Source organism: Moschus berezovskii, chromosome 2 (assembly GCF_049115385.1).
Source record: "Moschus berezovskii isolate FMDL1 chromosome 2, NW_MosBer_1.0, whole genome shotgun sequence".
NCBI classification, from domain to species: domain Eukaryota; kingdom Metazoa; phylum Chordata; class Mammalia; order Artiodactyla; family Moschidae; genus Moschus; species Moschus berezovskii.
In genome coordinates, this window is record NC_142461.1 from 33142372 (window position 1) to 33430729 (window position 288358).

The window sequence follows — 288358 nt, forward strand, 5'->3', positions numbered from 1 at the left end:
TTTGCGACCCCATGGACTGTATCCTGCCAGGCTCCTTTGTCCTTGGAATTCACCAGGAAAGAATACAGGAATGAGTTGCCATCTCTCTCTGCATTTAAGTATATTCCTGAACACTATTCAGAGGCAGGTTTAGGTAAATCATTAGACATGGCTTACTACTTCAGTTCCAGTTATTTCAAGAAAAGAGCCCAGAACACTTATATTATGATGAAGTTGAAACTTTACTCATGCTGCTATTAAATGTGTAACTAAATTGAAGCTTCTTTTATTTTCTCTAATAGAATAGATCTTCTTTATAGTGTTTTAGTCCACTGGATAACATGGAGGGGAAAAAAAAATTCTACAAGCTTGCTGATAGACAGTTTAACAGTCCTTTCCAGCTTACATAATGTCTTTATGATGCTGCATGTGTTTGGAATAAAGCCTCAGTCTTTTAAATTTCTTCTCATTCCTTGTGATCCTCTTCAAGATGATGAGGGGTTTATTGAGCACTGGTTTATGATCTGGAAGTATGAAGAGCCAAGGTAATGGGGACAGTGTGGGAAATGGGAGGCTCAGAGATCCACATTTTTTATGGATCCTCATTGGTTTCTACTAGAGTGACAGATCTTCTCTGTTCTCTGAACTTGTAACCCCTGAGACAGTTCTCTCGTGGTTTGGACAGTCATTCTTGTACCCACCGCTAATGGCTGTTTGCTAAAATTATCTCTTTAGTGTTAGTTTCCCTACACTGCAGTCTCTTTGCTGTTCATCCAATGTAGTTTACAGTAATTGAAACTTTCCCAGTTTTATGATCAATAATGCTTCTTCATAAGAAGTAGATACCACTTTTAAAATTACTGAAGGCAAGTTCTTTTTTTCCTCTCAAGTATTTGGATATAAGCATAACTGTTTCAGAAACTTTTTTAAAAATCAAGAGTTTAAAAAAGAAAATGTGAGAGGTTAGTTTTTAAATAACTACCAAGTTCTTTTGGATTAAAATTTTTATTTGATATTGATTCCTTATGATTGCTGAATATATGCATGTCGTCAGATTACTGGGGCCCTGGATCACTTAGGGTTCTACCAGAAAAGCAGAACAAGGAGGAGATCTATGTTAAGAGATATATTGCAAGGAATTGTTTATGCAGTTGTGGGAGTTGGCCAGGCAGGTCTGAAATCTGTAGTACAGGATGTCAGGAAGGACAGGCTGGAACTCTGTGCCTGAAGCTTCCATCTACAGGCTAAATCTCTTCTTTATTAGGGAACCCTCAGTTTCACTTAGTCTTTCAATCATTGAATCAGACCCACCCAGATTATCTATTAATATAATACTCTTACTGTTTATGGACTTTAATCACATTCACAAAATACCTTCACAGCAACACTTAGATTAGACTTTGAATGAGTAACTGGAAATTGGGCCTAGCCAAGTGACACATCTATAGATCATCTCAGGTCCCAAAATGTCTGCCCCACAGTTTCTCAATGTTGCTTAAGATCTAATTTTCTGTCCTTCATACCTTTAATCATAGAAGTTATGTCCATGTTTACCTGCTATTTTTTGATATTTAAAGGGATTGATTCTAACCAACAAAGAAGAGGCAGTATAGTCAGTACATTCAAAATGTAAGAAATGCGTGTTCATACAAATCATACATGGTGGTATTAATTATTTTAAAGCTTTGAAGTTGTTAATTAGTTAAAGTTTTTAATTATTTTAAAGCTTTGAACTAACTTTGCTAGTTCAGACTTCATATTTAATCAAAAGCCTTCAAAGAACAATATTCTCTGAATTTAAAGTATAACCAGGAAATCTTGGTTTATAGAGTGTCGTGAACAAGTCATTTCCTGCTAATTCTTTTGCTCTGTGCTGAAATTGCAATTTTTAAAAAAACATTTGTACATATTTGTTCAACATCATGAAAGTATAATTTCAGCATTAAATCTACTTCCACCTTTTCTTACTGACTCACTGCAATTAGTCTTTTTATTTGCTTCACTATATCATGTTAAGGGTTTAAATCAAAGCCTTAATGTATATTAAAAATAAAAAAATTCAGTTATAAATATTGCCACAGAGTATTAATTTTACAATTTGTAAGGGAATTTATTTTATTTTATTTTTCCATCAGACATGATTTATTTTATTCTAATTCTTTTTTTTTTCATATAATTGTAATCATTTTATTTATTTATTTATTTTACTTTACAATATTATGTTGGTTGGTTTTGCCATACATTGACATGAATCCGCCCCGGGTGTAAATTTAAAGATTCTTTTCAGTTCTAGTTATAATAAGAGATATGTGGTGGTGGTGGTTTAGTCGCTAAGTCATGTCCGACTCTTGTGACCCCATGGACTATAGCCTGCCAGGCTCCTCTGTCCATGAGATTCTCCAGGCAAGAATACTGGAGTGGATTGATATTTCCTTCTCCAAGAGATATGTAATAATTGGCATTTTCACATTAGAGAAAGGATCTAGATAAGTTTATCAGTTCACTGAAAGGTTGAACATTTTTGTCATACCATTTGACACTTAATCATTCATAAGATGGTCATCCAGATGAGGTAGAATAAACTTACTTTAGCTTTGCAGAGTATCATAAACATTAAAGACCCAAAATATTAAATATTCAAAAGGAATTCATGGGTCCATCAGAATATGTCACAGATTCCAGAAGGGTCTACCCTTCTACTCAAACTACCTTGGGTATAGGAAACAGAAAATGACAGTATCTCATATATTCTGCTTTATGATTGAATGTTACTTTGAATTTGAAATAATTGCTATGGAATTAGTCTCATTATATTCCTTGATTGTCATTGTTCTGGAGGTTCCAAGTGATCAAGCATTATTTTCGGTCCGTTCCGTTCCGTCGCTCAGTCGTGTCCGACTCTTTGCGAGTCCATGGACTGTAGCCTACCAGGCTTCTCCGTCCATGGGATTCTCCAGGCAAGAATACTGGAGTAGGTTACCGTTTCCTTCTCCAGGGTATCTTCCCGACCCAGGGATCGAACCCAGGTCTTCCGCGTTGGAGGCAGATGCTTTTAACCTCTGAGCCACCAGGGAAGCCCAATGGAATTAGTCTCATTATATTCCTTGATTGTCATTGTTCTGGAGGTTCCAAGTGATCAAGCATTATTTTAGCCAGTAATAATAGTAATTAACTGTAAGGAGTTTGTGAAATTTTTACTTCTTCAGAAGCTACCAGAGTTTCTTATGGTGAGAAAACAGCCTTATTCTAGTGACTGGTAAGCTGGGATGTCAGTGCATCCCTCTAGCATCTGGAGGGAAGGAGGCATCCAAGCTTCAGAGAAGGAAGTAGAGCTATTTAGCGAGAGAGAGGGAAGAATTTAACTGTCCCAGAATAGGAGGAAAAAGAGAGGAATGAAGAAAACATGAGATTGGAAAGAAGAGAGGGTACATTGGTGAGACTGAGAGGTCACACACTCTCCAGTTTGTGAGCCACTCATCTCCAATGAAGGGAAGCTTTGTTTTTATTTTTCTATACATACCACCAATGGGTTGAGTTTCTTATCTGGATTATGCAGGGTGTTATTTCAAGCCATAAATGCAGATGAAGGAACTGGGCACAGCAAGGATCTAGTTAACATTTAGCTGTCTGCATTTGTTGGATCATTTAATTTAATTCCCCAACAAATCTGTGGGCTAAACATAACTCTTACCCCACTTTCTGGATAGAGCATTGGAGCCTCCAGAATCGAGGAAAAGTGGCCTCAGTGTCTGTCTCCTCGCTAAACTCCCTCTGCTCTTTTCCTCCAAATGCCCTGCTTCCTTGTTTGTCCAAACAAGTCTTCTAACATAAGCTCTTGTAGTGTTCTCTTCTTTTACAATAAGTCAGTGTCTTCTCTTTCAAAGTGATTTGACATTTCTCACTTGGCCCCTAGTTTAGGGAATGAAGTTGCTCTATCAAAGTGGCATCTTGCCAATGACCTCCCAAGGCTGCAGAACCGTAGCATCGAAAGAACTTCATTTCAGGGTCTCCTGGTGCTACAGAAAATGCTTGTTGTTTGCTCTAAGCAATGAACTTTCATTATTGAAGGCAGGCTGAAGATTTGAAGGTCAAGTTGTAGGTGAGAATGGGATTATGTTTCCCATAAGAGCCTTAGTTGTAGGAAAGTTTCTGCAAGTCTCTCAAAGAGTTTTGAACAACTTTCTTCTTTATTGTGGCCTTTGTATAGGTCATAACCAGCTTTTAAAACAGTTCCATGGTCCAAAGAGAAAGCCTGAGTAGTAGCAGAATGAGCAAGATTAGCTTCATTACAGTCATTCAAATTGTCATTTTAGATTGAGATATATGCATTTTGTGCTACATGTGTTTCCCCTAGGAAGAAGTTTAATGTATAAACAATAAAAAATTAACAAATGTTCAGTTATTGGATTTAAATTGGTTTTGAATTTGTGAGTTTAGAAAAATACTGTGAGTAAATCTAGATGCTACCAAATCTAAATTTGGTTCAAAAGATCTGTCCAGTTCTCTGTAGTAAGACTTCACTGATATGCCATATGCTCCGTTTGTCACATGCTATCATTAAAGCACTCATTAAAATCCATATCTGGAGGGCCAGAAGTTTCATTTTTATCATACAGCATTTTATTCATATTTGCAATCTACGTGTGCTTATATAATGCATAAATTTTTGTGAATTTTTTAATATACTTATACATATGCTTTTGTATCTGTAAAATCTATATGGGCATTTTTTATATATATATACACACACACATACAGAAATAGATTTTTTGAGTATGGACCTGTGAATTTATTCCATTCTATTTAAAAAATACATTCTCTTGTTCAGAAGTCAAGCTATCATATACCAATATACATGAAAACAAATTACTCCCTTCCATTTCTCTCTGGTATCTTTTCTTTTCCTTCATTCCAAAATATGGCTTGTGGGGCACCTGATGAAAGGGAAATGCTATTAAAGGAGCCATATGAAGGGGTGTGAAAGCAGAGACTTTAATTCTCCAGACATGACAATTAGTGCTTGAATCACCAGACTTTAAAAAAGAATTTGTTGTTGGTTCCAATTGAAATCATTGACCAGTCCCTTCTCTAATCTAGGAGTAGTGTTCTCTCCTCAAGAGAGAAATAAAGACGTAATACTAGATAAAAACACATTTTTGTCTTTTAAGCTGTGTTAGGTGTTTTTGTGGGGAAAGACACAAGTTGAGAAGAAAACAATGACAGTATTTTTCATTTTCACTTTTTCCTCTAAAGTGGAGAATTGATTAAAACTTACATTGCAGAAAGTGGGGGGGGGGGTGGGAGGGAAAACTGATCATATACATCAAATCTTCCCTTAAGTTTTAATGGGTTGACTAAAAAAGCACCAATTAGTTTCTGTTTCTTATTCCCGCAAGATTATAGCATCATATGCAGTAAAATTAATTCAACACACATTACCAGTTTGACCAAGTAAATTACTACTCATCCTGGATGAGTGGGTGAGTAATCCTTTGCAAGATTGTTAATCACTCTATAATTCCCAGAGTCACATGGCTCAATGATAAGATAATCATTAGTTATTAATATCAAAATGGTTCTTCTTACAAGACCATGTTGTTTGTGATGGGGCATTCTGTACCACTGTATCATCTTGAAGAGAGACGCTGCTTTTTTAACATAGCTTGAAGTGAGTCTTGTTTAAACCTGCTTAAAATATGTTTTACTTCCTGACTTTGTGAATCAGATTTTACCAGTTGCTTCTTGACTTCCCTGGTGGCTCAGACAATAAAGAATCTGCCTGCAACGCAGGAGTTGTGGGTTTGATCCCTGAGTCAGGAAGATCCCTTGGAGAAGGGAATGGCTACCCACTCCAGTATTCTTGCCTGGAGAATCCCATGGACAAAAGAGCCTGGTGGGCTACAGTCCATGGGGTCACGAAGAGTTGGACACGGCTGAGTGACTAACACTTCTTAACACAATTCTAACCACATAATCATCGGAGTGTCTCAGTGTGGATAAAGCACCTGAAAATCCTGAATCTGGTACCTTCCTCACACCTACCTGTTTTATAGCATTGGATATCACCACCTTTCATCACAGGTCGATCTTAGGTAATGAGGTATTAGCTTATTATCATAAGCCTCTGTTGGAACCCCACCCTCCTCATAGAAGGATGATGCTGTTATTTTTGCCATGAGTTGGCTTCAGTTTCCCAACTTATTTCACATTTCCACCTAGGTTAAATGCACACACTTGCTGTGTTTTCTTATCCGTGCTTGCCTGTTGGAGAACAGGTTTTGCAAACACAGAGACTTGGGTTCAAATCACTGTCCTTACACTCATTACCTGTGTAACCCAGAAAAGATACTTGACCTGTGCCTCCTTATCTATACAACAGAGGCTATAATCTGACATCACAAGTTTATTATAAAGATTAGATCCTAGGTGTGATGGGCATCTCAGAGCATCTAATTGAAAAAGTCAATGGTGAGGAAAAAATAAGTTGTCACTGATGCTGTAAACAAAAACCAATTTGGAGGTGAAGGACTTAAATTATGGATCTGGTTCCCATAAAAATTCCTAAACTATTTCATTTCATTGTTAACTCATTTTCACATTTTTTTTTCTCCCATTCAAAACAAGTTTCAGGTCTCAATCTGAATTTGTCGTCCTGCTACCCTTTTTGTATTCTCACAGCTTCAATTTTATCCCATCTGTTTCTTTAGAAGAGTTGCCAGAAACTTGCCATTCTAAATCTTCAGTATGGCATCCTCTGATCTTCAGTGTTAAGGGCCCCCACTCTCCAAACTTTGTTGTCTACCACTTCAAACCAGCTCTTAGATTTAATCAGGCCAGAGTTCTCAACATTCTCCAGGGATGCAGAATTAATCTCTAACCCTTAGTTTTGATAGGGTAAAGTCCTTTTCTTCAAGGGGCTTGGAGTATAGCTGAGGAGGTCAACTGACTGTGGCAAAGGCTAATTCAGGAGTTGACTCTGAACAGAGGTCTGTGATAAAACAGATGAAGGGGTGATGAATTCAGCCAGGAGTGGGGGTGTGGTGGGTGGAGGGGCTGGGAAAGGCTTCAGAGAGAAAGTAACAATTGAGTCAGTCATTTCAGGAGCATGATTTTATTTTGGGCAGAGGGAGACTAGTAACCAAAGCTTAAAAGTAGATAGTCCTTATCCAAGGCTTTACAGCAGATGGCAGGAGGGATGGCTGAAACTGGAGAGATGACACTTGATGGGGCTGGCACGGACCAGGCTGGGAAGTTCTTTGATGCTCTACCAAAAAGCCTGAAAAGAGCAGTGTTCCTTTTTCCTGAATTCCTGGTGTAGTTATTCTTTGTGTGCTTATTTTTGGCATTAAAAAATTTAATCCATGTGATTTTGTAGGCCCCTGGAGGACCAGGAAAAACCGTGACACTCTCTCGATTTCTCCTCGGCTCTCCCCATGCGGTGCAGTACACAGGGCTGGAAGCACGGTGACCCAGAGAGGAAAAGTACAAATGTAGAACTTGGGTTCCCCTTCTGTGGTTTCCATTGATCCCACTTCTAACTGGGTGAACTTAGGCAAGTTAAGGCATCTCTGTGAATGTTACTTTCTTCCTCTGAACATGGGGATGATGCCAGGTTCTATATAATTGACCTCATATAATGATTCAATAAATGTGTCACAAATGTTTGCTACTCAGTTATTCAGTAAACATTAACTGACCACCTACTGCAAGATGAGACCTGTGCTAGATTCATATTATACAGTGATTAGTTGAATATGCAAGACTTTAAGATCTAGTATTTATTATTATTATTACTGTAGACCTTTAACGTGTCTGTGTGTGCTCAGTTGCTCAGTCATATCCAACTCTTTGTGACTCCATGGATATGGCTTGCCAGGCTTCTCAGTCCATGGAATTTTCCAGGCAAGAATACTGGAGTGGGTTGCCATTTCCTACTTCACGGTATCTTCCTGACTCAGGGATTAAACCCATGTCTCTTGAGTCTCCTGCATTGCAGGTGGATTATTTACCACTGTGCCACCTGAAAAGCCCTTTAATAAATACTATTAAGACATTAATGTATTTCTGCCACATTAATATCTTACGTGTGGTTGGATCAATTCCCTCTTGCCCTGGTCCTGGAGTATGTTATTTGACTGTTTGGCTGACAAAAATTGCCACATCCAACATTTAATAGAGCCCACCAATTACATGATTGTATAGCTTTATCAGAACTCTTACCCTAATTAAGTTTAGTAGATGAGACCAACCTCAGGAGGATGACTATTCATGCTCAAATCTAATTCTTAGTATGGCTTAATTCTCCAAAACTTGGGCTTCCCAGGTGGCACTGTGGTAAAGAACCTGTCTGCTAATGCAGGAGATATAAGAGATGTGGGTTTGATTCCTGGGTCAGGAAAGTCCCCTGAAGGAGGGCATGGTGACCCACACTAGTGTTCTTGCCCAGAGAATCCCCATGGACAGAGGAGCCTGGCAGGCTACAGTCCATAGAGCCACACAGAGTCAGACATGACTGAAGTGACATGGGATGCACACACATGGAAGGCAGAAGTCTAGAAACCTTGATAAACTAATTTTGCACAAGCTATTCCACAATAAAGCTATATTTTTATTTTTATTGCTGGAGAAGTGAATGTAAGCACTGTGCAAGTTCTGGCAGATATGATGATCCTTTGCTTAATAAAGGGACGCACCTTTCAGTTCCAAAGACATAGAGTCACGAACAGCCGAGAAAGGGGTGGGAAGCAGATATTGTGGACCAAGAATTTAAAATCATTCCTAAAGACAACCTGGATCTGCTGGCCTTAGGCAGATGCACTGGAAAAAACAAGTTCTATGGCAGATTACCATAGTCCTGCCAAATGGAGTAATTTAATTTCTTAGTACAACTAGAAGAATAACATCTGTAAACAACTTACTGATAAATGTGTGCTTTCATGGATTGTATTGTTCTAACTCTGTGTATTTGCAACTAGGTTTAGTTTTTGCTTAAGTTCAATTCAGTTCAATTCAGTCGCTCAGTCATGACCGACTCTTTGTGACCCCATGGACTGCAGTGCACCAGGCCTCCCTGTCCATCGCCAACTCCCGGAGTTTGCTCAAACCCATGTCCATTGAGCTGGTGATGCCATCCAGCCATCTCATCCATCCTCTTCTCCTCCGGCCTTCAATCTTTCCCAGCATCAGGGGCTTTTCAAATGAGTCAGCTCTTTGCATCAGGTGGCCAAAGTACTGAAGTTTCAGCTTCAACAACTGTCCTTCTAATGAATATTCAGGAGTGATTTCCTTTATGATGGACTGGTTGGATCTCCTTGCAGTCCAAGGGACTCTTAAGAGTCTTCTCCAACACCATAGTTCAAAAGAATCAATCCTTCAGTGCTCAGCTTTCTTTTTTTTTTTTTTAATTTTTTTTTATTTCTAAAAAAGAATTTTATTAAAAAAGCACAAATGCAAAGAAATGAACAGAGGAAAATTTATGCGTCGAACCTGGACTGGTCACTTATGATAATATACATGCTACAATTCCATTCTCTCCAATCATTCTACCTTCACCCTCTCCCACAGAGTCCCAAAGACTGTTCTAAATGCCTATGTGTCTTTTGCAGTCTCTTATACAGGGTTTAGGTTACCATTTTTCTAAATTCCATATATATGCGTTAATATACGGTATTGATGTTCTTCTTTCTGGCTTACTTCACTCTGTATAATTGGCTCCAATTTCATCCACCTCATTAAAACTGATTCAAATGCATTCTTTTTGATGGCTGAGAAATACTCCATTGTGTATATGTACCAAAGCTTTCTTATCCATTCATCTGCAGATGGACATCTAGGTTGCTTCCATGTCCTGGTTATTATAAACAGTGCTGCAATGAACACTGGAGTACATGTGTCTCTTTCAATTCTGGTTTCCTCGGTGTGTATGCCCAGGAGTGTGATCGCTGGATCATATGCCAGTTCTATTTCCAGTTTTCTGAGGAATCTCCACACTGTTCTCCATAGTGGCTGTACTAGTTTGCATTCCCACCAACAGTGTAAGAGGGTTCCCTTCTCTCCACACCCTCTCCAGCACTTATTGCATGTAGACTTTTGGATAGCAGCCATTCTGACTGGTGTGAAATGGTATCTCATTGTGGTTTTGATTTGCATTTCTCTGATGATGAGGGATGTTGAGCATTTTTTCATGTGTTTATTAGCCATCTTTATGTCTTCTTTGGAGAAATGTCTGTTTAGTTCTTTGGCCCATTTTTTTGATTGGGTCACTTAGTTTTCTGGAATTAAGCTGCAGGAGCTGCTTGTATAATTTGGAGATTAATCCTTTATCAGTTGCTTCATTTGCTATTATTGTCTCCCATTCTGAAGGTTGTCTTCTCACCTTGCTTAGAGTTTCCTTTGCTGTGCAGAAGCTTTTGATTTTAATTAGGTCCCATTTGTTTATTTTTGCTTTTATTTCCAATATTCTGGGAGGTGGGCCTTGGAGGATCCTGCTGTGATTTATGTCAGAGAGTGTTTTGCCTACGTTCTCCTCTAGGAGTTTTATAGTTTCTGGTCTTACATTTAGATCTTTAATCCATTTTGAGTTTATTTTGGTGTATGGTGTTAGGAAGTGTTCTAGTTTCATTCTTTTACAAGTGGCTGACCAGTTTTCCCAGCACCACTTGTTAAAGAGACTGTCTTTTCTCCATTTTATATTCTTGCCTCCTTTGTCGAAGATAAGGTGTCCATAGGAGCGTGGGTTTATCTCTGGGCTTTCTATTTTGTTCCATTGATCTATATTTCTGTCTTTATGCCAGTACCATACTGTCTTGATGACTGTGGCTTTGTAATAGAGCGTGAAGTCCGGCAGGTTAATTCCCCCAGTTCCATTCTTCTTCCTCAAGATTGCTTTGGCTATTCGAGGTTTTTTGTATTTCCATACAAATTGTGAGATTATTTGTTCTAGTTCTGTGAAAAATATTGTTGGTAGCTTGATAGGGATTGCATTGAATGTATAAATTTCTATGCATATTTTGATGTCTCTTTTGATTTCTTCTATGATTAGTTCATTATTCAGCAGCGTGTTGTTCAGCTTTCTTTATAGTCCAACTCTTACATCCATACATTCAGAAAACAAAGATCATGGCATCTGGTCCCCATCACTTCATGGGAAATAGATGGGGAAACAGTGTCAGACTTTATTTTTTTGGGCTCCAAAATTACTGTGGATGCTGATTGCAGCCATGAAATTGAAAGACACTTACTCCTTGGAAGGAAAGTTATGACCAACCTAGATAGTATATTAAAAAGCAAAGACATTACTTTGCCAACCAAGGTCCGTCTAGTCAAAGCTACGGTTTTTCCAGTGGTCATGTATGGATATGAGAGTTGGACTGTGAAGAAAGCTGATCGCCGAAGAATTGATGCTTTTGAACTGTGGTGCTGGAGAAGACTCTTGAGAGTCCCTTGGACTGCAAGGAGATCCAACCAGTCCCTTCTAAAGGAGATCAGCCCTGGGTTGTTCATTGGAAGGACTGATGCTGAAGCTCCAATACTTTGGCCACCTCATGAGAAGAGTTGACTCACTGGAAAAGACTCTGATGCTGGGGGGGATTGGAGGCCAGAGGAGAAGGGGACGACAGAGAATGAGATGGCTGGATGGCATCACCGACTCGATGGACATGAATTTGAGTGAACTCCGGGAGTTGGTGATGGACAGGAAGGCCTGGCTTGCTGTGATTCATGGGGTCGCAAAGAGTCAGACACGACTGAGTGACTGAACTGAAATGAACTGAACTGAGATGGACCTTTGATGGCAAAGTAATGTCTCTGCTTTTTAATATGCTGTCTAAGCCAAGGAGCAAGTGTCTTTTAATTTCATGGCTGCAGTCACCATCTGCATGATTTTGGAACCCCCAAAAATAAAGTCTGTCACTGTTTCCATTATTTCCCCATCTATTTACCATGAAGTGATGAGACCAGATGCCATGATCTTAGTTTTCTGAATGTTGAGTTTTAAGCCGAATTTTTCATTCTCCTCTTTCCCTTTCATCAAGAGGTTCTTTAGTTCTTCTTCGCTTTCTGCCATAAAGGTGTTGTCATCTGCATATCTGAGGTTATTGATATTTCTCCTAGCAATCTTGATTCCAGCTTGTGCTTCTTCTAGCCCAGCGTTCCTCATGATGTACTCTGCATATAAGTTAAATAAGCAGGGTGACAATATACAGCCTTGATGTATTACTATCCCAATTTGGAACCAGTCTTTTGTTCCATGTCCACTTCTAACTGTTGCTTCTTGACCTGCATACAGATTTCTCAAGAGGCAGGTCAGGTGATCTGGTATTCCCATCTCTTTAAGAATTTTTCAGTTTGTTGTGGTCCACACAGTCAAAGGCTTTGGCAGAGTCAGTAAAGCAGAAGTAGGTGTTTTTCTGGAACTCTCTTGCTTTTTAATGATCCAATGCACGTTGACAGTTTGATCTTTGGCTTCTCTGCCTTTTCCAAAACCAGCTTGAACATCTGGAATTTCACAGTCAAGTACTGTTGAAGCCTGGCTTGGAGAATTTTGAGCATGACTTTGCTAGCGTGTGAGATGAGTGCAATTGTGCAGTCGTTTGAGCATTCTTTGGCATTACCTTTCTTTGGGGCTGCAATGAAAACTGACATTTTCCAGTCCTGTGGCCACTGCTGAATTTTCCAAATTTGCTGATATTGAGTGCGGCCCTTTCACAGCATCATCTTTCAGGATTTGAAATAGCTCAACTGGAATTCCATCACCTCCACTAACATTGTTTGTAGTGATGTTTCCTAAGGCCCACATGACTTTGCATTCCAGGATGTCTATCTCTAAGTGAGTGATCACACCATCGTGATTATCTGATCATGAAGATCTTTTTTGTATAGTTCTCTGTATTCTTGCCACCTCTTCTTAATAACTTCTGCTTCTGTTAGGTCCATACCATTTCTGTCCTTTATTGTGCCCATCTTTGCATGAAATGTTCTCTTGGTATCTCTAATTTTCTTAAAGAGATCTCTAGTCTTTTCCATTCCATTGTTTTCCTCTATTTCTTTGCATTGATCGCTGAGGAAGGCTTTCTTATCTCTCCTTGCTATTCTTTGGAACTCTGCATTCAAATGGGTACATCTTTCCTTTTCTCCTTTGCTTTTTGCTTCTCTTCTATTCACAGCTATTTTTAAGGCCTCCTCAGACAACCATTTTGTATTTTTGCATTTCTTTTCCTTGGGGATGGTCTTGAGCCCTGCCTCCTGTACTGTGTTATGAACCTCCTTCCATAGTTCTTCAGGCACTCTATCAGATCTAATCCCTTGAATCTATTTGTCACTTCCACTGTATAATCATAAGGGAGTTCATTTAGGTCATACCTGAATGGTGTAGTGGTTTTCTCTACTTTCTTCAATTTAAGTCTGAATTTGGCAATAATGAATTCATGGTCTGTGCCACAGTCAGCTCCCTGTCTTGTTTTTGATGACCGTATACAGCTTCTCCATCTTTGGCTGCAAAGAATATAATCAGCCAGATTTTGGTATTGGCTATCTGGTGATGTCCATGTGTAGAGTCTTCTCTTGTGCTTTGGAAGAGGGTGCTTCCTATGACCAGTGCGTTCTCCTCACAAAACTCTATTAGCCTTTGCCCTGCTTCATTCTGTACTCCAAGGCCAAATTTGCCTGCTACTCCAGGTGTTTCTTGACTTACTACTTTTTCATTCCAGTCCCCTATAATGAAAAAGACATTTTTGGGGGGTGTTAGTTCTGGAAGGTCTTGTACTTCTTCATAGAATTGTTCAACTTCAGCTTTTTCAGCATTACTGGTTGGAGCATAGACTTGGATTATTATGATATTGAATGGTTTGTCTTGGAAACATGTTCTTTCTTGTGTTGTATTGTTCTAACTTTGTGTATTTGCTTCTCAGTTTAGTTTTTGTTAAAAAATGTATTTTTCATCAGGTGTGTGTCCTGGGTCCAGCATATTTCTGGTTGCCAAATTTTTCTTTCTTCCCTCAGGGGAAATCTTAAAGTATCTGTCAGTAACATCCTAGTCTACAGTCAGGAGTGAGGCACAAACCTATATCTTCCTCTATGTAAAAAATAAAACAGAATTAACTGTCTTCCATCATCTTGTATATTTTCTCCAACATTTCCTTTTGGTTGGTCTAAAAGTTACTTCAAACTCTATTTTTTCTTTTTCAAACAGGAAGGTAGAATTTATTGGCGGGCATGATTAAGATGGGAATAGCCCCAAAACTCTCATGAGTGCAGGGTCCACCATTTGTCCAGAGGGCCACAATTACAGATGTATTTGACCTGACAGCCATCTGGGATGAGCCGCTTTTCTGCCACCATATTTTCAAATTCATCCACATTAAACTTAGTAAATCCCCACTTCTTGGAGATGTGGATCTTCTAGTGACCAGGGAAGTAGAACATGACCCTGCAGAGGGCCTCAATCACATGCTCCTTGTTCTGCATCTTGGTGCGGATGGACATTATGACTCAGCCCATGTGGACCCTGGCCACTGTGTCCTAGGGCTTTCCAAAGGGACCACGCATACCTGTCTAAAGCCTAGACTGGGGACAGCATGTCAGTCATGAATGTCCACTGGAAAGAGTTGTCTCCACGGTCCTTTGGCAACCAGTACAGGCAAAAGGCTGTGTACACAACCAAGGAGGCTGCTGGTTTCAGCCATTGCACACTGGGCCTCTATGGGGAAAAGAGCACAGTGGGCTTAACTGACTGCAAATTCAAGTTCTATTTTGATCAGAGGTTACGATCCCTATTTATGTAAGCTATAGCTTCCAAGAGTAATGTTAAGCAAGGCCTTTTCCTCAATGGAATTTTAAAAGATGGTTTTAAACTCAAATTTAAAATGAAATCAGAAGATTGGGATTAACATATACACACTACTATATAAAATAGATGATCAACAAGGACCTACTATATAGCACAGGGAACTCTACTTGATTATCTGTAATAACCTACATGGGAAAAAAAATCTGCAAAAGAATATATATATATATATATATACATATATAATTGAATCACTTTGCTGTACACCTGAAACTAACACAACATTGTAAATCAACTATACTCCAATATAAAATAAAAATTAAAAAAATAAAAGGAGAATTGAAAAGCTTAAAGAAGATATAAATGCCAAGACATAGATATTCAGAGTGGGGCAAATTTTGGAGATCTGATTGTCTATGTCATCCTATTAAACTATTTTGAATTATGTTTTGTGAAAGATTACCCCGGTCTTCAAGGAAATGTAGGTGATGTTTGGAGCTATTGACATTGTGTGCCATCAAGTATAAAGGGGTGAGTGCTGAGTGCTAAGTCACTGCAGTCGTGTCCAACTCATTGTGACCCCATGGACTGTAGCCTGCCAGGCTCCTCTGTCCAAGGGATTCTCCAGGCAATAATACTGGAATGGGGTGCCATGCCCTTTTCCAGGGTATCTTCCCAACCCAGGGATCAAACCCACATCTCTTTATGTCTCCTGCATTGGCAGGCAAGTTCTTTACCACTCGTGCCACCTGGGAAGTCCGTATAAAGGAATATCTTACATATATTAAATACCTAGTGTATCATTTTAGATCACTTTGAAGAAATAGATCTCCTGAGAGTCAGGGATTATAACAAAATACATTATCTTTATCAGAATATTAGAGGTAGTAGATGAAGGTCTATGAGCAAGGGGACATCCCGAGAGAGAATCTTGAGCTGAAGTGAAAAAAAAAAAAATCTCTATGACTTCACTGGAGAGGTCATGAGCAGCTGCTGGGAAAAACCATCTGGGACTTTCTGAGCTGACCTCTCACCTGCATCAGTGGCACAGTGAGTCAATGCCTTTTAACCTGAAATAACCTGAATGAATAAACTAATTTTGTGTCTATAATGTCTCTCTTGATATATGGGGATATATATGACTATATCCCCAGATCCCACCCTGTTTCTCAGCTGAGTAATGTTTATTTGAGAACCAAACCATCAGTGAGTCGTAAACTGTGACAGATGGCAGAGAAAGAATTCAGGGAAGCAGGAGCTCAAGTCATCAGCAAAGCTGGAGAAAGCCAGATAAATTTTGGACACTGCATCCCGGGAGTGGTGAAGGAGGGTATTTTTGCCATGGCCCTCAGCTGTCTGAAGAGCACCTTATCTTTGATCTTGTCCAGAAAAGAATTAAAGGGCCAAATTCTAGATATTCAAGAGTGCCTGCCTGATGGAGATTGGGCTTAAAAGGGATTCACAGTAGGGAAAGAGCCAGAATTGGAATGGGCATGTGCCAAAATGGCTCCAGTCAGCCCCAGGCTGGCTGCCATCAATATAGCAGAGTTGGCATGGGGACCGGGAAGCTGAATCAGCACTTGCTCTGGGTTTGAAGAGAAAATTCAAACATTGCTTTAACTTATTTCACAGAGTCTGGAGCAGTCATGGAAAGGCATTAGAACCAAAGTGGAGTTTGACTAGGCTTGGTTCGAATATTGTCTTCCATTAAATTCAGCAGCCATTATTGAGCACTGATCGTGTGTAAAATATTGTGATATAAAATAGCCTATTCTTTCAAAGCATTTACAATCTCGTGTGGGAAAAAAATGATTGTATAAAAATCACAATGGAGCAAAAATGCAAGTTCCTTGAAAGAAATATGAACAAAAAACTATACTGGATTCAAAGACAGGAGAGAGGATATCCTCTGGGGTATACCTACAAAGGCTTCATGGAAGATATCATTTTAGGGATAATTTTGAGAGGGAGGTGCTTTGAGAGGGAGGCGTGCATCCCAGGAAGAGGAGTTAGCATAAACAAATCTGGACAGGAAAGCAGAGGTTATATTTGCATATTGTAATATGCACCAGTTTGGCAGGTGGCCAGGCATTTAATGATAGACTATTGGATTATGAGATTGGACTATGTTGGCTACAGGCAGATAGTGTAGGCATTGAATATCAGAGGGAATGTGTTGTCATTAAGATGTTAAGGCAAAGTTATTCCTAAAAGTTGTTATGGCAGACTTCTGGATTGTATATATACCTTAAATCACAATTAAAATTTGTGATTTATAATAAAATTATATTTATAATATCATTAAGTACTTTATGCTTAATTATAAAGTACCTTGAATAATTCAAGCACGAGACCTTTTTCTTTTCCCTTAATCACCAGTAAATTCCTTCTGCTTATTTAGAGATTTCAAGTGCAGTTAGAACTCACTCAGTATATCATCAGTTCAGTTCAGTTCAGCTCAGTCGCTCAGTCGTGTCTGACTCTTTGCGACCCCAGAATCACAGCACGCCAGGCTTCCCTGTCCATCACCAGCTCCCGGAGTTCACTCAAACTCATGTCCATCGAGTCGGTGATGCCATCCAGCCATCTCATTCTCTGTCGCCCTGTCTCCTCCCCGCTCCAATCCCTCCCAGCATCAGAGTCTTTTCCAGTGAGTCAACTCTTCGCCTGAGGTGGCCAAAGTATTGGAGTTTCAGCTTTAGCATCAGTCCTTCCAATGAACACCCAGGATTGATCTCCTTTAGAATGAACTCCTTGCAGTCCAAGGGACTCTCAAGAGTCTTCTCCAGCACCACAGTTCAAAAGCATCAATTCTTCGGTGATCAGCTTTCTTCACAGTCCAACTCTCACATCCATACATGACCGCTGGAAAAACCGTAGCCTTGACTAGACGGACCTTTGTTGGCAAAGTAATGTCTTTGCGTTTTAATATACTATCTAGGTTGGTCATAACTTTCCCTTATATCATACCCTTAGAAATATCCTGGGTCAGCCTATGTCTCCTTTGACCATGAAGTCTGAAACCACATGGCTCTCCTGTAATAGACATATGAATCCCTGGCCCCCAGATGAGGGAATCTACTGTATGTCATTACTGTCACCTACAGGTTGCATTTTATTTTCTGCAATTTTTGTAACCTAGCAAATTGTGATAGAAGCCAGCATAGTCACTTCCCCCAAAATCAAAGCGTTAACTTCACTTCAAACTAAGCATTGAAACCTTCTCTAGGATATCTCATGATGGGCTGAGCCTCAGAGTGTTTCAGCTGAGCTCTGGCCTCCTGGACGTAAAACATCTTAATGACACTATGAGAGTCACTAGTCCCAGAGTCTGTAACATGCTCTCTGTGCCCTGCCTCTGCCAGAGCAGGCACTATGTAGTGAAGAAGGTGAGAGAATGTAGGACAAGTCCTACTGGCCTGGCAAGGGTCCCACCTAATTCCTATGACGTGTTCAGAGCAGGTGACACCTTCTCGAAGGTGTGGATAGGCAGTTAATTTTATGGAGAGTAGGAGGTGTGGGCTCAGCTTTTTTTCCAGTAGGGCATTATCTGAATGATATTCATTCTCTCTTAAGTCTGGACTTCATGCAACAGGCAGCTACTGGATGTTATTTTAAAATAAGCAAACACCACCAAAAGATCCTGGCCTGGATCATTGTTTGAGGGGAAGAACTGGTTGAGAAGTGCTCCTTGGGCAGGATTAACCCAAGAGAAAAATCCAGCAGGAAGAGAAGATCTGTGTGTTTCTTACCCCAGCTCCCAGAAAAGCTATGCCATGAATAGGCTTCTGACCCATTGACACACAGCAAGTTGGACGGGGATCCAATTCTTCTTTTGAGGGGTGGAGGAAAAAAGAGGAATTCTCTTGTTTGTGGCATCTTGAAGGATGGCTTCCCAGTTTCATCAGCTTCGGGTTCTGGTCTGGAAAAATTGGCTGGGTGTCAAAAGGCAGCCGGTGAGTAAAACAAGGGAGTGGGGTCACAGGGGCAATGTTCCAGACCGTTTTAAAATGTAGAGTTTAATGAGAGGTAAAAAAAGAAGAGTTTTAAAATCACTTTCTAAAGCAGGAATAAGATATTTAGAAATCATCTCTGCATCTGTTTTACAGCTCATGGGGCGAGTCTAAACATGCTCCCAAAGCTGCCTTTTGATTTCAGTAAATTAAAAGAATAAACCAGGACATGCCCCGGGCAAAGAAACGGATACATCTTGTTACTGGTTAAATTGGAACTTGTGCTGAATTCTAGATTTGGGGCCAGATGCTTTCAGGAATTTTCTTAACAAATTCTGTTAAAAATGAGATGAAAAAAAGTTTCAGATAAAAGTTTTCAATAAATGGGACTGAAATGTACTTGAAAACCAAAAGTGACAGAAATGTGGGTTGATAAGAAACATATAGACAGAAAGTAGTTTGAGGGCTGTTGGTACAGAAAATCATCTAAGAAATTTCGAGTATTTAAAAATTATTTACTAGAAATGCCAAACAAGGGTCAATATATATGCCAAGCTTTAAGAGTGTTATTGAATCACTTAACTGCTTCAGTCTGCTTATTTTTTGAGCTCTTACATTCATGTTTGCTTTCTAAATTATATAGCCAGCTGTGAAATCCTTACCAGATAGGGTGCCAGGAGACTGAGAAAGGACCTGACTTTAGTGAGGTATCGCATATTGAGAAGAATGTTAGAAAACTGGAGAAATCCAAAAAGGCACTCAGTATACTTTATCCCAGCCTTAAAGGAATAATATAAATATTTACAAATAATATGCCAAAGTTGTGTCTATATATCTTATCTCACTCTAGGTTTGCTTGCAGTGCCTGACACCTTACTTAAGTGTTCTGATGTGCATATTAATAGGGAGAAGTTGATTTGCCTTTGTGAATTTTGTGGATTTAAAATCACAAGGCATTCTGTGATTGTATGGGTGTGGGTATTGAATATAAAATTTTAAATCATTAATATTTTAATTTCAGTTTTTAAATTGGAAACAACACAAAAGTGAAACTTTCTATAATTTGCCCATGATAGATTCTGTGTGAAATTTAGCAGGGAAAGAGTCTGGTGCTTATGGTCAGAAGACAAGAATTAGCTTCCTGGTTCTGTTCCTCACCAGCCACATGACTTAAATATCATATCACAATTTCTCTGAGCACTGGTTTTCCCATTTCTAAAATGATCATCAGGTCTACCATATCTACTTCATAGTGTGGTAAGAACCAAATGTGCTGTATAGATGGTGAAACATTTGGCAAATAAATTATAGATGGATTTGGGGAAATGTCTGTGTCATATTTTATTTAAAGAAATGGTGAAAAGAAATTCAGGTGAAGGGAGTGTGGGAGAGAGGAAGAAATTTATGTACAGTAAAATTCCTATGTGATGAAAACCCAGTCCAGGTTTGACGCATAAATTTTCCTCTGTTCAAAAAAAAAAAAAAAAAGAAAACTCAGTAGTTAAAAGTAAAAGAATAGAGAAACTGAAGACTTGTAACTGTTGCTGATAAGCTGAATGCTGAAGTGGTACATTTTCCTTACAACTCCATTTTACCTAAAAATTAAAAATAAAATCCCTCAGGTACATAAACTTTTTCGCTGAGAAATTTTATTTAATAAGTTCCTTCCTATTCTATAAAGTAGCTGGCATATCAATATTCTACTTTAGTGCTTTTCTCCATTTTAGTCAATTTCTGCTGGACATGGCACATTTAAAGAAGATGGACGTCAGGCATGCTAACATGTTTTCACTGTGATGACTTATATTATTCCTATGTAGCCAGAATCCTTGAAAGTCCCCAGTAATATATTCTGACTAGGGAAAGAGAATACCTGAACTACTAGTTCATTTTGTGACATCAAATGATTCAGATCTTCAGTTCAGTTCAGTTCAGTCACTCAGTCGTGTCTGACTCTTTGCGATTCCATGGACTGCAGCACACCAGCCCTCCCTGTACATCACCAATTCCTGAAATTTATTCAAACTCATATCCATTGAGTCAGTGATATCATCCAACCATCTCATCCTCTGTCGTCCCCTTCTCCTCCTGCCTTCAATCTTTCCCAGCATCAAGGTCTTTTCAAATGAGTCAGTTCTTCGCATCAGATGGCCAAAGTATTGGAGTTTCAGCTTCAGCATCAGTCCTTCCAATGAATATTCAGGACCGATTTCCTTGAGCACCTTAAAAGAATGTGACCTAGGACAGATAAGTCTTGGTTTGCAGAAAGTGAGACCATTAAAGTCTAAAATTTGGGATAATATCGAAGGTCCACTTGAATCCATTATGAGCAACTAGAGGGACACATGAGACCTTTAGAAAATGGTGGTGCCAAAAGGAGAAGGAAGGACAATTCTAAGTGGAGAGCTAGAGGACAAATAAAGGTATACTTTCTCATAGTTTTTAGGGAGTCCCTGGTGGCTCAGATGGTAAAGAATCTGCCTGCAATGAGGGAGACCCAGTTCAATCCCTGGATTGGGAAGATCCCCTGGAGAAGGAAAGGGCAACCCACTCCAGTATTCTTGCCTGGAAAATCCCATGGACAGAGGACCCATGGGCTAGAGTCCATGGGGTCACAAAGAGTCGGACATGACTGAGTGACTTCACTTCACTTTCTCATAGTTTTACCTGAAGCCAATCCTCTATCTTGGTATTGGAAAAGAAGCTTGATGACAAAATAGGTGGAAGGACATACATGGGTCAGTGTCACTTCTGAGGGAAGAAAGAGAAACTCAAGAGGTTGAAAAATTAGAATTGAAAAATATTGAAGGAGATAAGAGTTTTACAAATGTTAAAAGAGAAAATATAGACAAATTAGAAGACTGAACATGAAAAGGAGTATATAACTTTGAGAGAGCATATAGTCTGTGTATAGGAACTAGACTTTTGTCATCCATCAAACAGTTATTTAAAGTGCAAGTATTTTTATCTCTACTTAGCAATTGTTCTGAATATGGCACTTTAAAAATATACTCTTAGGAAAATAGAAATTAAGTTGTGTGCACTGGAGATGTATAGTCCTTGTGTGTGTGCATGCTCAGTCACGTCTGACTCTTTGTGACCGTATGGACTATAGCCCTCCAGGCTCCTCTGTCCATGGGATTTTCCAGGCAAGAATACTGGGGTGGGTTGCCATGCCCTCCTCCAGAGGGTCTTCACAATCCAGGGATCAAACCCACATCTCCTATGCCTTCTGCATTGCAGGTGGATTCTTTACTGCTGAGCTACCAGGGAAGCCCATGTATAGTCTTTAGTGAATGTTAAAGAAAAATGCTGGCATCACCTCCATGACATCCTCTTTCACTTTGTTTTCAAGAGAGTCTATCACAAAGCAAGGCAATGGAAAGGATAGTCTAGAGGAAGAAGTTAGGAATCTACAAATGGAGAAACAAATACAAGGAAAAAAAACTATAGTAAAATTATTAAAGTTGAATGGGGATTAGTTAGGAAGTTTATTATAAAAGTATATATTAGACTAGAAACTGAAAGAACCTTAAAGAATCTTAAAGCGCTGTACAGTCTCAGAGGTGAGCTGGCTGCAAAAAAAGGAAGACAGAATCTTTAATTTTTGAGGTGACTTCCATCAAAATTATTCTTAGAGCTAATGTTTCTCTTTTGTAAAATCAAATGTCAGAATTCTGAACTATTTGGAATTGTCTAACTGCCTTGATTTTGCAGGGTCCCCAGGAGCTCAAGGGAACCTGTTCAGTGTCATATAGTTAATTTTAAAATGCAAAGTTAGATTTTACCAAAAATGGATCTCTTCTTTCCATTACCTCCTGCTGTTTCTCTATTGCTCCTAACTTTAGTTTCCTTTCCCAATATTCTTTAACCCCTGCTCAGAGTTCAGCCCATCAACAAAGAGATCATATTCACTAAGGGGACTTTAGATATTGCTGTTTTTTTAACATCAGTGGTAATGTCAATTCTCAATTATATTGCAAAAAATGAATACTTGGAGGAGTGTGAAAAAAATACATTAGACACCAACAGAAATGTTAGGTAATAGAGAAAATCAATTAGATAGAGTTGCTGCCCTGCTGGGCTTGAAATTTAACTCTAAAAAATAATGGAAAAATAAGCATACATTCCACCGGAGATGGTTAGCAACAGGGAGGCTCACCTAATGAGATTCCAGTTAATGACAGGAAACAGAGTCCTGGGACAGCAAAGAGACTGGCGGCTTGAAGACTAGGTAGTGCAAGATAAGAATTTATCCTTCATTAAGAAGATGGTTTCTAAATAAGCATATCAAGAAGTGACTACAAGTCTCTATAGAAGTGGAATCTAATTCCAGGCTATGACCTGAAGAAAGAAAAGTAACTACACCTATTTATTTTCTACTTTTGTAACTATTTAGCTGGCAGATCACATTTTAGCTCAGTTGATGACAGATCTAGTTTTTCTATCATAGATATTCCCACAACTTGATAAACTTTTAACATTGGATCAAATTTGACACTTCCTCCCTAATCCTCACCTTGCTCATTTAACTTTCTCTCACAATGGCTAAAGAAAAAGGAAGACTTGAAAATTTTGAAACAGTTTGGTCCATGCATTAAAATAATGTTTTGATTAAACAATTTAGAATTAAACTAAAATTCCAAATTGAATTCTATATCAGATTAAAATGAATTTGATCTTGCACAATTCACTCAGCTACATGGTCAAATGTTCCACGCCCTTTTATGTCTTTTGGATCCATACATATTTACTCCTTTCAGTTCAGTTCAGTCACTCAGTTGTTTCCAGCTCTTTTCAACCCCATGAACCTCAGCACACCAGGCCTCCCTGTCCGTCACCAACTCCTGGAGTTAACCCAAACTCATGTTCATCGAGTCGGTGATGCCATCCAGTCATCTCATCCTCTGTTGTCCCTTTTTCCTCCTGCCCCCAATCCCTCCCAGCATCAGGGTCTTTTCCAGTGAGTCAACTCTTCGCATGAGGTGGCCAGAGTATTGGAGTTTCAGCTTTAGCATCAGTCCTTCCCATGAACACCCAGGACGGATCTCCTTTAGGATGGACTGCTTGGATCTCCTTGCAGTCCGAGGGACTCTCAAGAGTCTTCTCCAATACCACAGTTCAAAAGCATCAATTCTTCGGTGATCAGCTTTCTTCACAGTCCAATTCTCACATCCATACATGACCACTGGAAAAACCATAGCCTTGACTAGACAGACTTCAGTTGGCAAAGTAATGTCTCTGCTTTTTAATATGCTATCTAGGTTGGTCATAACTTTCCTTCCAAGGAGTAAGTGTCTTTTAATTTCATGGCTGCAATCAGCATCCACAGTGATTTTGGAGCCCCAAAAAATAAAGTCTGACACTGTTTCCACTGTTTCCCCATTTATTTTCCATGAAGTGATGGGACCGGATGCCATGATCTTTGTTTTCTGAATGTTGAGCTTCAAGCCAACCTTTTCACTCTCCTCTTTCACTTTCATCAAGAGGCTCTTTAGTTCTTCTTCACTTTCTGCCATAAGGGTGGTGTCATCTGCATATCTGAGGTTATTGATATTTTTCCTGGCAATCTTGATTCTAGCTTGTGCTTCCTCCAACCCAGCATTTCTCATGGTGTCCTCTGCATATAAGTTAAATAAGCAGGGTGACAATATACAGCCTTGACGTACTGCTTTTCCTATTTGGAACAAGTCTGTTGTTCCATGTCCAATTCTAACTGTTGCTTCCTGACCTGAATACAGGTTTCTTAAGAGGCAGGTCAGGTGGTCTGGTATTCCCACTTATTAGTTTAGTCAAGCAAAAAGTAAATGAAATAAAGATATTTTAGAAATAGAGAAATAAATTAGCTTAGAGCCCAATAAAAATGTGCTGTTTTCATAAACACCATAAAGTTTACCAATCTTCAAATTGTATTATAATCTATAAACATGGATTCAGAACATTGTCTTGATCCCAGTTTTAGATGGGTTATTTATGTAGATGGCAGTGTTCATTAACAGAAAGACCAATTATCTGAGAACTCTGTGTCAATTTTGTTTCCTTGTTTTGGGGGTGAAACTAAAGTTTATTCCAGATCTGAAGTGTCAGTCTTCTGAAAATGAGGCTTGGAATCCCCTTGTTAACACCAGGTGACAGTCATCCTTGACTTAAGAGAAAATGCAAAAGAGAGGAATAGAAGGAAAAAAAAGATTGTGTATGAAAGGTTGGGTGATTTTTACTTTCAAGTTTGTAATAAAAAGTTTTGATTCTAGGTTACAGCTTGACCTTTAAATGTCTTTTAGTACTCTCACAGGCTGAACTAATAAAAGTATGGTATTACAGTCAAAGAGAGAGAGTAATCTGTTCTGTAGTGGTTTGGCCACAAAACTTAATGGTTAACTGTATAGGTGGTGACGTCAGGCTCCCTGGGTCCAAATATCAGCTGTAGCACTTAGTGGCTTATGGAATGAAGGCTTATTTAGTCTCTTTAAGATTCGAATTTCCCATCTGCAAGAGGAAATAAGGTGATTATATTAAATCAGATAAAGCATGTGAATGTGATGTGCTCAGTCGCTTCAGTCATGTCCCACTCTTTGCGACCCTATGGATTGTAGCCCACCAGGCTTCTCTGTCCATGGGAGTTTGCAGGTAAGAATACTGGAGTGGGTTGCCATTCCAGATCCAGCGGATCTTCCCAACCCAGGGATCAAACCCACCTCTCCTGCCTCTCTTGCATTGAAGGCAGATTCTTTACCCACTGAGCCACCTGGGAAGCATGTGAAGTGTTTAACGTAGCATCTTGCACATTCTCAGCAGTCGATAAATATTAGCTGTTATCATTTGGAGTACTTTATTGATTTTGATACTATTTTTTTTTTTTTCTGAATTGTGAGTTGTTTTCTTTGGAGCAAAATGAGTACTAGTCGGGGACAACACCTCAGATAGCTCTGAGACACTGCTCCATTGATACTAATTTTAAGAAGATCACTGACAACAAGAATTCATTCTGGGGAAAATACTTTGAAATCATATTTAATAGGGAATTACTGAAGGAACTGGCATCAGTATCCAGGAGGAGAGAGGACTTTGTTTCTGTTTGAGAAATACTCCTGTAACGGGGGAAGGTAAACTAAGACAAAGAAGTGTTAGTCATGGGAAGGAAGACATCACCTTGATATGAGCAAAAAAAAAAATAGAAACAACAGTGTGAGTTGTTCCGTAATGAGGAACTCTCATAAAATATTGAACTTCTAGTCACTGGAAACTTTCAAGGACAAGCTGCATAAGCATGTTGCAGAGACATAGTCTCAAACTTTGGATGTACCAGTCGTTCTGGACTTAATTCTTTTCCTGGACTATTCTACCCTCTTTCCCATTTGTGGACTTCCCTTGTGGCTCAGCTGGTAAAGAATCCACCTGCAATGTTGGAGACCTGGGTTTGGTACCTGGGTTGGGATGATCCCCTGGAAGGGAAAGGCTACCCACTCCAGTATTCTAGCCTGGAGAATTCCATGGACTTTGTAGTCCATGGGGTCGCAAAGAGTCGAACAGGACTGAGTGACTTTCACTTCCCATCTGTGAGTCTTCACCCATATGTTCCCTCTGCTTGAGGAAGCACTACTTTCTTACATTCCATCCAACATACATATTCTTTCTTCTGCCTGATCCTTTTTCATCTTTTAGCTTTTAGATTCAGCTTCTCTTCCTTTATCTTCCTTTCAGACTCTTGACTTCCTATGTCTTGGTATTATCCATTACATTTGGTTATAATTTTTTTCATGTTTACCATCCTTAAAAGACTGAAAATTTTAATTGTTTTATCACCAGTGGGTGCTCAATAATTGTTTATTGCATTAATGAATGTGTAAGCCTTATATAAATGACTACTGTGGTGTATATAAAACCATAAATTTCCTTAAGACTCTCCAAGACTATGGTTTCATGGAGGGAAAAGGAAACTATTTATCCTAAACATTTTACTTTTATTTTCAGAGTTAAGTAAAAGAATCCCCATTAAAATCTGAAAATTCTCCTGATATTCAGCATCATTTATTTCAGACATAATTAACTTCAAACGACTCTAGTGCAATGGGTACAAAGTCAAATTTCAATAAGTTGAAGATAGGAAATGTGACTTATGTGAAGTGGGCAAAGCATAGTAGTAGTGTAGTGTTAGTTTCTCAGTTGTGTCTCACTCTTTGCGGCCTCATGGACTGTAGCCCACCAGGCTCTTCTGTCCATGGGATTTTCTGGGAAAGAACACTGGAGTGGGTTGCCATGCCCTTCTCTAGGGGATTTTCCAGGCCCAGGGATCAAACCTGGGTCTCCTGCATTGCAGGTGGATTCTTCACTGCCTGAGACATCAGGGAAGCCCAATCCAAGCACAGATAATTGGAAATGATGACATTTATGATTAAGACTCCAAAATCACTGCAGATGGTGACTGTAGCCATGAAATTAAAAGATGCTTGCTCCTTGGAAGGAAAGCTATGACCAACCTAGATAGCATATTAAAAAGCAAAGACATCACTTTTCTGACAAAGGTCTTCCTAGACAAAGCTATGGTTTTTCCAGTAGTCATGTATGGATGTGAGAGTTGGACCATAAAGAAGGCTAAGCACTGAAGAATTGATGCTTTTGAATTGTGGTATTGGAGAAGACCCTTGAGAGTCCCTTGGACTGCAGGGAGGTCAAACCAGTCAATTCTAAAAGAAATCACTCTTGAATATTTATTGGAAAGACTGATGCTGAATCTGAAACTCTAATATTTTGACCACCTGATATGAGGAACCGACTCATTGGAAAAGGCCCTGTTGCTGGGCGAGATTGAAGGCAAAAGGAGAAGAGGGCAGCAGAGGATGAGATGATTGAATGGCATCACCGACTCAATGGACATGAATCTGAGCAAGCTCCGGGAGACAGTGAAGGACGGAGAATCCTGGCATGCTGCAGTCCTTGGGTCACAAGGAGTTGGACAAGACTTAGCCTATGAACAACAAACAACAACATGATTAGGACTAGAGAGTGAATATCTGATTCACAGGCATTCAAATAACAGTTCAGTTCAGTTCAGTCGCTCAGTCGTGTCCAACTCTTTGCGACCCCATGATTCACAGAACACCAGGCCTCCCTGTCCATCACCAACTCCCGGAGTTCACTCAAACTCATGTCCATCAAGTCGGTGATGCCATCCAGCCATCTCATTCTCTGTCGTCCCCTTCTCCTCCCACCCCCAATCCTTCCCAGCATCAGAGTCTTTTCAGGTGAGTCAACTCTTTGCATGAGGTGGAGAAAGTATTGGAGCTTCAGCTTTAGCATCAGTCCTTTCAATGAACATCCAGGATTGATCTCCTTTAGAATGGACTGGTTGGATCTCCTTGCAGTCCAAGGGACTCTCAAGAGTCTTCTCCAGCACCACAGTTCAAAAGCATCAATTCTTCGGCGATCAGCCTTCTTCACAGTCCAACTCTCACATCCATACATGACCACTGGAAAAACCATAGCCTTGACTAGACGGACCTTTGTTGGCAAAGTAATGTCTCTGCTTTTTAATATACTATCTAGGTTGGTCATAACTTTCCTTCCAAGGAGTAAGCGTCTTTTAATTTCATGGCTGCAATCAACATCTGCAGTGATTATGGAGCTCAAAAAAATAAAGTCTGACACTGTTTCCACTGTTTCCCCATCTATTTCCCATGAAGTGATGGGACCAGATGCCATGATCTTTGTTTTCTGAATGTTGAGCTTCAAGCCAACCTTTTCACTCTCCTCTTTCACTTTCATCAAGAGGCTTTTTAGTTCTTCTTCACTTTCGGCCATAAGGGTGGTTTCATCTGCATATCTGAGGTTATTGATATTTCTCCCAGCAATCTTGATTCCAGCTTGTGCTTCTTCCAGCCCAGCGTTCCTCATGATGTACTCTGCATATAAGTTAAATAAGCAAGGTGACAATAGATAACCTTGACGTACTCCTTTTCTTATTTGGAACCAGTCTGTTGTTCCATGTCCAGTTCTAACTGTTGCTTCCTGACCTGCATACAGGTTTCTCAAGAGGCAGGTCAGGTGGTCTGGTAGTCCCATCTCTTGAAGAATTTTCCTCAGTTTATTGTGATCCACACAATCAAAGGCTTTGGCATAGTCAGTGAAGCAGAAATAGATGTTTTTCTGGAACTCTCTTGCTTTCTCCATGTTCCAGTGGATGTTGGCGATTTGATCTCTGGTGCCTCTGCCTTTTCTAAAACCTACTTGAACATCTGGAATTTCATGGTTCACATATTGCTGAAGCCTGGCTTGGAGAATTTTGAGCATGACATTACTAGCGTGTGAGATGAGTGCAATGGTGCAGTAGTTTGAGCATTCTTTGGCATTGTCTTTCTTTGGGATTGGAATGAAGACTGACCTTTTCCATTCCTTTGGCCACTGCTGAGTTTTCCAAATGTGCTGGCATATTGAGTGCAGCACTTTCACAGCATCATCTTTCAGGATTTGAAATAGCTCAACTGGAATTCTATCACCTCTACTAGCTTTGTTCGTAGTGATGCTTTCTAAGGCCCACTTGACTTCACATTCCAAGATGTCTAGCTCTAGATGAGTGATCACGCCATCATGATTATTGTGAAGATCTTTTTGTACAGTTCTTCTGTGTATTTTTCTCAAATATTTAAATATATAGTAATATAGTAATTTAAAGTTTGCTGTATGTTATTTACTTTTAATGAAAATAATAAAAATGGTGGCTACATACAGAATTAGGAGGACTAAAAATAATTAAAATAAAAGGTTCTAACAAAGTAACGGAATGCGAATGACATAAATTTGAAATTATGTGCTTTGCCAAGGTTTTTTTAGAAAATTAGATTTGAAAGTTTTTTAAAGATTTGAAACTATCATTCTCAGCAAATACAGAGGTAAATGTTTCTAGGTAATTCAATTGGGTTAAAAATTACTACATATCAGCACTAAATGGAAAATTTAGAGTGAATTTACATTTAGTTTATTCAAGGAATTTATTAAGATTTAAACCTAGATTTTTAAGTGGATGACCTACTGATTTTAAGGCCACTGAAATATGTCCTGTTATCATCATTAATTCTTCAAACCTTACCATATGCATGCAAAAGATAGACGTCCTTGGCCATAAAGCATGTTTTTTGTTTTTTTTTAATCCGTTTTCTTGGTCCTTCATCCCTTCTCTTTTGCTGTCTTTTAAAAAGTGGTTCTGGATTTTCAAAAGGAATTACTTTTAAAATAATTTCAATTTTTTAAATTTTAAAATAATTTCGAATTTAAAGTTGCAAGAACAGTACAGATATATATTTTTTCGAGAGCTCGTTGAGTTTGATGCCCCATTATCTCAGATAATTGGGTGTGCGTACTTCACAAACAAGGACATCTTCCAACACAAACCAGTCATTGTCATTCAGTTGCTCAGTTGTGTCTGACTCTTTGCAACCCAATGGGCTGCCACACACCAGGCTTCTCTGTCCATCACTGTCTCCCAAAATTTGCTCAAACTCATGTCCATTGAGTTGGTGATGCCATCCAACCATCTCATCCTCTGTTACCCTCTTCTCCTGCCTTTAATCTTTCCCAGCATCAAGGTCTTTTCCAATGAGTCAGTCAGGTTGCCAGAGTATTGGAGTTTCAGCTTCAGCATCAGTCCTTCCAATGAACATTCAGGACTGATTTCCTTTAGGATTGACTGGTTGGATCTCCTTGCAGTACAAGGGACTCTCAAGAGTCTTCTCCAACACCGCAGTTCAAAAGTGTCAATTCTTCAGTGCTCAGCCTTCTTTGGGCTTCCCTGGTGTCTCAGTTGGTAAAGACTATTGCCTGCAATGCGGGAGACCTAGGTTTGATCCCTGAGCTGGGAAGATCCCCTGGAGAAGGGAACAGCAACTCACTCTAGTATTCTGGCCTAGAGAATCCATGGATTGTGTAGTCCATGGGCTTGCAAAGAGTCGGACACTACTGAGCAACTTTCTCTTTCACAACCTTCTTTATGGTCCAGCTCTCACATCCATACATGACTACTAGAAAAACCACAGCTTTGACTGTACAGACCTTTGTTGCCAAAGTGATGTCTTTGCAATTTAATACACTGTCTATGTTTTTCATAGCTTTTCTTCCTATGAGCAAGCTTCTTTTAATTTCATGGCTGCAGTTGCCATCTGCAGTGATTTTGGAGCCCAAGAAAATAAAGTCTGTCACTGTTTCCATTGTTTCCCCATCTGTTTGCCATGAAGTGATGTGACCGAATGCCATGATCTTAGTTTCTTGAATGACTGTTGGTGGCACATAAGCCAGTTCCACCATTAAATTCTTAGATCCAATTCAAGCATCATCAACCTGTACTTTATAGAAAAAAGACAAGATTCAGAATCATGTTCTGTATCTAGTTTTCATGTCTTTAGTTTCCTTCAGTCTGTGACTGTTCAGTAGTCTTTCCTTGACTTTCATGACCCTGACACCTTTTGAACATCTAAGACCAGTTGTTTTGTAGAGTTTCTGTTGCTTTGCAGCTGTGCTTAGTTGCTCAGCCATGTCCAACTCTTTGTGACCCCATGGATTGTAGCCCACCAGGCTCCTCTGTCCATGGGGATTCTCCAGGCGAGAATACTGGTGTAGGTTGCCATGCCCTCCTCCAGGAGTTCTTCCTAACCCAGGGATCGAATCCAGGTCTCCGCATTGGAGGCAATTCTTTACCCTTTGAGCCACCAGGAAAGCCCTGTTTTGTAGAGATTTGGGGTATTTATCTCTGGAAGGGATACCGCAGAATGATGCTCTGCTCTTCATATTACAACACTTCAGGTGGTGCATGGTGTCAGTTTGTCTCACTTTATGGGCTCACTTTATAGTGACTCAGAGGGTAAAGTGTCTGCCTTCAATGTGGGAGACCCAGGTTCAATCTCTGGATCAGGAAGATCCCCTGGAGAAGGAAATGGCAACCCATTCCAGTATTCTTGCCTGGAGAATTCTTCCCTACCAGGCTACAGTCCATGGGGTCGCAGAGAGTTGGACACGACTCAGCACCTTTACTTTCTGTGGGGAAATACTTTGAGACATATACGTTTCTTTTTCTCATTAAACTTTCAATGTATCTGTTTCCGTATACATTTATTCATGTTTACATAAACTCATGGATTCCTAGTTTATACAATTAGATATAGATATACTCTTTTATTATCAAGTCTTTTAATGTTTAATTTTGGCCAGTAGGTCAGATTTGATGTTCAAATTTGGCCACTAGCAGGTATCTGTGTTTTACTGATGTGTCTCCAACATTCTCTGAGATTCTCTGAGCAGTGTGTCAGGCACCCTTCTATCTATTGATCTGCCTATCTATTTCTTTAGATTTATGTATGCATGTATGTATCTAACTATCTCTGTATCTATATACATTCTACATATATTTTATAGCTCTTTTCAGCCTTGAAAACAGTGATAGCCCAATAGCAACAAGCATACTTATCTCTCATCCTCTAAAAGGAGCTAGTCTTTCTTGAAAAAATAGGTATTCCCAGGACTGGGGCAGAGAAATTATACAATGAGGCAGAAACTACTTATGGGACTGAAAAGAAAGAAATAAGTTTACACACATATCTATCTATAGTTCATGAACTAATAGTTCATAGCCTTTATATCTTTGCTTCTAACCCAACACTACAGAGTTCATTCTAGTTTCCCCCTTTTCCATGTTCATAATTTCCCTGTTGGATAGTGAGAAGTCCAGCTCCTCTAATGGGGGATATACTTACTTTCGATGAACCTTTCTATGTGAAACCAATCAACTGCTCCTTGCCCTGCACAGACACCCTCCTTACCCAACTTGGGTCCCGACACCCCAGTGCTTGGCTGCTGTATTGTGGGTATCCTCTTCACCTTGGTAGGGACCCACTTCCCTCACTGTGTCACCATGGTGCCCTGAGTCCTAGTGTGGACTGACCTTGCTTGTTCCACCTAAGGAATTTGGGGCACTGAATTTTTCAGAAAAAAAAGAGTAAAGAGGAAAAAAACAGAAGAGAACATATCAATAGAAAATAAACTGGAGAGATAAAAAGAGACAAATGCCATGGTCCACTAAGAAACTGTGAATTACTCAGGGTGCATATGACGTTAGATATTAAGAATGCAGGGGAGGTGGAATGCAAATGAGGTATAGAGGCACATGAAACATGATTAAAATGTTAGCAAAAGTATGACACTCTTAAAAACTACTTTTCCAAAAGTTTTCAAGTAGCCCTGATGTGTGTTTATGTAAAATCAATATTTCAGCATTTATCCCAAACAAACAAAGTTATGGCTCATTGGTTTAGTATTTAGATCCATGACATTGCATTTGCTTCTAGGTTGTTTATGATAATATTTAGAATGGTGTTGCAAGCAATCCTGCTGCTCTGAAAATTTAAAATTTGCCTATTTCTTGCTTTTGTGATTAACTTGTCAACCTTAACATTTCTATGATCACAATGTGGAGGGCTTTGGATTTATTATCCTTCTATAGTGCTGTATGCAGAAATGTTCTCCAGACCTCTCTGACCTAAAATCCTGAGGGAAATCTTGTGATAATACATTGTTTATGGGCTTGCTGTGGATTTTACCTGTAACAGGGTCTCAATTACCTTAAACTACTTCAATACAGATTGCATTTTTTGTTTGGATTTAAATCATGTCTAAAATTAATCTCAGAATTTACTGAAACGTACTCATGAAACCATCAAATTAGATCAGCCAAAAGATAACTTAAAGATAACCCATGACAAATGTCCCTTATTTGAATGTGAATGTACATTTGTGTTGGTGTATTTGATTTCAGTTGCTCACTGAATTCTCATAAGGTTGCTATGGAAAATGAATGAGCTCGTTCTGTCGCTCAGTCGTGTCCGACTCTTTGTGACCCCGTGGACTATAGCGTACCAGGCTTCTCCGTCCATGGGATTCTCCAGGCAAGAATACTGGAGTGGGTTACCGTTTCCTTCTCCAGGGGATCTCCCCGACCCAGGGATCGAACCCGGGTCTCCTGCATTGGAGGCAGATGCTTTAACCTCTGAGCCTAAAAAGTAGCTTTGGGGCACTAAACCTAATCAGATGAATATGTTTTTAGAAGAATAAATATGACTTTAAATATAAGACCAGTAAATCCACAAACATCAAATATTTTTAACCTTAATTCCTTACAGTATCCTTTTCAAATGAGTCACATAGAATAAAAATGGTACCTTTGTATCTAGGATCTTCAAAGAATAGACTAATTTTTGAACATATCAGAGATTAGGCTAGAATAGTAACACATCTTATATTTTCATAGCACATGTTATTCCTATACACTTCCTGTAGTACTTTCTTAATTGTTCCTTGGAGCGGTATGATTTTTTTTTTTTTTAATGCTAGTTTAAGTGTCAGGTGTCCAGATCCTTGTCCCCTGCTCTGCTTCCCAACTGGGTATCTAACTTTGGATTAATTATGCTAACCTTCTGCAGCCAAAGAATAAAAAAGGGAGCTGGATCAGATCAAGGCTTCTTAACCACTTCTGTGCTATGGATGTCTTGGCCAACATGGCGAAGCCTATGGTCCTTCTAAGAATAATGTTTTTAAATCAAGAAAAAAATAGCATTACAAACAAAACCAATTATATAGAAATTCAGTTTTTAAGTATCAAAATTCAAGTCCATGATATGATAATGTATGTTTATATAGCATTAAATAAAGGTGAATCCATGACAATTCTAATTGTAATTCCATGATAATTATAAACAGTACGTTGAAGTATCTGTAACAGCACTAATATGATTTGCAAATATCTGTGGTTTCTATAGGTGACAAGGTCACAGGTGCTACTAATAATGTTGTGGTTCCTAGCCTATATTCATCATTAATGGAAATACATTAATTTCCATTAATGGAAATATTATTTCAGTCATAAGTTGGAGTAATTAAAAATATAATCTTTATTTTCTATCCAAGTTTACAAATGCCCAGAATTCTGTTCAGTAGGTGAGCTCAAACGAACTTTGCAACAAAAATATTCCAACATTAAACAGTTCTGCTAGTTAAGTGGGGTAATATGCATTTAGAATCACTCTATTCCACGAGTGGTCCATGGACCACAGGCAACAGCAGCACTTACCTGGAGCTTGTTAGAAAGAAATACAGTACCTCTAGCCAGCCTTAGATCTACTGAATCTGAATCTATGTGTTCACAAGATCCTTAGGTGATTTCGCATATTAATGCTTGAAAAACATTGCTATAGCTGTGAGTCTGTCTGCAAGCTTTTACATGTGGTTAAACTTAGTACCTTTGGAGAAGGCAATGGCACCCCACTCCAGTACTATTGCCTAGAAAATCCCATGGATGGAGGAGCCTGGCAGGCTGCAGTCCGTGGGGTCGCTAAGGGTCGGACACGACTGAGCGACTTCACTTTCACTTTTCACTTTCACACATTGGAGAAGGAAATGGCAACCCACTCCAGTGTTCTTGCCTGGAGAATCCCAGGGAGGGGGGAGCCTGGTGGGCTTCTGTCTATGGGGTCACACAGAGTCGGACATGACTGAAGTGACTTGGCAGCAAACTTAGTACCTTAGACTGATAGTCAACTTGCTCCATTTTTAAAAACTGCCCTTAAACCCAAAGCCTAAGAATTTGATGACATATCTGCCAGCAAGGAGGTCAGTGCTAATGGAGACACATGGAGATTTTCATGGAAAATTTAGCTTGAACATTACTTAAGGATTGGTAGTTGAATGGACCTAGATTGTTTCAGAGAACTGAAGAGCCCCAGGCAGTAGATTGAGATTTGGCAGAAGCACATCATCTCTGAAAAATGGGGGAGGAATGAAACTATGTCTGACTGCATTATCAGAAGCATAGTTCAAGTTTGACTTACAGGCAAATGTTCTGTGTGGTTTGGTTCAAGCACTCTAACTGCTTGCATATCACAGTTAATGTTCTTGTGAAAAGAAAAGTGGAAGTCACTCAGTCGTGTCTGACTCTTTGTGATCCCGTGGACTATACAGTCCCTGGAGTTCTCCAGGCCAGAATACCGGAGTGGGTAGACTTTCCATTCTCTAGGGGATCTTCCAAACCTAGGGATCGAACCCAGGTCTCCCATGTTGCTGACAGATTCTTTATCAGCTAAGCCACAAGGGAAGCCCAAGAATACTGGAGTGGGTAGCCTATCCCTTCTCTAGGGCATCTCCCCAACCTAGGGATCAAACTCAGGTCTCCTGCATTACAGGCGGATTCTTTACCAACTGAGCTGTCTTGTGAATACATGTTTTTCACTGCTCTGGAACCAACTTTACAGGTATGTAAAATATTAAGCTGATGGTATCTTATGAACTGAATCATGTTTACATGGGGAGGAAAGCTGCTCCTGAAGTGTCTTACAGTGAAATTCTCTAACAGAAATTTTAATGTAATATACATTCATTGAAGGCTTCCCTGGTGGCTCAGCAATCATTCATTCATTCACTTGTTCAATAATGTTTATTGAGTCATTATCCAATGTCACAAACTAATCTTTATACTTGAGCATAGCATGCTAATACTGGAAGTGGTAAGCTATGTCTTGGTTGAAATTAGGTTGGGTTTTGTACGCGCTGTTTAGCATGTTAAGCCTTATTCAACAAACAACTGGGAAACTCTAAAAGATTTTCAAGTTAGGAATTTCCTGATCATACTTGACTTTTAAGGTCGTCATTCTTGGGGTAGTTAAGAAAGGTCATTGGAAAGCGGGCTTCAGAAGATCATTTTAAGGTTTTAAATCTGGAAAATTCCTTCTTGCATTTATTTCAAGGTCTCTTACATTTTTAAAAATCTCATTCCTTTCTTATTAATAACATTTATAGGCAAATATCTAGCTTGTATTGGAATTTTGTAGAATAATGTACTTGTCGTCAGGTGTTTTGGTTTAGCAATATAATTAACATTTTTTCTGTCATTATTTGCAGCTTTGGACACTTGTCTTGATTTTATGGCCAGTTATGATTTTCATAATTTTGGCTATTACCCGGACCAAATTTCCTCCAAGACCAAAGCCAACTTGTAAGTAAATGACATTTGTTTATTTCTATAACTTTTGGATTCTGGTTAAAATTTATTTTGCTACCACTTTAGTGCTTCACTCTAAAATTCATTTTTTGAGTAATTTTTCCAATTGGAAATATCAATATTTGTATAAATACTTAATATGTCTTTTCCTCAGTCTTTTGAATTAAAAGAGTAAGAAGTTGAGCCTGTACTGTTTGTCTAGAAAAATATAATACGTAGAAGCCAGAATATATTTTAATCTTTAACTATAAAATTTTAAATCACTTATCATTTGTCACAGATTATTCATAAATATCACCATGTTGTGTGCAACACAAACAGGCAGCCATCTCAAGCTAGATCATCCTTTACTTTTATATCATGGGAAAACCATAGACTGGAATTTAATCAACTGAATGATGAAATCCAGAGCATTATAAAAATCTCATCTCTCTTCTGGGCTAATATTTGAATGGTGCATATGTATCAAAACATTTAGTTTAAAAGAAAATTTTTTTCCAATTAATGTTGGTTAGGTATATTTAATAATTACCAAGTTATAAAACTGGCATAGTACCCAACTCAGTTCATGATTTCTTTTGGACCTTGGATGAAATGTGGAAGAGATTCAGAAAAGTCTTCAGAATTGAGCAGGATGAGCTTTTAACCCCTCAGATTTGACCAAGATTGGTCTTACTTTTGTTTTTAAACTTTCGAGTCAGTTTCTTGGAGAGGAGTAAAGTCAAGTCAGATGTCTCATGTTTCACAAAGCAGCCATCTCCTAAAAAGCTTGTAAATAAGATTTCTGAGAAATCAAATTGCATTTCAGATAAATTATGGTAACTCACCAAATAAAAGAATACTGTGCTGAATTATTTGTAAAGAGAATAATGAGCTAGTAACTTTTAAAAATAAGCACAGTGCTTTTCAATCACCTGGTCTTAAGAAGTAAGATGAGAGCTATGGTGGAATCTGCTTGAATCATACACAATATGATAATTCAAAAGAAAATATTGATTCAGTTAGTGTGAAGCATTTAAACTCTTGGTGCTAGAATAAAAAATTCCTTACATTTGAATTGCACTCAATTATTTCTAAAGGACTTTTGCACAAATTTTTATGTAGAGTTATTAATGAGATTTTATTAGGTTGTTTATAAAAAATTATAACTTTATTTTCTTCATATTGTGCATATATTAGTTCTATATAACAGGTTAATTCATTGCTTACTGTTGGAAGGGCTTCCCTGGTGGCTCAGATGGTAAAGAATCTGCCTGCAATGAGGGAAATCTGGGTTTGATCCCTGGATTAGGAAGATCCCCTGGAAGAGGGCATGGCAGCCTGGAGAATCCCCACGGACAGAGGAGCCTGGCAGACTACAGTCCATGGGTTCACAAAGAGTCAGACACGACTTAGCGACTAAGCATAGCACAGTAGGATTTACTGAAAATGGAAATGACAACTCACTCCAGTACTCTTGCCTGGAAAATCCCATGGACAGAGGAGCCTACAGACCATGGGGTCGCAAGAGTCAGACACGACTTAGCGACTAAACTACCACCACCAATAGGATTTAAAGATTCATGGGGGAAAATCATGGAGAGCTCTTACTATCCCACTGAATTATGAAGAAAAGCTTGAAAAAAAACTATGTGACAAGTGCTTCATAGACCAAATAAAAGGCTCTGCAAAACAGACAGTCCAAAAGGAAATGAATAACCATTTTTAACTATGAACCTGTTATCATACTCTAATGATAATTGGTTTTGAGGATTGTTTGTGGGGAGGAGGGAACAAAATTATAGAAAAATTGAAACATTAAAAGTATTTTTATTGGTCTCTCAGGCCTTATAAGACTAAGTCTAGAAAATAGTCAGTTGGTTTGTTATTAGAACTGAATGGGACCCTCTCAATTTACAGATGAGAACACTGGGACCCAAGGATATTTTAAATTGCCAAAATTCAGTCATGTGTAATAAGAGGGAAAGGCATTAAAAACTACTTTTACTAAATCATTTTCCATAAGATTTGTGTGGTATTTTGGTGGCTCAGACGGTAAAGCGTCTGCCTACAGTGCGGGAGACCTGGGTTTGATCCCAGGGTCAGGAAAATCCTCTGGAGAAGGAAATGGCAACACACTCCAGTACTCTTGCCTGGAAAATCCCGTGGACAGACGAGCATAGTAGGCTACAGTGCATGGGGTCGCGAAGAGTCGGACATGACTGAGCGACTTCACTTCATACATAGATTCAAATGAAAAGTATGTCCAAGATTTCAGCTCACCCTATAATCAGTAGAGTATAAAATGTAATTTTATCATTGGAGGTACTATTCTGTAGAGTAATGTAGAGAATCTAAAACTGGTATAGATGCAGTTACTTTTTTTCCCTCCCTTGTGATAGAGAGGGAATAACTTCAAAGTGGCAGTTTGGATTTAGATTTTTTAATTCTGTTTTTTAAAAATTGTTGTTTTTTTGTTTGTTTCTTACATCTGCTATACCAAAAGATTAAAATGAGCTAGTAATAATCATGATAATTACTTCCTGATCTTCTACTATGTAATGGCTGTGTCATTCATTTCACAGTCAAGAAAATTAAGGCACAGAGTGATGAAGTAACTCATCCAAGATTGCACAGTTAATAAGTGGTGGTGTCACAATTTGAACCCAGACTGTCTGGTTCCAGAATATGGTTTTAAGCTTGTGGGCTGACATTTCTTACATCTAGTAGTCAGTGATAATTTTTCATGTTTCAGTTAGGTTTTACAAAAGTAGACAAAAATTAGAAATTAGGGATATAAATTCCTTCTCCATCTCTATCATGAAATATGAAAATATGGACAAGAGGAAGATTCTGAGGTATGTAGAGTTTTTAATGTGAAATGCTGCCTCTGTTTGGCAAATTCTGCATGAATCATTGCAGTTCTAGTATCACAGAAATCAGCTCCTGCTTAACAAATTAAAAATCCTCTTTGGGCTACAGTGACTTCTTCGGTACTAGTTGGGCAATAGAGAAATGAGGATGAAACTCCAGACTACACCCCAGTTGAAACTCAGCTATGGTGAAAATGGGAGTTGTCATCCCGTGAGCACCTTCTGCTCCCAGATTAGCCAGGCAGGTATGTAGGACTGATAAATCATTCAGAATAAATATCATCAACTCAAAGGACTCCTTCCATAGTCTTTCTGATGAGGACTCTGGAGAAGACTGGGTTTCTGGAGAGTAAGGGAACTGCTGCAGTCCCTGTCGTGGTGATCACCAGACAGGGGCAAAATGCGTACTTTCAGCATCATCTGCCTTCATTTACTCCCTTTTGTGTTGCCACCAACAGCTTAGGTAACTTGCTCCTGTGAATAATAAGTTCCAAGTAAAGAACACTTTCCATAGGCTGGCAGGAGTCCCAGAGGCTTCTTGTTCACATGGAGAAGAAATGGGCTAAGGCGCCAAGTTTGAAATAGCTCTAAGCTCTTGTAATTGCTATAGGCAGTGGCTTGTCAAGAGGCAAACATTAAAGCCAAAGTGTTATACTTAGGGAGCAAAAGCAAACAAAACCAAACCAAGCTCCCCAATCACATTTAGGCAAAGTCAAGCTATAATGTGCAGTGAGTCACTTGTCTCCCTTTAACACGTACATTCTCATGAAAGGGCAGGCAAACAGTTCCTCATCAGTGAGGAGCCGACTGCTTTTCAAGAGTAGTAAGACCCTGCCGTAGTGAGATAAGTGGTCTCCAAAAAAAATGTAGTCTTGCCAACATGAGGTCACATTTTATGAAGTTAATGAAAAGCATTATTTTTCTCGTGTAAATATCACTAAAAGCATAATGGAAATTCTACAAATATGATCATGAGATGAATGAAACACCCACTGTCTCAAGACTGTCTGTCACTTTCGAATATCCCTGCCCCCTCAGAAGAGAAGAAACCCAACCATCCCACATCTGGAAACAGGAAATGTTGGAAGGCAACGGAAAATGCCAACTGGAATGATACCCAAACTTGTGTTATCAGAGGGTGATATTGATTCCACCCATCCCGATGTGACTCAGTAGCTTTGGGTAAATGCAAGGTCATCATTCCTAGAATGTCTTTTGGCTTCCAAAGCATACCTTTTGCCTTCATGAATGTGATAAAAATAATAATTAGAACAAAATAATAACAAAAACTTTTATTGACAACTTGACCACCAGCAGGTACCTTGCTAAGTTCTTTGCATATATTTCCTGAATTAATCATCTCCTTTAATATGACTATTAGAAATGTTAAGTAATTTACTAATTTTCACATAGTTACTATGTGCCTGAGCCTTGATTTTGACCACAGTTCCCTCCCCTCTCCCAACCCACACAATGGGTTTTTCCAGGTTACAAAGGCCGACAATGGCAATCCTAAAGTCTGACTCATTCGAGTTTACAACATCTCCATTTTCTTCTTCATACCACCTGTTAGTACTATCAGAGATAGAACATGGTTGTAAAAGTGAACTCAGTTTGTCAACGGCTCTAGGAAAAAAAATATAAGAAGAAAGATTGGAATTATTGATTAATTGGCCGTTTGTGGGTTACATGGGTGTTGTTATACCTTTGGGATCTGAATTGTTAAGAGGAAAGAGCTTATGAAGGCTCTCACTGATGACGGCTGTGAAGGCCAAAGAAGTGAGGTTTTCATCTGGCCCTGTTCTTGTTGCTGACTTTTTGTGTGGCGTGTTTTTATGGAAATAAAGACAAGTGCATGAGGACAGAATTCCAGCGTGTATCATGCTCCCCCTAACACTCATGATTTAATAGTAATAGTTGAGGGACCTACAGTAAACAATATGCTTTTCTGTGTTGATTGGCTGAAATTAATGTAGGCTTTGTTCTGGGAAGCTCAGAACTCGTCATCATTCATCTTCTGCTGAGGCTTGCCCCATCCAATTTCTCCATTCTCAGGCGTGCCAGCCACACTAGGCTGTCTCTCAGGTTAGAACCATCTGAGTCATCTTGACTCCTCCCTTTACTTCACCTCCCCAAATCACTATCCTTCAGTTCAGAACCCATCTTGTGAAATGCATCCTGGAGTTATCCCTTCCTGTCCATCCTTCCTACCACCCTTTGGTTCAAGATCTCATTGCTTCATGCCTGGATTTCTTCAAAAGGTTTTTGTTTTGTTTTGTTTTTTTCGGGGGGTGCGTTTCTGGAAGAACTGACTCTAATACTTCTCACATTTTGTCATCAGATATATCCCTAAAATATTCTTCAGGTCAATCAAGTTTCAACTCTTCTTTTGTCTCACTTTCAAGACCTTCATAATTAGGATTCATCCAGCTTTCTGTTTTTTTCTGTTGGGCAGTATGTTGTGTGTGCCTAAAGAAACCATGTCTGAAAGTCTTCTGCATGTCCCATGTTCATAGCTCCTCCTCATCATCTATTAAACAACAAGCTTCCATCTATGGCCTACTCTTTCACCTTCCTGACCATTCGAACTACAGCTATTTCTCCTTTATGTCTTTCTTGTGAATGTATTAGTTAGTAGTGGTTTTTGAGTGACTTATGCTTAGTCTTGACTCATTGGACAGATAGTACATGTATAGCAGAAATCAAATCATAACTTCAAATTCTTCTCAGATACAGCATAATTCCCAACATAGGGAACAAAATAGAAGTGCAGTATATTGGTCAGAATTTGATCATTTGAAAAATTGATATGGATGCTTGGATTACAAAACTCACCCAGAGATGGATAATAATAAAAAAATTATCAGTGTAAATCGGGTGGATTAAGGACAAGAAGTTAACTTGTTTAGGGTTGATTTTTACTTCTCTGATCCAAATAAATATGAGTGTGCTATCAAAAATGTCTATATGGTTATATTTGGAAAAGACAATAGAAATAAAGCTCTGTCACTCCTCCCCAGGTAGATTCACCTGGGAATTTCCCTCACAAATTAATAAGTTCTTGTGAATGCATACAAGAGATTTTTGTGTGGGAGAGATTTTACAAGTCTGCTTCTTGCTTAAGTTCCATAAAATGCTGGAACACTTTTTGAATTTCAAAGCCAGAGTCCTGTCATTTACTTTTTCCATCTGTGAATCAGTAGTTAACTTTTTTGGGAAACATTACTGACCCTTTAGATGGTAACACGGAGATAAATTCTGGAAATCCATAGACACTGAGTCTGCGATTAGACTGTGACTGTGCTTCTTCTGGTATTTGGGCAGATCGTGTGGAGCAGAAGGAAGCGGAACGTGAACACGGCCCCGCCACTCTGAGCTCAGGGCCGGCCACAGCTCCTGCTGGCAGTGGCCCATCTCTCTGACTTGGAATTCTGCCAGTCTCTCACACAGTGCAGATGCACACCCTAATGCTGCATAACATGACAAAAGAATTTCTCAACTAATCCCCTCTTAGGCTTGGTACCCAGAGTTGCACCAGAGAACCGGAAATACCTTCAAGTACAATAACATTTAATTTAACAAGTAGAAAGATAAAGAGTAAAGAATAGCTGTTGATTGCACAGTGGAGGAGGTGAGGAGGAGGAGGAGATTGTCTTTTTTTTCTGGTCATTTCACATCATCCCTACTTTTAATGATTCACCTGACAAGCTTCCCAGAGTTACTGCCTCACTGAAAAGTGGCTCTGGGAGCCACGTGTCTTCTTTTTCACTCCTTTCCCCTTTTCTTCCCTTTTCTTATAGACCAGAGGAATTACTATTATGATCACATAGGGACCTCTAATATCCAAGCCTGTATGATAAATACAAATAAATAAATGATTTCTTATAAAATTCTTATAAATATAGTAATGTCATTTGCCGAGGTGACTACTCTCAGTTGATGTTTCCATTATACCCTTGAAGCTCAGAGTCTGATTTAATGAAGTGATTTCAGCCAATTATTTGCACTTGTCAGAGGGTATCAAGCCCACACACAGGCTCACAGGTGAGGGTCTGGCTTCATGGTTGGCTGTCTGTGCGTTTTCCTGAGTGACTGCTTTATTAAACCTTCCTTTAAGCATCACCCAAGAAACGTGGCTTGCCAAACCTTATTCATTTTTATACTACTCTCACTATTAAAAATTTTCTCTGATTCGGTCATATCATGTCCTTTGCTTCGATAAATGAACCAGTGTATTTTTAGAGTGAAAGTATCTCTCATGGAAGAAATGTCACAACATACAATATTTTCTTTTCTCAGGTCAGTTAGAATTTCATGTAGGTTAGAATTAGAGTGACTTTTAGTATTTTCACATTTAAAAAATAAAATCTTTATTTCAATTATATATGTACATATTTAAGCTTATATATAAAATCATTACTATTATGAGAGGCAATGTAGGGGCTTAGAGCACAGACTAGAGATCCAAACTGCCTAGATTCAAACACAAGCTTTGGGTAAATCTCTTGGATACTTGGAGCCTCATTTTCCATATCTGTATATTGAAGTTAATGATAGCACCTACTTCACAGAGTTGTTGTGAGAATTATATGAATTAATACTTGTTAAATACTTAGAACAGTTCAGTTCAGTCGCTCAGTCGTGTCTGGCTCTTTGTGACCCCATGAATCACAGCACGCCAGGCCTCCCTGTCCGTCACCAACTCCCAGAGTTCACTCAAACTCATGTCCATTGAGTCAGTGGTGCCATCCAGCCGTCTCATTCTCTGTCGTCCCCTTCTCCTCCTGCCCCCAATCCCTCCCAGCATCAGAATCTTTTCCAGTGAGTCAACCCTTCGCATGAGGTGGCCAAAGTATTGGAGTTTCAGCTTTAGCATCAATCCTTCCAAGGAACACACAGGACTGATTTCCCCTAGAATGGACTGGTTGGATCTCCTTGCAGAAAAGTTCCTGGGACCTAATAAGAGCCACGTTAGTGTTGGATATTATTTTTATGTTATTTATGATATAAAATATTGTTTATATTTTTAATATATATAGAAAGTATAATATCAATAATTGAGTATAATTGAGACAATCTAGCTTCTCATTATTTGACTGATAAAGAAACCAGCTCAGACAATTTAAGAACTAATTAAAGTTTCACATTTATTCTTCTTATTGTCACAGAATTAAAATGTATCTCTTATGTCTGTGCTGATCCAAAACATCATGAGGACTCAGAGCAAAAAGTCTTCACCAGACTATACATCAGGAACAATAATCAATAAATATAAATGCAATAAATTCCACAGTGGAGGTAGGACCAAGACCAGAAGCAGCAGAGAAGATGGAGTCCAGAAAATTTTACCTGGAATCAAGGCTGGGCTACAAGGAGGCGTAACCAAGGCAAAATTTGAAGGATTAACAAAAACTCAGTAATCAAGTTCAGTCATATTTTATATTCTAAAATATCAATTAATTTTTAAATTCTGCCTTAAAAATATCAAAATTTTAAATAAAATCAAGATCAATATTGCTGCTTTTTCTTTGGCCTTAGGCTCCAGTGTGGCTCATATAACACTGCTGGGGGTGTCAGGAAAGGCTTCACAAGAAGATCCAATGTCTTAGCATGGCTCTTGAGTAATGAGTAGGAGTTTGTCAATTAGACAGAGTCTTTGCATTCCTAACAGAGAGTGGTCAACATGAGTGAGGGCACAGGACATGAAAGAGTTAGATGTGCCAGGAATTTGGAGTTTGCTCTGTCTGAAACAAAGAAAATTTTTATTGCAAGCATTGGGAGATGAGGCTTTTTGGTCAATATTAAAAATATTGGACTTTATTTTGAAGAGGTGAACTTTTTAGTAGATTCAGTTCAGTTCAGTTCAGTTCAGTCGCTCAGTCATGTCCGACTCTTTGTGACCCCATGAATCATAGCACGCCAGGCTTCCCTGTCCATCACCAACGATTACTTTTGTTGAAATATATTTTTTTCTGACCATAGAAATACACACTATTTAAAAGTTTAGTAACATAAGTATTAATGTCTCAGAAAGAAGTCCCACATAAGCTTTCCTTCTAAAGATAACCATTGTTAACATTTCAGTGTACTTTTTCTTGTACTTTTTTCTATGCATGTAACACAAAAATGTACACACAACTAAAATCTGAACATTGGGATCATATAACATTTTAGAAAAAGCTCCTGAAGCAGAATTAAAGATGGTTTAGTATGAACTGGTAAGTGGTTTGAGCACAGAGTTCTGGTTTTAAAATTTGCACTTCACTTTTCATTTTCATGATCTCTTGATTGCCCTGGAAATGGTAAATTTTTAAACACCCCTTCCTTCAATTCCTCACTTTCTTCCCAGATTTTCAAATCCAGATTTCTTTAGACAGTCCACGGGATCGAAAAGAGTCAGACATGACTGAGCAACTAAACCATCATCACCACTCTTTGTAATATGGAGGTTTTCCATGCGCAACTGGCTATAATCCTCTAATTTCATACTGTCCAGATGAGATGAACACAATTTAGGGCAACTCTGGGGAGTGGAATTATAGCTAGAGAGAAAATGATACAGGAATCACAATACTGACAGTATTTTTTCTCCTTATCTTTTCTCTACCTTCATGATTTGCAAACAGATAGCCTTAACCACTCTACCTTAATCTAAATCATCTAAATACACTTGATGAAAGATGTAGACTTCAGGAGTTTGACTCTAAGCTTTCTGAATCATCACCTGGTGAAGGTGATGGAGAAGGTGCTAGAGATGATGAGGTGATGAGGTGCTGAGTGTGGTGACTGGGGGTGGTGTTGAGGACCTGACAGTTTAAAGAACTCCTTAGGTGATTCTTATGCAACCCAATGTTTGAGAGCTATGTTTTCCTTTCTTTTTAATTATCTTTTCTTATTTTAACTCAGTTACATTTTCTACTACCTCCCTACTGCTAAAGTGAACCAAGCAATGAATTTCATTCTTTGTGTAATCTTAAAGAAAAATTTGCTTTCACCCTGTTATCTTCCAGCCATTCCCAGCATTTCCTGCCTCATTTTAGCACAAATCTCTTGCTGCAATCCTAAAGATGTCCACAGGTTTACCATTTTTCACATCTCATTTTAAAGACAGCATTTTCAGGACAGTTGAGAAGGCCTCATCTTAGAGAGTACTGTCTGATTGGTGACTAAAGAAGGAAGTACTAATAATTTCCTGAAGTTTTCTGCACAGGTGTTTCTCCAAGATGATTTCATGGTTAAGTTACATACCCTGGGGAATCCAGTTTCACTTAAAAAAGTGCTCCGCGCTCAAACACTGCATCATTGTGCTGCTAGTTTCATAGATATTAGGAGAATGAGAAAACTGTCCAAAAAATTGTTTCATTGTTTTGGAATTGCTGCCTTTGTGGAGATGATACAAAAAAGCTTCTGGAGATTCATATTCTACATGGCATGCCTATATCTGTAACAAACAGGTTCTTCTTCAGTCGCCAATCTTGTCCATTTTTTTACAACTCTATGGACTGTAGCAAGCCAGGCTTCCCTGTCCCTCACCATCTCCCAAAGTTTACCCAAGTTCATGTTCATTGAATCGGTGATGCCATCCAACCATCTCATTCTTTGTCATCCTCTTCTTCTGCCCTCAATCTTTCCCAGCATCAGGGTCTTTTCTAATGAACCAGCTGTTCACATCAGGTGGCCAAAGTATTGGAGTTTCAGCTTCAGTCCTTCCAATGAGTATTCAGGGTTGATTTCCTTTAAGACTGACTGATTGGCCAAAGAAGAGTATGCTAAAGAGTAGAGGAGATCAAGTTGAGAGTCATTCAATCATGTGATGTTTGTGGTTTGCTTTTTTTTTTCTTTTAACATTCAGATTTTCCTGGTTCACACCCAACTCTTCTTTTTTTTAAATAACTTTTTATTTTATATTGAGTTTAGCCAATTAATAATGCTATGATAGTTTTAGAGGAACAGCAAAGGGACTCAGCCATACATATGCACGCTCAGTCATTTATTCCCATTCAACTCTTTGAGACCCCATGGACTATAGCCTTCCAGGCTCCTCTGTCCATGGGATTATCCAGGCAACAATCCTGGAGTGGGTTTCCATTTCCTAGTCCAGGGGACGTTTCCGAACCAGGGATAGAACCTGCGTCTCCTGCATTTCTTGCATTGACAGGGAGATTCTTTTATCACTGTTTCACCTGGGAAGCCCAGCCACATGTACATGTATCCATTCCTTCTCCAAACTCTCCTCCCATCCAGCCTGCCGTATAACATTGAGCAGAGTTCCATGTGCTATGCAGTAGTCCTTGTTGATTATCCAACAATCATGTACAGTTTTTAATACTAGACTTAGGAGTTTGGATCTTCTTCTGTAGTAATAGAAGCCTTGTGAAAGTGAAAATCACTCAGTTGTGTCTGACTCTTATACAGTCCGTGGAATGAATTCTACAGGCCAGAATCCTGGAGTGGGTAGCCTTTCCCTTCTCCAGGGGATCTTCCCAACCCAGGGATAGAACCCAGGTCTCCTGCATTGAAGGGGGATTCCTTACCAGCTGAGCCATAAGGAAACCTCAAGAATACTAGAGTGGGTAGCCTATCCCTTCTCCAGAAGATCTTCCTGACCCAGGAATCTAACAGGGGTCTCCTGCATTTCAGGCGGATTCTTTACCATCTGAGATGTCAGGAAATTGTGAGGAGGTATACAATTTTTCTTTTTCCAATACAGAAGGTTCGACTAAGGGAATTTTGAAAGATTTTCTGCTATAATTGTTTATCTTCATCCACGTGTTTCTATCACAGGCCGTATTAGTTTTCTATAACAAATTACCTCAAAAATTTAGTGGCAACAGCAGTAAATATTTTTTAAATTTATTTATTGGCTGTGTTGAGTCTTTGTTGCTGCGTATAGGCTTTCTCTAGTTGCAGCAAGCAGGGGCTACTCCCTTGTTGTGGTGCCAGGGCTAAAGGCTTCTCATTGTAGTGGCTTCTCTTGTTGCAGAGCGTGGGCTCTAGGGCACACGGACTTCAGTAGTTGCAGCTCACAGACTCCAGAACGTGGCTCAGTAGTTTGATGCATGGGCTTAGTTGCCTCATAGCATGGGAAATCTTCCCAGACCAGGGATTCAAACTCGTTTCTCCTACACTGCAAGGCGGATTCTTTACCACTGAACCACCAGGGAAATCCAACAGCTAACATTTATTATCTTCCAGTTCCTATGGGTCAGAAATTTGGTAACAACTTAACTGTGCAGTTTTAGCTTTGAGTCTGTCGTGAGATTGCAGTTAAAATTTGGCTCTGGTTGCCTTCACATGATACCTTGACTAGGGCTGGAATGTCTGTTTTCCAGGTAGATTGCTTACCTGACTAATGGGTTGGTACCAACTGTTGGTGAGGAGCCTCAGCTTCTGTCTGTAAGTTGTTTCAGTGTCCTCTTGACATAGCAGCTGCTCCGCCAGACCAAGCAATGCAAGACACAGTCAAGTGAAAGCTGTCCTTTTTGTCACCTACCCTGGGAAGCCTCAGAGCATATTATCTAACATGTTCTATTCATTAGAAACAAGTCACTAAGTCTGACACATATTCAGGGGCAAAGGAATTAGGTTCTGCCTTTTGAAGGAAAGAGTGTCAAATATTCTGTGAACACATTTAAAAACTATCACATGGAATAGCAAGAGCCAATGGTACAATAACATGCACTAGACATGCTTGAAATATCCAGCCCCAACATGGCAGAGTCCTCATCTGCTCGAGGCCATACTGCATTCCTTGCACCTGGCACAGATGTCCGCACATGGAAGTTTCATTAAATATTTTTTGAACTGTTGCTGTTTTGTAGATGAAGATATTCATTTCCAGATGTTTCAGTGACAGAGCTCACTAAATAAGTATTGAAGCCAAGATGTAATTCGATCTTACTACCCAGTTTCTCTTTCTACTCACCTTGCTATCTGTCAAACAGAATCACTCATCTCTATTAGAAACACTCACTTTGCTACTGGCATAGATAACAGAATCACTCTCTGGAATATTGCAGGCCATTTAGTAGTTACCCAGCAAATATTTGTTGAATGAATGAACAAATCTGGTACAATAATACATGAAGATTTGAGATGTGAATAAATCCATTCAGATTTATTTACAAGTCAAAGGAAGACTGAAGAGTACAGGCCAAAATGCTCGTTTCTTGTGCTGGTTATTATTTTATCATATTCGTTGAAAGGACATCTTGTATAAAGGATAGGAATTCAGCATCACCAAACCAGCTCTCCAACAAATGCTAAAGGATCTTCTCTAGACAGGAATTACAGAAAGAGTGTATAAACTTGAACCCAAAGTAATAAAGAAAATGGCTACGGGATCGTACTTATCAATAATTACCTTAAACGTAAATGGGTTGAAATTTTCAAAAAGGCTAGGAAACAATTCTCATAGCCATCAATAGTTCAGTGTTGAGTTCATGAATAGTTTTTAAAGTTTGGGACAAACTGTAGTATTTGCTATTTGAAGTACTATTTGTAATTGGCATATTACGATGTAACATTGGTCTTCATTTCCAACTTAAAACGCCTAAAAATGCCTAACAGATTTTTAGATTTGTGAATTTTAGTTGAAATGTATTTTACGATGTTACTAAACCTGCAGAAATATTGAAATATTTCAGAGAACTTATTCACTGTACATTTAATTTATTTTATTTATAAAAGTTATGAACTGTAGAAAGTTTTACTTGTTGGGTCAAATGCTTGTTGCTTCAAATGCTTGTTGCATTTGAAGTGCTAGTTACAAGAAAATCAAATACCTTCAATGTATAAATGCTATTAAGTTTTTAAAGGGCTCTGGAGTATAAGTAAGTTTGTTTAAAGAAATTTAGTCTATACAACCTGAATCAGCTCTGTCAAACATTAATTAAAAGCCTCATTTTAAAAAATAAATAAATAAATAAATAATGGTGGTGGGAGGGAGGGTTGGGAAGCTGGCTGGAGGTGGAGGTGGTGAAGTTTATAAATCTAATTAAAAATGAAGTTGCATTTCCATTTTCCAAATCCACCCATCCACCAGCATACTGTGTCACTAGACATTATGTACGATTTTACTTTGCGACAGAAACCATTACATTTAAAAATTCATTACAGCAAGGTGAGTTAGACACATGATGGATGCAGCTTTAATTCTGCCATATATTATTACAGTTAAAATGTAAATGATGAAAAATATTTTGTGCTTATCAGCATTTATGTGGAAATGTGTTTTACAGTGATACATGATGTTATATTTCTATTATTGTGATGAAAAAAAAAAGCAATACAAAAAGACGAAGTGTTTATTAAAACATGAAAAAAAAAAAGAAATAAATGGTTTTGCAGCACTGAAGAAATTATAGAAAGTAAATAAGCTAGATCAGACCTGTTTTATGTAGTAATTTTATAGTTTATTTTAATTATTTCAGTTGTAAAATATTGTTATACTGTTAATTAGTTCTGATTGTTCATATTAAACTATTGTAATGCAAAAAAATAAATAAATAAATAAAATTAAAAAAAAAAAGAAGTTATTATAGAAATAAAAATTATAGGAAATATGGAACTCCAAGATTCTGTGTAGAATGAACTTTGTATCATTGTGCCAATATTTTGGATACAGTCTTTTAAGAGTGAAAGTAGATTGCTGCTGCTGCTGCTAAGTCACTTCAGTCGTGTCCGACTCTGTGTGACCCCATAGACGGAAGCCCACCAGGCTCCCCCGTCCCTGGGATTCTCCAGGCAAGAACACTGGAGTGGGTTGCCATTTCCTTCTCCAATGTGTGAAAGTGAAAAGTGAAAGTGAAGTCGCTCAGTCGTGTCCGACCCTTAGCGACCCCACGGACTGCAGCCTACCAGGCTCCTCCATCCATGGGATTTTCTAGGCAAGAGTACTTGAGTGGCTTGCCATTGCCTTCTCCGGAAAGTAGATTAGAGGGGAGAAATAAGTGTAGTACAACTGGAATTCCTCTCCTATGAATAATACTATGTTTTGATATTTAACCCACAGACAAAGGGAAACAAATGAATCCCAGAACAACACGGCATACCTAAGCCCTCATACACCTCTCTACAGAGCTCTAACATTATATACTGTGCCAAATTTTGTACTAAAATTGAACTCAATCTCCACTGAAAACTTCACCCACCTCCACTGAATCCTGTTACTTTCAATTAGCTGTTTTTAAGATTGAATGCTTGACTTCCCTGGTGGCTAACTGGTAAAGAATCCACCTGCCAATGCAGGAGACAAGAGTTTGATTCCTTACCAGGAAGATCCCCTGGAGAAAGAACTGGCAACCCACTCCAGTGTTCTTGCCTGGAAACCCCATGGACAGAGGAGCTTGGCGGGCTGCAGTCCTTGGGGTCACAAAAAGTCAGACATAATTTAGCAACCAAAAAAAAAAAAAACAAAACAAGATTGCATGCTAAGCAGAGCTCTGGAAACCAGGAAAAAACCCCACAGAGCTTTGTTAAATGGATTACATTCCTCTCAGCAACATGCCAAAGGCTGAAACTTAAGGTCTTTATTTTGGTGAATTATCTTTAGTTTTTTTGTGGGAATTTAGCACTAAATATGGAGAAGGCAATGGCAACCCACTCCAGTACTCTCACCTGGAAAATCCCATGGGTGGAGGAGCCTGGTAGGCTGCAGCCCATGGGGTAACTAAGGGTTGGACACGACTGAGCGACTTCACTTTCACTTTTCCTTTCATGCATTGGAGAAGGAAATGGCAACCCACTCCAAAGTTCTTGCCTGGGAGCCTGGTGGACTGCCATCTATGGGGTCGCACAGAGTCGGACACAACTGAAGTGACTTAGCAGTAGCAACAGCAGCACTAAATATATAATCTGGAGAGTAAACGATAGGGACCAGTGAATTTCCTAGGCTGGCTCAGTTTTGGGGGTATTATAAATTCTGTGTTAACATTAGGTAATGTAGCCAAAGCTCCAGAACAATAGGTTATCAGTTTTTCTGCAATGTTAATACAGACCGTATCAATTTTAAACTCAAATAAAACCTAAAGCAAATGAGCAAGAGTAGGATTAGCTTAATCTCAAACATTAGGAAGGTTACTTAATGTATTAGAACCATGATTCTGGTGCCTACTTTTGTTACTTAGATTTTAGAAATCTAGCTGTGTACAACTCCTGAATATTCAGTTATTCATTAAACAAACCCTCATTTATTATAACTCTATGTGGAATCTAGAGGAGAAGAACATGGGATTTTTAGATAAAAACATCTGTGATCAAGATGTGGCAGCCGTTTGTTGTTTAGTCACCCATACCTCACCCTGAAACCCATAATCTATTGCATTATTAACAGATAACAGGAATGAAGAACCACAAATGCATGAGGATTTGTTAAAAAGTTCAATCTTTGGAGGCTGGAGAAGTTAGCAAAGCTTAATATTGTGAGTAGGACTTAAGTTGCATTCTGAGGAAGACTAAAAGGATAGTTGGATTTGCATGGAAAATATCAGAAGTTTTTCAAGGGAAGGAAGAGAAGAACTAAGTTCATGGTGGTGGGGAATCTAAGATGAATGGTCTTATTTTGTTTCAGGGAAATTTCCCTGAACCTCTATACGAGGTTAGTTTTCACCCTCACACCACTCTTTCTTTATCATTGTAATTTACTATGTGTGTATTTATTTGGTGTGGGTCCTGGTCTCCCTTTTATGAGGTCTATGCTTAAGTCTATCTTTTCCACCACATAAGAGCAAGGCTTCACACATGACAGATAATGTCCCCTCCCAATTCCATTAGATTCTACTGAGAAATGAGTTTGAATACATAAGACCAACAGACCCAGAGTTCCAAATATCAGGGTGACGATATTAGGATGTCTTTAGCTAATAAGCAGTAAAGAGTGACATTTGGTAACGGAAATATGGTGCTTTGTGTATATTAATCAGATAGTGTGAGAAGACTAGATCAGGGTGAGGAAAGCTAGAGCAAGAAAAATAACCACACAGTTACCAAAATTATAAGAAGTGATGAGCACTCTCACTTGCACAGTTGGAGAAATAGGAATGGAAAACAATGAATAACTCTTGAAGATATTAGGAGGAACAGGTCAGTAGGATGTGGGGGGATTGAATTTGGGGGACAAAGGAAAAAAAAGCAATCCCCTATCTTTCAATCTGGGAATCAGAGAATAGAACAATGATAACAGTAATCCCCTTTACAAGTAATATTGCGTTTTATAATAATTCTTGTAAAAATCCTGAGAGATTCACGACTATGATTTCTAGTTTACAAATGAGAAAATAAAAATTCTCAGAATCACAAATAGAGCCTAACAACCAAACCCATGGACCTTTGTTCAGGGTGCTCAATTCAAGTTCCAGTTTGACCTTGAGAAATCACTTAACTTCTCTGAGTCTATTTCTTCATCTGGAAAATGTGGATAATCATAGTATCTACCTCAGAGCATTTTGGGGGCCCTTATACTGCAAGGAGATCCAACCAGTCCATTCTAGAGGAGATCAATCCTGGATGTTCATTGGAGGGACTGATGCTAAAGCTGAAACTGCAATACTTTGGCCACCTCATGCGACGAGTTGACTCACTGGAAAAGACTCTGATGCTGGGAAAGGTTGGGGGCGGGAGAAGAAGGGGATGATGGAGAATGAGATGGCTGGATGGCATCACCAACTCTGTGGACATGAGTTTGAGTGTACTCCGGGAGTTGGTGATGGACAGGGAGGCCTGGCGTGCTGTGATTCATGGGGTCGCGGAGAGTCGGACACGACTGAGCGACTGAATTGAACTGAACTGAATATAGCACATCTAATATGATAGCATGTCATAAGATAGTTTGTGATATTACAGAGAAGGATGCCTATAGTCTATAGAAGTATACGTTAAATGCTCTAGAAAGGATTATTATGATTAGATGACTTTCCCAAGTGTAGACATCTGTTAAATGGAAGAGCTTCAGGCTTGAACTCAGGTTCCATGATGCATTTGTTATACATATAATTTTGCTACTGGGGAAAAAATTAAGACACAGGCTAGAGCTATGAAAATATCAGTCGCTTACTACCCACATGACACTACTTCTTTATTACAGTCCACGCTGTGAGAACCATTGATCCAGCGTTTGAGACAAAAAAGAAATCAATGCTTCTTATCTTAGTTCAGAAGTTCTAAATTATCCTAAGATCTGAGATAGGATATAACTTGTTCACTGGTTTCTATATTTATGTACTAGATCATATATGTGAAATTGTGCCAAGAAAAGCACACTGGATAAAAATCCTCTTAATGTGAGATTTGTTCGGTAATCTTTAGCTACAAGCTCTATTAATGGAACTTTTCTCTTTTTGAGTCTGTACTTTAAAACTGAAGGCAATAAAGATTGTTACATCAACTGTTTATAGTTGTGAAGCCAAGTACATTTTAATAGAACCAACATTTGAAAGAATTCTACTCCCTCTAGTAGGCCCTAGACAGCAACCACACAGAATTAAATTGATGAAAAAATATTTTCTTAGAGCAGAAATATTTGGAGGCTTTCTGGCCTGCACACTGATCTGTAAAAGGGAGTCTTTGTTTTACTATCATATTTTTGCTAGTATTTGTCTTGATTTTCTTAAACATAAAGATTCCTAATAGTTTTAGAATAATAGTAGTCACTCTTCTCCTTTTGATATGCTCTTTTCCCATTCTTAGAAGAAAGAATATGAGTATCATGAAAAAATAAGCAATATATATATTTATAGTTTATAAGGAGCTTATTTGAACGTAAGTAAACCTTGAGAAAAAACAAAAAATGTGAGCCATAGCTGAAAACAGTCCAGTCAAACTAGTGCTTGCGCTTAATCACTCAGTCGTGTCTGACTCTTTGTGACCTTGTGGAGTGTAGCCTGTCAGACTCCTTTGCCAATGGGATTTTTTCAGGTGAGAATACTGGAGTGAGTTGCCATTTCCTCCTCCAGGGGATTTTCCAGATCCAGGTATCAAACCTGCATTTCCTGTTTGTCTCCTGCATTGGCAGGCAGATTCTTTATCCACTGAGCTAATGGGGAAGCCCCAGTCAACCCTGCTGCTTCTGCTGCTAAGTCGCTTCAGTCATGTCCGATTCTGTGCGACCCCATAGACGGCAGCCCACCAGGCCCCCATTATCCCTGGGATTCTCCAGGCAAGAACACTGGAGTGGGTTGCCATTTCCTTCTCCAATGCATGCTGATGAAAAGTGAAAGTGAAGTCACTCAGTCATGTCCAACTCTTAGCGACCCCATGGACTGTAGCCCACCAGGCTCCTCCGTCCATAGGATTTTCCACGCAAGAGTACTGGAGTCGGGTGCCATTGCTTTCTCCACAGTCAACCCTGGGTAGGTGTTAATTCACTTTAATTATTCCTGTCATATCTCTGGATTCCCTATAGAATGGAAGTCTGCATCTTTGAGTGTTCTGACCAAGATTTGTTGTTGCTTTTCTTTTAAAATTTGTCTAAACTCTCCCTACTCCTTCAGTATGCATGGCTCTTAGCAGATATTCAATAAATATTTATTGGAGGGATGGATATACCAATGCTTTATGGAATGACTACATCAACGCAACATTGAAGTTCCCCCAAAGCACCAAATCCCCATTTGCTCATTTGTGAGCCTTTGTTTTCCATCACCAACATTGTTCAGCATGACCAACAACAGATGCAGGATCATAACTAGGAGTTAACAGGCTTCTTCCAAGAACACTTGTCTTCACTCTCGTTTCCTTCTCCTTTAATGAAATAAATTTTGCCTTCTCCCATTTATTAAAATTCTACTTTGTTGTAATGACAGATATCCCCAGACTAAGCCTCTGACAGCTCCATTTCCAAATCTCCCAGTCAACTCATGATAAATGAATCTGATCCCACTCAGTTCTAGCTATTGAAATCTAATAGTTCTTGTCATGTTAGACTAACCCAGTTGCAATACCCAAATAGAGGTAATTAGGAAATGTGGCTTAGTTAAAAGTGTTCAACAAATCTGTTACTAAACTGCTTACCTTCTCCTTCTTTCAGACTGACCATTTCATAATGTGGGGAATGGATCTACTATCCTCCGTGTCACCCAAAGTTGTAAAATGGTAACCATTTTCCCTCTTCACTCTCATCCTTTAGTCACCAAGTGATCTCAGTTTTTTCTTCCAAATGTCTCTTGAAATTTTCTTGTTTCCATTTCCACTTTCACTGCCTTAGTTTAGATCGTCATCCTGTTCCTTTGCTCTAACTACAATAGCTTTTTATCTGGTTTGCATCTCCCTGTCTTAGCCCCTTCAGTTTATAATTTATCCTGATGCCAATTATTTTTCTAAACGCATATCTATGCACACTGCTTCCATGCTTTATATCCTTCTGACTCAACATTACATTCAGGTTAATATTCATACTGTCACATGCCACCCTAAGTCCTGTTATAATCATGCCCTTACCTAATTCTTCAGTGCCATCTCTGGTTATGAGCCTCTCCCCATCACTCACAGCCACGTACTTCACACTCTAACCACTTTCAGTGAACTAAAAGAAATGCTGCCATAGCATCATAAGTGGGGTCCAGAACATTCAACCATATATTAAAATGCAGGAGCCAGTGCTTTGCATCTGAATTCAAGTTATTGCATTATCATGGGGTTTTATTGTACTTCAGATTCCTCAGGGGCTTTCTTACATTTATGCTTTTGCATATATTATTTTCTCCCTTTCTTGTCATTCTCTCGGCTAGCTCCAAGTTGTCCTTCAAAACTCATGGCCAGTACCACTTCTCTAACCCTCTCCTGTCCACATTAACCCCTGCCAACAAATGGTGTTAGGAGTCCAAATTTCATACTTTAGTAGCATATGCAGTGCATGACCTCATTGTCATAGCAAGCATTAGAACAATTGTAATTGTTCAGACACAAGCTTTTCTCTTTTCCATCTTCTTGAGCCCCTCAACATACAACACACATACATGTGCCCTTGTTTGAGCACACAGACAGAAAGCCTGTATGCCCACTTAGGTTAAGAATTTTATTTTCCATATCTATATTTGCTCCTAATACCCAACCCAGAGGCAGACACAAAGAATAAATTTGTGGTCTAAATGGAACCTAAAGATCTGGATTTCTAGTCAACCATTTGAATAAATATTTGCTACTTTGTGCTTTCCCGTCTGTTTAGAATTTCCTAAGCCAATTTGGCCTTTTACGGTTGTTAGGATCTTCTTGGTAGACAACAGGAATAATTGTCTGATAGCTTGAGAGAAATGAGCTCTGTGAGTTCCCTCCCTGACAACCTTGCTGGCAGTTGGTGTATTTATAAGGAAACAAGTTCGTGGTTTACCATCTGTAAAAACATTTATTAGCAAACATGCAAAAACACGAAACTGTTCATGAAGCTCAGTGCAGTCCCAGCTCTTCGTAGTTATAGGCACTCTGACAAGGACCTTGCCAGAAAGATGCCCTGGAGACATATGCAGCACTCATTTAGTAGCAGTGGGCATTTGCCCCAGAATCATCTGGTTGGTGTTGGAGCACAAGGCTGAATGGAAATGCCAGCCTACCGTCTGGTGATTCTTACACCTTGTTCATGTAAATGTGGAAGTACATCTGCACTATTTCTAGCTAAACCACACCAACTTGAACAGCATCCACTAAATTGATGAAAATGTACTTCTGATGTCCATTATACTACCTGATGCATTCTAGGACTGACTGAAGTTAAGGCCAGAGAAGCATTGCCTTTGCAAAATGCCACCTTGGCTCAGGTCCTCCTAAAGTTTTTCATTTAGATTTAAATATCCAAGGGCTGTGTATTACTGATTTTGGAACTTCAAAAGTTAACTAATAGCCTCTGGATTTTAGGTTTGAATTAACTTCAAAAGTTAAAGATAGTTGCTAGGTTAAAATGAATGAACACACAACACACTGTATCCTGATGCATTTCAAAATATAGGCTATATGTATCCATTAACTTTTGGATCCTTTGATCAGACACAATGGTTTTGCCAGCCTCCTCTTAAAAATGGTGGACTATAAGTGGGCCAGCACTGGTGCACTGCTGACAGAACTGGATTCTGACCAGAAGGATAGGTTGGCTGAACAAATGCTCTCCTTCCATAGCATAAATTTTTCCCATTCCTTACTTTCTCCCTGTTTTACTGTCACTTGTCTTGTCTTTAATCCTGGTGTCCTGATTCTTCTGCCAACATTATTATCTTTTATGTTTTATATTAATATTAAAATTGCATTTTTTTTCACTTACACTTGAGGTCTGTCAGTTACATATTTCTTGATTCTCCAAGTGCCTATGTGCTTGAATTTCCTTGTGGAAGCAGAATGATGCTTCGTTAGACATTTCTGCCCTTCCTCCTCCATTCTAATTTCACCCTTCCTAGTAACTGTGCCCAGCAGGCTCTCTAAAAAGTGCTAAACTATCTATAGAATGAATAGTTATAGAAGGGAGAAACAGAAGGGAGAACTTATGCTTGTGTATATAATATTAAAAGGAAGAAGACAGAATTGTTCCATATAAAAGCAAATTAGCTTAGGCCAGGTTTTGCTGAAGTAAATCCCATTATAATGGTAACCTGAACCCTGTATAAGAGACTGCAAAAGAGACACAGGCATTTAGAACAGTCTTTGGGACTCTGTGGGAGAGGGTGAAGGTGGAATGATTGGGGAGAATGGAATTGTAGCATCTATATTATCATAAGTGACCAGTCCAGGTTCGACGCATAAATTTTCCTCTGTTCATTTCTTTGCATTTGTGCTTTTTCAATAAAAATACTTTTAACTGATGTAAACAAATAAATAAATAAAATAAACATGAAAAAAATAAAAAAATAAACCAAAAAAAAAAAAAAAGTATTTATGTATGAGGAATTAACATTTATTGTGCCAAGGACTATGGATGAGCTTTTACATACAACATCTCATTTGATCTTGACAATATCACTCAAGGTAGATGCTGTTGCCTCCTTTTTGTCCCTGAAGAAAAGAGGGGGTGAAATCAAATTAGCTAAAGTCATGAAGCGATGAAACTGGAGCTAGCATCATACAAATTCTCTTTATAACCTGTTGCCAAACAGATTTTGAAATCTTGATCTGGTTCACTTCATTTCAGTTAGTATTACAACAGTGAAAGTCTAGCACATCTGAAATTCAGGGAGCTCATTGTAAATCAAGTGTGGATGTCACAGCATTAGATTCTTCTATAGGCACCAAACACTGTTGTTCATTTGTCCATTCAGTTATAAGTTTTGAGTTCCTACTCCAGCCATCCTATCTATATACGGCATGTATATCCATAAAACTTTACCAGTAGGGCAAATGGACCTTCATGGAGAGTTGTATCTATCCATGCATTCCTGGGATCAAATTGGCACATTGCTCTTTATGCAGTTGGAATAATAGTTATGAAAAGTTTCTGGCCACACTCCCTCTTTTGAGAGTTAAAGATTTTAATTTGGCCTTGGTAGTTGAAAAGCTTTAATCTTGCAGCCATTTCAGATCAGCAGAAGACTGTCTTTGACCTTAGCATTTGTAGTTCCTTCTCTAATCTTCCATTTTTTATTTTAAAGAATTACAGGAAGACAACTGCAACCATTTTGTTTGAGTAGTAAGACAATAAACTACATAGTTGAGGCTCAGATTGACATTTACTAAATAAAGGGTCATTACATTTTATGGTGTCTGAAAGAATGCTCTCTGTAAGCATAAGTTGTGATTCATATGTAAGGTATATATTGATGTTTTAGGTACAGATTGAAAATATTCTTTATAAGAAAAATAAAATGTAAAAAGAGAAACTTCATAATAGTAAACATGAAAATCATAAAGACCAAGTTATACCAAAAATATTTTCATTTTAAAATGATGGTTTAAGGGGAAAATACGCGTCACAGTTAAAACTAAGGCATTCAGCATGAAATCCCATTTACCTTAGTCACTAGATTGAATACATATTCTAAATCACTTGACATGCCACTTCTCTGCCTCAGTATACCCATCTGACCTGTGGGTTTCAAACTCCTTGCCCTCAAGAGAGCACCAAGATTGGTAAAGTATATAGGACTTCTACTTAGCACAATCTAGAGAAATAATGAAAGCCTGTGTTACACTTACCCAAAGGACAACTGAGTGTGGTTAGTTTGTTGTTGTTGTTGTTTTTTTCCCTCTCTCTCTTCTTGCAAATTCTTTCTGGTTGTCCAGTGTAAAGGGACTTTGACATATAATCGCTTTTGATTCCCAAAGACAATTAGTGTTTTCAGGCCATGGGACACTCCCAGCCTCTCTCCCTGACTTCTATGAATCATTCCAGACCTCTCTGACACTTCTGTATTGAATCTAGAGCTATAATTCTAATGTCCTCTTTAGGGACAGTCTCATGCTTAAGACAGTTCCCAGCCTCCTTTCTCTGTCAAACTTTCACTTTGCACTATTCATTGCCACAGAGACCTGTTCTCTGGTAGGTGACTCTACATGTTAACCATCTGAGCCACCAGAGAAACCCATGTTAATGACTAACAGGCAGTAATCCCTGTGGATATGTCAGATACAAGTGTCTCAGTCACATAATCCATTAATCTGGTTTAAAAGCACACATATCTAGAGAAATGCCTATCATAATAGGCAAGTTAGGAAGAGATTTAATTAGAGATGGGTTCTTCTATACTTCGATCAGCTTTCAGATCACACAATGTAAATGATATAGGGAAAGAGTGTGAGATTTGGAACCACAACTTGTAGTTTTAAGTTACTACTTTGTTTACTTACAAATGCCCCTGAGCTTTTAATACCCAATCCATAAAACGGGAAATGATGTTCAGCTTCCATAGTCATGTGACTGAGGCTCAAATGTGATGTTATTTGTAAAAGTACTTTTAAAGCTAAAGAGCATTAAAACACATAAGAGTTACAAATAGTTACATGTTGCGTGTGTGCTAAATTGCTTCAGTCGTTTCTGACTCTTTGTGGTCCTGTGGACTGTAGCCTACCAGGCTCCTCTGTCCATGGGTTCTCCAGGCAAGAATAATTGAATGGGTGGCCATTTCCTTTTCCATAGGCTCTTCCCAACCCAGGGATCAAAACCACATTTCTTATGTCTCCTGCATTAGCAGGAAGTTTCTTTACCACTAGCACCACCTGAAAATGACACCCTCTTGAGTCAACTCTTCAGGGAGATATAACTGATTATATAAGAACTACAGGACTGGTGGTTAGCAAGGGGCTTGTGTGTGTAACCAACAGACCTGGCGTTTATGCGCAAACTTCATCTTGACTCTTCATGGGTCATTGATCCTTATTTCCCCTCAGTTCAGCCTTAAGACCTTCAGGCTAGACACAGTGAAGAGAAAGAAGGCAAATGGTTGAACAAAGAATATTAACTTCCTTGGGCCTATATTCCTGTAAACTCTATGGCACAATTATAAAGTCTTATTGCAAAATTGAAACAAAATTATTTATCTTAGTTGGTGGGAGAACCATCCTGCAGTTGGAAGTTAGTAGAGGGTGGGGGCTTGCAGGAGTTTTACTCAATGCTGAAGTTTAGACTTTATCCTGAAGATGGGAAGCCTGCTCAGAAAAGATGGCATTAAAATGTTATTTAAGCATAATACCTATCTGCATGTGTACTTGTTAAGAGGGATTCTTATCTTTATCTGAGGTCTACACAACTTGTGTAACACTCATAAAGAGGACAGTTCCAGTAGTCTAGTAACAGAAATTTATTCAGGGCCTTTTTGACACTGACTTTGTATTAGAAACTTCAAGTTCCTCTACTGATTTCATAGAGGGACAAAACTCTATTCTGAATCTCTTTTTCCTAAATGCCTGCCTGTTCTCTGTGCCAATATCCCCTCTTGCATTTTCTTGGGCTCTCCTAAAGACATACGTTTTGTGTGTGTGATTGTACTATGTAAACACACAAATATACTTCCAAAATACTATTTAATAAATGATAATATATATACAAACATACATACACTTAAATGCATTAAAGTTTTTAAATATTAAATTGAACATTAATTTAACATTAAAATGTATTCAGTTCAGTTCAGTCACTCAGTCATGTCCAACTCTTTGTGACCACACAGACTGCAGCACGCCAGGTTTCCCTGTCCATCACCAATTCCTGAAGCTTACTCAAACTCATGTCCATTGAGTCGGTGATGCCATCCAACTATCTCATCCTCTGTCGTCCCCTTCTCCTCCTGCCTTCAGTCTTTCCCAGCATCAGGGTCTTTTCCAGTGAGTCAGTTCTTTGCATCAGGTGGCCAAAGTATTGGAGTTTCAGCTTCAGCATCAGTCCTTCCAATGAATATTCAGGACTGATTTCCTTTATTAAGTTGTATTAATGTATTTAATGTATTACATCTTGTTCAGTCAGTAAGTTTTATCTGACTTTGCAATCCCATGAATTGCAGCATGCCAGGCTTCACTGTCCTTCACTATCCCAAGTTTGCTCAAACTCATGTCTGTTGAGTCGGTGATACCATCCAACCATCTCATCCTCTGCTGCCTCTTTCTCCTTCTGCCATCAATCTTTCCCAGCATCAAGATCTTTTCCACTGAGTCAGTGCTTCACATCAGGTGTTCAAAGTACTGGAGCTTTAGCTTCAGCATCAGTCCTTCCAATGAATATTCAGGTTTGATTTCCTTTAGGATTGACTGGCTTGATCTCCTTACAGTCCAAGATAAATGCATATTTTTATTTATTTTTAATTTTTTAAAATTATCATACTTTTATATATTAGTTCTCTGATTTTTCTAGTTTGTCTTTTTAATTTTTTTATTTTTATTTTAATTGGAGGCTAGTTACTTTACAATATTGTGGTGGTTTTTGCCATACATTCACATGAATCAGACATGGGTGTACATGTGTTCCCCATCCAGACCCTCCCACCCACTTCCCTCCCTATCCCATCTCTCAGGGTCATCCCAGTGCGTCAGCCCTGAGTACCCTGCCTCATACATTGAGGACTGTCAATCTATTTCACATATGATAGTATACATGTTTCAATGCTATTCTCTCAAATCATCCCACCCTTGCCTTCTCCCACAGAGTCCAACAGTCTGTTCTTTACATCTGTGTCTCTTTTGCTATTTCGCATATAGGGTAATCATTACCATCTTTCTAAATTCCACATATATGCATTAATATACTGTATTGGTGTTTTTCTTTCTGACTTACTTCGCTCTGTATAATAGGCTCCAGTTTCATCCACCTCATTAGAACAGATTCAAATGTATTCTTTTTAATAGCTGAGTAATATTCCATTGTGTATATGTACCACAGCGTTCTTATCCATTCGTCTGCTGATGGACATCTAGGTTGCTTCCATGTCCTGGCTATTGTAAACAGTGCTGTGATGAACATTGGGGTACACGTGTCTCTTTCAATTCTGGTGTCCTCAGTGTGTATGCCCAGCTGTGGGATTGCTGGGTCATATGGCAGTTCTATTTCCAGTTTTTTAAGGAATCTCCACACTGTTCCCCATAGTGGCTGTACTACTTTGCATTTCCACCAACAGTGTAAGACCATTCCTTTTTCTCCGCACCCTCTCCAGCATTTATTGTTTGTAGACTTTTTGATAGCAGCCATTCTGACCAGTGTGAGATGGTAACTCATTGTGGTTTTGATTTGCATTTCTCTGATAATGAGTGATGCTGAGCATCTTTTTATGTGTTTGTTAGCCATCTGTATGTCTTCTTTGGAGAAATGTCTGTTTAGTTCTTTGGTCCATTTTTTGATTGGGTCACTTATTTTTCTGAAATTGAGCTGCAGGAGTTGCTTGTACATTTTTGAGATTAATTCTTTATCAGTTGCTTCACTTGCTATTATTTTCTCCCATTCTGAAGGCTGTCTTTTCACCTTGCTTACAGTTTCCTTCGTTGTGCAAAAGCTTTTAAGTTCAATAGGTCCCGTTTGTTTATTTTGCTTTTATTTCTGTTATTCTGAGAGGAGGGTCATAGAGAAGCCTGCTATGATTTACGTTAGTGTTTTGCCTATGTTTTCTTCTAGGAGTTTTATAGTTTCTGCTCTTCCATTTAGAGCTTTAATCCATATTGAGTTTATTTTTGTGTATGTTGTTAGGGAGTATTCTAGTTTCATTCTTTTAGAAGTGGTTGACCAGTTTTCCCAGCACCATTAGTTAAAGAGATTGTCTTTTCTCTATTGTATATTCTTGCCTCCTTTGTCAAAGATAAGGTGTACATAGGTGCGTTGATTTATCTCTGGGCTTTCTATTTTGTTCCATTGATCAATGTTTCTGTCTTTGTGCCAGTACCATACTGTCTTGATGATTGTTGCTTTGTAGTATAGCCTGAAGTCAGACAGGTTGATTCCCCCAGTTCCATTTTTCTTTCTCAAGATTGCTGTGGTGTTTTTTTTTTTTGTAATTCCATCCGTTCCGTTCAGTTCCACCACTCAGTCGTGTCTGACTCTTTGCGACCCCGTGGACTGTAGCCTACCAGGCTTCTCTGTCCATGGTATTCTCCAGGCAAGAATACTGGAGTGGGTTACCGTTTCCTTCTCCAGGGGGTCTTCCTGACCCAGGGACCGAACCCGGGTCTCCCGCATTGGAGGCAGACGATTTAACCTCTGAGCCACCAGGGAAGCCCACAAATTGTGAAATTATTTGTTCTAATTCTCTGAAAAATACTGTTGGTAGCTTGATAGGGATTGCATTGAATCTATAGATTGCTTTGGTAGTATACTCATTTTCACTATATTGATTCTTCCAATCCATGAACATGGTATATTTCTCCATCTATTTGTTTCATCTTTGATTTCTTTCATCCATGTTTTATAGTTTTTTAAATATAGGTCTTTTGTTTCTTTAGGTTGATTTATTGCTAAGTATTTTATTCTTTTTGTTGCAATGGTGAATGGAATTGTTTCCTTAATTTCTCTTTCTGTTTTCTCATTGTTAGTGTATAAGAATGCAAGGGATTTCTGCATGTTAATTTTATATCCTGCAACTTTACTGTATTCATTGATTAGCTCTAGTAATTTTCTGGTGTTATCTTTAGGGTTTCCTATGTAGAGGATCATGTCATCAGCAAACAGTGAGAGTTTTACTTCTTCTTTTCCAATCTGGATTATTTTTATTTCTTTTTCTGCTCTGATTGCTGTGGCCGAAACTTCCAAAACTATGTTGAACAGTAGTGGTGACAGTGGGCATCCTTGTCTTGTTCCTAACTTTAGGGGAAATGCTTTCAGTTTTTCACCATTGAAGATAATGTTTGCTGTGGGTTTATCATATATGGCTTTTATTATGTTGAGGTATGTTCCTTCTATGCCTGCTTTCTGGAGGGTTTTTATCATAAATGGTTGTTGAATTTTATCAAAGCATCTATTGAGATAATCATATGGTTTTTATCTTTTAATTTGTTAATGTGGTGTATCATATTGATTGATTTGTGAATATTGAGGAATCCTTGCATCACTGGGATAAAGCCCACTTGGTCATGATGTATGATCTTTTTAATATGTTGTTAATTCTGTTTGCTAGGATTTTGTTAAGGACTTTTGCACCTACGTTCATGATGTTTTCCTGTAGTTTTCTTTTTTTGTGGCATCTTTGTCTGGTTTTGCATCATTCTGTGATGTTGGCCTCATAGAATGAGTTTGGAAGTTTACCTTCCTCTGCAATTTTCTGGAAGAGTTTGAGTAAGATAGGTGTTAGCTTTTCTCTAAATTTTTGGTAGAATTCAGCTGTGAAGCCATTTGGTCCTGGGCTTTTGTTTGCTGGAAGATTTCTGATTATGGTTTTGATAACTGTGCTTGTGATCAGTCTGTTAAGATTTTCTATTTCTTCCTGGTTCAGTTTTGGAAAGTTATTCTTTTCTAAGAATTTGTCCATTTCTTCCAAGTTGTCCATTTCATTGGCATATAGTTGCTGATAGTAGTCTTTTATGATCCTTTGTATTTCTGTGTTATTTGTTGTGATTTCTCCATTTTAATTTCTAATTTTAGTGATTTGATCCTTCTCCCTTTGTTTCTTGATGAGTCTGGCTAATGATTTGTCTATTTTATTTATCTTCTTGAAGAACCAGCTTTTAGCTTTGTTGATTTTTGCTATGGTCTCTTTTGTTTCTTTTGCATTTATTTCTGTCCTAATTTTTGTGATTTCTTTCCTTCTACTAACCCTGGAGTTCTTCATTTCTTCCTTTTCTAGTTGCTTTAGGTGTAGAGTTAGATTATTTATTTGATTTCTCTCCTGTTTCTTGAGGTAGGCTTATATTGCTATGAACCTTCCCCTTAGCACTGCTTTTACTGAACCCCATAGGCTTTGGGTTGTTGTGTTTCCATTTTCATTCATTTCTATGCATATTTTGATTTCTTTTTTGATTTCTTCTGTGATTTGTTTGTTATTCAGAAATGTGTTGTTTCACCTCTATATGTTTGTATTTTTAATAGTTTTTTTTTCCTGTAGTTGACATCTAATCTTACTGCATTTTGATCAGAAAAGATGGTTGAGATGATTTCATTTTTTTTGAATTTACCAAGGCTAGATTTATGGCCCAGGATGTGATCTATCCTGGAGAATGTTCTGTGTGCACTTGAGAAAAAGGTGAAATTCATTGTTTTGGGGTGAAATGTCCTATAGATAACAGTTAGGTCTAACTGGTCCATTGTATCATTTAAAGTTTGTGTTTCCTTGCTAATCTTCTGCTTAGTTGATCGATCAATAAGTGTGAGTGGGGTATTAAAGTCTCCCACTATTATTCTGTTACTGTAAATAAATACCACAGACAGTGGAGAGCAAATAGGTAATTGATTGCTGTCTGGATCCCTCAGAGAGGTTCACAGAGTTCCATAGAGAAGAGAAGAGGCACGAAGGAGATAGAGGTGACCAGGAGGAGAGGAGGGGGAGTCAAAGAGGAGAGAGACCAATCTAGCTTGTGATCAGTTCCCTAAGTGCTGTCCACAGCCCGGAACTCCCAAAGAGATTCACAGAGTTGGGTAGAGAAGAGAAGGGGAGGGAGGAGATAGAGGTGAAGGGGAGAAAAAGGAGAGTCAAAAAGGGAGAGAGCAATCAAGCCAGTAATCACACTCCTAGGTAAAAATGGGTACTGAAGATTGGATTCTTAAAGGTTAAAAATCTAGAGTAGAGGTTCAGTTCAGTTCAATTCAGTCGCTCAGTCGTGTCCGACTCTCCGCGACCCCATGAATCACAGCATGCCAGGCCTCCCTGTCCATCACTAACTCCCGCAGTTCACTCAAATTCAAGTCCACAGAGTCGGTGATGCCATCCAGCCATCTCATTCTCTGTCGTCCCCTTCTCCTCCCGCCCCCAACCTTTCCTAGCATCAGAGTCTTTTCCAGTGAGTCAACTCATCGCATGATGTGGCCAAAGTATTGGAGTTTCAGCTTTAGCATCAGTCCTTCCAATTAGACTCTCACAAATACAATATTAAAAAAAAAAATCACAAAAGTTGCATAAAAAATATGAAATTTGCTTTAAAAGTAGGGTCTTCCCCCCCCAAGGTAATAGTAGGTTTTAAAAATGAAAATTAAAGGAGTAATAAAGAACTTAAAAATTTTAAAAATTTAACAAATTGAAAAATGATAATAGTAAAATATATCTAGGAATTTCTCTGGAGCTGTTGAGGGCAGTGTGTGGTCAGTCCAGTTTCAGATAGTTCCTTGTTCCACCTTATATTCTACTCAAGTCTATAGGTCCCTTCCAATGGAACCAGTGCTAACTACAGGGTTTTAATCTGTTGCACCTGTCACTTCCAAAGCCGTTCCCTCTTCTTTGTTTATTTTGGCTTCCTCTGTTTACAAGTCTCTTTAGTATCTAACTTGTGCCCTGACACAAGCGGGTGAGAGCGGTTACTTATTTAGGCTCGCTTGTTCACTTGTGCTGCGGGGAGGGAGGAACACTGCAAACAAATATCACTGGTGTGTGTGGGGAGTGCTCGCAGTATCTGGGCCACACTGGGTTTGCCCCAGCTCACAGCATGTGTGCTTTCCCGGTCTACACTGCTCAGGTTCCAGGTTGCTCTGCCGGGGAACTGTCTAAAGCAGGCCCTGCGTTGCGTGCACTTCCCAGATCTATGCTGCTTGGGTTCAGGTTCTTGGGTACTCCACAAAGGCTCTACTGGGCCTGCGTTTTGTGCCCTTCCCATGTCCAAGCAGCTCAGGTGATCAGGTGCTTGGCAAGCTCACTCTTCCCAGCTGGTCAGTGCTTCTTATCACCTCCCCAGTCCGAGCCGCTCGGTTTCCTGGGTGTGCAGCAGGAGCACCATCTCAGGTGTGCCGGGTGTCTCTTCTGGGGTGCTGATCTCTAGCTGTGACCCACCTGATGGATGTCAACTGTCCAGGATCCCAGGAAAACTTAGTTAGCAACTGGGAGCTTGCTCGGAGTTTGGTAGGGGATGCTGTCTCTGGGGCTGAGTTTGCCCCTTGCCTTCCACCTCTGGCTGTCGATGGCCTGCTTCCCTGCCTCCAGCGGGGGATGGGCCAGTCCACAGTTGACTAGCTGTCCTCTGGTATTCTCTCAGTCCTTTGTTTTGTGAGCAGGCCAGGCAGTGCCTTCCTTAGGTTAGAGCTTTTCGCAGGAAAGTTCTCTCTCTCTCTTTCCTCTTTATTTTTCTCTCTGGCTATCCCACAGTTTGGGTTGCTATCTCATGTTAGCTCCCTCAGATTGCCCTCAGGGCATTCAGGCCCGGTCCTTACCCTAAGCAATGCAGCCCATGCCTCCCAGTTCAGCCCCTGCTTGCTGAACTGGACTGAGGCCCCGCTTGTGGTGGACGCGAGCATCTGGGCTACTTCTCCACTGGGAGTTGCAGTTAGGCATTCAATCTGTGGGTTTTATTTATTTATTTCCTCCCGGTTATGTTGCTCTCTGAAATTTCAATATTCCCCACAGACCCGCCAGTTAGAGGGTTTCCTGGTGTTAGGAAACTTCTCTTGTAAGACTCCCTTCCTGGGACGGGTCTCCATCCCTAACTCTTCTGTCTTTTGTTTTTTCTTTTATATTTTGTCCTACCCCCTTTTGAAGACAATGGGCTGCCTCTCTGGGTACCTGGTGTCCTCCGCCAGTGTTCAAAAGTTGTTTTGTGGTATTTGCTCAGCGTTCAAATGATCTTTCAATGAATTTGTAGGGGAGAAAGTGGTCTCCCCATCCTATTCCTCTGCTATCTTAGGACCTCCCTTATCTCTGATGAATTATAAAGCAACAATGTATGCCAAAGCAGCCCACTGCTTTAAATTTACTTTTATTTAGGGGGAAACTAAATCAAATCCTTCCCTCCTGAATTTTTATTTGTTTTGTCAAGAAGTGAAGGGAAGGAGACTAAAGAGAGCTAATGAAGATAAATCTTAACTGGAGCTTTTGAATATAAATATGCACAACAAAAAAATTTAGACAAGATAATTGATATCTTCCTTTTTCTGGACTGAAATTGGCACCTTAAAACCAAGATTAGTGTAGGAAGCAAAAATTAATGATAAACCAAACAATTCTCAACTTCAATCAACTAATTCTCGTTCTTCAATTAACTAATAGGAATAGGAACATCCTAGAACTGGTCCAGAAAAGATTTTAAATGACATGATTCCGAGGTGAAAGGAAAGAAAAGCTTGATTAACAACTACTCCTTTTAAGGGTTACTGGGTAATTCTACTACTGTCTATACGAAACTTCAGTTACTGCAGCAAGTAGAAAACTGGAGCTTTGAGTGGAATAGGACACTTAAAACAAAATCTTGACTTCCCAATGGATCATCCCACTGGACATGGGAAGGAATGAATATTCCTTAAGGCCACTGACTGGGTTGCCTCTGGCATGTCATTGACTCTGGCAATGTCTCTCTTTTTAATCTATAAAGTGTAACTAAGTAATGTTTCTCTTTTAAATAGCCCAGGGTAGTTGTTTTTTAGATTTATAAATGCTTACTTTTAAAGCATTTTGATAGTTAGGAATATGTTTTAGTTCTATGCTGCATGAATACTCAGTCTCTCAGTAATGTCGAACTCTTTGTGACCCCATGGACTGTGGCCCACCAGGCTCCTATATCCATGGAATTTCCCAGGCATGAGTACTGGAGTGGGTTGCCAATTCCTCCTCCAGTCTTAGTTCTGTGATAGATCCTTTTAAAGTTCAGACTCATCTAGTTACATCTCAAAAAAGGGGTTCCACTTTAGTTTTTTAAAGGAGATTTTAAAAGTCACACTAGAAGTTACTAATGATAGACCTCATTTTCCCATAAGCAAGCTGGAAAAATGTTTTGTAACTAAAGATGCAAAACAAGCCTTGCAAATTCATGCAAAATAGTCTATCTAAGTTACTACATGTTATAAGGAAAAAGTCTCCACCCAGCAGAGCTGTTATAAAAATAAGAAACAATATATGAAGAAACACATATTAGGAATACAATAAATGGTAGCCATCCAGTTATCCATAATCCTGCCCCAAGCAGTATTTTGATGTTAATCCTTTTGGTACATCTGACTTATTTCTTCCTGATTTTTTATATTGTACCTGATTTCCTCACCTTTTAAAAATGTTGGCAGTCTCTTGCTTGGAGTTTAATTCTATTATTTTTTTCCCTATACATTTCATTAAAGAACACAAAATAAGATCTGTGCATTGTTCCCAAAAGGAGTTATTTTTCTTTTTAAGTCTGATGCTTATGAAGAAATTGGTGTATGCCTAGTAGCATTAAATAAAAACTGGAAACTCATTTTGTTGACTTGAATGACATAAAACAATAGGGACAATGATCAGGAAAAACTAATGTTGAATTGCAAGAAATTAACTATTCCTTTAAGCATAGCAAGCAGTCAGTGAAATCACATCAATCTTCACTTCAGTTCAGTCACTCAGTCTTGTCCGACTCTTTGCGACCCCATGGGCTGCAGCATGCCAGGCATGCCTGTCCATCACCAACTCCCAGAGCTTGCTCAAAGTCATGTCCATTGAGTCAGTGATACCATCCAGCCATCTCATCCTCTGTTGTCACCTTCTCCTCTTGCCTTCAATCTTTCCCAGCATCAGGGTCTTTTCAAATGAGTCAGTTCTTCACATCAGGTGGCCAAAGTATTGGAGTTTCAGCTTCAGCAACAGTCCTTCCAATGAATATTCAGGACTGATTTCCTTTAGAATGGACTGGTTTGATCTCTTTGTAGTCCAAGGGACTCTTGTGTTTTCTCCAACATCACAATTCAAAAGCATCAGTTCTTTGGTGCTCAGCTTTCTTTATAGTCCAACCCTCACATCCATACATGACTACTGGAAGCACCATAGCTTTGACTAGATAGACCTTTGTTGGCAAAATAATGTCTCTGCTTTTTAGTACGCTGTCTAGGTTGGTAATAGCTTTTCTTTCAAGGAGCAAGCATCTTTTAATTTCATGGCTGCAATCACCATCTGCAGTGATTTTGGAGCCCCTCAAAATAAAGTCTGTCACTGTTTCCATTGTTTTCCCATCTATTTGCCATGATGCTGAAGAAGCTGAAGTTCTGTGAAGACCTACAAGACCTTCTAGAGCTAACACCCAAAAAAGATGTCCTTTTCATCATAGGGGACTGGAATGCAAAGGTAGGAAATCAAGAGATACCTGGAGTAACAGACAAACTTGTCCTTGGCGTACAAAATCAAGCAGAGCAAAGGCTTACAGAGTTTTGCCAAGAGAACTTACTGGTCATAGCAAATAGCAAACATCAATCTTGTTTAATGATCTTGGAGATCATTATGAACTTTCAGATATCTTCCATGTTTCATTTCTATTATTCATCAATATCCTCAGGCCTGGAAATGAGGATTTGATATTGAATATTTAGTAAGGCCCCCTCATTTATACTTTATTGTCTCAGAGCCAGAAAGAAAGTGCTGTGATTTTCAAGTTTTAATTTTTCAGTTTCACATACTGTCACCTTTTTCTGGAAAGAAACCCACCACTGTCTACAGAAGGATTTTCTCGTGCGTTATACAACTGGATTGTGTTTCTTTCACCTTTTCCAGAAATTGAATTGGGAAGACAGGATAGTGTGAGGAAGGCAATTTTTGTTATCTATCATCTCTGAAAGCACTTGAAGATTTTTCACATCCTTCTGTTTCTCTCTGAGTCCTTAGGCTAAGACAAAAAGCATCTGCTTGCCTCTGACACAAAAAGGGCTTCTTTGAAGTTCACTGAATATACTTAAGAAGGGACAAGGAGGAAGAAACAAAATGCACTATAATACTCACCTAGTTCATGAGATGATTCTCATCCCAGTTTATTTTAATTATTGGATTTATGAGAAGAATTTAATTTTATTGTTGCCTCAGAAAGTCTAATCCTGGAAGGGCAGTTCCAAAATACAAAAGAAGGGATAAATTGCCTGGAGGTTGCTGATTCAATTGGATATAATTCTCAGGTATTAAAGCCCCAAAATAAAGATGGGGTGACCAGGGTTCATTTTGCTAACATGATGAACTCTATGCTTTTTTCATATCTCTCATTAGTCTCTCTAATGAGAGGGACATTACGGTAGAGACAGTTACAGGTCTCTTGGCCACCAATAACATTTCTGTGTTGTGTACATACAAGGTGTTTGCTGGTCATCTGCAGGCTGATTGAGTGAATGAGTAACAATGTTGTATTGCTGATATAGAAATGCATATAGGAACAATATTACCCAAGAATGGATAGCAAAAAAGGAACTTATCATCTGGGGCTGCATAAGCTTAAGGAGGGATTTAAAGACAAAACTCCCCACAGTTTAAAAGAGTAACAGGAATTCCATGATGGCGTCCATGTGGTAAAATCTCTTAGGTCAGTTCTGACCCAGATAGTCCAGGCTAAACACTGTGCTTCATGATCTTGTACTACTCTTGTCTGCATGATGGTGGAGACCACTGACCTGAGTGGTAGTGAAAGCTATAAGAGTCTGGGGAATTGAAATAGCCTTGCTTAACTTGGTTATCATTTAAAAAAATCTGAAGAGATTGCAGAATGAAACTGACTCACTAATAAAGTTATATCATTTACCAGTAATTGTGAGAATATCTTTAAAGAGCTGCCAGCTGGCTAATGGCTAACCTGCTTCTAAAATGTGAGGAGAGAGATGCTGGGAATTCACATTAGGTGTGAGCACATTTTTCTTTTAGCAAGAAAAAGAAATGACTTCCCAAGCAGCTCACTTGGTATAGTTTTAATAAATTATGTCTTTCTAGATAGTATATTAAAAAGCAGAGACATTACTTTGCCAACAAAGGTCCATCTAGTCAAGGCTATGGTTTTTCCCGTGGTCATGTATGGATGTGAGAGTTGGACTGTGAAGAAAGCTGATTGCCGAAGAACTGATGCTTTTGAACTGTGGTGCTGGAGAAGACTCTTGAGAGTCCTTGGATTGCAAGGAGATCCAATCAGTCCGTTCTAAAGGAGATCAGCCCTGGGTGTTCATTGGAAGGACTGATGCTAAAGCTGAAACTCCAATACTTTGGCCACCTCATGCGACGAGTTGACTCATTGGAAAAGACTCTGATGCTGGGAAGGATTGGGGGCGGGAGAAGAAGGGGACGACAGAGAATGAGATGGCTGGATGGCATCACTGACTTGATGGACATGAGTTTGAGTGAACTCCGGGAGTTGGTGATGGACAGGGAGGCCTGGCATGCTGTGATTCATGGGGTCGCAAAGAGTTGGACACGACTGAGCGACTGAACTGAACTGAACTGAACCTGCTGCAATTCCTTGAAATAATTAACTAAATATTTGCAGTTGGGAAAGCCAGTGGTTGGCACTCTGTTGTGATCTTCCCACAAGGCTCAGAATGTAGAGTTCTTTAAATAAGTTGCAGTATAACTTAATAGTGAGGCTCCCTGGTGGCTCAGATGGTAAAGAATAGCCCTCAAAGTAGGAGACTCATATTTGATCCCTAGGTGGGGAAGATCCCCTGGAGTAGGGCATGGCAATCCACTCCAGTATTCTTGCCTGGAGAATCCCACGGACAGTAGAGACTGGCAGAATCCAGTCCTTCGGGTTGCAAAGAGTCGGACACAACTGAGCGACTAACACTGTCACTTTTCAGTTTCATAACTTTATAGTAGATAAAAGGTCCCAGGAGAGTTCCAAAAACCAGATAAGGTAAGCAAAAATGTAGAGAGCACGGCAATCAGTTTAAAGAGTGAGATGAATTTTAGAAACCTATAAACAATTTAAAAACATATTTATTAATAATTCAGAAGCAATGCAAATAAATGATACATATTTGCCAAACATGTTTGGAGGATTATGAGAAACTTGAAGGACTTAATTAAGCTTGGTAATGGAGTAAACACAATAGCAGATGATGCTCAATGTAGCATGGAGGTAATATATAAGGAACAGTTTAGAGTCATGCATTTAATGAGTTATGAATTAGCCATGCCTCTCAGAAAGAGATTTCCAACTAGTATCATAATACACAGGGCAAGGACAGTAAGCAAAAAACCTAGGTCAGTGAGTTACAACATTTACAAAAAGTGGATGGAATTTGTCAATTCAAAGAGCATTGCTTTAAGCTATTTTTAAACTGGCTTGTGGGTAAAATTGCAATATAATGAGTTTTCTCTGGTACTTTAGTAACTAAAACCTCCTCATTGCTGTTGTTTAGTTGCTAAGTTGTGTTTGACTCTTTTGCAAGTCATGTCTGACTCTTTTGCAATTCCATAGACCGTAGGCCACCAGGTTCCTCTGTCCATGGGATTTCCCAGGCAAGAATAGTGGAGTGGGTTGCCATTTCCTTCTCCAGGGTGTCTTCTTGACCTAGAGATTGAACCTACATCTCCTGCTTGGTAGGTGGACTCTTTATCACTGTGCCACCTGGGAAAACCCCCTAGTTCAACCCTAACGTGGTGGTGGTGGTGTTTTAGTCTCTTAGTAGTATCTGAATCTGATGTAATTCCAGCATATTATCATTAAAATAAAGGTGTGAAGTATTCAAAACCCATTGGGAAGAAAAAAAAAAGACACATTTACATATCCACTACTTAACTTTATCAAACCCTAGCATTTTTATGTCATATTTTTCAGAATTTTTTGGTTGTTGTTTAAAAGAGATCAAATCCTAAGGTACCATTGAGGGCCTGTGTAAACCTCCAGCATCATTTTCTCTCCCTTCCTTTCTGTCTCCTTCCTTCCCTTCCTAAAGGAAACCATTGTCATTAACCCAGTGTGTAACATTCCCATGCTTATATTATATTTTCTACTACGTGTTTTTATATCTGACTACATTATATTATTTTCCTGCTTTTAAGAAGAAAAAAAGCTTTCATGATTTCTGGTCTTCATTTAATTTTGTTGTTGTTGGAGAAGCTGACTTTATTAATCCTTGTAACTAGGGAGAGTACATGCCATGAGGAACCGTGGTTATGTCTCAGTGAGAGTGTAAAAGAGAACTTATTGTAGGATTTAGACTTTGGGCGATAATTGAGGCAGGTCCTAGGAAGCAGGGCTTTGTTCTGAATTGGACATTATCAGGAATCAGGGACAATTCTATAATTCTTTGCATAAAACTGTTTCTGCTAATTTCCTTCCTGGCATATTAAGTGGTTCTTTTACTTCTTTTTCTGTTATGAACAGTGCTACCTGAACCTTTATCTTATATGTCTCCTGGCATAACTATAAGTGTTTTTCCAAGTTTTACTGAGATATAGTTGATATATTAGTTTCAGTTATGTAGCATAATGGCACAATATATGTTTATATTGCGAAATGATCACCACAAGGAGTTAACATCCCTTGCCTCACATGGTTACAAATTGTTTTTCTTGTGATAAGGACTTTTAAGATCTACTTAGCTAGAAACTTTCAGTTTTACAATAAAATATTGTTAACTATAGTCACCATGCTATATATTATATCCCCAGGACTTGTTTATCTTATAACTGGAAGTTTATGCCTTTTGACCACAGGATTTTAACATTTACATAAATGGTACCCCACTCTAGCATCCTTTAGTGTCATACTTTTGAAGCTGGACATTATGTTTTGCCTCAGTATTGCATTTTATATGTTTATTTCTGTTGATTTATACAACCTTAGTGTATTCAGTTTGACCATGTACTCCATGCATAGATATATCACAATCTACTTATCCTTGGCCTTGATGATATCAGTTCTTCATTTTATTTATTTGATGGTATGTGATGCATATTCTTTTATGTCTCTGTGCACGTGTGCACATGTGGTCTAGCAGAAGCAGCAGCACGTGTGCACATGTGGTCTAGCATATATTCCTGCTGCTGCTGCTGCTAAATCGCCTTAGTCGTGTCCGACTCTGTGCGACCCCATAGGCGGCAGCCCACCAGGCGCCGCCATCCCTGGGATTCTCCAGGCAAGAATAGTGGAATGGGTTGCCATTTCCTTCTCCAAAGCATGAAAGTAAAAAGTGAAAGTGAAGTCGCTCAGTCGTGTCTGACTCTGAGCGACCCCATGGACTGCAGCCTACCAGGCTTCTCCATCCATGGGACTTTCCAGCAAGTGTATTGGAGTGGGGTGCCATTGCCTTCTCCAAGCATATATTCCTAGAGCTATGCATATTTTCAATGATGTTGAATGTGGCCAGATGCTTTCCACAGTGTGTGTGTGTGTTAGTCACTCAGTTGTGTCCAACTCTTTGTGACCCCACCAACTCTAGCCCCTGAAGCTTCTCTGTCCATGGAATTCTCCAGGCAAGATTCCTGGAGTGGATTGATTGCTGTTCCCTTCTCCAAAGGATCTTCCCAACCGAGGGATCAAACCCTGGTCTCCTGCATTGCTGCACTTCCACAGTGTAGCTTTACTAACATACTTCTTTCCCACCATGGGATGAGAGCTCCCACTGCAGCATATCCTCTCCAACACTTGGTGTGGTCAGACTTTTTAAACTTTGGCCTATCTGATAGGTGGAAAATGGCATTTCATGATTTCAATTCTATTTTTCTGAGGTACATTCTTTTCAGAAAAAAAGAACTTTATTTCTTAGAAAAAATGGAAAATACTAATTGCTATGTTAATATTTTTGACTCTACAACTTAGGAAAATGCCACTGGGGAATTTTTCTCTTTTCTCTCCTAATGAGACAGTGGCTTTGATGAAAAATTGTTCTACAGAGAGGGAGGGAGAAGGCCATTAATATGTTGTGGGTTACGAAGCAAGCCACGGATCACCTAAGTTGTCTCTTTGTGATTGGCAGAAGTCTTAGTAAGAGAATCTTTGGCTTAGGAGAAAGTCAAGTTTGACAAGAAGATGAGACTGCTACTTGTCAACAGCACTGCTTGAAAGAAAAGGTTGTGACATACATTTTCCACTGGCAGGTTGTCATAAGAATCCTTTGTAAATCGATGTAATATGAATACCAAAGATGTGAATATTAAATAAGCTGTTGAGGAATGATCAGATTTGGAACCTGTGATCAGATCCTATTCTTCCCAAGGCCATCTATTGAAGCAGAGAAGTTACTAAGTTTTGCCTTTATAAGACCTAATTCTTTTCTGTACAATGCTCCTAGCAATGTATTGCTCTGACTTTTATTCTTATACTGTAACGCACAAAATTCTCTGTGATAATAACTGAATCAGATTTCTGAATTAAAAAAAAATTAGTAGCATACTTCTATACAGATGACAACTGAAGTTCTTTTCTCCATGTCATAACTCTTAATGGGTTATTGAGATCACGTTTTAATTTTCAAACATAATTTTCATCTTAAGTGCTTAATGCTTCAACATGGCTAATCACATTTTATAGGAGATTCTTCTACTTGTAATAGTTATGATGAATAGGTATCCAGATTTATTTTTCCTGCATAAGTGAGGAAATGACTCATGGTTACATAGTAAATCACTTGCAAAGCTAGGATTAAAAAGGATAATTTTAAACTCTTGTTCCTGTCCTGTACTTCACTCACAAGAGTAATTCCTAAAAAGTAATTCCTAAAAGTTAACTCAGAACTTAACCCAGTTATCAGATAAGCAAAGATTTGGGGGAGAGTTTGCAGGGGATATGTTTCTATCTAACACCAAACAGCTTTATGCTATTTTTATTGCCTTAATCAGTATTTTGTACACCAGTACTATGATGATGGTACCCCAACTTGGAAATGACCTCTGTTACTAAGTGGTAAAGGGAGCTCAGTTCCTCAGTTTCTCCCTAGTCTTTGCCGCTTACTGGCAAACACTCTCAGGGTTTCTCAGTCACTCACCATTAAGGATGGGTTACTGGATGTTTAGTCACTTTCAAAGATGCTCCTGTGCTGGGTGGGAGCAAATGCACTAGGACCTACTGAAGTATAGCTCTTGATGCCTGAGAGTTAGTATTTCTCTCAATATAGGGAAAGCTGTACCTCTCCCAAAGCATTTATTTATTTTTATTAATACTGTGAACTGGCTAAATGATCATTTCTTTCAGTTCCTTAGGACATTCAGGCTCAAATTTGTGGTCCACCTCTAATAATATACAGACTTTTGTCACCTATTATGTGCTGATTCTGTTTTTTTCTTAATCTTTGTTTGTTCTCATTCAGATTTCCTCATTACCTTATTTTTTTCCGTTATAGAGTGTGTACTTTTAAAAGCCTTCCTAAACCCTTCTGGAATGAAATTCCCTTCTCCAAACAGTGGCTTAGGTTTTGCTGAAGGACTCCCACGGTTGTAATACACAGTTGTAATGGACTCCCACAAATAAATACTAGGGTGTTTGCTGAATTACTCTATCTAAGCTAACTTGGTGAAGGGAATTTCAGTACAGTGAGACTCAAAGCCAATACATTTCATTATATAAAAATTACACTCCTGGAAGTGGCGGGTGGGGGTTAGGGGGAAATCTTTCCAGTTCCAGGTCACTTTTCAGTTAGGAGTTCGTGAGAAAATGGGTTAAGGCACTGTTTCCCCATGGAACATTCGTTCTCAGGATAGGAGCCAGTGCGACCTTAAGAAACAAGAAAAAGAAAGGAAATAAATTATTTTTCCTAAACTCATTTGGTCTCAGAGTTGATGGAAATCCTGATGCTCCCCTTCTTCCTACTCTCCCAATCCCAACATCACATGGAGAGAAGAATCAGTTCCTCAGTTCATTCTTCCAGTTCGGGCTTTGTGGGTTAACCACCCAGGTACCTGGCTGATATGTAGTGTAGTTAATAATTAGCACAGTCAGAACTCCTGAACAAGTCAGAACAGATGTGGTGGAGCTGGAAGAAATATCACTCTTCTGGAGTACCCCCTCTTTTTGCTAAATTTTAGCTGATATTGCTGGGTCTGTGTGGGAGGGGAGCTTATTTTAGGGGAAAGGCTGCAACTGATGTGGCTCAACACAGTGGCTCTCAGCCCACGTCTGTATCAGGTCTTTTTGATGTGACCAATCCACACAGTCATACCAGTGTATACCCAGTTTCATATCAGCCCTGCCCCAGAGGCCAGAAGGCTTTCTCCTGGTCAACCACATCCAGAGAGAATTAAGAAATTAAGCTTAGTAGGAAGAATGTCCTGCAATGAAATGAGGAGTCAGGATTAATTTTTTTTTTTCTTTTAACTTTAACTTAGAAGCAAATAAAACTGTTGCCAAGATTCTGTTTGTGAATGGCCATGGCAGGGAGATTTAAAAAATGCAATTATGAGTCCCTCTGCCTAAAAGACAAGTTTCAGAAAGGCAAAATACTGGTTATGGTTAGGCCATCTAACAGGACAAACAGACCCCACTCACCCAAGATGAATTGTAGAATTAAACATTATTTGCCAAGTGGGAATATTTTTTAATAGTATTATGGAGATTCTTACTTTTAAGTTTCTCCAGAGTCAGTCCATTGTGGGAGTTTATTATCTAGCATATATGTGTTCCTGTTGTATGTCCGAGCCTTCAATCAAATCATTTTGTTTATGATTTGAATAGATCAGACCATGCCCTTTGGAAGCCATCACCCAGAAGAGTCCCCTTAATATTCAGAAAGGAGAGCTGTTCATTCTGTTCTGGAAACTTAGTAATGTGGGTTATGGAGCCCTTTTGACTGACCATCAACTCAAGTGTGTACTTTGAGGACTGAAGAGATAACATCCAAAGAGATTGCAATATCCCTAGTCCAAACTGCCTCACCCTGTTATCTTAAAAAATAATAATAGCAATAAGCCAAAGATAAAAAGCAGGCAGGAATTGTTCCCCACTTCCTCTCATGCCTGCAATGGCATAGCTGGAGCCCAAAATTGTCTCCACAGGGACATTTTTTGCATCTTTCAAAATCCATTGACTGTGGTTCTTAGAAGCAGTTCCAGGGAGTGTGGCAGATGTGGGAAGGATCCCAGCATGCAGAATGCCATCTCAGTCACCCAAAGTCTGTTCTTGTTCTCCATAATTCTAGCCGGTTGGTTGTTTTTGTTCACTTGCCAAGTTGTGTCTGACTCTTTGTGACTCCATGGATTGCAGCACACCAGGCCTCCCTGTCCCTCATCATCTCCTGGAGTTGCCCAAGTTCATGTCCATTAAATTGGTGATTCAATTCAATTGATTGGCCATTCAACCATCTCATCCTCTGCCACCCTCACCCTCTTCTCCTTCTGTCTTCAATCTTTCCCAGCATCAGGGTCTTTTCCAATGAGTTGGCTCTCCACATCAGGTGGCCAAAGTATTGGAGCTCTAGACATTAGACATATACGGACTCCAACCGTGTGTATATAGGACCTCCTTACCCACCGCTTTAAGGATTAGGCATTGTGCCTCAGCCCTCACTGCCAGGAACAGTCTACATTTGCCAATGGATTTGAACTTGGGAAAGCGCTTGTGAAGCAAGACTTGTCTGGGGAGAATTAGGAAGGATGTGTCATGGCACCACACCCACTGAGCATGCAGTAATTGAAGCACTACGCCAGTTGATACAGGTACACATTATGAATTACTAGGGGAAGAAACATGTCATGCAATCCTCTTATCCACCCACTGGTTCACAACACAGAGATGAGAGGCCAGGCAGAACAGCAGAGCCCTAGCCACTGTGTGTGAATTAGACAAATGTTGCAATAACAGTGAGCATTGGTAACTCATGATTCTTTGTGGCCTTTCCTTCCTCAGCGTTCATAGGACTTTACACAAGCTTTATCCAATTAATCTTCCTTGTGCCCCATGAGGTGGCAAGGCCCATTATCCTCAATTTGGTAGATGTGAAAGAGAGACACAGAGAGATTAATTTGCCCCAGGAATTTAATGAATCAACAGCAAAACCAGAGGTGGTACCTGTTCTTCAAAGTTTCAGTCTGTTCATTCCAAGATGTACTGAAACTTAACTGAACAAAAAAAATTTTTTTCATTATTGTCCTGTGTCATATAGTTCTAGATCCATCCCTGGAATCTTGTTTTTCATGTGACCTAAAATTCTAAATCATTCTGTCTTACTGTGACCCTCAGTAAGACATCTATTGATTGATTCATTTTTTAATATAATTAATAATTGCTTACAATGTGCCAAGCATTGTGCTAAGAAATATGTTAGAACTTTTCTTTTTTTCACATAACTTATTCTTTATTCTTTCAAAAGGGCAATTTTATTGAGCTGACATCTCTGAAGATTTTCAGTCCTATCAGTATTTAACCCCAAGCTAAGGCCTCTATGGCTTCCCCGGTGGCTCAGCGGTAAAGACCTGCCTGCAAGGCAGGAGATGTCAGCAGACGTGGGTTCAATCCTTGGGTCAGGAAGATCACCTGGAGGAGATGGCAATCCACTCCAGTATTCTTGCCTGGGGATTTCCACAGACAGAGGAGGCTGGTGGTCCAGAATCCATGGGGTCTCAAAAAGTCGGAGGCAATTAAAGTGACTTAGCATGCATGTATGCAAGGTCTCTCTGGGCCGTGAAGGTTAAAAGAAAAAAAAAGCAGTTTTTCAGAAGGAGTGAAGTCAGAAAGATCCGCTATATTTGATTTTACCTTGTGATGGGCAGGGGAACAGGATCAGGACAAGCTGATCCTCTAAGTGGAAAGCGCGTGTGGAGGAGAACAAGGACAGTCCTGTAGTGCCTGACAATTTGAAATGTCAGGTTTTATGTCGTTCATAATTTTCAATATGTCTTTTACAATGTAACTGAGAATAAAATTTGCTCAAAAACTAGAAGAAAAAAAAGACTTAAATAAATTATTACATATTTACTTCTGATATTCATTTTCTTTCTCATATTTGTTTAATTTATATCAGGTTATTTGATCATTTGTAGGTAATGTTTCTAGAAATGTTTGGCCTATTTTGTGTGCTTGTCATGGTGACAGATTGTTGCCATGGTGTTTCACAAGGCAACTTATCACTTGCCTGCTTAGAAGGACTGATACTTTTTCTACAAACGTGACCTTGTATCCAAAAAGTTAAGAAAAACATAACCCTTCAAATGAATAACTCCATATTTTTAAAAGAAAGTATTTTATTCCAAAATTTATCATTCACCTCTTCGCTAGGGTAAAGAACAAATTTCTTTCACCTGAAAACACAAAAAATCACCTAGGTTGGGTTCTGACCTGCTTTGAGAAAAACACAAAGAAACACAGTGGAAGTTCTCCAGTTCTACCATTATTATAATATTTACAAATGTCACCAAGGCAGCCTACAGAATGCTTTCTGAGCCTAATGATGTCAAATGGAAGTAGCTTCATTACCAAAAATGCTGTGACATTTCTTTCTCTAAGAATACAATAAGTAGAAAATAGTACTTCTGTAGACAGTGCCAGTGAGCAACAAGCTCCTGAATTTATTATGGAAGTGGGCAAAAATCCTTCTGTAGTGGTGAAGAAGAAAAAAGAATAAGAGAAGATGTTGGGAAAAATGCATTTGTGGCTATATCAGTGAGTCAAGAGATAGAGGGCTAGGTGAGAGAAAGGGCAGTAGCGGGAGGAGGAGAGAAAAGAAGAAATGGAAACAAGAAAGTGGTGTGTGGAAAGGAAAGACGGAAGACTGAGAAATAGAGAAAAGGGACTAGTAAGTAGATTAGTTGAGATAAGGGAAGAGGAAAAGAAGGAGTGAGGATGCGTGCAAGCAAGAAATGAACGAGGGACTTCCCTTGTGGTCCAGTGATTAAGAATCTACCTTCCAATGAAGGGGATGCAGGTTTGATCCCATTCAAAAAACTAAGACCATGACATCTGGTCCCATGGCTAATAGGTGGGGGGAAAATGGAAACAGTGACAAAGTTTATTTTCTTGGGCAACAAAATTACTGCCGATGGTGACTGCAGCCATGAAATTAAAAGACGCTTACTCCTTGGAAGAAAAACTATGACAAACCTAGACAGTGTATTCAAAAGCAGAGACATCACTTTGCCAACAAATGTCCATACAGTCAAAGCTATGGGGTTTCCAGTGTCATGTATGGATGTGAGAGTTGGACCATAAAGAAGGCTGAGCACTGAAGAATTGTTGCTTTTGAACTGTGGTACTAGAGAAGACTCTTGAGAGTCCCTTGGATTGCAAGGAGATCCAACCAGTCAACCCTAAAGGAAATCAACCCAGAATAGACATCGGAAGGACTGATGCTGAAGCTGAAGCTCCAATACTTGGCCATCTGATGCAAGGAGCTGACTCATTTGAAAAGACCCTGATGCTGGGAAAGATTGAGGACATGAGGAGAAGGAGGTGACAGAGGATGAGATGGTTGGATGGCATCATTGACTCAATGGACATGAGTTTGAGGAAACTCCAGAAGATAATGAAGGACAAGGAATTCTGACATACTGGAGGCCATGGGTCGCAAAGAGTCAGACATGACTGAATGACTGAACAACAGGGAACTAGGATCCCACATGCTGCGGACAACTAAGGCCATGCATGACAACTAGAGAGTCCCTCGCGAACAGCTGCTGTAGCCAAATAAATAAAATAAATAATTATTTTTTTAAAAAATCAATGAGGCAGGAGAGGGAGAAGAACATGTGTAAGAGGTTATCCTCCTGGGGGTTCAGCAAACTACAGCCTATGGACCAAATCCAGTCCATTGCCTTTTCTCATAAATTAAGCTGGCCCATTGATGTGTATATCGTCTATGGCTGCTTTCATGCTACAATGGCAGGGCTGAGTATTTGTGATGGAGCCAGTATGGCCCACAGCTTAAAATATTTACTATCTAACTCTAATGGACAAGTTTGCAATCTAATGTTCAGTTCAGTTCAGTCACTCGGTCATGTCTGACTCTTTGTGACCCCATGGACTGCAGCAGGCCAGGCCTCCCTGTCCATCACCAACTCCCGGAGCTTGCTCAAGCTCTTGTCCATCAAGTTGGTGATGCCATCTAACCATCTCATCCTCTGTCATCCTGTTCTCTTCCTGCCTTCAATCTTTCCCAGCATCAGGGTCTTTCCAAATGAGTCATCTCTTCTCATCAGGTGGCCAAATTATTGGAGCTTCAGCTTCAGCATCAGTCCTTCCAATGACTATTCAGGATCGATCTCCTTTAGAATGGACTGGTTGGATCTCCTTGCAGTCCAAGGGACTCTCAAGAGTCTTCTCCAACACCACAGTTCAAAAGCATCAATTCTTTGGCACTCAGCTTTCTATATAGTCCAACTCTCACATCCATACATGACTACTGGAAAAACCATAGCTTTAGCTAGATGGACCTTTGTCAGCAATGTCTCTGCTTTTCAATATGCTGTCTAAGTTGGTCATAACTTTCCTTCCAAGGAGTAAGCATCTTTTAATTTCATGGCTGCAGTCACCATCTGCAGTGATTTTGGAGCCCAAGAAAATAAAGCCTGTCAGTAATCTAATCTTATTGTTCTTAAACTTTAATGTGCATCAGAATTGCCTGGAGGGCTTGTTAAAATAAAGATTGCTGGACCCCATTTCCAAAGGTTTTGCTTAAGTAAATCTGAGGCAGGATCTCAAATTTTCATTTCTAATAAGTTTCCAGGTGATGCTGGTTCTGTTGGGCCAGGGCTTGCACTTTGACAACTACTGCTTTTATTTGTACATTATGTCACACACCAATATTGTCCTGAATAAGGCCATTTGTGCAGCAAGGGAAAGGAAAACCAAACTTGATCCTCTTTCTAGATAAACATAGATGTATAGATGGATATCATAATTCTTTACAAAGTATCTTTTTATAAAGTCTTAAACTGGATCGTTTTATAATGCCTATTTCATTCTTAGAACAATGACAACTAAATTCGATTTAGTTAAAAGCTTAATTAACTGGTAGTTTACTACTAAAAATGTTTGGTTTGCATCCATTCCCTGTAATAACATTTCATGGCTACATGGGATACAATAGGTACTTAATAAATCAGTGTTATTGTTGTTGCCACAGACTCTCTTATTTTCATGAGCATATGGTTCTTGTTAAAAGGTGATGGTAAAATACAAAATTCCAACAGTTCATGTTCTGGACAACACTGTGTTAACTTTGTACACGCGTCAGCCAGTTCCTCTTTTCCTTGAGCCCACTGTAACAGGTTAAATATCAGTTATCAAAAAACTGCGAAATGTGGACTGTCTATACTTTTTGAACACAATAGGGTCTTGTTTCTGAAGAGATTCCTTAATGAATTTTCCTATAAAATAGGCGTATCTATTATTAATCACATCAAAGAATGTTGTAGGTTTAAATTCTTTCAAATTTTTCTTTAATAATTTACAAATTGCAATTAGTTCCAGAACAAGTAACACTGGATGTAACATTCTACCTCTTCCTAGATCTTCCCCTGACATCTTTTCCCTTCTCTTCCTCTATTCCTCTGTTCCTACGGCTGAACTGCCATTGTTTTCAGCACTAGGTCAGTCACACAATCTGCTTGATGAGTGCTTTAGGGGAGAGGGATCATCTGTAGCCTTTCTATCTGCCTTCCATTCTGACGACTCCCTGCAAGTGCTTGAGATGGACTAGGGATCTGTGTAACAGGGTGGCTTACCATTCATGGTGAAATTCCACTGCAGAACTGTAGAGGTCTTGTTTGGCAGAATGTTGTGACAGAGTGACGTGAACCACTAACAGGCAGTTTGCTGCTCTTGAGCTTATTCAGGGAATTGTGCTACAATGAAAACACTGAAGTTTCACTCCAGTTATCACTTGTTTAATATTAGGGAAGACACTGGTCTTTCTGGTGTCAGAAAAAGAAGCTTCTTAGAAGGCAGTCATGAGTAGTCTGGTGGATTTCTTTCCGATTTCGTTTGAAGTTTCAAAACTTTATTCTGTACTGGTCTTATTGTGTTAGTTTTTCCTGTGGCTGCTGTAACAAATTACCACAAACTTTGTGACTTAGAAAAAGCACTAATTTATTAAGTTACCGTTCTAGAATTCAGAAGTCCAAGATTTATTTAGTCTTTGTGAGTTAAAGGTGTTGGCAGGGCTACATTCTTTCTGGAGGCTCTAGGAGGGTCTGTTTTCTGGCTTCTAGAGGTTGCCCATTTTCCGTGGCTTTTGGCTCTTTCCTCCATGTTCAAAGTCTACACTATTGCATCTTTCAGTCCATTTGTTTCCTGTTTTCTTATTTCCTGGTCAATTTTCATACTACCTCTTCCTTTTTATTTTCAATTTTTTTAATATATCTGTATTTAAGTTACTTAAATTTCTACTTATTATTCTTTCTACTAATAATGCATACTTAGCCTCATTGCTCTTACTAGTTTTTCTTTTTTTAAAAAAAATTCTTCTTTATGTTTATAATGAAAACATCTGTACTGCCACTCATTTTAATAGGTTCATGAGAAACTTAAGGTTTCACTTTTCAGTCTTTGGTCAGAATTATCCTCATGGTTTCTAAACCTTTTTTGAAAATTCATTGTATCTGTATTCCCCAAAGGGAGGAAGCCAATGCTTTAGTACCAAACCTAATTTTGTGAAAAGATTTGTAATTCACAGCTTGCATATTGTCTTAACTCGTGTATGCCATCATCATATTTTATAAAGCAAATGTTAAAGGTTACAAAAGCCTGTTAACTGCTACAATAATTGTGTATTTAACATTTGGGAAAATCTGCATATTCATTCATATCATTATTATTGGTTTTTAAATAGGAAGAAAATATTGTGTGTATAGCATAATTTTAAATTTTGAGGACATAGAAAATATTTCCTGTATCTGGAAGATTGGCTACATTTATAATGCCTTTGATTACAAAAGAAGATATGTATATTTTAGGAAAAAATAGTTAATATATAGTCAAATGAAAGTAAATGAGGTCATGTGAAATATACCACTAAGGAAAAAAAATTCCTTCAATTCAAAAGAAATGATACAAATGAACTTATTTACGAAATAAAGCAAATTCACAGACTTAGAGAATGAACTTATTTTTCATTTTTATTATTAAAACTGATTTATTGTTTATTTGACCTTGCCACCTGGCATGTGGGAATCTTAGTTTCCTGACCAAGGATCAAAACCACTCCCCTTAGTGGTTTTGATGCACAGAGTCTTAACCACTGGACTGCCAGGGAAGTCCTGCTCCAGGTTTTTAAATATGCTCCAGGTTTTTAAATATATTTTTGAAAAAATTGTGGCTATTCTGGTCATACTGTTTTCTGATCTACTCTTTTAAATTAGCAATGTATTATAAATATCTATATTATTTGACATTTTTATTGGTTGTGTTGTATTTTATTATATGGATAATATAATATGGATTTATTGTTAACACTCTGGCAAACATTCTTGCAGCTAGTTCCTTAGAATAAATCCCAGGAAGAGAAATTTGTGGGGCAACGAGCATTTTAAAGTCTTTTGATACATAGGGGACACAAACAGTCAAAATCCAGAAGATAATTTCACAAAATAGTTACTGCACTTCTTTCCCTTCCCAAGGAAACAGCATAGTGATTTAATTACTGTTTGCTTTTTTTTTTTTTACTTTCAGGTTACCTTGCACCTCGAAACCTTCCTAGTACTGGATTCTTCCCGTTCCTGCAAACCCTACTCTGTGACACAGACTCTAAATGCAAAGACACACCTTACGGACCACAAGACCTGCTTCGTAGGAGAGGAATTAACAGTGCACTATTTAAAGACAGGTAGGGACATTTCCCAAGTGTATTCAGTTGCTTTGAGAGATCATGTCTTGTTTCCTTATGAAATATATGGGAAGCCATCCTAGGTTAGATATACGATTTTATTTTCTGTATCTACAAATGTGATGATCTAAATATGAAAGAACAAAGTGGTTACAAACTGAAATTACCATGTTTATGTGGAATTAGGTATAATCTACTTTGGATTAATTACTCAGTTTTTGTTTATGCTCCCTTAAGGGATAAGAGAGGGAGGGACAAATTGGGAGACTGGAAAAAACATATACACACTACTGTATATAAAATAAATAGCTATAAGAACCTGCTGTATAGAACAGGGAACTCTACTCAATACTCTGCAATGGCCTATATGGAAAAGTCTTGGAAAAAGGTGATTATATGTATATACATCTGTACACCTTTGCTGTACACCTGAAACTAACACAGTATTATAAATCAACTACAGTGGTAGTTTAGCTGCTAAGTTGTGTCCAACTCTTGTGACCCCATGGACCATAAGCCCGTTAGGCTCCTCTGTCCATGGAATTTTCCAGGCAAGAATACTGGAGTGGGTTGCCATTTCCTTCTTCAAGGGATCTTCTGGACCCACGGATTCAACCCAAGTCTCTTGCATTGCAGACGGCTTCTTTACCAACTGAGCTACCAGAGAAGCCCTCCAAAATTAACTATAAAAAAAAGAAATCAACTATACTCCAATTAAAAAAAAAACTGGATAGCCAAGGCAGTCATTCTTAACTTCCCTCAGAGATTCTCTGTCCTACCTCAAATTGTCAGTGGCATTGCTCTAAGACTCGATCACAAACATAAGATATAGGACAAGGTCAGGGATATTATCTTCTCTGTGGTGCTTCTGGATAAAACAGAAACCAGGAAATGCAAATAAGGAAATTAGGGATTTAGAAATCAAAGTAATAAAGTTGGAAGTATACTTAATTGAAGAACCACCTTTAAATGAGTTTAATTTGTCCTATTTTATGGTATGAGAAGAAGCTGAAGAATAAAGATAGGGAATCTAGACCATTTGCAAACTCGGTTTTCCATCCTGAGATTTTAAATCTAAAGAGTCAAGAGCCTAACCATCTGTAGAACTAATAACCTTGTAATCTGAATCAACCATGAGATTATTTTGGTAGAGATTTTTTTGTGTGTTTCTCAAGAAAAGATTATATTTATCTGTAATCAGAGATATTTGGTCCCTCAAATTTTAATTTAAATTCATTGGCATGTAGCACTGTTTCTCCTTCAATATTATCATCATGATTTTGATCATCAGTTAATATGGGTAATACTTTGAGAGAGTAATTAACTACAAGCTATTTAACATAAAATATCAACATGTCAAGAATTATCTTGGGAAATGACTTGAGATACAATGTAATTGTTGGGTTGCTGATTCACACCAGTTTTTATTGTGTCAATAAGTTATTTAGTCTTTATCCATAAAGCACTCTGATGTTCACTGATTTATTTTTCAATATATTCAAGAAATAGTGGCTGAGAAATTTCTGTATGCCAGGCACCATTCTAGGCACTGTAATACATTGATGAACCAAACAAATTCTCTACACTTTTGTTACTTGTATTCTAATGGGAAAGCAAAAAGGCAGTCAAGTGAATAAATAGCATAATCACCAATAATAGTAAATGTTCCGGCAAGAAAATAGAGCAAATTAAGAGGTAGAAACTGAAAGGTGAGAATTAAATAGCAGAACAGGATAGCAAAAGAAGGGCCTCTGTTGGAAGGTGACATCTGAGTGGAGACCAACAAGGCCCGAGAGAAGCTAGCACCAGCAAATGAACATCTAGAAGAGAAAGTCCCAGGCAGAGAAGCAGTCAGTGATCCTGAAATGGGACACATTTGATCATTTAGAGGAATAGAAAGTTGCCTAATATGGATAGAACATAGTACAGGATGATGAAAGGGGTAGGAGATTTGTTGAAAAATGAAAAACCCCAGAGAAAGAGCATGAAGCATCAAACAGGTAAGGAAACGGAAGGAATTTACCTTCTGTTTTTAGTATAATGAGAAGCCATTGGAAATTTTTAAACAGGGAAATGGCATGACATATTGTCTATGAGACTAATGTTCTAAGCACATACAAGCATTACCTCAACTAGCAACTAGTTGTGTATTTCTGCAAGGAGACCAAAAGATGACTAGAGTCTATTGTCCCCTTAGGTACTCAGTGTAGAGATAAAGTGAATGAATACTTTATTCATTCAACCAGTTCACAGTCTCTGTGTCCCTGTGTGAGAGATGAGTTAAGCATGATTTATGCCTGTGTTTTAGCAGGAGAAAAGTGAAAGTGAAAGTGTTAGTTGCTCAGTGTCTGACTCTTTGCAACCCCATGGACTATAGCCCATCAGGCCCTTCTGTTCATGGGATTCTCCAGACAAGCATACTGGAGTGGGTTGCCATTCCCTTCTTTCCGACCCAGGGATCCAACACAGGTCTCCTGCATTGTAGATGGATTCTCTACCATCTGGACTAGCATGAGAAGGTAAATGTTAAATGAGTGATAATAGGAGACAGTGCAAAAAAAGAATGCCAGGAGGAAATGAAGCAAGATATCCTCTATATTTAAAGTAGAAAGACATCTTTCAGCTGATGTACTCAGGCAAACCTTCAAGAAGTTGTACTTGAGATGGACATTTTGTGAACCAAGTGTTAGAGAAGATATGAGGAAAATTAATGTCCATTATCTACAAACTGGATCCACTTGGCGCTCTCTTCTTTGTATCTTTTTTTTTTCTCATGAAGAACTAAGTAACAACAAGGAGAATAGTTATCAATATTTAGGAAGTCTATCTATACATATTCAGTTCAGTTCAGTTCAGTTCCTCAGTTGTGTCCGACTCTTTGCAATCCCGTGAATCTCAGCACGCCAGGCCTCCCTGTCCATCACCAACTCCCAGAGTTCACACAAACTCATATGCATCGAGTCAGTGATGCCATGCAGCCTTCTCATCTTTAGTCATCCCCTTCTCATCCTGCCCCCAATCCCTCCCAGCATCAGAGTCTTTTCCAATGAGTCAACTCTTCGCATGAGGTGGCCAACGTATTGGAGTTTCAGCTTTAGCATCAGTCCTTCCAATGAACACCCAGGATCGATCTCCCTTAGAATGGACTGGTTGGATCTCCTTGCGGTACAAGGGACTCTCAAGAGTCTTCTCCAGCACCACAGTTCAAAAGCATCAATTCTTCGGCGATCAGCTTTCTTCACAGTCCAACTCTCACATCCATACATGACCACTGGAAAAACCATAGCCTTGACTAGACGGACTTTTTTTGACAAAGTAATGTCTCTGTTTTTAAATAGGCTATCTAGGTTGGTTGTAACTTTCCTTCCAAGGAGTAAATATCTTTTAATTTCATGGCTGCAATCTGCATCCATAGTGATTTTGGAATTCAAAAAAATAAAGTCTGACACTGTTTCCACCGTTTCCCCATCTATTTCCCATGAAGTGATGGGACCAGATGCCATGATCTTAGTTTTCTAAATGTTGAGCTTTAAGCCAACTTTTTCACTCTCCTTTCACTTTCATCAAGAGGCTTTTGAGTTCCTCTTCACTTTCTGCCATAAGGGTGGTGTCATCTGCATATCTGAGTTTATTGATGTTTCTCCTGGCAATCTTGATTCCAACTTGTGCTTCTTCCAGCCCAGCGTTTCTCATAATGTATTCTGCATATAAGTTAAATAAGCAGGGTGACAATATACTGCCTTGACGTACTCCTTTTCCTATTTGGAACCAGTCTGTTGTTTCATGTCCAGTTCTGACTGTTGCTTCCTGACCTGCATACAGGTTTCTCAAGAGTCAGGTCAGGTGGTCTGGTATTCCCATCTCTTTCAGAATTTTCCACAGTTTATTGTGATCCACACAGTCAAAGGCTTTGGCATAGTCAATGAAGCAGCAATAGATGTTTTTCTGGAACTCTCTTGCTTTTTCCATGATCCAGCAGATGTTGGCAATTTGATCTCTGGTTCCTCTGCCTCTTCTAAAACCAGCTTGAACATCTGTAAGTTCACGGTTCACGTATCTATACTTATTGCCACCCTCCAAAAAGTATTTTTCTGTGTATTTCTATGTATATGGTCCTCAGTAACATAATAGAGGACCAAATTCATGGAGCCCCCTGAGATGAGGCATTGAGTTGATTTTAGAACTAAGATTAAAGTCCAAGTTTATTTTTACCCTCTGTTGGTTATTCTCTAGATATTTGATCATGTCTCTTTTTTTCACTTTTATTCTAATCTCAAGATACTATATTGAGCTCAAGCTGTATATTGCTGTATATTCAGTATTTTCTCTAAACTACCATGTAATTGGAGCTTAATTTGGAAATTACATGCAATAATAAAATTGCATTAACGATATCTCCCACCATGCTATTAATTTTTATGCATTATATAGCCATACAATTAAACTAGGACATGGTTACTAGGTAAGCCGTTCCAAACTGGGTAAGTCATTTCACTAAATTGCTTCCCTTTGGTGAAGAAAGATTCACTAGCATAGCCACATTAAGAAACAAAACAGTCTTCCTTCTCTGTTTTCTAAGTGAGGGAAAAAAATGCTATCTTTGGCCTTATCAAAGGAGGCCCACCATGTTTATTTTAATAGAATGCTCTTCTGAAAGACATGATCACACTGAGGTCACTACTTGCTGGCTAGTTGCCAGGTGTTTTGATGCATTTTTGCATTAGCACCAGTCTTCTGTTATTAAATTCTTCTTTGAGCATTAGCTTCAGGATGAGGTGGTTTAAAAAAAATTCAACCATCAACTCAGCATCAAATGTAACTAGCTGTCTGAAAGAAGAAATGATTACATTTATTGTTTTCTTGCTCTTTTGCACAAGGGATGATCTAACATCATGGGACTTACCCTTATGGTCCCTCCTCCCTGCACTGCCTCTAAGAATACAACAGAACAGTGGGGGCTCTTGGCTATGCTGTTGCTCACACAGCTGGCAAATGGCAAAGATCATCCTGCAGAGCTCACAGGGTCATTATTTGGAGAAACAATTCAGCCTTCCTGTAGCTCCTGCTGGGGAATTGCCTCTATGGATTTATTTCTTGTCTCTGTCGTGTCGGCACTCATCCATGACCCATCGTTTCCAAATTCATGCCTTTGCTCGTAGTATCAAATGGCTCCTATAGAACCTGAAACACAGATAATCTGATTCTATCCAGAGGCACCTTTTTTAAGTACCAAGGCTTTTGTTTAGTAGTGAAAAATATGGATGTGTTTAGAAACTAAAGATATTGGGAATCTAGGGTAACTGGGGAGAAAGCAATGGCACCCCACTCCAGTACTCTTGCCTGGAAAATGCCATGGACAGAGGAGCCTGGTGGGCTGCAGTCCTTGGGGTCTCAAAGAGTCGGATACAGCTGAGCGACTTCACTTTCACACATTGGAGAAGGAAATGGCAACCCACTGCAGTGTTCTTGCCTAGAGAATCCCATGGACCTCGGAGCCTGGTGGGCTGCTGTCTATGGGGTCGCACAGAGTCGGACATGACTGAAGTGACTTAGCAGCTGCAGCAGCAGCAGGGTAACTGGAAGTAGAACAGGTATGCATCCTCATTTGACTATAAACACGAAGTAAGATGTATTCTTGCCTAGAAAATCCCATGGATGGAGGAGCCTGGTAGGCTGCAGTCCGTGGGGTCGCTAAGGGTCGGACACGACTGAGCGACTTCACTTTCACTTTTCACTTTCACACATTGGAGAAGGAAATGGCAACCCACTCCAGTGTTCTTGCCTGGAGAATCCCAGGGACAGGGGAGCCTGGTAGGCTGCTGTCTATGGGGTCGCACAGAGTCGGACACGACTGAAGTGACTTAGCAGCAGCAGCAGCAAGATGTATTAGGTCTCATAACTGTATTAATTTCAGAGTAATATATAACCATCCAGTAATCATTTTAGTGAGTATTTGTATAAAAATAAAGGTGAAAACATCATTCATCAAAAACAAACTGGAAGGAAGTCTTTAACTGCCATGCAGGCAAAATTGTTAATTCATTGAGTTGGAATGTATTGAACATGTACCATGTGCTGGAGACTATCCAAGTTACTGTGGATACAGATGAGCTTACATTCTGGATTCCCATAAAAACTTAGAATCTGGTGGGAGAAAGACAGAAACTACTAAATAGGTAAATTAATCTGTCACATGGTAAATGTGATGACTATTTGTGTCATTCTCACTGTGCCTAAAACATTAGACAACAGATGGCAAATAGTTATATAGGCACTATGAGACATTGTTTCTGTCTGAAGAATGTATATCTTACTGTTGGATATTTTATTGGAGTGGAGAGAGGATTGGGTGGGGAGATATCAGAAGAGTTCTCCAGAGACCAGTATGGGTGAGATCATGAAGGTCAGATATGGTGGTAGTTACCAGACTAGAGGAAGGTGAATTTGAGGTAGAATAAAAAGGGCTTTCCTGGTGGCTCAGTGGTAAAAAAAAAAAAAAAAGCTGCCTGCGAATGCAGGAGATCTGGATTCAATCCCTGGGTCGAGAAGATCTCTCAGAGAAGTAAATGGCAACCCACTCCAGTACCCTTGCCTGGAAAATCCCATGGACAGAGGACCCTGGCGGGCTACAGCCCAGGGGGTTGCAAAAGAGTCGGACACTACTTAGTGACTAAACAACAGCAACAACTTAGCAAAAGAATCTCAGAATCTAAGAAAGAAATTAATGGTGATCCTTGTATAGTCAGTTTAGAGGAATAGGCAGACAGCTTTGCTACGGACTGTGATGCCAGAATTACAAATTCCTTTGTATGTTGACAGATTAATCTCCCTGTGTCAGGGAAAGGTAGGACATAGTATGTACAGGGTTATCTGAAAGCTACTGCAATGTTGTCTGCTCCCCCATATTCTATGTGCTTCTGATATGCATCTGCCCCAAAGACATTTCCTCATCTGCCCCATCACGGTGCCTCTGAAAACTTTTAGCCATGTATTAGCTCAGATATAACATCTCCAAAGTACCTCCAAAGGATATAAAAAGCCCTAGGACAGAGCAACATATTAAGGCATTTCTAAATCTTAACACTTTGACTGATTGTTGATTGGCAAGTGAGCCACCTAGACGAGAGATGCATGTTGAACATGGGCATGCAGGAATTATATCTGAATTGTGGAAGACACTGAAGGAACGAATGTGAGGATGAAATTCAAGAAATTATGAAAAAGTTAAAATTTTCCTGTGAATGACTTCTGCTTGGGGGTAGTCAGGAAGGATGACTGAAGGAGGCCTCAATGCCATTATAACATTCTTATTTGTCCCTAAAGTTAGTAATGCCTGTCATCTGAAGCTAGAGTCAGAACTGGGCCTGGAGCATATTTCACACTTTCTTTCCAGGTGTCACTGCATTACCTGTATAACTATATTTCTGGGGGAAAAGGGAAAATAGAATAAGTTTAACTAATCCTTAGAGACAAAAAAAATGTCAGAACTTTCTTTTTAGGATTTGCCATATGTGTCTTTCCTAGAAGCAATTCCTTTCAAAGACAGAATTACCATGGTGCACATGGATGCCACCCACACAGGTAGTCTTTCCCACTCACAGGAAATACAAAGACATTCAGTACAAGTGCATAAATCCTACTGCTATGATGATATCTATAAATGTGACATTTCCCAAATGGAACTGTTGGTAGACATGTCTGAGAAGAAGTAAAAGTACTAGCCTAGTTTCCCTCCCAGTATCTTAAATTTAACATTTTGAATCCAAGATGTTCCCCTTATTCAGTCCCTTTTGAAGTAGAGTGCTATAAATGTGGTGGAGTCAGAATCTACTTCTTCAGCACCTTAGAGGCAGTGCTCTTAACCATCTCCATGGTACTGGACATGTGAGCTGGGTCTGGTAAAAGTCAAAATGATGCCATAGGCCACTTGGAGATTTGACTCAGTCTTTCTTGCCTCACCCAGAAGATTGAATTTTCTAGATCCAGATGAGCTTACATGCTGGATTCAAGAGGCACCTAAGTTTTGCATAGTGCCTTAATATACCTCCGAGGTATCTAGTATGAGAAAGATTCTCTCAGACTTCCTTATACCTATTCCGAATTCCTGAATAGGATTTTTAAATCTCCTGAGTTGTTCCTAGGGACTTGATGGGGGCTGAGTTGTCATTGAATAAGTCCACTTCTCTGTCATAGCCTAGTACAGTATTGCTACTTGGGGCCAGATAATTCTTTGTTGTGCTGTGCATTGTAGAATGTTTAGTAGCATCCCTGGTCTCTACCCTCACCCCTGGCCTCTAGATACAAGTCACATCACTCCTATCCATTGTAACAGCCTGTCTCCAGATATTGTCAAGTATCCCCTGGGAGCAGGGGAGGGGCCAGAAACTGCCCCCAGTTGGAAACCACTAGTGTAGTGGAAGGATGAACAGAAAGATGTTAAGGCAGCAGGAGCAGTGAATCAGGTAATGATTCTAGGGTCTTGCTCCATACAAACTGCAGATGATGACTCTAATTTAGCACCCCAGTCATATGTGGCCATCATCCCCTGGCCATATCCTTCCTGAGTTATTACCATTAACATATCATAATCCCTGTTTTGGTTTTTTTTTTTAATTTGTCTTGCCCCCTATATGTCCTGGGAATTTAATAAATGTTTGTGAGTTTATGAATAAATATGGTGGATACAGTGTAAGATTGATTATATGTTTATGCATGTGTTGCCTTCTTTGGGTGCTTCCTCTTCCAAGGATCTTTGCAGAGCCAGGTGTGCAACAAGGGAGGCAGACCAGGCTATTTTAAAAAGTTGTTTATTTTCAGGCAAGAATATACAGTGGGGCAAAGACAGCCTCTTCAATAAATGGTGCTGGGAAAACTGGAAACTATAAGCAAGGTGAAAAGACAGCCCTCAGAATGGGAGAAAATAATAGCAAATGAAACAACTGACAAAGGATTAATTTCCAAAATATATAAGCAGCTCATACAACTCAATGCCAGAAAAACAAACAACCCAATCAAAAAGTGGGGGAAAGACGTAAACAGACATTTCTCCAAAGAAGACATACAGATGGCTAACAAACACATGAAAAGATGCTCAACATCCCTCATTACTAGAGAAATGCAAATCAAAACTACAGTGAGATATCACCTCATACCAGTCAGAACGGCCATCGTCAAAAACTCTACAAACAATAAATGCAAGAGAGGGTGTGGAGAAAAGGGAACGCTCTTGCACTGTTAGTGGGAGTGGAAATTGATACAACCACTATGGAAGATGGTATAGAGATTCCTTAAAAAACTAGGAATAAAACCACCATGAAGTGAAGTGAAGTGAAGTGAAGTTGCTCAGTCGTGTCCGACTCTTTGTGACTCCATGGACAGTAGCCTACACCAGGCTCCTCCTTCCATGGGATTCTCCAGGCAAGAATACTGGAGTGGGTTGCCACTTCCTTCTCCAGGGAATCTTCCTGACCCAGGGATTGAACCCAGGTCTCCCGCATTGTAGACAGACGCTTTACCATCTGAGCCACCAGGGAAGTAGCAGTCCCACTCCTAGGCATATACCCTGAGGAAACCAAAATTGAAAAGACACATGTATCCCATTGTTCATTGTAGCACTATTTACAATACCTAGAACATGGAAGCAACCTAGATGAACATTGACAGATGAATGGATAAAGAAGTTGTGGTACATATACACAGTGGAATATTACTCAGCCATAAAAAGGAACACATCTGAGTAAGTTCTAATGAGGTAGATGAATCTAGAATCTATTTATTATACAGAGTGAAGTGGGTCAGAAAGAGAAAAATAAATATCATATTCTAACACACATATATGGAATCTAGAAAAATGGTACTGAAGGATTTATTTACAGGGCAGCAGTGGAGAAACAGAAGATGAGATGTTTGGATGGCATAATCGACTCAATGGACTTGAGTTTGAGTAAGCTCTGGGAGTTGGTGATGGACAGGGAAGCCTGGCATTCTTCAGTCCATGGGGTTGCAATGAGTTGGACATGACTGAGCTACTGAATTAATGGAAAAACAGACATAGAGAATAGACTTAGGGACCTGGGGAGAGGGGAGGAGAGGGTGAGATGTATGGAAAGAGTAACATAGAAATTTACATTCAGTTCAGTTCAGTTCAGTCGCTCAGTCGTGTCCGACTCTCCATGAACCATGAATCACAGCACGCCAGGCCTCCCTGTCCATCACCAACTCCCGGAATTCACTCAAACTCATGTCCACAGAGTCAGAGATGCCATCCAGCCATCTCATCCTCTGTCATACCCTTCTCCTCCCGCCCCCAATCCTTCCCAGCATCAGACTCTTTTCCAGTGAGTCAACTCGTCGCATGAGGTGGCCAAAGTATTGGAGTTTCAGCTTTAGCATCAGTCCTTCCAATGAACACCCAGGATTGATCTCCTTTAGAATGGACTGGTTGGATCTCCTTGCAGTCCAAGGGACTCTCAAGAGTCTTCTCCAGCACCACAGTTCAAAAGCATCAATTCTCCGGCGATCAACTTTCTTCACAGTCCAACTCTCACATCCATACATGACCATGGGAAAAACCATAGCCTTGACTAGATGGACCTTTGTTGGCAAAGTAATGTCTCTGCTTTTTAATATACTATCAAGGTTGGTCATAACTTTCCTTCCAAGGAGTAAGCGTCTTTTAATTTCATGGCTGCAATCAGCATCTGCAGTGATTTTGGAGCCCAAAAAATAAAGTCTGACACTGTTTCCACTATTTCCCCATCTATTTTCCATGAAGGGATGGGACCAGATGCCATGATCTTTGTTTTCTGAATGTTGAGCTTCAAGCCAACCTTCTCACTCTCCTCTTTCATACATTACCATCTGTAAAATAGATAGCCAACAGAAATTTGCTCTATGGCTCAGGAAACTAAAACAGGGGCTCTGTATCAACCTATTGGGGTGGGATGGGGAGGGAGAGTCAAAAGGGAGGGGATATGTGCTTACCTATGGTTGATTCATGTTGAGGTTTGACAGAAAACAGCAAAATTCTGTAAAGCAATTATCTATCAATAAAACCAATAAATTAAAATTTAAAAAGAACAAAAATAAGTAAAAAGGTTGCTTCCTTAGTTATCCGTTCTTCCAAACGATATTCTTCATTATTCAGTGTTTGTCATGTGCCATCTGCCAACAGAGTGCGCTGTAGATAGGCTCTTCCTAAGGGTTTTACAGCCCAAAGAGAAAATTGATCATTCCTTCAAATGGTAGATTCCTCTTATGAGTAAACTGATAAAGAAATTAAATTTAAAAATTAAGAAAGGGTTATAAAATTCTGAGTTAGTCCCTTTGCCCCTTCCCACCTCACCAGCCAATCTGTGCAGGCCCCAGTTTATGAATAGAAAGGGTGCATCCATTTGGTGTCCAGAGATCCTGAAACTTTTAGTATTCTAGAAGGATCTTGTGAGGATCATAGATACATAAGTGTGGGCTTCAACTGCATACTGATGGTGAAGGCTGTGTCTTTGTACCATCTTTGTGGGTGCTTTGACAGTTAATGTTGGTGAGTATCTATGATGACAGGGCCCCAATAGGAACTCGATAAGCACACCTCACACAATATTCACAATAGCTTTGCAAGGTGGGTGTATCGTTCCTAATTTATAGATGAGCTGCAATTTTTTAGGAAGAGGCAGAGATGGAATTTGAAACTCCAAAGTTCTTCTACACCCTGGCAATACCATCTATTTTTATTTAATCAGCTATTCAGTTTTATGGTTCAGTACTGTACTAGATGTTTCAAATAAAAAGATCATCTTGGTGCCTACTTCCAAAGATGTCACAGCCTAAAATAGGTACAGAAAAGTGGTAGGAATAGGTACACAAGCAAACACAGTACACTTAAAATTGATATCAACTATGTACAAAGTGCTTAAATTGTGTGAAATAATGGAAATCCTTTCATTGTCTAAGAAGCATAGAGTTCTCTGTCTATAAGCATGGTCAGAGATTACCCTGAACTCAGTAAGACTGGCTACCTTCCTGTCCTCCTTTAGCAATTTAATAGGGAGCTAAAAGAACCCATTACCTTTCTTGGAGGAGATAAACTGAATTTCACCTTAGAGCCTTAATTCATGTTTTTACCCAAAATGCTTGCTGTTGTACATTTACTTTGTGGTTTCCATTTTGAGTTTGCAGAAAATAGTTGTGCAGTGGCAGAGTACACATGCCATCACACTACAGGCTGTAAACACAAAATAAACCGGGAAAATTTTCAGGATGATGAACTGCAAAGCGTGTATGATATCCCATGCTCTCTCCCTGACAAAAAACCATACCAGGACCACCTAAGAGGAGGTGAACCATGTTACTCCTGTAACATGGGATGCATGGACCACCATGTAACTATGGCCACTTCCTGGTCAAGGCAGGTCCCGTAAGAAAAGAAGTCTCCAGAGTTCCTTGTCCAGAGAAACCACTTTCTGTTGAGTAAGTTCAGAACTGTTGAGTCAGTGGCTTGCTAGGAAAGGGATGAACTTATCTTCGGTGTTGAAAGAATATTTAAAGGAGTAATTTTAGGGCTTTTACCTGAATGTGGGGAAATGGGCAAGATGTCCCCTATGGAGCAGATGCAGCTGTTGCTTCTCCAAGCTCATACTTTCTTAGTTTCTTATCACTTTTTGTTTTCCTTCCCCACTCCCATTTATTACTGTCTTTTCTCATGCTCTTTCTTTGCTCTTTTTGATCTTTGTCATTTTCCCTTTGGTTTTTGTTGCTGTCCCTATTCCTTAAAATTTTTATGAAGGTAGTTTTCCCTTTATTTTCACAATGTGTTGATATTCAGTAGTACTCCTTACAGTATTTCAAGCTGAACTAAAAAAGTGTCAGGAAAAAGAAAAGTGAAACTGACTTTCTCAAACTGTCTAAAACTTTCTGTTTGAGAGAAAGGAAAAGGTCCAGGTCAGTTCTTATTTTTATCTGAACAGTTTTCCCATCCAAATAGTCAGCATAAGGAATATAAGAAGATTTAGAGGAATATAGTCATGGTCATGAATAATTCAAATATACATTAAGAATGCAGAACTTTGGGAGCAACCGGTACATTTTATAGAGGATACTGGAAGAACACTAGGGAATGAAGACAAATATCACCTTTTCTTATCATTTTTATTAAAAGGACACACTGGGGAAAAAAAAGAGATTTTTTTTCCAATTATAAATCATAAAGTACCCTGGAACCAGGATTCAGATCTTATTTCTGAAAAGGAAATCAAATCAAACCACAGTAGCAAGCCAAAGTTCTTGCTTTTCTGCTCTTGTCTTTTTATATCTGTTCTTATGTACCTTCAGTAAGCTTTTTATAAACAATCAGACAAAATTCACATTATTCACTCCAGACATCTGGACTTATTTCATTCTTGAAATAGATACATTTATTTCAGATACTTATTTTAGGTATATCAAGTTTTCAAGAAAATGTGATTATTTCTATTTCAAAAATAATAAACAGGAAGTTATTTAAGAAAAAAGAAGAAGATTGCTGAATTGTGGTATGGTCCAATAGTGTTTTCTGCCAAAAGGTGGTGTGATCATGTTGTACAGAGATTCCTGGCATCATATGCTATCATTACAGCCTTGATACCTTCAGTGAAATTAAAACGCTGCATGCATCATTCTTTCTTTGACATTTGGTGCCACCTGCCATGACACCAATCACAGTACCTAGCACAGATTAGATATTCCATAGATGTGTGTTCTGCCCCTTCTTCTTTGAATCTTTCTTGAAAGTATTCATCTTTGATAATCTTCAAAATGCCACCTATAATTTAACATAGAAACTTGTTTTCCTTTAAAGGTTGACAAATAAGCAGACCTTTATTTCAGTACCCAAAGCAGTCTTTGACACTCATCTGTTTGGGATCCACCATCTTTTTAAAAGAAAAAATATATATCATAAATATTTTTAGTGTTTAGCTCTATGTCCTTTATTTCAGTAAGAATATAGTTTAAAAAAAAAACTATTTCAACCTTATCTAGGCCATTTTCTCTGAAGAAAAATTTACTTTGTAAGACCCCTTATATATTCATTGATACATGGTGAGGTGAGTTTTGTCATAAAATCCTAGAAAGTAGATTAAAAATTTGACAGTCCTAGGAGAGCCCTGGAATCTGCCACATAATACATTGCTGTAACTAACTGAAATTAGTGTGAGTGATACAGAGTTCTTGCTTTTTCTTCTCTAGTGAAATTCTGAGAAAGTCATCCAACCTGGAGAAGGACAGCAATTTATCACTCCAGCGTACTGAAGTTCCACAAAAAAGGCACGCGTCACTGGGTAAGCTATCCTCTTCTGTCCAGTTTAGAACAGGCCTTTTGGAACAGCCAGTAAAGGTATCATCTTTAAAAGTTGTGCTTTTAACAATTCGAGCAAAGATGGAATGCCTAGTCTATCCTGAGAGATCTAAACACTCCTTACAGTTGCCTCACTGTGGTGGTGCAATTATGCAAAGGTCTTGAGAATAATTGGAAATTAAGTTATTACTGTGTTACACACTAGAAACAAAAGCCTAAATGGTACTAATATAATCTTGAGAATTACACACTTTCTGGCAACTGACCAGGAACTCTTCCATTGTCTACAGTTAAATGACACTGGGATGGTTAGAATGCCCAGCAATAAAACATTGAATGGAGTCTCAGAGATTTGTCTGAGCTTTACATTTTATTTGTGAGGAATATGAGGCCCAACAAGGTTACGCACCCTCCCTGTTGCAGTCATCCAACTGAGCTGGTACTAGACCAACTGTCAGGGTGGGACTTTCCAGCTAATAGTCTTCCTCCAACTCCACAACCCAGTGTCACAGTCATTCATTCTGCCTGTGTGCTTCCTTCATTCACTGCTAAGCCAGTGGCCCTCAGAGTTAGTGTGCAGAATACCCACATGCTGAGCTTCCTGAACCTTCTGCTCAGGTACTTCTGCTGCAGATGTTCCTGAGATACAGTAACTAGAAGCCACACATTGAGAATAAACTCTCAAGACAGCAGGACTGTTTCACATTCATTAGCAAATATTCATTAGGTGGCTGCTATCGTGCAGGTACTGTCCGAGCTATTGGAGATACATTAGTGAACAAAACAGAGATTCCTCTATGTCAGAATATGATTGGTGCTCTGGGGGAAAGAAAAGAACCTTTAAAAATGCCATGTGATATTTAAGATTCTATGACACTAACATTCCAATCTAAGTTGATGAGCCACATGAAAAAAAAAATCTTTTGTTATTGTAGTAGGAATACGTTTTTGAGTGGTTTTGAGGAGTTAACATGCTGTGGTGAATGATCGCTGGGTGTCTGACTAAGTAGGCTAAAGAACAGAAGAATAAGATCATACTGTCGTGGTCCAGTTAGCTTTGCTCTGTGCAATAGCCGTGAATTATATTTCTGGCCAGTCATCTCACAAATGTATTGCTTTTGTCCAGAGGAATGTAAATTCTTCAGCTCCGTGAGCATTTTAACAAAGTCTAGACCCCGCTGATGTTGATCACTGTATCTTTGAATATTAAGATTCTTTGTTGTGAGGATAATAAAGTATTTCTGTCCAAAATTTATGAAAGTCAACACACTGGCTAATGAATGCCATAGATCTGAACATACTTTTCTAGCTAATGCTCCTAACCCAGAACACTGTGCCACATTATAAATGGTATTGGATGAGACCACTTTGGGAATTACTTAATTAGAGTATACTGTAGTCTGGACTAATTGCTTCCTCCCATTTATATGATCTGAAATATCATTCAGAAACCACTTTGGGGAGGAGAGAATTTATGATCTTAAGCAGATTTTAGCCTCCCAATTGAATAATTAAAAAAAAAACCCATTATCACCAGATGTGCATTGTGCATTGGCAGATTCTTCAACCAGATGTTGGGTGTGATGGATCGTGGGGCTAGTGGAGGCACCTCAGATCCTCTAGGCTTGCACTGAAATGATTCCGTTTATTAGGCAATAATATTGGTGATAAAGTTTAATGATATAAACTGGAATGAAAGCAAATGACATCTAGAATGATTGGAAAGAACCCAAGAGCAGACCAAAACCATCACAGTTTTATGTGAAAGGAAAAACTGATGGGATTCAGCGTTTTGCCAGTAGGAAACTTTCATGGAAGGTGCATATTTGAACACATTTCTTGTTGTGGAGTATATGAAAGAATAAGTGATATTTATGCATTCTTGTGTGTGTGTGAGAGAGAGAGTTTATGTGTTTATTTTGCTAATCTTTTCTTTCTTTTTATAACAGCTACAATATTTCCTACTCCAAATGCTGATTTGGAAAGTACTGGAACAGATACTTTCAGTGGTAGTCAAGTGCTTGCCCAGATTCTTCGTTTGGAAAAGGTAATTTCAATCAGCTTTATATTGGGTTCATAATAAAAAGCAGGTAAACAAGCACCTCTTAGATTAATAGAGGACTCTTCCAAATAGCAAGAGTACTCCCATTTGGAGTGATATCTCAGAGAGATTCTTTTCTTAGGAACTCGATGATGAAAAGCTTAATTTAGAGACATTCTAAATTCCTTAAAGTCTTGGATATTTATTTACTTCCCAGTTAAGTCCCTTAATTGAACTTAAGATTTTCATTTGGTAAAAAAATAGGGTGGCATTATATGTGATCTTTTAATTTTCTGAAGCAGGGAAGAAAAAATGCTGTATGAAAGCAAATGAAGCTATAGCAGCCATCAGACTTGCCTCATCCATACTAATAATGCTTTTGGAAAAATTGGAGCTATAAAAAATATCTCCCCAAAGTAATAAAATCCCTTTCCTTAGCACGGCTTAAAGAGCTTACCTGTGGATTTCTGTCTGGTTAACTCATCTTCCTCTCTAAGATTCCATATTGCAAATGATAAACATCATTTCTGTCAGAGGTGTATACTGGCAACCTATGAGCTACACGTGTATGTGTGCACATATACAAGGACTGTAAGAAATTGAATTTGAATGCCTTTAGGCAGAAGAGGTACCCTTCTGTTAACTGAAATCCCCACTTTTCTTTATGGTCTTTTATCCAACCAGATTCATACATTTAAGTTACTTGGCTGGCCCATGGGCATTTGATTCCTGCTTTGCATGCTCTTCAGAAATGAAGAGGAGATCACTTTCAACATTTTGCCATAGAGGGACTGTTTCTCAGTCTCTGTCTCTCTCTCTCTCACACACACAAGAATTTTAATAACTATTCTACATTTTATCTAGTAGACGTTTCTTCCATCTGAAACATGGAGACATAACTCTGATCATTATTCACGTTATTCATAGTCCTGTGATCTTAACCACTGCTACTCCATATGTGTCTGTTAGTTCCCCTTGAATTGACATTATGTATAACTGAGTCATCTTAATAAACTTGTTTATGTCAGTAAACCAAAGAGCAATTCAAAATGTATGGAAAAGGCACCATACCTATCAAGGCAATTCTGCCAGTGCTGGTTGATATATAAGACCTTCACAGTCAGTTCAGTCTAGATTTTGAAATCCTGGTTTATTTAATAGTTGAGGTACCTAAATCACCTTGTGTAACTGAGGAAACTCCACCATCTGCCCACTTAATTCCAGTATAAAGCCTCTACAAATCACATCAGGGTGTAAACTAGGAAAAGTTATTTTATTCCATTCCATTTCTTCCATATTCTAATAATTTTATTTTATTTATAATTTTATTCCATTCCAGTTCTTCTATATTCTAATACTAGAAGCAAACAGTCTTGTATTATATCAGTTAAATCCTTTAATAGCTAAAATAGCAATGTTATTTAAAAAAAAAAAACACTGTATTGTATTGAAATTCCCAGGTTCTCTTTCTCAGATGGAATAAAATTTCAGAATTTTGTGAGGCAGCACAGAGTCATATATCCAGTGGAGATAACTAAAAAATGAATTTTCTATGTATAGATACATATTTTCAGAGTAGTGGAGCAGAGAAAGGATATAAAAATTAGAATGACATATTGATGTCTGTGTCAGCAGTCTCTCTGATTCCTCTTTCTTTCTGTTTACTGCTTTTTTTCTGCAACCCTTGCAAGAATAAGTAGAGAAATCATTTTGGAGTGAATTTATATGCAATGTTGGGAAAGAGATATAGATGAATGACTAGAAGACCTGGCACTTAAGAGTATATCCTAGAATAAATGGATCCTGTCTTACTTCATTATACTTAGAAGTTGAATCACTGGAAGGCATAGTGGAGATTTTGTGATATAAAAGGGGAAAGATGAAGGTAGTTAGCCTTCACCTGACAGGTTGTAAGAATTAATTATTAGGAAGGGTGCATTAAATATTGCAACTCACTGTAATTGGCTCTATGAATATCTAAACAACTTAAAAATGGTGAATGTGATCAATATTATAGCTGAAAATAGTGCTACATCTGTGACTAGTCTGTATTGTGAAATATATGGGGGACTTCCATTATAAAAATGCTTTCCGATTATTACCTTTGGTAACTATATACTTTTATGTATCTTATATATGAAGATATCTTTATATATGAAGATATGTGTTTTTCTTTTTTCTTTAATGCATAACTCATAAATGAAATTATTGCTTTTCCAGTGAAACACTAATTCATGTTTTTCTACTTCTTCTAAATAAACACCGTTGATCTTGAGAATAGACTCTGAAGCTCATTTTCTTTGGAAGTCTTCCAAAAATCCTGGCCAGTTTCTCAGGAGGTGTCACAAATTGTTCAGTTCAGTTCAGTTCAGTCACTCAGTTGTGTCCGACTCTTTGCAATCCCATGAATCACAGCACGCCAGGCCTCCCTGTCCATCACCAACTCCCAGAGTTCACTCAAACTCATGTCCATTGAGTCGGTGATGCCATCCAGCCATCTCATTCTCTGTCGTCCCCTTCTCCTCCCGCCCCCAACCCTTCCCAGCATCAGTCTTTTCCAGTGAGTCAACTCGTCGCATGAGGTGTTTCAGCTTTAGCATCAGTCCTTCCAATGAACACCCAGGATTGATCTCCTTTAGAATGGACTGGTTGGATCTCCTTGCAGTCCAAGGGACTCTCAAGAGTCTTCTCCAGCACCACAATTCAAAAGCATCCATTCTTCGGCGATCAGCTTTCTTCACAGTCCAACTCTCATATCCATACATGACCACTGGAAAAACCATAGCCTTGACTAGACGGACCTTTGTTGGCAAAGTAATGTGTCTGCTTTTTAATATACTATCTAGGTTGGTCATAACTTTCCTTCCAAGGAGTAAGCGTCTTTTAATTTCCGGGCTGCAATCAGCATCTGCAGTGATTTTGGAGCCCCAAAAAATGAAGTCTGACACTGTTTCCACTGTTTCCCCATCTATTTCCCATGAAGTGATGGGACCAGATGACATGATCTTTGTTTTCTGAATGTTGAGCTTCAAGCCAAACTTTTCACTCTCCTCTTTCACTTTCATCAAGAGGCTTTTTGGTTCCTCTTCACTTTCTGACATAAGGGTGGTGTCACCTGCATATCTGAGGTTATTAATATTTCTCCCGGCAATCTTGATTCCAGCTTGTGCTTCTTCCAGCCCAGCGTTCCTCATGATGTACTCTGCATATCAGTTAAATAAGCAGGGTGACAATATACAACCTTCACGTACTCCTTTTCCTATTTGGAACCAGTCTGTTCCATGTACAGTTCTAACTGTTGCTTCCTGACCTGCATACAGGTTTCTCAAGAGGCAGGTCAGGTGGTCTGGTATTCCCATCTCTTTCAGAATTTTCCACAGTTTATTGTGATCCACACAGTCAAAGGCTTTGCCATAGTCAATGAAGCAGAAATAGATGCTCTTCTGGAACTCTTTTGCTTTCTCCATGATCCAGCGGATGTTGGCAATTTGATCTCTGGTGCCTCTGCCTTTTCTAAAACCTGCTTGAACATCTGGAAGTTCACGGTTCACATATTGCTGAAGCCTGGCTTGGAGAATTTTGAGCATGACTTTCCTAGCGTGTGAGATGAGTGCAATTGTGAGGTAGTTTGAGCATTCTTTGGCATTGCCTTTCTTTGTGATTGGAATGAAGACACCTTTTCCAGTCCTGTGGCCACTGCTGAGTTTTCCAAATTTGCTGGCATACTGAGTGCAGCACTTTCACAGCATCATCTTTCAGGATTTGAAATAGCTCAACTGGAATTCCATCACCTCCACTAGCTTTTTTCACAGTGATACTTCCTAAGGCCCATTTGACTTCACATTCCAGGATGTCTGACTCTAGTTGAGTGATCACACCATCGTGATTAACTGGGTCATGAAGATCTTTTTTGTACAGTTCTTCTGTGTATTCTTACCACCTCTTCTTAATCTCTTCTGCTTCTGTTAGGTCCATACCATTTCTGTCCTTTATCGAGCCCATCTTTGCATGAAATGTTTTCTTGGTATCTCTAATTTTCTTGAAGAGATCTCTTGTTTTTCCTATTCTGTTGTTTTCCTCTATTTCTTTGCATTTATCGCTGAGGAAAGCTTTCTTATCTCTCCTTGCTATTCTTTGGAACTCTGCATACAGATGCTTTTATCTTTCCTTTTCTCCTTTGCTTTTCGCTTCTCTTCTTTTGCTGCTGCTGTTGCTGCTAGTCACTTCAGTTGTGTCCGACTCTGTGTGACCCCATAGATGGAAACCCACCAGGCTTCCCCGTCCCTGGGATTCTCCAGGCAAGGACACTGGAGTGGGTTGCCATTTCCTTCTCCAATGTGTGAAAGTGAAAAGTGAAAATGAAGTCCTCAGTCATGTTCTACCCTTAGCGACCCCACGGACTGCAGCCCAGCAGGCTCCTCCATCCATGGAATTTTGTAACCCCTAATTGAGACCCCTAAATCTCTGAAGCTTAATGCCCAAGAAAGACTGAGTTTTAAGTATGAAGATTTTTGTCAGAGAAGATCTAGCATATTAGGTTGTCTCATCAGATACAAGAAATGCGTTCAGTTAAAAAAAATCTTACGTAAATATTTTAAATCATAAAGATGACAGTAATCACCATATTCACATATTCTCTCAGGGATTTTCATGGGTAAACACAATGTATTTTAGTTTTAATTTAATAGTTGCTATAATGCAGGAACTTAAAATGGCTATTATGTAGATATGTTCGTTTCCTTGAAGACTAGTATATTTGATATCTGTATTTACTAACATTGTTATACCTCTTTTCGCACACACATTTTTAGCTTTTACAGCAAAATTCAACTTCAGAAGATATACGAAGAGAACTGTGTGAGAACTATCCAGGTTATATTGCTGATTATGCCTTCTCTTGGACCACTCTAGGGAAAAATGTTCTTAATATATTTTGCCTGTCCAACAAGACCCTTTTAGAGTCTTCTCTCCAAGAACTAACAAACCAATTCTCTCAGGTGAGTGTAAACATTTTAATATGATCAGGGTCTCATAACAGTAGCAGGAAATGTATCATTTCCATTCTTGTATGTACAAAGCAACTCAATGTGATTCAAAGAGCAAGTTCATAGGTCTCATGGACTGGAAAATGCTGACTGAAATACTGGCTCACATTTGACATGAATTCCTCACACAGAGGTTCACATATGATGTCAAATTCTACGAAATGACTACTTTCCATTTAAATGTGCTGGATTGAAATGATCCATTAAAACAAAAATATTGCTTTATGGTTAATATGGAGATGGAATCTCATCTTTGTAGATGAAATTTGACTTTGGTTTATGGTGAATGAAGATTGTTTTCTCTGAGATTTTTAAGTGAGATTATTCAGGATGTAATGTAAGTTTAATAATTAAACTCTCAGAGCCTTTTAATTCGCAGAAGCTAGAATAATGGGTAATCTTTTAAATGTTTCTTCTAAGATAAAACCTAATTTAAAACTTTGATTTTTATGAAACAATATATCCCTCTTTCCAAAATATTATACACTAGAAACAAGAACTTTATAATTATGAAGTGCTAATCGATCCTGGGTGTTCATTGGAAGGACTGATGCTAAAGCTGAAACTCCAATACTTTGGCCACCTGATGCGGCGAGTTGACTCACTGGAAAAGACTCTGATGCTGGGAAGGGTTGGGGGCGGAGGAGAAGGGGACGACAGAGAATGAGATGGCTGGATGGCATCACCGACTCTGTGAACATGAGTTTGACTGAACTCCGGGAGTTGGTGATGGGCAGGGAGGCCTGGCGTGCTGTGATTCATGGGGTTGCAGAGAGTCGGACACGACTGAGCGACTGAACTGAACTGAACTGAATGACCTTTTTTATATGCTAGTCTTAAATTATGATGTGAAAATAAGAAAATAAAATACGGATCATCTTTTTTTAAATGAAATTCCACATACAATGAGAGTTCACAAAATCAAAAATTTTGAGTTCTGTCAAAATTTTATAAATGAGAATAAATTAAACATTTTCACATCTAACATTTTCCCCCTTGATCCTCTGAATTTTATTGTATGGATGGAGGTTCGTGACATTCCAGGAGGCAGTGATCAAGACCATTCCCAAGAGAAAGAAATGCAAAAAGGCAAAATGGTTGTCTGAGGAAGCCTTGAAAATAGCTGAGAAGAGAAGCTAAAGGCAAAGGAGAAAAGGAAATATATACCCATCTGAATGCAGAATTCCAAAGGAGAGATAAAAAGTGAATAATGCAAAGAAATAGAGGAAAGCAATAGAGTAGGAAAGACTAGAGGTCTGTTCAAGAAAATTAGAGATACTAACGGAACATTTTGCCAACAAATTTGGAAAACTCAGCAGTGGCCACAGGACTGGAAAAGGTGTCTTCATTCCAATCCCAAAAAAAGGCATTTCCAAAGAATGCTCAAACTACTGCACAATTGCACTCATCTCACACGCTAGGAAAGTCATGCTCAAAATTCTCCAAGCCAGGCTTCAGCAATATGTGAAACATGAACTTCCAGATGTTCAAGCAGGTTTTAGAAAAGGCAGAGGCACCAGAGATCAAATTGCCAACATCCGCTGGATCATGGAGAAAGCAAGAGAGTTCCAGAAAAACATCTATTGCTGCTTCATTGACTATGCCAAAGCCTTTGACTGCGTGGATCACAATAAACTGTGGAAAATTCTGAAAGAGATGGGAATACCAGACCACCTGACCTGCCTCTTGAGAAACCTGTATGCAGGTCAGGAAGCAAGAGTCAGAACTATACATGGAACAACAGACTGGCTCCAAATAGGAAAAGGAGTACGTGAAGGTTGTATATTGTCACCCTGCTTATTTAACTGATATGCAGAGTACATCATGAGGAACGCTGGGCTGGAAGAAGCACAAGCTGGAATCAAGATTGCTGGGAGAAATATCAATAACCTCGGCTATGCAGATGACACCACCCTTATGTCAGAAAGTGAAGAGGAACTAAAAAGCCTCTTGATGAAAGTGAAAGAGGAGAGTGAAAAGGTTGGCTTGAAGCTCAACATTCAGAAAACAAAGATCATGGCATCTGGTCCCATCACTTCATGGGAAATAGATGGAAAAACAGTGGAAACAGTGTCAGACGTCATTTTTGGGGGCTCCAAAATCACTGTGGATGCTGATTGCAGCCATGAAATTAAAAGACGGTTACTCCTTGGAAGGAAAGTTGTGACCAACCTAGATAGTATATTAAAAAGCAGACAGATTACTTTGCCAACAAAGGTCCATCTAGTCAAGGCAATGGTTTTTCCCGTGGTCATGTATGGATGTGAGAGTTGGACTGTGAAGAAAGCTGATCACCGAAGAATGGATGCTTTTGAATTGTGGTGCTGGAGAAGACTCTTGAGAGTCCCTTGGACTGCAAGGAGATCCAACCAGTCCATTCTAAAGGATATCAATCCTGGGTGTTCATTGGAAAGACTGATGCTAAAGCTGAAACTCCAATACTTTGGCCACCTCATGCGACGAGTTGACTCACTGGAAAAGACTCTGATGCTGGGAGGGATTGGGGGCGGGAGGAGAAGGGGACGACAGAGAATGAGATGGCTGGATGGCATCACCGACTCAATGGACATGAGTTTGAGTGAACTCTGGGAGTTGGTGATGGACAGGGAGGCCTGGCGTGCTGTGATTCATGGGATCGCCAAGAGTCGGACATGACTGACCGACTGAACTGAACTGAACTGAACGGAACATTTCATGCAAAGATGGGCACAATAAAGGACAGAAATGCTATGGACCTAACAGAAGCAGAACTTATTAAAAAGAGGTGGCAAGAATACACAGAAGAACTATCCAAAAAAAGATCTTCATGACCTAGATAACCACAATGTGTAATCACGCACCTAGAGCTAGACATGCTGGAATGCAAAGTCAAGTGGGCCTTAGAAAGCATCACTACAAACAAAGCTAGTGGAGGTGATGGCATTCCAGTTGAGCTATTTCAAATCCTAACAGATGATGCTGTGAAAGAGCTACACTCAATATGCCAGCAAATTTGGAAAACTTGGCAGTGGCCACAGAGTGAAAAAGGTCAGTTTTCATTTTAATCCTAAAGAAAGGCAATGTCAAAGAATACTCAAATTACCTCACAATTATACTCATCTCACATGCTAGCAAAATAATGTCCAAAACTCTCCAGGCAAGGCTTCAGCAGTACGTGAACCATGAACTTCCAGATGTTCAAGTTGGATTTAGAAAAGGCAAAAGAACCAGAGATCAAATTGCCTACATCCATTGGATCATCAAAAAATCAAGAGAGTTCCAGAAAAATATCTACTTCTGCTTTATTGACTACACCAATGCCTTTGACTATGTGGATCACAACAAACTGTGGAAAATTCTTCAGGAGATGGGAATACCAGACCACCTTACCTGCCTCCTAAGATATCTGTATGCAGGTCAAGAAGCAACGGCTAGAACCAGACATGGAACAACGGACTGGTTCCAAATTGCGAAAGGAGCATGTCAAGGCTGTATATTGTGAACTTATTTATTTAACTTATAGGCAGGGTACATCATGGGAAATGCTGGGCTGGATGATGCACCAGCTGGAATCAAAATTGCCAGGAGAAATATCAATAACCTCAGATATGCAGATGACACCACCCATATGGCAGAAAGTGAAGAGGAACTAAAGAACCTCTTGATGAAAGTGAAAGAACAGAGTGAAAAAGCTGGCTTAAAGCTCAACATTCCTAAGATGAAGATCATGGCATCTGGTCCCATCACTTCATGGCAAATAGATGGGGAAACAACGGAAACAGTGACACACTTTATTTTTTTGGATGCCAAAATCACTGCAGATGTTGACTGAAGCCATGAAATTAAAAGATGCTTGCTCATTGAAAGTAAAGCTATGACCAATCTAGATAGTATATTAAAAAGCAGAGACATAACTTTGCCAACAAAGGTCTGTCTAGTCAAAGCTATGGTTTTTCAAGGAGTCACGTAAGGGTATGAGAGTTGGACCACAAAGAAAGCTGAGCACCGAGGAATTGATGCTTTTGAACTGTGGTGTTGAAGAAGACTCTTGAGATTCCTTTGGACTGCAAGGAGATCAAACCAGTCCCTCCTAAAGGAAATCATTCCTGACTATCCGTTGTAAGGATTGATGCTGAAGCTGAAACTCCAATACTTTGGCCACCTGATGTGAAGAACTGACTCACTAATTCTGGAGGAAAAGGGAACGACAGAGGATGAGGTGGTTGGATGGCATCACTGACTTGATAGACATGAGTTTGAGCAAGCTTTGGGAGTAGGTAATATACAGGGAAGCCTGGCAAGCTACAGTTCATTGGGTTGGAAAGAGTCAGACGCAACTGAGCAACTGAACTGAACTGAACTGAAGTACAGAATGCTTAAATTACTCTTCATTAACCTGAGTTTTCCAAATGAACCAGATTAGAAACACTGTTAAGATAACGCCAGTTCAGTGTAGAGCACTTAAAGTTCTATCTCAACTCAGAAGCCATATAGAACGTGTGACTAAGAATACCTTGTTCAAAAATCACATTTTCAGCATGAAAGACCTTGAATTAACATCCAACAAAAGCCTGACTACTAGTGTGAATGAACTTATTAAGAAGATTGTTTGGGGTGGGAATATAATGAAGAAAATACTTCTGAAGGTATTTTCTGGGACCTGTGATCCAGAGCAAGAGTAATGATCATGGTTTTCTTGTATTTATTTGCTTAGAGTACAAGATGTGACTATAGGATATTCACTATAAATCATTATCATAACTCAAGTACCTTGTATTGCAACAGAACTTTGGAAATATTTTGTTAAGTATATGTAATTGTAATAGTAAACATTTTCATATATTTGTATATATATATTCACACATTTATACATAAAACACCTAAACTTTAATGGTTTTCTATGCAAATAATATAAGGCCTCTAATGGATCTGCATGAGGAGCTGGCAGCCCTCTCCAGTATTCTTGTCTGGAGAATGCTGTGGACAGAGGAGCCTGGTGGGCTACAGTCCATGGGGTCACAAAGAGTCAGACACAACTAAGAGACTGAGCACGTACTACTAATGGATATAGAGAGTATTTTTCTATATATCCTACACTAGATCCTAGAGAAAAACAAACGTATTACTCAGAAGCTAATTTTATTTTAAGAAATTAATTTTAATTTCCCAAAACCCAATTTAAAGTATTTTGTATAAATGGTTTTGTTAACCAAACATTAAATATGCCAACATCTAAAATTATAGGAAAAAATTCAATTACATGTAAGAACATTTGAAATGGTTATAGTTTTTCCAAGTAAAAGATCACTTCAAACTAAATGAAAATCTGAATTACTTAACTGAAACTCTAGACTTTCAGTGTTTTCAAAAACAGTCAGCCATGTGGTTACAGATATTGAAGTCTCGTCTCACCCTGTCTGTGATTTTATTTTTTAAGCTATCCAGTGATCCAAACAACCAGAAGACAATGTTTCAGGAAATGGTTAAAGTGCTGTCCTTTTTCTCACAAGTACAAGAGCAGACAGCTGTGTGGGAGCTTCTCTCCAGTTTTCCAAATGTGTTCCAGAATGACAGCACACTAAGCAATCTATTTGATGTGCTTCGAAATGCAAACAGGTAAGAATTACTGTTCATAATGAAGTCTTTTTTTTTTTCCTTCTAATGTTACCTTGAAGATCGCTGATAAGTAGTTAATTTAAACACAGCAAATAACCTTTCAGCACTTACTGCAGATTTTGGCAGTGAACATAAGAGTATTAGATAAGCAAAGGAGAAAGATACACTGTGGTCGTCAGGGTTATTGACATGTATATAGGGAAATGAGGAACACTAATCATAACATCAGTAATGTCAATTGATATCCCAGAACTCTGAAAAGATTGTAGAGCAGGACCAACGGTTGATTGGAATGGCTCAGTTTCTCTCAGGGACAACAAAAGCTCTGTGCGTCTAGTATTTTACATGCTCAAGATGAAAATATTTCATTGGATTTTGGGTACTACACAGTAAAAAAAAAAACCACCTTGCGTATTGGGTTGACTTTATTTGAAATATATGACACAAAGATTTGAAAAACTTGCCAAAGAAATCCCTTTAGAGGCTGTTTTCCTCATAAAAGAGATATGAGCATGCTAGCACTTAGAATTTGATGAACACATACTTAGGCTTTGGCTGTGATGCCTAGCTAACTTGGAAATGTGCATTAAACAAAACAACTGCATCAACAACCAGTAATTATTGGTGCCTGTTACATGCCAAATACTTTACTGGACCCTTCATATATTTCACATTGAAACTTAACAACAGAACTATCATTTATTTCATAAATGAGATAATAGAGGGTTGTAAAAATTAAATAATTGATGATCTTGTGGCTAAGAGAGTTTGAACCTGGCTTTTTGTACTCCAGAACCCAGATGCCTCTCTAATATGTCACTAAGAGCACAGTGGATTCCACTGTTAATGTCTGAAGCACCAGAAAAGAGTTTTCTCATCTTCTTTGGAGAACTTCTAATTGTTTATGTTTGTTCAAAGACCTTGTAATAAGCCCTCATGTTGGTACATTAATTTCATTTGATTCTCATAACAGTGCTTTGAGATTGAGACCACAGGTATCTGCATTTTATTAAAAAGAAAACACACCTTCCTGGAGGTCAAATGACTTCTTCAGGAAGGTCAAAAGACTTCCTCAAGGTTCTACAACTAAGTAAGTAAGTGGTAAATCTAGAACATAAACTCAAGGAATCTGAATCCAAGTCCTGTGCTCTTTGTACAATAAATAACATGTCATAACTAAACTATAAAAGAATCAAGATATTAGTAAATTTGATTGGTTCCTCATTTTGGCTCTTCAGGAAATTTTCACTCACTCAGAATTTTGACACTTGGTTCTCTTCCTCCTTTGTATATTCTATTTTAGAAAACAAACAGGTAAATCCATTAAAGGAGAAACGGGATTATTTGAATTGTACAATGTAGCAATGAAAGGCATCAAGATACTCTTGAGACCACAATAAGATATCACTAACACTCACTAAAATGGGTTCAGTTTTAAAAGATGAGTGACCCTAGTTGCTGGCCAGAATGTAAAGCAAATAGAATTAATACACTGCAAGTTAGAGTATAAAATGATATAACCATGTCAGAAAACAGTGTGACAGGTTCTAATGAAGCTAAAAACAGAACCATGCGATGTAGCATTCTACCCCTGGTTATTTACCCAAGAAAATGAAAACATACCCACATGAAGACTTGTATGCTAATGCTTATAGCAGATTTACTCAAAACAGCTAAAAATTGAGAGAAAAGCAAATATCCATAAACAGGATGGATGAAAAATTGGAATTCTACTCAGTTAAGAATAATAAACAGATTACTTAATCACACAGCAATAGATAAATAATATGAATATTATGCTGGCAAAAGAACCCAGACCAAAAAAAAGGAATACATGCTAGATGTGTAGATATTATATTATTAACAAAATTAATGTACAGTGTTAGAAATCAGAACAGTGTGTATTGGGGCAACTGTTGGAAGCATGACAAAACTTTTTTATATCACCTTAAAATAAAATGTTTTATATCTTATTTAGCATGGTAGTTACATAATTGTATATATTGTCAAAGCTTAATGAATAATAACCTTAAATAGGCTCATTATGTTGTATGTGAATTATACCTTAATGAAATTTGGTTATTAAACAACAAATAAAAACCAAATTCCCACAAAATAATGCTCACTGAAAGGTGGAAGATCCAAAAAAATACCCTTTGGTCAAAAATTAATTAATTAAAAATACATTAGACATCATTTTGATAGAGCAAATTACATAAGGACATTGCACTGTGACTATTTTAATTCCCTTAAAATTTAAAATAAAATTATTGTATTATACCATAGATATGTTCTTAGGTAATGATTAGAATGTTGTAAACCAGTCTACATAATAATGAAAACAGCTTTTAAAAGAAATAGCTTCAGATTATTATAAAGCAGATGACATCTGACATTTTTCTAACCTGGATAACTTTTTTAAAGCAATTGACTTTTATTCATTATTTAGCTAATTAATTAATTTAAATTTTTATTGCCAATTTATATACTTGTTCTTTCTAACATGATAGCCTTTGGCTATTTGTGGGATTTTTTAATTTAATAAATTTTTCATGTTGCATTTTGTAACTTTAAGGTGCACAGGGTGTCACATGATTTTGAGCACTTGTGCTACTATCATTAAGGAATTGAATTTTTAACCTTATTTTTAATTAATTTGAATTTATTAGAAAAACTTCTAATATATTTGAAACAACTTGGGTGTGTGAATCTACTTTTCACTGGTAATTGCAATAAAATTCTAATACAGATTTTCAATGAAAATTTAGCATCTGAGTTGACATTTATCATTAGTGTAAAATATACTTTGAAATCTGAAGATAATGCAATAAAAGATAAAATACTAATATATTTTATATTGATTAGATGTTGAAATGATATTATTTTGGATGTATTGGGTCAAATAAAATATATTATTAAAATTAATTTCATCTGTTTCTTTAACTTTTTTAATGTAACTACTAGAAAATTTAAAATTAAATATCTTTCATTATATTTCTGTTGAAAGACCTTTTATATCAACCATTTTTTAAAGTCAGATCTTTACTATTATTATTAAAGTATCACTAAAAGCTGTAAATTCTTCACAAATGACTGTATTTTGTCACCAAATCATTGATTTATCTTACTTTTTGTTGATCAAGTTATATGAACAAATAAACCCTATAAAAACTCATTGCTGTTATTTCCTACAGCAGTTTTGTAAAGTTGTAACTTGTTATATAGTTCAGTCACCAAAACCAGATTGCAAAATGTCAAGATCATGACAGAGGTTAGCAAAAATGAGCAATCTCAAAAATCAAGAAGAGCATATGAATAGACATAGATGCGAGTCACTATTTATGAGGAGGAAGTTGTATACTTAGATATGAATCACAAAAACTCCTTTTTAAATTACCTTACAAGGAGACTTGTTTTGGATAACTTCCATTTGTATATGATGAACAGGACAGAAAAACAAAACCAATGAAGTGAAGTAAAATTATCTTCATCGATAGTTTAAAGGATCTCATAGAGGATGGGAGTCAGGTTAGAAAAAGATGAATTACGTCTACTGACATTTTTATTAGTTATATTAATAACACTAATGCTGACAATGAGACTGCCAAATGTTCGGTCTTTGAAGGTGTTACTTTGAGACAAAAGATCAGCTGAGTCAAGCGGAGGCCAAGCTGGGTGAAGGCTGGCAGAAATCTCTAATCTCAGAACATTTACCAGGTCTCACCAGGATTCAGAAACAATTCAAAGTCTGAGAACCAGGAGATTCTTGGGGCAAATATAAAAATGCCTGAGGTATCAACTGTTATGTACACAGAGCACAGACGAGAAAAATTCAGCCATCCCACCATGGCCAAACACACAGCTGGAAAAACAAGCTAACAATGGCTGTGGCTCAGTGCAGAAATGTTCTGTCCTCCTCTTCTCTGCCGTGTTGGGGCAAAGTGCCAGAGTCAAGATATGGAGGAGAAAGAGCAGAAACTTTGAAATTAGACACAACCAGCTTTATTTATTTGGATGACCTTGTGTAAGTTATTTAACTTTTGAACTTTAGTGTTCCATAACAAGACAAATGAATTGACTTTATGGAATTATTAGAGAAGCAGATAAAATTATAAATATATATGCATGCTAAGTTGCTTCAGTCGTCTCCTACTCTTTTGAGACCCAGTGGACTGTAGCTTGCCAGGCTCCTCTGTCCATGGGATTCCCTAGGCAAGAATACTGGAGTGGGTTGCCATGTCCTCCTCCAGGGAATCTTCCTGATGCAGGGATGGAACCCTTTTCTTTCTGCAGCTCCTGCATTGCAAGCAGATTCTTTACCACTGAGTCACCAGTGAGTGTGAAGTCACTCAGTCGTGTCTGACTCTTTGTGACTCCATGGACTGTAGCCCACCAGGCTCCTCTGTCCATGGAACTTTTTAGGCAAGAGTACTAGAGTGGGCTACCATTTCCTTCTCCAGGGGAATCTTCCCGACCCAGAGATTGAACCTGGGTCTCCCGCTTTGCAGGCAGACGCTTTACCATCTGAGCCACCATGTAAGCCCCAGTGGTCACCAGGGAAGCCCATAAATAAATAGATATATGTTTTTATATCCATACACATACCCACTAGAAATTAGAGGACATTCAAAAGTTAGCTCTCTAAATATAATTATCATTCATGGTTAGGAGCTAAAATTAAAATGATCTTAATTTAAATATTAAAAATTCCAAAAATATTGTAGCAAGTATATGCACATGCTGTTGCTGATGTGACCCTTCAGTTGACTAAGATACATATGGAAGAGCTGTTATTTAATATGTACTACATTTAACTTCACAATAGCAAATCCTTAACAAAGCCTTTTGTTCTAAGTTACCACTCATGCATATATATATTTATATATATTGCCTCACAGTATTTGTGAAATTCAGACATGCTTGTACAATGCTAACATTTTTTAAATATACTAATGACAATAGGAGATAAAAAAGAGGCATTTCTTAAGTCGGTAATTGATTTTTTGGAAATACTGAATGAACTCAAGCATGAACAAATAAATTTGCTGATTTTTCATTCCCAGAGTAGACTGCCCATCTTATTAGTAACATAAAAATCCTGGGAAGACAGTGCCAGATAGTCTGGATATTAATTTTGAGCTACTCCCTGGAGCAGTGCCTGTGGGCTACTTAGAGGATAGAATGCAATCTCTAATTAGGGCAAGCTCCCATTAAAAAAAAAAAAAAAAAAAATTAACATTTGTTTAGCAAAAGATAAATATTTATCAAATAATTAACAATTATTCTTGAAAGTGGATCCTTTATCTGGGCTTGATTTTTAATGAAAATAATTTCCAATATTTAATTTTTTTCCTTTAAAAACAAAAAAAAAGAGATATCCTTTTAATGGAAACTGCTGTTTCTAACCACTTATTTTTAGATCTTAACAACAACAACAAAACTGACGTGAACTTCACTCCTTACTTGAAGACCTTTTAGGCTTCAGAATCCTGTATGGTTCAAGAATACTTTGTTGGGATTTTGTGCATGAACAGACAAACAAGCAATTAAATGACAAAACAGCATCTTGTCTTTTATGTTATAAGAATAATTTTCAATACTGTAGCTATTTTCTCCTTGAATAACCTTTTGTTTCTGTCTGCAAATGTTGAAATGCAATCTGGTTTAATTGTTTTTCGACTTGTTAGTGTGCTGCTGGTTGTGCAGAAGGCTTATCCACGTGTCATGACTAACGAAGGTTTCAGAACTCTCCATAAGTCTGTTAAACATCTGTTGTATACCCTGGACTCCCCATCTGAAGGTATTATATTTCTATCTTTCTGTATTCAGTTCTGCATTGCAATTCTGTATTCATTTTCATTAGGAATAAAAAACAAAATGCAACTGAAGCAACCATTTATGCACGACATTATTCTTAGGTGGGAACATATGTTACCACTAAATCTGGATCTTTAGCTAACCAAAGTGTGGAGACAAGGAGAAATGGCTGGAAAAGAGGCTGTGACTTTCTAGGATTTTTATTTTTATGAAAATCGTCTCTCTTAGCTATATTATAAAGCTATGTTTATGCTTGGTATGAAAAAATAAATACCAGAGAAAGGGACTAAGCCTCAACAAGTAAATTTCTACCACAACTTTTTGAACAAATGCCTGCACTGAATTGCAGCATTTTTCCCCTTTTTTCCAAAATTTGACTTTTTAATCAGAATGAGTCTTTCTTTGGATAAAACTCACCCTTCAGCCAGCCGTCTTGAAAATGCATGATGGACATCAGAGCGTGAATAGATCAGTATAGACCTACTGTCCCACCCAGTAAGACAAACCATAGCATCTTGCTAGTGAATCAGAAAAGATCATCTTTGCATATGAAGAATAGCATTATATACCACATGCATGGAAATTCACAGACACATACACACAGAGCCGTATACAGACAAACATTTAGGACTATAAGGAATAAATCCCTACTTCACAAGTAAAATGTTTGGTTAGTATTTACTGCTTCTGAATGAGTTTAGGAATAGGCTTTCTCAACTGGACTTGCCAGCTTTTAAATATGTAGACTTTACTTTTGGATTACAGAGAAGTAATCAGGTCACAAGCTGATTGTTTATTATAAGATCTTAAACTATTTTCATATGAAATTCTGGTTTTAAGGCTTTAAAGACTTCTTGAAGGAGGATCTAACATACTCTTGGATACCAATTTCTGTTAGTCTACAACAATTTTTATGCCTTCAGTCACAGAATTAATGAATAGCTGGCAGGATTGATTGTTGTTAAATTCAATGGTCTTCATGAACATTAGGGTTAAAAAAAAAAAGAAGCCTTGTGCTTTTAAGAAAAGGTCCAGCCCAGAAAAAGTAGACAATACAACAGACACTAATTATTTCCTCTGTATATTTTTCTGTTCACATTTTAAAGACTTGAGAACTTCAGATTTCTCCTTACCATTCTTTTCCTTTTCATCTTCAAACTCACAACTTATAATTGTACAGAGGGATAAAGTTGAAATTTTTGTTACAAAGGATATAAGTTCTTTAGTGCCTTAGAAGCCAAAGAACCTCTCATTAACTGAGGCAGCAAAACACTTTTCCTGATGAACAATATAGCTCAATTTTCAATATTTAACAATGACCATGTCGCATTTCTATGATTATGCTCATATTTTTGACATAGACCATACCATTGGATAATCAGGATGACAAGGAAATATTAATACATTAAGGATATATGTTTTTATTTTTAGAATTAGATGTGCTTATATTTGTTTTTAAAAATTTCCTACACGTGTGACTTCATCAGTCTAAAGATACCAATGCAGTAGTATTAAGGTCAGTTCCTATGTCACTAACCCCAAGCCCCTGCATGCATGCGTGCTTGAGCAGAAATTTCATGACCTTTGAAAAATTCTTTCAAGTATTTCTAGGAACCCTTCAGAAAACCCAAACTTGTTTTGAAGTACAAATACCTGCCATGTTGCCCAAGCCACCCATGCTTACTCTTCATAGCATTTAGTGGTATTTGTGAACACATGTCCTCCCTTGGCTTTACACTAAATAAACTGGAGTGAAATGGTCACTCAGAGCAGGGTTGCTAGCTTGCGTTCTCTCTAATGATTGACAGGACTCAGATAGCTTTGAAGGTGTTATTCCCTTCTGTCCAATAAAGAAAGTAGAAAAAATAAAAAGGTAGTGTTCTTTTTTTGTGTGTTGATGATAAATATTTTATTATCTTAAGTCCTTTCTATCATCAAAACAACTCTAGAAGAGGTATTTATTATCCCATTTTGCAGACAAAACAACTGAGGCAAAGGGAGGCTGGGCACTTTGCCTATGTTATACATCCAGCAAGTGACTAAACTGAGATTGAGAGCCTGGATCTGTCTATGCCCAAAGCCAGGTCCCCAAGCTCTGTTAAATGGCCTTACTCATATTTAACATCTGAGACATGTACACACTTGCTTCTAGGATATCTCACACAGGGACTTGCCACCACCAAGCCTCAGAATGGCTCCACTTTCAGCCAGTCACAGAGTGTGATTCATTGTGCCAGGTTCCTTCCCGCATGATACATTTTTCAGTAGCCATCGCTCCATTCCTCTCTGCACTCATGTCTATTTCTAATTCAGACTGCCACACCCCATGTCTACTTTTGATTCAGCCTTGACTATGAACACACTTCAAGGTTTTTTCAGAAGCCTCCTCAGCAACCATGGCAATACGGAGATGCTGATAAACACTTGAGAAGATGTTTTAAGGAATCTTAACTTCCTGTTTTAAGGAATCTAATTCTCAGCTCTGACCCAGTAAGGATCCCTGCTTCACTGTTTAGTATTTCCATTTATAAAACTGAGTTTTGAGGGTGAAGATTTCCTTTTTTGGCTCATTGAAGCTTACTTTTTTGCCAAGTGGTAAATTACATGAAATTACATCTTTAAACAAAAAGGCATGTTTACTGGTGAAAAGAGGTTATCTGTGCACTAGATTTCTTTCTCTGTCTTTGGGCACCATTTTTATATATGCCTAATTCTACAAATAAAAATAAAACCTTACTTTTTAAAGTGCTGTAACAATTTCCACTTCATTAAAACCCACTCAATACGGTACTTCTCAGATACTTTAAAGTCCAGAAGGACAAGTGCCTAGAGGTCAAAGTCCATACTTAACACCAAAGTCAAGCTTATAATTGATATATACAAAGTTAATTTCTATTAGTTATTCATTTTAATAATCTGATGAAGAAGAGACATTCTGTAACCATACAGTATACAAATGCTAATGGACTCACTCATATAGTATACAAGCACTGATGAACTCATAGGAGTTCAAAGTGAGCAAGAGTTGATCTTGGAAAAAAGGTTTTATATACTTTTACACTGCAGAAGCATAAATCTTAACAGAGTCCTATCCTGGATTATTCTATATATGTGCTCGGATGCTAAGTCATGTTCGACTCTTTGCAACCCCATGGACTATAACCCACCAGGCTCAGACTCTGTTCTTGGGATTTCCTAGGCAAGAATACTGGGGTGGGTTGCTATTTCCTTCTCCAATTCTATATATGGATGCCAATAAATAATGGTTATTACCATTATTAATTAGGTTTATTTATACTAAGTATCTTCTTCTTGGTCCTTTCACTCATTGATGCATTGCTGTCTTTAGAGCAATACTTAGCTGTCTTGAGCAGAGAAGAGAGGGACTCCTGCCAGAGAGGAAAACTGAAAAAGCCATTCTGCCAAGTTACTAGGGATGGTACAGACATTACTCAGACATGACTGATACCGAGGTAGACAAGGAGGTTTGTAATTCTGTGAGTCTTTTACATGCATGCTTATTTATATAAACAAAATGATCAGCATGAGAAAAGTACAGATGGCTGCCTAGTTTTGTGCTACGACCTTTTTAGAATAATTTAGAACACACTAACTAAAAAAAAAGAAAAATAGAACACACTAACTAGAGACAATGGGAGAAGTATTAAAGCTGTCAATAAAGTATCCTATTGAAAATGATAAGGCCAGTGTTGAAAAACGACATCACTGGAACTTCTGGATTATTTATGAGGAATTAAGAGTGTCTACAGAGAAAAGTGAAATAAGTAATACTGTTTCCTTAAAGGAGTTGAATGAAAGTGTTGGATTTCTGATGTTTTTATTTATGCAGCAGCCATTTTTAAATTTTGCATGTGAATGTTGTTGCACTTACTTTTTTTTGTATTCAGGAAAATGTATTTTAAAAAATGTTTTTAATTGGAAGAAAATTGCTTTTTGTGTTGGTTTCTGCCATACAGCAACATGAATCAGTCATAATTATACGTATGTACTCTCCCTCTGGAGCCTCCCTCCCCTCCCCCCATCCAGCCCCTCTAGGTCACCACAGAGTGCCAGGCTGCACTCGCTGTGTTATATATGGAATATTATTCAGCTACACTTACCCTACAATGATAGAATGCTATGCAGCAAGCTGACTCAGGGACCCATTTAACTTCTAGGGGCAATTCTCCATGTTGAATTAGATCATCATATATGGTTTTCATTAGACACAACTTAGTGATTGCCTTCCACACGCCAAACCTCACATTATTTGAGACTACTCAGAATGGTTCTATAAACATTAGTTAATTTGCATTCACAGCTGTATTCAGTTGAATCACTGGCTGCTTTTTGAAAGATAAAAAATATAGATTAGTGATGGCAGATGTTTCCTAAGGCTACATTCTAGACAACTGAAGGCAAACAAACGAAAAAATCCAGTGACCCATGAGATTGAAATTGGTTTTATTTGATTAACAAGTCACCAAGGTAGTCAATCTGCATTATGATATTTGAGTCATCTATGCATACAGGTCATAGGATAAAATAATGTAATGGGATTATTTCAGTTGGGGGCAATTGATAAATACATATTTTAAATGTATCCAACTAAGCTAAGACATCTCTGTGAAGTCATTTGGAGAAAAATTCTGCAGACTGCCTGCTTTTCTTCCCATTAATTTGACCTGGGATGATTTTTTACTTAGAAAAATAAATCCTTTAATGAAATGCTAAATGTTATCTCTTTAGGTGGCTCTGATAATACAACACATTTGTGGGGTGAGGAAGATGGACAGTCACTATCCCCAAGCAGCCTGGCTGCACAGTAAGTCTTTGTTGGTTTGTTTCTAAATTGGTAAGCGACTTGACTGAATAAGCAAGCAGCACAATTCATAAACATCATTGTTTTCATCAGTGAGTAAGACCATGGAATAGAAAAAATCAACTATTGACCGACAAAAGAAAAAGTTAAAGTTGAAGTGCAGTAAAGTTGAAACTTGTTTTTTGGTATTATTCAGTGATACTTTTAGATAACGCGACATGAAGATCTGGTTTTCAGTTCTAAGATTGCATAACTAGATCCCACATGTTCTGTCTGGATAGGTCACCTTATGTCTATGAGGAAAATCTAGCTGGAGGCCCAATTTCCAACTCTTTTCAAAGTCTTTTGTCTTCATATGAAAGATGTAAAAGTCTCCAACTTTTTACATTACTGTTGATCTCAGTTTTTAAAAATTGACATTAAAAATCGATGCCCCAAGGTAATGCAAACTTTGTTTGCTTCAGTAGTATTCAAGTAGCCAAAACTGTTTATAAGTTATTTAATTTTGGACTGTTTGTGGTTCAAGTAAATATGTTTATATATTTATATTCCTGAGACAGTGAATAGGCAGTGGAAATAACAGCAGCAATGTTGGCTTCTAAGGACCATTAATATGAGCAGTTCTCTGAAGTAACTAAAAGTTATGGTAGAAAATTCAAGCAGTTGCCTGTAGAAGCTCATTGAAGTAAATTCATATAGTTCAAGGCAAGTTTAGAGACTAGGTGACCGGTTATGTAAAAGTTGTTTTGGCCTGATAAATTATACTATTGAAATTATTTGACTTTTGTCCCAAAAGATATGTTTTTGTGAGTTAATGGAAATGGAAACAAAAACAAATAGTAGGATTTATTTTTAACCATTCATTTCTTTTTCTAAAATAGAATCTATGCAATTGTTTATAAACTTTCTATTATTCAGTGAGAAGTTTCCCAACTCTGGGTAATTCTAGGCAAAATTCTTCCATCAACAACCACCTCCTCTTTCTGCCCCAACATCTCTCCTCTAAGGTACTTGAACCAGATGCTTCTCCCAAGAGCAGCCTTGTAACCCTGGGCAGTTTTCCCCCAGATAGGATTCCATATTCCAAATGATCAAGTCTTTTAAGCATATTCCCTATATAGCCAGCAAACTATTAAAAAAACCAAAAAATCTCTGACTTGAGACAACTGGATACTTATTGCTGAAGCCAGGTATCTTTATCAGAGCCTTGGGGGCATCCATAGCATTGGTAGTGCTAGCTCTTCAGATGTGAAAATTACACAACAAATGTAGTTGGTTGCTGACAGCTAGCTGACAGTTTATTAGGAAGAATTCATTACTTTTAAGACGGCTTTTGTTGAGATTGATGAAATTAAGGGATTTCTTATCTTTGGGCTCCCTTCCCCTTCCCACTCTAAAATAATCACAGAGTGGAAATACTTGGCACGAGATAAAAGTGTTCATAGTCCAGAATTTTCTTTGGAAAGCTGCTCAAAAATATTTTTTTCCTCATAGCTCTTCTTCTTCCTCCTTATTTTTGCACTAAAGTCACTTTTTTTTGTTGTGTGTGTACATGAACAACATGCACGCATATATCTGTAAGTTCATCTTTTTTTGTAAGCATTCTTAGGATGTAGGTAACATTTTATATAAAATATGTAAATTAAATGGTTTAAAGAAATACTTGGGATGTTTATGCCAAAACAGTTAGCATATATATATATATATATATATATCTTAATTTTTGGTATATATTAAATATAATCTCAAAAATCTTGGTAATCAGATGTTCTTCATGGAACTAAGATAATGGCTTATATGATATTTCAAGGTCACTTTTAGCTCAACATTCTTCTATTTAAAGCCTGAAAATTTGTCATGAGAAGTTCTTGTGCTATTTTATTTGAAAAGTTAGACAAATATTTTGCTATTGAGCATGGCACTAAGATGGAAATGGCTCAGTGTTATACTAATTATGACAAAGAGGAAGACAAACACAAAAGAAAGAGAGGCAGTAATAAGAGGAGAGTCTCTGGTCAAAGAAGTGCCTGAACAAAAGCAAGAAAGCTCAGGAATGGGTGCAGTTTTTCTAAACATGGAATCTATGGACTATATTTAAATGAAAGTCAGCCTTCTGACCAATAAGCTGTGCCCTTTCTTGTTTAAGTTCCTCAAGGATGCAGTGTCACTAACCCACATCCAAATACCCTGAGACTTTAATGTTTGTGCAAATATCATCCTACATGTTTACTGGCTATGCCAAGATGAGTCTCTTCCATTAGTATCTGAATAAAATCTAAGTTAACATCTAATAGAATTAGTTAACTTGTGTGCTATGAAATTTGATTCAAAATAGATGGTACCCAAATCAACCATTGACATTTATTCTATCTCTGCTGTACATCAAATTCAATAATAAACACTAAGAGAAGAAATTACAAAATAGAGATGCAGCCTCACAGATGAAGTGACTGGGCATGTGTAACATGCATACATTTACTCACTTAGGTTTGCTTCAAAAATATTAGAAGCAAATATATTTGTCCTCACATGCAGTCGATTTGAAAGGAATCCAGAAACTGGTTAATTGGGGAACTCTGAGTTGGTTGCTTAAACAAAAAAAGGAACTGACATGATTCAGTTGGATTCTACCATTTCTTTTTAATCACACCTACATGAATTTAGATTATTTAGAGAATGTTATAAGTGGAAGGGACCTAGCAGATCACCCAGCCCCCTATCTCTCATTTGACAAAAGAGGAAGCTGAAGTCCAGAGAGAGGGTGCCAGATTTAGAGGAGAAAGGGAAGAAAAGAAACATGCAAGACTTGTGGGAATGTACTTACACTGAAAAATGATTTGTTATTTTGCTGAAATTCAGTTTTAACTGGGATCCCTGTCTTTTATCTGGCAGTGATTTTTCTTTCAGGTAAACGTGCCTAGAAACGATCTTAAGATCACTTATGATTGGATATGAAAGTAATTAAATATAAAGGTAATGCCCATGGAAAAGGTAAATACTCAGAGAATCCAGAGTAGTGCTGTCATTGTGCAATTGAACTGGATGGGGGAAGATGTCCTACTTCCTAGGGTTTCAATGCTCAAGTCAACCAGTGCCAGGCAACCAGGGACTCACAGAATCTCAACAAAATAGCTTTACTTTATTTCTATATTACTTAATTTATATCTTCTTTTCTAATTCTATAGGCTCCTAATACTGGAAAAGTTTGAAGATGCCCTCTTAAATATATCAGCAGATAGTCCTTATTTTCCTTACTTGGCATGTGTGAGAAATGTCACTGGCAATTTAGCCAAGGGATCAAAAGGTAATGCTCTTCTTTCTTAAGAGTTAAAATGCTACTCATGGTTTCTAATTTTGTTCTAAAATAGTAAGTCTTATGTTTGCTTTAAAGCAGAAAATATTTTTAAAATCTCAGTTTCCATATCCATCTGTTTCAGTGGTTTGATATATGAAGTAATATCTAATCATATTATTATATTACTACTCCTGTTGCAGGTGCCAGTTCCACCTGGCCAGCTGGACAAACTTTAATGTATAATAACCATATAAGAAATATGAAGTAAGTAAGTGAAAGTGGCTCAGTTGTGTCTGACTCTTTGCAACCCCATGGATAGTCCATGGAATTCTGGGTAGCCTTTCCCTTCTCCAGGGGACCTTCCCAACCCAGGGATTGAACCCAGGTCTTCTGCATTGCAGGCAGATTCTTTACCAGCTGAGCCACCAGGGAAGCCCAAGAATACTGGAATGGGTAGCCTATCCTTTCTACAGCTTATCTTCCTGACCCAGGAATCAAACCAGGGTCTCCTGCATTGTGGGCAAATTTCTTTACCAACTGAGCTATCCAGGAAGCCCAACATGAGAGTGACTACCTAGATAAAATTTCCATGTCTCCGGAATTAGGAGTTCACATAACTCTCCATGACATTTTCTATACCTTTAATCTTAGTTGTCAAAAAATAATAAAAGGGATAATGAAGACTTAAAAAAGCAGATGTAAATTACATAAATAAAGGCATTTTTGTAGCAGACTATTTTTTACTTCTTATCCTTATGTACTTTGTTTTCCATCTTCTACCTATATAGACAACTGTGAAGATTACATTTAATCAAATATTTCTTTTTCTTTTTTAAAGATAAAACATCTATTTGTAGGAGATATAGTTTTTTGAGACTTAATGGCAAGCAAATAGCACAAAAAACATTTGAGTGTGATCTCTCTATACTGGGCATGAATTAATCAAGGGTAGAAGGGCATATTTGTATCACAGTGATTATACAACCTATTCTCTCTCAAACCCTTCAGCTTAATAATATACCCAAAATAAAAGCATATTCAGTTCACAAAGAACCAATACTGTGTAGCACCTTTGCTGGAAATATTTTTGTCTCTAAGCAGAATATCTATGAATATTTTAAAAATAATGAACTCTGTAGCCTCCATGGTTCAAGGAAAGATTAAATTTTCACTCATTTTATAGTTATATTCAAGTAGACTATTATCTTAGAAAAAACGTAGTAATAAATTAGGATGAAGGTGTCTTTCAAATAGATTTCCTAAATGACCTTGCAGTTCACACAAGGTAATTCTTTTCTCCTCTTTTACAGAAAGTTTAAGAATGCTGCACTCTACAATTCGATTTAAAAAATCTTTTCTTCAAAATGGCTCCTATGAGGATTACCTCCCTCCAGTTCCTGAAGTCTTGAAATCAAAAGTAAGCCATGAAAGGGGAAAAAAACACCCTCAATACTTCCTGTAATTCTACAGAAAGACATATTTTGTAATTTTAAAATCTGTATATTTATAAGTCCTAGTCTTATTTGACTCTAGATTAATGCTAGAAAGGGGGTGACGAGTTCTGTTGGTGCTATGTAATTGTATTTTGTTTTTAATTCGTGTCTATCTCTGTCTGAAATGACCCATAAGAGCCTAATACAGAATGCAATATGTAAAGGAATGACTCTTGATATAGTTGTCTCATTAAACTACATGATTATAAAAGGCATTAAATTTTTTATTTCTAATTTGAGATGTCCCTAGATTTTAAAGCTATAAATATTGATTTCAAAGTTAATGTTTTAGACTTCACAGTACACAAAAATCTCAGAAATTGACACCTTATTCTTATTATCATCAGAAGCAGAAAACCCATAAATCGTATTAACATGTATGATATTAAAGAAAGGGGGAAAAAGCCACAGAAAAAACTGCTAACTCTGAAGTTTGAATTGGTTGACATTTGTCCCTTTTTCTTTGTTTAGCTCATGCATACACTATGCAAGTTACCATGAAATCCACTCTATTTCTTAAATTACCCTATTAAATTTTGAAAGCAACTTTCTGAGTAAGAACAGCAGTTTAATTGGATTTATGTAGCCATGGATAAAGTAAAATTAGAACTGGTTTATTCAGGGCAAGCAGGATGATGTCTGTATAGTCAACATGGTTTAATTAAGCAGGCATAGAAAACATGTGTCCCTGTATATTACAAATAAACATGCTAGTATGCTAGATTACCTACATTGTAGGCTTAGTCTTCTGCATGAATCAAATTTCTTCTGGTGTACTTGATTTAGCACTATCTTAGTTTATATGAGAGACTTATATCTTAGTTAAATGAGAAAGAAGTTATGCATTCATCTGGAAGAGACCTGCTCATCTTTCAAGGACAAGTTTAAATGTCACTCCTATAATATCAGAGTATCTCCTTTCTCCCTGTTTCCAAATAAGGATAATGACTTTGTGCACATAACATCGGAGAAGGCAATGGCAACCCACTCCAGTGCTCTTGTCTGGAAAATCCCATGGACGGAGGAGCCTGGTGGGCTGCAGTCCATGGGGTCGCTAAGAGTCGGACACGACTGAGCGACTTCACTTTCACTTTTCACTTTCATGCATTGGAGAAGGAAATGGCAACCCACTCCTGTGTTCTTGCCTGGAAAATCCCAGGGACGGGGGAGCCTGTTGGGCTAACGTCTATGGGGTCGCACAGAGTCGGACACGGCTGAAGCGACTTAGCAGCAGCAGCAGCAGCAGCACATAACATATCGTATTTACCCATTCATTCATTCCATCCATCCTCTGCGCTCCCATAATGCTACTCTATTTATTTAAAAGATAGAATCTCTAGCCCCAAAGTCATTATAATCAATCCAGTGAAGGAGATGGAAAAGCAGACCAGTTATTATAACACAGTGAGACAGGTGTTGTGGTATGTGGATGGACAGGATTCTGTGTATGGAGGTGGTGTATCTGACTTAGACGGCAGAGGATGAAGGTGGAGAGAAGAAATTTCATGAAGGAGATACTCTTTACTCTGAGTCTTGCCAGGCTGTGTAGGATTATGTTAATAGACCTACATTCCAGACATACAGATGTGAGTTGGTAAGAAAACAGAGGTGTGAATTGAAAGACAGCTAGGGGTTACCTGAAGTCAGAGGAGCCCAGCTAAAGCACAAGACACTTATAAGAGAGGCAGGAAAGGAGGCTCAGATCCCCAAGGCCTGGGGGATCAAGGAGTTTGTTAAGTCAGGGAGTTTGAATCTGATCCTGAAAACTGTGAATTTGAAGAAGGTAAATTCCTCATTTTAGAAAAAGATCTCTCTAGGAGACTTGTGGAGGACAGACTGAAAGAAAGCCAAATGGGCGATTTTTGCAATAACCTAAGCCAAAAGTGAGGCCCTGTAAGATGTCAGTGGCAGAGAACAGAAGGAAAAGAATGTCAAGAGCATTGTAGGAGGTTGAATTGACCCAGGTTGGCAGCCAGTGGCATGTGAGGCATAGGGAAGTGGAGTCTCCAATCACAGTGAGATTTCTGGGTTTTGGAATTTAGTACTAAGTATTATAACTTGTTGTATATGTGGGATCTATTTCTCCAACTAGAGTGTAAAATCTGATGAAACTGTGCCTTCTGCTTTTTCAACGTATCACATCTAGCAGTAGCAGGATCTTAAGACTGGCCTCACAAATGTGTGAAGAAATGATGGTATTAAAGCAGAGCCCTGGTGATGTAATAGTGTTACCAGGGCAATTACTGTAGTTTTCAACTTGCAGAGTAACTGGGCAGCACACAATGTACATTGGGAAATGGGAACAATACATACTCAATCATTTACACTAATGTCTTGGGAATGGAGCAAGGGATAATTTAAACAGCACCCACATTTTGAGTATTCTGCTCCCCTTATAGGTTATGTTATGAAAAAAGTTTGAGAAGCCACAGAATGAATAAACTATAATTCTGTTCCTTAGGTAAAAAATCTTTTGTCATTTATAACAAGCATGGCTGCATTTGCAATTGACAGAACCCATTCATTCCTAGACTACAAGCTCCATAGAAACATGAATAAGTGTGTTGCTTTACAGTCTACCCTCAGCACCTGGCACTGAGTCCAACACATGGAAAATATTCAGTATATATCATTGAAAGGATGAAGACAAACTCCTAAAGTTTGTCTAGAAACTCCTAGAACAAGATTGTTCTTGCTCCCCTGTTTTGTCCTCCCTGGTAATTAGTATCTTGATTGTGATAATCTGGACCCACCCTAACTTCTTTATCATGATAATTCTAAGAAGGTTTCCGTTCAGTTCAGTTCAGTCACTCAGTCATGTCCGACTCTGTGACCCCATGAATCACAGCACGCCAGGCCTCCCTGCCCATCACCAACTCCCGGAGTTCACTCAAACTCATGTCCACAGAGTCGGTGATGCCATCCAGCCATCTCATTCTCTGTCGTCCCCTTCTCCTCATGCCCCCAATCCCTCCCAGCATCAGAGTCTTTTCCAGTGAGTCAGCTCTTCGCATGAGGTGGCCAAAGTATTGGAGTTTCAGCTTTAGCATCAGTTCTTCCAATGAACACCCAGGATTGATCTCCTTTAGAAAGGACTGGTTGGATCTGCTTGCAGTCCAAGGGACTCTCAAGAGTCTTCTTCAATACCACAGTCCAAAAGCATCAATTCTTCGGTGATCAGCTTTCTTCACAGTCCAACTCCCACATCCATACATGACCACTGGAAAAACCATAGCCTTGACTAGACAGACCTTTGTTGGCAAAGTAATGTCTCTGCTTAAGAAGGTTTAGACCCTCCAAAATGCCAAATGTTTGTCATTCATTGGTAATTTTTTTTTTCTGTTCTAGCACTGAACATTCTACTCTTCTTGAGCTTTTGAGTTTTCTCCTCCCTTCATTGTCTGTTTTCTCTTTTCTTTCCAGTCTCTCAGGTGGGAAGGATAACCTCCTGATTGAGGAACTACTCATAAAATGGATATTCCCCACATTAAGCAAAAATACAGATAGCACACTATTTATACTGTAACACTCTCACATTTTTAAAGAGGCCCCCCCTTTTTTTTTATTCACCTGCTAAGAGCCCAGAGCATTGCTGTTTCAGCATTTTTATGCATATGATATTTTGAAGTCTATGCCATCATGTTACTTACAATTCTGATTCAGAAGCATTAGGAACCTTAGACAAAGTGAATTCAATCACAGCTGGATATGGAGTTAGTTACAGGTCATTGTTCAAGTTTAGGCTGAGACCTAAACTAGTTTAGGCTGAGACTTACTATGTAGGTCAGGGTCTTGATACCTAAGACTTTGACAAACCTGTAATCTGGATTTTACACATACTTTTGAAGAAACAATTATAATTCTTTGAATATATGTTGATTACTAATAAACTATGAAGTTTCTAAAAGTTTAATGCATGCATTGTTTTTAGAAGAAAGTAGTTGAGTTGTTAGCCACTCAGTCATGTTTGACTCTTTGCGACCCCATGAACTGCAGCAAACCAGGCTTCCCTGTCCCACACCATCTCCCGGAGTTTGCTCAAATTCATGTCCATTGAGTCGGTGTTGTCATCCATCCATCTCATCCTCTGTCATCCCCTCTCCTCCTGCCTTGAGTCTTTCCCAGCATCAGAGTATTTTCCAATGAGTCAGTTCTTTGCATCAGGTGGCCAAAGTATTGGTGCTTCAGCTTCGGCATCAGTCCTTCCAGTGAATCTTTGGAGTTGATGTCCTTTAGGATTGACTGGTTTGATCTCCTTAATGTCCAAGGACTATCAAGAGCCTTCTCCAGCACCACAGTTCAGTTCAGTTCAGTTCAATTCAGTTGCTCAGTTGTGTCCAAATCTTTGCAACCCCATGAATCACAGCACGCCAGGCCTCCCTGTCCATCACCAACTCCCGGAGTTCACTCAAACTCATGTCCACAGAGTTGGTGATGCCATCCAGCCATCTCATTCTCTGTCGTCCCCTTCTCCTCATGCCCCCAATCCTTCCCAGCATCAGAGTCTTTTCCAGTGAGTCAACTCGTCGCATGAGGTGGCCAAAGTATTGGAGTTTCAGCTTTAGCATCAGTCCTTCCAATGAACACCCAGGATTGATCTCCTTTAGAATGGACTGGTTGGATCTCCTTGCAGTCCAAGGGACTCTCAAGAGTCTTCTCCAGCACCACAGTTCAAAAGCATCAATTCTTCGGCGATCAGCCTTCTTCACAGTCCAACTCTCACATCCATACATGACCACTGGAAAAACCATAGCCTTGACTAGACGGACCTTTGTTGGCAAAGTAATGTCTCTGCTTCTTAATATGCTACATCTGGGTTGGTCTTAACTTTCCTTCCAAGGAGTAAGCGTCTTTTAATTTCATGGCTGCAATCACCATCTGCAGTGATTTTGGAGCCCCCAAAATATAGTCTGACACTGTTTCCACTGTTTCCCCATCTATTTCCCATGAAGTGATGGGACCAGATGCCATGAGTTTAGTTTTCTGAATGTTGAGCTTTAAGCCAACTTTTTCACTCTCCTCTTTCACTTTCATCAAGAGGCTCTTTAGTTCCTCTTCACTTTTTGCCATAAGGGTGGTGTCACCTGCATATCTGAGGTTATTGATGTTTCTCCTGGCAACCTTGATTCCAGCTTGTGCTTCTTCCAGCCCAGCGTTCCTCATGATGTACTCTGCATATAAGTTAAATAAGCAGGGTGACAATATACAGCCTTTACGTACTCCTTTTCCTATTTGGGACCAGTCTGTTGTTCCATGTCCAGTTCTAACTGTTGCTTCCTGACCTGCATACAGGTTTCTCAAGAGGCAGGTCAGGTGGTCTGGTATTCCCATCTCTTGAAGAATGTTCCACAGTTTAGTTGGAAGGCATGAATTCTTCAGTGCTCAGCCTTTTTATTGTTCAGCTCTTAATGACAAACACTAAATGACCATCATTTTGCTCCTTGTTGGCTGTGCCTCATAGTGCAGGGCACATTATTAATCCTGAATTAAATTCTTATTTCAGAGGGCATATTCTACTTCAGTAGCAGGGCTAGATTTCCAATTTCTCTTTCTATATATTTTGCCTTATCAAGCCAAGATTATTCTATATGGACTTTTATTGGTTTCTTATACATGTATGTCAAACTTGCAATTAAAAATATATTTCAGCCTCTACTGAGTAAAGTCATTCAAACTTACTACACCCCTAAAAGCTCAATTAAAAAAATAAATTAGGCTCCCCATATTTGTCTTTTTATTTACGAAATCACTAAAATAAAAGTCACTGGCAGAGAAGTTTGGCTCTATTCATTAGAAGTTTAATCATATCTACTTGCCTGGAGAATCCCAGGGACGGCGGAGCCGTGGGCTGCCGTCTATGGGGTCGCACAGAGTCAGACACGACTGAAGCGACTTAGTAGCAGCAGCAGCAGCAGCAGTATTTGGAAAATCATAGGAAGGAACAAGTGATAAATATATCATTACATCTGGTAAAATGATGGAGTTTGTTGCAGAATGGAAAGTTTCTCGTGACATAAGACTTGTAAGTAGAATTTTAATACATATGAAACCGTTTTAGATAGTTCAAACCCAGAAGTCAATTAGATATTAAATAGAGCAATGATATTTACTGTCTAAAATGATGTGTTTAATTGCTAGTGCCTACATGTAGTTACTATAAATCCCTCATCCAAGACACATCATTGTACCTTTCCTATTTGACATACGCAAAGAAATATTCCTGAACATTTTCTTGTATCATTTCTGTCAAAATGCAGCTGCTGATTGGAAACTGAGCAGTAATGAATGGCATATATATTTGCTTCTTTAGATGTTGCTCCAAATTATTTCACGTCTTAAAATGAATAGCTCTAAGGTTGCTTCTGAGCACAACAGAACTAACTTTCCCAGAGGCATAATGTTTTCCCCTAGGATATATAACTTGGGGGTATATCCTCAGAACACAGGGAGCATAGTGAACTGCAAGAAGGAAAATACTCGACTGGGTAGGAAAATTAGTTGATTTTCATTTTTCTCCTTTTTTTCTGAGTAAAGGATTTTAGACCATTTTAAGCATTCCAAGAACAAAAGTTTCCCACCATAAATAAGAGGATAGAAGATAATGTCAGTCAGTAGCAGTGTAGACACTTGAAAAACCAGGTATATACACATCCACATTTTAAAATATGTGTGATTCTCAAGGTGCAGTTTTAAAAAGTCTTTTTTTTTTGTCAATTAATTTTTTTAAACTTGTGGTGAAATATATATAAAATTTACCACCTTAACCATTTTTAACTCTGTAGTTCAGTTGTGTTAAATATACACACATTGTAGAACTCTTAAGCTTGCAAAGAAAAATCCTGTACGCATTAAGCACCTATTGCTCATTCCCCTCACCCCCTAGTCCCTGGCACCTGCAGTTCTACCTTCTGTTGCTATTAATTGACTGTGCTCAGTACTTCATATAATGGAATCATATATGTATTGACTGTGCTCAGTACTTCATATAATGGAATCAAATCAGTATTTGTCTTTTTATGACTGGCTTATTTCACTTAGCATAATGTCCCAGGACTTATCTACATTGTAATATGTGAGAGAATTTCCTTAATTTTTTAAAAAATTTATTTATTTTAATTGGAGGCTAATTACTTTACATTATTGTATTGGTTTTGCCATACATTGACATGAATCTGCCCCAGGTGTACATGTGTTCCCCATCTTGAACCCCCCTCCCACCTTTCTCCCCATCCCATCCCTCTGGTTCATCCCAGTGCACCAGCCATGAGCATCCTGTATCATGCATCGAACCTGGACTGGCAATTCGTTTCACATATGATAATATACATGTTTCAGTAGTATTCCATTATATGTGTATACCATATACACATTACACATACACAAGTTATATGTGTTTATCCATTCATCTGTCAATGCACGGGGAGTGCTTCCACCTCTTGGCTATCATGAATACAACTGCTATGAACATGAGTCTAAAAACATCTGTTTAAAACCCAGCTTTTAATAAATACTTTTGAGTATATTCCTAGAAGTGGAAATGCTGAGTATTATGGTAATTCCATTTCAAATTCTTTGAAGACCCACCGTAGTATTTTTTTTATAGTGGCTACATCATTTTACATTCCCATCAAGAGTGCACAAGGGTTCTAATTTCTCCATTTCCTACTAACACTTGTTATTTTCTGGTTTTATTTATTTGTTTGTTTTGATAGTAGCCATCTTGTGAGTGTGAAGAAAACCTTTTTGAAGTTTCAATTCTGCTTTGCTGTCTGCCCTTTCACATAATTTTAAAAATATGCTGAAGTATAAAATTAGTTTAAGTATTTGTGGTTTAAGTGAGATTAAACTATATTTTTTTAAACCTGTGAATCTATGTTATGAATACTGTTGAGAAAAAAGTCTAATAGGTTCAAAAGTTTTATCAAACTTCTTGAAAACAATAAACTCAAATGACAGAAACAGTGCTTTGTGTTAAAGCTGTTGCCACATGCCAACTAACTAAACACATAAGCAAAATGTTTTTAGGAAGTAAATCAATTTTGGTTGCTTATTATCAAGTACTAAATATTTAGAATAATGTCACTAATATTTCCCACTCTTTCCCCCTCTGGAAAGCTGTCTCAGCTTCGAAACTTGACCAAGCTTCTTTGTGAACCCGAAACTTTCAATTCAATAGAGGAAATGTGCCAGCTCTCCAGTATGGACTTTGGGAACCTATGTGAAGAGAGTGCGTTTCATGTGCAGCTCCTGGAAGCAGCAGAGCTTGGCACCGAAATAGCCACCAGCTTACTGTATCACGACAGTGTTCTGTCTGAGAAACTGAGGGATTTGCTTTCTGGGGATCCAAGCAAAATTAATTTAGATATGGATCGGTGAGTTTTTCATTGTCTTCTTCCTTGGCAAAATCTCTTCTCAAATAATTACTGATATTCCTAGTTCAAATTCTCTTTCTCTTCTGCTTTGTTTCAGGTTTCTAGAACAGGCATTGCAAATGAATTACTTGGAAAATATCACACGGTTAATGCCAACCATAGAAGCTACACTGCACGTCAATAACAGTGCAGACACCTTTGAAAAACCAGGTGTTTCCCCATCCATATTTTGAATGCTGTCTTATTAGAATGTGTGTGATTCTCTTGCTACAGTTTAGGAAAGACTATTTTAAAGTTCCTAATGAAACCTACTTTGTATCTGCCCTTATACATGAAACACCTGAAGCTTTCAAATATGGTCACTTGTCTGAAATAAACATAGAGCAAGCCAGCAGAGAATGAAATAGTGAAATCTTATTTCATTGCAAAATATCTTCAAAAATTTAACTAGTTAGACCATTCACCTTTTATTTCTCTCATATATTAAAGTGCATTAATAGTAGGTTGCAAGAGAGAGGATGAAATTTATTTACTTCCGTGAGAATAATCTGATTTTAAAAATAAAGATGCACTGCTGACTACAGAAATATTGATTCAGAACCTCCTATTAGTATTCTGAGCATGATGCATCATGCAATACATTTCTTCTTTGCATAATACCTCAATACTGAAAAGAAAGACATTCAGAATTTTGGACAACAGGCAGCCACAAAATTGGAATGGCAATAAGTCCAAAAATAAAGAAAGTATATTTGCATGAGGGATACTTCATAAAGAAACTGAAAAGGCATTTACAAAATGGAGATCCCAATCTCCTAAAATAAAGTCAAAATATCATTTGTTATTCATCAAATGACCCAGATGTGAAATAATTATAATAACTGTTCTAAAAGAATTTGAAGTTAAACACATTCTATTTGAAAATTGAAATAATGATTGTGAAAACCCTTCATAAAACAAGGTGCTGGACAAAGTTAAGAAAAAAATGCACTGTGGCATTATGTTTCAGATTTAGCAAACCTTGTCCCAAGCTGACAATATTATCTGATCTGAGGTGAAAAAGCATCTTGAATTTGTGCGATGTTTTAAATCAAATAGAGAGATATATATTTAGCAAATTGTGTGATCAAAGTCTGCAAGGAAGCCATATTTTCTTTGAATCAACCTTGCGTTGTACACATTTAAGGAAAATTTATAATCCAGAGCAATCTGTTACCTTGGGTTAATGATATCATAACAGGAATAAGTCTAAATCAGATAGAAATAGATCCTAAAGACACAAAGTTTGCCAAAACTGAGAGACATCTGTTCCTGACACAAGGCATATATGTTGAATATATGTTTTAGTCTAGAAGTTTTCTTTATATTAGAATGACCAAAAAGAATTACGTTGTAACCTACATTTGAGTTTTGTTTTGTTTTATTTTCTTGCAGACCAGTTAATAGAAATGTTTAAAAATGTTGATGAGCTGAAAGAAGAACTGAGGAGAGCAACAGGCATGTCCAATCAGAGTATCAACAATTTGCTGGCCATTCCCATCCCTGACAACAGAGCTGAGGTGAGATGGAATATGTGTGTACTTACATCCAGGTTTTTAAAAGTTTAAATAGCATTTAGTATTTGTTGAGCACTTATCAGTAAAACCCAGAGAAGCTGCATGCAAATCTGGTGAATTTTCCATGCAAATGATAAAATTAGAAGCCTAATTCTTAGGTGAAAATAGAAGGAAAATTCCTGAAGCAAGAACATTACCACTGTCTGTTCCTTCCCCTCTACTTTTCCTTCCCCTTCCTTTGCCCTCTTTGTCTTCTGTTTATCTTCACCCCCAGATGCTTTTTTTAAATAAGTGGTGCCATCAGTAATTCTTTCGGTTCACTATCACAATCACATTAGCTGAGGTCAATTTTCACATTTTATTATGATGATATCAAAGCAAGTTTCAGTAATGTAATGAGGGGAAAAAAGGGAGACCGTTTACAATTCGTTGAAACTAAAATAATGAATACTCTTTTTTTTTAATCTCTGAGATAAGACTGAGTATATAAATAGATATGGTTGAGAAAACTCTGGGTAAGTTTGTAGGTATACTAAATGTATTTTTGCTGTGAAAATGAGTAATGGCATTTCCTCATAGGCTGATAATAAGGTTTTCCATTTGAAATGTTTTATCTTTTATCCCTTTTCCAAGTTCATTGTCTGGAAGTGTCATAGAAATTTTCCAAAAGAACTGCAGAGCTTAAGACCTCATCCATTCAAAACTTACGTGTGACAGAGTGTGTCATTTCTAAACACAACCCAATTATTCTCCAATATGGGATAAAGTTTTTAAAAATCCTTTAAGGCTGATTTTGGAATATTTATGCTTAGTTGTGTCATTTTAATTGGTTCCCCCAGACAAAAATTAAAACTGCTTTACCTTCACTTTTCTTCCTCTAGTTCTAACAATTAATATTTCTTTACCTTTACCCCTTGATTTCACCTTTCACTCATAAGATCCTCAAAGATCTAATTTCAGCAATCACATTTTTGGCTTCTAAAGAACACGTTCAGTTTAGTAAGTAAAAGCAGGTAGACAAGAGAGCATACATTCACATTACTTTAAAAAGGAAAGAGAGAAAGTTTCTATATTCTTGAATTTCATAAACATTTTGCTTATTTCACCTCGGTGGAAATAGAAATGACACCTTAACTTCCCATAGTCACACGTCACTTTCCAAACAAGCTTTTCTGTCCAGGATTCATACTATTGTGTAATTCTGGATTTTTTTTCTTCACCATTCACCTCTGGACCCCAGAGTTTACTGGGTAAGATTGTAACTTCAAATGATTATATAAATGAAATGCAATTTAAATAAAGTAAGAATAAAATTTTAAGTCAGCAAGAGTCTTAAACTAGTAATTTTCCCAAACTTAATCCAAACCAATTTTCTTTGTTGATACCACTATTTACCTAGTCTTTCAAGCAAGAAATCTTGGAATCACTATGGATTTCTTCTATCTCTTTCCCCATGATATGTCTTAAACTTTCCAGTGAACGGTGTACTCTTTAAGGACTTCCCTCATAAGCTCAGTTGGTCAAGAATCTTTTGCAATGCAAAAGACCCCGTTTCAATTCCTGGGTCAGGATGATCTGCTGGAGAAGGGATAGGCTACCCACTCCAGTGTTCTTGGGTTTCCCTTGTAGCTCAGCTGGTAAAGAATTGGCCTACAATGAGGGAGACCTGGGTTCGATCCCTGGGTTGGGAAGATCGTCTGGAGAAGGGAATGGCTACCCCACTCCAGTATTCTGGCCTGGAAAATTTCACGGACTGTATAGTTCATGGGGTCACAAAGAGTCAGAGCAAGCTTCACTTTCACTTCCATGTACTCTTTATGGGCTTCCCAGATAGCACAGTGGTAAAGAATCCCCCTGCCAATGCAGGAGACTTAAGAGAGTTGGGTTTGATCCCGGGGTTGGGAAGATCCCCTGGAGTAAGAAATAGCAATCCACTCCAGTATTCTTGCCTGGAAAATTTCATGGAGAGAGGAGCCTGCAGGCTACCGTCCATGGGGTCGCAAACAGTTGGACATGACTGAGTGACTGAACACACACATGGACTCTTTATAGGATTATTGATATCTATTAGTGTTTTAAACAAAAAATTATTTGATTTTTAAGACTAATTTGTCTTATTTTTAAATGAAGTCTAAAAGTACAAGAAAATTTCAAATGGGCAGGTAGCTTGAAAAGATTCACAGCTAAAGTATTTTTTTCTTCCAATTTGCAGATTATTTCTAGTGTGTTCTGGTTGCATTCCTGTGATGGTAATATGACCAGTTCCAAACTGGAAGAGGCAATGAAGGAATTCTGCATCATGCCTCTTCCAGAGAGATCTCGTCTGTCTTACCTCATTGGACTTACGTTTCTGCACTACTTAGACGTTTACAACTTCACATACAAGGCAAGTTACTGTGGATGAAATGTTTTTACATTTATAGTTTAGTATAAAAATATTTGATTATACCTGTATGCTCTCTGATACTATAAGGAATGCAATCCATTTATGCAACTTTTGGAATTAAAGCTTTTAGAACTAAGTTGAACCTAATTTTAGAGCTAAGTGGAACTTTAGAGATCATATGTTGCAAATTTGCATGATTAATAGATGAGGAAATTAATCTTATGGCCTTATTAACTCTCAGTTTATATATCCAAGACCAGGAATTAAACTTAATATACACTAGAGAATGAAATACAAATGTTGCAATAACTTTTTTTTAAGTGAATAAGCATTAATTTAATAGGATAAAAATAAAGATTAAAACAAAGTTTTTTTTTTCAGGTGAAAGAGTTGAGGGTTTTTTTTTTTTTTTTTGTATTATAAAAAATTTTTTTGTCTTACCTTCATTAGGTTTAGATAGAGGCTACCATTATTTATCCAGTAGAACAAAACAAATTGTCATTATTAGAGCTGTAAAGTCAGCAGTAACTCCGTTTTGCAATAAATAGATGCTTTATAAGTACTTAGTGAATAAAAAACTGAAATAAAAATGTAAACATAAGAAAATTAAATGCCTATATTCACTCAAATCTCTACTAGGTCAAAATTATTTACATGTTATTAAAAACACTGAAAAAAAATGTTTTTCTCTTTAAAGTAAAAGAAAATCAGAAGCAACACAGCAGACTTGTGTTATTGAAACATTGTAGTAAAGGAGATAAAGACGTTTTAGGACTAGTTGTAAATAATCCTGTTCCAGGTCATCATTATCCTAGTTTATATTCTGCAGTGACCTCCTAACTGATCTTGTTGCCTCCAGCACTGGTTCCCACCACTCCAACCCCACCCTACTACTCCCTAAGCAGCAAGAGTAATTCTTTTAAAACTTGAATCAGATTATGTCATTCCTCTGTTCAGCACCTTCCCGTGGCTCCTCATTTTATCCCAGTAACCCTCGATTCCTGCAGGGGCCCCAGAGTCTCCACATCCTCTACTTGTTTCTCAAATCCCATTTCCTATGTGGCTACTCCCTGGGTCCAGGGCTGCTACATGGGACCGTTCTAGGAGGTGTCCTTCCTGTGATTTCCAGAACTATGTGTCTTTATTCAACATTGACCTCAATAAGGTACCATGAGAGTCCTATTTAAAATGCAACCAATCTCATCTACAGCACTCTCAAACCTCCTTTCCTTGCTCTGTTCATTTTCTATTGTACCTCCAGCATACTATGTATTCTATTTAATATTTACTTTTGTTTATTTTCTGTCTGGCTCTATTTGACTGTAAGCTCCATAAGGGTCTCTTTGTTCACTGAAAGATTTCAAATACCAGAAACAGTGCCTGGCCCATAGAAGAACTTAGCAAATACCCATTAACTAAACAATAGTTATTTTACATAAACTATGACGTATGGCTTCCCAGGTGGCGCAGTGGTAAAGAATCTACCTGCTAATGCAGGAGAAGCAAAAAATGCAGTTTCAAACCCTGGGTCAGGAAGATACTCTGGAGTAGGAAACGACAACACACTCCAGTATTCTTGCCTGGAAAATTTCATGGCCAGAGGAGCCTGGTTTGCTACAGTCCAGGGGATCACAAAGAGTTGGATATGACTGAGCATGAACATGACGTAAAATGCAGAAAAACTGCAATTATTAAGTTTTTCATTTAAAATTTTATATTTATCTTACAATGTTTCTGCAGTGCACTTGTCAAACTGTTTCTTATTGAGTACAGTAATTAAATACGTGCATTTTACAAGCAGAAGACCATTCCTAGTTCTTTCAGGAACTGCAAATAAAAATCATGAAAAATTTTCTCATTATTAATCAATTTATTTCAAATCAATGTAGGAATGCCTAGAATTTTGGCAGAACTGGAAGGAAAAAAAATGAATCTGACTGCAGTTAATAGCTGTGTTATAGAGACAGTTCTGTCTTTATAACATTTCTTCAACTGAATCTTGTGCTCACAATGGTTGTCTTCGACCCCTTTGAACATGCCAACAGCTTTCCCTCTTCAGGAACTTCACAGATCTTTACCCCTCTGCTACCTATGTCTCCTTATTCCTCCTATGGTTTGTTCATTCTCTCCTTTGTGGTGTCATCTTGAAAAGACTTCTTTTGATTTCTCAGCTAAACTCCCTGCCTCCTCATATTACCCAGCCTTTTATTCATTGATTTGTCTCATATCTGTTCCCTTTAATACAAAACTCCCTGAGTGGAAGGATGATGCCAGTTTGGGCACTACTATACCCATCACCCAGTGCTGGGAACCTACCAGGCAGTCAATTAATGTTTGTTGAATAAATGAGTGAATGAGAGAATAAAATGTACATTAAAAAAATAATTTCAGTGTTTTTTTTCCTGCAACAGAAATGCATTGTGAGATTATGACTAAGCCTGATAAACCATGTGAGCTTTTTGACAAAGCTTTTCTGATTTTAAGGAGCAATTGTGATTTTTTAATAATAGTGTACATGAAGAATTATGTAATTGACATTTGCCTTTCTGACTTTTAAAATCACTTATTTTTGGCAAATTTATTGAGGTATAATTTATATATTATAAAATTCACTCACTTTAAGGGTACAGTTTAATGGGGGTTTTTTAAGGCCAGTTATAGAATTGTGCAACTGTTACCACAATATGATTTTTTATAATAATCCCAAACGCAATTTTCAACACAAAAAGAAGCTTTCTGTCCATTTACAGTCATCTCATTCTGACCTCTAGCATAGGCACCACCTAATCTATTTTATGTCTCTATAAATTTGTCATTTTTAGACATTTTATTTAAATTGAATCATACAATTTGTGGGTTTTGTATCTAGCTTTTTTCACTTAGCATAATGTTTTGAGTTTCATACATGTTGCAACATGTCAGTGTGTAATTTCTTTCTTTTGTCAAATAGTTTTCCAGTTTACACATACACATTTTGTTTATCCATTCATCTGAATTGTTTCCACTTGTTGGCTATTCTAAATAATACTGCCATAGACATTCCCATACAAATCTTTGCATGCTCATATTTTTAAAATTTCTGTTGGGTAAATATCTAGGAATCAAATTGTTGGTTGTATGGTAAATTTATGTTTACTTAGTAAGCTTCCAAAATATTTTACAAAGTGCCTGTACCTTTTGCTATTTTTACCAACAGTGTGGGAGGATTCCAGTTTCTCCACAAAAAAATAATTTCTTTTCTTTTTTTGTTCCTGTTAGGTATTTTTCCCTAGGGAAAATCAAAAGCCGATAGAAAAGATGATAGAACTCTTCATAAGGCTAAAAGAGATCCTCAATCAGATGGCTTCTGGCACACGACCGCTGCTAGACAAAATGAGATCCCTGAAACAAATGCATCTGCCCAGAAGTTTTCCACTAACACAGGTAGAAAAGTCACTCAGTAATGTTCTTGCTGGAAAATTTCTTTTGTCATCTAACTTTTGCTGCTGCTGCTGCTGAGTCACTTCAGTTGTGTCCGACTCTGTGCGACCCCATAGACAGCAGCCCACCAGGCTCCTCTGTCCCTGGGATTCTTCAGGCAAGAACACCAGAGTGGGTCTTAACTTTTGCGATTAGTTATAATACATTCAACTACAGATAGAGTACATTGTCCAAAGTCACTTAGAAAAAAACTCTTCTACTATGGGAGAAGTTTGTGCCACGTGAATTGGAGAAGTTCAGCATTCTGCATTTACATTTGGGATACTATTTTAAAGAAATTGTGGAACTGAAAGAATTCTCCAAACATTATCAGGTTTTCTATATTGTTTTCAATAGCATTTATAGCTCATATAATGTTAATAAATCATGTATTTTTATCGCACAGGCAATGTACAGAAACAACCGGATAAACACTCCCCAAGGATCATTTAGTACCATTTCCCAAGCACTGTGCTCCCAAGGAATTACCACTGAATATTTAGTTGCCTTGCTGCCCTCTTCTCAGAGGCAGAAAGGCAATCACACTAAGGACTTTTTAACTCATAAATTAAGTAAAGAGCAAATTGCTGCAAAGTATGGAATTCCCTTACATGCCAGTGAGTATACTTCAAAATCAGCATGATAATATCACCTCCTAACATTGTCTACTAAATCTGAGTCTTCTTTTTTATTGGCTGTGTACCCTCTGTTGTACAATATATCCTTGTATCTTATTTTATACATAGTAGTTTGTGCCTCTTAGTACCCTATACCATCTTGTCTCTTCTTCCTTCTCTTTCTCCACTGGTAACCGCTACTTTGTTTTCTATAGCTGTGAGTCTGTTTCTTTTTTGTTATATCCACTATTTTGTTGTGGTTTTTGGTTTTCACATATAAATGATACACAGTATTTGTCTTTGTCTGACGTGTCACTTAGAATAATGTCCTCCAAGTCCATCCACGTTATTGCAATGGCAAAATTTCATTCTTTTTTATGACTAAAATTCCATTGTGTATATATATACCACATTTTACCCATTCATCTGTTGATGGACACTTAGGTTGCATCCATATCTTGGTGAATGTAAAAAATGTCTTTATGAACATTGGGGTGCATGTATCTTTTTAAAGTAGTGTTTTGGTTATTTGGGGTATATAACCAGAAGTAGAAGTGTTGAGTCATAGAGTAGTTTTATTTTTAGTTTCTTGAGAAAAACTCCATAATGTTTTCCACAGTGGCTGTAACAATTTACATTCCCACCAATAGTGTGCCAGGGTTTGCTTTTCTCCACATCCTTGCCATCATTTGTTATTTGTGTTCTTTTTGATGATGGCCATTATTACAGGTGTGAGGTGATATCTCATTGTAGTTTTGATTTGCATTTCCCTCCTAATTAGCAATGTTGAGCATCATTTCATGTGCCTATTGGCCATCTGCATTTCCTCTTTGGAAAAATGACTATTCAGGTCTTCTCCCCATTTTTTTTTTAAAATGGTGCGTTGTAATCTTAGCATTTTATTTTAAATGAAGCATTAATTTTCCCAAAGAAAACATTCATATAGCACTTGCCACACATCAAGCATGTTCTGCATGTCAACTCATTCACTCTTTACAACAGCCCTATGAGGAAGGTGCTACTATAGCTGTAACTTAGCAAGAGAAATGAGGCACAAAGTAATTGAGTAACCCGGCCACAGTTGCCCAACATCAAAGTATCAAAGCTATGATTTGAACCCAGGCAATCTGCGGCAAAGTCTAGCTTCTTAACCACTATACCTTGCAGTGAATGAGACAATAACATGCCTTAAATCTGCTCAGTATTTTTTCTTAACTTTTTAGAATTAGAAATTTGTCTCACACATGAAAGATTTTCATGACTGTAGCAGAACTACAAACTTTCAGTGGCACATCAAAACTGTTTATTTGATCTATAAGCTTTGAGATGTGAAATATGATCAGCTGAGCTCTTCCAAGCAATATGCGGTGTTTAGTAGAGCAATTGGATTGACACATTTATACATCTTTTTATTCATCCAGCCAGCATTTATTGGACAGCTCTTATGTATCTGGTGCAATATCAGAATTTTGTATATTTTGTAAAATTAAGTGAAGATCTGTTGGAAGACATTCTGAAACGTGGTTTTCAACCTCTCTAACTCCTCTTGGCAAAATGCCATCACTTATTATATGCTTTCTTGTTAGATTAAACTCACACCCAAAAAGGATGTGTTACTACTCTTTCTTACTTTGATACCGGATGCCTTGCATTTGTTGATAGCAAAGGACATACAAGACACGTATTTTGGGGTGTTGTAACAATAATTTTTGTCAATTTACCATAGATAAATTTTAAATATATATATTAAATGGTTTTATTGTGCCTTCTCTTTCCAGCACCGTTTTGCTTTTCCCTTTATAAGGACATCATTAATATGCCTGCTGGACCGGTGATTTGGGCTTTCTTGAAACCCATGTTGTTGGGAAGGATTTTGTATGCACCATACACCCCCGTCACAAAGGCAATAATGGAAAAGGTTTGACCATCAATACTCAAAGTTTCTATCTTAAGTATCAAGATGATTTTTAAAGTAGTCAGCTTCCAAATTTACTCTAGTTGGCTCAGATATTTTTCTGGCCTACGTACTATTTACCTTTGGCTTTTTGAAACTCTTAACAATTCTCAACTTCTGCCCCGTATCTGTGTAATGATGTAGATTGAATAGTAGCTCCTTGAAGAGAAATGAACCATGTTGACACTTGAGAATGAGGTTAGTTATGGCAGGACCTCAGACTTTTCAATTTATCACCCAAAGCAGGAAATTTTTCTACAGCTGGCATCTAACTTTCAAAGTGTGTAAAAATAATGGCACTAGAAAAAAATAATATTGGGCATATATAGCTAGTTTGAACAAAAACAATTGCTAAATTATAGCAATTTATATAGACTTCATATTTGGTTGTACAATTTAACATCCTATAATTATATACAAGATAGATGTTGAGAAAGACAGCATTATTAACAATAACTATACTAATCAATTATCTAGTATAACCATAATAGCCTTTTTCTCTCATTCTTAAAGTTGACATTAGTGATTTGAATTATAAACTTGATGGTTTTAAAATGATAAGCGTGAAGGAGAAAAAATTATACTTTATCATTACTTGGTCATTAAACTAGAGTTTATGTAAATATAAATTATTTTTAGGTCTATTTAAAAATAGACATGACATCATCACTGATTTCTAGAATGATCTTTGCTTTTACTATTTGTGTTTTAATATCTTATTTGCTTTATTGGCTGCATACTTCTCCACAATTTTGCACAAATGAAGTCATTTAATGCTTATTTAAATGACTCATCTTTTTCTCCTTGCTTGATCCTGCTCTTCCTTTCATGTAAACTAATGAATGTTAACTTTCAAAGATGCGGCTTTTGATAATTTATGTACATTCCTCTAATCCTTTATATATTATTATACTGAATTCATTCATATGCAGAATGGTCATTGTTTGCATCATTAAAATAAGGCTTCATTATAGTACTGTTCTGCATATTACTTTAGTCACACAGCAATGCCTTGTGGAAATTCTTCCAATTCAATAGGTATAGTTTATCCACTCTTTCTGAAGACTGAATATTTTTCGTATTCAGTCAGTTCTCAGTTGTTGGACACTTTTTCTTTCTAGTGTTTACTTTTGTAGTTGTTCGTGTAAATAATGTGGCGACAGATACTTTGTGTATATGGCTTTACACAGTGATATTTTTATTTCACTGAGGTGAATGTTCAAGATTGAGGGGCTGAAGAATATTGCATTCTATTTTAATGACTGTCATCAGATTGCTTTCCAGAAAAAGCTATACACATCCCTCTCCACCAGCATTACATGAAAGCATCTGTCTTCTTACATCCTTGAACTAGAATGTTTCTCTAGTAGTAAAGTCAAATGTACCATTGGTAAAAGTGGGTAACTTGTGAGAATTCCAGAAGATGTGCTTTCCTTTCAGCTGTACATTTTCAGTGGACATGAAGTAAACCTTAAATTTTCCAGAATTTTTATTTGTAACCTTGACCCCTTAAAAGCTGCCACTTAAAAAATTTTGACCACGTGGGAAATTTCTGACAATGTTTTACTAACTCTACTTTTTAGAACTGTTTCTTAGAGTTATATAACAAAACAACCTTGAGATACCTTTTAGAAATACAGGAAAAATACCAATGGGTCAGATTTATTTCTGTTTCTTTGTCTTTTAGTCTAATGTAACCCTGAGGCAGTTGGCAGAATTAAGAGAAAAATCTCAAGAGTGGATGGATAAGTCACCGCTTTTCATGAATTCCTTCCAACTGTTAAACCAGACGATTCCAATGCTCCAGGTAGGAGACAGTTCTTTCATCCCCTTTCGTACGGATTATAATTCTTTGAGATTTGAATCACCTTCATTAGGAGGATGGGCAGTTAGTAATGTAGAATCCATTTTCAACAGATTAAAATTGCCTCTCCTCCAGAGAGCAGGTGTGAGACAGGATAATAGATCTGTCATTATGTTTGCAACCTTCCTCACCTCTTATACCACAGTTTCTCTGTATGTAATTCAGAGATAAATCATTTTACAAGTTAATTCTGACACATACCTAGTGATGTAAATCTATTTTCCAAAACTAAAATGCCATAAAGTCTACTTAAAATGTGCTTATTTTATTTCTCTAAATTATGTTTTGCTATTTTAAATGAACCAGAATTCCTAAAGTACTGATTGATATTCTGAAGAAGAATGTTAAATTTAAGGAGCTCTTTGGTTGAAATATCTGACAAATATTTGACAAAGCACCTCAAAGCCAACACACACTAGTTGAAAAGTATCATCTCATTCCCATAAAAGATGCAGAGTTCTCTGAAGAGGACGCAAGTCGTGTTGAGAAATGTTCCAATCACCAAGAGAGCTATTGGCAGCTAAATATCAGGCTAGTGATAAAGAACCCACTTGCCAGTGCAGGAGACATAAGAGATGTGGGCTCAATCCCTAGATCAGGAAGATACCCTGGAGGAGGGCATGGCAACCCACTCCAGTGTTCTTGCCTGGAGAATCCCATGTACAGAGGAGCCTGGCAGGCTGCTATCCATAGGATCACAGAGTCGGACATGACTGAAGTGACTTAGTATGTATGCACAAACATCAAGCAGCAGAGTTAGACCCATTATCAATGGGGGAAGAGAACATTCAAAATAGTATGGATTGCATATTCAAAGAATTGATAGAGACCCTTGGAAAATTGATTAAGCACTAGAAGATTTTTGCAACAGCAACAACAAAAATGCCCTTCTTTATAATCATGGCTCAAGAAGTTAAACATAGAACAAATAATTTGTGTCATACAACTTTGATAAAAATGTTATATCCAAAAGATGTTTTACCCAGTCTTTGTTTTGACTAATAATTAGTCATAATTACAATTACAACCTAAATTTTATTAGAAATATAACACCAATTTCTAAATAGATATTTAGCTCAATTAACATAAGTGAAGTGAAGTGAAAGTCACTCAGTCACGTCTGACTCTTTGCAACCCCTAGGATTGTCCATGTAATTCTCCAGGCCAGAATACTGGAGTAGGTAGCTGTTCCCTTCACTAGGGGATCTTCTCAACCCAAGGATTGAACCCAGGTCTTCCACATTGCTGAGCGCCAAAGAACTGATGCTTTTGAGCTGTGGTGTTGGAGAAGACTCTTGAGAGTCCCTTGGACTGCAAGGAGATCCAACCAGTCCATCCTAAAGGAAATCAGTCCTGCATGTTCATTGGAAGGACTGATGCTGAAGCTGAAACTCCAATACTTTGGCCACCTGATGCAAAGATCTGACTCATTTGAAAAGACCCTCATGCTGGGAAAGATTGAAGGCAGGAAGAGAAGGGGACGACAGAGGATGAGATGGTTGGATGGCATCACCGACTCAATGGACATGAGTTTGGGTAGACTCCAGCAGCTGGTGATGGACAAGGAGGCCTGGCGTGCTGCGGTTCATGTGGTCACAAAGAGTCGTGACTGCATCATAAAAACTAGATGTTAAAGAACTCGGGTTATCATTGTATATAGCTGTGTGATAGCCATCTGTCTTCATGCTGCCAACTATGCTTAGGCTCCTTAGAAGCTATATGTTTAGCAAATTAGTTATATTATATATGCTATATTAATATATATTACTCTTAATCATTTACCCCCATGATAACAAAATGATATATTGGTAAGAAGGACAGAATAAGTGGTACTGAACTGTACTCTAAAAAGAAGACAACTTAAGCCTAGCTCACATAAAAACTAAGTCATGAATTCATACATAAGATGAATAAACACTTCTTTAATCAAGTGGAAGTCTCTCTCTTCAACTTTCCCTTTGACCCTTATTAATTGTACGTTCTTAAGGAATTTACATAGCTTCTTGAGTCCTAGCCTTGTAATCTATTAACTGGGGATAGTAATAGCACTTATGTCTAGGTATTAGGGAAAACTAAGTGAGAAAAATCAAGGTATGTTCTATTAGACAGTACCCAGCACATAGTAGGAACTCAATAAGTATTACCTAGTAGATAACTTCAGTTGTAGAAGTTATGTCTCCTAATTTGGAAGATAGCTATAAGAGTCTTTATATTTTAAACACTTTAAAAAAAATTTTCAGTCTTGCCATCAGTATGGAGTAATTTAAAGTTTTATGATCAGTTTATTTTTTCTGTGTTCACCTAGCTGCACTTATTACAGAATAAAACAATATCATAATAATTTACGTTTGACTAATCTGATTAGATTCTACTTTACAGAAAAGTAACCTGAAGCTGGAAAAGGCTGAGTGCTTGCTGAAAACCTCACAGCTAGGAAGTAGTAGGACTAGAATATAAATCAGTTGTGATGTCAAATTCCACACAGACATCACAGTTTTTAAAGCCTCTTTTGTTTGTTTCAACTGAACAAAGTTCAATTTTGAACCTTCAAAATTCTATAGCGTATGTTAAAAACAATTGATATAGTAGCTATGGGGGAAAAGTGTTTTCAGTTAAACGTGGTTTACCAATGTTGTTAATTATGGTTATATCTGGCTATTTCTACATGGTGACAAATTTGTGTCTACAGAGGAGCAAAAACTCAGAATTAGCATTCACACACCTTCTCTTTCTTTCTCAAAGATTTGTATGGGAGCCTTTACAGGATGGTGGACTGGGAATGCCCAGTAGTGATACCTCATTTCACTGTGGTGTTATTAAAGAGACAGTGATTAAACATGTTCTTATATTGAAACTGACTCCCTATTATTGTTTGTTAGAATACTCTAAGGAATCCCTTTGTGCAAGTTTTTGTAAAATTCTCCGTGGGACTTGATGCTGTTGAACTTTTGAAACAGATAGATGAACTCGGTGAGTCCAGATTCATAAAACTTTTATTTACCTATCATGTCAGAAATGTGAAAAGCATTGTCCCATATAAGATCTTAAAATCCTGAGTGTATCTATCCATATTTTTCCTAGTAAATTGTACAGTTATACATAATGATTGTTTGGATACCCAGTTCCTGTATGGTCTCAATAATTATAATACAATGTATTCCCTGTAGATGCAGCTTGTCCTTCAATCACAGGTAGATTTCTACCAGAGAACACTTTTGGGGGGTAATTTGGTGAAAAGTAAGTCTTTAAAAACAGAAGATGAAATGGTTTATTTCTGCTACATTTATAATTTTATCTCCACTGGCCTTAGTATTACTTTGACTAACTCAGAATGTAACCAGAAGAGGTTATAGAGTGAGAAAAACAAAAGCAATGTGGAGATTCAGAAGAAAATAAACCTAAATCACTGTTCAAGGTCAGCTCCTCCTCTCATGATCATTTAAAAGGGACAGGCAGAAGAGGATCAAAGAAAGCTGTCTGAACTTATGCATTCCCTCTACCACATTCCTACCCTCAACATAAGGGATGCAAGGTATCTAATTCAGTCTGTGTTTGATTCCTGGTTGCTATGCAACCATGGGTAAGAGGAAGGGATTGAAAACATCAGAATTTGCCAGCCTTAGAACTAATGCTCCTCTTTCTCCTCTCCAGCACTACTGGGACTTAAGTGATTTAAGTTGTAAACAAGTGGGGAGGAATTATGCCTATTTATATTGTGTATGATTGTATGTATTTTATGATATCAACCTTGTTTAATTAAATAAAGATATTAGTGATTTATTCTCTAAAAGTATCATTTGGGTAAGGAAACACTTGATCAAAATATCAGGGGTAAACCACAAAGTTCTTATATAGTTTTTTTCATTACTAACTTTAGATACAGCAGATGAGTCTCAGAGTTTAAAATAAGATTAAAATGACCATATAAGTGAGACTTGCTATCTGTATAATTGCGTATTTAATTTAATATCAAAGAGATTTTATACTGTTCGAATTTGGAGGCCACTGACTCTTTATAGCTCTTTGATTCCATCTACCAGCATTTCTCAAGAATCCTTTGCAGGTGTGTTGATTTTCAGTGGCCGCTGGAGGCCACTATTCAACCACAGTTTTACCCCTCCCCCACAAACATCTATATCAAGCAAAACATTTCATTTTAAGTTATAATGAGAGATGTCCTTTAAGAAGCTGCCCTCTGTGAGAAATTTAATCTTCTATTGGATGATGATAGAGACACGTTTGGGTTCTGTAAAGAGGAATTTATGACATTCACAGCCTTCTTAGTATTCATGATCAAGTCAGTGAAAATTTAATTGGCCAAGTGATTTATGAACTTACAATTTTATATTTACCCTTTGTCTCAGTTGATTTCCTCATAAAGATTCATGAAATTGAAGAGCAATTAAATTCTTTTTCTTCCAGAGTAATTACTTGAAATAAAATCTTGATCATCTAGATTAATACAGATATGAGTAGAGATAACTCACAGAAGACTTTAAATCAAACAATATCAGAAAGTTGTAACTATGTGTCATAGATTGTCACATTCTCCTAAGAAGTGCTTCTGTATTACAAGTTATTGAATAATATTGTTTATTTGTTCCACACACTCTGCATAGATTTTTTTTAATTTTATTGGAGGCAAATTACCTTACATTAATATATTGGTTGGTTTTGCCATACATTGACACGAATCTCCCCGGGTGTACATGTGTTCCCTTTCTTGAACACCCCTCCCTCCTCCCTCTTCCCCATATCCTCCCTCCAATTCATCCCCATGCACCAGCCCCAAGCATCCTGTATCATGCGTCGAACCTGGACTGGTGATTCATTTCACATATGATACTATACATGCTACAATGCCATTCTCCCAAATCATCCCACCTTCACCCTCTCCCACAGAGTCCCAAAGACTGTTCTATGTCTCTTTTGCAGTCTCGTATACAGGGTTAAGGTTACCATCTTTCTAAATTCCATATATATGTGTTAGTATACTGTATTGGTGTTTTTCTTTCTGGCTTACTTCACTCTGTATAATAGGCTCCAATTTCATCCATCTCATTAGAACTGATTCAAATGCATTCTTTTTGATGGCTGAAATATACTCCATTGTGTATTTGTACCATAGCTTTCTTATCCATTCATCTGCAGATGGACATCTAGGTTGCTTCCATGTCCTGGCTATTATAAACAGTGCTGCAATGAACATTGGAGTACATGTGTCTCTTTCAATTCTGGTTTCCTCGGTGTGTATGCCCAGGAGTGTGATTGCTGGATCATATGGCAGTTCTATTTCCAGTTTTTTGAGGAATCTCCACACTGTTGTCCATAGTGGCTGTACTAGTTTGCATTCCCACCAACAGTGTAAGAGGGTTCCCTTCTCTCCACACCCTCTCCAGCATTTATTGCATGTAGACTTTTGGATAGCAGCATTCTGACTGGTGTGAAATGGTATCTCATTGTGGTTTTGACTTGCATTTCTCTGATTATGAGGGATGTTGAGCATTTTTTCATGTGTTTGTTAGCCATCTTTATGTCTTCTTTGGAGAAATGTCTGTTTAGTTCTTTGGCCCATTTTTTGATTGGCTCGTTTATTTTTCTGGAATTGAGCTGCAGGAGCTGCTTAGAATATAAAACGGAGAAAAGACAGTCTCTTTAACAAGTGGTGCTGGGAAAACTGGTCAGCCACCTGTAAAAGAATGAAACTAGAACACTTCCTAACACCATACACCAAAATAAACTCAAAATGGATTAGAGAGCTAAATGTAAGACCAGATTCTATAAAACTCTTAGAGGAGAATGTAGGCAAAACACTCTCCGACATAAATCACAGCAGGATCCTCCAAGACCCACCTCCCAGAATATTGGAAATAAAAGCAAAAGTAAACAAATGGGACCTAATTAAAATCAAAAGCTTCTGCACAGCAAAGGAAACTAAAAGCAAGGTGAAAAGACAGCCTTCAGAATGGGAGAAAATAATAGTAAATGAAGCAACTGATAAAGGATTAATCTCCAAAATATACAAGCAGCTTCTGCGTAGACTTTCGTTGCTTAAATTCTTACATCAACACTCCCCAAACAAGGCAAACATTTCTGTTTATTCAAACATTTCTGTTTATTCAAACTTTTCACCTCTAGTTTTTAGTTTTCATCCTAAATAATGCAGGTAGAATAATTTAAAAATTATTCACCTTTAGTCTTTGGTTAATTAAATTGTAGCAGAGTAGAATTAGCTTTTGAATTAGCTTATACAGGGCATGCATGCATACATTCTTTGTATGTGAGTTTACTGTATCTATAACTAATTCAAAATTCTTCTCAATAAACATTTGCACAACTGGCTACATCTTCCCAGATACAGAATACTTGACATTTTTAGAGTAAATTCTGCAAGTTCATATTATTTATAATCTAGTTTAAGGTTTAATACTTATCAAAAATCAGTATTTTTGCCCCATTACTACTAGAAACAACATTATAATATGCTTTGTGTCTTTTTTTCTTCTTTAGATATCCTAAGGCTGAAATTAGAGAACAGCATTGACCTCATTGATCAACTTAGCATACTATCTTCCCTGACAGTGAATATTTCCTCCTGTGTATTATATGACCGTATTCAGGCAGCAGAAAGCGTAGATAAAATGGAAAGAGAGGCTAAAAGACTCTACAAAAGCAATGAACTCTTTGGAAGTAAGTGTTATTCTACTAGAATTTGAGCTTTCCTATGTACTAAAATTGGCCAAATTCTTCCCGTCACTTCTTTCATCCAGACCTCAAAAATAGTAGTCAGGGCTGGGGTGAGGGCACTGTCCCCTTTGATGTCCTTGGAAATAAGAACCTTTCATGTTGTCAACCAACTATCTTGGTTGAGGAGACTTCAATATGTGTAATTTTGTTGATACGTTTAAAATTAAAGCTGAAAAGAATTATATATTACAGGGTAAAGTTGAGTCCATCCTTATAATCAGTCAAGATTATTCATTTTAATGTATATGTGTGTTTAATTTCATTAAGTGGCTTAGAGTGAAATATTTAATCTGGTCACTTAGTTTGTTATTATATTCTCAAACTCCTACTTTGAATCTCTGAGATCATCACTTTCAATTAACCATCTTGCCTGTAAATTAAAAGTCTGAACTTACTGTCACATTACTAACTCAATTGCCTGTTTGGCTGCCCCCATGTGGCCCCTCCATCAAAGAATAATGTCAACCATAAAATAACCTTTCTGATGTTGTCATTTTATTTTTAGGTGTTATTTTTAAGCTTCCTCCTAATAGCAGCCGGCACAGAAGCTATGACTCTGAAAACGTCTCTCTTCCTCCAGTTGTAAAATACACCATCCGCATGAGTCTCAAGACCTCACAGACCACAAGAAACATTAGAGCCAAGATTTGGGCCCCAGGGCCACACAATTCTCCATCACACAACCAGATCTATGGCAGGGCTTTTGTCTACTTACAGGATAGTATTGAAAGAGCAATCGTTGAATTGCAGACTGGAAGGAACTCCCAGGAAATAGCAGTCCAGGTCCAAGCAATTCCTTATCCCTGCTACATGAAGGACAAGTAAGTCCATGCACTTGCAGGCATTTTACATAATCAACCTCTTTTTATGGAATTCATTTATTCTCATTCATTCATGTGTTATCAAGTGGAAGGGATTCAGTTCAGTTCAGTTCAATTCAGTCGCTCAGTCGTGTCCGACTCTTTGCGACCCCATGAATCACAGCACACCAGGCCTCCCTGTCCATCACCAACTCCCGGAATTCACTCAAACTCATGTCCATCGAGTCTGTGATGCCATCCAGCCATCTCATTCTCTGTCGTCCCTTTCTCCTCCCACCCCCAATCCCTCCCAGCATCAGAGTGTTTTCCAGTGAGTCTAGTATTGACCAAATTTTTGTCAAATGCTTGTTTCCAGGGAAAGGTTCACAGTATAGGGCCCGGCTCACTATAGCTGCTCACTGTTACCCAAATGATGCTAAAGTTCTTACCAAATGAGCCATATTTTCTTTATCATAACCCTTATCCTTTCAAGTACTTTGGCCCCAAAATTAAGAGCTGGACTCCAGACCTGAGTGCATCACTGCTTGATTTTGATCTTACCCACTGGTTTTACTTTTCTCTAGTCAAATGAAAGTACTAAACAAAATAATCTTAAAATCCCTTCCACCTCTCAAATTTAATTAAAAATCTGTGAGTGCAGGGTTAGTTTTAAGGAAAAAGTTTAATAAAACACAGTATTGATCAACTCTCTAAGATAAATATTATGCTATCTGAAACTATTTGATAGGAATCTTTCTCTAAAATGGTTTTTCTAAATGAACAAAAAATGTAAAGATCCTGCTTTTAGAAAGTTGAATTTGAACAGAATTTGCCAGTCAGGTGGGCACTGGATGGTTCCTCCATATCTGACCACAGTGAGACAATAAGGTTGGAGGGCTAAGTTTTTCAAGCTCATTCTCCTATACAAAAGCTTGAGGCTGAATATTACTTTAAACAAATTGTACTTGTTATTCAACCCAGTTATGGCAGTTTATATACAATTCAGATGAGTCTGGTTTTTTGTTATTTTTTTTTTCTGTTTCTATCAATGCTTCTGTCTCCTTTGGCTGCTTCAAGAGCATTAGAGGAGGTGAGTTTATGTAGCCCTTTGTGCAACAGTGATACGGGACGACAGGATTCTGTCTTCCTGACAGGTGAGGATTCTGTCAGCCTGCTGTCAAGGTCAGCCACTTCTGAGCAGCCAGTCCAGACCTTATTGCATGAACCATGAGTGACTTGCAACAGCTTGCATCAATAGTAAAGACTTGAGGGTTCAATTAAATGAAAATCCTCGTCTGTTTTTTCCTGCTGACTTTTTTCCCCTTGTAAATTTTAGTACCTAGAATGGTGGGTACCTGGATGTGTCTTTTGAGAGTAAAGTAGCTGTACTCTTCATTCTTCATGGGAGTACAAACTAACATCTCAACGTACACATATAAACTCTTTGTTGCATACAAAGTGCTTTCACATATATTAGTTCATTCATTCTACCAAACAACCTCATTAAGTGAGAGCAAATATTATCAGTCACATTTTCCAGATGAAAAAATTGAAATCCAAGTAAATTGCCCAAAGTTGAATACCTGGTACTGCACTGGTCCTTAAGTTACAAACCAGAGTTTTCTCTTTCATACTATATCAAACCTAAAATACACAATCACTTGAAGAAACATTAGTGGGAGTTTGTTATTAATGAATGAAGTCCTTTGCCTAATTCTAGAGCTAGAAACAGTATCAAGTCTGGACCTGATCTAAGACAAAATTCATTCAGCAAGTATTCTTTAAATGCTTTCCCCATACCAGACAGTTCCCTAGGAACCAAAAAAAAAAACAGGATATGGCCCCAACCCTCACTCCTCGCCTACCAAAAATCCTTCATATTTCTGATGGTGATGCACTTCTGATGCTAAAGTGAAACTGAATGATGGTGATGTCATGTTCCATTAATATTTGCATTTTTCATGGAGAATTTGAAGGTAATTCCTTGGCCTTTTAGATTAAAAAGAAAATGGCCTTGGGACATTTCTGCAAGTGAAAGCGTCAGTGGAACCCAAGGTGTAAAACAGTTCGATTTATTTAAGAGTTTCTCTCATTGAAACCTATTCCTTTGCCTTAGCCCATAGTCAGTGGCTAATGTAAGAAAAATGGTTATTAGAGTGTGGTTTCTGGACTGGCAGCATTAGCTTTACTGGGAAATTGTTTAAAATGCAAATTCCTCACCCCACCTCAGATATAATAAATCAGAAGCTTATGGGTGGGGCCCAGAAATCTGTTTTAATGAGCCCTTCAGGTGATTCTGATGTATATTCAACTGAGAAACACTTCATTTGAACATTCAGGTATCATGGGCCAACGATTCAGGAATATGTTTGCGGTCTAATGAAGTCTTGCAATGACCTTCTAGTTTAGCACATTACCAGAAAAAAAACATTTATATACTGTTTATGAAACATCCCCTAGAGCATTAGTTTGAGGAATCCAAGTTCTTTGCATTTTAAATATTATTTGAGTTTTATTTCATTTTGGGAAATTTGGTTTAATAACTATGAGCAGTTGAAGAGTAGTAAATGCAGTAATTTGAGAAAATATAGCTTTTAGCTAGATAAACCAATCATCATCTAACTTTGAATCTGCCTTTTACATAAGAATTTAGTTTGGATAGAAGGCCTTAGAGCCTTGCAGTTATATCTATAGAATAATTATTTTCCTGAACAGGACATTCTCAAACACCCTTTAAACAATTTGGCAATTTTATCTAAGAATCTAGAACTGTTTTAATTTTGTAGCATTACGGCAAGAAAATCATGTACCTACTGTTAAGTCAGCTTCACACTTCATAAATAAAATAGCTATATTAATAGTTATTCTCAGTATTAAAAAAGGAGTATAATTTCAGTGTAGGAGGGAGTGTGTTCTTTGTATATTACAGTCAACAAATGTGGCATTCATTTTGGTCACTGAATTTTTGTTTTTGTTTTTCCTTACAGCTTCCTAACCAGTGTCTCTTATTCTCTTCCAATTGTGCTCATGGTTGCCTGGGTTGTATTTATAGCTGCATTTGTAAAAAAGCTTGTTTATGAGAAAGACCTCCGGCTTCATGAGGTATGTTGAGAATCTCTTATTACAAATAAGATCTACTTGGATATATAATTAATACTATGATTTTCATAATACCTGAGCAAACTCAGAAAGCCTGACCTATATCTGGTGAATTAGATGGAAGAATATTTTATGAATCATTAAGACAGCTGGTATGGAAATATTTTGTCTTCTAAAAAATTTGCGTAGAAGTTGTCTTATAAGTGTTTCTGAAAACCAAAATCTGAATAACTATGAATAAAATCTAAATACAGTTTACAATTCTGACAGTAATTTTTGCCCAAGAAGTTATCTGTAAGACTTAGGCTTTAACAGAGGAAGTTTCAATGCTAATAAAAATAACTACTAAGGCAGGAAAACTGTTGGCATAGTAATTAAGTCCAAATGAAGATATATAGATAGAAATACAGATATATATATATAGGTATAGATATAGACATGGACATGGGCAAAGATATATGTCTTGTTTCAGCTCTCAAAAAGCAAATTCTCATTCTAGTATACCTTGTCTCCTTCAATTCTCTTTCACTGAATTGTGATTTATAGAGATTAAGAATTTCATGTTATGCTTCTGATTATGTTAATAATATGACAATGAAAGACATGACTTGGGATGTAAAGTATGATCTCTTCTGGAGCATATTCTTCATCATTATCCCCAAATCCAAAATATCTTACTTCTTTTTAGGATTTATGAAACAGCATTGTGTGATTTTTGGATTGTATTGCAGTAGAATTATTTTATCTGCTAATCCTATAATGAACCCATTCTTACACTCATGAAGTGAAGTGAAAAGATAGGGGAAACGTTTCAAAACCAGGGCACGATAATTATTGCAAGGCCTGCCTGACAATCTGAAATAATGAGATTAGAGTAACCTGTTAGCCCTTGTACTTTTCAGACCTACATTGCCAGTGCTTTTAGGCAATTGATTATTTCTCCTTACAAAGTACAAAACACTGCTTCATGTTTTTGTTAGCTCAACATCAGAATTCCAGGGTTGTCCTAGAGTTTGAGCCTATTCTTCTTCAGTTCAGTTCAGTTCAGTCGCTCAGCAATGTCCGACTCTTTGTGACCCCATGGACTGCACCATGCCAGGCCTCCTTGTCCATCACCAACTCCGAGAGTTTACTCAAACCCATGTCCATTGAGTCAGTGATGTGATCCAGCCATCTCATCCTCTGTCGTCCCCTTCTCCTCTCGCCTTCAATCTTTCCCAACATCAGGGTCTTTTCAAATGAGTCACCTCTTTGCATCAGGTGGCCAAAGTATTGGAGTTTCAGCTTCTACATCAGTCCTTCCAATGAACATTCAGGGCTGATCTCCTTTAGGATGGACTGGTTGGATCTCCTTGCCGTCCAAGGGACTCTCAAGAGTCTTCTCTAACACCTCAGTTCAAAAGCATCAATTCTTCTGCGCTCAGCTTTATAGTCCAACTCTCACATCCATACATGACCACTGGAAAACCCACAGCCTTGACTAGATGGACCTTGGTTGGCAAATTAATGTCTCTGCTTTTTAATATGCAGTCTAGGTTGGTCATAACTTTCCTTCCAAGGAGTAAGCGTCTTTTAATTTCATGGCTGCAATCACCATCTGCAGTGATATTGGAGCTAAAAAAATAAAGTCTGCCACTGTTTCCACTGTTTCTCCATCTATTTTCCATGAAGTGATGGGACTGGATGACATGATCTTTGTTTTCTGAATGTTGAGCTTTAAGCCAACTTTTTCACTTTCCTCTTTTACTTTCATCAAAAGGCTCTTTAGTTCTTCTTCACTTTCTGCCCTAAGGGTGGTGTCATCTGCATATCTGAGGTTATTGATATTTCTCCCAGCTATCTTGATTCCAGCTTGTGTTTCATCCAGCCCTGTGTTTCTCATGATGTACTCTGTATATAAGTTAAATAAGCACAGTAACAATATACAGCCTTGACATACTCCTTTTCCTATTTGGAACCAGTCTGTTGTTCCATGTTCAGTTCTAACTGTTGCTTCCTGACCTGCATACAGGGTTCTCAAGAGGCAGGTCAGGTGGTCTGGTATTCCCATCTCTTTCAGAATTTTCCACAGTTTATTGTGATCCACACCATCAAAGGCTTTGGCATAGTCAATGAAGCAGAAATGGATGCTTTTCTGGAACTCTCTTGCTTTTTCGATGATCCAGCGGATGTTGGCAATTTGATCTCTGGTTCCTCTGCCTTTTCTAAAACCGGCTTGAACATCTGGATGTTCATGATTCACATATTGTTGAAGCCTAGCTTGGAGGATTTTGAGCATGACTTTAAGAGTGTGTGAGATGAGTGCAATTGTCCAGTAGTTTGAGCATTCTTTGGCATTACCTTTTTTTGGGGATTGGAATGAAAACTGACCTTTTCCAGTCCTGTGGCCACTGTTGAGTTTTTTAAATTTGCTGGCATATTGAGTGCAGCACTTTCACAGCATCATCTTTTAGAATTTGAAATAGCTCAACTGGAATTCCATCACTTCCACTAGCTTTGTTCGTAGTGATGCTTCCTAAGGTGACCTTCAGCTGTACTTTTGTATTTCAGTTATAATTCAGTAAAAGTCTCATCAACTGGTTTGAGCCCTGTTTTTAGGACTGTGTGCAATGTTTTCTTAACCCCAATTTAGAAGCTCAAATCCACGTCCTGGAGCATAACTTTGGTTGCAAGCTTGTACCTTATATTTTTCTGTATGATTCCTAGTACTCAGAAGTGAATCTTTACAAATTAAAGGAAAACTCTGAAGTAGAAAACTGTGATAGACTCTGAGTTCTTTTCTATAGCAAAATAAATATCTACCTTAAAATGTTAGAAATGCAGTATATTTGTGCATGTGTATATACATTTGTTATGTATCTGTCTGTTCTATATGTGTGTGTGTGTGTATAATACATGTATATTATGTTATTTTGGCTTGAAAAGAGTTCTCTCTGAATGTACCTATGGATGTCACAAAAAAATATCAAAGCACAATAAAGAGTTTTTCTCAATAGAAGATATGAAAGGCATTTTTAATGGTGAACTAGTTTCTGTTTGGTAGCTCTGTGTCTTCATTTTGCAGGCGTCCACTTTCAAAATTTAACCAGCTAGTCTGGGGAGTCAAAGTTACATAGTGGACGATTATTGAACTTGGAATCAGAACATCAGGATTTGAGTCTTTCAGTTCATATTCATTTGTGCCCAATCCCTAAACTCTTTGACTCATGTCATCTAGACTTTATTCAGCATTGTATTTCCAGAATGTACTTTCTCACTGCCAGAAGAGGCATTCAATTATTCATTTTTTATCAATTCGAAGATAATGATTTTTTGTTCACATTTTAAAGCTTCTGAAATTGAGATATATTTGATAGGGTGTCATAATTCATTTGGAAGTGATTTTTCTTTCTTGGTGGCAGTTAAAGTAATGACACATCTTAAAATTAGCAGTGTCCTAAATTTAAAGAAATACGATCTATTTCTGAGATGAATTGATGGAAGCAGAATATTCCTAATATGCCTGCTCACTTCCTTCCACCACTGGCAGTTCTAAACTAACCTCCTCCTTTTTCAAGATGAAAAAGCTGAGCCCAGAAAGTGAGAGATGACTTGCTAAAAACTATAGATTATTGAATGGTGGATCTGGACTGGCTTTTTTTTAACCCCAACAGACAGAGTGTGTGTGTGTGTGTGTGTTCATCTCCGTGTTGTATTTAGTTAATTTTTGGTTAATAATAATTACAAGGCATGACATTTCTTGAACTTTGCCATGCTAAATTTTTTTTAAAATTAAGAGCTTATTTATTTTATTCTATTTATTTTTTACTGAAAATTGATGTATTACATTGTGCAAATTTAAGGTGTACAAATTGCTGATTTGATACATTTATGTTTTCCTGTATTGTTTAACACCCTAGAATTATCTTATATCTCTATCCACATCATGTTCTTTTATGTGGTGAGGACAATCAAGATATGTTAACAGTTCTTTAGCACTTCTGACCAGTCCTTTTCCATATCGTAGCTACCTTCCCTCTCACAATTTTATTTTAGTAGCATAGACAACTTAGGACTTTTGCAGATAATGGTTAATAATCTCTTAAATTACCAGCAACTCAAGATCATTTCTTAATATTATCATTTTAATATTCACTAAGATCTAAAGCTGCCCATTCTTTACTTCCTTCTCATTCCAATTGAATAAAAAAGTAAAAAACAAAACAAAACACCTTTTTTCCTTCTGTAATTGTTCTCACATTTAGACAGAGAAATCAGGTCAGTTGCTAATTCAACGAAGGCATTCATCTTTGACCTCATTATGGTATGATTCTAGTAAATTCCTTTAACTTGTTAAAGAGACTTAGTACAAATACTAATGCCCAATAAGTTTACTGATAAAATTAATCATATAGTTAGAAAATTATTTCAAAATGCCCTTCAGTTGAGCTTTATTCTGCATTTCTTGCTTTTTAAAATTAAAATATAAAACTATACAAAAGCTGATTTTATATCACGCAGAAGAGTTGTTTTTCACATTGTGTTCTTGGTTTTATGGTTATTTTAATCTATTTGGTCTAAAATAAGTAATTTATGGGGATTTCATTGTTTATATTCAGTTTGAGACAAAATTTTGGAGTCCTCTCTCTCAGTTCAGACAGGTAACCTAAAATATATGTAGTTTGCAGAATGTTTGCCAAAAATTATGCAAAAGTCTGTAGTTCTGTGGTACTTTACTTGAGGCAATTTTTTGTTTCCTTTTTTTGAATACCAGTTTACTCCTTGTTATGTCTTATTGATATATACTATTCATCCTACTAGTGAGAATATGGAATATTCCAAGTAATGATCACAATATCCTTTATATCCTACTAAAAACAATAACATAAATATCTATAACAGAATATAAAATTTGAAATACAAAAATATTATTAACCAGTTCTTGACATTTTTGTTGAGTGAAAACATTGCTGTCAAGTAAATATATGTATAGTTATGATTTCTTTTCTTGACAGTATTTAATGTCAGTCCTTATGCATAATCTTCTCTTGAATATGATGACTCATTTATCTAATATCTCACAGAATCTCTTTCTTCTCATTATTTCCTGCTGAGAACTGGAGCAGAGTTTGATCACTGTGCAGAGGGGTTTTCCTGAGCAACAGGTTATCAGATATTGATGAATTGCTCCAGCATGTTTGGGAGACTTGAGACAAGTGGCTGTTTGATTACAAGCTGGCACTTGCATCTGTCACTCTGAGGAGACACCAATGACATCCAAGACAGCACAGCCAGTTGTTCTCTGTGGGCCACCTTCCATTAGCAAGCTTGGTCTTGTTGATTATCACAAAGTTGGCACTGAATCTGGATAACTTATGGATGACCTACATGCACTCATTGCTTTTTCTCTTTATGTATAACAGCTGTTCTTCTCATGGCATAAAATCCTGAAGTTTAACTCTGAAGTTTGATGCTAGAATGCTAAGTAGTAAATACTGTTGGAAGCACCTAATCTGTTCTGTTTTGATAAAAAGCAATGATCAGTCTCCAAGTTTTACCAATTCTTGGGAATAGAAATCTGATCTTGAGCATTGAAAATTTCCAAATTACCATGATAAACACCTTCACTCCTGCTCTTTGGGTGTGCTAAATTATTTTTAACAAGGTTATGAATGGAGAATTTTCTAGATATATAAATGTTTTATACTGAAGCTATCTACTGTCAGGGAAGGAAAACACATTTATAAACATGAAGTCAGTTCTATTTCATGTCCTTGATAGCATTCTGGATACTTCATATCCATTTTGTAAAATATAGTGATACTGCCTCCTCCTGACATACATTGCTTTTGGGTGAAGGACAAAATTTTTGTATAGGCCAAATGAAATTAAGTGGTGAATATCAGCTTTTGGGTAGTTACATGGGTTCTATAACTTCCCATCTAATTATATTCAAATAACATTAAACTCAGTAAAAACATCAAAATACAAATAATGGGAAAGGCCAAAATACCAAAAAAATTAGTATCTCTGAAATGAAGGCATCAAACATGACACAGTAATTTTGCAAATTGGGTAGGGCACAGGGAAATTGCTAAAATAAGATCTATGATGTCTCTTTCACATCAAAATCTAATTTTCTTTTCAATGATAGATACATAGCTGTTGGATAAATCCTTCCACAGTGAATCTTCATGTTGATTTTTTTTTTACTTTGACACACACATCTATTCCTACAGAAACATAGGTTGAATCTTTACTGCAAAGTGTGCAGGGTCTAGGAGGAAAGAAGTAGTAGGGAGAGAAGAGGGTGAGGAGAAGGGCAAAGTTAAGAGGAGAAGTCACAGGACTTCCTTAGTGGTGATTAGCTTAAGGCCCACAGCTTAGACTAGCGACAGTTAGGTAGCTGTTTCTATGGTAACAACTGGAGCAACAGAGTTATCAAAATGTGATAAATTGCAAAGGCAGAAAGTAAAAATCACTATTTTGCTTGTATAGTAAAAATTTGGCACATTCCCTATTTTTTTTCCTAGACAAGTTAGATTTAAAGGGGAGGACATTGTACATCCTTGATTTTTAAAAAAAAAAAAAATAGTGGATTACAAAGCTGTTAGTGGAACATTTATTTTGTTCTTTTTAAGATGGAATATTAGATTCATAAGCTTACTATTAATCAAGAGTTGTTACAACTAGAAACCAGGTACAAATTCAAGTCACCAATTCAAAACACCCAAGGTCCTGGGGGCTTCAGATCATTCAGAATCCTTTTGAGTTAACGCAAAAACACCTCATGTTGGTCTGTCTTTCCACCTTGATGAAATGCCTTGACCACTAAAGATATCACTGAGATAATACATAATATCAGTTAAGAGAGAGGTATAGATTATCTGAGATGCATGTGTTCATTTTGGGTGCATGGACTTTTTTTTGGAAAACAAAGATAACAAACCTGACCTAGATTTTTAGTGATTTTAAGGATAGGGAAATTATGCCAAAAAGCAGAAAGTCTTCAAAGTTTGCATAGTTTAACATCTTAGGAATCTGGTCTACTTTATTTCTTACAGGAATATGAATAATTATTGTGTTGTTCATTAATGTTTAGTTGAAAATAATGGAGTTTTATTATCTCAGTCCATACACTGAATTTGAAATAAATAATGAGTTTTCACCAACTTGAAATATTCTTACCTGCACAAATATCAAATTCATGTTGTAAAATTCTGCAGGGGATACCATAAATTTTTGTTTAAATTCTCAACTAGTTTAATCTGGAAATATCACTTAGATACCAGTTATAAAATGAGCTTGTCAAAAAATAAAACAAACCTCACCATCCAAATCATTCATTACATTGGGGCAGTCTGGTAGCTACAGTCTAAGATGGGCTGAAATAAATAGCCATGTTAATGTCACATAGTGAATACGGACAAATGCTATACTTAGAAACATCATTAAAATGCCTAGTTTCATGTGTTTGAAGAGTCTCATGGACATTTTGGAATGGTTCAGGAATAATTGTCATCTGAGAATATATTAGCTTAAGAAGAAACTAACAAGTTTTCGTTTTTACAGTACATGAAGATGATGGGAGTAAACTCCTGCAGCCACTTTTTTGCCTGGCTCATAGAGAGTGTTGGATTTTTACTGATTACCATCGTCATCCTCATCATCATACTCAAGTTTGGCAATATTCTTCCTAAAACAAATGGGTTCATTTTGTTCCTGTATTTTTCGGACTACAGCTTCTCAGTTATTGCCATGAGCTATCTGATCAGTGTCTTCTTCAACAGCACCAACATTGCAGCTCTGATTGGAAGCCTCATTTACATCATTGCCTTTTTTCCATTTATTGTTCTGATTACAGTTGAAAATGAGTTGAGCTATGTAATAAAAGTATTCATGGTAAGTCAGCTGTCACAACTGAATGGCCAGGGTATGAAAGGAATGAACATTTTTGTGTGTGTTTAGACCTTCTAAATGTGCAAGTTCAATAATTACAAAATATGCATAACTGTCCTAATCATTGTCTACCATACAAGCATAAGACTATGAAAAGAAACTTTTCCTCCACTGTTTCTAAAATCATAACAGATGATGTAAGAAAGAACAGTTAAAATGTAATATATCATGTTTTGAAGATCATCAAGAATTCTGACTTATCTCTGGCCCAGTTCCATAAATGTCTTAGAACCTCTGTTACTGGCATTGTTCTCATATATGACTAATTCTTGTGGTTTTTATGACATGTAACCTACAGGTATAAATACAAATGCGCTGATAGCATTTAACCAATTTTGAATTCTTTTCTGCTTTTTCAATTCAAAGTACCAAATTAATTTAAGAATTTTAATGAAAGCATTAAGTTCACTGATATTGAAATTTGGAAAGCAAAAGTAAATTTCACTGTTGACTGAGGCTCATATTAGAACTTTGTTGTTTGTGGAAATAGAAAGGGATAAATAACTTTCATTTGACATTGGCCACCTTGTATTTAAACAACATTAAAAATTTTAATTTGTTGCATTATAAGTACTCAATTGACATTTTAATATATTTTCATGCATAAAACTTCTATTACTTGAAGACAATCTATGAAGTAAAAATATCTTCTGGCCCCTAACATTTCATTTGATGTTAATCTTACATTGCATTACTCTATAATTACCAATTTTGTAAGTTGTTGAATAACATTTAATAAGCTTAGATATGTATTTTGGATTTTTGACAAATATTTTCCAAGTTATAATTTTCCTTCTTTTGTTTTCTGCTATTTCCTCCCCTCTTCTTCCAAAGTTGTATTGTGCTTGGTAAGAGACCTCTGTGCTTTTAAATATGATTAGAGAGTAAGCGTCAGTTTTACCTATGTAAGGGCCCAAAGTTTGAAGTAGGTTAAGACCTCTCTGGGTAAAATGTATAAAATCTACAAGGACTATCATTGTGGTTGATTTTATTCACAGAGCCTGCTGTCTCCAACAGCTTTCAGTTATGCAAGTCAGTACATTGCACGCTATGAGGAGCAAGGCATTGGTAGGTTCACTTTCTTTTCAACTGGATTTTATCTTTCACACCTACAAAATGTCTCATGGAAAAATAAATGTATGTGTTCACTTAGGTCTTCAGTGGGAAAATATGTACAGTTCCCCAGTTCAGGATGACACCACTTCGTTTGGCTGGCTGTGCTGTCTAATCCTAGCTGACTCTTTCATTTATTTCCTTATTGCTTGGTATGTCAGGAACGTTTTCCCAGGTATGATCATGCTTCCTACACATACATGCTTTTCATGATTGTCATCATTACAAAACTGCTAATATATATTTTCCAATATTTTATTTGCCAAATATCATATCCAAAAATACTTCAATCCCAAAACTAACCAAATTTTCCAGGTTGAGATAATGCACTGTTGAATTTTTTCCTCTGATAGTCCTTTAAAGGATAGAATGAATTAAGAAGCATGGAGTCCAGTCTTTCCAAATGGAAGTATGAGTTATTATAAAAGGCAAAAATCAAGTCTCCTAATTCTAAGGAGAATTTATCAAATTTAATGGAACAAGACTAGTGGGGTTCCCCTCCAAGGTCTCAAATGGCTAAAACTTCAACATGTTCAGAAGTTTTTCTATTAAGTCTTATTTATATTTGTATGATTCTATGAATGAATGAAACATTGTTACTCTATTCTAGTTATATAGAATTTCTGTAAAAGAGAAAAATGTGGAGACAAAGCAGATCAGTGATTGCCTCTGACTTGGGTTGAAACCAGGGATTATTTACAAAGCACATGAGATAACTTTTTGGAGTTATTGGAATCTTGAGATTGTTGTTCTGGTTGTAAAACTTTATTTACTAGAAATCATCATACTCTACATTTAACAATGATTAAATTTTATAGTATATAACTGTACCCAGTGAAGCTGTTTATAAAGGAAAGAATTAAAAACTGGCTTTCTTTTTTACTTTACTTTGGAAACTGGGACAACTTTAGTTTTATATAGTATCAAAAAATGAAAATATTTCCTAAATACTGCATAGTAAATACTGTTATTTAACTTCTGTTGCTTAATGTTAACAATCAATTTAAGACTACTTTTCCTAATACATTTTTGTTACAGGTACATATGGTATGGCAGCTCCGTGGTATTTTCCCTTCCTTCCTTCCTATTGGAAAGAACGATTGGGATGTGCAGAAATGAATCATGAGAAAAGCAATGGGCTTATGTTTACTAATATCATGATGCAGAACACCAACCCATCTGCCAGTAAGACAAGTAGGTCAACAACATGCATTATTATGAGAGAAGTGATATAAAATTTACATGACTAGTGATTTTAACTATGTTTTTCTAAATGGCGAAATTATCATCCTTTTAGTCATGGATGAATATGTCTACACATATGTGTTTGGACTCGTAGGGAGATTAAATCGTGGCTTTTTCTGGGCTCATTAACTCAGTTGGTTAGCATATGGTTCTAATTAGGCCAAGACTGCAGATCCCTTTGTGGTCCAGTTAGATTCACACAGAGAAAAATTTTGTTCCTTGGCCACAGTCTGCACCCCTCACTCCAGCCATCTGTCACTAGTCATAAGGAGTAACCAAGTAACAAGTATGGATAACTTAGCATAACCCATCACCATCAAAGAACAAACAGTTTAAGGCTCGTGACTTACTGACATTGGGTGAGCAGTGTCAGTTTTATAAAGTAAGGATGACCCATATAACTAGTCCTTTAGTGATGCATGAAGGAAATGTAGAGAGTAATTAATGAATTGATTCTATAACCACAGATCTGAGTAAGTGTTGTCCACCAAGTATAGACATTTATTCTATACATAGGTATCACCCTGTTCAATTGGAAGACCAAGCCTTAAACTTGTATTTTGAATATTTGAGATCTTTGATTTGAATAAAGGAGAATTCAGTATTATGATACTATATTCTGAGATTGCTTTTTCTGACAGAGACAGGTAATATAAACCTTAAAGTGTGGCTCCAACACTCTCATTCATTTTTAAAACAAGTGAGAAGGTGGAAGACTATAATAGACCATTTATATCTGGAATTAGATTTTACTTTGAGGCTTGTGTCTATAGTCTTCAATTTTTAATTAAGGAAAAGTCTAAATCTAGCTGCATTTTCTTTCCTTGTGAGCTTACAACTCTTCTCTTGATTTCTCTCCAGGTCCCGAATACAAGTTTTCCTCCAACATTGAGCCTGAACCTAAAGATCTCACAGTTGGGGTTGCTCTGCATGGGGTCACAAAGATCTATGGCTCAAAAACTGCTGTTGATAACCTCAATCTGAACTTCTATGAAGGTCATATCACTTCATTGCTGGGGCCCAATGGAGCCGGGAAGACTACCACCATGTATGCTACCTTTTAATACTTAGGAGTCATGGAAGCATATGACTTACTATTTCCTCAATTTCTTTCATAAAAATAGAGTTGTTACAGCTCCCAGATGGATTAAGATACCTCAACTTGCTTACTGTAGAAGCAAGGTCCAACCTGTGAGCTCAAAGTCTGGATCACACCCACCATATAGGTTCATTTTGGTCTACCTAATATTGGCCCACTAGTACTTCTTAAAATGTTTTATTTCTGTGCCAGTTTTCAAATAAAAATAGGAGAATGTTCAAATAAAAATAAACATTCCTGTCATCTCTTAAATATTAGAAAGTTTTGGCAACATTGGACCTACAGGCTTAGATAGAGACAATTGTTTTGGACTTATTAGTGACTGTTCTCAAAAAGGGTATCTGCTTTCTGGTTCATCCCTGCTCCCCACCAACTTTACTGCCTCATACATTCAGTCTGCTTCACTTATTTGCATTTTTATCCTGGCCTGTGTACCAGTTTGGATTCACAAATCTTGGTATAAACACACTCAGCCCCATCTGCTCTATTAAATGGATCCTTTGCCTTGATTCATGAAAGAAAGAAAAAAGAATCACTAGCTATCAGATATAGACCAAAAAGTTCACAAATAGTACACAGGCTGTTCTTCCTCTCTCTTCACTTAAGTAGCATTTTCCTGTGTCCTAATGAAGAAAAGAGTCGAATGGTTTTAAAGGTGACATTGTTTTGAAATTTTTTCTGTGACTCACTTCCAGTGCTCCACTAGGCTTTGCTTGGAGTGAGCTCTAAGATGCTGCTGGCGTTCTAGCTTTATTCGGGAAAAAGTATCCATTGTCAGATATGCTGCTTACTGTCATCATGAGTAAGCCCAGTGACTGCCAAAACATATTTTTCAGTAATTAATTTTCAGCAATTAAAAGGGGACAAAAGAGAGTTATGAAAAAAGCAAACATGCAACTGCTCTGTTTCATGACCTGTTTATATGACCTGTTTCAATGCAGAGTTGACTTCCCAGTGAGAATGTACTGTGCTTGTGCTAAGTCTCTTCAGTGGTGTCCAACTTTGTGACCCACCAAGCTCTCCTATCCATGGGGATTCTCCAGGCGAGAATGCTGGAGTGGGTTGCCATGCTGAGAATACAGTGCTTAAAAATTAAGATTTCTAATAGGCAATAAGAGGACAATAAAGAAAAGGGATGGAGAAGGATTTTGATGAGGCTATAATTTTAGCTGAGTAAGTCCCCATTGTAGTTTTCTGAGTATAAAGAATAGATAAAGAAATATGTTATTTGGTTTTAATCCATTTTTATGGGAAGAATCACACATTGTATTGATTCCCTATTTAATCCACAGTAGTCCTTTAAGATCTGTTATATGTAAGACACTAGTTAGATGGTAAGAGTGGTACCAAAAAAAACATGTCCTTTCCTGGACTTCATGGGGCTTACATTTCAGTGGAGAAGATGGATATTAAATAACTGCCCAGTTTACTGACCATCTTAAATACGATGAGGAGTTCTGTAGGTGAGAATATTCTAGTCACAGGGTAGAGTGGGGGACTGAAGATGACCAAAGTTCACGTGGGAAATAGAAATTTGAGGCTTAATGGCCTATGGGAACTCCCTGATGCCAGGGATGTGTGGGAGTTTGCTGAAGAAGGGAGTGCATTTGCAATTAAAAAGCCCAGCCCTTTCTGTCATTATTGCCACCACCACCCACCATCATCATCACATGTAGCACTTCTGTAACACTAAACTATTAGAAACTTAAAAGCAATTTTAATTTTTACTCCTAATTAATCCGATTTTCTTCATAGCTTGACCTGCCCTGGGAAGATACACTGTAACATTTTTTGCTAACAACTGAGATATATTTAGTCCAAAAACCTAGATCAAAGTTTTGGTTCACACCTAACTTATGGTTTCTTCATTTCCAGCTCCATGTTGACTGGACTGTTTGGGGCCTCAGCAGGTACCATCTTTGTTTATGGAAAAGATATCAGAACAGATCTGCACACTGTGCGGAAGAACATGGGTGTCTGCATGCAGAATGATGTCTTGTTCAGTTACCTCACCACCAAGGAGCACCTTCTCCTCTACGGCTCCATCAAAGTTCCTCATTGGACTAAAAAGCAGCTGCATGAAGAAGTGAAAAGGTCAGATATGACAGGAATGAGAACATGTGCTGGTTAGCTTCTCTCAAAAAGAAGACAAGCTACAATAATAATACCAGTAGGAAACAGTTTCTCAGAAAACAACGGTTTTCAGTTTTTCTACTTTTCTACTATTGTATACATTTATGGGCCTATGGGTTTGTATAAGGGCCTATGAGAATTGTACACATTCTCCTCAGCAGCCAGTTATTACACTGGAAATAGCTGCCTTCATTTCTGGTTCCTGTATTGCCCCCATTCCTCTGTTTCTAATCTCCATGGCCACCATACAAGTCTTAACTGGACCCCTGGCTTCTACTTTCCCATGTACAGTCTATTCTTCAAAGAACAGACAGGGTGACCTTTCTAAGTTACAGATTAGACCATGTCACTCCTCTGTCAAAGTCCTCTAATGGTTTCTCACCACATTCAGTGTGAAACTCGGGAATGTCCTTATCAAGGCCTGTGAGACTCTTCCTGACCTGCCCCCAGTCTCGCTTTTGATTTTATTTCCTTCTGATTCTTCCCCCTTCACTCTGCTCCAGGCATGCTCGCCCAGATTATACCAGGCCTGCTCCTGCCTCAGGGCGTCCCATGTTCCCCCTGCTTAGAGCAGCCTTCCCCAGTCAGCCCTTAGACTTCCTCTGCCACCTTTCTGGTCTCTGTTCAAACATCACCTTCTCTGAGGGAGCCACCATGTATGAAACAGATGCCTAGAATAGCACACCCCAGGCACTCATCTCATATACCCAGTGTTATTTGTTTTTATTTAATTACACTTATCATAAAACAGCAAATTATAATCTTCTTGGGAATATGTTTATCAACTGAATTGCCCCTGTATTACTCCTGATACACAACTATACTATATCATCATCTCCTCATGGGTTAGGAACATTATCTGCTCAATGCTGTTCCACAGCACCTAAAATACAGTCTGGCAGAAAACAGACAGGGACTCTATATATAAATACTTGTCAAATGAATGAATAAAATAATGAACCATATAGTCCTTATGGTGTTTTCTTAGTATTAATTTTATACCTCCAACTAGATGATAAACGACAGAAAACTATGTCATGAATCTTCAATAGTTTACCTTGTTGAGCACATAATAGTTTTTCAATGAATACCTCTTATTTAGGGTGCTTTTTGTATTTTTCCAAAATTCAAATATTCTGTCTGTAAAACATAACCACTGTCCATCATTTCTGAAGGACTTTAAAAGATACTGGACTATATAGCCATCGTCATAAGAGAGTTGGAACACTGTCAGGAGGGATGAAGCGGAAGCTATCCATATCCATAGCTCTCATCGGAGGATCAAGGGTGGTGATTCTGGATGAACCATCCACTGGAGTTGACCCATGCTCTCGGCGAAGCATATGGGATGTTATATCCAAGAACAAAACTGGTATGAGTACCTCCTTATAACTTCTCCAGCCAGCAGTTATAGTTTTGCCCTCTGGGATGCAGGCACACAAGTTGAAGTCTTTTCTGTTTATAATCTCCATTAAACGTCTAAGGTGTGCTCTTCCTTTTCCCAGGTCTTGTCTTCTCCTAGCTAAATTTCTGGATCAATCAGTGTGTAATTGTGTAGAGTCCACTGTGAATTGAGCATTTAACTGACCTTTGTGAGAGTATGCAAATCCAACAGAAGTTCCAAATTCTGCCTAGAGGAGCTTAGAATCTAATTAGAGATACCAAACATACACAAACGAAAATAAACTGAAAACAGACTAAATAAGTGCTAACAGGATGTGAGGCAAAGGAGCAATCAGAGTGGAGTGGATTAATCAGAGAGAGATTTTCAAAAAGTCTTTAAAATTACTACTTTTTCATAGTGAAGAAAAGGAGGGAGGGATTAACAGAAGCTGCCCCCTCTGCAGAGTATGGACATTTAACCTTACAGCATATTTGCTGTCGACTTATAAGAACAGCCCCCCACCCCTGCCTCCACAGGTATTTAGGAACACCCCTTCTGAATTTCTCTTTGATCATTTTGGAAGCCCCTCTGATCAGTGTTTCAGTTAGCTCATAAAACGTGACTCTCCTCATAAATCAAAGGATTTACTTGTTCTAACTCAGTATATCTTGGCAACTGTAGCTTCATTTTTCATTTTCGGTTGTTCTCCTCTGTGTTTTCAAGCCAGAACAATCATTCTGTCGACGCACCACTTGGATGAGGCTGAAGTGCTGAGTGACCGCATTGCCTTCCTGGAGCAGGGAGGGCTGCGCTGCTGCGGGTCACCATTTTATCTCAAGGAAGCATTTGGAGATGGGTATCACCTCACACTCACCAAGAAAAAGGTTTGTAGGAGAGAAAGTACACCTCATTGTAGGGTCAGAAACTCAGTTTGGTATGAAACAGAAGTAGAATCTGTCCAACTTCATACATTGCTAAAATTCACTATTAATATGTTAGATTCATGTTTCTCAAACTTGAGCAAATATCAGAACCACTGAAGGTCTTGGTTAAATCCAGACTTCTGACTCCACCCTCGTGTCTCTGATTCAGTAGATCTGGGAAAGGGTTCCAGAATTTACTACACTTCTACAAGGCCCACATCACCCATATGACACTGATGCTGCTGGTCTGGGATTGCACATTGAGAACTAACATACTAGATAAAAGAAAGTTTTTACTTAAGTCTACTGAAGAAGGATCAGCCTGTTAGTTTCCCTACCTTTCAGCCTGTAAGGCTAAAAATTAGATTTTCAGCTCTATAAAAAGCAAATGAAGGGATATGCAATCACATATTCACTTTCTGATCAGTGTTCCTCGACTGGCAATGTGGAGATTAATTCAGACAGACTAGTGATGCTTTCAGAGAAGGAAATGGCAACCCACTCCAGTGTTCTTGCCTGGAGAATCTCAGGGACGGCGGATCCTGGTTGGCTGCCGTCTATGGGGTCGCACAGAGTCGGACACGACTGAAGCGACTTAGCAGCAGCAGCAGCAGCAGCAGCAGCAGCAGCAGCAGTGATGCTTTCACATCTTCAAAGAACAAAAATGCTTACTTACTAAGGCTCCCTTACTATCTCAAATAGTGTTATGTATCTATATTGTGCAAGATGTATATGTTATGACTATTCTCATTTAATGTCATCATCCTAATGTGACTTCCAAAATATAAAAAGTAGTTCATTGTCACATTCCTTAATTCAATTGAAATTTTATTTATTAGTTATATATGATATCTTAATATGTACCTAAGACATTGTGTTAGGCACTAAGGGATACAGCAGTGATCTGATGATGCTAAGATCTCTGCCCTCATGGAATTTATGTTGTGATGGGAGTGTGGGGAATTTGGGTGATAAAATTGATAATTATATATCTTAGAATATTAGCAAGTGATAACTGCTATAGGTAGAATAAAGCAGAGGAAAGGGCATAGGGAATGCTTGGAAGTGCCGTTTTAAGTAGACAGGGTCTCTGGGAAGGTGACAGATGAGCCAGGAGTTAAGGCCAGGCAGAGAGTGAGCCCTGTCACTATCTGGGGCAAAGAAAGAATTGCAAAGACCCTAAAAAGGGAGAGTGCCTGAAGCATTGAATAACTTAAAGTTTGTTGTTGAGATGAGAGAGAGAGGGAGGAGGTGAGCAAGGAGGCTGGAGAAGGGACAGGGTGAAGTGAGAGGCAAGGCCAGTAGGATAGTGACTGACAGACAACCGTAGGGACCCCCAGTGGAACAGGGAGCATGAAAGAAATGATATACTCCATGGTACAGGTCTGTAATGGCCTGAAAGAACTTGCCACCATCTGACTGGGACGCTTGGGCCTTACAGTGCGAAGACAGGGAGTGTTTAACTTCTCTTCTCATCTCTAGAGTCCAAATCTAAATGCAAGTGCAGTGTGTGACACCACAGCTGTGACAGCAATGATCCAGTCACATCTCCCTGACGCCTACCTTAAGGAGGACATCGGGGGAGAACTTGTTTATGTGCTTCCTCCATTTAGCACCAAAGTCTCGGGGGCCTATCTTTCACTCCTGAGAGCCCTGGACAGTGGCCTGGGTGACCTCAACATTGGGTGCTATGGCATTTCAGATACCACCGTGGAAGAGGTATACCTGGACATATCCTTTTTGCTTGAGGCTGATTAACTTGCTGTTCCCCTAGGATAAATATGAACAGTTCTTTTTAAAAAGAAAAAAAAAATTAATGAATGTTTTAAGAAGTAAAGGGAAACAAAAATATAGATGCTTTTGATTATATAAAAATTATAAACAAACACTTTACCAAATCAGAAAATCTTAAAATTATCTCAGTACCATTCTTATGTAAGACTGACTTCTGAGAACAAGCATATTGCTTCACTTAGAGAAAACATATCTTTTACTACGAATATGTTCCTTTAAAGTCTCAATAAATGTGACAAAAATTTAAAATAAAAATTGAGCTTAAAAGCTAGAAAACACATGTATGTTTTATGCTAATGAAGTGTTCCTGCTTCTCTTTCTAGGTCTTTCTGAACTTGACTAAAGAGTCTCAAAAAAATAATATGAGTCTTGAGCACTTAACACCAAAGAAAATCGGAAGTTCCAGTACCAATGGCATCTCAACCCCTGATGATTTATCTGTGAGCAGCAGCAATTTCACAGACAGAGATGGTAAAATAAATCTAATGTGTACATTTTGCTTAATTCCAATCAACAACATACATGAGAAAATCACAGGACAGATTTTTTTAATTCAACTTTATACTTTCTAAATTTAAAAAGACTAAAGAATTCTAAAGGAGATCAGTCCTGGGTGTTCATTGGAAGGACTGATGCTAAAGCTGAAACTCCAATACTTTGGCCACCTCATGCGAAGAGTTGACTCACTGGAAAAGACTCTGATGCTGGGAGAGATTGGGGGCAGGAGGAGAAGGGGACGACAGAGGATGAGATGGCTGGATGGCATCACCGACTTGATGGACCTGAGTTTGAGTGAACTCTGGGAGTTGGTGATGGACAGGGAGGCCTGGCGTGCTGTGATTCATGGGGTTGCAAAGAGTCGGACACGACTGAGTGACTGAACTGAACTGAACTGAAAGAAATATAAGCTTTCTTTTTATATACAAAATATTTATCAAACCAAATTGAATTCCCTATTTCAAAAATATTTTTAAGAACATGAACTTCCTTGTTAGGGTAGTGATGTGTATCCTTTCTAGCTATGAGAAGTCATTTTCAGGATATGACTTATTCCAACTTGTTGTGTTCAATTAGTTCAATACTTTTTATAATTGATGGTGTCCAACAGGGCTTCCCTTGATGGTGTCCAACAGGGCTTCCCAGGTGGCAATAGTGGTAAAGAACCCTACCAACGCAGGAGACATATGAGATGGAGTTTTGATCCCTGTGTCGGGAAGATCTCCTGGAGGAGGGCATGGCAACCCACTCCAATATTCTTGCCTGGAGAATCCCATGGACAGAGGAGCCTGATGGCCTGTGGTCTATAGGGTTGCAATGTGTTGGATACAACTGAAGTGACTTAGCACACAGCAACAATGGGCAAAGTTACCTTGTAAGGAAGCTCACTCACTGCTATTAGATGTGTTCAAGTAGTGATCTTCCTGACCCAGGGATCAAACCTGGGTCTCCTGCATTGCAAGCAGATTCTTTACTGTCTGAGCTACAAGCAAAGCCCCTTCAAGTAGTGGTAATAGTAATTTTTTTTAAAGTGTTTTTGCTGTTTTTTTAAAAGAGGAGTCATCACTCTTTATGAAACTTCATTGGAAAACATGTCTAACCTTCCCCCATCTCTGAATGATTATATGCTGAGAAAATTCAGGCTCTGAGAAAGTGTTTTTGGGAGAGACTCTGAATTGATGAGGGCTTCCCTGGTGGCTCAGTGGATAGAAAATCTGCCTTCAATGCAGGAGATGTGGGTTTGATCCCTAAGTTGGGAAGACCCCCTGGAGGAGGGCATGGCAACCCACTCCAGTATTCTTGCCTGGAGAATCCCATGGACAGAGGAGCCTGCAAGCTACAGTCCATGGGTCGCAAAGAGTCGAACATGACTGAAGCATCTGAGCATGCACTGAATTCATGAAGTCGGACGTAACAGTGAAGAATCTATAATAATAGTTCCCCCCACTCCAATTCTTCACACAAGATATGTTTGGGAAATGCTGTTACTTGTCACAGCTTTGAGGAATTGGGTTCTTTTGAAAATAGCTTTTATCTTGTCTTATACTCTTTCTGACAGTTAGTTTATGCTTTTGGATATACTATTTACTTAAGGAAGCATATAGTAAAACCATGTATAAATTATGGAGTAGTCATTTCAATACTTTGCTTAAATTGGGAAAAATCTCTAGGAATAGAACTTATGATTAAACATTTGCTTGACTCTAAAATTCAGAAAATATAATCTCTGGTGTTTGTATAACTCTGGAACTTGGGAGTCTCATTTGTCCTCTGCTAGGTTCCTCAGATGTCACCTTTTGGAAATAAAATTGTTGAGACTATGGAATTGAGGACTTAGAGCGGGGTCATCCGCTTCAGGAAGCAAATGTTATGCATTTGCCTCTGCATTTGGCTCATAATTTGAAACTATTCTTCAGTCAGAATGTTCCCCTCCTTGACATTATCATTTAGAAAGCACATATTTGCTCCATTTGATACACCTGTAAGCCATCGACATGTAATTTCTCAAGAAACAGAAACGCATACTAATTAACTTACAATATTTAGCTCCTTCTGCAATTCCCCTTTGCAGAGATATGAGTTCTCATTTAAACTTGTTCACTCTGTTTAATTGGAATTCATTTTAAATTTAGCAGCTTTGTATTTTTTCTTATCAGCTAAATGAAGATCATGATTTTTGTGCCGCATAATTTGTGATGGAGGATTAAAAATATCCACAGAGTTGACAAATACTGTCATTTTATCACATGTAAAGGAATGCTTGGTGGCAGACCTTCGGAAGAAATGTCATATTTGAAAGGGGCTGCTGAAATTACTTGTTGTATGAACAGTACTAAGACATGCATTCTCAGTCACTGTGTCCTGACTCTTGCAAGCCCATGGACTATAGCCCGCCAGACTCCTCTATCCGTGGGATTCTCTAGGCAAGAATACTGGAGTAGGTTGCCATTTCCTTCTCCAGGGGATATTCCCTAACCCAGGGATCGAACCTGTGTCTCTCCCAACTCCTGCATTGGCAGGTATATTGTTTACTGCTGAGCCACCTGAGAAGCCCAAGCCACAGTTAATGGCCTCCACCACTGTGTGACTCTCACTCTCAGAAGCCATGGGAGTGGGGTAGGCTTGTTGCGGGGGAGGGTAGGCATTTTTTCCAGTGAGCTCTTTTCTGTGACTGAAGTGGTAAAAATGGATTTTTAAAACGCTATATAGTCAGTCCAGATTTCTAAAAAGAATGCAACAAATAAGTGCTTGAACTAGAATTGTACTTTGGAAGAGAGCATTTTCCTTTTCTTACATTTAAGATGACTTCATTGGGCCTCATAATGAGAGCCAATTAGATTTACCATCACCAAGTTACCGCCAACAGGGATGAGTTATACTAGACTGATGTTTTGCTCTCTTGTTTATTTTATTTTATCAATCTCTTGATAAAAGCTACCTCTTGAATATTAGTAGTCAGTAATACATATTGATTCTGCACTGAGACTTTAGGAGATTGGGGACAATATTCACTTATAAAATTCTAGATGTCTCACTTTGACATTAAACTTACTATGTATATGATAAAGAATATTTCGTGTATAGTAATTTATAATTTTCAAAGAACTTTTACATATGCTTCTTAAGATGGAGAGACTCAGGCCCAGAGCTGATCAATGAAGAAAGTGAAAGTGTTAGTCACTCAGACATGTCCAACTCTTTGTGACCCCATGGACTGTAGCCCACCTGGCTCCTCTGTTCATGGAATTCTTCAGGCAAGAATACTGGAGTGAATTGCCATTCCCTTCCCCATGGAATCTTCCTGGCCCAGGGATTGAACCCAGGTCTTCTGCATTGCAAGCAGATTCTTTGCTGTCTGAGCCACCAGGGAAGACCGATCAATGAAAAGCTGAACTTCAAATCCAAATCTTTAAGATATCAGTTTTTCCTACCATGTCACATTATACCATTCATCCATAGTCTTTGAAGTTACTTTATTTCTTGATTTATCAAGATTTCCCATAACCATGTTAAATCTCTCTCTCTTTCTTTAAATCAGACAAAATCCTGACCAGAGGAGAGAGATCGGCTGGTTTTGAACTGTTATTGAAGAAGATTATGGCTATTCTCATTAAGAGGTTCCATCACACCCGCCGGAACTGGAAGGGCTTCATAGCACAGGTTATTCTCCCCATTGTCTTTGTAACAACTGCCATGGGCCTCGGCACACTGAGGAGTTCCAGCAACAGTTATCCAGAACTCCAAATCACCCCATCTCTTTATGGTACCTCGGAACAGACAACGTTCTATGCGTAAGTGTCTTCCCTTTAACTGAAGCAACATTTTCCCAGTGCTTCCAGAGGTGCATTGTGGATGAATGAATGTCATAAAATGCTGAAGAATAAAGAACTTAGGAGCCACAATACCTGATCCTGCCAAAGGAATAGACAGTTTGATTTATCACAACATGACACTTCCCTCACCAGCAAACAACTGTTAAGAGTTTTTATATTTGTCTAAAAATAAAGTTAAGGTAGATTTTTATTTTTAATGAATATTTAATCAGGGAAACCAGATTAGGTATGGCTTCTCAATCTGTTGTAATACATGGCAAATAACTTTTCATTAAATATAGAATAGCAGTATCAGAATTCTGTATAATATAATGTTATGTATACAGTTCAGTTCAGCTCAGTCGTGTCCGACTCTCCGCGACCCTATGAATCACAGCACGCCAGGCCTCCCTGTCCATCACCAACTCCCGGAGTTCACTCAAACTCATGTATCCAGTAGGTGATCACTAAAGCATGTGACAGGAAAATAATAAGACAGCCAAATAGAGACGTGTGCTTATTTTTTTGTGTGATCTTTTTTTCTGAGTCTACATCTCTCTTAGATTTTTAAGAAAATAGTCCTGTACGCAGCATATGTCATTTCTTCAAATTATTCATGAGCATGAGTTTAATATGGAAAACTAGTGAAGGAAACATGAATTTGTTTCTCTCCTTTAATTATTATAGAAATTATCACCCAAGCACAAAAGAACTGGTTTCAGCAATGTGGAGCTTCCCTGGCATTGACAACATGTGTTTGAATATCAGTGATCCGTAAGTAGTTCTTTTTTTTTTTTTCAGCATTCCAGTGTGTGTGCACGTGCATGCATGTGTGTGCAGGTATGTGGCAGAGTGTGGACAGGTGAGTGTGTGTTGTTTGACTGAGGAGGTCAGCACTCTGATTGAAGTCTATCTTTTAAAACTTTATCTATCTCCTTTAGTTCATTCCATGGTGATGCTATACTGAAATAGTAAGAGGTGCTTTATAACTTGTAAAGTTTGTGTACATATTTTCATTAGACAATCACAACCACCCTGTGAATTGTTAATCTCATTTTTAAGATGAAGAAACTGAGGTTCATGTGAACTAGGATACTTGTCAAAAGAAATCTAGAGAGTAGGTTGTATAGCTAAAGCCAAGACCCATGTCTTCTGACGCCAGACTTTAGCACTATATAGTGTTGCTGCAGTGTTGCTTATTCAAAACAATGTAGTAACTGAAAAGCAACAAAAATTCAAACTTCCAACATATTACATGACACATGCAAACTTGACATTAGTGCATTATTTTGCTAAAAATCCCTTTCCCTTCAGAGGAGAGGATGAAAAGAACAAAGAAAATAAAGGGATCAAGAAATTCTATCCTGCCACATTGAGGCAATGAGCTTTGGTCTCAGCATTGCTTAATCGTTAACTGCTGTCCTTCATTCCCCCATAAGATGTCAGATCACTTGGAATGTGATGTATTTTCAAGTTGTGAAAAATCGGTAAATTGAACTGAGAACTATACCTGAATTCAATACCAAATACCCACTTACATGCTTATACATAAACATGAGAATGTACACACACCTCACTTTAATATCATTCTTACTTGCAGGAGGTGTTTAAACAAAGACAGTCTGGGAAAATGGAACAGCAGTGGAGAACCTATCACTAATTTTGGTGTTTGCTCCTGCTCAGAAAACACCCAGGTAAGATGGAATTCGCTTTCAGTGGGAAAAAAAAAAAGGAATAAATATCAAAGCTTGAAAGATCTTTCCAGGTTACCAAAGAGTGGATATAGTTTCATTTTATAGAAGCTAGTAGCTCACCGATGTGGATCTGGGCAGCTCAGAAACACTGAACTTCAGGTCACTGTTTTAAATCCATCTTAGGACAAACTTCCTGGGGTAGGTAATTCTATGACAGTCTGTGGAAACTGACTAAAAGTGAGTTTTGGGGCTCAGTTCAGTTATAACCAGAAAGTTCAGTGTTTCACATAACAAAATGCCTCCATAACGTAATATTTGAAAGCACAGTGAGATTGCTATCATAGTGGTCAGCTGGGAAGTTAGTAGTGTTTAAGTCCAGAACAGAACTCTGTATGCCTCCAAGCAACACCTCCAGGATGTGAGAATAATTCATGTCCTGAAAGAAACATTAAAGACTTTCCAACCAACACCCTGTCTGTATTCTATAGAAACACATTTTTGTTTTCTGTGTTTAGTCGCTCAGTCATGTCCGACTCTTTGTGACCCCATGGACTGCAGCCTGCCAGCTTCCTCTGTCCATGGGCATTCTCCAGGCAGGAATACTGGAGTGGGCTGCCATCCCCTCTTCCAGGGGACCTTCCCAACCCAGGGATCGAACCCAGGTCTCCTGCATTGCAGGCAGATTCTTTACTGACTTAGCCACCAGGGAAGCCCTACGTCTATCAATTCAGTAAACTTTTAAGAAATTAAAAATTGCTGAAGAAAAGAGGTCACTGTTAGTTTCTGAGAGTCACCATGTTATCAACACTTCCCTATGGGGAGGCATCTGGCAATATTTTCTTCAAAGTGCCATATGATTACATCTTATACTGTCTTGGTACACTATTTTAGAATAAAGATGTTTTCAGTAAATGCAACCATTTTTTGTGGTCTCATGTAAGACAGTTACTAACAATAAAAACTGGAATCCAGCAAGCATCTTTTGAAATCCTTGCATTATAAATATTATTCTTACCCAGTTTTCAAAGTGTTTTCTAATCTCTCATCTAACCTAACTAATTCTTTGTGTGTTTTCTTTAGTTCATAGTAAAAGTCTACTAACTTAGTATTTAAAAATGGAATCTGGATAAATTTTAATTTTTTAAAAAAGTAGATCAATAATTTTTAAACTTAATATTCTGTTGATGGGAATCCAGATTTATGTAAACAACTTTTCAAAACATTGATAGTATCTACTAATACTGATAATATACATACCCTATGGACTCACCAATTCCATTCCTATTATATACCCATCAGAAGTGCTAATTCACCAACAGACATATACTGGGATACTCATAGTAATAATATTTGTAATAGCCTCCCAAATTCCCAGCAACAGTAGAATCAGTTCAGTTCAGTTCAATCGTTCAGTCATGTCTGACTCTTTGCGATGCCATGGATGCCTCCCTGTCCATCACCAACTGCTGAAGTCTACCCAAACTCATGTCCATTGAGTCGGTGATGCCATCCAACCATCTCATCCTCTGTCATCCCCTTCTCCTCCTGCCCTTAATCTTTCCCAGCACCAGGGTCTTTTCCAGTGAGTCAGCTCTTCATATCAGGTCACCAAAGTATTGGAGCTACAGCTTCAGCATTAGTCTTTCCAATGAATATTCAGAACAGATTTCTTTTAGGACTGACTGGTTTGCTCTCCTTGCAGTCCAAGGGACTCTCAAGAGTCTTCTCCAGCACCACAGTTTGAAAGCATCAGTTATTTGGCGCTCAGCCTTCTTTATGGTCTATCTCTCACATTCATACATGACTATTGGAAAAACCATGGCTTTTGACTATAAGGACCTTTGTCAGCAAAGCGATGTCTCTGCTTTCGAATATGCTGTCTATGTTTGTCATAGCTTTTCTTCCAAGGAGCAAGCATCTTTTAATTTCATGGCTGTAGTAGTCATCTGCAGTGATTTTGGAGCCCAAAAAAATAGTCTATCACTGTTTTCAATTTTTCCCCATCTATTTGCCATGAAATGATGGTACTAGATGCCATGATCTTTTTTGTACAGTTCTTCTGTATGTTCTTTTCAACTCTTTTTAGTATCTTCTGCTTCTTTTAGGTCCATATTATTTCTGTCCTTTATTGTGCCCATCTTTGCATGAAATGTTCCTTTGGTTTCTCTGATTTTCTTGAAGAGATCTCTAGTCTTTACCATTCTATTTTCCTCTATTTGATATACAACTACACACATCATATTCTCACAAACAAATGATGAGTGAAAAAAAATCCAGATATGAGAGAGTACATATGATACAATTACATTTGTATAAAATACAAAAATGGACAAACCTGTTCTGTGCTGGTTACTTTGGGAGTGGTAGGGTTGAAAGGAAGCATGATGAGGGGGGCTTCTAGGGTACTAGAGTTGTTTTGTTTTCTGATCCAGTTGCTGGTTCAACGGTGTTTTCAGTTTGTCAAAATTTATCAAACAGTATCCTTATAGTATATATGCTTTTCTGTATGTATAATTCAATAAAAAATTACATTCATACATATCTCTTTTTATGAAACCAGAGGCATTATAGAATGCGATCTTCAAGTTTTTATAACTTGATGCAAGGTAAAATTCAACGTTCTTTTTTCAGAGCAAGCTATAACTTTATGCTCTTGATCCACACATGTGGTGCTAGTCTCAGGCTCTGAGACACTATGTGGAAGATGGGAGGAAAAACTGGAAAAGTGCTAGGCTTTTTCCAAACTAAAGTTCATGGCAGTGAAGTATGATACACTCCAATGGAAAGTAAATGGTCAGGAAGTTCAGAAAGCTAAAAACTTGTAAATAAGGGATTGAAACTAAGCTCTGAGGTTGGTTAATAGTAATGGACCCAGGCACTGAATGTTGATGGTAACATAAGATGCTAACAATGGGGAAAACTGGGTGACAGGCATACAGGGACTCTCTGTACTATGTTTGCAACTTATATATGAATAAGCAACATGTATATAAGACATAGATATAAATTAGATTTAGATATGGGTAAAATTGAAATCTGACACCTAGGTTTAGTCCCTTAAAACTAATATAACATAAAGTTGACTTCAGACGGTAGCTCAGACGGTAAAGCATTTGCCTACAATGTGGGAGACCCAGGTTCGATCCCTGGGTTGGGAAGATCCCCTGGAGAAGGAAATGGCAACCCACTCCAGTATTCTTGCTTGGAGAATCCCATGGACAGAGGAGCCTGGTGGGCTACAGTCCATGGGGTCGCAAAGAGTCAGACACGACTGAGCGACTTTTCTTCTTTCTTCTCCTTTCATCCACTGTTGTTCATCCCTGAGAATTTATCTCTGTTAGTGTTATCTTTTCAATTTGGGGCAAATATTTTTTCCTTCCCTGTGAATAACTGAGAGAATTTTGAGTCATCATAAACTTTAATGTTGTTCTCCAGACATATAAAGCTTGTCAGTACAGTGAAAGAAATATCTAACACTGGTTAACTTGTGTTCTTTTTTGGCTTTAAGCAAGTCTTAAACACAAGTATGTGCTCTATATAAATAATAACTTTGTGTTATTTCTTGGCAAATGCAAGATGACTTCTTTTTCACAGCTCTTTAGAGGCAGAAGACACCCTTATCACACTCTACCAGTTGCACTAATAGACAAATCATGAGACTGAAGCTTCTTGACATTGTCTATTTAATTTGTACAGCATTGTCCCAAATGAACTGTTTAACCTTGTTTTTCAGGAATGTCCTAAATTTAACTATTCACCACCTCATAGAAGAACTTATTCTTCCCAAGTAATTTATAACCTCACTGGGCAGCACTTGGAAAATTATCTTATATCAACTGCTAATGAATTTACACAAAAAAGGTAAAAAAAAAAAACCTGTTTATAAAAAATTTAATTTAAAATATCTTGTTTTCTAATTTTAACTGTCTTGAATTTGTGACAATAAAATGCAAATTTCTATTGATTATTTATGTGGGTAAATTCTGTTTTCTCTAAACATCCTTACATTAAAATTTAAGTAAATTAATTTAATAACTAAATTAAGACTTATTTGAGCACATTGTAAAGCACTGTTTTGGAACGAGTTGACTCACTGGAAAAGAGTCTGATGCTAGGACGGATTGGGGGTGGGAGGAGACTAGGACGACAGAGAATGAGATGGCTGGATGGCATCACTGACTCAATGGACATGAGTTTGAGTGAACTCCAGGAGTTGGTGATGGACAGGGAGGCCTGGCGTGCTGTGATTCATGGGGTCGCAAAGAGTCGGACACGACTGAGCAACTGAACTGAACTGGGATTCAAAAATGTTTGTACATATTTTTTTCTCAAAGCAAAAAACAAGTTATTGACTGGATTATACAAACTTGGAGAGTTTTAAGGCATGAATTTTGGTGACAGTTGTCCTTAGTTCCAATCTGAACATCTCAAAACTTGGAGTATGATATCTGCGTGTGAATAAAATGTGTTCTTGTACAGTAAGTTCACAGGCTTGTTCCTAAGCTACATGAAACATTTGCCATAGATGCAAGCGTGGCAGGCTTACATTTGCAACAACATGGATGGACCTGAAGACACTATACTAAGTGAAATAATAGAGATAAATACTGCATGATTTCACTTTTATAGGGAATCCAAAATAATCAAATGCATAGAAACAGGAGAGTAGAACAGGGCTTATTAGGGTCTGGGGGAAGGGTGAGGTGGGAAGATTTTGATCAAAGGGTAAAAAGTTTCAGTAAAGCAAGGTGAATACATTCTGGATGTCTAAGTACAGCAATTCTAGTTAAGAATACTGATTATTACATGAAGTTAAATGCGTAGACCTTAAGAATTTTCAACATATATACGAAAATGGTAACTATGTGAGATAATGGATATGTTAATTAGCTTGATTGTAGGGATTATTTCACAACATATACATATATCAAAACATTGTATGCCTTAAATATATACACTTTTTACCTGTCAATTATGTCTTAATAAAGCTAGTAGAGAAAGGTGGCAAGTACACTTGAATATACATTAAATATTTTCAACAAAATGAGGTTTATTATAAATAAACCATTCTAAAACCTACTTAAAAAATAAGTGAAGAATATCCTATAATGTTCTTTGTACATCAAAAATTTAGCTCTACAGCATCACATTTAGGATAATAGTCAGAATAAAATTATTTTAGTATAACTACTAAAATATTATTTAGTATTTAACCCATTCTTATTTATTTAACTCATTATTAATTTGGTCAATATTTAAACTAACCTTTCCTTAAAATTTCTATTTGAATTTTTTAAATCCACTTTTTAAGAGTCCATGAATTTTGAGTTATAATATGCACTTTAGAATAAAATATGATAAAAGAAATCGATAAAACTGTAAAATATTTGTCAGGTCGTATTTATTTCATACTACAAGTCTGTTCTTAGTGGAAAGAAAAAATTGAGCTCTTAGTTAAACATTTTAGATTTATTTATTAATATTTTCTCATTAAAACAAATATCAATTTTTCCATGTAGATATGGAGGTTGGAGTTTGGGGCTGCCTTTGACTAAAGACCTTCTTTTTGATATAACGACCGTTCCAGCTAACAGAACGCTTGCCAAGGTAAATTGTGATCTTTCTTTTGGGATGGCATACAAATGAGATTATGAAATTTAAATGTTCAAGCATTTTCATGAGTTGAAAATAAAATGGGTCAGTTGATTTGAAAATCATTTGGAATAATGTATACTCCATAATACAGTGGTTCCAATCTTCTGTATTTAACCTAAGGAAGCGTGTATACACAAGTACCCAGTTCAGTTCAGTTCAGGTAAGTCGCTCAGTCATGTCCAACCCTTTGTGACCCCATGGACTGAGCACGCCAGGCCTCCCTGTCCATCACCAACTCCCGGAGTGCACTCAAACTCATGTCCATTGAGTCAGTGATGCCATCCAGCCATCTCATCCTCTGTCGTCCCCTTCGCCTTCCGCTTTCAACATATCCCAATATCAGGGTCTTTTCAAATGAGTCAGCTCTTCACATTAGGTGGCCAAAGTATTGGAGTTTCAGCTTCAGCATCAGTCCTTCCAATGAATATTCAGGACTGATTTCCTTTAGGATGGACTGGTTGGATCTCCTTGCAGTCCAAGGGACTCTCAAGAGTCTTCTCCAACACCACAGTTCAAAAGCATGAATTCTTTGGTGTTTAGCTTTCTTTATAGTCCAACTGTCACATCCATACATGACTACTGGAAAAACCACAGCTTTGATTAGACGGACCTTTGTTGGCAAAGTAATGTCTCTGCTTTTCAATATGCTGTCTAAGTTGGTCATAACTTTTCTTCCAAGGAGAAGGTGTCTTCTAATTTCATGGCTGCAGTCACCATCTGCAGTGATTTTAGAGCCCCCCAAAATAAAGTCATGCCATGATCTTAGTACTGGGTTACATATACAAAAATGCACATAGTAGCATGTCTTACCCCAAATGTCCATACACAGTAGAATAAATAAATACATTGTTATATACTCATTCAATAGAACTCTCAGCCATGGAAATTAATGAACTCATTTCCATACAATAGTTCAATGCTGTAAAGAGCAATAATGCATAGGAACCTGGAATCTTTGGTCCATGAATCAAGGCAAATTGTAAGTGGTCAGACAGGAGATGACAAGAGTGAACATCGAACAACACAAGAGAAGACTCTACACATGGACATCACCAGATGGTTGACACCAAAATCAGATTGATTATATTATTTGCACCCAAAGATGGAGAAACTCTATACAGTCAGCAAAAACAAGACTGGGAGCTGACTGTGGCTCAGATCATGAACTCCTTATTGCCAAATTCAGACTGAAATTGAAGAAAATGAAGAAAACCACTAGACCATTCAGGTATGACCTAAATCAAATCCCTTATGACTGTACAGTGGAAGTGAGAAATAGATTTAAGGGACTAGATCTGATAGACAGAATGCTTGGTGAACTATGGATGGAGGTTCGTGACATTGTACAGGAGACAGGGATCAAGACCATCTTAAAGAAAAAGAAAGGCAGAAAAGCAAAATGGCTGTCTGAGGAGGCCTTACAGAGAGCTTTGAAAAGAAGGGAAGTGAAAAGCAAAGGAGAATAGGAAAGATATACCCATTTGAATGCAGAGTTCCAAAGAATAGCAAGGAGAGATAAGAAAGTCTTCCTCAGCGATCAATGCAAAGAAATAGAGGAAAACAATAGAATGGGAAAGACTAGAGATCTCTTCAAGAAAATTAGAGATACCAAAGGAACATTTCATGCAAAGATGGGCTCAATAAAGGACAGAAATGGTAGGGACCTAAAAGAAGCAGAAGATATTAAGAAGAAGTGGCAAGAATACACAGAAGAACTGTACAAAAAAGATCTTCACGACCTGGATAATCACGGTGGTGTGATCACTCAACTAGAGCCAGACATCCTGGAATGTGAAGTCAAATGGGCCTTAGGAAGCATCACTATGAACAAAGCTAGTGGAGTTGATGGAATTCCATTTGAGCTATTTCAAATCCTGAAAGATGATGCTGTGAAAGTGCTGTACTCAATATGCCAGCACATTTGGAAAACTCAGTAGTGGCCACAGGACTGGAAAAGGTCAGTTTTCATTTCAATCCCAAAGAAAGGCAGTGCCAAAGAATGCTCAATATACCACACAATTACACTCATCTCACATGCTAGTAAAGTAATGCTCAAAATTCTCCAAGCCAGGCTTCAGCAATACATGAACCGTGAACTTCCAGATGTTCAAGCTGGTTTTAGAAAATGCAGAGGAACCAGAGATCAAATTGCCAACATCCATTGGATCATGGAAAAAGTAAGAGAGTTCCAGAAAAACGTCCATTACTGCTTTATTGACTATGCCAAAGCCTTTGACTGTGTGGATCACAATAAACTGTGGAAAATTCTGAAATAGATGGGAATACCAGACCACCTGACCTGCTTCTTGTGAAATCTGTATGCAGGTCAGGAAGCAGCAGTTAGAACTGGACATGGAACAACAGACTGGTTCCAAATAGGAAAAGGAGTATGTTAAGGCTGTATATTGTCACCCTGCTTATTTAATTTATATTCAGAGTACATCATGAGAAATGCTGGGGTGAAGGAAGCACAGGCTGGAATCAAGACTGCCAGGAGATATATCAGTAACTTCAGATATGCAGATGACACCACTCTTATGGCAGAAAGTGAAAAAGAACTAAAAAGCCTCTTGATGAAGGGTAAATAGAAGAGTGGAAAAGTTGGCTTAAAGCTCAACATTCAGAAAACTAAGATCATTGGCATCCGGTCCCATCACTTCATGGCAAATAAATGGAGAAACTGGAAACAGTAGCTGACTTTATTTTTCTCAGCTCCAAAATCACTGCAGATGGTAATTGCAGCCATGAAATTAAAAGATGCTTACTCCTTGGAAGGAACATTATGACCAACCTAGATAGCATATTGAAAAGCAGAGACATTACTTTGTCAACAAAGGTCCGTCTAGTCAAAGCTATGGTTTTTCCAGTGGTCATGTATAGATGTGAGAGTTAGACTATAAAGAAAGCTGAGTGCCAAAGAATCGATGCTTTTGAACTGTGGTGTTTCTGAAGAAGACTCTTGAGAGTCCTTTGGACTGCAAGGAGATCCAACCAATCCATCCTAAAGGAAATCAGTCCTGAATATTCATTGGAAGGACTGATGCTGAAGCTGAAACTCCAATACTTTGGCCACCTAATGTGAAGAGCTGACTCATTTGAAAAGACCCTGATGCTGGGAAAGATTGAGGGCAGGAGGAGAAGGGGACGATAGAGGATGAGGTGGTTTGATGGCATCACCGACTCAATGGACATGGGTCTGGGTGAATTGGGAGTTGTTGATGGACAGGGAGGCCTGGCATGCTTCGGTTCATGGGGTCGCAAAGAGTTGGACACGACTGAGCGACTGAACTGAACTGTTCGAATACTATTAGTAATCAAAAGCAAAAACCAAAAGGAATAAACAACTGTAATTGCATTTACTATAAACTTTAAGAGTAAGCAAAACTACCATATAATCTAGAGGAAAGAGAGAGTACATTGTGATTTGAAAGGATTCAGAGTATCAAAGAGAAGATGTTCTGGATGCTGGCAATTTCTGTTTCTCAACCTGAGTGACGGATATACTCCCTTTGTAATATTTTGTTAACTATATATTGATGTTTAAGGTATTTTTCCTTGTATATGTGTCATATACATTTAGCCTTGCTTCTTGTGTGTTAATCGCTCAGTCATGTCCAACTCTTTCTGACCCCATGGACTGTAGCCCACCAGGCATCTCTGTCCATGGAATTGTCTAGCCAAGTGGGTAGCCATTGCCTTCTCCAGGGAATCTTCTTCACCCAGTGATCGAACCCAGGTCTCCTACATTGCAAGCAGATTCTTTGCTATCTGAGCCACCAGGCAATGCTTTTAAAGAACATGGAAACTTTACAGAATTTGATGATATAAACAATTCTGTTGGCGTTTTTCTTCTAGACTATTTCTATGCTTTGTATTTGAAACAAGCTAGAGTCACAGAATCAGACACATATGATTACCCATATTATCACAAGTCGTCTTTAAATCTTAAATTGGTCATAATGTATTTCTCATTTGTTAGTGTGAGATGTACAAACTTGTGGGAAGTGAAGAAACAAATACTCATTTAGTGACTTATAAACGAAGCACTAGTGTCACATTTTATACCAACTACCTATACATCCTCACAACATCCCTAAGAGATAGATACCATTGAGCATATTTTAGCTAGCTTTTATAAGGTCATATAGAATGTAAATAGTAGTGCCAGGGACTTGAATGCCCTTGCTTCTTTTCTTCCTCTCTCTGGACATAGAGTAAATATTCTTACATAAGGGAGTCCTAACATTAAATAATTTCTCTCTAAATCAGATTTATAATTTTGAATTACTAATTGCCTTTCTTGATTTGAGGTATACCAATATTTTAAATATGGGCTTCCCTGGTGGCTGAGTGGTAAAGAATCTGCCTGCCAGTGTCTGCCAGTGCAGGAGACATGGGTTTGATCCCTGGTTCAAGAAGATCCCCTGGAGAAGGAAATAGTAGCCCACTTCAGTATTCTTTCCTGGAAAATTCCATGGACAGAGGAGCCTGGTGAGCTACAGTCCATGGGGTCAGAGAGAGTTGGAAATAACTGAGTGGCTGAGCAACAACATTTTAAATCCCTTTCCTTTTGACATAGAAGATAAAGTAACTCGCTTTCTTTTTGGTTATAACTAGGAATAAAAAGTTAGTGGGGGTGTTTCAAGGTTATCAGTCTTGTTGCTAAGGACACAATGGTTGCATATGTATTAATATTTATTTCTTTCTACAGCCTTGCCTATACGCCATTTTTATTATTATTATTATTATCATTAAGAGACAGATTGCCTTCTAGTTCCAGAATCACCATAGACCCGTCACAGAGATGAAGATAATAATACTTCTGTTTATTTCAAGCTTTACTTTCAGAGAAAGTCTAGGGTAACTAATAACTTGGTGCTATCAAGCAGGAAAAAGTTGTTTTCATGATCTTCACCCATCTCTAGGTTGGAAACTTAGAGTTCTGTGGTCAGCACTCTGGTGGATGGTTCATAATCTGCCAAGATGAAATAAGTTACTGGGCGAACTGGTGCACTTATTTTAAATATAAATTATATAGTCTGTAATATATAAAGACTGCCTAATTCATTTGAACACCATACTGATCTTGTCTTCTTTTGGAATGTTACAGGTATGGTATGATCCAGAAGGCTATCACTCCCTTCCAGCTTACCTCAACAGCCTGAATAATTTCCTCCTGCGAGTTAACATGTCAAAATATGATGCTGCCCGACATGGTAAAGTTATTTACATAGAAGCTCCTTGTATTTAAACTCTTACTATTCTCCAGGTGAAAATGTGCTTTATACCCCATTTCCTCCCTGTGGCAGCTATTTTATGGTATTTAAACCACAGATCATTAAAAGGAGTTTGGAAGTAGTAACTACCACCAGATGGAACATTCTGGATAATCCCTTCAATTTCAGGTTAATTTAGCTTCTTCGTTTATCAAGTCAGGATAATAATGCTGACTAGATTTATTTCTGTTCTCACATCTTGTAGTTATATCGCACAGGAAAGCATTTTATAACTATTTACTTGTACATAGGCTAAAAAATAAAATGATAATGTCAATAAATATTATACACAATTCTAACTGTGAAAACAAAACTTTTGAAGTTCTACCAGAAATGAAGTGTTACCATTAATTGAGTACTTACCATAAGGACACATGCTTTGTGTAAAATATTGCTAATACTTAGCACCCTCTCATGATGAGTATTATTGTTTCCTACTATTATTTCTCTGGGAATCAGAAGTGGGATTTGAACCCAGGTTTGTTTGGCTTCTGCCGCTTCATTTTCCCAATACTTCTCTATACTCAACAAAGTCTGCTTTTGGGGTTTCTCAAGAAGCTTCTGCATAGGCTTTTTTAAAATATTTACTTATTTATTTGGCTGCAGCAGGTTTTAGTTGCAGCACATTGGATCTATTAATTGCAGCATGTGGGATCTAGTTCCCTGACCAGGGATCAAACCTGGGCCCCTTGTATTGGGAGCATGGAGTCTTAGCCAACTGGACCACCAGAGAAGTCCCTTCCACATAGATTTTTTAAAGGGTTTGGGATTCAAAAGAGCCTGATTTTTTTTTTCTCATTCAATCACTCTCCCATTTCATCTTCTTAAGCCTTGTTCACATTATTTTCCAATACAGATCCCCCAAAATAATAATAAAGATGGAGAAAATGGAGTAACATATTTGCTTGCCAACAGTTTCTAGCCTAATAAACAGGCTAACAGACTGTTTAAAAAAGAAGTGCTGTTGTCTTCTCTTCTTTCATCTCCCAGCCGTCAGGCATAATAGTATGTGCTGGGCGTTCTGGCAATTGTGGAAGTACACTGTAGAGTCGAATACTCATTCTAGGGACAGAATCTTTCAGAGTCTTCATTTCTGAGAAAACAGTATTTTTCCCCACTGCTTTGACATTTTCCTAGCAGCAGGTACCATGAAGAAAATAACGAGATTGATAGATAGTGCTTTGATCCAGAGCATCAATAAAGAGTGTAGTCAAAAGTGGTAAATTAAGTTAAATGATGAGTAAAGCCAGGTGAGTCTAGTGTAACCTGGTTTGAAATACTATTGAATGTTTGACTTTCACTAGGATGTCTTACTGAGAGCAAAAGATATTTGTTGCTGTGACAGTATAGGAAACATAGAAATGACTAGGAAGAAACGTTGCAAAGGTATGTAGGTAAGAAAAAGACACAATGCCACTTTGAAGAATCAGCTTTTGAAACCTATATTCAGGTTTCATTTATTATTTGTATTCTTTGCCAAGATGAAAGCAATTTGGATCCCGGCAGGTTTGTATTTCTAAGTTACAGAGTATAAAGAATTAAGAATTCTGGAACATAAACTTTATGTATTGACCCTAAAAGGAAATGTTTTTAATTTAAAAATAAGGCTTAGCTTGAATTACATGTGGAGACTGGTAGTAGTGTGCCTTCTATTTTTTTAATAACTTTTCTTATATAGGCTTGTGAAAGTGGTAACTTTCTACCCTATCAGTAAGGAGCTTGTTTTCTTTCAAAGAAGCAAACCATGTCACCTTAAAATACTTTCATTATATTGTAATGAGTGTGTGGGATATACCATAATAAGGTTGTTTTTAAAAATCAGTTCAAAAAGCTTCCTGCCACCTCCCCCTACTGCATGAGCTGTTTTAAGCCATCTTTGTTGGATTCTACATGAATTGAGAGTTTGCCTTTAGTTGTAAAATTGATTCTCTGAATTTTAACATGCTAATAAAAACCTTTTAATTAGCTTTCCTTTGCAAGTCAATATCTGTTATATTCATGTGGTTCCCTCTAGTGGTTAATTTAACTGGAAAATTCTGTTTTCTTCCCCTAGAATACAAATTTACTTGTTTTCACTAACAAAGGTACAACCAGGCTCTTTTCCAAAAATATTAACATGTTGTTCTCGCTACCCTAATGTTTATTCTTATTGCATTACTAGCATTGGTCAATGGGAAGTTACTCATTTTAGGCTTACAAGTGTATAAATTACAGAAAATGTGTTATTTTTAATGTATATTGTATATGGGGGTATAATTGACATTTTGAGGTTTTATTAGAGTCAATAGGCATTCATCGACTAATTACTATACTCAAGACTGTGCTAGTTGCTATAGAATCCACAGAAAAGATGGGAATATAGATTCCAAACTCTGATAACTTGATGTTGCTGCCAAAGATATAGAAAAAAATTGTTTCAGCAGCATTTTTCATATTGGAGTAAATGTATTTGTAAAGATTTCTCTGGTGAAATAGAGTATTTCTTGATTCTGAATTATCAATATAAGTCAGGAATAAGAGAAATGACTTCCCCTTGCCTATATTATAATCCAGCAACAAGGTTTAAGAAGGTCCCAAGGAAAATTGAGTCTCAGTAAAAGACAACCCATTAATTTACACAAAAGATAAGAAAGGTGCATTCCCCCAATGATTTAATTAAAATTATATGTCAAATTGATTATTATTGCTGTTAGTTTCTTTGTTTTACTTTAACTTATATATATTTTTCTTCAATACAGAACAGTTGCAGATTTTAACCTCAAAACATGTCATAATCTACTTAGTAAAAATTATAAATTTAAGTTAATGGAAAGATAGAGCTTCAGAATAATCTATATTTGGTACCATGAAAGGGTCTTCATATCTAATGTAATGAACATATACTATATAAGCAGTAAATTAGAAAGTTCTTGCTCAGCTTTTGACTATACGGGGAAAATTACGTTAAGAGATATCCTCACTCCTACCCCTACTGTTTCCAAAGTTACTTAGATAGCATAGGCTTTGCCTTCACATTGTGGCCCCTTGCAAGACTTCCCAGCCCATCTGGACCCTGGCTAGACAGTATCTTCTTGGGAAAGAGAGGAAAGCACTGTGCTACCTAACTCAAAAAATACAACCAACCCTGGGAGGTACAAGTAATCTAGGACTGTGTCGGAATTAATCGACTACTTTTCTGGAGCCAACTAGTTTCTCTGAATCCTTCTGTCTCAATAAAAACCCCTCCAGAAGCTGAAGCTCCCAAACTCTACTCCTGGTAGAGTTCTAAAGCAACAGGTATCTTAAAAGCAGTAAAGGAGGAGAAGGAATCCTTTCAGGCTGCAGTATTTCCCTACAACAATGAATGGCACAATGAAGGGTGGGGTGGAAAGTGTCTGTTCTTTAGGAGATCCTCATGTAACTGGTCTCCCTTTGACTTGTTTCTTTAAATGTCATACATTTCTAAAGTGCCATAATACAAACATACATATTGCCAGATGGAGAGAAGAAACTGGAAAATAATAACTTAAATCTAGTAGATGGGAAGCATGCTATATAAAAAGTGCAAATTCTTATCCCTTCCCCCCAATTTCTAAGCACAATGTGAAAAATGGTTTGGGGTTTTTCCTGCGTGCATTTGAGTGCCATCAGTTGTATGGTATTGATGAGATTGGGGTTGGGGGGCAGACAGGATCATTTTATTTTAAAAGATAATCACCAAAGTAAAATTCTTTTGCAAGTATTGCATATTATTCATGTAAAAATTGGCATTTTTAAAAAAATCTGTATTGGAGTATACTTGATTTATAGTGCTATGTTAGTTTCAGGTGTATTGCAAAATGAATCAGTTATACGTATACATATACCTACCCTCTTGTTTTTTTTTAAGATTCTTTTCCTATTTAGGCCATTCAGAGTACTGAGTACAGTTCCTTGTCTGTGTTATACAGTAGGTTCTTTTTAGTTACCTATTTTATACAGAAGCATGTATAAAAATTAGTGTTTCTGATTAACTGAATACGTACTAATGAAAAGAACTGTCTCCTCTTTAAGGTATCATCATGTATAGCCATCCTTATCCAGGAGTGCAAGATCAAGAACAAGCCACGTAAGCAGATATATCTGGCCTGACTCCTTTCTCCTTGGCATATTGAGAAGTGCTATAATTAGAAATCACAATTGTATCTGAATGAATGTTAATCTAGAAGAGCTGGTAGTGTAAGTCACTGACGGGGATAAAAGTTTCTGAAAGCATGTAGAGTGAGGTTGTAAAATAGAGCTTGTTGACTGTAGCTTCACAGAATCTGCTGCTTTTATAAGTCAAGTGCATAAGTGCTTCATCATTTCAACTTCCCTGCATAGCATTTAAGTATTGTATGATTTCTATGCTCAAGATCTATGTATATCTTGCATACACCCTGTAACCCTTGGAGACTCAGGTTTTTCTATCAAATATCCCTAGTCGATTCAGATGCACTCAAGCTATTTATCCCAGGGTCATAGCCAAGTCATGTGGAAGATATTATCCGGCTGCCTTGTAGGAAGACTTATTTGTGTCACAGCCAACTCTTGTACTGTTTTGTTGATGGCTTTTGCCATGAATCTTCCTGAAAGGAAAAGAGTTCCCCAAACTTATGTGTGCTCTCCTCTCTCTGTTGCTTACTACAGAATGAGCAGCTTGATTGATATTTTAGTGGCACTCTCCATCCTGATGGGCTACTCTGTCACCACTGCCAGCTTTGTCACCTATGTTGTACGGGAGCATCAGACAAAAGCCAAGCAGCTGCAACACATTTCAGGCATCGGTGTCACCTGCTACTGGGTAACCAACTTCATTTATGACATGGTGAGTCACTTGTCTTTGAAAGAAAGACAGGACTGATTTGGATAGTTGTACAACTGCTAAGTCGTTCGTGTCTGATTTTTTGCGACCCCATGGACTGCAGCACAACAGAATTCCCCTCCTTCACTGTCTCCCAGAGTTTTCTCAAACTCATGTCCATTGAGTCCATGATGCCATCCAAATGTCTCATCTTCTGTCGTCCCCTTCTCCTCCTCCCGTCAATCTTTCCCAGCATCAGGATCTTTTCCAATGAATCGGCTCTTCTCATCAAGTGGCCAAAGTATTGTAGCTTCATCTTCAGCATCAGTCCTTCCAACAAATATTCAGAGTTGATTTCCTTTAGGGCTGATTGGTTTGATCTGCTTGCAGTTCAAGGGACTGTCAAGAGTCTTCTCCAACACCACAGTGCAAAAGCATCAATTCTTCAGTGCTCAGCCTTCTTTATAGTCCAACTCTAGAAGACAGGTTTTTGTTTGTTGTGTTTTTTTTTTTAACAAGTTCACACTTTATTTCTCAGGCATCCTGCTGAAAGCTGCTGAAAATAGGGATCACAGCTTTGACAGAGGGCAGGGGTGGGGGAGACCAGTCTCCTCTGTCCATGGAATTTCCCAGGCAAGAATACTGGAGTGGGTTGCCATCTCCTTCTCCAAGAAGGCAGTTTTATGTTTGAGACTTATTTATCTCAGTTTGTTTAGATTATTACCACAAAGACAGTAAATTAAGGAAAAAAATTTTCATCAGGCTTATATTCATCCAGTGGTTGGAAGAAAGAGAAATCCACCTGCCCTGCCCTTATCTCTGTGGTCTGAGGACCTTGTGTCAGATTCCCCAGGACACTTGCTAGAATTCAGGTCACTGGTCCTCACTCCAGACTCATGTGATCTGTATCTTGGGAGTGGAACCTGGAAAATATGCTCCAGCCCCTTCACCAAGTTATTTTAAGTATGTTGAAGTTTGAAATGAGAGAAATGGAAGCTTAAAGCAGAATAGTCTTGCCTAGTGGCAACACATAAACAAGCTTATAAAAATTTAATCAACAAATAGTGAAAAATCTGAAGTAATAGCCTCTGCTGAATGACACATTAGAGAAGATTAATAGGGAAAATAAAGGAGGAATGTCATTGATAACTCTCTTATTTGCATAAATTGGTCTCAAAGTTCAGATGGCTTTTCTTGACTCCAAATGTGCCAGCATTAACCAAATGCCTGGGATGAGTATGCATTTGCCTGGTAATTATGGCAAAATTGTCCGAGTTGCTGTAAAGACCATTGGCTTGAAGGACTGAAGAGTAATTAACTGCCTATCCATTTGGTTAATGACTCCAGTGAGGTCTGAAATGCATTTGTTGTAGAAGTGAAATCTTAAAAAAAAAACGGTAATGAGTCCTGTGGACTTAATAGGAGCTTTAATGTGTCAAGAAAGCTTAAAGTGCACACTCCTATGAAGGGCTACTTACTACTCAGATTCTGTTACTATATTTCTGGTTCAGTTCTGTTCAGTCGCTCAGTCGTGTCCAACTCTTTGTGACCCCATGAATCACAGCACACCAGGCCTCCCTATCCATCACCAACTCCTGGAGTTCACTCAAACTCATGTCCATTGAGTCAGTGATGCCACCAGCCATCTCATTCTCTGTCGTCCCCTTCTCCTCCCGCCCCCAATCCTTCCCAGCGTCAGTCTTTTCCAGTGAGTCAACTCGTCGCATGAGGTGGCCAAAGTATTGGAGTTTCAGCTTTAGCATCAGTCCTTCCAATGAACACCCAGGGTTGATCTCCTTCAGAATAGACTGGTTCGATCTCCTTGCAGTCCAAGGGACTCTCAAGAATCTTCTCCAGTACCACAGTTCAAATGCATCAATTCTTCGGTGATCAGCCTTCTTCACAGTCCAACTCTCACATCCAGTATATGACCACAGGAAAAACCATAGCCTTAACTAGACGGACCTTTGTTGGCAAAGTAATGTCTCTGTTTTTTAATATGCTGTCTAGGTTGGTCATAACTTTCCTTCCAAGAAGTAAGCGTCTTTTAATTTCATGGCTGAAATCAGCATCCGCAGTGATTTTGGAGCCCCAAAAAATAAAATCTGACACTGTTTCCACTGTTTCCCCATCTATTTCCCATGAAGTGATGGGACCAGATGCCATGATCTTAGTTTTCTGAATGTTGAGCTTCAAGCCAACATTTTCACTCTCCTCTTTCACTTTCATCAAAAGGCTTTTGAATACCTCTTCACTTTCTGCCATAAGGGTAGTGTCATCTGCATATCTGAGGTTATTGGTATTTCTCCCGGCAATTTTGATTCCAGCTTGGGCTTCTTCCAGCCCAGCGTTCCTCATGATGTACTCTGCATATAAGTTAAATAAGCAAGGTGAAACAATATACAACCTTGACGTACTCTTTTTCCTATTTGGAACCAGTCTGTTGTTCCATGTCCAGTTCTGACTGTTGCTTCCTGACCTGCATACAGGTTTCTCAAGAGGCAGGTCAGGTGGTCTGGTATTCCCATCTCTTTCAGAATTTTCCACAGTTTCTTGTGATCCACACAGTCAAAGGCTTTGGCATAGTCAATGAAGCAGAAATAGATGGTTTTCTGGAACTCTCTTGTTTTCTCCATGATCCAGCGGATGGTGCTCATTGCAATTTTAGGACATTTTCCTCCCTAATTAAATTACCATCTCTTTCACTGTCTACATCTTGCCGCAAACTCCTCAGCATTTACTATTTCTCTTACCAATGAAACACTGAATTCTTTGTTCATATCCCTGTGATTCCAAGAATATGTAGTACCCACCATCCTGCTGTTTTGCACAGAGTGGCTCACACTGATAACCAAGCCTTAGAAATCGGCCATCTGAGAGAGTTCCTGCATTCAAAATAAAATCAGTTCTTTGAGAACTGAATCTAATACCAAGATACCTGACTGTCATCTTTTTCACTGAACCTCTGTCACCAAATGATCCCAAGTCTCAAAGTCTGGAGGCAGGAATGCCAGGGACTCGGATTCTCTCTATAAAGATGGAGACTGGCTTGACCTCTTATTGCAGGAGATTAATTCAAGAGTAAAATCAATGTAAAATGATCTGAACATTACAAGCAACAAGAACATAGATAATAATTCATTTCTTGAAGTGTTTCTAGGTCAGTTTATTACAGTTTTAAACTAGATGGACTATCGATTCAAAAAAAGAAAAACTTGCCATATGTTAAACTTTGTTTTCCATATTCCCATAGGCCTTCTACTTGGTGCCTGTAGCATTTTCAATTGGTGTCATTGCAATTTTCAAGTTACCTGCCTTCTACAGTGAAAACAACCTAAGTGCTGTATCTCTCCTACTTCTGCTGTTTGGGTAAGCTGCGGTGAAAGAAGAATTTACAGAATGAAATGCTCCTAGATGCAAACCTAAATCTCATTAGCTAATTTACAAAAGTCTTGGGGTTTCATTAGCCACAAGTAATGATTAGCAATATATTACACTTGCTAGTCCATAGTTTGTAAAGTGTAATACTTGTGAAAATGAATGTTGTTATTAATAGTATACCTATTATTAATGAGCACTTACTGGGTGCCGAATGCCACACTTAACAATTTACATTCGTAATTTAATTTACATCAAATGGAGTCTTTAAAATGATCAGAAAAATGTATAGACATGTGTGAATTTATGTATTAATAAATTGTGAGTATATATAAATATATATTATGTTAAAAAGTGAATATATGCATGTATATTTATTTTTATTATTATGAATGCCTAAGAACACAGACATAAAATTGTTTCTGAATTAGGGTAATTAATATGAGCAGTACAGTTCAATATCAATACTTCAGTAGCAGTTCTTTTTGCCCTGAATGCACGAGTAGTATCCATTTAGTTAGCAATTGTAGCTGATGGAGGATCTCTTTGTCTCTAGTTTTACTTCTTTACCCCAAAGTTTACTCAAGTGTTTGCTCAAAACAGGACATGCAGCTTCTAAGCATGCTCTGTCTTCTTAGCTAGACAACAATGATATCATTTTCTTCTCAACTTTAAATTATAGTATATATATATCAAGAAACTTATATTCCGATCCAAAAAAATAATCTTGCCTGGGTGAGGTACCAGTATCGTATTGTTTAGTCACTCAGTCATGTCTGACTCTTCATGAGTAAAAATTAATTTGTGGTTGTAATGACTACTCAAGATTCCTTAAAAGTACGCTTCATGATTTAGTCATATGGTGACATTGTAAAATACATAACATTTTTATTGTGGAGGTAAAAAAAAGTGTGTGCTTCAGATTTTTTTTTTTTTTTGGCTGTTGTTAAAAAGAGAGATAAAAAAGAGGTCTAAGTACAAGTCTTGACAACTCATCCTAATGTTTATTTTCACTTTGGAACACCATCTAAGCTATTTATTTATACAGTAAAAGAATAATCATGGTATGATTTTAATTCTTAGTATTATTAATATAAAGGTATGCCACATTTTCTTGGATGTACTTGCTGGCTGGGTTCTTCCATGATACAGGAATGGCTTTCATCACTTACGTCTGCATCAACCTTTTTTTTGGCATCAATTCCATTGTTTCCCTGTCGGTGGTGTACTTTCTTTCCAAGGAAAAGCCTAATGATACGGTAAGATATTAGTCTGCTAAACTTCAGTGATTGGATCAAATGCTTCAACATGTTCAAGGTGGAAAGATTTTTTTGTATTTCGCATTCTCTAAATAGAATAGAGGAATTCCATTTGATTGTATTAAATGTAGTGGAGGGGAAACTACAGCCTTTAAAAATTATTTTTAGAATTTTTAATTTAATGTCTCTGGTTGTATTTATCTAGTTTAATGTCTTTGATTGTATTTTTTGGTGAAACACATGCATCATTTTATTGTAGAGCACCAAGCAAGGAGTCGAGTCAGCTAACGCTCGAAGGGCCTAAATTTCCCTGGTGGCTTTCAGAGAAGGGTTTTTAAAGACAGGGTGAGGGAGACGAGGTAGTGGGGTATTCGATCAGCTCATGGACATTCTTCTGATTGGTTGGTGGTCAGGTAATTGGGGTCGATCTCATCAGCCTTCTAATTTCAGTCATCTGGGCTCTTTGTGCTTATTGGAAGCTTACAAGTTAACTTCTACCGCCTGGTGGGGTTTCAGTATCTACAAAACAGCTCAAAGGATTTGGCTCCCTGATGGTATTTATGCAATGAGAAAACTATTGACATTTGATAGGGCTTGGGTAGGGGAATGGAGATATTCAGTCAGATACTTTGCATGGCACTAGAGAAATCATGCAGCCAATCAGTCAGCTAAACTTCTTACTTATTAACAAATTGTTATGGTATGGTAGGGACAAAGACAACATGTCTTAGCTGTATGACTGTGAGTTAAGATTCATTTGAACATCCATAGAGAAAAAACCTAACTCATTCCCTTTCAGTCATGTATTGGAATCTACTTCATTGTAAGCATCGCTTTCCATTCATAGCTAACAATTATGATTAATGAGAAGGGAAGCCCTAACAATGCTGGACAATTGAATGGAAAAGAATAAAGAGAAAATGAAGTAAGGAATAGACAAGCATACTCCAGGAGGAAAAAGAAAATTCATGAGCTGCAAGTGGTTGGTCCCAAGTATAAATAGCATGAAAATGTGCCATTTGCTTCTCTTTGAGATAGGTTGTTTCTCCTTCCGCCTCTTCAAGTAGGAATTACCTTAGTTCCAAAACTTTACTAAATCCCTCTTTAGTCAGGCACCTATGTGTTAGTTGCTCAGTTATGTACAACTATTTGTGACCCCATGGACTATAGCCCGCCAGGCTCCTCTATCCATGGAATTCCCCAGGCAAGAATACTGGAGTGGATAGCCATTCCCTTCTCCAGGGCCTTCAGTTCCAACCCAGGGACTGAACCTGGGTCTCCCACATGCAGGCCGATTCTTTATCTCCTGAACCACCAGGGAAGCTCCACAGATACTCTATCATACCCTAGTACGCTTGCTATTACTACATTCTGAAGTCCCCAGGGATTGGCCTGACACCTTAGACCATCTCAAAAATATATATAATCCTTTTCTGCTTTTATTTTGGTAATAAATCTCTACCATTCGGTTATAGTAAATGTTTATATGTAAATTCAACATGTACATGCAGTAATTACCAATCTAGATAAGCTTCTCAAGTTTCAGTATTTATATACATCTAGTTTCAAATTTTCATCAATTTGTTGGAAACTTAACACTGAATTTTATTTTATTTTTCTCTTATTTCAGACTTTAGAACTCATTTCTGAAACCCTCAAGCGCATTTTCCTGATTTTCCCACAATTCTGTTTTGGCTATGGTTTGATCGAACTTTCTCAACAACAGTCGGTCCTAGACTTCTTAAAAGCATATGGAGTGGAGTATCCAAGTGAAACCTTCGAGATGGATAAACTAGGTGCAATGTTTGTGGCTTTAGTTTCTCAGGGAACCATGTTCTTTTTCTTGCGACTTTTAATCAATGAGTGGCTAATAAATAAACTCAGGTAAATACAATGAAAACAGTGTTTGATATCCATGACAAAACTCAATCCAAAATGTTCAGAGAAGGGTCAATAGTCTAAGCTTTTCCATTAGTGAAATGGGAATGTTTTGCTGAAAAAACTTTAAAAGTTGTAGCACAAGCCACAATCTCTTTCATTCAGTAAATAGTTCTCAAGCCTTACTATGGTTCTGCAAGTATTGTAAAATGAGGTAGTAAAACTAAATTAGCCCAGTTGTTAGCCTAAAAGAGATCAAGATTCAGTGGTAGAAAGAAAATATGTACAGAAACAGAAGATACAGTCTTTGAGTTGTGTTTAGAAGGATAGAAAGTAGAAGTGGGAAAAGAGAATTGAGTATGTAGATATTAGCAATGTATTTGGAAAAAGAAGATTGAGTAAAATGATGGCAGAATCATAAATAAACATCATTAACCCAACAATTCTATTTCTAGGAATTTTCCCTACAGATATGCTAACAAATATGCAGAACTATGTATATATAAATTTATTCATCATAGTAACCATTACTAAGAGCAAAAGAATGGAAATAACCTACATGTACTGCTTTTGGGACTGGTTAAATATATTCATAATTTATAAGTGAAACACTATGCAGCCTTTAGAAAGAATGATGCAGTTCACTATGTCATATTTGGGATTACTTCCAATATTTGTTAAGTGAGACATGCAAGTTCAGAGCTACATGTGAAGTATATTACCATTTGAGTTTTAAAAAGGAAATATATTTTTATGCATATATATGCATAAACTATTTCTAATTACGAATACTAAAAAACTATCTGTATTTGAAGGAGACTTTTCACTAAATATTCGTTAGTACCATTTTAATTTTAATAAATGAAGTACATGTATTACTTATTGGAAATTAAGATTTAAATTAATAAAAGGAAAGACAGAACAAAGATAGAAAAATTGGGGGGCATATTTGAGATATAAATAATAAAATTTGATTAGAGCATAGGCTAAATATAATGAAAGAGTAGGAGCTGAAGCATGGGGTTGAAAAATTATGGAGTATACTGATTGCTTCGTTAAAGAGTGATAGCTTGGACTTTACTCAATAAACAAATATTAATAGTAGTGCATTGAAGGTTTTTTAACAGAGACCAACAGGATCAAATGGTGCTTTAGGAGCTGTGATTTTGTGTAGGTAGTGCAGATTGGAAGGAAAGATTCAGAGACAATGGAGCAGTTTGAGGTTCCTGGATTAACCTAAGAGAGAAAAAAAATGAAAGCCCATGATGGTAACAGAAACAGAAAATGAAAAATAACTGGCTGTTTTTAAGGTATTTCCAGTATTAGGATGCTGACTGAATGAGTGGATTTTAGAATGGGGAAGATTCAAAGAAAACATCACAATTGAAATCTCTAGGGATGTCATTAAAAGAAACAGGGACATTGGGAGGAAGACCTAAATTGATTTGTTGGTTTGGATTTTTTGGTATTCAGTAGACAAGTTACTAAAGTGGGTTTGAGATTTCTTAGAGTTTTCAGGACTGATAACCTTAATATATTGGCTAGGTCCTAGGTAAGACATTCATAGTAAAAAAAAAAAAAAAAACAAAAAACTATAGAATAACATTTGTATTATTGATGACCAAAGAATAAATAGGACAAATTAAAAAAAAAATGATCATTGATCATGGTCTTGTAAGTGTTGAGTCCTACTAATGACTCTGGTCTCTCTGTTAGGAGTAACTTTAAAACCCAAATTAAAGTTCCTAGTTACTGAAATTAAGATTCTGACTTGTAATAGGGAATCTGTAAGTATTTAAGTCATTGAAAGCAAAAACTGTTTCTCAAATATTATAAAGAACACCCATGCTAATTTTTAAGTTATTTAGAAAAATGCATGAAAAATTTAAAACAAACGGCACACTTTTGTGAAGTGAGAACTTTTAAATAGATATCAAAACCGAGTGGTGTCATTTCAAAATTATTGATGCAGAATCATCGGGTTCATTTTTTAGACTCTTCTTTAGAAAATTTAGCTCTTCATCTGTTATTGAGACAATAGATGAAGATGAAGATGTGCAGGCTGAAAGATTTAGAGTTGAGAAAGGTGCAAATGATTATGACCTGGTCCAACTCCATCGTCTCACAAAGACTTACCAACTTATCCACAAAAAGATCATAGCTGTAAACAACATCAGCATTGGGATACCTGCTGGGGAGGTAAGGAACAATGTTTTGTTTCTAACTATCCTTTGTATGGAGGAGGAAATGGCAACCCACTCCAGTATTCTTGCCTGGAAAATTCCATGGACAGAGGAGCCTGGCAGGCTACAGTCCGTGGGGATCGCAAAAGAGTTCGATATGACTGAGCATGCAGGCATGCAGGCATCCTTTATGTTGACATGGTAAGTGACAACAATTTTATCTTTCCTTAATTTTTTTCTGGAAATATGAAGTCAGTCTTTGAATATTTTTATGGACTCTATATATATAATTTACATGTGTCTATGTGTTACTCCCCTCTTGGCAGGGAAGACTCACCATATCCTGATCCCCCAAGTTACTATCCTTCTTGAGTGGACTTTCGGTCAAGAAGTCTGTTCAGGGAGCTGTTTTCAACTCTTAGTTTTTAGGCCTCTTCTAAAGACAGCATATAGAAATCAGTTGTCAGAACTGAGGTCCTAGAATTGCATTCATATTCATATTACTGCTGTTTTCATAGAAGCAGTAGTTAAGACAGCTTTGAAAGCAGAAAGAGAATGTGGCTATTTCCTTTTTTGCTGAGGCGGGCTGCAAACTAAATGCATCAAATTTATTCAATCGGATAAAGAGATTATTGCTTCAGTTGCTTATTTAGTAAAGTTGTGAATAATTTTGTGTGAATAATTTTAAATTTATAAATACAATTACTTTGTCAGGTTAGCATATCTGCCTTATTTGATATTCTATCATATCACACAGAGGCATGCTAGAGTATAATATGTAAAAACAAGTCCTAGGTATATACACAAATATTCAGATGGTTAAAGGAAAAAAAGATACTTAAGTACCCATTTGTTTTAAAAATGAAAGCTTTATCCAATGCCAGCGAAACACTGCAATATCAGTGATTTATTTTTCTTGATAATTTATTTCACCCAAAGAAAGGAAGAAAAGAAATGTAATAGTAACGTGTCTTTGGTTTGAATTAGTTTACATCTTTTTTTTTCTCCCTCAAACCAGTGCTTTGGACTTCTTGGGGTGAACGGAGCAGGAAAAACCACCATCTTCAAGATGCTGACTGGAGACATAATTCCTACAAGTGGAAACATTCTAATCAGAAATAAGACTGGGTATGAAAAACAAGTGCTTCAAATTACCAAACACAACATAATTAAGTGAGAAAAATAATTAAAGTGAACTTTTGATGTTATTTTGTGGTTATATTATTAAATCCTTAGAAGAAAACCAGCTACTCAAGTGAGTGGAAATTTTTAAATTTTTCAGTGTGACTATGATGGTGGGATCATTTTATATCTTTTTACCAGACTCACCAATCACCACAACCCAAACTACCCTCTCAACATCTGAGAGGCTTCCCAGGTGGCACTAGTGGTAAAGAACCCACCTGCCAAGCAGGTAGAATTAAGAGGTGTGGATTCGATCCCTGAGTTGGAAAGATCCCCTGGAGGAGGGCACAGCAAGCCACTCCAGTATTCTTGCCTGGAAAATCCCATGGACAGAGGAGTCTCGCAGGCTGCTGAACACAGGGTCACATGAAGTCAGACACAACTGAAGTGACTTAGCATGCACACACACCCTAGCATCTGAGGGCTAGGAGGGAAACGACTTTAGAAAGTCATTCATATTTTTGATGCTTTTTATTCAGGTCTCTGGCTCACGTTAACTCTCACAGCTCATTAATTGGCTACTGTCCTCAGGAAGATGCTTTGGATGACCTGGTAACCATAGAAGAACATTTATATTTCTATGCTAGAATACATGGAATTCCAGAAAAAGATATTAAAGAGGTGAGTATAAGTGTGAAGAACTAGTTTATTTGAAAACCATTTTTGCTTATGCTTCCCACCCACCCACACTCAAGACCAAGCTGACATCTGGAAAACTATGACAATTTTCTCCAGACAGTGATAATGGAGGCAGTATTAGCTTGATTGTATATATATCGTAAACGCACCTATGAACTCAGCTTTAGAAACATCTTGGCCCGTATTTGTTCCATTATCTTTTTAAAACTGTCGAATAAAGAATGAGATTTGCCTTAGGCTCTGGATTGAGCCTTGGTTGGTGATACCTATATATCTTTTAGTGTTCAGATAACTATTGAAACATGGAATTACCTACAAAATGGGCTTCCCAAATGACTTGTGGTAAAGAATCCGCCTGCCAGTGTAGGAGAAACAGGAGATGTGGGTTAGATCCCTGGGTTGGGAAGATCCCCTGGAGGATGGAATGGCAACCGATTCCTGTATTCTTTCCCAGAGAATCTCATGGACAGAGGAGCCTGGTGGGTCCATAGGGTGTCAGAGAGTTGGATGCAACTGAGTAGTTGACTAGGCATGCACAAAATGCCCAAGTGAAATAGAATAGATTCCAATTTGATTTTTGAAATGTGCTTTTGTACCTCACTACAATTATTTGCCTTTTTAATGGAAAGACTGATAATCTTTTGGGCAGTTTTCTCTATTTTTGCAACCCTCGGGGACTTCTTAAATCCTCCTAGGATTCCACTATTTGCCAGAGCTATTTAACTACTGAAATAGCCACAAGAACCCAAGATTCCTAAGTTAATACACTACAGTTTTGTTACTGGGTCATTTTTAAATAGACCTAAAGCCTTTGTGACAGCTCACCCCACAGTAAGAAAAAAGATGAAACAGTTATGACAATCAATAAGAAACCTGCCTGGTAAAGGGATGAATTCTGTTTTAGCTCTTTGAAGCTTAAAAGTAAATCCTGTGTCAATACAGCAGAAAGAAACATTGTAAACACATACACACATACACACACATGTATTGGGGGGACAAGAAATCCCATTTATGAATGAGCCTCCACGGAATTGCGTTTATCTTTAAATGAACTATTCATCTCTAAGTGAATCTTTGAAAATAAAACTATGTATTTCTTCATTATAAAACTCTTTTCACAAGTAGCTCTTTTTCCATTTAATGCTTTAAGGGTTTTGGCAAGGGAAAATCAACAAGTCCTTTTTTCCACCCGCAGACTGTTCAAAAACTCCTTGGGAGACTTCATCTGGTGCCCTACAAGGACAAAGTTACCTCTATGTGTAGTTACGGCACAAAAAGAAAATTGTCTACTGCACTGGCCTTGATAGGGAAACCTTCCATTCTGTTGCTGGTAAGATAATCATTGTGAAAAAGGCTACTGCCCAATTAGAATCACATATCCAATTGTGTGTATAACATTTCATTATCATTATTGCAATAAGCATTTACTGAAGTCTCATTAGGGGCTTCCTTGGTAGCTCAGCTGGTAAAGACTCCGCCTATGATGCAGGAGACCTCCACTTGATTCGTGGGTTGGTTATCACTATGTGCTAGTTATTTTGTAAAGCATTTCACATATACTGTCTCATTAAGGAAATTTGTACCAGGTAATTTGTTGCCGTAATAATATGCCCTCAAAAATACTTTTTGTCTGAAGCAATGGCTCAGGTAGTTTCAAGGAAACATGGGAATAGGAAGTAGCTGAAACAAATTCAGGATGTTAAAGCTGATTGCCGAAGAATTGATGCTTTTGAACTGTGGTGCTGGAGAAGACTCTTGAGAGTCCCTTGCACTGCAAGGAGATCCAACCAGTCCATTCTAAAGGAGATCAGTCCTGGGTGTTCACTGGAAGGACTGATGCTAAAGCTGAAACTCCAATACTTCGGCCACCTCATGCGATGAGTTGACTCACTGGAAAAGACTCTGATGCTGGGAGGGATTGAGGGCAGGAGGAGAAGGGGACGACAGAGAATGAGATGGCTGGATGGCATCACCAACTCAATGAACATGGGTTTGAGTGAACTCCGGGAGTTGGTGATGGACAGGGAGGCCTGGCGTGCTGTGATTCATGGGGTCACAAAGAGTCGGACACGACTGAGCGACTGAACTGAAGTAAAACTATGACAGAATTTGATTCCCAGTTATTGAAGGAATCAGTTCTATTGGTAACTGATCAGGTGAATTAACACATTTTCCAACTTCTACTAAGAAGGAAATATACATTTTAGGACATTGTGTTGTACTAAAATGTTATCTCCTTGTTGCTTAAAAACATGAGTTACCTAGCTTGAGATGCAATCTTGAAAATATGCCATTCTATTTTATCTGAATTTTCTGAAAGCAGGAAATACATGTCATGTTAATATTTTGATTAAAAGCTGAAAAATTAAGTTGATCACCTGGAAATATAAGTTACCCTAGGGGTGACAGAGCATTCTGTTCCCCAAGCAAAACCTTGTGAAAAGTGTTTATTTCAGAGAAATAAGCTGCCCTTATTTTGGAAGATTCCCCTTCATCAAGGACTTCCAAAACTTCAAAAGAGGCTTAACTATGCAATAAAATCATCAGTTATAAATCACCATATTATCTCAGGGATTAGTAATATGGAAGATCAAATCATTTAAACTGCCCAGATAGAGTAATGCATAAGCCCTCTCTGTATAAAACCGGAAACATATAATGCATTATGTTCCTGCCAGTTGACACATAATGGAATTCTATTGTATAAGTGTCCCTTAAATTGACGAAAACAATCCTTAGGAACCCCTATGAGATAATAGATGTAAAGTACTTTAAAATGTTAAAAAGCTCTATGCAAATGTTATGCATTAATGAGCTGAATTGAAATCAGGCCATGAGAGAGATACTATATATTTTTTTATATATACTTACTATATATGCCATTGTCTTCAAAAATAGGAACAGTGACAATATAATCTTTACTGTTTCCCCAAACTAATACTCATTTCTTTCTTTAAATTTCAGTTTAACCCCTTGCTATAAATATAAGCCTCTGTTGATCCTATCTGCATACTTTCCATTTCAGACATATATTTTTTATTTTTACTTAATCTTGACCTACAGTTTGATTTTTAAATCATCTGTCAGCATCTATTATTGCTTGTTTAGCTTCTCCATTGCTACATTTCTAATTTTATGCCTGAATAATTTTTCTTTCTTTTCTTTTTTATTTATTTATTTATTTTATTGGAGGCTAATTACTTTACAATATTATATTGGTTGGTTTTGCCATACATTGACATGAATCCACCCTGGGTGTACATGTGTTCCCCTTCTTGAATAATATTTCAAAACATCATTTACTTTAAAATGTAATTTATATCTATTTGGCATTTTCTGCAAATCTTACTTTTATTTCCCCAAGGAGTGTTAAATTTCAATTAATAATATAAAACTGAAAATGCACCTCAATCATATTAACAAAAAAATGCATTCTCTGTGCTTCATATGGCATATTATCTATCACTCACAGGCACAATTCTACCATCAGGAGCAAGGCAGCAATCTTGTTGATGTAGCTTCAGATATATATGTGATGATATAGTATTAAATATCAAAACTCTGGCTTTGTCAGTAATTGAAGCAGATTTTTTTCCAAAGAAATACGAGACATGTGTAAAGTAACAGAGTGTCAAATTCACTGAGACACTTTTTAAAACAGATTGACAATTTAAAATGATTAATTTTGAGCTTTTTGACAGCAGCAGAAAGAAGCCCATTATGTATAAAACAAGTTAGTCACAGGACCTCGAAAAGTGATTTCTGTTCTAGGCAAGTGAGATGCAATGATTCATGTAAAGAACCTCATCAAAATTTAATTAATTTGATAAATTCTTCTTGTAACTTTCTATTAAGGATGAGCCAAGCTCTGGGATGGATCCTAAGTCAAAACGGCACCTCTGGAAGATCATTTCAGAAGAAGTCCAGAATAAATGTTCTGTCATCCTCACTTCTCACAGGTAAATTGGGTGTGGAACTTTAGAGTCAGATGACAGATGAGAGGATGTAATCCTGTGTAACATATACTGAGAGTGAATTCCACAATTGGATTAAAGTATTTTATGTTCATAGTCAAAAGAGGAAGTCAAGAGGATTTCCTGGTGAGATCCCAGCTCTTGTGGTGGGACAGGGCCTAGCAATCTATTAAAAAATAAAATTTCCGTAACTTTTGACCCTCTTAACTCAACCATTCCTCTCTATTGCCTATCACATTAAATTTAGCATGTTTTGGCTTAGTATGCAAGGCCTTTTATTATCCAACTTCATCTAACTTTCTAGTCTTTTCTTTCTATCAATCAATCTGAGTGATCTGTGGTTCCATATACACTCCCTGCCCTTTCCTATCACCATGCCCTTTCTTTGCTGTGCCTTCTACTAGAGTTGGTCTATACACAAAATCTTTCCAAATTCTAATCTTACTAATCCTTTAAGAACTAGTCCACAAGCCTCCTTCATGAAGTAGGTCCTGCCAATCAACTAAGTAAAAAAGCTACTAAAGCTTTTTATTTGTGCCTTTCTTATAAGATTGGCCTTGTATTAAGTTTATCCTTTCATTATAATGATCATATAGTAAAAAAATTACTAGATATGTTTAGAACTGAGACTTATTTATATCCTATATACTAACCTTGCCCCCAAGCATAGTATATGTTCTGAAGCCAATCACTGATTTTCCATTAACTTTTGTGTTTAAGTGGACAGGGTGATCCCTAAGATCTCCTCCAGTATCATAGTCCATGAAGTTAGAATTATATAATCAAGTACAGGTTAACTGGTTATAAATACAAAAACGTAAAAGCCAACTGAGGGACTTCCCTGGTGGCCCAGTGGTTAAGACTCTGTGCTTCCATTGCAGGGGCACAGGTTCACTCTCTGGTCAGGGAGCTAAGATCTTGCATGCTGTAAGGTGTGGCCAAAAAAATAAATTTTAAAAAAGTAATCTGAATGTTGAGTATAAGGCATGATGAAAACAACTCAGTATTATTTTGTAAATATTTCTTACAAAATGTAGGTCATAAGTCAAAGCTTGAAAGAACTTGAAAGAAATACTGTTTGATAGAGCAACAATCCAGGTGAGAAAGATGGCCTCAAGTTTGAAAAGAAACAGTAATAAACCCTATGAGAAGACATTTATATGTTCAAAGATTTTTTTGTTCTTCAAAGGAAAAGAGTTTAGGGGACTCAAATATTCAAACAGTATTCCTAAGGTGCCATAAAGAAGAGTTAAACTTATGCTTATGAACTTAAGCCAATTTTCTGTGCCCAGAATGCTGACATGATTCTGCCTTTCAGCATGGAAGAATGTGAGGCTCTCTGTACAAGGTTGGCCATTATGGTGAATGGAAGGTTCCAATGTATTGGATCATTGCAGCACATTAAGAGCAGGTAAAGAACAAATGCATTGTTTAACACACGGTGTAGAGTAATCAGTCTACCAGTGCTATAGTTGCCTTCAAAGATTATCTCAGCAGCCTATCCTACAATGCGTAGTAAAACTGGAAAGGAAAAGCTAACCATTGATTCACTTGGAAGTTAAATAATAGTCCTGAGGATTGAATGTTTTTTAATTAATAACCCCAAAACCTAGAAGGCCTAAAAGCTAATAATAATGATATGATTATTATTCCCCAACCAAAATACTCTCAGGAAGTAGTTTCAAGAGTTAACTCTGTAACAAATTAGATCTTGACAAGTACATGAAGGCATTGATTTTTGTCTAGTATGTTCATTTGTTATTTGCATAGGTTTTCAGTAAGCTATTTAACATTTTTACTACATTAAAAACCTTTTAACCAAAAATACATTGAGGAGGTGTACATAAATATCATACTATCAAATTAAAATTAAATTAATATATTTGCCAGAGTACATATGCATTTATACATATCCATGTTAATCTTCAAACACTGTGACATTCCTTTATATCTTTATCTGTATAACAGCTTGACTTTCTTATAAAACAAAGTTGATCAAGATATGAAAAAAGGATGAAAAAGAACTTATATGTTATTCTGAGAGAGTCTGCTGTGACTTGTTTACAAACATTACTTTTGATACAAAAGTATAAAGAATAAAAGTTAGCAGTTATATTGGTTTATTATTTATTTTTAAAACCCCAATGATTTTAATCTTTATAATTGATACCAAATCTTCAATAACTTGTCTCTCAAGATGTTCTTTGCTCTAAATTAGAAAGTATTTAGCCCCAAGATTGACATCAATTCCTGGTGGCTTAGATGGCAGAGAATCTGCCTGAAATGTAGAAGACCCAGGTTCGATCCCAGGTTGGGAGGATCCCCTGGAGAACAGAATGGCTACCCACTCTAGTATGTTTGCCTGGAGAATTCTATGGACAGAGGAGCCTGATGGCCTCCAGTCCATGGGGTCACAAAGAGTCAGACACAACTGAAGGACAGAAGACACACCAATTCATGGGTGCCAAAGAAAGCCAAGACTTTATGTCTCATTTCTAATGCAGCTTTTGTCCAAAGGATCTGACTTTATATAGTGGTAGAAATAAAAAGTCATAGCAGTGCACTATTTCCAGTTTGCAACATGCCCTGAACTTTTTATTGCAAAGTGATAGTCTTTGTATAGGAAAAGGGTCTGTAATGGTCAGCTTGGGTCCTGTTTCATTATCTAGAATTCTAGAAGAGCTATTTCAGCAAAACATAACTCATATTGTGTTTTGCACTTCTTTCTAGGTTTGGGCGAGGATTTACTGTCAAGGTTCACGTGAAGAATGCCAGAGTAAGCATGGAGACCCTCACAAGGTTCATGCAACTGCACTTTCCAAAAACATACTTAAAAGTAAGTAAGAGATTGACTGGTTTTGATAGTTGTAATAGGGCAGTGGATGTTTGTCATTTTCAAGTTGACCATACCTTTATTATTCATCTTAATATATTTATTAGTTCAAGATGGTTAAGATATTCTGAAGCATACTTAGTAGGAACAAATAATATCTTCAAATTAAGTTATATATTTTTGTAGCTGCTTAAGAGTATCATAATCCTTTTATATACCATTATTTCTTCCTCACAAAGACTTTATGACCATATTGTATTAGTTTTCAGGTTGGATTGTATACTTAAGTAGTTTATTGGTTATATATGTTAGAGAAGTGAGGGATGGCAGATGCATATGACCAAGGGCTTTTCTTCTTAGAAAAAAAAAAAATTACAGAGTTCCTGTCTGTATGTCACAGCTAGAAGAGATTATCTCCTTTGCTTTCCTCATTTGAAAAATAAGCCCACAAAGTTTTGAGGAGAATCGCTTGGAAATCAAGTTCTTCAATCACACACTACCTGAAACATCACTCAATTAATTTCATCTTACATATATGTATTAACAGAATGGGCACACATAGATGTATACACATAAATCTCACATAATACACATTTAAATGCACTTGACAAAAAAGTTATCATTATATCATCTTTGATGTGCAGGTAATTTGTACAAGATGATTACAGCAAATAATTGTTTTAAAATGAAAATCAGGTGTGGAATGCTGAAAAGAAATTAGAAGACTTGGACTGAGATCCAGCTCTACCTGTGTGATTCCAGCAAGAGATTTAAAGTCTCTAAGCCTCATATTCCTATTTTATAAATACTTTTGACATCTACTTCACGAGACTGGTGTGAGAACTAAATGATAAAATGTCCACAAAGATGCTTCATGAACTATCAGGCACCATATTAACATAAAGTGATTCTGGAAAGAAAAATAGAGAGCGTTTTTAAAAACAATTCTTTTATCTCTGCAAAATACTTTTGTCTCAACCTCTGAAACCTAAACTAAGTTCTCCAGGAAGAAATAGCTTTTATGATTCTTATCAAAGACCATTTTCTATCATCTAAATTAAAATAAAATTTTAAATTAAAGAATGCTTTATTTTTGCACAAATTGCATTGGTCATAGAGCTTTTTCTTTCGGTGAACTTGAGATTGTATTTGTCCTGGTCTGTTCCTCATAGGACTAGAGCTTACGAGACAAGTGCAGTGATGATAAACGTTTGACGTCTTCCTATGTGGACCATTCTTTACAAGTATAGGATGGTTTCCAGATCTCTAAAAAGGGAGATAGCAAAACAATAATTTGAAAGTAAAAATAAGTAAGATGGCCTGACTGCAGTGACAGGTGTGATGCAAACACAAATCAATGAGAGGGGCTAAACAGTAAGCAAAGGGGTGAGAAGAGGGGTTTCCAGTAAGTAACAATCTTGATCTGACCCATATAGGTTACAGGGGTTGATTATGGAGTTAAAAAGCATCCTGATCAAACTAGTATTTAGGAAAGATTATTCTAGCTACTTTGGGCTGGAACATATGAGTGTATATGGTTTCTAGGCTTCTGAAGAGGCTGCTGCAATAACTCAGATATGGAATAATAAACATCAAGTTAATAATATTGATGGTTCACATAGATAGGAATGGTTACATTTGAAAGTTATTTTAAAGGGAAAAATAAATGGGACATGATAACTGATAAAATATTCAGAAAAGCAAGATGTTAAAGATACTCCAAGGAAATAAAAATAGAGTACTAAGTTGACGGTAATACTATGGACTAAATAAATTGAAAAGATTTTTAGAGTTAAGAAAAAATGTGGCATTATTTGAATGAGATTTCCCTTAGACAATGCTTTTGAAATCTGCCAACTTTAGCCAATATAAATGGAACAACTAATCCTTAGCCTTTTAGAACAATTCTAACATTAAAAAACAAAGAAATTTTTAAAAGTTATCTTTGAAAAAGCTTATGTGAACTTATTGTAATCTGACATCAGTAATATCATTCCACAATATTTTTTCTAGACAAGACTATAGTCACTTTCTAAGTACACATGAGTGTAGAATGTTTTGGAATTTTTATTAGCTTTTTAATTTGTTTTCTCTCAGACATTCACAAAACTTATCTCTTCTTCGAAAGCTTTTAGTTTCCAAACATACACATTATTTTTCCAGTTAAGCTATTTCAGATCCTAAATGATCCTGTGAAAGTGCGGCAGTCAATATGCCAGCAAATCTGGAATACTCAGCAGTGGTCACAGGACTGGAAAAGGTCAGTTTTCATTGAAAGGCAATCCCAAAGAATGCCCAAACTGCCACACAATTGTACTCATCTTACACACTAGTAAAGTCATGCTCAAAATTCTCCAAGCCAGGCTTCAACAGTACATGAACTGTGAACTTCGAGATATGTCAATAATATTTGATATTTCACCTCAGATACACAGATGACACCACCCTTATGGCAGAAAGTGAAGACTTAAAGAGCCTCTTGCTGAAAGTGAAAGAGGAGAGTGAAAAAGTTGGTTTAAAGCTCAACATTCAGAAAACTAAGATCATGGCATCCGATCCCATCACTTCATGGCAAATAGATGTGGAAACAGTGGCAGACTTTATTTTGGGAGGGCTGCAAAATCACTGCAGATGGTGACTGCAGCCATGAAATTAAAAGACACTTACTCCTAGGAAGGAAAGTTATGACCAACCTAGGTAGCATATTAAAAAGCAGAGACATTACTTTGCCAACAAAGGTCCGTCTAGTCAAGGCTATGGTTTTTCCAGTAGTTATGTATGGATGTAAGAGTTGGCCTATAAAGAAAGCTGAGTGCTGAATTTGATGCTTTTGAACTGTGGTGTTGGAGAAGACTCTTGAGAGTCCCTTGGACTGCAAGGAGATCAAACCAGTCCATCCTAAAGGAGATCAGTCCCGGTTGTTCATTGGAAGGACTGATGTTGAAACTGAAACTCCAGTAATTTGGCCACCTAATGCGAAGAGCTGACTTATTTGAAAAGACCCTGATGCTGGGAAAGATTGAGGGCAGGAGGAGAAGGGGATGACAGGGAATGAGATGGTTGGATGGCATCACTGACTCAATGGACATGAGTTTGGATAAACTCTGGGAGTTGGTGATGGACAGGGAGGCCTGGCATGCTGCAGTCCATGGGTCACAAAGAGTTGGACATGACTGAACAACTGAACTGAACTGAAAGAGCCTCTTGATGAAAGTGAAAGAGGAGAGTGAAAAAGTTGGCTTAAAGCTCAACAGTCAGGAAACTAAGATCATGGCATCCAGTCCCATATCTTCATGGCAAATAAATGGGGAGACAATGGAAACAGTGGCTGACTTTATTTTTGAGAATTCCAAAATCACTGCAGATGGTAATGGCAGCCATGAAATTTAAATGGCTTGCTCCTTGGAAGAAAAGCTATGAGCAACCTAGACAGCATATTAAAAAGCAGAGACATTATTTTACCCAAAAGGTCCATCTAGTCAAAGCTATGATTTTTCCAGTAGTCATGTATGGGTGTGAAAGCTGGACTATAAAGAAAGCTGAGCGCCAAAGAATTGATGCTTTTGGACTGTGGTGTTGGAGAAAACTCTTGAGAGTCCCTTGGACTGCAAGGAGATCCAACCAGTCCATCCTAAAGGAAATCAGTCCTGAATATTCATTGAAACGATTGATGCTGAAGCTGAAATTCCAATACTTTGGCAACCTGATGTGAAGAACTGACGCACTGGATAAGACCCTCATTCTGGGAAAGATTGAAGGCGGGAGGAGAAGGGGATGACAGTGGATGAGATGGTTGGATGTCATCACCGACTCAATGGACGTGAGTTTGAGTAAACTCCGGGAGTTGGTGATGGACAGGGAGGCCTGGCGTGCTGCAGTCCATGGGGTTGCAAAGAGTCAGACATGATTGAGCAACTGAACTGAACTGATCATTTCCAGAGGAGTGAATTTCAGTGTGTTTCTTTGCTCTTGGTCAAGTTATGTCTAGTCTACTCAGTATTACCTGACATTTTTCCCCCTTTGGTTCCCACAGGATCAGCACCTCAGCATGTTAGAATATCATGTGCCAGTCACTGCAGGAGGAGTAGCAAACATTTTTGATCTGCTGGAGGCCAACAAAACAGCTTTAAATATCACAAATTTCTTAGTGAGTCAGACTACTCTGGAAGAGGTAAGCTGGATACCATGGTCCGTGTACACAATGTCACATTAATACATTCTGATTATTTATTTTTAAGAAAAATTTAATTGTACATAATTATTTCATTTTAATGACCTTCAATTTATTTTTAATTGAAGCAATATCTCTTTCACCTGAAAAACTTAGCTTAATTGATTTATAAGTGCATTTTGGGATGTTATAAAAAATGTGAAGAGTTAACTAATTTTAACGGAGAAAAAATTTTTTTTCCTTCTATAAAACATCTCTACCCATCAGTTGTCTGATGTGTAAAGCAATAATTATTTTCATCTATAAAACAAGTAGCTGTTAACACTTTCCTTCCTTTCTCCTTGGAATGTTTCTTAAATAGCATTTGTATTGATTGGCTTCCTAGATTAGGGGAGGATGGGGTTATCTAGTGAGAGTTTGGTGCCAAAGCTTTAGATCTGCTAGATTCAGGAGCTTTGACACCAAACTGGTAGATTCAGACAACCAAAATGGTAAATGCAGGATTCTTTTATTTCATTCAAATCATCTGTCTTAGTTACATTTATATACAGTAACTGGAGGCTACATGGAGAACCCTTCTTCACCTTTGCAGTGTTTTAGTTTTATACAGTTCAACCAACCTGACATATAGAGCATCTGATTGTACCTGTCACTGGAGAGGGCCTGAGGGAGGCTAAAGTGGCCTCCAAATCTTGCTGCATCTTATAGAGAGTTTTATTTATGGAGAGTTAAGGCAATTATTGCTTTGCCAAAACAGATTTATCCTTGGACTTGTAACCGATTACCAGTATCATGTCTCTCAATATTTTCTGGATGAATCTATGACTAATCTGTGACTAATAGAATTAATGGTTTTAAACAAAGTCCTAAAGGTCTGCCTGTTAAATAGTAAGCATAAGGAACATAATGTGATATTTGTATACAAATTTTATTTCAGTGTATTAACTCTTAAAACTAGTGAAATTTCTCTCAACATCATCATAGAAACGTTTGATAGGAGCTTGGATTGGGCTCCTTATTTATACTTGAAAGATACTGATACAGATCAAATAGACGCAAGTATGGGGCTATAGGTGTTCAATTATAGCTTTAGATTTTATCATTTATTATGATTATAAATGTAGTTATAGGCACTATTTTCAAACCCCATTTAAATTTCAATGCCTAAAGGAAGGATTCCTAATGAGAGCTTGTGTATATATTTGGGTGTGCCCCTATGAAATCTGGGGCTTCCCAGGTGGCACTAGTGGTAAAGAACCTGCCTGCCAGTGCAGGAGTCGTAAGAGACACCACCAGTTTGATCCCTGGATCAGGAGAACCCCCTGGAGGAGGAAACGGCAACTCTCCCCAGTATTCTTGCCTGGAAAATTCCATGAACAGAGGAGCCTGGTGGGCTACAGTCCATGCAGTCACAAAGAGTTGGACACAACCGAAGCAACTTAGCACTGTGAAATCTAAGTTTCTTTTTATTTGCGCTCCCATTGTGCACACCCCACACATATGCTCACCCCTTATTTCTTCCTTTGGTTTACAAATGCTAATGGCTTCATTTCTCTTGAAAAATCAGGTTTTCATCAACTTTGCCAAAGACCAAAAGTGCTATGAAACTGCCGACACCAGCAGCCAAGGATCCACCGTAAGCACTGATTCCCAAGACGACCAGCTGTAGACTCAGTACCTCCAGCAAAATCAGTCTCAGCAAGTGGCCAGTGGCTTCATTTTGGGGAAGGGGCACAGAAGATACAAATTCCTCAAAATATTTAATCTTAAAGTATTATACTATATTGGAAATTTGCAACTGTGTAAGACTAGCCAGTAATTATAAATGGAAAGTTTTCTTTCTAAGGTCAGTGAATGTTTTTGCTACTGAATTGAATTTCTGTCTGCTTAACACTGTGAGCATGCTAGTGTGTAAGTTGCTGACTCTTATGCAAAGGTGAAACCACTGAAGATGAATGTCTTAATTTATTACTTTCAATAAAATGACGGCTTAAAAGGCATGGTTATGAGTAGTTGAAAAGTAAGAGTGGAGAAGAAAAGTAAGGTAGCTTGGAGAAGGTAGAATTGGGAAAGCAAACAAAATAATTTATTTTCAGAAAATAACAGAATGGATATCATCATGAATACATGAATCTGTTGTGAGGTCTAAAGTGCCAAGGGCCAGATTAATTAACCTTGGCAGTAAGGAGTAGGCGCAACGTCTAGAGTGTGTGTGTATGTTATTTTCAGTACCTGTAAATAGATGGAGACTTTACTGAACCCCCCCAAAATCCCTTTCTGCAAGAATGTTATAGAAGGGCAGTTTACCCTGGTGGTAAACAGAACTACAATGTATTCCTGCACCACCTTGCCAATAGTAAGGTACAGGGCAGAGCAAGAAGCTACTTGCTCTTCAGGGGAAATGGATGTGTCAGCTGGGTGGATAAAAGTCCTGAAAGGCAATAGAGAATTCACATACTGCTGGCAGGCAACATTTTTCAAAACTGTTCTAGAAAACTTCATATTCTGGGTCTTTCTGCAGGAAACATTCCTGGGGAGGGAAAATGAATATGAAGATAATTTTCAGTTAATTACCCAGCTGACCCAGAATCATATATATGGCTATAGAATAGACTTTGTAATAATGCCAAACTATATGGCCCTCAGGGAAGGTGTTGTACATAATGTGTGTGGGGGCGGGGTGTGTGTGTGTGTCTGTCTGTCTGTCTGTATGAATTGTCAGCTTTAGTGCAACTGTTTCTGTTTTGAAAGTCAATAAAGTCAAAATTTAGTAAAAATAATTCAATAAGTCATTTTATTTGTTAGAGAAGAGCCAGAAACTTAAAAATCGGAGTCATATGGATGGCAGTGTCCCATGGGACCTAGCTACTGCTTACTTCTCCACCTTCATCAGTTTCTTTCTCCTCTTCCTCTTTAGGGTGTAGCCATACTGCCCTCTCTGGTTTTTCCAGTACACCAAACTCCTTCCTCTACCCACACTTTTGTGTGCATTTTAGTATGTCCCCCTGCTTGAAGTGCCCTTCCCCCACAATTTGTGCCTAGCTCATGCACTTCAGAAATGCTGTTCTTACTCAGGGAAACTCCTTTCCCTAATTTTTCAGTTTAACTCCCCAGTCCTAAAACTGTATTCTGTTGTACTTCCTAACTTTCTTTTGACTATGCTAAAGGCTTTGACTGTGTGGATCACAACAAACTGTGAAACTGTTAAAGAGAGTTGAGACTACCAGACCACCTTACCTGCTGCTTGAGAAACCTATATACAGATCAAGAAGCAACAGTTAGAGCCAGACATGGAACAATGGATTAGTTCCAAACTGGGAAAGAAGTACGTCCAGCCTATAAATTGTCACCTTGCTTATTTAATTTCTATGCAGAGTTCAGTTCAGTTCAGTTCAGTTCATTCGCTCAGTCATGTCTGATTCTCCGCAACCCCATGAATCACAGCATGCCAGGCCTCCCTGTCCATCACCAACTCCCGGAGTTCACTCAAACTCATGTCCACAGAGTCGGTGATGCCATCCAGCCATCTCATTCTCTGTCGTCCCCTTCTCCTCCCGCCCCCAACCTTTCCCAGCATCAGAGTCTTTTCCAGTGAGTCAACTCGTCGCATGAGGTGGCCAAAGTATTGTAGTTTCAGCTTTAGCATCAGTCCTTCATGTGAAATGCCACACTGAATGAATTACAAGCTGGAATCAAGATTGCCAGGAGACATAGCAATAATTCAAATATGCAGATGACACACCCTTATGGCAGAAAGCTAACAGGAAATAAAAAGCCTCTTGAGGAAAGTAAAAGAGTAGAATGAAAAAGCTGGCTTCAAACTCAACGTTCGAAAAACCAAGAGCATGGCATCTGGTCCCATCACTTCATGGCAAATAGACGGGGGCAAATGAAACAGTGGCAGATTTTATTTTCCTGGACTCCAAAATCACTGTGGATGGTGACTGCAGTCATTAAGTGAAAAGACACTTGCTCCTTGGAAGAAAAGCTATGACAAACCTAGACAGTGTATTAAAAAGCAGAGACATCACTTTGCTGACCAAAGTCTGTATAGTTAAAGCTATGGTTTTTAGTACATTAGTCATGTACAGATGTGAGCATTGGACCAAAAAGAAGGCTGAACACCAAAGAATTGATGCTTTTGAACTGTGGTGTTGGAGAAGACTCTTGAGAGTCCCTTGGACTGCAAGGAGATCAAACCAGTCAATCCTAAAGGAAATCAGTCCTGAATATTCATTGAAAGGACTGATGCAAAAGATGAAGCTCCAATACTTTGGCCACCTGATGGGAAGGGCAGACTCATTGGAAAAGACCCTGACGTTGGGAAAGATTGAGGGCAGGAGGAGAAGGGGATGACAGAGGATGAAATGGTTAGATGACATCACCGACTCAATGGACATGAGTTTGAGCAAACTCAGGGAGATAGTGAAGTACACGGAAGCGTGGGATGCTGCAGTCCATGGGGTCACAAAGAGTCAGACACAACTTAGCAACCAAAAAACAACAACTTTCTGTTAGAGAGTGCATCCTAATTTGTAATATATCCTGATAAACTATATATATATATATATATATATATATATATATATATCTTAACAGATGGTTACAGAATTTCTCTTGGGATAGAAAATATCCTTGTTCCATATATACATAGATAAGCCTTTTGGAGTAGAAAGTGTAATTCTGAGTGTATGAGTATCTTTAGGAATCCAAATAAGCAAAAAAATGGTCAGGCTCCATGAAAGCATAAAGGGATTTGTTTACTGTTCATTGTGTTTGTTACTGGGGTGGTTGGTTGCTTGCTTCTGAGCAGTTGTGGGAAGGGAAACACAGGAGGAGGAGAGAAAGGAAGTGGAGAAAGGAGGAACCAGTGATATGATAGAAGGCTGAGTGTTGAAGAGACATGAAAATCCAATGAGAAATTCGATGGTTGAATGGACTTCTAAAATCATGAATATGCAAGTATGTTTTCACATTCATTTACTGTGCAGCCATGCTGTGGACTATCCTCCTACTCCCAAATCTTGGTTAAAGTCAGTCCTATTTACAAACACTTTATATGAATGAGTGCCCAGTGGAAATTGAGGAAGGGATGAGTTAATGTCTTCTTTAAAAGAACCACAGAACAGTGGAGGCTTCATCTCAGAACAGGAGAAGCCTGGCAGGAGGGGAGACCATGAGTGACAGGGGATATGTGCTGAGTAGAGCTTCTGACCCCAGGATGTAGATCTGGGGGGCTCCAATCAATGATTCTCAGTAGGCAGACAAGTTCAAACTGGCCTCTGGAAGACAGGGATTGCACTTCTGGATATTTATGTAGTATTTCTCTCCCTCACTAGACACGAAGCTCTTTGAGGAGAGATCTACTTAGATCTTCCTGATTTTCCCATCAGTACCTACACACACAATACGGGTTCGAGCCCTGGGTTGGGAAGATCCCCTGGAGAAGGAAATGGCAATCCACTCCAGTACTATTACCTGGAAAATCCCATGGACAGAGGAGCCTGGTAGGCTACAGTCTATGGGGTTTCAACGAGTCGGACACGACTGAGCGACTTTACTTTCACTTTCACCTAACACACCATAAATATTTGTAACAATAAATATTTGTTGGTTAAATGAATGAATATATAAATAAATGAGAAACAAAGAGAAGCTGGCATGGTTGGTATGGAAACCAGGAGTTTCTATTCTGTTTATGAAATGCAGTGAAGTTTCCCATGAGGTAGTTTACTTATGAAGAAGAAAAAGGAAAGATGACCATAATACATTCCATAATATAGATATTACAGTGAATCCATTAGAATAGGAGGATTTGGGTACCTTCTTTGGAATCAGAATTCCAATGCTTTGCTTTTGTACACTTCTGCAGATTTATTTCTTGCCTTTTTCGCTGTAAAGATGTGCTGAATAAGAGTTTCACAGCACATTTTTACGTATAAGTAAGAGACATACATTAAGAAACTATTTCAACCCATATCCCTTTCGGCTTCTCTGCAGTAGAGAAAATGTTTTGAGAATTCCCAGTTCTCAGAGGACTGTCTCCACTCTGGATAACCTGTACAGAACCTGCTTTTTCATATGAGTCACCTGAATTACCTCTGAGGATGGCAGCAATCTTTGCTTTACCTATAAAACCTGATTTTCATAATACTAAAACTTTTGGGAAAATTATATATACAACTACTTTCTCCAAATATGCTCTCTGCCTGAACAATTCATTCTTTTCCTTGGAGATGACAGTTCCCTGACAACAGCAAAGGCTCTCCTGGGTGCAGTTGAGGGAGGTGCATCAGGCTTGCATCTCCTTACCCCCAGGGGCCCCTGGGAGCCTGCTTGCTTCATTAAGTTTTCAAGTGTAATAACAACAAGGTAAAAGGAAACCAACTCAATGGCATGAGTTTGAACAAACTCTGAGAGATGATGAAGGACAGGGAAACCTGGTGTGCTGCAGTCCACGGGGTCACAAAGAGTCAGACACGAATTAAGGACAGAACAAAAAGGAATGATATTATTTCCTCTGGCATCATTTGTGACAGTTAATTCTATCCCTCCCTATTTATAAACCCAGACTGGTTTTCCACACTCTGTGGAATGAAAGGCAAACTCCCTAACTGATCTGCGGAGTGTTTCATAATCCATCCCCACCACTGTCACCTATCTCTTCCTCATGCAGTCTGTGCTTGACTTCAATGCATTTCTTGCTGTTTCCTATGATGACAGATCTTTTCTCACACTTGTGCTACTTTGCTCACACTACTCTTTTTTCTTGAAAGACCTCTTCCCTATTCCCGCTTAGCTTTTATCTAGAAACTCCTCTTCTTCACCTTTCTCATGGGTCTTTTCCTTAAGGAAATCTTTCCAGAGAGCCTCAGGCATTGTTCCACCCTTATTACAAAAGCTGCTCAGGCCTCTGCAGAAGCATTTCCTGCTGCATTATAAGCATTTCTCGACTGTCTCTCTCTTCCCATTACACTCCAGGGTCCTCAAGAGCAGTGACCTGTTATTCCTTCCTCATTGTATCCACCATACCCAGCACAGTGCTAATGTATGTTGTTCCCCACATCTCTGAAGGACCAATGAAGTCTATTTCAATTGAGAAATATTTTCATAATTTTTGCTTTGTATTTTTTGCAATTATGTTTGTTTTAGCTTTATAAGACTAGCTATTATATTTTAATGCTAACTGCTGGGGGAAAATGTGCAGATGACCAAACATTTTACACATTTTCTGCATAAAGCATAGTTCATGAAAATGCCAAGCACTGAACATATCATTATTTTATTAATAGTATTGCTTAATGTGGCATTTTTCCAAAGACAGTAAAATAAATATTATATTTAAAAGCAAATACTTTTGCCAATATAGAGTTATGTTTAGTCACTCCCATTGCACAAGTGGAAAAACTAAGGTGAAGACACAGAAATAGTTATAAGAACACCAGATATCAATTACGCAGAATTTGTTATGTGTGAAATACTAGGTCAATATTCTTACTTAATTCTCACAACATACTTTCAATTCATCAGCTCCTTTTTACTTATGAGGACACCGAACTTTGGAAAAAAATAATTATCTTGCTCAGAATCATATAACAAAAAAGTAAATTTGACTCCACAGACTATATTCTGACATAGTCTCCCCCCCAAAAAAAAAATAAAAATAAAGTTTTTAATATGTTGACATTTTCATATGTAAATTCACTAATAATTTAAGAATGAGATGTATTTATGTCTTTATTGACTTGATAAGGGAACTACTAACCTTATTGACCCCAATTACTGCTCCCTTGACCTCTGAAGTACAGACTTTGGCACAAACAAGAAGACTCTGTCCCTAACTACACTTTCCCCCCAGAAACCCTCAGGAAGACTCTAATCTTCCATCCTACCTCCCCCACCCCAAAATTCTTCACAAAGAAATCCAGGACCATGTCACCTAGATCTACAAAGATTTATTAATCCTTTACATTTATTTGAGCTCAAAAAAGTTTGCTTTATACTACTGGGATTTTGTGTTTGTTTGTAATTGAACTATATAATTGCTGTACAATATTATATAAGTTACAGGTTTACAATGTAGTAATTCACAATCTTTTAAGGTTCTTTCCATTTTACATTTATTATAAATATTGACTATTGTTTTTCTTTTTTTTCTTTTTTTTATTTTACAATATTATATTGGTTGGTTTTGCCATACATTGACATGAATAGATAATTTTACAATTCATTTCCTCATATTATATCTATTTCCACTTTATGTTTTATTATTCTATTCAAATGGGAATAAAACTCCCAGTGTAATGGAGCCAGCACTATGAAAAGGTCTATGCCCTGAATAAGTTATGTCCAAAGTGGTTCTTTCAATACCTCAGAACAGATTTTCAATTCTTATTGCATGGAGTCCATTGAGAAATCTCTAGTAAAAAGGAAAGCCCCCTTACTTAAACTAACATTTTTGGCAACTCAGTAGAATAATAGGCCAAAATCCTCAAAATTTCCAATAACCAGGCCGAAAGAAATATTTAGTTACTATCACAGAAGTTTTCCCTGCCTTTGTCTAAAACAATTCAGTACTAAATGAAGATATTTATTAACTAAATATTATTGGGCTAAAATATTGTAAGCAAGATGTCCCAACCAACGTACATTATAGATTAAGATGGAAATAAATGGAAAGTCTTACCAAAGGAAACCCTCAGATATGATTCCAGAAAAACCCTAAACCTTCTTGTCAGATTCTTTGGTGAGATGCACAAACACACATTAACTAAGCTAGGGAATGCTCTTTTTTATGCTAACTTTTTATTCTCACAGCTTTAAGAACTTTTCTGACTCCTTCTCAAGATGAACTTCAAAAATATTCTCCCAGTATGGAAGTCCCAAACTCTGGATGATGAAATTAATGTATAGCTTATTTTGTTAAACAATTTATCTTTATTTAAAGAGAGAGATGATCATCTTTTTTAAGTAAGTGTGACGTGCTCGCATTTCAAGAACACTCCCTGAATAGGCTAGCTATAACATGATGTGAGAGTTGGACCATAAAGAAGGCTGAGTGCTGAAGAATTGATGCTTTTGAACTGTGGTGTTGGAGAAGACTCTTGAGAGTCCCTTGCACTGCAAGGAGATCCAACCAGTCCATCCTAAAGGAAATCAGTCCCGAATATACATTGGAAGGACTGATGTTGAAGCTGAAGCTCCAATACTTTGGCTACCTGATACAAAGAACTGACTCATTTGAAAAGATCCTGATTCTGGGAAAGATTGAAGGCAGGAGGAGAAGGGGATGACAGAGGATGAGACGGTTGGATGGCATCACCGACTCATGGACATGGATATGAGTTTGAGCAAGCTCCACGAGATGTTGAAGGACATCGAAGCCTGGCGTGCTGCCGCCCATGGGGTTGCAAATAGTAGGACACGACTGAGCAACTGAACAACAACCGCAACATGACTTACACATGTAGTGTATCATCTATTGAGTAGAGAAAGTTTAGCAAGTTTTTTTTTTTTAACTTATTTTTTCTGCAAATCTGACCAAGGAGGGAAAAATACGCTGTCATAGTACAGTAGATAGTCTAAGATGGCCCCTAATTATCCTCACCTCCTGTTTTCCTGTTGTTAAGTGATCAATTCCCTTAACTGAGTGTAGGCAGGAACCATTTTTGAGAAGGTGATTACTTACACACAGTTGTAATATTTTTCTTGTTGGGAGTCTCTCTCCCTGGTGGCTTTGATGAAGTAGAGACTATGTTAGGGGGGCCTCTTGGCTGGAAATTGTGGGCAGCCTCTGGGCAACAATTGACAAAGAACTGAGATGGTCTTCAGCTGACAGCCAGCAAGAAGCTGAGACCCTCAGTCTGACAACTTGCAAGGAACTGAGTGCTGCCAATAAGCATCCAAGTTTGAAAACAGACTCTTTCCCAGTTGAGTATGCTGATAATAATCCAGCCCTGACCAGCACCTTGGTTGCAGCTTTGTTTGATAACATTTTCCCTCAAATAATCCTTCCCAAAATACATGCCTGTAGTCATCACTCACTGTAATGTATAACTAACAATCTTATTTACCCTGGCTTTCAAGACAAGTTTTCTCCCTCTCTTCTTAAGGTGTTAATCCTTGGTTAACTTTTGTCCATACTCTTGCCACTGTAGTAAGTCATCAAGGGTCGTCCTCTGTATCCATCTATATTTCATCAGCCACTGATGGACTAATCTCAGTTTAATAATAGCTAACATATAAAATATTGCATATAATTTCATATTTCATGAAGCAAACGTATTTGGACCTCCTCACAGCAACCCTAGGGTTATTGCCCCAAGATGCAGAAGTCAAATCAAGAAATAAACCCAGTGTATTCAATTATGGTAGCTAGCTAAATTTTCTGTGTGATCTAAACTCTTTCCCTTTTCTGATTTCTGAGGTCCTCTTGCTGCTGTTCCAGGTTGTCTCTGTGAGGTTGTCAGTGACTGTGACTTTGCTCCATCCCAGCAGTTAAGGTGGGCACATGACCCAGGATGGCCAGGTTTCTCATGACCACTTTGATTAGCTTAGAGGTTGACACATGACTCCAATAAAATGAGTCAATTATCCTTGAATTAATATTTAAATTTGGGGAGAAAGAGTTTCTTTTCCTGTGATTGCTAAACTAAATGGAAGTGAGTCAGTCTAGCGCTCACAACTGCCATTTGTTTATAAAATAGGAAGAGCTCACATACTTAATAAAGTCAAGCAGAGACTAGCAGAACTGAAAAACTGGCATAACAAACCATGTCCTAAGAACATTTTGTAATCACTAGTACAGCAAGCCCTGAAGAACCTCTCTGATAGCTTGGAGGACAGACTACAGGGAGGAAAAGTGGAAGTCAGAAACTAGCACAGCAGAATAAAGGTGGGAGCTGTGGAGACAGCATGACATGGTCAGATTCTAGATGTGTTACTTTGAAGGCATAGCTGATAGGACTTACTGCCAGATTAGTGAGAAATGTGTAAAAAAAAAAAAAGTCAAGAATGAATCCAAGGTTTTTGACCTGTGCAACTGAATTAATAGAATTATCATTTATTGAAGAAGGTGGCAACTGGAGAGACAGAGGCAGGTTTAGGAAGGAATATTAAGAGCTGGATTTAAGGCACATTAAGTTCAAGATGCTTATTAGACATCTAGAGGAAATGTTGATGAACTGATAGATCTATATACCTGGAGTTCAGGAAAAGGTCCATACTGATAAAATAAAGCATGAAAATCATTGGCATAGAGATGGGCATTCAAGCCATAAGTCTGAATGGGGCTATTCAGGGAGATGAGTGTGTCTAAAGCAGAGAAACCATCTAAAGAGAGCATTCTGGGGCACTGCAGTATTTTTGAAGTAGAGAAAGAACATCCATAAATAATGTGCAACATGCAAACTGAGAAGTGTTTCTAAAAAGGAGGGAGTGGCTGACCTTGTCCAGTCAGCTGCTGGAAGGATTAAAATAAGAACTGAAAACTGACCACTGGATTTGACATACTCATGAGTGACCTTGATAAGAGACATTTCTGTGGAATGATAGAAGGAAAAAAAACCCAGGAATAAGTTTAATAAAAAATAGGAGTTAAGGTGAAGATGAAATATATAATTAACTTTTTCAAGAGAGTAAGGGGAAAGGAGGGCTTTCCCCAGTAGCTCAGTGGTAAAGAATCCACCTGCAATACAGAAGACAAGAGTTCAATCCCTGAATCAGGAAAATCCCCTGGAGGAGGAAATGGCAACCTGCTCCAGTATTCTTGCCTGGAAAATCCCATGGACAGAGGAGCTTGACAGGCTACAGTCTATGGGGTTGCAAAGAGTCGGACACAATTTAGAGATTCAACAACTACCACAAAGGGGAAAGGAAGCAGAGAACTGTTAATAGGTGGTGGTTGGAGGGGAATTTCCAGTTATGTCAGAAAAGGGATCTTATGAGTGAAGATCTCTAATGAGTGAAGGAAAGGGTCAAACTTGTCATGAGCAGTGTCCTCTGCCTACGATAGTCTCTGGGGTGGGCAATGCCCCCTGTTCCCTGGGCACTATTTTCTTTGTTAGGATTAATGACTGAAGTCAGGCTGACATATTTAATAACTTATGATCTGGTCTTCTTGGCTTGATCAGCGTGTGGTAATATCAATATTTCCTGGCTGACTCATCCCCACCCTCGAGTGTTTGTTACATCTCCCCTTTTTCCCATAGGCAACACAGTTCACTCTTAGCTCACAGGTCCCCTAGTCATGCCAGCGTTAATACAGTGTTAGGAACACTGCTCTCAAGTCCAAGACCACATCACACTCAACTTGAGGTGGCTACCCTGAGGCCTGACGTCTCCTTCATTGTGTCATCCCGTGTGGTCTAGTTCACTTTGAAGTGGCAAGGTCCAAAATGATACACTGGGGCTCACCTTCCACATTAAGCTCATTCAATAAATATTTAACACAGAGAGGCACACACAGTCCTGAGTCAAAACCAGAGCAGAAAATTAGCACTATGTTCATTCTTTTCTCCATTTACCTACTCTCTTCTTTCTCCTGCCTTAGTTACCAGGATGGAGAACAAGCGAGCTTTGTTTCTACAAATGAACAGCACATCTTAAGACAGAAAATGTGTTTTCTTTACATGACAAGAAAAATCTGCAATTCTGAACTTACTCCCTAGTTTTCCAGGCTAGATTGTTAGTCTACTAAATGGAAGGAGAAAAGTCAAAGAAATTTAGCAGATCCCTTCTTAAACTAATACTCTGTCCTCCTGGGTTACTGTCCTGCCAGTTCACCCTACTAGCAGATAAATGCCTTAAGCTACAGAGGAAAGGCATGGTAATCAGAAAGGCAAATGAGAAGCTTCAAGGGAAGAGGTCCGTGTTGAGTGTATCCATGCAGGTCTTTCCCACAAGGAATGACAGGAATTACTTCACACCCCACCTCAGCTCTGAGGGCTCAGAAGCATACCTTACCAGCATAAAGGGGCATATCTCTCAAACGTGGACTGATACTAAGGCCCAGAACACTGATGGTTAAAATCTGAGTACCAGGCTATAGATTCACCAATGAGAACTGTAACTGAAATTTTATTTCCCTGCAAGCATAATACACAGGAAGTCAAGCTTTAATCAAAATGTTGCTTGCTTGCTTGCTTGCAGGGCAAGACAAGTTAATTACATGACTTCAATGTTCAATGTCATCAGGCTTCTCCAGCCTGAAGCATCCATCTCAATGGTAGGATACACCTTCAAAAGATGCATCCTTGATTCTGGAAAGTTTCCTTGCTTAACAGAGCTGAGTGAGCCCTTAGCTCTGCCATCAAAAGCTTTGTCTCTGAGAAGTTCTTTTCATTGTTTTATGGTCAACCAACTCCCTTTTGATGGACCTATATTTCTTTAGACGTAATAATAGTACTTTTGATCAAGATGTAGTTTCTAAGAAGCAGTGATTTTATGTCTTCATTATTTATTGTTTGAAAAGCTTGACTCACAGCAGTATTTCCAAACTTCCCTCCTAATAAGAATCACTTAGAGCCCTTTGTTTTCAAAAAAAATTACAGTTTTCTAGGCCATTCCACTGGATATTATGATTTAGCAGGTTAATGATTAGGGAGTATTTATTAACAAGTGCCCAGGTGATTTTTATCTTCAATAGTTTGGAGAATCATTGTTTTAGGGAAGAATCTAATTTACCTTATTTCTATGACTGGGCTTCTTATTATGGCTGACATATACCAACAAGTACATTAATTAAATCTGTACTTGTATAAACATCTCATAAAATTGATCCCATCAGACCTGGGAGGTACTATAAAACAAGGATTTAGAAAATAGCTTTTCAAATTTAAGTATACATATGAATCACCTGGGTATCTGACTAAAATGCAGGGGTTGGTGAATAGGTCTGGGAAGAGGCCCAGGACTCTGTTTCTAACAACCTCACAGGGAGGTTGCCTCACAGGTAATGCCCACTGCTGCTGCCCCCTCAGACACACTTTAAGGTTAGAGGTAGGCTTTTGAACCAACCACCTTAGTTCAACTTCCAGTTTTGAAGTTCATCACCCAACTTTGAGGTTCACTTTCAGTTTTCCTATCTGAGTGATCTTGGACATTCCACTTGTCCTTTCTGTAACTCAGTTTTCTTGTTTTAAAAATGGAGTTATTGCTAGTATCTACTTCCCAGAACTATTATGAGAATTGCATGATGTTAAAGGTGCTGTATGTCAAGGTTGTATATTATCACCCTGCTTATTTAACTTATATGAAGAGTACATCATGAGGAATGCTGGGCTGGAAGAAGCACAAGCTGGAATCAAGATTGCCGGGAGAAATATCAATAACCTCAGATATGCAGATGACACCACCCTTATGGCAGAAAGTGAAGAGGAACTAAAAAGCCTCTTGATGAAAGAGGAGAGTGAAAAGGTTGGCTTGAATCTCAACATTCAGAAAAAAAGATCATGGCATCTGGTCCCATCACTTCAAGGGAAATAGGGAAACAGTGGAAGCAGTGTCAGACTTTATTTTTTTGGGCTCCAAAATCACTGCAGATGCTGATTGCAGCCATGAAATTAAAAGACGCTTGCTCCTTGGAAGGAAAGTTATGACCAACCTAGACAGCATATTAAAAAGCAGAGACATTACTTTGCCAGCCAAGGTCCATCTAGTCAAGGCTATGGTTTTTCCCATGGTCATGTATGGATGTGAGAGTTGGACTGTGAAGAAAGCTGATCGCCGAAGTATTGATGCTTTTGAACTGTGGTGCTAGAGAAGACTCTTGAGAGTCCCTTGGACTGCAAGGAGATCCAACCAGTCCATTCTAGAGGAGATCAATCCTGTGTGTTCATTGGAAAGAGTGATGCCAAAGCTGAAGCTCCAATACTTTGGCCACCTCATGTGAAGAGTGGACTCACTGGAAAAGACTCTGATGCCAGGAGGGATTTGGGGCGGGAGGAGAAGGGAACAACAGAGAATGAGATGGCTGGATGGCATCACCAACTCGATGGACATGAGTTTGAGTGAACTCTGGGAGTTGGTGATGGACAGGGAGGCCTGGCGTGCTGTGATTCATGGGGTAGCAAAGAGTCGGACACGACTGAGCAACTGAACTGAACTGAAAGGTGCTGTAGGGAAAGCGTGAATTAGCCAAGATGGCGGTGATCAGGCTCTCTCGCTGGACATCCTCTCGCTCATGCCCAATGTCCAGTAAACAATGACTTTACATGGTAACTGCTGAGATCACTTATAACACTGCGCATGTGCCTCAGGATGCTCTCGATTGGCCACGGGACACTTATGTTCTGTAAACCTACCTGAAAAGCCCTTGTGGTTGCATTATGGCTGTGTGTGCTGCCATCGGAGAACACAGCATGGCTGTGTTCTGGCAGCTGCGCCAGCCATTACAGAATAAACAAGGCTATGGTTCCTATGGCTCCTTGAATCTTCTTCCAGTTTCCCAGCTTACTCCATGCCTACCCTGGGTTCCCCAACAGTGTGAACAGTGAGACAGGTGCTTAGAAAAGACCCCATGGTAAGTTCTGCACAAATAATAATTCTCGTGGACTGTGGGTGCCCTGGCTCGGTTCCAGCTATCAAGACCGGTAATAAATGCAAACTGAAAAACATTTTTGCTTACAGTGCCTCTTCAAAAGGTAAATCCTAAAATCAAAATTTTCCATGGACGTGATGAGCATTTTCACATAACAGTTGTACAAACTATCTGCAGTTTTTAACAATTTCTGAGAGACTAGATCTTTTTTATATATAATTTTATTTATTTTTGGCTATGCGGGGTTCATCGTTTGGCAGGCTTCTCATTGCTGGCTTCTATTGTTGTGGAGCAGGTGCTCCAGAGCACAGGCTCAAGAGTTGTGGCTCATGGGCTTAGTTGCTTTGTAGCATGTGGGATCGTCCCGACCCAGGGATTGAACCCGTGTCACCTGCACTGACAGGTAGATTGAGGCACCAGGGAACCCCTTGTATTTGTTGATTCCAGAAATCCTCTTAACTAGATTTTATTCATTCCATTCCCCTCAAAGCGAGGTTCCTCAACCCCCTGACTTGGGACCACTACCAGTCAGCCACCTTTTAAGAACCAGGCTGCACAGCATGAGGTGAGCGGCTGGTGGATGGGCAGGCAGACAAGTGAGCGGAAGCTTCACCTCTCTGCCACTCCCCATCGTTCACATTGAACCATTACCCCCCATCCCCCATGGAAAAAACTATCTTCCACAGAACTGGTCCCTGGTGCCAAAAGATTGGGGACCACTGCCTTAAAGTGTCTGTTCAAAGAGAAAAGAGTCAGAACAGAAGATCTCTAGTCAACAAGATTATTTCCACCTCAGTCTGAGCCCCAGTTGTCACAAAACTGTTCTTCACTTTATTTCTTCAGATTAAATTCTCCCAAGAAAGGATCAGTATAATCTTCAGTTCAGTCCAGTCACTCAGTCGTTCCGACTCTTTGCAACCCCATGAATCACAGCACACTAGGCCTCCCTGTCCATCACCAACTCCCAGAGTTCACTCAAACTCATGTCCATCGAGTCGGTGATGCCATCCAGCCATCTCATTCTCTGTCGTCCCCGTCTCCTCCCACCCCCAATCCCTCCTACCATCAGACTCTTCCAGTGAGTCAACTCGTCACATGAGGTGGCCAAAGTATTGGAGTTTCAGCTTTAGCATCAATCCTTCCAATGAACACCCAGGATTGATTGCCTTTAGAATGAACTGGTTGGATCTCCTTGCAGTCCAAGGGACTCTCAAGAGTCTTCTCCAGGACCACAGTTCAAAAGCATCAGTATAGTCTTGCCTTTAAAAACATAATTACCCTAAATTAAAACTAAGTCAAATTTGGCACATATCAGAACTAAGTAAGTGCTTGCTGAATAAATCAGTGGATAGATGAAAGTATTAAAATAATTCCTAAAAACCCTGTTTCAACTTTCCTGTCAACAGAATCTGAGTAAAACTCATATTTTATAAGGAGAAAATTATTTTAGGCATGTATTTTCCATTACAGTATATGATTCTCAGTTTGAACTGCATGTAGAAATTACCCAGGGAAATTACACTGACTTCAGAGTTTCACCTTTTCTAGAAATTTTGATATAATTGGTCAGGGTATGTTGTAGCCACTGGGAGTCTTAAAAGGTTTCCAAGTGTTTCCAATGTGCAACCAAGGTTGAAATCCATGGTTCTATCTGCTATGGATAACTAATATCGAAAAAATTTCAAAAATAATATAAAACTCCTCAGTCTTAATAAATTTATGTTAGTCTTTAGTTCCATAGATAGAATTAAATATTGTATTGCTGCAATATAGATCCCAGGTACTAATACCCCTTGAAAATGTGTATTATAATCATGTCATTAATATCAGATTTGGAAAGAAGAGCCTTTTAAGACATCAAACAGTGGTTTTAAATGATGTGGAAATCAAGTTACACCCTCACATTATTTTCCTTTTAAAATTATATTTTAAAACTAATGGACCTTTTTTAACAATGGAAAGGCACCCAACTGCAATAGTCAAGAGGAAGACACCACAGACACTCCTGAGTTTGTTTGGGGTCATTTTCCAAAAGAAGCTCTTTCCAACAACTCCGCTATATAAGACTATTATGACGAACATTCTTTTACTTTTTTAGCCAGGTGGTTCTACAGCACTTACATGTACTGAGACATCTTCTAAAGTATTTGTCCCATCTGCTTTCATAGTCATTGCTCTATTCTTTCTTGTTTTCTTAAAATATAGCAAAGAGTATGAATCATGTTGAGCTGTTCTTAAAGAAGAGGCTTTGTCTCACCATCACATGTGAATCATTTAAATCCTACCTAACAATCCAGTTAAGGAATTAAGGCATTGTGTTATGTATCAGTGAGTAAGAACTACTGCAGAGAAATGAGTTTTCTTAGTAAATTGATTACTTTCAGAAAAATGGCAATGTATTTTTATCTTTGTAGATTTTAGTACCAGAAGAGTAAATGGTTCATAACAATATTTCAGTGAATTGTTCTTTGTGAATAATTTTTCTATTTTTAAAATTTAAACATTTTAATAAAAAGTACAATAATGATATATATTTTTAATATTTTTAAGTCTCCATTAAAGTAACATCACCTAAATAGATGGACTGAGGTTTAATAAAGGTAAAAATCATGCTTCTAAGTTAAAATCTGAAAAGAATAAAACTACGGTTATTTATAAAATATCTCCCCTCATTCCTCATGTTTTATTTCATTTATGTTTAAGTGAACTTTAAACTACTGAATTAATATTTCTATCAGTTCAGTTCAGTCGCTCAGTCGTGTCCAACTCTTTGCGACCCCATGAATCACATAACGCCAGGCCTCCCTGTCCATCACCAACTCCCAGAGTTCACTCAAACTCATGTCCATTGAGTCGGTGATGCCATCCAGCCATCTCATTCTCTGTCGTCCCTGTCTCCTCCCGCCCCCAATCCCTCCCAGCATCAGAGTCTTTTCTAGTGAGTCAACTCATCACATGAGGTGGCCAAAGTATTGGAGTTTCACCTTTAGCATCAGTCCTTCCAATGAACACCCAGGAGTGATCTCCCCTAGAATGGACTGGTTGGATCTCCTTGCAGTCCAAGGGACTCTCAAGAGTCTTCTCCAGTACCACAGTTCAAATGCATCAATTCTTCGGCGATCAGCCTTCTTCACAGTCCGACTCTCACATCCATACATGACCACTGGAAAAACCATAGGCTTGACTAGACGGACCTTGGTTGGCAAAGTAATGTCTCTCTTTTTAATATGCTGTCTAGGTTGGTCATCACTTTCCTTCCAAGGAGTAAGCGTCTTTTAATTTCATGGCTGCAATCAGCATCCGCAGTGATTTTGGAGCCCCAAAAAATAAAATCTGACACTGTTTCCACTGTTTCCCCATCTATTTCCCATGAAGTGATGGGACCAGATGCCATGATCTTAGTTTTCTGAATGTTGAGCTTCAAGCCAACATTTTCACTCTCCTCTTTCACTTTCATCAAAAGGCTTTTGAATACCTCTTCACTTTCTGCCATAAGGGTAGTGTCATCTGCATATCTGAGGTTATTGGTATTTCTCCCGGCAATTTTGATTCCAGCTTGGGCTTCTTCCAGCCCAGCGTTCCTCATGATGTACTCTGCATATAAGTTAAATAAGCAGGGTGACAATATACAACCTTGACGTACTCTTTTTCCTATTTGGAACCAGTCTGTTGTTCCATGTCCAGTTCTGACTGTTGCTTCCTGACCTGCATACAGGTTTCTCAAGAGGCAGGTCAGGTGGTCTGGTATTCCCATCTCTTTCAGAATGTTCCACAGTTTATTGTGATCCACACAGTCAAAGGCTTTGGCATAGTCAATGAAGCAGAAATAGATGGTTTTCTGGAACTCTCTTGTTTTCTCCATGATCCAGCGGATGGTGCTCATTGCAATTTTAGGACATTTTCCTCCCTAATTAAATTACCATCTCTTTCACTGTCTACATCTTGCCGCAAACTCCTCAGCATTTACTATTTCTCTTACCAATGAAACACTGAATTCTTTGTTCATATCCCTGTGATTCCAAGAATGTGTAGTACCCACCATCCTGCTGTTTTGCACAGAGTGGCTCACACTGATAACCAAGCCTTAGAAATCGGCCATCTGAGAGAGTTCCTGCATTCAAAATAAAATCAGTTCTTTGAGAACTGAATCTAATACCAAGATACCTGACTGTCTTATCTTTTTCACTGAACCTCTAGATTGGTCATAACTTTCCTTCCAAGGAGTAAGCGTCTTTTAATTTCACGGCTGCAATCAGCATCTGCAGTGATTTTGGAGCCCAAAAAAGTAAAATCTGACACTGTTTCCACTGTTTCCCCATCTATAGTCTCCTTTAAAAATAGTACAGATAAAAGTGATTTTGACACTGCTTCCAATTTGAGCATCCTCATCTCCCCAGAGAAAAGAACCATCATGAATTTAGTGCATTTCCTTCCAGAACTTTTTAGAGTTTAAATAACATTACAGATATGCACATATATGTACCTGCCAATGAAATACAGAGGAGCTAGCTCGCAGTCCAAGCTCTGCAGGACTCACCTTTACTACAAAAATAGAATAACACATAAAATGCCAAAGACACAACAAACCATACCTGGTTTCAAAAACAAGATAAACATGCTCAGAGATCAGAAACAGAGCTGAAATAAGAGCAAGGGTGAAACTAATGGTAATCATCAGTAGTATCCATTATGCCTAGAACTTGGCTTGCTGCTCAAGCTAGCTTTAATTGTTGCTTCAAAAGACATTCAAGCATCACCTGCAAACAAGAGGTTTGCCCAGTTGATCTGCAGGTGCTAGGACTCAGCTGTGTCTAGTTTGAGCTTCAGCTGGTTAAGACCAGTTAGGACCATGGGCCCTCTAACTGTGAGAGTGACGGCTCAGTGACCTTTTGAAGTCATAGAACCCTGAGCTCTGCCCTCAGAGCAAGTTTCTGCTGCCACTTTTCTGGAGGAGCAGCCTGTGAAGACAACTATATCTTGTTGTGACTGTGCAGACCAGTGATTCCTTCAGCTTTTCCTATCTCCCGTTCCCCACGCTCCCCAGCCTCAGCTTCATCCCATAAATATCCAGAGCCCCTTGACTTTAGAAAGGCGAGATTTGTTCTTCCATCTTCTCAATTATCTGCCTTATGAATAAACCCCTTCTCTGCATTGGCATTTCAGCATTTGGCTGGCTGCGCATTGGGCAATACTAGGTTACGGAGCTCTGAGTTCAAACGCAGACAATGGTGGCCCTGAATTAAACCCCTGGGGAACAAAGGGAATTAAAATGACTTCCAGTGAGATGAGGGGTACAATAGCTCACTTATTCAGTATCCTTAGTGAATCCTTCTTTAAATAAAAACAATGACTTACCTTAGCATTTGTAGACATCAGATCCAGAAAGTAAACATGAGACAGTCTGCAAATATTTCCTGGAAAAGTGGAAAGGGAGCATGTGGGAAAGATCTTGCGAGTATATCGTACTCTTTCTTATGTATTTCTTTTCCTCCCTCTGCTTACTACTCCTTTCCTGTCCTTTCAAAAGTGCAGTGGAAAACTGTCTACCTCATGCAGATGAAATTCAGTTCAGTTGCTCAATCGTGTCCAGCTCTGCGACCCCATGGACTGCAGCACGCCAGGCCTCACTGTCCATCACCAACTTCCGGAGCTTACTCAAACTCATTTCCATCAAGTCGGTGATGCCATCCAACTATCTCATCCTCTGTCGTCCTCTTCTCCCCCTGCCTCGATCTTTCCCAGCATCAGAGTCCTTTCCAATGAGTCGGTTCTTTGTACCAGGTGATCAAAGTATTGGAGCTTCAGCTTCAACATCAGTCCTTCCAATGAATATTCAGGACTAATTTCCTTTAGGATGGACTGGTTGGACCTCCTTGCAGTCCAAGGGACTCTCAAGAGTCTATTCCAGCACCACAGTTAAAAGCATCAATTCTTCAGCGCTCAGCTCTTTTTATAGTCCACCTCACTTCCATACATGACTACTGGAAAAACCATAGTTTTGACTAGATGGACCTTTGTCAGCAAAGTAATGTCTCTGCTTTTTAATATGCTGTCTAGTTTGGTCATCGTTTTTCTTCCAAAAAGCAAGCGTCTTTTAATTTCATGGTTGCCGTCACCATCTGCAATGATTTTGAAACCCAAAAATTAAAATCTGTCACTGTTTCCATTGTTTCCCCATCTATTTGCCATGAAGTGATGGGACTGCATGCCATGATCTTAGTTTTCTGAATGTTGAGCTTTTAGCCAACTTTTTACCTCTCCTCTTTCAGTTTCATCAAGAGACTCTTTAGTTCTTCTTTGCTTTCTGCCGTAAGGGTGGTGTCTTTTGCATATCTGAGGTTATGATGAGATTGCTGCTGCTGCTGCTTCTAAGTCGCTTCAGTTGTGTCCAACTCTGTGCAACCCCATAGATGGCAGCCCACCAGGCTCCACTGCCCCTGGGATTCTCCAGGCAAGAATACTGGAGTGGGTTGCCATTGCCTTCTTCAATGCATGAAAGTGAAAAGTGAAAATGAAGTCGCTCAATCGTGTTTGACTCTTAGCGACCCCATGGACTGCAGCCTACCAGGCTCCTCCGTCCATGGGATTTTCCAGGCAAGAGTACTGGAGTGGGTTGCCATTGCCTTCTCCATATTATGAGATTAAGAATTTTAAAATAATGATAGAAACACTTAAAGACTCAAAAATTTCATCTAGCTCCAGCAACTCCAAACATCAGTGATAAAATACTCCTGCCCCAAACCATCTTTTGCCATATAATTTCCAAACAATTGATGTGGTTACTAAGTTTTAATAATATATATGCAAACTTCAAATTAGAAGTTAAAAAATTATTTATCCTTTGATAAATATTGTATTCTACATGAAGGAAAATTTGGAGAAAACTGGGTTATATGATCAAGAGGGTTCAGAATCCTTTCAACTTGCCTCAGTGGAATTTTTCCCTCCAATGCCTCTGACATTATATATTCCAGCATTTAAACAGTAGGTTTTAAATAAACAATGCTAACACTGTAATTGTGAAGATGAATAAAGAGCATTTTTTACTTCAATTCTGTCATTCTATATAGGCTCCTCAAGTTTTTAATTTATATTGAAAAATGTTTGACTACATAAACCTCTAAAGGCTGCCAGTATAAATCCCACAGAAATAAAAGATGTGATGAGTATTGGGTTAGCTAAATTTATTGTGGAATGAAATTTTTATAAATCTATGCCAAACAATTTTTAAGGCTTTTTCTGCCTATATAATTGTTGCTCTGAGTGAGAAAACTATTTTGAAATTAAAATTAACGTGTTCTTTGATCAGCTGTGAGCAAAGATAGATTACTGGCTACACTTCCAAGGAACTTAAATGCACAAAAATTATTTTGATGAAGTCATTGATAAATTTGCAAAAGATAAGGCTTGAACACAGAAAGTGTGTCATTCATTTAGCAGCAAATTGCTCAGTCATGTCTAACTAGTTGCGACCTTATGGACAATAGCCTTTGTCCATGGGATTCTCCAGGCAAGAATACTGGCGTGGGTAGCCATTCCCTTCTCCAGGGGATCTTCCTGACCCAGAAATGAAACCCAGGTATCTTGCATTAGTAGGCAGATTCTTAACCGTCTGAGCCACCAGGGTAGCCCAACTAAAAAGATGTTTTTTCCCTTTTTCTAACAAACAAGGAATTAAGATCATTAAAAAGTATCAATACACTACTATTTTCTTTGTTGAACATAATTTTATTCTCTAAATTTATTAATTTTCTGTTTTTTACTGGCATAACTATATATGAAATTCAGTAAAAGATAAATTTTCAGTTTTCATTGCTTTTCTAGCTACTGTTTTATTTCATGATAATTTTTAAAATAATTTTGTTATATTGAGAAGGGAGACATAATAAATGATTTTGTCATGTTGAGAAGGGAGATGTTTATAAATAATGATCCATTCTCAAAGTCAAGTATCTTATAGGTAAGTCCCTTTTCATCCCACAGTCAAATATATCCAAGTTCTGGAAGTTAATAGCTACAAATATATTGATGCAACAGAAGTCATTGTTTTGAAACTGAGAATAAGAGGGATGATACTCTCAGAATTATTTATATCAGGAAAGAAGAATTAATTCATCCTAATGAATTTCAGTCTTCCCTGGTGACTCAGAGGTTAAAGCGTCTGCCTCCAATGCGGGAGACTCGGGTTCGATCCCTGGGTCGAGAAGATCCCCTGGAGACGGAAACGGTAACCCACTCCAGTATTCTTGCCTGGAGAATCCCATGGACGGAGAAGCCTGGTAGGCTACAGTCCACGGGGTCTCATAGAGTCGAACACGACTTAGCAACGGAACGGAATGAATTTCAGTGGATGGAATTAGGATTACACCAGAGGTCAAAAATGTGCATCTGAAAAGCCAGATTCTACATGAGATAGGTTTCACTTATTCTACACAGTATTACAGAAAAGATTAAAGATTAGAGAGCCAATACGTTGCATCCTGGGTATTGACTCGAGATTCAAATTTCTGGTCTTGAAAACTTGGAAGATCTGATAGCACTGGACTCTCCACCTTTATTTATTTAGCTCAGCTACTGGCTAGAGCTGGTGTGCAACTGCAGGTTTCAGTGGACCACAGCCCCCACATTGTAGGCAAAAGGATTTCTTCTGTATTCATTTCATTCTTTACCTGCCCTAAGAGACACTGAAAATTGTGGCCCTATAAAACCTTGCCGAGAATATCATCCTATCTCCTTTTCAGCTTTTAATTGAATAATACTTAGTGCATATGGACTTTCATCATTCATTCATTCTACAAATATTTGTTGAGCACCTAATATGTTCTGGGCAATAGGAAGACAGCAATAAACAAGAAAAAATATTTGCCTCTATGGGGCTCACATGGGTGGTTGAGAAGAAGTGGGGGACAGAAAGCAAACTGTAAAACAAATGTGCAAGTGATATTTTCAGATAGTGGAAAAGAGTGGCAGAGAGAGCAAAACAAGAAGTTCTTGCTTTATTGTCCCTCTGTTCTGGTGAAGTAGTGATGTAGTGTAGTCTAGTTACAAGCACGTTGGAGGAAGTAATTGATACTAAAAATTTGAGTAGACAGGGTTTTGCTTTTTGTGGGGATTGGGAATTGATTGTTTTATTTCCTTTCAAATATGAACTCTAAATTAAAATTAGAGAAAGTTGCCTGCTTGGCTGAGGAAACTTAACTCTTCTTTAGCTTAAGAATGTGTTTTGAGAAGCAGGGAGAACACGCCTGCTGTTTTACACAGGACTGTCCTGGCTTACATCCTTGGATTGAGCTTGGTTACTCGTAACGCTCCTTTACACTCTCAAAACCATTCAAAAACTTAATGGGCAATCGTTTATTAAGAGGGCTATAACATATTTAATTACTTGAAATCTTTTTAAAGTTATATGGTTACATGGGGGATTATTTAGAGGCAATAAAATATCACATAATTTAATATTAATTATGTAAATACCATTTAATTATATGCAATGGCAACACACTCCAGTATTCTTGCCTGGAAAATCCCATGGACAGAGGCGTCTGGCAGGCTACTGTCTATAGGGTCTCAAAGAGTCAGATACGACTTAGTGACTAAACCATATACATCCTAACCCTAACTTGGAATAAACAAAATACTTTCAGATATTATATATTTCCCAATAGCTAATAATTAATTGGTCTCATGCTCATTACATCATTGTCATTTCCTGTGATAAGGATGAGACAAAAAACTTGAGGTTGAGAAATGAGAACTTGTTGCTTAGAAGAAGGGTATTAAAACTAGCATGTGTGGATAAAGAAGGAAATGGAATTTCCTCCCATCAGATGTTTTAATCACTGGATAGAGCACATTGGTTAGATTATGGAGCAGGCTTTACTTTATGCTAAGGGATGTACCCTGGGAAGGAATGATAAGTCGTTCTTTGGTGATAAAATGGTAGTAGTTTGAATATGGAAAATTTAGGAGGGTTTTTGGAGAGCTTATAGGAACCATGCACAGGAAGTCTGGGAGCTGAGTGAGGGGTTCACTCAGCTATTTATTTACATTTTGTTATGGTTGCGCTGGGTCTTTGTTTGCTACACGTGGACTCTCTCTAGTTGCAGAGTAGGGGCTGCCCTCTAGTTGTGGGCTTCTCATTGCAGTGACTTCTCGTTGCAGAACACGGGCTCTGGGGCAGGAAGACTTCCGTAGTTTCAGCGTACAGTCTCTAGTGGGCAGGCTCAGAAGTTGTGGCACAGGAGCTTCGTTGCTCCACAGCAATGTGGGATCTTCCTGGACCAGGGATGGATCCTGTGTCTCCTGCATTGGCAGGTGGATTCTTAACCCCTGGACCACCAGAGAAGTTCCATACTTGTTTACAATCTGGATGTGACTTAACAATAATGTAATTAAATACTCTGCAGCAGCCAAGCTGGAAAAAGATCAGGACCTTAAATATCTGCTTCCTTTGGCAAGATCCAAACCTGCCTGACAGCTCCATCCCACAAGCAAGTCTACACCCACGGCTCCCATCCAGATTCCAGCTTCTCCAAACAGTCAGTACAAAGTCTTTCTTTAAACCAAAATCTAACTTCAGTACAAGCTCATTTTGCAGAAAGAACAGCTTGAAGCCTATTATATGTCCAAATAGTATGATAGAGAGGTCAAAAGGCATTGTTCAAAAACCAACATTTCTCTTCAGTTTCTTGGAAAGGAAAGTCTATGCAGAGGATACTTTCTCCCTGGATCAATATTATGTATTTAAACCTCTTCAGAGCACTAACATTCACTAAGATTTTAAAAATTAAAAAAAAAAAAAAAACAACAATTTGGAGGTGGTTGCATTCAGGTCATAATTGTTTAACTCCTCTCCTGATATCAAGAATGACAATGAAAATATAGAAAAGTGAAAAAGAATCAACTAGAACAAAGAAACTAAAACCAGGTAAGACTTTTGAGTTAAGGGTGATTTTCATACCTGTGTTTAAGTCTCATAGTACGTGGTCCTAGATTTTCATTCAAAATGAATTGGTTCACATGGTAGCTTTCTAGCCACAGGGCAGATTTTTATCCTTATCCTCATCATCACCATTATCATCACTGTCATTAGTGTGATGGAAAATCCCATTGCCCTTAACCAATGCTCTGTCCTTGGTGAACTGAAAGTTTCCTCAAAAAAATGTCTGATATTCTTTTCCTTTCTTCCTCTTTCTTGTTTTCTTTTTTCACTCTCCTTTTTCTCCTCTGTCATCATAAACTAAAATCTAAAAAAGGTAATTATTTCAATTATTAAATATATTTCCAATGTAACTAATTTGTTTTATAAATTAGTTTATTTTGGATAGTTGTCATGCAATTATTTTAATAGTGCTTTTCAAAGAAAGGTGACATTATTTAATATATTTTAGAATATAAGTAATTTTCATCAATTTCTGTAGATCTGACATGTTTAAAAATTAAAAGAAAAACAAAACTTAGATCAAATGTCTCAGAAGTCATCCAGTAGCTGTAAAACTGAAAATAATGGAAGAAAATTTGCACTTACTTATGGAAGCACATGGAAGACTGTCAATTTTTTTCCTTACAAAACAAATAGAAACAAAACTAAACATATTTTTTACATTATCAACTGTGCTCCTCAGTATTTACCAAAAAGAGTTGAAAATTATATCCACACAAAAACCTGCACACAGGTATTTACAGAAACTTTATTTATAATTGCCAAAACTTGGAAGGAATCAAGATGTCCTTTTGCAGGTGAATAGATAAATATACTGTGGTTCAGTTCAGTTCAGAAACTCAGTCGCATCCCACTCTTTGCGACCCCATGGACAGCAACACACCAGTCCTCCCTGTAAATCAGCAACTCCTGGTGTTTACCCAAACTCATGTCCATTGACTTGGTGATACCATCCCACCATCTCATCCTCTGTCGTCCCCTTCTCCTCCCGCCTTCAATCTTTCCCAGCATCAGGGTCTTTCAAATGAGTAAGCTCTTCACATCAAGTGGCCAAAGTATTGGAGTTTCAGCTTCAACATCAGCGCTTCCAATGAACACTCAGGACTGGTCTCCTTTAGGATGGACTGGTTGGATCTCCTTGCAGTACAAGGGACTCTCAAGAGTCTTCTCCAACACCACAGTTCAAAAGCATCAATTCTTTGGTGCTCAGCTTTTTTTATAGTCCAACTCTCATATCCATACATGACTACTGGAAAAACCATATCTTTGACTAGACAGACCTTTGTTGGCAAAGTAATGTCTCTGCTTTTTAATATGCTGTCTAGGTTGGTCATAACTTTCCTTCCAAGGAGTAAGTGTCTTTGAATTTCATGGCTGCAGTCACCATCTGCAGTGATTTTTGGAGCCCCAAAATAAAGTCAGCCACTGTTTCCACTATTTCCCCATCTATTTGCCATGAAGTGATGGGACCGGATGCCATGATCTTAGTTTTCTGAATGTTGAGCTTTAAGCCAACTTTTTCACTCTCCTCTTTCACTTGCATCAAGAGGCTCTTTAGTTCTTCTTCACTTTCTGCCATAAAGGTGGTGTCATCTGCATATATGAGGTTATTGATATTTGTCCCGGCAATCTTGATTCCAGCTTGTGCTTCCTCCAGCCCAGCGTTTCTCATGGTGTACTCTGCATATAAGTTAAATAAGCAGGGTGACAATATACAGCCTTGACGTACTCCTTTTCTGTTTGGAACCATGTCCAGTTCTAATTGTTGCTTCCCGATCTGCATACAGATTTATCAAGAGGAAGGTCAGCTGGTCTGGTATTCCCATCTCTTTCAGAATTTCCCATAGTTTATTGTGATCCACACAGTATATCCAGACAATGGAATGTTATTCAGCACTAAGAAATGAACTATCAAGCTAAGAAAATACATAGAGGAAGCTTAAATACATATTACTAAGTGAAAAGAACCAATCTAAATCATGTTGTATGATTCCACTTCCATGACATTCTGAAAAGGGCAAATCTATGGAGACAGTTAAAAGATCAGTGGTTACGAAGGGGTTAGAGGAGGAGAAGAGATGACTTAGGCAGAGCACAGAGGATTTTTAGGGTAATAAAAATATATACTCGGTGTGATACTATAGTGATGAATACACACTATTATACTTTTGTTCAGATCCATAGAATGCACAAAACCAAGAGTGAACCCTTAGGTAGAGTACAGACTTTGGGTGATGGTATGTTCATGCATTCAGCCCTGATAAAAAAATATAGTTGTTTCACTCTAGTGAAAGATGTAGCTAACAGGAGAGGCTGTGCATATTTAGGGGGCAGAGAACATATGAGAAATCTATGTACATTCCTCTCAATCTTGATGTGAACCTAAAATTGCTCTGTTTAAAGATAATTTAAAGATAGTTTAAAAGAAAGAACTAATAGAAAATTCAGTTCAGTTCAGTCGCTCAGTCGTGTCCGACTCTTTGTGACCCCATGAATCACAGGACATCAGGCCTCCCTGTCCATCACCAACTCCCGGAGTTCACTCAGTCCATCGAGTCGGTGATGCCATCCAGCCATCTCATTCTCTGTCGTCCCTTTCTCCTCCTGTCCCCAATCCCTCCAGTGAGTTAACTCTTCGCATGAGGTGGCCAAAGTATTGGAGTTTCAGCTTTAGCATCAGTCCTTACGATGAACACCCAGGACTGATCTCCTTTAGAATGGACTGGTTGGACCTCCTTGCAGTCCAAGGGACTCTCAAGAGTCTTCTCCAACACCACAGTTCAAAAGCATCAGTTCTTCAGTGATTAGCTTTCTTCACAGGAACTAAAAATTCTCTTGATGAAAGTGAAAGAGGAGAATGAAAAAGTTGGCTTAAACCTCAACATTCAGAAAACTAAGATCGTGGTATCTGGTCCCATCACATCATGGGAACGAGATGGGGAAACAGTGGAAACCGTGTCAGACTTTATTTTTTTGGGCTCCAAAATCACTGCAGATGCTGATTGCAGCCATGAAATTAAAAGACGCTTACTCCTTGGAAGGAAAGTTATGACCAACCTAGATAGCATATTAAAAAGCAGAGACATTACTTTGCCAACAATAGAAAATTACTTATTATATTTTCTGTGCTTCAAGTTGGGAAGAGTACAGGCTCTACTTAGAAATGGTGAGGCATTAACACTATGTGGCATGATTTTTTCCAAGAATCAGAGCCAAGGTCTGACATTTATGCTGAGACATGATGAAGGAGTTAGACAGATAAAAGAGGCAATGGAAAATGATTCCAAGTAAACCTTAAAAGGAGCAAAACTGAAAATGCTACAGTTAATTATCATTTGCTTCTTGCTATAAAGCATATGTTTTAATTTAGTTTCATTAAGGATTATTGACATATCTATATAATATTTCCTTATTAAACCAAGTAACCTGTGTCCAACTTTTATTTTCTTTCCTTCCACTTCTTTTAATTTAAACCACAACGGAGGAGATGACTGAGAAGTTAACACAGTTGGAAATATACTTACAGTGATCCGTTTAAGAAAAAAAAAAAACTCTGAACAATCTTAATCATCATGCTAATTACCATCAGTTTAGTTCCCATTGTTTTTGTGTCCACAAGTAGAAGGAGCATTATAAGAGATAAAGTGGGTGGAGGTCTATAGCTGTGACTTGAGAGAGAGTGAGCCAGATCACTCTAGATCAACAGTCTCCTTCCAGCCATGTCACATTTTAAGGGATGTCCGAGCCAAACTGTAAATATCATCTCTAGAAGATATGTCTTCATCTGCCATTAATATTTCTTGCCAAATTATTTTATTAGGTTGGTGTTGGTGGTTTAGTGACTGTTATGTCCACATCCTGAGACCCTATGGACTGTAGCCCACCAGGCTCCTCTATCTGTGGGATTCTCCAGGCAAGAATACTGGAGTGGGTTGCCATTTCCTTCAGGAGATCTTCCTGACCCAGGGATCAAACCTTGGTCTCCTGCTTTGAAGGCAGATTCTTTACTGACTGAGCCACCAGGGAAGCCCCCAAAATGCCACTAAGTGGGTATAATGAGTAAGAAATTGGAGATGCTGGGGATTGAACCTGGGGCTACATACATGCAAAACCTGTGCTTACCACTAAGCTACATTTTTATTAGATTAGCCCTAAGTAATATAGACCCAAAGAAAGATCCAGAGCAGAGATTCAAAGCACAGGCAGGCCCCTACCCTGATCCCATGGACTTATAGTGTTAATTGGCAAAATATCTTAAATTTATTTGACAATATTTTGAAAGCAATTTTCTTTGAAATCAATATCTCTGGATTCTCTTGAAGCAGCCACATCTGGCACCCTGCCCCATATCCCTCCATGACCAAGTGGAAATAGTCTGCACAAATTCAATGGCCCTGTGGGTCTCAGATGAAGCATTCTCTTACTTCTCTAGTTTGTCAAGTTGCCTCCACCTCAGAGTTTCTTCTAACTCTGAGGCTAGTGTCACATCCCTTCAAGTAGCCTTTTTTGACCATTTGCACTAAAGAACTCCCCCATTCCCTGAGCCTGGTGACTTTACTCCATTTCACCCTCTTTTCTTTTCTTGATGTTATGTCTGATTCTCTGAAATACCCTCATTCACCCACTTCCTTACTTGTGTATTCTCTGACTTCACTTCCACTCTAGACTCAAAGTTTCAACCTAGGAGACATCAAAGTTCCCCCAGAACTTAGAACACTGCCTGGGATACCGCAGGCACCTGATAACTATTTGTCAGATAAGTGAACAAATTTATCGTCATGCCCACATTGTTCTTTCTCACAGAGCAGAGAAATATGTCTCCATACCTACACCATGACTGAAAGTTCTTGAGGGAAGGAACTCCAATCTAAGAAGAGAAAATTCCAACAGAGCTTTGGTCCTGTTGGTTTCTAGTCATTTGGCTGCTTGTAAGAACAATGGGAACTAATTTGATGGTAATTAGTACAACAATCAGGATCCTTCAGAGGTTTTATTAGTGACCACTGGGATATATCTCCAACATTTCTCAGTCATTGTTTCTTCTTTAATTTAAATTAAATTAAATGGAGGGAAATATTTTTACAAAATACTGGAGTTTAGGAAAGTCTGACAGCTTTATTAAGTTATGCGTTTGAAGGAAGGAAGGTCTAGAAAGTTTCTCTGTATAAGCTTTAGTTGAGCTGAAAACCGAAAGGTGTATATGTCATCCACATGGGTGATTGTTGTTTAGTCGCTCAGTTGTAACTTTTTGTGACCCCATGGACTGTAGCTCTCCAGGTTCATCTGTCTATTGAATTTTCCAGGCAAGAATACTATGGGTTTTCTTTCTAAGTGGGTTTCTTTGGGGGATCCTCCCAACCCAGGGATCGAACCCTCATCTCTTGTGTCTCCTGTATTGGCAAGTGAATTCTTTACCACTGACACCACCTGGGTGATTATTTTTTTATATCTGTTAGCATCACTTGAGATTCTTGCAAAAACGGATTTCAGAATTCTTCCCTAGATCCTAAAGAACAAAACAAAAGAGGGAAAGGAGACTGGAAGTTGAGGGCAGAACTGAGGATTCGTTCACTGCTGTGTCCCTGGTGTCCATGTACACTTGTTGAACAACAGCAAGTTGTTCAGTCACTCAGTCATGTCCGACTCTTTGTGACTCCATGGACTGCAGCATGCCAGGCTTCCCTGTCTTTCACTATCCCCCAGAGTTTGCTCAAACTCATGTCCATTGAGTTGATGATGCCATCCAACCATCTCATCCTCAGTTGACCCCTTCTCTTCCTGCCTTCAATCTTTCCCAGCATCGGGATCTTTTCCAATGAGTCGGATCTTCACAACTTGTGGCCAAAGTATTGGAGCTTCAGCTTCAGCATTAGTCCTTCCAATGAATATTCAGGTTTGATTTCCTTTCAGGTTGACTGGTTTGATCTCCTTGCAGTCCAAGAGACTCTCAAGAATCTTCTCCAGCACCACAGTTCAAAAGCATCTATTCTTTGGCACTCAACCTTCTGTATGGTCCAACTCTCACACGTACACTATTGTTCAATAAATATTTACTGGATTTTTTATGGTGGTGGTGGTTTAGTCGTTAAGTCATGTTCAGCTCTTTTGCCACCATATGGACTATAGCCTGCCAGACTCCTCTGCCCACAGGATTTCTCAGGCAAGAATACTGAAGAGGGTTGCCATTTCCTTCTCCAGGGGAATTTTCTGACCCATGGATTGAACCCTCGTCTCTTGCATTGCAGGCGGGTTCTTTATCCACTGAGCCACCAGGGAAGCCTTTTGACAGACAGGAGGAATAATCAGATGCTGGATTTTTCATGACTACTGCTGATTCAAACACTCCACAGACTTAAATCTAATACCTTAGGTTCAATTAGTCTGCAATGAAATGACTACTGGTTTTGCTGTGTCGTCTTGGAGGGAAAGAAAATGGTTTGTTACTGTGAACAAGCTTGATTCTTTTAGGATCTTTGAAATGGCCTGTTAAAGTATATCCAGTCCAAGCATGAGTGTGATGCCAATCCTATTTTTCATGTGAGGTTCCAAGCACTGTTTAAAAAGCATATAACAATGTTCTATGTCCTGTCACCAACCAAATCCAGATAGAAGTAGATATAAATATTCATTGGAACTTTCTTCCACCTCCCCTTAAAAACCCTCTATTGAAATGGAGATTTTGACTTTTAGAATAATGAATAAAAAGGCCTTTATTCTTGAAAAATTAATGGATTAATTAAATGGTATTTCTGTATTTTTATTAGGATGAGCTTTGTTTTTAAAGAAAATTTCAATGTACTATGCTTATTTTCATCTGAAAAGCACATTATCTTTCAGGGGGTGGAATGGTTCCTTAATAATGTGCTGTAATTTCTGCATTCTCTATTAATCCCCAATTAAATGCAGCCAGAATTGCATTTGTGTTGGTGCGTAGAGGAAACTTTGAAGCTTGCCTTTGTCTTTCATAAACATATAGGTGGGTTTAGACTCTGGTCCTATAGTAAGGGACTTAACAAACAAGTCATTTCAAACCCCCTTTGCAACTCTCAGAATTCTTTTCTTTTTCTTTCACATAAAAGAGGGAAACAATAAAGGAAGTCATTTTGAGGACTCATAAGTCCTTGCTTTCACAGTGTTCTTGAGTAATATGTTGCATTAAAACTTGTTTTATATTCACTTTGAGTAAAATTAGAAAATTATGAAAAGAGAAATATGCTTTCAAAATATTTTGGAATAGAAGCATTCAGAAGAAGGAGACATCTCTGTTTTGGTGTTTTGTTTCCATTGTTGAACTCTTTTCAGTTGTCTCTTTTTTCCTGAGTGAGTCAAGCCAAATGAAGAGAGATGATCTGATGTTTTCCTCTGCCTCTCAAACCATGTCTGTAAAATCCAGCTTTGGTTTGAACAAAACAGGTGTCTTACTGTTTTTAGTTCTACATTTGCTGTGGAATGTAATAATGAGACTGATGTCTAATTAATCTGATTGGTTTCCATTATGCCTTGTGTATTTTCAGGCTCTTTTTCCCTAATTTTTTACTAGTCAATTGATCTTTGCCACATTCCACTGAAAGAGTGTGATTTGGTTTCTCAATTCATCACATCCTATTATTTTTTTATTTCTTGGAATAGTACATCACAATAAAGTTCCTTTTCTCTTTCCAAGTACATTTAAAGGGGACTTCTAAAATTTACTTAAAAGGAATTTAAGAGGTTTAATTAGAATTGCTCTGTGAATCTCTTATGAAAAATATCTGCAATGTATTAATACAAATTTATTTGCCAAAAGAAAAAAAGTTTAAATAAAATTACACTTAATTTTTGGTAACTTTCTTTTACAAAAATAATGGCAAAATGTCGTATAAACTTTAAGTGGTGACTGCTGTCTTCAAGTGGCATAGTTCTCATTTTTCCCACTTCTCTTACTTTGGGGTAGTGTTGGAGAGGCTTTCCCAGGTGGTGCTAGTGGTAAAAAACTTGTCTGCCAGTGCAGGGTACATAAGAGACATGGGTTGGATCTCTGGGTCGGGAAGATCCCTGCAGGAGGGCATGGCAACCCATTCCAGCATTCTTGCCTGGAGAATTTTGTAAGGCCTGGTGGATTACAGCCCATGGGGTCACAAAGAGTCAGATGCAATGGAAGCAACTTAGCACACACACAGGTAGGGTTGGAAGTGTTTCTACAAAATCAAATAAATAGAGCTCAGAATTAAAACACACTGATATAGGAGCTGGTTTTTTTATTCTTAAGATTTTGTATAATTGTGTAGGAACACACCCAACACCGAAAACTACAAATTACCGATGATTGAGCAGTTTTTAAAATGTGCCCTAGTGTTACAGCTCAGTTAGTTTCGAGTACACAAAGAGGTCTTTCCTTATTTTTCTCACAGTCTTTAACATATGTTTCTGAAAAGAAATGCTTCCAGTTATGTTAACACCAACAAAACAGGTGGTTAACCTATAAGCCTATCACTACACAAATTTACTGGTGACTCAAATGGTAAAGAATCTGCCTACAATGCAGAAGACCTAGGTTCGATCCCTGGGTCAGGAAGGTCCCCTGGAGGAGGGCATGGCAACTCACTCCATTATTCTTGCCTGGAGAATCCCATGGACAGAGGAGCCTGGCGGGCTACAGTCCGTGCGGTTGCAAAGAGTCGGAACAACTGAGCAACTAACAGTTGCACACACACAATGCAGAGTAACTGAGTCCCCTGCTTTCTTGAAACAAGAGCAGAATAGAATCCTAATCTACCATAGGTAATTTGGATGAAGAGGTGGACTTTAAGAAGAAAGTAAACAAGTACTCCACTTTGGCTGATAGCCTAGATAAATTTAATGTGTGAGTGGAGTCACAGAAATGGGATAAGGATTAATGGAGAGAAGGAAACATGAATTTCACATTAAAAAGATTAGGGAAATCCCAACCTTTATTATAAAATATCTGTGAGCCTATAAAGATGATTTATAACAGTGGAAAAGCTTTAGATATGCTTTGGCTAAAGCTCTTGGGAGGCTCAGAAAACATAATCCAATTTATTGGTGGTATACCAAAGAGACATACTTTAAAATAATTGCTATTTTAAACTGTAACCTTCATGGAGCCATTGGCATCTAACCCAACATAAGGGTACCGGGAATTGTTAAACTACTGCTTTAAAATGTGATATTTTTGCATCACATATTACATAGTGGATGGCATAGAAAAGCCTACTGCATTAAAGAATTATTGCAATTAGTGTGTACACCTTACCTTGGCTGAGTCACAGGAAACAGAAACAAACTGGGAGTCAGGATCACCTCTCAGTAATCTTTTTGAGACATCTAATCGCTCTTTGGGAAAACAAAGCTGAGGCTATCACACAAGGACTTAGGTTTTCAAGAGCACATCCTTTCTTTTAGGTTTTATTTTTTTTCAGAACTCACTAAAAGATTCAGAAGAATTTTGATTCAGGATTAATTGTAGGACCAAACTGGGGGAATATGGGAGATGTATTTACGGGTCTTACATCTCAGGCAGTATTATTTATTGCTTAACCAATAGAAGAACATATTTTTTGAAGCATTATGTTGTGAATTATGCCTTAGAATGAAGTGGGCTGCAGAAATTTGACTTACATCTTCTTTACTTCAGCCCAGTCATCAGTCTATGTATGTTTTTCTGCTACAGGCTATTCTGATTGTTTATTCCATTCCCGCAGCTGGTTTTACAATTTATATATTAAAGCAACATCGAACCAGAGTCAATTTTGTTCTCAACCCATTATCGGTATGATGGACTATTCAGTATTCAACCTAACATGGACTTTAGTATAACAGCTTCTGAAAGCTAGAAACCTACCATAATGGCTATTCATTTTCATGGCTGATTCATCCAGAGATACTCCTTCACAACCAAAAAATCTTGGCCCCAGTAATCAAGGGATGTTGATCAGCTTAAAGAAATTTCAATATTCCTGAGCTTAACCATCCCTCTGACAGTGAGAGAATAGGTACAGTTTTTTTTTAATTTATTTATTTTAATTGGAGACTGATTACTTTACATTATTGTATTGGTTTTGCCATACATTGACATGAATCTGCCCCGGGTGTACATGTGTTCCCCATCTTGAACCCCCCTCCCATTTCCCTCCCCATCCCATCCCTCTGGTTCATCCCAGTGCACCAGCCCCGAGCATCCTGTATCATGCATCGAACATGGACTGGTGATTCGTTTCACATATGATAATATACATGTTTCAATACAGTTTTTAAAGACGGCTTATGTAATTTCTATTCAGATTTACCAAAAAAGTTCAACTCCATTAATCAACTGACTCAAAGTAATGGTCTGTCTTTGAGGTAAGACCATAAGATAAAATAAGTTAAATACAAAAAATAGTATCTAGCCATTCAAATAAATATTAAGTGCCTTCCATTTTGGGCATCATGCTAAACACTAGAGATAAATCTGTGAGCAAGAAGTATACAGTATCAGATCTTTTTAAAAATGAATCTCTGTGTGTGTGGTGGCTGGGTGATTTGGGAGGTGGTAAAGATTATTGTAGGCAGATGCTTTACCGTATGAGCCACCAGGGAAGTCCCAAAGATTAAACACAAAAAGCTTGGCTTGATAATTCTTACATGTGCATTGTGAATGCACAGTGTTTGTAACTCATGATTTTTCTGTGTTTTTGAAATATTCTATTAAAACATTTTTAAAGAATGAAGAGCATAGATGTCCTGAGATTTAAAAGACAAAAGAAATAAACCATTTTTTTCTGTCATGAAGTTTACAGTCTAGCAGGGAGAAAAGAAAGACATTCTACAGCATTAGTCATGAAGAAAAAGAAAATTAAAATCACAATGAATACCACTAAAATACCTACTTGAATGAATAAAATTAACAACTGAAAATGCTTAGTTCTGGTGAGGACATGAAGTAAATGTTAACACTTAAACACCTCAAATGGAAACGTGAAATTGTACACTTTGAAAAAACATTTGGCACTTTATTAAAAAGGTTAAATATACACTTATTTTATGGCCTAGGGGCTTCCCAGGTGGGAATTGTGGTAAAGAAAATGCCTGCCCATGCAGGAGGCATAAGAAACATGAGTTTGATCACTGGGTTGGGAAGATCCCCTGGAGGAGGTCATAGCAACCCACCCCAGCAATCTTGCCTGGAGAATCCCATGCACCGAGGAGTCTAGTAGACTATAGTCCAAATGGTCACAGAGAGTCGAATGTGACTGAAGTGACTTAGTTGACCCAAACATTCCATTCTTAGGTAAGATCATGTCAGTGTAGAATTTCATGTGAATGTTAATAGTACCTATTTATAAAAACCAAAAACTGGAAACAACACAATTTTGCTATTTATAATAGTCAGAAGCTGGGGGAAAAATTAAGCAAGAATGTTTATTAACTCTCAAATGGATTAAACCAATTGTGGTATATCCATATGATGAAATTCCACTAATAAAAAACAGTGGGCTACTGGTATGCATACTCTAGGTGAAGCTCAAAAGCATTATGATAAGTGAAAGGAAGCAGTCATAAAAGACCACATACTGTATGATTCCATTTATATGAAGTTCTAGAAAAGGCAAACCAATAGTGATAGAAAATAGACCAGTGATTGCTTGTAGCAGAGAGTATTGATTGCAAATGGGCTTAAGGGATTATTTTTATGGTAATAAAAATGTTTTACATCATGATTGTGGTGGTGGTTCTATCATTGTATAACTTGTCAAAACTTGAACTGTACCCTTAACATGGCGAGCTTTATTTGGTATCAATTGTACATTAGTAAAGCTGACCAAAAATCCCTTCACATAATAAAGGAATTTCAGGGTGTCTTGGTGGGCAGGATGTCTCTGGTAGTTCAGACAGTAAAGTGTCTGCCTGCAATGCGGGAGACCCAGGTTCAATCCCTGGGTCAGGAAGATCCCCTGGAGGAGGAAATGGCAACCCACTCCAGTACTCTTGCCTGGAAAATTCCATGGACTGAGGAGCCTGGTGGGCTACAGTCCATGGGGTTCACAAAGCGTGAGACACTGAGCGATTTCACTTTCTTTGGGTGATCAGGAACCAAGGAACCTAATCTGAGGGATAAGGAGTGGCCTCCCTAAGGAAGTGACATTTGAGATATTTAGGTTAAGACCTAAAGGATAAATAAGGATTAGCTAAATGAAAATAAGATGAGAAAGATTTCCCAGTTGGGAGGAAAGGACATGCTAAGCATTTTGCTGGTGAGTCAGGTGCTAGTTAAAACAGGGAGGTTTTAATAAGGGGGAGTTGTTAATAGGAGAGTGTTATGGGCTATATTGTGTCCCCCCACCCAAATGTATATGTTGAAATCTCAATCCCCCTATCTCAGAATGTAAGGGTACTTGTGGGCTTTTCTGGTGGCTCAGACAGTGAAGAATCTGCCTGCAATGCGGGAGACCTGGATTCCATCCTTGAGTGGGGAAGATCTCCTGGTAAAGGGAATGGCTACCCACTCCAGTATTCTTGCCTACAGAATTCCATGGACAGAGGAGCCTGGTGGGCTACAGTCCATGGAGTCACAAAGGAAATCAACCCTAAAGTAAACCAATACTGAATATTCACTAGAAGAACTATTGCTGAAACTCCAGTACTTTGGCCACCTGATGTGAAGAGCTGGCTCATTGGAAAAGATCCTGATACAGGAAAGACTGAGAGCAAGAGGATAGGGAGACAGAGGATGAGATGGTTGGATGGCATCACCAACTCAATGGACATGAATTTGAGAAAAGTCTGGGAGATAGTAAGGGACAGGGATGCCTGGTGTGCTTCAGTCCATGGGGTCACAAAGAGTCAGATATGACTCACAACTAAACAACAAAAGTACTTAGAGACAGGGTTTGTAAAGAGGTGATAAGTTTAAATGAGGTCATATAAATGGGCCCTAACCCATGTGATTGTATCTGGAGATAGGACCTTCAGATAGGTAATAAAATTATGCTGAGACCAGTAGGATGGGACCCTAATTCAACTTGACTGCTAGTGTTATAAGAGAAACACCAGGGAAGCCTAAACAGAGAAAAAGCCCTGTGTGGACATAGTGACAAAGCAGCCATCTGCAGGCCAAGAAGAGAGGCCTCAGGATAAACCAAATATGTCAACAACTTGCTCTTGTACTTACAGCCCTCAGAGCTCTGAGAAAATAAACTTGTTTAAACCACCCAGTCTGTGATAGTTGGTTATGGAGTGAGTATGAATTTCAGAGAACACTGTGAAAGGATCCAGGAGGAAGAAGAGGTATGGGACCTGGAATCAAGAGAAACATAGAAATTGGAAGTGAAAGATACATGATGATAGCATATCTTTATTATCCTTTATATTTTCAGCTATATGGAGATATACATAAAATTCAATATACTTCAGTGTATAATTTCCATACATTAGGGTGGTATATTAAGCTGTCTAACCAACATCACATACAAAAATAAAAAAAAATTTTAAATGGCATAGTTCAAGTTATCTTGGGGGATTAATGCTCTTGAATTAAGATATAATAATTTAAAGCTGTATATCTCATTCATATTTACAATGGATTATTACTCAGCCATAAACAATATAATAATGCCATTTGCCGCAACATGGAAAGACCTAGAGATTGTCATACTGAGTGAAGCAAGTCAGACAGGGAAAGGCAAATATCATATGATACTGCTTGTGTGTGGAATCTGGGGGGAAAATGGTGCCTATGAAATCTATTTACAAAGCAGAAATAGTAACAGATGTAGAAAGCAAACTTCCAGTTACCAGTGGTCTGGAAAAGGGGGAGGGATAAACTGTGAGATTGGCATTGACACACATAGACTATTATGTAGAAAATAAGCAACTATTGAGAGCTTACTATATAGCAGATAATCATGATGGTATAATCACTCACACTCACCTAGAGCCACACATTCTGGAATGTGAAGTCAAGTGGGCCTTAGAAAGCATCACTATGAACAAAGCTAGTGGAAGTGATGGAATTCCACTTGAGCTACTTCAAATCCTGAAAGATGATGCTGTGAAAGTGCTGCACTCAATATGCCAGCAAATTTGGAAAACTCAGCAGTGGCCACAGGACTGGAAAAGGTCAGTTTTCATTCCAATCCCAAAGAAAGGCAATGCCAAAGAATACTCAGACTACCACACAACTGCACTCATCTCACACACTAGCAAAGTAATGCTCAAAATTCTCCAAGCCAGGCTTCAGCAATACATGAACCATGAACTTCCAGATGTTCAAGCTGGTTTTAGAAAAGCAGAGGAACCAGAGATCAAATTGCCAACATCTGCTGCATCATCAAAAATGCAAGAGAGTTCCGGAAAACCATCTATTTCTGCTTCCTTGACTGTGCCAAAACCTTTGACTGTGTGGATCACAATAAACTGTGGAAAATTCTTCAAGAGATGGGAATACCAGACCACCTGACCTGCTTCTTGAGAAACCTCTATGCAGGTCAGGAAGCAACAGTTAGAACTGGACATGGAACAAGTAAATTCCATGGAACCTAGGACATGGAACAAGACTGGTTCCAAGTAGGAAAAGGAATACATCAAGGCTGTATATTGTCACCCTACTTATTTAACTTATATGCAGAGCACATCATGAGAAACCCTGGGCTGGAGGAAGCACAAGCTGGAATCAAGATTGCCGGGAGAAATATCAATAACCTCAGATATGCAGATGACACCACCCTTATGGCAGAAAGTGAAGAGGAACTAAAGAGCTTCTTGATGAAAGTGAAAGAGGAGAGTGCAAAAGTTGGCTTAAAGCTCAGCATTCAGAAAACTAAGACCATGGCATCTGGTCCCATCACTTCATGGGAAATAGATGGGGAAACAGTGGAAACAGTGGCTGACTTTATTTTGGGGGCTCCAAAATCGCTGCAGATGGTGACTGCAGCCATGAAATTCAAAGACACTTACTCCTTGGAAGGAAATTTATGACCAACTTAGCATATTAAAAAGCAGAGACATTACTTTGCCAACAAAGGTCCGTGTAGTCAAGGCTATGGTTTTTCCAGTAGTCATGGATGGATGTGAGAGTTGGACTATAAAGAAAGCTGATGGCCGAAGAATTGATGCTTTTGAACTGTTGTGTTGGAGAAGACTCTTGAGAGTCCCTTGGACTGCAAGGAGATCCAACCAGTCCATCCTAAAGGAGATCAGTCCTGGGTGTTCATTGAAAGGACTGATGTTGAAGCTGAAACTCCAATACTTTAGCCACCTGATGCAAAGAACTGACTCATTTGAAAAGCTGGGAAAGATTGAGGGCAGGAGGAGAAGGGGATGACGGAGGATGAGATGGTTGGATGGCATCACCGATTCAATGGATGTGGGTTTAGGTAGAGTCTGGCAGTTGGTGATGGAGAGGGAGGCCTGGTGTGCTGCGGTTCCTGGGGTTGCAAAGAGTCAGACATGACTGAGCAATGGAACTGAACTGAACTGAACTATATAGCACAGGGAACTCTACTCAATAATCTGAAGTGAACTATATGGGAAAATAATCTAAAAAAGAGTGGATATATATATATGTGTGTATAGCTAATTCACTTTGCTGTACAACAGAAACTAACACAACATTGTAAATCAACTAGACTCCAATAAAAATTAATTTAAAAATATGTGGGAAAGACATTAAACTTGTACAATAGGATATTTTGGGAGAGAACCCATTTTCTTCTCATTTTTACTACAGTATATTGTTATAATTGTTCTATTTATTATTAGTTATTGTTGCTAGTCTCTTGCTGTACCTAATTTATAAATTAGTCTCTATCATGAGTATGTATATATAGGGAAAATCATAATATTTGGGAGTTTGGTACTATCCATGGTTTCAGGCATCCACTGAGGATTTTGGAACATAACTCCAAGGATAAGCGAAACTACTATTACAGGAGATAAAGCAGAGATGCTCACAGATACAGTTCTGGCCGTTTGATGCTGAAATGCTGAGTTTAGTTCCTGAGGAAGGAGCTTGGTGGTGCCTCTCTCATTGCTCAGGATGTGAGCTGCCTCTGAAACAGTGAACACTATTTTCACTTTTTGCCTTTTTTCATAACGTGAAAATCCTTTTGTATTTATTTTCACTGGTGAAAATGTAGGTCTTTGGCAAAACTGAAATGGTGTAAAGCGAATTTTTCAAAAGTTGAAGATGCTTGCATTTAAATGGCTGGGAAGGAGAATGGAGCAGAATATTTCTTAAAAGTCTACTCTTAACAAGTTATCATGTGTTCATTGTCATTGTTGTTTAGTTGCCAAGTCATGTCTGACTCTTTTTGACTGTATGGACTATGGGCTTTCCAGATGGTGCAAGTGGTAAAGAATCTACCTGCCAATGCAGGTGTTGCAAGAGACAAGGATTCAGTCCTTGGGTCAGGAAGAGTACCTGGAGAAGGAAATGGCAACCTGCACCAGTATTCTTGCCTGGGAAATCCCATGGACAGAGTAGCCTATTAGACTACTACAGTCCCTGGGGTGACAAAGAGTTGGACAGGACTGAGCGTGTATGCATACTGGACTGTAGCTTGCCAGACTCCTCTGCCCATGTCCATCCAGTGTGTTAGTCCCTCAGTCGTGTCCAACTCTTTGCAACCCTATAGATGTAACCCATCAGGCTCCTCTGACCACAAGATTTCCCAGGCAAGAACACTGGACTGGGTTGCCATTTCCTTCTACAGGTCTCCTGAATTCTAGGCAGAATCTTTACTGAGTCACCAAGGAAGCCCATCCAGGTTCATACTCAGACATAATTCTTGCAGTAACTCTTGAAGGAAGGTAACTAATGCAAAAAATAAGTAACTCACCTGAATATTCTAGAAAAGTGACTTGTAACTAGGCCTGACCCTAGTCTGTCATATCTTTGCCCCACACCACAGGCAAAACAAGTCCTTGAAAAAGTGGTGCACAAATATAAAAAACACTTGACAGTAAGAGAAAGCGATCAAGCTGGCAAAGTATTAGAAATGTGAATACAGAAAATACCTATGAGTATCTATCCTTGGGAATCTTTGAAAAATATAACTGACACCTCCATCTGTGGAATTTGGGAATTGGAAATTAAGAAATGGGGTTTGTCATTCATTAATTTATTAGTCATTTATACATTCAAATAATAAGCAGGAAAAATATCTACTCTTTGCCTAACACTAAAGAAACAAAGATGAACAAAGTTTTCTTTTGACTTCATAGGACTCCCAGTTCAGTTGCAAGGAAAAATGAACCATATCAACATTCAGAGCCTTGTGTAACAAGTGCTATGAGGTGGATATGATAAGGCAGCTTAGAGGAAGGTTTTGCCAAGACTGAAGGTGAGAGAGTAAAGGAGTCAAGAAGTAAAATACAAACAGTTAAGTTGGTTTTGTGCAGAATTTCTACATGTGCATTTACAGACTATAAAATAGAAATTGTGTCATTTGGTGGCTCCACATTTGAGTTAGACACTTATTTTTATGTTTAAAACTGGCAGTGTGCTATATAAATATGAGCAGTAAAATTTGCTCTAGTAACAAGATTTTAATTTATCTTTATTCAGAAAGACACCCCTGGGTCAGGAAGATACCCTGGAGAAGGTAATGGCTACCCACTCCAGTATTCTTGCCTGGAAAATTCCATGGACAGAGGAACCTGATGGGCTATAGTCCATAGGGTCGCAAAGAGTAGGACACTACTGAGCAACTAACACACTTTACATAGTAAATAAAAACATTGTGACAGTTTGAAAGACACAGCACAGAATAAGGAAAATATTTATATTCCATTACCTTTAATAGCATTATTTTCCCTGCTTTTTTAACTAGGGAAATCTACATTTTCATTCTGTAATGGGTCTTACAAATTATGTAGTCCTGTCTGGATTTGACCCTGAAGGGCAATGAAGAGTGTGAGGAATCATGGAACGATTTTAAAAGGAAGTTGACAAGACCATGTTCGTGCATTAGAAACTTGCCCTGGGAACAGGGTGGTACATGGATACGGGGGACAAATGCACTGGAGACAAGGAACCCAATTAGAATAATAGCAGTAGAGATGGAGTGAAAGGATTGATAGAGGTAGTGGATTTTAAGATATTAAAAGTTAGAATAGCCAAGACTTGCCCTCATGCCTTTTGCTTTGTGTCCCATATTGTGATTAAAATCTGTATGCTCTCAAAAATGCTTATTTTAGTTAGTGTTTTTCAAGCTTTTGTCATCTGTGGACTGTCAGTTCAGTCGCCCAGTCGTGACCGACTCTCTGCAACCCCATGAATCACAGCACACCAGGCCTCCCTGTCCATCACCAACTCCCGGAGTTCACTCAAACTCATGTCCATTGAGTCGGTGATGCTATCCAGCCATCTCATTCTCTGTCGTCCCCTTCTCCTCCCGCCCCCAACTTTTCCCAGCATCAGAGTCTTTTCCAGTGAGTCAACTCGTTGCATGAGGTGGCCAAAGTATTGGAGTTTCAGCTTTAGCATCAGCCCTTCCAATGAACACCCAGGATCGATCTCCTTTAGAATGGACTGGTTGGATCTCCTTGCGGTACAAGGGACTCTCAAGAGTCTTCTCCAGCACCACAGTTCAAAAGCATCAATTCTTCGGTGATCAGCTTTCTTCACAGTCCAACTCTCATATCCATACATGACCACTGGAAAAACCATAGCCTTGACTAGACAGACCTTTGTTGGCAAAGTAATGTCTCTGCTTTTTAATATACTATCAAGGTTGGTCATAACTTTCCTTCCAAGGAGTAAGCGTCTTTTAATTTCATGGTGTAGCCCCACAATTTTTGGTGTTCTTGCCTGGAGATTCCCATAGACAGAGGAGTCTGGAGGACTATACAGTCCATGGGGTCGCAAGAGTTGGACACAATTTAGCAACTAAAACACCACCACCAAAGATTTACCACAATTTAAAATAATAAAAAATAATCTCTTGCAATTTAAAATGGCAGCATTTACATCAGTGCCAGGAACAATATTACTTTCTGCATATGCATGCATGCTCACTCATGTCCAACTCTGCAATCTTACAGACTGTAGCCTCCTAGGCTCCTCAGTCCATGGGATTATCCAGGCAAGAATACTGGAGTGGGCTGCCATTTCCTCCTCCAGGGGATCCTCCTGACCCAGGGATCACACCCGTGTCTCCAGTGTCTCCTGTATTGGCCGGTAGATTCTTTACCACTGAGCCACTACTCTTCCCTAAAGTAATGATATCCATCTGGCTCAATGATTTGTCATCATTAAATCAGAATACATGCTGAGATATTTTTTCTTTTATTTCTCTTTTTCCTAAATTTAAAAATGCTCACTCAAATTGTAGATCAAAATTAAAGTGACTATTGTCTCAATTTTCCAGATTATACCAGTTGTCCAAGTACATCTATTAATAGCACCCCTTTTTCACTCTTAACTGTCCCTCTGGCATGTAAATTATTGATTCACCCCAGCCATCAGATATGACAGCAAATGTTTAGGTGACTCTGTTCCATTAGTTTTGGATATCTGAGTCAAAGCTGCTGCTGCTGCTAAGTCGCTTCAGTCGTGTCCGACTCTGTGCGACCCCATAGATGGCAGCCCACCAGGCTCCCCCGTCCCTGGGATTCTCCAGGCAAGAACACTGGAGTGGGTTGCCATTTCCTTCTCCAATGCATGAAAGTGAAAAGTGAAAGTGAAGTCGCTCAGTCGTGTCGGACTCTTTGTGACCCCATGAATCACAGAATGCCAGACTTCCCTGTCCATCACCAACTCCCGGAGTTCACTCAAACTCACCTCCATCGAGTCAGTGATGCCATCCAGCCATCTCATTCTTTGTCCTCCCCTTCTCCTCCCGCCCCCAATCTTTCCCAGCATCAGAGTCTTTTCCAGTGAGTCAACTCGTCGCATGAGGTGGCCAAAATATTGGAGTTTCAGCTTTAGCATCAGCCCTTCAAATGAACACCCAGGACTGATCTCCTTTAGAATGGACTGGTTGGATCTCCTTGCAGTCCAAGGGACTCTCAAGAGTCTTCTCCAACGCCTCAGTTCAAAAGCATCAATTCTTCGGCCATCAGCTTTCTTCATAGTCCAACTCTCACATCCATACATGACCACTGGAAAAACCATAGCCTTGACTAGACAGACCTTGGTTGGCAAAGTAATGTCTCTGTTTTTTAATATGCTGTCTAGGTTGTTCATAACTTTCCTTCCAAGGAGTAAGCGTCTTTTAATTTCATGGCTGCAATCAGCATCCACAGTGATTTTGGAGCCCCAAAAAATAAAGTCTGACACTGTTTCCACTGTTTCCTCATCTATTTCCCATGAAGTGATGGGACCAGATGCCATGATCTTAGTTTTCTGAATGTTGAGCTTTAAGCCAACTTTTTACTCTCCTCTTTCACTTTTATCAAGAGGCTCTTTAGTTCCTCTTCACTTTCTGCCATAAGGGTGGTGTCATCTGCATAGCTGAGGTTATAGATATTTCTCCCGGCAATCTTGATTCCAGCTTGTGCTTCTTCCAGCCCAGCGTTTCTCATGATGTACTCTGCGTATAAGTTAAATAAGCAGGGTGACAGTATACAGCCTTGACGTACTCCTTTTCCTATTTGGAACCAGTCTGTTGTTCCATGTCCAGTTCTAACTGTTGCTTCCTGACCTGAATACAGGTTTTTCAAGAGGCAGGTCAAGTGGTCTGGTATTCCCATCTCTTTCAGAATTTTCCACAGTTTCTTGTGATCCACACAGTCAAAGGCTTTGGCATAGTCAATGAAGCAGAAATAGATGTTTTTCTGGAACTCTCTTGCTTTCTCCATGAGCCAGTGGATGTTGGCAATTTGATCTCTGGTTCCTCTGCCTTTTCTAAAACCAGCTTGAACATCTGGAATTTCACAGTTCATGTATTGCTGAAGCCTGGCTTGGAGAATTTTAAGCATGACTTTACTAGCGTGTGAGATGAGTGCAATTGTGTTGTAGTTTGAGCGTTCTTTGGCATTGCCTTTCTTTGGGCTTGGAATGAAAACTGGGTCAACATAAAAAGGGATCAATATAACACCCTGAAAACAAGGACCTAGACTGAAGCCTAGTTAGAATTAGGAGAATTGGGAGACTCAGGAATGAGAGGAGCCTCAGTTATTACAACAGAGGCAAAACTTAAGGGTCAGATCCACACCAAAAATAATTCAGTGCTGAGCCTCAGAAAAGGGTTTTTCCAATGTTTAAATTTCTGTTGACCTTGGAAACTGGGAATGAAGCTGAGCCTGTACAGTTGGCTCCAGGGTTTTCTGTGGCAAAGAACAGAGCATGTGAAAGGCGAGTAAGATGCTAGGGCCTGGAAGCTATTTAGACTTAAAATCTGAGTTTTTCCTTATTGATGTCAATGAACTTACTCCAGCAGCACTTCACATCCCTGTTCCCACCAATCAACCAAGACACTTAAAATTTATTATCAGCTAAAATAGCACAAGCTGCATTTATGCTAATTGCATGTAAAGTAAGAGAGAATGAGCTCTCTCTCGAGAGTCAAGCCTAGAATGGCACTCTTACAATTAAGTAAGTACACATTAACATCCAGACATTCTACTACAATTTTGGCTGCTATGAAACCTTTTCAGTTTTCTTCAGTGTTATATCCTGTGTTTGAGATAACCAGTTAAGTGTCATCAAGATAAGTGAGATGTTAGCATTATTACAACTGTTTAACTGCTTTCTATTCAACAAGCTCACAGAAATGATTAAGCCTCCCTCCATTCCCCTTTGCAATGTCAGCATTCTTTCCTTTTTTAGAAGCAATCCAAAGGTTTGATCTTACTGTCTTGGCTGAGAGGGTTCCCCTGCAGAGTTTTCCTGTAGTGTTATGGATCATGCCCCTCATTCCCAGCCCAACTGTGGAGTTTCCCTTCTGTAATGTTAATGACTACCTGAAATCTGTGTCACACTGTACCCAGTAAGCTTCTAAGGCTACAGTGGTAGATTAAATATACCCACAAATTCCTCGCTGCTTCTCCCATTGAGAGGTATAGTCTAATTCCTCCCCTCTTAAATCCTTGCTGGTCTTAGAGACTGATTTGAGCAATGGGATGTTGCAGAAGTGACATTTTTAAATCTCTAAGGTGAGGATGTTGGAAGTGTTGCACTCACCCTTGAAGTTCCCAGCTGGAATGTAAAAACCCTGACCTCTTTAGGTCACCTTGATGCAGAAACTACATGAAAAGGCCATTTGGAGGGGCCCTGAGAGAAGGACATACATGGTGGCTGCTCCAACCCTTAGCCACGTGAGGACCTGCCTAATGCTCAGATTTGTGAGCATAATAATATGGTTGCTGCTTCGTGGGTTACATTTTAAATGTGCTTGTTATTTAGCAATAGGTAGCCAGTACTCGGTTGGGGGCGGGAGGAGAAGGGGACGACGGAGAATGAGATGGCTGGATGGCATCACCGACTCTGTGGACATGAGTTTGAGTGTACTCCGGGAGTTGGTGATGGACAGGGAGGCCTGGCGTGCTGTGATTCATGGGGTCGCGGAGAGTCGGACACGACTGAGCGACTGAACTGAACTGAACTGAACTGACTCTTGCCTAGAAAATCCCATGGACGGAGGAGCCTGGTAGGCTGCAGTCCGTGGGGTCGCTACGAGTCAGACGTGACTGAGCGACTTCACTTTCCCTTTTCACTTTCACACATTGGAGAAGGAAATGGCAACCCACTCCAGTGTTCTTGCCTGGAGAATCCCAGGGACGGGGGAGCCTGATGGGCTGCCGTCTATGGGGTCACACAGAGTCGGACACGACTGAAGTGACAGCAGCAGCAGCCAGAACTGCCAAAGAAGGCAATGGCACCCCACTCCAGTACTCTTGCCTGGAAATTCCCATGGGCAGAGGAGCCTGGTGTGCTACAGTCCATGGGGTTGTAAAGAGTTGGACATGACTGAGAGACTTCACTTTCACTTTTCACTTTCATGCATTGGAGAAGGAAATGGCAACCCACTCCAGTGTTCTTGCCTGGAGAATCCCAGGGACAGGGGAGCCTGGTGGGCTGCCGTCAATGGGGTCACACAGAGTCGGACACAACTGAAGCGACTTAGCAGCAGCAACAGCATCAACCAGAACTGCCACTCTTCTGGGGTGCCAGAAATTCCTGGAATAAGAAAGCCTCCTTCCCTGTGATTAATCCATCACTTCAGTCTCTCAAAGACCACTATGTCAGCTATTTAGCCAAATGTATATTTCTCTACTAACATTAGAGAAATTTCAGAAGAGAGGTATATACAACAAAGGTTATACTTGAGAACTAAAAGTGTAGACACCTAAGAACTGGATCCTACAAAGGAGTTCCCCTCCTGAGTTTCTCCACAACTCTTTTAGCTCCCATGTCCTCAGGTAACATCCTTGCCTTCAAACATCTTTACCTGCTAGTCATCTGCCTGAATTTCTACTTACCTCACAGAACACTCAACCTCTTCCTGAATCCATCACCTTGTTACTGAACCAAACTTGTCCTCACCTGTCATGCAGCAAAGCTGCTCTACTGACACCAGGTTATCATTAAGGAAAGTGTAGTGTCTATTTCACTGGAGAAGGCAATGGCAAGTACTCTTGCCTGGGAAATCCTATGGAGAGAGGAGCCTGGTGGGCTACAGTCCATGGGGTCACTAAGAGTCAGACACGACTGAGCAACTTCGCTTTCACTTTCATGCACTGGAGAAGGAAATGGCAACGCACTCCAGTGTTCTTGCCTGGAGAATCCCAGGGACAGGAGCCTGGTGGGCTGACGTCTGTGGGGTCGCACAGAGTCGGACACGACTGACGTGACTTAGCAGCAGCAGCAGTGTCTGTTTCAAGGCACCTAGCAAGGAGAACAGGCAGCTCATGCTGAAAAGACCAAACTCCCTGAGGGCTTTCAGGGAACAGTTTTTAAAGGGAACATTTGGGGGTGATGTTTCAGGAATCTTGATCATCAGCCTTCTGTTTCCAACCAGTCTGGGGTCTTTGTACTCAGCATGAAGTCATCATCCTCCACCTAGGTGGGGATGATGGGGGGTGGGTCTTAGTTCTGCAGAACAACTCAAAGATATGTATCACTTGTTATGTATGTCCCTTGAAGAGGAACTAGGGCTCTGTTTTACACTATCATTACTTTTCTTGATTGACTGCTTTTCTTTCATTTCTGTATTTCTTCACTTCCTGAATTAGCAACTGCTTGAGTCTGTGTTTGGAACTCAGGGAAGGTTCTAGAAGACTAAAGCCTTTTTCTACAAACAAGAGATGGGGGACACAGAGGGGCTTTGTACCTAGGAGGAACTCACGGAGTCCTGCTTGGTATCAACTTTCCTCTCCTAAAACAAATACCTCACATCTGATGCTTGAAATGGGGTAGCAGCCCTAGAGTTTAGCATGATGGTCAGTGAAGCAGGTGGATAACCCAGCCTCAAAGAACAGATACGGGAAAAATTGTTCTGAGCCATTAGCAATGGTGACGCAGGATCCTCTTTGTTGGATTAAATTTGATACTGTACCAGTATATGCTGTAATTGAACAAATCTCCATAATTAAAGAACATTTAAGTGAAACACAAATCCAAGAAAAGTCATTAATTTGGGGGAGAATAGGGCATTCTAATCCAAGAATCACAAATTGAAGCATTTGGACCTTAAGCAGATAAATTAGTGAAATGGACTTAGTGCTGTTAATGGGCACAGACGGGAATTAAGGCAAAGTGGAGTGAGTTTGCATGCCTTTGTAAAGGGCATACATATGATGTACTTCCTAAAAATGGCTGTTTTGCAGGGATATAGAGTGAGCTGTCACCTCTCTCTCCTGTCCATTCTGAGATCTGGATTTATATGTGGAATGTTCAATTTTTAAACACTGAGGAGGTCAAACAAAGCACCTGTCTATCCACTGAATTTGGGACATGTGCGTGCTCAGTCACTCAGTCAGATATGACTCTACTTGACCCTATGGACTGTAGCCCACGATGCTCCTCTGTCCATGGGGATTCTCTAGGCAAGAATACTGGGGTGGGTTGCTATCCATTCCCTCCTCTAGGGGATCTTCCAAACCCTGGGATTGAACCCATGTCTCCTGAGTCTCATCTCCTGCATTGCAGGAGCTTTACCTACTAAGTCACATACCAGATGAAAAAATTTCCTTAATTTTCAAGACATGACTCCCTTCACCTTTCCCTGGACTGTATAACTGTACTGAGTAGCATTTAGAGCATTTCTGTGCCTGAAGAGGAGGGAGGGCCTACCTGAATAGTTAATTCCTTAGTCTTTAATACTGACTCTTCTTGAAGAGAAACTCTGAGATAATGATTAAATCCTAAACATCAGCCATCTCCTTCTAGTGTGGAGAGTGGAGTGTTTACCAATTCTTGTCACTACAAAAATGTTAATGATTTAGAGATGAGACCTTCACTCAGTTCAGTTCAGTTCATTCAGTCGCTCAGTCGTGTCCGACTCTTTGCGACCCCATGAATCACAGCACGCCAGGCCTCTCTGTCCATCACCAACTCCCAGAGTTCACTCAAACTCACGTCCATCAAGTCAGTGATGCCATCCAGCCATCTCATCCTCTGTCATCCCCTTCTCCTCCTGCCCCCAATCCTTCCCAACATCAGAGTCTTTTCCAGTGAGTCAACTCTTCTCATGAGGTGGCCAAAGTATTGGAGTTTCAGCTTTAGTATCAGTCCTTCCAAAGAACACCCAGCACTGATCTCCTTTAGAATGGACTGGTTGGATCTCCTTGCAGTCCAAGGGACTCTCAAGAGTCTTCTCCAACACCACAGTTCAAAAGCATCAATTCTTTGGTGATCAACTTACTTCACAGTCCAACTCTCACATCCATACATGACCACTGGAAAAACCATAGCCTTGACTAGACGGACCTTTGTTGGCAAAGTAATGCTTCTGCTTTTTAATATGCTATCTAGGTTGGTCATAACTTTCCTTCCAAGGAGTAAGCATCTTTTAATTTCATGGCTACAGTCACCATCTGCAGTGATTTTGGAGCCCAGAAAAATAAAGTCTGACACTGTTTCCACTGTTTCTGCATCTACTTCCCATGAAGTGATGGGACCAGATGCCATGATCTTTGTTTTCTGAATGTTGAGCTTTAAGCCAACTTTTTTACTCTCCTCTTTCACTTTCATCAAGAGACTTTTTAGTTCCTCTTCACTCTCTGCCATAAGGGTGGTATCATCTGCATATCTGAGGTTATTGATATTTCTCCTAGGAATCTTGATTTCAGTTTGTGCTTCCTCCAGCCCAGCATTTCTCATGATGTATTCTGCATATAAGTCAGATAAGCAGGGTGACAATATACAGCCTTGACGTACTCCTTTTCCTATTTGGAACCAGTCTGTTGTTCCATGTCCAGTTCTAACTGTTGCTTCCTGACCTGCATATAGGTTTTTCAAGAGGCAGGTCAGGTGGTCTGGTATTCCCCATCTCTTGAAGAATTTTCCACAGTTTATTGTGATCCACACAGTCAAAGCCTTTGCCATAGTCAATAAAGCAGAAATAGATGTTTTCTGGAACTCTCTTGCTTTTCTGATGATCCAGCAGATGTTGGCAATTTGATCTTTGGTTTCTCTGCCTTTTCTAAAACCAGCTTGAACATCTGGAAGTTCACGGTTCACATATTGCTGAAGCCTGGCTTGGAGAATTTTAAGCATGACTTTACTAGCATGTGAGATGAGTGCAATTGTGCGGTAGGTGGAGCATTCTTTGGCATTGCCTTTCTTTGGGAATGGAATAAAAACTGACCTTTTCCATTCCTGTGGCCACTGCTTAGTTTTCCAAATTTGCTGGCCTATTGAGTGCAGCACTTTCACAGTATCATCTTTCAGGATTTAAAATAGCTCAACTGAAATTCCATTACCTCCACTAGCTTTGTTTGTAGTGATGCTTTCTAAGACCCACTTGACTTCATATTCCAGGATGTCTGGCTCTAGGTGAGTGATCACACCATTGTGATTATCTTGGTCATAAAGATCTTTTTTGTACAGTTTTCCTGTGTATTCTTGCCACCTCTTTTCAATATCTTCTGCTTCTGTTGCTGCTGCTGCTGCTGCTAAGTCACTTCAGTCGTGTCTGACTCTGTGTGACCCCATAGACGGAAGCCCACCAGGCTCCCCCATCCCTGGGATTCTCCAGGCAAGGACACTGGAGTGGGTTGCCATTTCCTTCTCCTGTTAGGTCCCTATAATTTCTGTCCTTTATTGTCTCCATCTTTGCATGAAATGTTCCCTTGGTATCTCTAATTTTCTTGATGAGATCTTTAGTCTTTCCTATTCTGTTGTTTTCTTCTATTTCGTTGTACTGATAACTGAGGAAGGCTTTCTTTTCTCTCCTTGCTATTCTTTGGAACTCTTCATTCAGATGCTTATATCTTTCCTTTTCTTCTTTGCTTTTCACTTGTCTTCTTTTCACAGCTATTTGTAAGGCCTCCCCAGACAGCCATTTTGCTTTTCTGCATTTCTTTTCCATGGGGACCTTCACTAGTGTATGTTAATTCTGAAACTCTGTCTCCTTTCATTCTTTGTTAATCACTATTGTATTAACTAGGTAGTCACTGGTCCCTATACTACACATTTCTGCTATATCCAATACTCAGTTAAGGCTCTTAATTATACCCACTCCAGGTTAGAATATTGAAGGGGGTAGCCGTTCCCTTCTCTGGGGGATCTTCCCAGTCCAGGGTTCGGGTCTTCCACATTGCAGGTGGATTCTTTACCAGCTGAGCCACCAGCGAAGCCCAGGAATACTGGAGTGGGTGAAAAAGAAAAGTGAAGTCACTCAGTTGTGTCCGACTCTTAGGAGCCCCATGGACTACTGGAGTGGGTAGCCTATCCCTTCTCCAGCAGATCTTCCTTACCCAGGAATCAAACCAGAGTCTCCTGCATTGCAGGAGGATTCTTTATCAGCTGAGCTACCAGGGAAGCCCAACTGGTTGCATTAGGACTTAATAAAATCCACACTTAGAAACAGTTGTGAGAGACAACAAGAAACAGTCTAGTTGTGCTTGTTCAGAGGCCCATTCTATAATCATTTTAAAGATGTTTCAATGAAACAGACATTATCAACACTAACATGGACCATATAAATGATAGCATCTTTGTCATACATAAATTTATGTATTAAAGGCCTGAGAAAATTCAGGTAGTAAATAATAAAGTATGGGAAAATGTAGAATGAAAAATTATAAAATCAATAGGATTTATCTTGACATCAAAAAGAAAATTAAAACAACAGCAAAAAATAAATAAATCAGATCATACCCAAAGCATTAAGTTCTGTTTGAGGCCTATACAAGTAAGGTGCCCTAAAGCTTGAGCATCATGGACCTCACAGTAAATCTACCTTTTTTTATACTCTTTTTCGTATAGAATATATAGATTTCTTAAAATCCAATGGCAATTTTCTTTTGTCCTGTTTGGGAATAAAAAGGTACACATTTCTCCTCATCTGTGAGGCATGCACATAAAGATTAAAAAAAAGAGTTTCTAACAAAGGCCCTTTAAAATGAAAGTTATAGATGTTTCTCAAGCTCCCTTGGGGGCAAATATTCACCACATATTTCAGAAAGGACATGACTTGTGTGAGAAAAGTTGAATATCCATAGTTTTACCGTCTTTCTTAAGAAGGAAAAATCTTTCCATCTGTTAGTGACAACATTTTCATACTTCAGTCACAGATTTTCACAAGGATCTCTGTTAAGTCTTTTTCTTCTGTATTCTTTATTATTTATTTCAGCTGTGCTGGGCCTTTGTTGTGTCATACAGGCTGTAGAATGTATAGGCTCAGTAGCTGTGGCGTTTGGGCTTAGTTGCAGTATGTGGGATCTTAGATCCCCCACCAGGGACTGAACCTGAACTCCCTGCATCGGGAACCTAGAGTCTTACCCACTGGACCAGCAGGGAAGTCCCTTCTTCTGTCTTCTAAATCAACTTCTCTCCTTACTTCTCTCACAATGTCCTAACTCATTCTACCACTTGAACTATCCCTTATCTCCAGGAGAGCATCTCCCTATATTTGTATTCCTCTTGTGTGTAAGATAGAAATATGCCTCTGCAATGAGCTCAGTGTCTAGATATAACCATTTTTACTAAACTTTTGTTACCTTTAGTGTAAATCCTTAAAGTTTGTTTTACTTTTCTCCTTTTCTTCCTTTTTGAAACATTTTTATGGGAATAATTGCCTCAATACTTTGACTTTTCTGACTCAAGGTTGTTTTTATTGAATTATTTCCTGTAATCTGTACCCTCCATGCTGTTTCTGATTCTCTCTGCAGGATTTCCCTCTTGTTCCTGACATTTGCCCTCAGGCTATGCCTTTTATATTTTCTCCTTTGGTTGATACAATGAAAAGAGATATTTATATGCTTGTTGGTTCACAAACTTCCTCAGGATCTTCCTGGGTATAATCTAAAATCACCCCCATGCTTGGAGGGCAGGGAGAGACTGAAGAAAGAGGCAGACCCCTCCAGGTTGGTGGTAGCAGGATTGATAAGCAGGGGAACTTGCCTACCAGGCTTGTCTTCTGTGGCTGCAAGATGAGTAGATTTCCAGACCCTCCCACCAAATCTTTTAAAATTGTTATAGAGAGGCGTTAACTGGGTTCTATTGCATGTACCATCTAGATGGTCTCAACAACACATTGTTCTCTCAAGGCTGAGTCCTTGAAAGCCACTCCCATTGTGGGAAAATGAAGAAAGTGCATTTTAGGCACAAGGAAGGTGGGGGAAAGTGAAAGTGTTGTTGCTCAGTTGTGTCTGACTCTTTGCGACCCCGTGGACTGTAGCCTGCCAGGCTCCTCTGTCCATGGGATTCTCCAGGCAAGGAAGCAGGAATGGGTATACCAGTTCCCTTCTCTTCTGGACCCAGGGATTGAACTCAGGTCTCCTGCAGGCAGATTCTTTACCACCTGAGCCACCAGGGAAGGCAGGGTGGTGCCTCTTATTGTTCAGGCCCAGTTCTTGGATCAACTGATAGTCACGACATTTTGATGACCTTCTCCAAAAAGTCCCTTTAGGAAATGTGATCACTTGGGCTGTTAAAGACTGACCCTGCTTTCTCTCCGCTTACCCTGCCTGCCCTTTTAGGATATTATTTGTCATTCACTCTAAAGCATCATTTTGGTCAATGATGTTCTGTTTTGAGAGACAGAAATGCCATTTTGGAGGCTTTGAAAAGTTTATTCTGACTACGCAATTATTTTTAAAATTCACGTTAATTGAGAATAGCCAGAAACAAATAGCTGGCTAAAAAGGAAATTTCCAGTGGTGCTACGTAACTCTTGGGTAAATTTGCTAAGACTGTACTGCTAAGAATGCAGATATGTATGAGTATAAATTCTCTTCTCTGTACCCAGCATCATCCCTTCTAATAAGGGGTATAAGCATAGAATGTTTATTCCTATGACATTCTCTTTCAATGTCATAGGAATAAACTCTTCACAAAATATTTTTCTTTTCCATTCTCCACCCAGATAATCCATAGCGTATCTTCTATCGAGATCCATACAACATTGGAGATAAGATTGTTATATAAAATGAAGAATAGGCTCTCTATTCGGAAAGGATTTCTAAAGAATGTGGTGGTGGTCTGTGCTGTTTCTAACTGGCAGTGTCAGGGCAGTGGTTGTGGGGCAGAGGAGTAGTGTTTGGTCAAATGAGATCTCTAATCCATTAAGGAAAGCATAATTGAGTTTTGTCACTGATAACAACACAAATTATATGAACTAACTGACATATTAAATAATCAGTGCTATGAGAAGTTGTAATTATTTTTTTCTACCTCACTTTGCCAAACTGACTTTTGAAAATTCACCAGAAATGTATTTGCTATATTTTCAGGGGAGCCAATTTGTATGCTTGCAGTGACTGGTTTGAATTGTAATTCATCTTATGCACACATCCAATTACTTCTTATAGAAAGGGTTCAGAAAAGTTCCCAACACACCAGAGCAAAGCCTTGACTTGAGAAAAGATGAATACTTTGGTGTTTTTCAACTTTTTTCTTAATAAAGGAAAAGAAAAAATAAATATCAGCCATTCTGTAACAAAGTATCATTTTTCTTCAAGCTGAAATGACATTAGAAATTTTTGAACTTTTAAAAGAATTTGTCCATAATTAATATAGTTTCTCTCTAATTTTTAAATATTATCTCAAACTTTAAGAAGAAATTCAATAATACACTAATAACTGGGATAATTCTCCTAGAAAGACATGGAGTAACCCTAAAAGTGAATCAGAATCTAGGCCAGGTTAGATTTCTGGGATCCAGTAAAGATTTAGTGTGAACCAGTCAGAGGTTATGTCAGGAAGCTGTGAGAAATGAATTGTAATTTATTGGTAACTGAGAAGATGGGATTCAAGTAACAGTAATATACTATGGATTGGTTCAGAGGTTGGCACTCTATTTAGTTCTGAATGACTACAGCAAAGCAAGCTAGAAAAATAAGAAAAAGAAAGTACATCAATAGGAGAGTTGGAGAGAGATACAGACCACTAAGATGAGAAAGGAACGATGAACATAGGAAAAGAACTATAAAAGTAACTGCAGGTAAAACTAGAGTATCATGAACTGTCAGATTTTTAGGGTCAAGGTGTGCCTGTGTGAGTTGTTCTCGATCTTTCCTGATTGCTTGTCTTCCTGTGTCTAGCTGTCAATACAGGCAGGAAAAGGAGTTTTGACTTCTCAGATTCACAATCTCTGAACCCCAGGCACAGGGGAAACTACAGTCACATTCTAACACTAAGCATTGACCACAAATGTGACTGGGATCAACTATTGCTTTCTGATTCAATATCCAAGAATATCACAAAATACTGCCACCAAGGGTGCTTCCAGCTTTGACTATGATCAGTTCTGCCCTCTCTCCAGTTAAACAGTAGCTTAGGAAATCAACCCATCTTAGCACAGCTGCGATGAGATTAAATCAATGCCCTGAAAACCTAAGTGAAAGTATGAATTTTTCTGAATATTCCTGAATGGTAAAAAGAGGTAACTATACCAAATTGAAGATAAACTTGAAAGCAATTTGACCCACACAAGGATAAAACTGTGTAGTATGGAGGTCTCATCATCTTTGTAACAATTCTGTTTCATTTTCCCTTGTGGAGACGTCCTGTATCCTAATACATACTAAGTGTCTGTGGTCATACTTCCACACAATACAAACTTTTTATTCCTTTCAAGGTACAATTGGCTGACAATCTATTAGAGCATTACCCATGCTACAGATGCCTTCATTGCAATGAGAATCAAAGCAGTAATCTGAAGAACATAATCAATATACACGTGACTACTTTTCCTCTTTGATCATGGCAGACCTCAGTAATCATGGGGCTTCTCAGGTGGCGCCAGTGATAAAGAACCTGCCTTCCAAAGCAGGAGACAGAGATGCAGGTTTGATCCCTGGGTTGGGAAGATCCTCTGGAGGAGGACATGGCAATCCACTACAGTATTCTCGCCTGGAGAATCCCATGGACCCAGGAGCCAGGTGGGCAACAGTCCACAGGGTCTCAAAGAGTCAGATCTGACTGAAGCAACTTAGCACGCAGCAGGCAAGCTTAAGGAAACACAGAACTCTTGTCCACTGAGAATAGATGAAGAACAGGAAATTTCTAAATATTGCAGTTCCAGTAGCTACAAGCAGCTCAACAAAGTGAACAAGCAACATAAAAGTCTATTTATAATTCAGTATCTATGTGATGAAACTGTAATGGTTAGTTCAGTTCAGTTCAGTCGCTCAGTTGTGTCCAACTCTTTGCGACCCCATGAGTCGCAGTACACCAGGCTTCCCTGTCCATTACCAACGCCCAGAGTCCACCCAAAACCCATGTCCATTGAGTCAGTGATGCCATCCAATCAATTCATCTTTTGTCGATCCCTTCTCCTCCTGCTCTCAATCTTTCCCAGCATTAGGGTCTTTTCAAATGAGTCAGCTCTTCACATCAGGTGGCCAAAGTATTGCAGTTTCAGCTTCAACATCAATTCTTCCAGTGAACACCCAGGACTGATCTCCTTTAGGATGGACTGGTTGGATCTCCTTGCAGTCCAAGAGTCTCTCAAGAGTCTTTTCCAACACCACAGTTGAAAAGCATGAATTCTTCAGTGCTCAGCTTTCTTCAAAAGTCCAATGCTCACATCCATACATGACCACTGGAAAAAACATAGCCTTGAATAGATGGACCTTAGTTGGCAAAGCAACATCTCTGCTTTTCAAATGCTGTCTAGATTGGCCATAATTTTCCTTCCAAGGAGTAAGCATCTTTTAATTTCATGGCTGCAAGCAACATCTGCAGTGATTTCGGAGCCCAGAAAAATAAAGTCAGCCACTGTTTCCACTGTTTCCCCATCTATTTTCCATGAAGTGATGGGACCAGATGCCATGAAGTGATGGGACCAGATGCCATGATCTTAGTTTTCTGAATGTTGAGCTTTAAACCAACTTTTTCACTCTCCTCTTTCACTTTCATCAAGAGACTTTTTAGTTCCTCTTCACTTTCTGCCATATGGGTGGTGCCATCTGCATATCTGAGCTTATTGATATTTGTCCCGGCAATCTTGATTCCAGTTTGTGCTTCCTCCAGCCCAGCATTTCTCATGATGTACTCTTCATATAAGTTAAATAAGCAGGGGGACAATATACAGCCTTGACGTACTCCTTTTCCTATTTGGAACCAGTCTGTTGTTCCATGTCCAGTTCTAACTGTTGCTTCCTGGCCTGCATATAGGTTTCTCAAGAGGCAGGTCAGGTGGTCTGGTATTCCCATCTCTTTCAGAATTTTCCACAGTTTATTGTGATCCACACAGTCAAAAAAGCAGAAATAGATGTTTTTTTTTTGGAACTCTCTTGCTTTTTTGATGATCCAGCGGATGTTAACAATTTGATCTCTCATTCCTCTGCCTTTTCTAAAACAAGCTTGAACATCTGGAAGTTCACGGTTCACATATTGCTGAAGCCTGGCTTGGAGAATTTTAAGCATTACTTTACTCGTGTGTGAGATGAGTGCAATTATCCTGTAGTTTGAGCTTTCTTTGGCATTGCCTTTCTTTGGGATTGGAATGAAAACTGACCTTTTCCAGTCCTGTGGCCACTGCTGAGTTTTCCAAATTTGCTGGCATATTGAGTACAGCACTTTCACAGCATCATCTTTCAGGATTTGAAGTAGCTCAAGTGGAATTCCATCACTTCCACTAGCTTTGTTCATAGTGATGCTTCCTAAGGCCCACTTGACTTCACATTCCAAGATGTCTGACTCTAGGTGAGTGATCACACTATTGTGATTATCTGGGTCATGAAGACCTTTTTTTATACAGTCTTCTGTATATTCTTGCCACCTCTTCTTAATATCTTCTGCTTCTGTTAGGTCCATACCATTTCTTTATTGAACCCATCTTTGCATGAAATGTTCTCTTGGTAACTCTAATTTTCTTGAAGAGATCCCTAGGCTTTTTCATTCTAGTGTTTTCCTCCATTTCTTTGCATTGATCGCTGAGGAAGGCTTTCTTATCTCTCCTTGCTATTCTTTGGAACTCTGCATTCAAATGGGTATATCGTTCCTTTTCTCCTTTGCTTTTTGCTTCCCTTATTTTCACAGCTCTTTGTAAGGCCTCCTTAGACAGCCATTTTGCTCTTTTGCATTTCTTTTTCTTGGGGATGGTCTTGATCCCTGTCTCCTGTACAATGTCATGTACCTCCGTCCATAGTTCATCAGGCACTCTGTCAATCAGATCTAGTCCCTTAAATCTATTTCTCACTTCCACTGTATAGTCATAAGGGATTTGATTTAGGTCATACCTGAATGGTCTAGTTGTTTTCTCCACTTTCTTCATTTTCAGTCTGAATTTGGCAATAAGGAGTTCATGATCTGAGCCACAGTCAGCTCCCAGTCTTGTTTTTGCTGACTGTATAGAGCTTCTCCATTAATGGTTATATTTTAAGCATTAGTCAAGATGTGTAACTGTGGACAAAGTATGAGTTATATAGAAAAATGAGAGGATATGGACTGAGTGATGGGTCACATAATTATAGATCTAGTCCTTCTATTAGAAATGGTATAGAAAGAAAAAGTTACAGAAATCAATAGTTAATGACAGAACTCATGGAAAGAGTATTGTAAACACAAATAACTGATAACTACCAAATGCAAAGAGGACATATTCAGGATCATAGGTATAGATGGTTGAGCAAAGGTTGAAGCACTGTTCAAAACCATTTATTTAAATTTTCACTGTTGTAGTTGTTATGGGATGGATGGCTATTGTTTTCTGGGCAGTTGACATATAATGTTTCCACTCTTCAAGAAACAAAGCAGAAATTACAAATCCAAATTACTATACTTCATGCAAGTAGCTGACCTGACAGGATATACATTTATTCCAGTGAGACTGCCACTGCTTAAAATGATTTTAGAACTCGTCCTGAAATTACTTTCAGAGCCTGAAGCTAATTTCTTTGACTATCCTCAATAGTGGCAAATCTCCATCCTTTGACAGAGGATTTGATTTTTTAAAGCTTACCAAAAGTCAGGACTAGTGAATAAAGTAGCCAGTTAAACTGGGTTATACTGTTTGGGGTTTCAAAAATAAGGTGAGCTAAAGCGATGAGCTGAGTTTTCTCATGTAGCTCATAAACCACTTTAGAAGGCAATTACAAAGGGAATTTTTCAAAGTAGAAATTTATTTCCTTCCTTTGTAAGATACCACTCAGTTCAGTTCAGTTCAGTTCAGTTCAGTTGCTCAGCTCTGAACTCTTGCGTGTCCAACTCTTTGCAACCCCATGAATCACAGCACGTCAGGCCTCCCTGTCCATCACCAACTCCCAGAGTTCACTCAAACTCATGTCTATCGAGTTGGTGATGCCATCCAGCCATCTCATTTTCTGTCGTCCCCTTCTCCTTCTACCCCCAATCCCTCCCAACATCATAGTCTTTTCCAATGAATCAACTCTTCCAATGAGGTGGCCAAAGTATTGGAGTTTCAGCTTTAGCATCAATCCTTACAATGAACACCCAGGACTGATCTTCTTTAGAATGGACTGGTTGGATCTCCTTGTAGTCCAAGAGACTCTCAAGAGTCTTCTCCAACACCACAGTTGAAAAGCATTAATTCTTCGGTGCTCAGCTTTCTTCACAGTCCAACTCTCACAGCCATACATGACCACTTGGAAAACCATAGCCTTGACTAGACGGACCTTGGTTGGCAAAGTAATGTCTCTGCTTTTTAATATGATATCTAAGCTGGTCATAACTTTCCTTCCAAGGAGTAAGCGTCTTTTAATTTCATGGCTGCAATCACTATCTGCAGTAATTTTGAAGCCCAAAAAAGTAAAGTCTGACACTGTTTCCACTGTTTCCCCATCTATTTCCCATGAAGTGATGGGACCAGATGCCATAATCTTAGTTTTCTGAATGTTGAGCTTTAAGCCAACTTTTTCACTCTCCTCTTTCACTTTCATCAAGAGACTCTTTAGTTCCTCTTCATTTTCTGCCATAAGGGTGGTGTCATCTGCATATCTGAGGTTATTGATATCTCTCCCGGCAATCTTGATCCCAGCTTGTGCTTTTTCCAGCCCAGCGTTCCTCATGATGTACTCTTCATATAAGTTAAATAAGCAGGGGGACAATATACAGCCTTGATGTACTCCTTTTCCTATTTGGAACCAGTCTATTGTTCCATGTCCAGTTCTAACTTTTGCTTCCTGACCTGCATATAGGTTTCTCAAGAGGCCACTGCTGCTGCTGCTGCTGCTGCTAAGTCACTTCAGTCGTGTCCGACTCTGTGTGACCCCATACACGGAAGCCCACCAGGCTCCCCCGTCCCTGGGATTCTCCAGGCAAGAACACTGGAGTGGGTTGCCATTTCCTTCTCCAATGTGTGAAAGTGGAAAGTGAAAGTGAAGTCGCTCAGTCGTGTCCGACCCTTAGCGACCCCACAGACTGCAGCCTGCCAGGCTCCTCTGTCCATGGGATTCTCCAGGCGAGAGTACTGGAGTGGCTTGCCATTGCCTTCTCCTAAATGCCCTTCCAGCTTTATGATTCGGTGATTCAATAATTCATCTATTTAAACATCTTGAAAGTTTTGGTGCTATTTTAAAGAAAAATAAAACATCTCAATGTGATTAAAAACTTTTTTACCTTAAAAAAAATGTTAAAAAGAACATGTTTAATTACACTTGGGTTCATTTTCCTCTGTTGTAAAAGGAGGAAGGGTCTTGAATAGACGACCCTCAAGCTATACAATGATATGCTAGTATATTAACTGGTTTTTTTAATAACAAATTACTCCAAAATTTAGTGTCTTAAAATGACACATTTTTTCACAGTTCTTATGCAGTCAAGAATCTTGGCACTGCTTATCTCTGTTCTCTGCTTCAAGATTTCCCACAGGCTACAATTATGGTGTCATCTGGATTGCAGTCATTCCAAGGATCAACTTGGATTTGTCTCCAAGCCCACTCATATGGTTGTTGGCACTATTCACTATTCAATTCTACATGGGCCTGGGTTCTTGCTGGCCCATGATTGAAGGCTGCTGTAGGCACCTTTCCACACAGACTTATTAGGCATCTCATGATATGGCAACTTGCTTTGTCAAAACAAGCAGGCAGTAAGAGCCAGGGGAAAAGAGTCCGAGCCAGAAGTTATGATCTTTATAACTGAATCTGAGATGTGAGAAGTCTTGACTTTGACAATACCCTGTTCTGTAATTAGGTACAGTCTATACTCAAGGGATATAGACCAACCTAGACAGCATGTTGAAAAGCAGAGACATTACTTTGCCAACAAAGGTTCATCTAGTCAAAGCTATGATTTTTCCAGTAGTCATATATGGATATGAGAGTTGGACCATAAAGAAAGCTGAATGCTGAAGAATTGATGCTTTTGAACTGTGGTGTTGGAGAAGACTCTTGAGAGTCCCTTGGACTGCAAAGAGATCAAACCAGTCAATCCTAAAGGAAATCAGTCCTGAATATTCATTGAAAGGACTGATGCTGAAGCTGGAACTCCAATACTTTGGCCACCTGATGTGAAGAGCTGACTCATTGGAAAAGACCCTGATGCTGGGGAAGGTTGAAGGCAGAAGGAGAAGGGAACGACGGAGTATAAGATGGTTGGGTGGCATCACCGACTCAATGGACATGAGTTTGAGTAAGCTCTGGGAGTTGGTGATGGACATGCAGGCCTGGCATGCTGCAGTCCATGGGGTTGCAAAGAGTCGGGCACAACTGAGTGACTGAACTGAAATGATACTCAAGTGGAGGGGATTACACAGGAGAGAGAGAACTAGAAGGTGGGAGTGACAGGAATCATTTAATAAGCACATATTCCCCCACCCCTGGTGATTCTTATTCCTCTCACATGAAAACTATACTCACCACCTCCAGGTACCTGTAAAATTCAATCCATTACATCATCAGATCGGAGTCCACTATCACCTCATTTAAATCATGTTCAAATGTAAATGAGTCTCCTTGAGCTTAATTCCTTCCATTCACCCCAGGGGTCTAGTCCCTTTATATCTGTGGACTTGCTGAAAGCACAAGTTCTGGAACTGTGATTCTTCTATTGTCAACTTCACAGCTACCTTATCACAGGTGCCTCTAGACCACAGAGTCAGCTGCACAGAATTTATTGCTCTGAGTCCTACTGAAAGTTGGCAGAGTATTTATTATTGCCAAGTGTGCCAAAAAGTGCTCTGAGTCCCCTGATGCCTCCAAACGTTGTGTTTCTTCTAGTGATAGAAAATGTGGGGACATGATAACTATTTGGAGATGTCTTCAGTTCAGTTCAGTCGCTCAGTCATGTCCGACTCTCTGCGACCCCATGAATCACAGCACACCAGGCCTCCCTGTCCATCACCAACTCCCGGAGTTCAGTCAAACTCATGTCCATCGAGTCGGTGATGCCATCCAGCCATCTCATTCTCTGTCGTCCCCTTCTTCTCCCGCCCCCAACCTTTCCCAGCATCAGAGTCTTTTCCAGTGAGTCAACTCGTCACATGAGGTGGCCAAAGTATTGGAGTTTCAGCTTTAGCATCAGTCCTTCCAATGAACACCCAGGATTGATCCAATGTCTTAGGATGCCTCAAACCAATGAACCTCTAAACATTTGGCTTATGGGGCAGGTATCTGAAGCTTCATGTTTATCTCCTCCTCTCTACAGCATGTATCTTAATGAGGCTTCCAATGTGCTCACCTTATTACTTTTTGCTCAAGTGATCCAATTAATATGTCATCAGTATTAT

The 288358-nt window shown here is 38.4% G+C and overlaps 1 protein-coding gene, 1 non-coding gene and 1 pseudogene across 2 annotated transcripts; 1 reads left to right on the forward strand and 2 right to left on the reverse strand.

Moving 5' to 3' along the window:
• Nucleotides 1–14220: 14220 nt before the first annotated feature.
• Nucleotides 14221–15269, reverse strand: LOC148778516 (large ribosomal subunit protein uL16-like; annotated as a pseudogene).
• LOC129538734 (small nucleolar RNA SNORA70) lies at nucleotides 14581–14713 on the reverse strand. Its single transcript, XR_008682283.1, has one exon. It is a non-coding gene; the product is annotated as a small nucleolar RNA SNORA70 (small nucleolar RNA).
• Nucleotides 15270–18325: 3056 nt separating the features above from the next.
• Nucleotides 18326–225434, forward strand: ABCA12 (ATP binding cassette subfamily A member 12). The gene is made up of 53 exons (XM_055398430.2): nucleotides 18326–18717; nucleotides 36643–36736; nucleotides 88345–88498; nucleotides 102719–102810; nucleotides 104777–104874; nucleotides 109680–109865; nucleotides 115330–115508; nucleotides 121196–121308; nucleotides 126075–126150; nucleotides 129333–129451; nucleotides 130753–130859; nucleotides 139051–139307; nucleotides 139405–139517; nucleotides 140742–140866; nucleotides 143076–143249; nucleotides 146508–146672; nucleotides 147115–147325; nucleotides 149104–149243; nucleotides 150967–151086; nucleotides 154023–154113; nucleotides 157654–157833; nucleotides 158396–158711; nucleotides 161678–161792; nucleotides 169341–169670; nucleotides 170726–170795; nucleotides 170881–171015; nucleotides 171879–172034; nucleotides 172947–173133; nucleotides 175060–175278; nucleotides 176493–176689; nucleotides 177425–177585; nucleotides 179107–179343; nucleotides 179742–179889; nucleotides 183455–183707; nucleotides 184416–184502; nucleotides 185329–185422; nucleotides 189156–189283; nucleotides 190942–191029; nucleotides 196188–196293; nucleotides 200386–200440; nucleotides 201001–201178; nucleotides 204408–204523; nucleotides 205632–205791; nucleotides 207422–207675; nucleotides 209664–209868; nucleotides 210871–210980; nucleotides 211517–211658; nucleotides 212872–213006; nucleotides 215532–215635; nucleotides 216969–217061; nucleotides 218381–218486; nucleotides 222517–222654; nucleotides 224222–225434. The coding sequence occupies exons 1-53, from the start codon at nucleotides 18649–18651 to the stop codon at nucleotides 224321–224323; spliced, it is 7788 nt and encodes a 2595-aa protein (XP_055254405.2). The 5' UTR covers nucleotides 18326–18648; the 3' UTR covers nucleotides 224324–225434.
• Nucleotides 225435–288358: the final 62924 nt, after the last annotated feature.

Coding starts and splice junctions, on each gene's coding strand:
- ABCA12 (XM_055398430.2), top strand. CDS start 18,649: ATGGCTTCCCAGTTTCATCAGCTTCGGGTTCTGGTCTGGAAAAATTGG. Junction 102,811..104,776: donor AAAAAGGCACGCGTCACTGG/GTAAGCTATCCT, acceptor TTTTTATAACAG/CTACAATATTTCCTACTCCA. Junction 171,016..171,878: donor TGTCAGGAACGTTTTCCCAG/GTATGATCATGC, acceptor TTTTTGTTACAG/GTACATATGGTATGGCAGCT.